This window comes from Manis pentadactyla, chromosome 10 (genome assembly GCF_030020395.1).
Source record: "Manis pentadactyla isolate mManPen7 chromosome 10, mManPen7.hap1, whole genome shotgun sequence".
Taxonomy (NCBI): Eukaryota; Metazoa; Chordata; class Mammalia; order Pholidota; family Manidae; genus Manis; species Manis pentadactyla.
Window position 1 is genome coordinate 104,610,115 of NC_080028.1, and position 281,611 is coordinate 104,891,725.

At 54.4% G+C, this 281,611-nt stretch overlaps 3 protein-coding genes and 1 pseudogene across 11 annotated transcripts; 3 read left to right on the forward strand and 1 right to left on the reverse strand.

The window, feature by feature from the left end:
* Window positions 1-13,004: 13,004 nt before the first annotated feature.
* DNAAF5 (dynein axonemal assembly factor 5) lies at window positions 13,005-71,365 on the reverse strand. The gene is made up of 13 exons (XM_036933056.2): window positions 70,678-71,365; window positions 68,569-68,753; window positions 62,429-62,553; window positions 61,898-62,016; window positions 42,930-43,162; window positions 41,780-41,992; window positions 39,881-40,024; window positions 38,463-38,631; window positions 34,545-34,692; window positions 32,779-32,929; window positions 31,893-32,049; window positions 29,182-29,373; window positions 13,005-16,795 (listed from the first exon to the last, which is right to left on the reverse strand). The coding sequence occupies exons 1-13, from the start codon at window positions 71,291-71,293 to the stop codon at window positions 16,659-16,661; spliced, it is 2,589 nt and encodes an 862-aa protein (XP_036788951.2). The 5' UTR covers window positions 71,294-71,365; the 3' UTR covers window positions 13,005-16,658.
* Window positions 13,859-15,470, forward strand: LOC118936139 (serine/threonine-protein kinase TAO1-like; annotated as a pseudogene).
* PRKAR1B (protein kinase cAMP-dependent type I regulatory subunit beta) lies at window positions 70,848-155,948 on the forward strand. 6 transcript variants are annotated; one of them, XM_036933073.2, is made up of 11 exons: window positions 77,898-77,927; window positions 78,955-79,155; window positions 96,915-97,085; window positions 99,916-100,007; window positions 123,192-123,253; window positions 123,708-123,754; window positions 132,528-132,686; window positions 139,074-139,134; window positions 142,904-143,025; window positions 154,115-154,196; window positions 154,425-155,948. In XM_036933073.2, exons 1-11 carry the CDS (start codon window positions 77,913-77,915, stop codon window positions 154,595-154,597), a joined length of 1,185 nt encoding a protein of 394 aa, XP_036788968.1. In that variant the 5' UTR covers window positions 77,898-77,912; the 3' UTR covers window positions 154,598-155,948. The 6 variants fall into 6 exon arrangements, with proteins under 6 accessions (XP_036788958.2, XP_057343477.1, XP_036788963.2 ...); XM_036933063.2 differs by lacking the exons at window positions 77,898-77,927; window positions 154,115-154,196; window positions 154,425-155,948 and adding exons at window positions 70,848-70,978; window positions 146,944-147,828; XM_057487494.1 differs by lacking the exons at window positions 77,898-77,927; window positions 154,115-154,196; window positions 154,425-155,948 and adding exons at window positions 71,620-71,801; window positions 146,944-147,828.
* A 24,473-nt stretch (window positions 155,949-180,421) lies between these two features.
* PDGFA (platelet derived growth factor subunit A) lies at window positions 180,422-202,002 on the forward strand. Of its 4 annotated transcripts, none has more exons than XM_036932986.2 (8): window positions 180,422-180,856; window positions 182,247-182,376; window positions 183,695-183,791; window positions 188,164-188,268; window positions 190,528-190,715; window positions 197,674-197,800; window positions 198,214-198,281; window positions 199,962-202,002. In XM_036932986.2, exons 2-7 carry the CDS (start codon window positions 182,314-182,316, stop codon window positions 198,267-198,269), a joined length of 636 nt encoding a protein of 211 aa, XP_036788881.1. In that variant the 5' UTR covers window positions 180,422-180,856; window positions 182,247-182,313; the 3' UTR covers window positions 198,270-198,281; window positions 199,962-202,002. The 4 variants fall into 4 exon arrangements, with proteins under 4 accessions (XP_036788881.1, XP_036788876.1, XP_036788879.1 ...); XM_036932984.2 differs by lacking the exon at window positions 180,422-180,856 and adding an exon at window positions 181,200-181,337; XM_036932985.2 differs by lacking the exon at window positions 180,422-180,856 and adding an exon at window positions 181,714-181,846.
* Window positions 202,003-281,611: the final 79,609 nt, after the last annotated feature.

Below are 281,611 nucleotides of genomic sequence, written 5' to 3' on the forward strand. Positions count from 1 at the left end.
CCCAACGGGTCTCCTCGCCCCTGCCTTTGGGGTCATGTGACCTCTCCACATACCACTGCCAGTGGCTCCCAGGTCCCTAGAGGAAAAGCCCAAGTCCTTACCGCGGCCTTGAGTGAACCCCGGCCCCACATTGTTTTCTCTTAATTGAGGTGAAATTCACACAACATAAAATTTACCATTTTATGAGAATGTAAAACAGCAACTTGCACTGTGGAAAACATTCTGGCAGTTCCACAAAAAATTTAAACATAGGATTAGCATGCGATCCAGCAATCCCACTTCAGGGTCTGTACCCAAAGGAATTGAAGGCAGGATCTCAAAGAGATGCTTGCATACCCGCATTCACAGCAGTATGATTCCCAACAGCCAAGACGGAGAAGCAACCCGAGTGTCCGCTGAGGAAAGAATGGATGACAGAATGGGGTCCATCCACACAGTGAAGTATTACTCAGCCCTAAAATGGAAAGGAATTCTGCCACGTGCCATGGCATGCATGAACCCCGCTGAGTGAGACAAGCCGGTCACATGAGGACAAATGCTCTTGATTCCACTCGTGTTAGGTCCCTGGAGAGTCACATTCATAGAAGCAGAGAGTCGGGGGGTGGGGCCAGGGGCAGGAGAAGGGAAGGGGTGAATCGTTATCGGGGAGTTTCATTTTGGAAAGTTGGAAAGTTCTGGAGATGGATAATGGTGATGGTTGCACCAAAATGTGCATGTGCTGAATACCAGTGAGCCATACCCTTAAAAATGGTCAAGATGGTGAATTTTATGTTACGTGTATTTTACCACAGTTTTGTGAGCCATATGGAAAGCAGCCTCCCCTGTGCTCTCCTTGTGGATTAAATCCTCCCACTGATTATAAAATCCACCTGCTTAGGGGCGTTGACCTGTTCGGAGGGAGACAGGAAGCTTGAAAACAGTGGCCCTGGAACCTGATGGGTGAGAAGGAAGGCTGCCCTCTGTTCTGGGCAGGAGCACCACTCCAGGGCGAGGTGAGTCTCACTGGCCCAGGGACAGCTGCCTGACAGCCTTGGGAAGGGCTGGAGGAGAGAGAAAGCAGAAGCCAATGCCGTCAAAGTGTGCCAAGTTTCCAGACAGCACTGCTGAGGGCTGGGTCCCGAGCAGAGCGTCAAGGAGACAGCCTGCTGGGAGTTGGGGGCGCTACGAGAAAGTAGCTGTCAGGGTACCAGCTGTTTCTAAATTCTAATTATTTTTCCATTTCACAAGCAATACAGATATGTTGTAAAAACTTTTTTTGAAAAAACAAAAAACAGCATGAAAGGGTAAATAAATGAACACAGCTTCAAAACATCACCACAGCAACCCATAAAAGATAACTACCTTTCATATTTTAGAGTATTAGCTGACACACTTCTTTATTTTTGCAATTCAAATGGATTATATCCGACATTTCCTTTTGAAAACTGCCCTTTTCATTGAACAATGCTTTATGTTTTCTGCAGTTTCACTAAAATCTTCATAGAAATCCAGAAGACAGTTTGAAACTCCTTTGCTGAAATAAAGGTGAAAACAGCTGGAAGAACAGTTTTCTTGTGGGTTTGCATACATCACCTGATGGACTGTAAGTGTCACGGTTGGTGACATCTGACACAATCAGTTCTACACTGGCAGATAAATAACGTGTCTTATCAACATTTTAGTTCCAAACTCTTTTCAAGGATGCATTCCTTTCCTCGGCTGCAGAGGGATGAAGGGGCAGTGCGGTGTTCATCAGTGTGGTGTGCCATGCTCGGTGGCAGGTATCTGTAACTAAGCATTGGTGGCTTTGGAGACAAAGAAAGCTGTGACTGGTTCAGAGGAATTTTCCTGTCCCTTTGGGGACCTGAGTTCAGTCTCCATGGTGCCCTCACCCCCTTGTCCATCACCCCACCCCGTTCTCTTCTGTATATTATGTAGGAATCTCTGTTCTGGTCCCTGACCTCCCTAATCCAGTTGATTTCGTCATCTTTCTCATTTTTCTGACCTGAACTCTTAGAAAACATGGCCACACTATTCACCAAATGGAAGCTTAAACGAACCGTATCTCAACACACAGCCAACAGCGAATTCACAGGCAAGGTCACAGACCGCTGACGCTCATGGTCACCATGCACTTCCGCTGCATCAGGAGCCCCATCTCCTGGAGCGATGCGACGGGGATGATCCCTTACTGGGAACCACAAATCACGTGGCTGATGTCCACAGAGGGAAAAGCAGTGGCAGTTGAGGAGGAAGGCAGATCATCTGTGCTGCATCGCATCCACCGGACACGGTAACTGTGCCCCTTTTGTCCTGGTTTTTCGGCCACATAGGATTTTTGACCTTTCCCCTGAGCCTTCCACACCCCGTGGAAGACCAGCACTTTTTGCATCCCTTGGATGGGTTTCCTTGGGACTCAGGACTTTCCCAGCCAGAACAAGGATGGTCCTGAGTAAACCTGGGTCATTTAGAGTCCCACAAGTCATTGTGGAGTCATGCTGTGTGTGTGTAAAACACACACATCAGATTTTGAAGACTCAGTATGAAGAAAAATGTAAAATATCTCATCATACTTCATATCGATTAAATAATGAGGTAATTTTTTATAAAGTAGATGGAACAAAATATATTATCTAAGTGAATTTCACCTGTTTCTTTTTATTGTCTAATGTAGTCATTAGAAAAATGTAGATTCCATGTGTGTTGGCATTACATTTCTGGACTTCTGAGTGTCCTAGAGGCAGGGGTGTCTGGACATCACCTGCTCCCCAGGGCCTGGCCCACACCAGGGGCTCACTTGATTGTGCAGAACAAATGGATTCCAGATCTATTACTCTGCATGGACACCCACCCCCTTGAAAACATTATGTCAGGAAACTTTTTTTTACAATGAACAAAAGCTTCGTGTCAGCTCTTGTCCCAACGAGTGCCTAACCTGATGCCAACGGGAGATGCTGTGAGCAGAACTGATGGTTTCTCCTTGCTCAGAAATTGGCCGAGAACTATTTAAGAGTTATTTTCAGCTTTCAATAGCTCCTCATCAGCCTTTCATGGCACACACAGAAATGTGGTACAGGACAAGGAATATGATATAGAGGAAACCTATATTTTAACCCAGTCTGTCAATTTGAGACTGGTAGAACAGGCTGCTTAGACACCAGGTATAATATCTGGCTGTGAACGTGACTGTGGTATGTCATCTGACTCATGTGTTTCAAGTACCTTGGTGAGTATATTATATCCAAGGTATTAACCACCTTAGATAAACTGGCTGTATGTCCCTGGCATAGAGAAGTGATGGACCATTCTGGAATAGCCTCAATATACAACTGGTCCAGGTAGCGAAGCCATGTCACAGTCAAATGTTCAATGCTGACTCTTCTCAAACCAAAATCATCATCTTTGGCAGACATTCTCCAGGATCCAACTGATCCTGCTTTACAATTAACTGCTTTATCCATAGTAGTTAATTGGTCCAGTTATCCGGCAGCACCTCTGAAATTAATTCATCCTGGAAGGTGCCCAGGAAAGCTATTAGCTCAAAGCTGGATGATCTAGATTGCACAGTTTGTTTTTGATCTTAAAACAAATAGAATTAGAACAACTGTTAGGCAGGAAAATAGATATGAGTGAGGTGGAAAGAGAATAAAGCCAGTAAACCCACTAGAAGGGACTCAAAGAGTTAACCAGTTAAAAATTGAAAGCTCAGAAGGCCAGGATACTCTTCAGATAAAAAAAAGTATCTCAGCATAGCCTATGTTTTCACTGTGTCAACATATCACTATAAGATTTACTTTAGCACCTGCTAAAAGGCCCAGCTTATTCAAGAAGAATTCTATCTTAAAGCTAAGATTGCATTTTAATCAAATGGATGGTGGCTCAGCCCACATTGAAGGCAGGGCAGACAGTCTTGACTGATATGCTTTCAGACTGAAGCTGATATTCTGGAAAGGAATCAAAGCAGTATATTTCTTGTGTTAAGTTAAAAAAAAAAGAAAAAGAAACTCAATGTCTTAACAAAGATGAACATTCTGGGACAATTTGGCCGGTCTGCACCTGGCCCTTTGTTGCATTCCTGAAAATCTTCAACTGCCTATAAAACCCCAGACCCTAAACCTTTCAGTGCTCTCCTCTCTCTGAGTACAAAGCCTTAAAACTTTATCTCAACCTTTCAGTGCACCTCTTCTACAAGGTAGCTCACAGACCCCTTTCTCTTTTTTTTATTTTACTTTATTTTATTTTATCATTGATCTACAAATACATGAAGAACATTATGTTTACTAGGCTCCCCCCTTCATCAAGTCCCCCCCACCCCATTACAGTCACTGTCCATCAGTGTAGTAAGATGCTGTAGAATCACTACTTGTCTTCACTGTGTTGCACAGCCCTCCCCATGCACCCCCATATTATACATGCTAATTGTAATGCCCCCTTTCTTTTTCCCCGCCCTTATCCCTCCCTTCCCACCCATCCTCCCCAGTCCCTTTCCCTTTGGTAACTGTTAGTCCCTTCTTGGGTTCTGTGATTCTGCTGCTGTTTTGTTCCTTCAGTTTTTCTTTGTCCTTATACTCCACATATGAGTGAAATCATTTGGTATTTATCTTTCTCCGCTTGGCTTATTTCACTGAGCATAATACCCTCTAGCTCCTTCCATGTTGTTGCAAATGGTAGGATTTGTTTTCTTCTTATGGCTGAATAATATTCCATTGTGTATATGTACCACAGCTTCTTTATCCATTCATCTACTGATGGCCACTGAGGTTGCTTCCATTTCTTGGCTATTGTAAATAGTGCTGCGATAAACATAGGGGTGCATCTGTCTTTTTCAAACTGGGCTGCTGCATTCTTAGGGTAAATTCCTAGAAGTGGAATTCCTAGGTCAAATGGTATGTCTATTTTGAGCTTTTTGAGGAACCTCCATACTGCTTTCCACAATGGTTGAACTAATTTGCATTCCCACCAGCAGTGTAGGAGGGTTCCCCTTTCTCCACAACATCGCCAACATTTGTTGTTGTTTGTCTTTTGGATGGTGGTGATCCTTACTGGTGTGAGGTGATATCTCATTGTGGTTTTAATTTGCATTTCTCTGATGACTAGTGATGTGGAGCATCTTTTCATATGTCTGTTGGCCATCTGAATATTTCTTCTTTGGAGAACTGTCTGTTCAGCTCTTCTGCCCATTTTTTCACTGGATTATTCGCTTTTTGTTTGTTGAGGTGCGTGAGCTCTTTATATATTTTGGATGTCAACCCTTTATCGGATCTGTCATTTATGAATATATTCTTCCATACTGTAGGATACCTTTTTGTTCTATTGATGGTGCCCTTTGCTGTACAGAAGCTTTTCAGCTTGATATAGTCCCACTTGTTCATTTTTGCTTTTGTTTCCCTTGCCTGGGCAGATATGTTCATGAAGAAGTTGCTCATGTTTATGTCCAAGAGATTTTGCCTATTTTTTTTCTAAGAGTTTTATGGTTTCATGACTTACATTCAGGTCTTTGATCCATTTCAAATTTACTTTTGTGTATGGGGTTAGACAGTGATCCAGTTTCATTCTCTTACATGTAGCTGTCCAGTGCACTTGCTCTCTTTAAATAATTAAACCTTTCAGGGTGCTTCTTCTCCCCAAGGTCACCTTCACTTTTTCTCTCTTTAAGTAACTTTAAATAAAACTTTTACTCTGTTTCACTACTGTGTCTCTGCCCTTTAGTTCTTTGTTGTGGTGGGGACAAGAACCAAGGAAAACACAACTCCCCCCTAACACCACCAACCTTATGGAGCCTGCCTGTTGTGGGCCTGGCACCATGCTGGGCTCTGCGCACATGCAATCTTGTATTTGTATGCACACCTCAGAACAGCTCTGTGACAGGGGAGGACATAGAGGATGTGAGAGGCAGAAGCCCCACATCACACTCTGCTGGTAAGTGGCAAGTCTAACACTGGAAGGTCCAGATCCCCACAGCCTGTGGCTTCACCACCACCTGAAATGCCACACTCATAACCAGAGATTTTAGAAAACAGGGAAGTACTTAAAAAAAACAAACAAACCCATAGATCACTTTATTCCCATCACCCAGAGGTGACTTTTGTAAACTTTTTTATGTCTGTTCTGTCACTTTTCTGTGACATTTTTAGAAAAGTGGATACTAAGTATGTTCTTTCATGATCTGCTTCTCTACCTAACAACACATGTGGATATTCTTCCATGTCCACAGACAGAAATCCAGCCCTCGGTACAAGAGGAAGAACTGAGCACAATTTCTCCCCTTCTAACCTAAGGCCTCCTTGGGATGACTGGTAGAGGAGTATGAAAAGGAAGGCAGGTGGGGAGCGGGAGGAGAGAGACAGCAGTACCTGAGAGATTTCAACGAATACGGGCAAGGACAGTGGTTAGATGTGGGTGGAGGGAGCAGCCTCTCAGAACAGGCACTCCAGAGGGCTGGCACCAAGGGGATTAACTAAAGCTCTGGGCTGGAACAACTGCTTCAGCCGGCATGCCTGCTCCCTCCCATACCCAGGCCACAGAGCAGCTGGCTTGGCTTCCACCTCAGTAAATCAGATGAGATGTCTCTTCTCTGAAGAAGTCAAACAAACTGCTTGGGAGTGCTTTACAGTGAGCTTTGACTTCCAAGTAACTCCTTACTCTGGCACATGGTACAATCTCCAGCAGCTCCTTCCTTTCCGTACTTCAGAAAACAAAACCGGACACTTGGGAAGCCTGACCTTTGGACATGAAGCTCCTGTCAAACTTTCTATTTAGGTGAGAGGCCTACCCCCCAGGGAACCGAGTTACCTGGATTAAGTTGTAACTCTGGGAAAAGGAAATCCTGGGGCAAAGTACCTCTAAAACCAAAATCAGTCAAAAGGAGAGACAAAGTTTAAAACCCGTTTATTGCTTACAAACTGCAGAAGCAAGCAAAGACCTCACCCTCACCTCTCAGGTACAGATAAGCCCTCCTTGCCCAGGTAATCAACCATCAATAAGGAAATGAACTTCTCTCCACCCCTGAGGAATGAAGCAAATACACTAAAGCCATACTTCTTTCCAACTCTGAATGCCTATTGATATGCAGATGTACTAAAGCCAGGCGAGATATTCTGGAAATATTACAATTTTACCCACAGGGCTCGCATTCTTCTCCCGCTCCGCCTTCCACCCACTCTCCCAACTCACACCAGCTAAAACTTTTGCTTGTACTTTCCAAGGTTGCTACTTATAGTTGGAACAGATAAAAGCATTTACTTTACTGTGGGTAAAATGGGTCACGTGGCCTTACCCTTGCCGCAAGGGCGCCCGGGAAAGGGCTGGTTCTGAACTTGGCATCCGTGAGGCGCGGTCTTCCGCCTTCGAATGTCCGCCACGCACCTTGCCTCGAGACGGGGGTGCGGGGGGTCGGTAGGTCGGAGCCGTGGAGGCCGTGCCGGAGCCCGGCCACCCGATGACGGGCGGGCTCCCTCAGGCCTGCGCGGAGACGGGGTTGGAGCAGCGGGTGGACACCAGCGGCGGCAGGTGCGGGCGGAGCGCTCGCCAAGGTCGCCGTCAGTGGCGGCGTTGATAGTCACCCTTGTGCCTTTTTAACCTGAAGCAGAGAGCGTCTGTCAGACGTGCCCAGAGGAGGCCATATGTTGGGATGCGCTGGCAAGAAGGGGGAAGCTGCCCACTCCTGTCAGCCGGCCGCCAGGGACCCGGCCTTGCCAGTGGAGCATCGGTCTGGTGGCGGCCTGATGGAAACCCGCGCCCCCGCCGAAGGCCCCCAGCTGGCCTGGAGCAAATGGCGCAAAGACCGTGTGTGCCTCATTGTGTGACACCAGAGTTGCTGAATGATGTGAGAAGGCGCCGGGGCATCTGGCCTGGGGAGAGAAGTCGGCTGTTGGGCTGGGACTGAGAAATCCCAAGCCACCGACTTGTGGGAAGATAGGGTTTTGTCCTGTCGGAATTTCACATTCCAAAATAGCAGTTCCTAATCTTGGTTTTTGAAAATGTCACCACGGGTTTGAAGTTGTATGTGAAATGTTCACAGTAGTTTCTGAAATACTAACTTATCTTATGAACAAGGGGAATGGGTACAGACCAAGCGCTTTGATGAGAGGTGTTAGTACTAAAGCTGTTATCCCACCATAAAGACCGAAGCCACTCTCAAGAGCAATTAAGTCTTCCCAGGAGGGTCATTTCAATAGGTTGTTTACTTGCCATGGCCTTGGTCAGCTGCTGCTGTGCAAGCAACAAGATTGGTGTGTGTACTTACTGCAAAATCACAGTACCTCCTGCAGGCACATAGCCCAGAATAATTAATGCTGAGAATGGAAATTTCAGTTCAGATGACTGTCCTCAGTAACCCTGAAAAAGTGCCAATATCCCACACCAAACCCGGTTCCCCATGTTGGTCTAGAAGGCCATAATTCTTACCCCACTTTACATTTGCCATAGTCACCACTGCCCTTTATTCAATTGCCAAAACTGTCAACTCACATTTTGAAGCACAGAAATATAGAGACACTAACATGAAGGCCTAGGGGACAAATGTGCCAGCAGTTAGGCCAGGAAGAGAACACCTTGACTTCTAAATAGATTCTTCTGTCTACAGTTACCATACTGTTGTCAGCCAACAATAGGCACTTGCCTTGTCTTCAAATTACACTTTCCAACACATTAAGAAAACCCTGTAATGAAAAAAAAAAAAACCCTGGGTAGATGCCTAATGAGCATCTAGGAGCAAATGCTTTTGCCCATGGAACAGGTTCCAGGCCTCAGTGTTCCCTAGTCAGCGCCTGAAGCCATCATTTGCTTTGTAGGAAGGGCCACAGGAAAGAGGCTCAGACCCTGCGATACAACGCCAAGGATATGTCTACATCAAAGGAGAGGTTATAATGCATGAGTGTGGGCTGCAGCCTCCCTTCACCAGTTATCCACGGCAGCACTGCCTATGACCTCTTAAAAATGCTTTTAAAATTATAAATGACTCAAAGTCTGGAAAACAAAAAAGATGCTATTTATAGCCCCCCACCCTTAGTAACATCCAGTAACTGCTTCTCCTGTGTCTGACATCACACAAACAATGCCTAGATAGCTGTATGACACTGGCTTTTCAGAGAATCCTGGAAAATTCAGGAAAGTCAGGAAGGGTTATCTTAAGAGAAGATTTAATTTTCCAGGCTGATTTGTAAGGCAACTGGTAGTGGAAAGGCAAGCCTTTGGTAAAGGGCTTCCTGCTGCTGCCTGGAGGAGGCAGCCTTGATCTTAGTCTTTGCTTCCAAGCTCAGTGGGATGATTGTTTTTTAAGTTTTTAATACCTTCAGTTATGAGAAAGTTCACACAAAATCCACACATATGTAGAAGAGTATTACAAGCCCGTAATAAGCATCACTGAGTCAGTTATTTAAAAAGAACCGGGACAGCTTTGCCTACTCTAGAAATCCACAAAAGGGGTAGTATCCTAGGCACTCTTGGTCTGGCTTAGCTGAGCCTGCTGTCCGTGAGAGTCACCGATGGTGCAGCTTTAGTAATTTGCCCCTTTGTATTGCAGTGTTCTGATGGAAGGGTATTATTACCACAGCTTGTTCATCCACTCATAATCGTCGATGGACATTTGGGTTCTTTCCAGTTGGGGACTGGAATAAAGATGCTATGAACACTTGGGTTCAAGTCTGCATTTTCATTTCTCAACAAAGCAACTTTCTGATAATCCTTTTGCTTTGACATCCTGAATATCCTTCCCTGGAAGAAGGCCCTATTCTCTATACAGAAGTAACAGGTGTGCTGACTTACTGGCTAAGCATATCACCCAATGTCAGCTGGGTTTCTGATTTATGAATTAGTCTCAATGCACAAGAAAGTAAATGCAAAGGTACCCAAAGGTATAGACAACTCCCACTCCAGTCCCTTGGTCGTATAGGTCCCCTCCCAAGAGTTCACCACTCTTACAGGTTTCTTTTGTCCCCTTCCAGTATTTTATGCATCTAAAAGCAAATAGCTGCCTCTCTCTCCTGTGTTTAAACATGGTACATTCTATACACAGTGTTGTGGTCCTTGTTTTTTTACAATTACTAGTGTGTTTTAGAGATCATTCCAGTTGGCATATATAGGGCTATTCTTGGCTGTTAAAATGTAGTTGTTTTATCTTCAACTGACCAACTCACCCTGGAGGGAACTCCTATTTTCATTTAGGTCACCAAAAGGAGATTTTAAAAGGAAGTAAAACATGCCTTTGAACCAGAGTGTAGGTAGGGGCAAATAGATGGATTATGTTTATGAAAATAACTCTTTGAATTTCTTAAAATTCAGGAAGCAAGACTTTGGGTTAAGCAAAGATTTCTTAGATATAGCACCAAAGGCACAATCCATAAGGGAACCAATTAAAAAATTAGACTTCTTTTAAGATGAACAGCTTCTGTTCTTCAAAAGACATTATTAAAGGAATGAAAAGACAAGCTCCAGAGAGAAAATACCTGCAAGTTTATATGGCATAAAGGACTTGCTCCAGAATATGTGGAGAATTCTCATACCAATATGAAAACCACCCAGTTTTTTAAAAAGTGGGCAAGAGATTTTAAGATATTTCATCAATGAAGTTATACAGATGGCAGGTAAGCACATGAGAAAAGATGTTCATCATTGGACATGAGGAAATACAAATTAAAACCATATTGTGATACCACCATGTGCCTGTTGAAGTGGTTAAAATGAAGACTGATGTACCAAATATTAACAAAAATGGGAAGAACTGGAATCATACAGTGATGGTGGGAATATAAAATAGTACCACAGCTTTGGAAGAGTCTGTTGGTTTCTAAAAGGACTAATATACATCTATGATGATTGTCTTTCTACTCAGGAGAAATGATAGCATAAATCCATACAGAGACTTGGATATGAATGTTCTAAGATGCTTTGAAATAGCCAGAAACTAGAAACATACTTCAGAATTGTGGAATACCCATGCAATGGGATACTACGCAGCAATAAAAAGGAATTGAAATGCTGATGGACACTACAATGCAGATGAATCTCAAAGTAATAATTAGGCCAAGTGAAAGAAGGTAAAAAAAAAATTATACAATTCTAGAAGATGCAAAGTACTATATAGTGACTAAAAGCATATCAGAATTCTGGAGATGTGGTGGAAGGGGGTGTGCATCTGGGAGGGAGCAGGAGGGTGGAATCACAGAGGGGCAGGAGAGGACTTTGGAGAGTGATGGAGAGGTTCCCCATCTTGATCATGGTGGTGGTTTCATGGGTGTATGTGTATGTCAAAACGTCAAATTGTCTGATATGTGCAGTTAATTATAGGTCAAGCATACCTCAATACAGCAGCCAAATATAGCAATAATAAGTCAGGCACTGCAAACACATACCTAAAATGACCTAGTATTTCTACTCTTAGGTATCTGGCTAATAGCAATGGAAACATGCCCACACATTTCACAATGCTCATAATAGTTTTTTATTCATAATAGCCTGAAACTGTACAACCTAAATGTCCATCAACAGATGAATGGATAACAGCAGAGTTCAGTATTTGTGGCAGAGACTGACTACCGCAAAGCCTAAAATCTTTACTATCTATCTGGTCCTTTATGAGATTGCTGACTCCTAACTAGTGAGTGGGTAAGTGAAAAAAGCCAGACACATAAGACCACAAATGACTTCATTTGTACGAAATCTACACCAGACAAAATGTCATGGACAGAAGGCCAGTGGTTGCCTGGGGCTGGGGATGTGAGCATTTTTGACTGAAGATGGGCTCAAGGGAACTCTGAGGCGATGGAAGTGTCTCAAAACTGGGCTGTGCAGGGTATGTACAGCTCTGTAGACCTGCTGAGACTCACCCAGCTGTATACTCAGTACAGGTGAAATTTACTGTGTAGAAATTATACCTTGGTAATGCTGTAAACTTTAGGGGCTGCATTTTATGTTACTCTTCTCTGCCATTTTGCACATGGAGGGTAGGGCTCCATAGTATTTGCCAATTAAATTGAGTGAAGAGCTTACAAGAATTTCAAAATATTAAGTGGAGAGGAATATGCTGCTTTTCAGGTGTTGAGATTACTAACCCTTTATAGGCCATTTTTGTCTTTTTTTGAACACATGTGCCTGTTATGATTGTGCCAGGTGGTACTGATGCACTATAATGCTGCCTCTGAATGTTTCTCCTTAAAGATGTACAGCAATGAAAACTCATGGCGCATGGCCAATGACTCTATGGCAGTCAGCATGGCGGCTGGGCTGGACAGATGTTGGCTCCCCAGCTGAAGCCTGATTTGTGGGTGCTGAGGAATTGAGCATGTCCTTTGGCATACGCTGTCCTCAGCCAAGCTGTCTGCCATTTATTTGTGTTTAATGTGACACTTAGTGGCTGACTAAAACAGAAGATGGGGCTTCTTGCTGGACGCAAAAATGCATGGTGCCCTGGGACAGAGTCCTCGTGTTAGGGCCATTGGAATTCTCTGGAGGGCCAACCACTGGGCCCCAGCTCCAGCCTCTTGATTAACAGGTCTGGGCTGAGGCCTGATAATTTGCATTTCTTCCAGGTGGTGCCAAGGAAGTAAATGGCAGAGGATGCAGAGGGCAAAGGGCATTTATGGAATTTGTGGAAGCCCATGTGTGAGGGTACCCTAAATCCCGCAGCTGTCTCCCTGTTACAGAAACTGGCTCAGAGAGCAGTCACAACTTCAGAGGCTATGACGGGGACACAGAGTGATGTCAGTGTACTCTGGGGATGCATATTGGCGCGCAGTGACTCACGTCAGCAGATTCGGACGCTTCTCCAGGCCTGCTCTCCCCCACCCCAACTTCCCCCAAAGCGAGCCCTCTCCTGGTCTTGCTGACGCCCTTGTGATCATCTTCACTTGTTTGGAGCTCCTGCCACCTGCTGTCCAGAAAGGACATTACAACCAGCAGGGGAAGACCTACCTCAGGGCAGAGGCTCAGAGTTCTGGAGGCTGGGATCACTGTGAGGTTAAATCTAAGGAAAAAACCAGCAGTTTCTAAAAATGTCAGTTATCAAAATACATAAAGACAAGCATACATAATATTTATAATAAATACTTTTAATTAAAATTTCAAACACAAAAGCATAAATGTTAATATTTGATTATTGGAAAATACACATAACATTTTTTCCCCCTTGTGTTAACATAAATATTTGGCCTACAGAATCAATACACACTTAAAATGAAATCTTTTAGGCACTTGGGTGTAGAAAATGCTAGTGAATAAAATACAATTTTACTTTACTGCTACTAATAAAAAGAGCAACCAAAATTACATCTGACTAAATATTCTATTTTTCAACACTGTTAGCATTACTGACCTAAGAAGAAATACTGTGACTGAATTTATCCACAAGACATTTTAAGCTCCAGGATATTTTAAATGAGAAACATTTCACTGATAATAATTCTTAAGATTTCAAATTACTTTTAATCTGTTCCCTGTGACATTTCAGTACACAGAACCCAAAGAAATAATGAAATTTCTCTTTAATCACTTTACTTTGGCTCTTTTTGTTTTGTAGTAGTCAAGAACATTCTTGGTGGGCATTTAAGCAAGACAGAACTGATAACCCATGAACCTAGCAGTGCACGTGGCCTTAAAAAAGGAGAGAGAGAGCTGACCTGGCTGCCAATATCGAGTAGTTGACATTTACTTTTCATTTCAAATCAGCTGCAGATTTTTGGCCGACCTCTCCACGAGATGTATCAACAAGACATAAAAAATATGGAAGCCACTCAGTGAATGCTATTTTAGAAATGGCTGGGTGTGGAAAACTGTGCCAGAGACTACCAGGCGTGTATCTTAGAGAATACATCCTTCTTGCTATCAAAGTCTCACTTGTGAATGTCCTTAGCTTTTGACAAAAAGGTGCCCTGTCATTGCTTCCATGGCCTCTCCTGCCTATTCTTTTGTGGGAACACCATATTGGATGGCCCCAGAAATAATTTTAGCCATGGATGAAGAAAAGTATTATAGCAAAATAGATGTATGGTCTCTTGGAATAACATGTATTGAACTCCATATCAAAGAAAGGGAGCCTCCTTTATTTGATATGAATACAGTAAGTGCCTATGTCACATAGCCAAAAATGAATCCCCTACACTACAGTCAAATGACTGGTGTGATTATTTTCACAACTTTGTAGTCTCTTGCCTCCAGAAAATCCCTCAAGATCGTCCTTCATCAGAGGAACTTTTAAAGCATGTGTTTGTTCTTTGGGAGTGCCCTGCAACAGTATTAATAGATCTCATTCAAAGGACAAAGGATGCCGAAAGAGAGCTGGAAATCTGCAGTATAGAAAGATGAAGAAGGTCCTTTTCGAGGAGGCACATAATGGACCAGCAGTAGAAGCACAGGAAGAAGAGGAACAAGATCACAGTGTTGGACAGACAGGAACAGTGAATAGTGTTGGAAGTAATCAGTCTATTCCCAGTATGTCCAACAGGGCCAGTAGTCAAAGCAGTAGTGTTAACAGTCTTCCAGATGCCTCAGATGACAAGAATGAGCTAGAAACGATGGAGGGAGACCACAGTCACGTCTAATAGTTCTGTCATCCATTTAAAACCCACTATAAGGCAAATGCAAGAACATGAGCAGGAAACTGAGCTTAGAGAACAAATGTCTGGCGGTAAGAGAATGACGCAGCAACGTCAAAAACAGCTGATAAATCTGGAAAATAAGCTAAAGGCTAAGATGGATGAGCATCATCTCATATTAGACAAAGGTCTTGAAAAAAAAAACTTAGTGTAACAACTTTGCTGCAAAAATGAAGAAACTTATCAAGAAACATCAGGCTATGGAAAAAGAGGCTAAAGTAATGTTCAATGAGGAGAAAAAATTTCAGCAATGTATTCAGGCCCAACAGAAGAAAGAACTGAATAGCTTTTTGAAGTCCCAGAAGACAGAATATAAACTTCGAAAGGAACAGCCTAAGGAGCTGAATGAAAACCAGAGCATCCCCCAAAAAAGGAAAACAGGAATGGCTTTCAAAGCAGAAAGAGAATATACAGAATTTCCAAGCAGAGGAAAAGACTAATCTTCAACGTCAGAGACAGAACCTAGAGCTGCAACGCCACTGCTTCAAAGGAAAGATGTTACTTGGGTGCCATAACTTGGAGCAGGACCTTGTCACGGAGGAGTTAAATAAAAGGCGGACTCAAAAGGACTTAAAGCATGCGATGCTACTGCAGCATGAATCCATGCAAGAACTGGAGTTGCGCCACCTCAACACAATTCAGAAGATGCGCTGTGAGTTGATCAAATTGCAGCATCAAACTGAGCTCACTAACCAGTGGGAGTATAATAAACAAAGAGAATGAGAACTAAGGCAAAAGCATGTCATGGAGGTTCGACAACAGCCTAAGAGTCTGAAGCTGTGTTTGGATGAAGCCCAGGAAGCAGAGTGCCAGATTTTGAAAATGCAGCTGCAGTGGGAACTGGAGCTGTTGAATGCATATCAGAGCAAAATCAAGATGCAGGCTGAGGCACAACATGATTGAGAGCTTCAGGAGCTTGAACAGAGGGTCTTCCTCTGCAAGACACTCTAAGAACAAAGATTGAAGAGGAGGTATTGACATTGCAGAATAAATGCACTGAACGAATATGAAGCCTGCTGGAGCATCAAGCAAAAGAGATGGAAGCTTTCAACTCTGAAAGTGTGAGACTAGGTTTTAGTAACATGGTCCTTTCTAACTTTGCCCCTGAGGCATTCAGCCACAGCTCCCCCGGAGCTTCTGGTTGGCCTCACAATCCTACTGGGGGTACAGAACCTCACTGGGGGCATCCCATAGGTGGCCCACCAGAAGCCTGGAGCCATCCAATGCAAGGTGGGTCCCAAGCCATGGGGGTCACCCTTCTGGGCCAATGCAAGGGGTACCCCGAGGTAGCATTATGGGAGTCTGCAATAGCCCTCGGGCTCTGAGGCAGACAGCTGCTGGGGAATGGACAGAACAGGGCATGAACAGAAGCACGGGTGTAATTTCACAAAAATCCAATGGGTCACACGTCTTACACATAACTTAATAATTGAGAATGGCAATTGCGCTGGAGCTGTCTGCCAAAAGAAACTGCCTACAGACATCATCGCAGCAGCCTCCTTACTTGGGTGCTCCATGTGGAAGCTGAGTGCATATGGTATATTTTATTCATTTTTGTAAAGTGTTCTGTTTTGTGTTTACTAATTGGGATGTCATAGTATTTAGCTGTCGGGTTTTTGTTTTGTTTTTAACTTTTGGGGACATTTTATGAAAAGGGGAATTGGTGTGTATGTGTGTTTATCAAATTCGCACAGACACACACACATATAATACACATGGTAAAAAGAAACTGGTTAGATAGGGGGTATTTTCTGAAAAGTGCAAAAACAGAATTCAGCAAAGTGGCTTGAGCCACCACTTTTGGACAACTCTATCCTAAGAAATTTGTGAAAAGATCTAAAGCCTTTCTCTGTATACCCCAGGTTCTCATGAGCCACTCACAGCAGGCAGCATATGCTAAAACAAGTTATTATGGAAACACACCTGTATCCCCTCATCAATGTATTTTGTTTATTAAATAAATGTATTTTGTCTGAGAAAAAAAAAGGTGCCCTGTCATGAGGTTAAAAGGCCAAGTCCAGGTAAGGACGAGAGCTGGTGTTCACTCCCACCTCCAGCTGCTGCACTAAAGGCTCCACTCCCAGAACTCGATCACTGGGCAGGCGGCAAGGCCCGAACATGCTGCAGGAGCCGCTCACAGTAGACAGGAGAGCGGTGCTTGTGAAGGACAGCCTCTGTCTCTTTCACCAGGATGTCAGGGAACAGGATACTGCTTGCTTTGAGGACCTCTGTAAAACAGCAAAACACTTTTAAAATGTTAAAAATAATATTAAACCAATTACTATTATGAAAATAATAAACAGTAGAGAAAAGCTTCATATTCAAGTAAAACAGCTTAGCTATAAACACAGCAGACTGCAAAGCAAGTAAAGTTACCAGGAATTAAGAAGGCATTACTTAACGATAAAGGGTCCGTTCTCCAAGAAGACATACTGATCCATAATATGTATGCGCTTTATAACAGGACATCCAACTACGTGAGGCAAAACTGGTAGGCGCTTCAGGGAGAAACAGATGAATTCACTAGTGTATTTGAGGACCTCCACACCACTCTATCAGAAATGGGCAGATCCAGGCAGAAAACTGGTAGGGACATAAACTGGATACAATGGACACGTACAGACCACTTCATTCAAAAACATTATGCTTACCAAGGTCCCATGGACCAAAATATCACCAAGACAGACCACATTCTGGGCCATAAAACATATCTTAACCAATTTAAAAGAACAGAAATCATATGTCTTCTCCCAGACCACAATAGAATTAAACTAGAAATAAGTAACAGAGATAACTGGAAAAAATCCCCAAATAGCTGGAGACTAAATGGCACATTTCTAAATCACATAATTGTTGAAGAAAGCACAAGAGATATTAAAAAATATTTTGAACTAAATGAAAACGAAAGCACAACTTATCAGAATCTGTGGGATGCAGTGAAAGTGGTACTTGAAGGGGAATTGCAGCATTGCATGCATGTATTAGAAAAGAAGGAAGACCTAAAACTAATAATCTAAAGTACCACCTTAGGAAACTAGCAAAAGAAGAATAAATTAAATTCAAAGCAAGCAGAAGAAAAGAAATCAGAAAGAATTAGAGCAGAAATCAATGAAACTGAAAGCTGGGAATCGATAAAGAAAATTCACAAAATCAAAAGTTGGTTCTCTGAACAACTCTGTCCTCAAACTGGGTAACCTAGATAAATGACCACCCCTCACAAGACACAACCTGCCACAACTCATGTAAGAACAGATGATACCTGTGAAATGGCACCAATAACTGATGACCTAGAGCAGAAAGCACCTGGCACAGATGGGTTCACCAAATCTTTAAGAAGGAAATTATGCTAGTTCTCTGTAATCTCTTCCAGAAAACAGAAGCAGAGGGAACTCTTCTAATTCATTCACATGAGGCCAGCATTACCCTCATACCAAAACCAAAGATTTTTGACAAAGAACCTCTACAAAAAATCCCACTTCTTAACTCATTCTATGAGGCCAGCATTATCCAACTATAAAACTGACATTACAAGAAAAGGAAACTACAGACCATTGTTTCTCATGAACACAGATGCAAAAACCCTCAACAAAATATTAGCAAATTTGATCCAACAATATATAAAAACAATTCTACACCAAGACAAAGTGGGATTTATTCCAGGTATGCAAGGCTGGTTCAAACTTACAAAACCAATTAATGTTCTCTGTTTCATTAACAGGCTAAAAAAAAAATCACATCACTATATCAACAGATGCAGAAAAGCATTCTGACAAAATCTATTAATGATAAACCCATTCATGATAAGACTTTTCAGTAAACTAGGTATAGAGGGGACTTCCTCAACACAATAAAAAATATCTACAAAAAAGCCTACAGTTACAAATCATACTTAGTGGTGAAAAACTCAAGACTTTCCCACTAAAATCAGGAACAAGGCAAGGCTACCCCCTCTCACCATTGCTTTTCAACATTCTGGAAGTCCTAGCTAATGCAGTAAGACAAAAAAAAAAAGGAAATAAAAGGCAAAATAGAGATTAGGAGAGACAAAATAAAACTGTCTTTGTTTGCAGGTGACATCATCTATGTGGAAAATATGAAAGAATTGACAAACTCCTGGAACTAATAGGTGATTATAGCAAGGTTGCAGGATACAAGGTTAATGTACAAAAGTCAATTACCTTCCTATTTGTCAGCAATGAATGAACAAGTGGAATCTGAAATTAAGACCACATCCCATTTACATTAGTATACTCAAAACAAAATACTTGGGTATAAATCTAATGAAATATGTACAAGATGTATATGAAGAAAATTATAGAACTCTGATGAATGAAATAAAAGAAAAACTAAATAAATGGAGAGATATTCCACGTTCATGGATAAGAAGACTTGCTATTGTCAAGATGTTTGTTCTCAACTTGATCTATAGATTTAATGCAGTCTCAATCAAAATCCCAACAAGTTATTTTGTAGATATTGACAAATAAATCTAAAGTTTATAAAGAGAAGCAAAAGACCTAGAATAGCCAACACAATGTTGAAGAAGAACAAAGCTGGAGGACTAATGTTACAGTCAAGACTCTCTATACAGACACACTCAGCAAGACAGCATGGTATTGGCAAAAGGACAAATAGATCAGTGGAACAGAGTGGGGAACCCAGAAACAGATCCACATAAATACAGTCATCCGGTCTCTGACATTGGATCAAAGGTGGTACAAAGGAACAAAGACAATCTTTGCAACAAGAGGTACTAGAACTGGGCCTTTACATAATAAAAAAATATGTATCTAGACACAGATTTTATAGACTTCACAAAAACTAACTCGAAATGGATCACAGACCTAAGTATAAAACTTTAAAAACTATAAATCTCCTAGAAGATAGCACAGGAGAAAACCTAATGACCTTGGGTATGGCAATGACTTTTTAGATACATCACCAATGGTATAATCCATGAAAGAAACAGTTGATAAGTTGGATTTCATTACAATTAAAAACCTCTTTTCTGCAAAAGACAATGTTAAGAGCCCGAAAAGACAAGCCATAGACTGGGAGAAAATATTTGCAAAGACATAACCGATAAAAGACTATTATCCAAAATATACAAAGAACTCTTAAAAACTCAACCAAAACAAACATCCCAATTAAAGAATGGGCCAAAAACCTTAACACACCTCATCAAAGAAGATATATAGATAGCAAATAAGCATGTGAAAAGATGCTCCCCGTTGTATGTCATCAGGGACATGCAAATTAAAATGAGATACCAACTACACACCTATGAGTGGCCAAAATCCAGAATATCCACACCACCAAATGCTGACAAGGATGTGGAGCAACAGAAACTCTCATTCACTGTTGGTTGGAATACAAAATGGTGCAGCCACTCTATAAGACACTCTGGCAGTCTCTTACAAAGCTAAACATACCATATAATCCAGCAATTGCACTGTTTGGTATTTATCCAAAGGAGCTGAAAAAAGTTATGTCCACACAAAAAAACCTGTATACATATATTTACAGATTTATAATTGTCAAAACTTGGAAGCAACCAAGATATCCTTCAGCAGATGAATAGATAAAAACAACAATGGTCCACCCAGACAATGGAGTATCTATCACTCAGTACTAAAAAGAAATGAGCCATCAAGCCATGAAAAGACATGGAGGAACTTCAAATGTGTATCACTAAGCGAAAGACACCAGTCTGAAAAGTCTCTATACTGTGATTCCAACTCTATGGCAGCCTGGAAAAGGCAAAACTACAGAGACTGTACAAAGATCTAGGGTCACAGGAGAGACAGACCACAAAGGATTTTCAGGGCAGGGAAATGACTCAATATGGTATCACAGTAGTCGATACATGCTATTATACGTTTGTCCAAACCCGCAGAACGTACTCTGAGGGTGATCCTAACATACATGCTGGCCTTTGGGTGACAGTGATGTGTCCATGCAGGTTAATCAACTGTAGCAAATGCACTCTCTGGTGGGGATGTCAGTAGCGAGTGCACAGGCTGCATGCAGGGGCAGGGGGTATATGGGAAATCTTTGTACCTTCCCTTCCGTTTTGCTGTGACCTCTCAATTAAAAAAATGAAGTCTTTTTAAAAAATCTATTAAAACATTTTAAATTCATTTGATATTGCTGGATTAATACACAATAGTCACAATATGGACAAAAACTTTTAGAAATGAATCTTTTGGGAGTGGTTGGCAGAGATGGGTCCCTGAGGGTGTTCGGGTGGCACTGCTGGCCTTAGGAACAGCTTCTGCATTAGCAGATCAACTAGCCTAGAAAAACAGACAATTTTCTTATCATATTTGCTGATGCTGATTCATTCAACAAATACCTATAGCAAACCTACTATGTGCTGGCACTACAGATACAGCAGGTGACAAAAATCCATCCTTGTGGATTCACATTTTGGTCTGGGAGCAGTGGACAATAATCAAACTAAAGAAAGATTAACAATGTTGTCAAGTGTGATGGAGAAAGACACCCACGGCAAGGGAGGTGGTGGGGCTGGAGGGCGTGGAACTCTCCGGGGATGAGGAGCCAGCAGGCATCTGGGCTGAGGATGAGTGGATCAGCCCTGCTGCAGGATGACTCTGGCTAAAGCAGGCAGCGGCAGGAGGGAAGTAGGGAGACTTTGTAGGAGGCTATTACTGCTGCGTGGGAGATTTGGTTCTGAGGTTTCTGCAGTCACTGATGAAGATGCAGTGGGGACACAGCATGGGAAGCAGGGCTGGCACAAGGGGCAGCGGCCCCAAGCTTGGCTTGATGGTAAGTCTGCGACACCCAGTGAGGTGCCCGCAAGCAGCTGGGCATGTGTGTGTCTGGGGTTCAGGGCAGATGTCTGGCCTGGGTGTAAATGGGAGCTGTCTGCATGTAGGCACCATCTGAAGCCAGGAGGTGAGATAAGATCATCAAGAAAGCAGAGCAGCAGGGAAGCCTGATGTCTGTGAGGCTGGAGGGCAGGAGTAGGAAGCCCAGGAGCCAGGGCATCCTGGAAGCCACAGGACAGAGGTGGGTGGCCAGCAGTTGTGTGACAAGGGCTGCAGAGGTGCAGGCAGAAGGGGCCCAAGAAGGAGGCTGGTTCCAGCCAGTCAGCGGGGATGTGACAGACTGGCCCTGGGGGAGTTGCGGAGGTGGAGGTCAAGAGAAGGGGCGGCAGCTTGCACACACTCAGCCGCTCCAAGGAGCACTGCTGCAGGGAGAATATGGGGGAAGTGGGATCAAGGGTGTCTTTATGGTTTTTTTTTGTATCATTAATCTACAATTACATGAGGAACATTATGTTTACTAGGCTCCCCCTTCACCAAGTCCCCCGCACATACCCCATCACAGTCACTGTCCATCAGCGTAGTAAGATGCTGTAGAATCACTACTTGTCTTCTCTGTGTTGCACAGCCCTCCCCGTGTCCCCCCCACATTATACATGCTAATCGTAATGCACCCTTTCTTCCCCCCCCTTATCCCTCCCTTCCCACCCATCCTCCCCAGTCCCTTTCCCTTTGGTACCTGTTAGTCCCTTCTTGGGTTCTGTGTTTCTGCTGCTGTTTTGTTCCCTCACTTTTTTCTTTGTTCTTATACTCCACATATGAGTGAAATCATTTGGTACTTGTCTTTCTCCGCCTGGCTTATTTCACTGAGCATAATACCCTCTAGCTCCATCCATGTTGTTGCAAATGGTAGGATTTGTTTTCTTCTTATGGCTGAATAATATTCCATTGTGTATATGTACCACAGCTTCTTTATCCATTCATTTACTGATGGACACTTAGATTGCTTCCATTTCTTGGCTATTGTACATAGCGCTGCGATAAACATAGGGGTGCATCTGTCTTTTTCAAACTGGGCTGCTGCATTCTTAGGGTAAATTCCTAGAAGTGGAATTTCTGGGTCAAAAGGTATTTCTATTTTGAGCTTTTTGAGGAACCTCCATACTGCTTTCCACAATGGTTGAACTAGTTTACAGTTCCACCAGCAGTGTAGGAGGGTTCCCCTTTCTCCACAACCTCGCCAACATTTGTTGTTTGTCCTTTGGATGGTGGCCATCCTTACTGGTGTGAGGTGACATCTCATTGTGGTTTTAATTTGCATTTCTCTGATGACTAGCGATGTGGAGCATTTTTTCATGTGTCTGTTGGCCATCTGAATTTCTTCTTTGGAGAACTGTCTGTTCAGCTCCTTTGCTCATTTTTTACTGGATTATTCACTTTTTGTTTGTTGAGGTGCATGAGCTCTTTATATATTTTGGATGTCAACCCTTTATTGGATCTGTCATTTATGAATATATTCTCCCATACTGTAGGGTACCTTTTTGTTCTATTGATGGTGTCCTTTGCTGTACAGAAGCTTTTCAGCTTGATATAGTCCCACTTGTTCATTTTTGCTTTTGTTTCCCTTGCCTGGGGAGATATGTTCATGAAGAAGTCGCTCATGTTTATGTCTAAGAGATTTTTGCCTATGTATTTTTCTAAGAGTTTTATGGTTTCATGACTTACACTCAGGTCTTTGATCCATTTCAAATTTACTTTTGCGTATGGGGTTAGACAATGATCCAGTTTCATTCTCTTACATGTAGCTGTCCAGTTTTGCCAACACCAGCTATTGAAGAGGCTGTCATTTCCCCATTGTATGTCCATGGCTCCTTTATCGTATATTAATTGACCGTATATGTTTGGGTTACTATCTGGACTCTCTATTCTGTTCCACTGGTCTGTGGCTCTGTTCTTGTGCCAGTAGCAAATTGTCTTGATTACTGTGGCTTTGTAGTAGAGCTTGAAGTTGGGAAGCGAGATGCCCCCTGCTTTATTCTTCCTTCTCAGGATTGCTTTGGCTATTCGGGCTCTTTTGTGGTTCCATACGAATTTTAAAACTATTTGTTCTAGTTCGTTGAAGAATGTTGTTGGTATTTTGATAGGCATTGCATTGAATCTGTAGATTGCTTTAGGCAGAATGGCCATTTTGACTATATTAATTCTTCCCAGCCAAGAGCATGGGATGAGTTTCCATTTGTTAGTGTCCTCTTTAATTTCTCTTAAGAGTGTCTTAGTTTTCAGAGTATAGGTCTTTCACTTTCTTGGTTAGGTTTATTCCCAAGTATTTTATTCTTTTTGATGCAATTGTGAATGGAATTGTTTTCCTGATTTCTTTTTCTGTTAATTTGTCATTAGTGTATAGGAAAGCAACAGATTTCTGTGTATTAATTTTGTACCCTGAAACTTTGCTGAATTCAGATATTAGTTTTAGTGGTTTTGGAATGGAGTCTTTAGGGATTTTTATGTACAGTACCATGTCATCTGTAAGTAGTGACAGTTTGACTTCCTCTTTACCAATCTGGATGCCTTGTATTTCTTTGTTTTGTCTGATTGCTGTGGCTAGGACCTCCAGTACTATACTGAATAACAGTGGGGATAGTGGGCATCCCTGTCTTGTTCCCAATCTCAGAGGAAAAGCTTTCAGCTTTTCGCTGTTAAGTATGATGTTGGCTGTGGGTTTGTCGTATATGGCCTTTATTATGTTGAGGTATTTGCTCTGTATACCCATTTTGTTGAGACTTATCATGAATTGATGTTCAATTTTGTCAAATGCTTTTTCAGCATGTATGGAAATGAGCATGTGGTTTCCGTCCTTCTTTTTGTTGATGTGGTGGATGATGTTGATGGATTTTCTAATGTTGTACCATCCTTGCATCCCTGAGATGACTCCCACTTGATCATGGTGTATGATCTTCTTGATGTATTTTTGAATTTGGTTTGCTAATATTTTGTTGAGTATTTTTGCATCTATGTTCATCAGGGATATTGGTCTGTAATTTTCTTTTTTTGTGGTGTCTTTGCCTGGTTTTGGTATTAGAGTGATGCTGGCTTCACAGAATGAGTTTGGAAGTATTCCCTCCTCTTCTATTTTTTGGAAAACTTTGAGAATGGGTATTATGTCTTAACTCTGTATGTCTGATAAAATTCAGTTGTGAATCCATCTGGCTCAGGAGTTTTGTTCTTGGGTAGTTTTTTTGATTACCGATTCAATTTCTTTGCTGGTAATTGGTCTGTTTAGATTTTCTGTTTCTTCCTTGGTCAGTCTTGGAAGGTTGTATTTTTCTAGGAAGTTGTCCATTTCTTCTAGGTTTCGCAGCTTGTTAGCATATAGATTTCGTAGTATTCTCTAATAATTTTTTGTATTTCTGTGGGGTCTGTCATGATTTTTCCTTTCTCATTTCTGATTCTGTTGATGTGTGTAGATTCTTTTTTTCTCTTAATAAGTCTGGCTAGAGGCTTATCTATTTTGTTTAATTTTTCAAAGAACCAGTGCTTGGTTTCATTGATTTTTTTCTATTGTTTTATTGCTCTCAGTTTTATTTATTTCTTCTTGGATCTTTATTATGTCCCTCCTTCTGCTGACTTTGGGCCTCTTTTGTTCTTCTTTTTCCAATTTCAGTAATTGTGACTTTAGACTATTCATTTGGGAATGTTCTTCCTTCTTTAGATAGGCCTGGATTGCTATATACTTTCCTCTTAGAACTTTCGCTTTCGCTGCATCCCACAGAAGTTGGGTCTTTATGTTGCCGTGTCATTAGTCTTCATATATTGCTTGATCTCTGTTTAAATTTGGTCATTGATCCATTGATCATTTAGGAGCATGTTGTTAAGCCTCCATATGTTTGTGAGCCTTTTTGTTTTCTTTAAACAATTTATTTCTAGTTTTATGCCTTTGTGGTCTGAAAAGCTGGTTGGTAGAATTTCAATCTTTTTGAATTTACTGAGGCTCTTTTTGTGTCCTAGTATGTGGTCTACTCTGGAGAATGTTCCATGTGCACTTGAGGAGAATGTGTATCCTGCTGCTTTTGGGTGTAGAGTTCTGTAGATGTCTGTTAAGTCCATCTGTTCTAGTGTGTTATTCAGTGCCTCTGTGTCCTTACTAATTTTTTGTCTGGTGGATCTGTCCTTTGGAGTGAGTGATGTGTTGAAATGAAGTCTCCTAGATCGAATGCATTGCATTCCGTTTCCTCCTTTAATTCTGGTAGTATTTGTTTCACATATGCTGGTGCTCCTGTATTGGGCGCATATATATTTATAATGGTTATATCCTCTTGTTGGGCTGACCCCTTTATCGTTATGTAATGTCCTTCTTTATCTCTTGTTACTTTCTTTGTTTAGAAGTCTATTTGGTCTGAAACCAGTATTGCTACACTTGCTTTTTTCTCCCTATTGTTTGCATGAAATATCTTTTTCCATCCCTTGACTTTTAGTCTGTGTATGTCTTTGGGTTTGAGGTGAATCTCTTGCAAGCAGCATATAGATGGGTCTTGCTTTTTTATCCATTCTGTTACTCTGTGTCTTTTGATTGGTGCATTCAGCCCATTTACATTTAGGGTGATTTTGAGAGATATGTACTTATTGCCATTGCAGGCTTTAGATTCGTGGTTACCAAAGGTTCAAGGTTAGCTTCTTTACTATCTAACCATGTAAGTTAACTCACTTATTAAGCTATTATAAGCACAGTCTGATGATTCTTTATTTCTCTCCCTTCTTATTCCTCCTCCTCCATTCTTTATATGTTAGGTGTTTTATTCTGTGTTCTTTTGTGTTTCCTTTGACTGCTTTTGTGAGTAGCTGATTTTATTTTTTGCCTTTAGTTAGTATTTGGTTGGTCTGCTTTCTTTGCTGTGATTTTATTTTCTCTGGTGACATCTATTTAGCCTTAGGAGTGCTTCCATCTAGAGCAGTCCCTCTAAAATGTACTGTAGAGGTGGTTTGTGGGAGGCAAATTCCCTCAACTTTTGCTTGTCTGGGTATTGTTTAATCCCTCCTTCATATTTAAATGATAATCATGCTGGATACAGTATTCTTGGTTCAAGGGCCTTCTGATATCTTCATTGCATTAAAGATATCATGCCATTCTCTTCTGGCCTGTATGGTTTCTGTTGAGAAGTCTGATTACAGCCTGATGGGTTTTCCTTTGTAGTTGACAATTTTTCTCTCTCTGGCTGCCTTTAATACTCTGTCCTTGTCTTTGATCTTTGCCAATTTAATTATTAAGTGTCTTGGTGTTGTCCTCTTTGGGTCCCTTGTGTTGGGAGTTCTGTGGGCTTCCATGGTCTGAGAGACTATTTCCTCCCTCAGTTTGGGGAAGTTTTCAGCAATTATTTCTTCAAAGACACTTTCTATCCCTTTTTCTTTCTCTTTTTCTTCTGGTACCCCTATAATGCGAATATTTTTCTGTTTGGATTGGTCACACAATTCTCTTAATATTCTTTCATTCCTGGAGATCCTTTTGTCTCTCTCTGCATCAGCTTCTCTGTGTTCCTGTTCTCTGGTTTCTATTCCATCAGTGGCCTCTTGCACCTCATCCAGTCTGCTCTTAAGTCCTTCCAGAGACTTTTATTTCTGTATTTTCCCTCCCAACTTTATCCTTTAACTCTTGCATATTTCTCTGCAGATCCATCAGCATGGTTATGACCTTTATTTTGAATTCTTTTTTGGGGAGATTGGTTAAATCTATCTCCCCAAGCCCTCTCTCAGGGGTTGTCTGGGTAATTTTGGACTGGACCAAATTCTTCTGCCTTTTCATGGTGATAGAGGTAGCTGTAGGCAGGTAGTGCATGTGTCAGCTGGGAAAACAAAGTCATTTCCTGCTTGCTGGTCGCCTTGCCCTTCTCTGCTGCCTGTGTCGGTTACCTGCATTCCTGGAGCAGCCTCAGGATTAATCCCTTAAGCTGCTGTGGGCAGGGTCTCCGTCAGGGTAGGGCAGAGCCCTGTGGGGAGTGGCAGGTGCGCCGGGTGTGCTTTCCTGCAAGAGTGGCACCCCCGCCGGGCAGCTGTGCGCTGGCAGTGGCCTTTGGGTCTGGCCTGGGTGGCTATGTGCCGGGAGGAGATTCTGGGTGGCTGCCGGGGGCGCGCTTGCTCCTGGGCCACTTGGCCGCCACCGCCGTGGGCTCGCGCGGGCCACTCGCTCGGGTGCTGCGGGCCTGCACGGGCTGCTCCCGGGCCCCTTGCTTGGCTGCCACCGCCGGCTCGCACAGGCTGCTCCTGGGCTGCTCACTCGGCCACAGCCACCACCAGCTTGCACGCTACTTGGCTGGTGTGTTGGGATCTGCGCCGGCTGGGGGATCGACTGGCTGGCTGCTTATCACCATAAGGGGCTTTAGAGCTGTGCTGCCGCCTAGGGGATTAGGTCGCCTGGAGTTCCCCGTGATTCCCAGCTGCTGTGCTGAGTGTGCTGAGACAATTCCGTCCAGCTGTGAGGTCCCTGTCCCTTTAAGACTTTCAAAAAGCACTCACTTTTCTTTTGTGCCAGGGGAGCTGGTTGCAGGGACCCGCTCGCAGATTTTGCCCTTCCGTTTCTCTAATATCCAGCACACCAGGCACCATGTGTCCACGCTCCTGGTGTGGATTACTAGAGCTGGTTGTTTAGCAGTCCTGGGCTTTCACTCCCTCCCTGCTCCAACTCCTTTCTTCCCGCCAGGGAGCTGGGGTGGGTGGATGCTCGGGTCCTGCCAGGCAGCGACTTGTATCTTACCTGCTTCGTGTGATGCTGAGTTCTTGCAGATGTAGATATAGCCTGGCTGTTGTACTGTATCCACTGATCTCTCTTTTAGGTATAGTTGCATTTGTTGCATTTTCAAAAATATATACGTTTTTGGGAGATTTCCACTGAACTACTCACACCGCCATCTCGGCTCCTCCTTGGTGTCTTTGTTTTTTAAAGGTGGGGGAATAAGATTGCACACTGGACAGAAGTGCCCTGGGCACAGTCCTATGGGCACAGGTGGAGGAGCCCAACCTCCTCAGGGGGACACAGCACCTCCTTTGGGCAGGAGGTCCTGGAGGGAGGCAGAGGGGCTGAGAAGGTAAAAATGGGGAACAGCTGGATCCCGGCACCTCCCAGGTGCGCCTGTGAGCGATTTGGAAGCAATGGCAATGCAGCTGATGCATGGCTCCTAACAGGACAGGCCAGCTGGATGGGAGGCAGGGAAGCCGGGATGGAGGATGCAGAGTGCAGGATGGACCCATGGACTTCATGCAGCCAGTATGGTGACACTCCAAGTAACCGTTAGGACACGACCGCTGCCTGATCAAAGAATACTCACGGTTACTTGGGACAGTTATTAAATACTCATTTGTGTAAGGCCAGATTTTGTCATACTTCAACCAAAACAATATATATCATAACCAACTGAATGCAGAAGCCAATGGGAAAGTCTCATTGTCGTCTATCAAGCTAGACTTTAAAGAGATTTGCAGACAGGTGACAATGCCCCTCCTGCACAAAATGTTATTTTGTGTTTGAAGATACATCTTTCAAAAACAAGTTACTTATGTTAATAAGGAATGGGCTTATTGTAAACCAACTAATGAATATCTTAACATTTTCCTAATTTTAATTCCTATTATGGTAAATATCACAGGCTCTAATGCATGAAGACAAAAGCCCTTTGGGCTCTCCAGTAAGTCCGTGAGTACAAAGGGGTCCTGGGACGCTGCACACAGGGCAGCCGGGACTGTGCGGCCCACTGTACCTGACTGCAGCCCGTCAAAGTGCTCAGCTGGGAAGATGCATGTTGATGCTCTCATAATAGGAATGACAAGTCACTGAAGCTTACCTAAGACTGCGTCCTGGGTGGCGCCCTCTGGATCATCCAGGTACACCAAGAGTTCCTTGTACAGGAACTGGACGTGACTTTGGTAGAAGGACCTCCCGTCTTCGTTTCTGATACGTGCCAGCCAGGTGACTAAGGCAGAGGCAGCTGCTAGCCTCACGTCACTGGAAACATCATCCAGGCGTTTCAAGAGTTCTAGAAGAGGGGCCAGAATGGGGTGTGAGACAGGCCCCAGGGCAGGAGGCTCAGGCCACACACCCAGTAGGTGCTAGACACCCACGGGGCACTACCCCAGGTCCCGGACACCTGCATCCTGGGGGAACACTCTGTGTACCCAGAGCTCATGTGGGAGGTGCAGGGTGGTGGCTCCTGGTGTACAGGATCCCTTGGCCACTTTGGCCAGAGGGTAGACACATGGACATAGGCTGCAGGAATGTCCCACCTGAGCTTCTCCCCAATGAGCAGACAGCACAGGATGGTGTCTGCCAGTCCTGCCTGCCACAGGCTCTGGGGATGGAGCTGCAGCCTGGGGACAGCTGCCGCCACTTTCACCAGTTCTGTCTCTACTGAGCCTCTGGGACCAGACATGCTGCTGCCTGAGACAGAATAGCGATCCTCCCCACAGGTACAAACTTGTGCTGTCAATGGACAGGATTTTATCAAATGCATGCTTGTCTCATGTGATCTACAAGGCCTCTCTGGCCCTATGGCTGGTGTGTTTTGATTGGTACTTGTCCCCAGCCAGCCAGCTAGTATGCTGCAGAACAAGGATGTGTTCCTCCATGGCCATTTTCCATGGGCTCAGGCCAACTGTGGACCAATGTGCAGCTAGTTTCCTACTGTGTTCCCATATAAAGGTGGCTCCCGACTCCAGGGCCTGCAAATACACGAGTAATCATTTGAAGTCCCCACTCCTGAGCAATCGCTGACCTGGGCAGGAGGGGGCCTGCTGTGTCTGCATTTGTGCGCTTCCATGGAAGGGCTTTCAGGGCCTCAGGTGCCCCTCCCCTAGCCAACTTGGTGGTAACTCCTCATATGTCCCTGCACACAGCACAGACTTGGTCCCACAAAATGAGGGCACCACGTCTCTTACAACACTAAACTATGTTTTCTACCTTTATCTTGTATCTACCTACCACTTCAGCATTTTATTAAAAATAATAATAATAAAGAGAGAAATGTGGTATCCACATATAAATCAAGTATAAAAATCAAATGAATATTCGTATTTGAACTGACTGTTTATAGTTCATAATGCATGAGCAAAACTGAAAGCTTCTGTGATGGCTGCCCTTGTACTGTTCACTATGTAACTTATTCACTATGTAAGAATTTGTTCTCCATGTAAGAACTTATTCGTTATGCTTCAGAAGATTGGAGACTGACGAAAATTAGGCTTGGGGTGGATTAATGATTGTGCATTGAGCATTGACCCCCGCCCCCAATACAGAATTTTATTGTTGTTAACAACCATTTGATCAATAAATATGAGAGATGCCCTCACACACACACAAAAATATATATATATATATATATACACACTTCCAATTGTAAAATAAATAAGTAACCGGGATATAATGTATAGCATAAGGAATATAGTCAAAATATTGTAACAACTTGGTATGGTGATAGCTGGTACCTAGAGTTATCATGTATATAAATGTTGAATCACTGTGTTGTACACCTGAAACTAATGTAATACTGTGTGTCAACTACCCTTCAATAAAAAATAATTATCCAGAAAAAAAAAAAAATGAGGGCACCACGGAGGGGTCTGCAATCAAACAACTCCACGCTAATTTGCAATAAGTTGGAGGACAAATGCCCAAATATGTGTGATTTTTTTGCAGTCTTTGTTTTAAAAAGTGAGCAAAATCCCAGCTAATCCTAACAGTCAATAAATCACACCAGTTGGACTTCTTCAAAAATGGAACCAGGAAGATTGAGTAGGGATAAATGCTGCTTCAGAAGGAAAAACAAAACAAGCTTGAAAGAGCGAGTGGGAAAGGGTTTCCCCGAGACTCGTGGGGGTGCTTCCCACTCAGCATCAGCCCACACTTTGAAGTCACATCTGACTTCAGTTCTGGAAACTCCTGAGCCTCACTCTGGAGCTCAGAGCATGGCTGGAGGCCCACGTCGCACTCCCTGTGCCGTCCTCTGCGCCCTGTTCTGAGGGCATCTTTGCGAGGAAGCTCGAGGTGGTTCTGTGACTTGCGTTTCCAGAGCATCAGGGACAGCTGTCTGTCCTGGCACAAGTCCTGTGCCCCCTGAGGGTGCACCTCCCCCCACTCACTACCCTGCTCACTGCTGCTGACTCTGCTTCTGCGTGAGATTCACCTGGTGCCGGGGCTCCAAAGAGGTTATGACCGTGCGTTTCCAGGCACATCACCAGCCTTGTCCCCCACTGGTTCTTACTCAGAGCGCCTGGCCAGGAGTCCTGCTTTGAGGGGGGTCCCTCCCACATTACGGGGCTGCACCCCAGCTGCTGGGGGAGCCTGAGCTCCTACCCTGCTTCTGCTGCCCCCATTCTGGTCACAAGATGCCTGCCTTGTTCCTTGTGCTGTGCTGTTTACTCAGGGATGTTTTTCTGTCACTGCCGTGTTTGGCTTCAGCACCAGCTTGACCAAAAGACAAAGTAGCATTTTCTATTTTTCCCATAAAAGAAAACAGCTGCCAGGCAAATACATACACTTTGGAGAAGAAACATGTCCTACCAGGGTAAATCTTGATGAACTTATCCGGATTAATCACACCACCAGGGTTTTTTAAAAATATGTCAATAATTCGGCATGAAACTAATCGAGTCGTTGGCGAGTCTTCTTCCAGAGTGGTTAGAATTTGAGGCATCAGGGTTTCCTGCACATCTTGTATCTGTGATTGGTAAAAACACACGAGATGGGATTCATGACTGGCGCTGTCCTGGCACTAAGGCTGCAGTTCATTCGTGGTAAGAGATGCAACTTTGGTACAAATGTAATTAATGGGGTGTGGAATGCCACTTTGACATTTCTATGTAACAAGCAGACTTGAATATTGATTTTACAATCTAGATAATCTGAACCCTTTTACCTTGGGCCAGCTGATTTCTCAGAAAGTCCATTAGAAAAGCCGGTTGAGGCATACATCCTACATAGCTGACTACTTGCTAGCATGAATGGGTATCGTGGGTAGTAAAATCTAGGGACATTTTAATTTAAATCACAGCTGTTCGGTGTGGAGGTGGCGCTCACACGCAGTGATGCCTTCCATGGTGTGAAGGCACCAGTATGAAATAACCTCAGTGTTTTAAAGCTGTTTCTATTATTTCCTTAATTCCCTTATTAGCTGGAGATGGGAATAAAAATAGTGCAGAAGGCCCAAGGTCTGTCCAACTTAGTTAGCTACTGGTGATTACATTCTTATAAACCTAAGAAACACCCAAGATGATCAGAGAACAAGGTGCTTTCTGCAGACCTCCATGTAGCACCTGCTCTTAACACTCCAGCCCCCACGCCCCCACGTGTTTTGGAAAGCAGTGTTTTGCCATCTGAAGCCACCCGAGCTCTTATCCCTGAAGAGGTCTGTGAGGGAAATGTAGGGCCTGGGGTGTGCGAGCCCTACCTGCTCGTCCGACAGGACCCTGCTGCTGACAAGTGCCCAGAGGCAGGACACAGCCGCCGTGCGGATGGCTGCAGCCGTCCTCCCTGCATGCCACTGCAGATTGGGGACAAAGATGTCTGTTGTCACTGTGTCCAGGTAGCTGTGAAACTGGCTGGGGTGGAAACATGGGAGAGCATGTCAGCCTGGGAGGACAGGCCAAATGGGAAGCCCAGCAGAAATGAGACTAGCACAGAGGCCCTCGGCTTCCGTGGGGCAGCTACAGAAAGCCGAGCGGGCAGGCGGCATGACAGGGGGCACTCAGGGACTTTGTTCAGGGTGCCCTACTGCACGAGCACCCCTTTTTCATAAGGGTGGCTCTCCAACCAAGGGGCCATCCTCCCAGACTTGGCACATCCTTGGACACAGCCTGCCCCCAAATCTCTCTTGGGTGCTTCCATCAGACAGTGACCCTTCCTGACTCCCCTGTGTCCAAGGTGGGGACACCCAATGGCAGAAGCCAGCCCTGCTCAGACCCCTGCACCTGCCCCCACCCCTGGGCAGGACCTGCGGAGGCCTGAGGACACTGGTCTGGTGAAGGGCACACAAGACAGAGGAGTCAGCCATGGGCTCCCTTGCAACTGTTCCTATTTCAGCAGTTAGATGCTTCCTGATTCTACCACTTTATAACCCTAAGAATCAAAGCCAAGTAGTGCTCTTCTCAATCTGTCCTGCCTGTAGAGATAGGGCCGGAAACGAAATAATTCCAAGTTGGACGACTCTCTTCTCATGCCCATTTCTTCCCACAAAAACCCTTCGAGTGCAGCTCCTTTTGGGAACTCAGTCCAGCCTCCGCTGCACTCAGCTGGGGTCAGGCCCTTGCCGAGGCGGAGCACAGGTTCAGAGAGTAACAGGCTGGCTGTGCTCACACACCTTGAGGGTCATCTACACGGAGATCTGCTTGATAACTGGATGGCCGCCAGAGCTCTGCTCCATGTGTCTTTATGGTCCCCTCTCAGCCTACAAGTCTTTGCAGGCTGGCAGGAAATAAAGCTTTCTGCAGCCGAGTTGGTGGGCTGGCTAGAGGCCCAATGGCAGTGAGGAGATCCGTGTGACAGGCAGAAAAGTCTGAACAACTCAATTATTTCCACAGGAAACTTCACAACCCAGTAGCACAGGCGTTTCCAGTCCTGACAGACATGTTCCCCGAGGGGATGGGTCCCCATTCGCTCCCAGCCCCTCACTGAGAGGGACCAGCATGTGGGCTCTGCCCACCTCTTGTGTTTGGGTGTTTGGGACATTTTGCCAATTTAACAAAGGAAAATGGCAGGGCCCCAGAGGGGTCGCTCCCCAGAGCAGGACTCAGGACAAGTCTGGGCCCACTGTGGGGCGGGATCCACCCAGGCTGCTTGGAGCTCCCCAGCATCTCCGTCAAAAATCCTTTGTGTTTTAATGCACCCAAAAGCTCTCTGGGTAACAGAAGAGCTTTGCATGTTTTAACCATTAATGGTGATTCAATTGTTAGGTTTGAAAGGTAACCAAATGCCTTTAGAACTAAGAACAGCTAATCTATAAGCCATTAACAGTTAACATTCCCCAAACCTCCCACCCTGTGGGAGGGCAGCAATGGTGCGGCAGCGACTTTGGTTCAGCGTCCCTTTGCGTGGTGCCAGCTGCCTTGACTGCACTGCTCACCGGGAGGGTGGGGAGCCAGGACTGGGGACTCCCACTTCCCACCTGGGACTTTAGGTGGGGTGGTGGACAAGGCGTGTGGAGGTGGAGTCACCCACCCTCGGGAGTCCACAGTCTCCTGGGCCACCAGCAGCACCCTGGACAGGACGGAGAAGAGCTGCAGGCGCATCTGGGGGTCTCGTGCTGGCTGCAGGCAGCTCCTGACCATGGGGATGAGCTGGGGTAGTGCCTCTCCGAGGGCAGGGCCTGGAAGAAAAACGGCAGCTGGTCACCAGGCATAGGGCTGGGAGCTCATACGATGGGGCCAGGCCTGTTATGTGCCTCTCCTTTACAGAGGGTGGCATGGTTATCAAAGGAAAGTGAACAAGACATACAACCCCAACTCACTCTAATTGTTCAGCATGTCAACTTTCTAGTTTATTTTTCCAAGTTCTTAAAAAAAAATTTGAGCCACAAGTATTTAAAAGATCAACCAAAATGAATTATTCAGAGCATATAAGGTGTTTAATACTTGGCAGCTATCATGCTTCTCAAACTTGTCACTTGGCGGAGAACTGGATACAACACTCCCTGTGCTATAAAAAGGTTTCACACACAGGTCCTGATATTTAGTACCTGGCAACTCACCAGCTCGTGACTGGAATAAAAGAGTCTCTGGGGTCTAGACAGGGGCTGTCGCCCACAAGCACACGGGTCATAAAGCACCTCTCCAACCGCCCTATGCCAATGGGCAGGCCGCGGTGTCCCAGGCCTATAAAGGTGACTCCCAGGCCGCTGTGCTCCACACCAGTGTGCTTGCTCGTAACAAACGAGGGACGTGCAAAGCACCTAAGCCTTTCATGACGCATCGCCCCACACCCTGGCGTCTGAGCGGCAAGATGAGACGTGGGGAGGCAGCCCATTAACCTGGAGCTATGTGTGGGTCTGGGGGAAGAAAAAAAGACAAAACCAAAGCACAGAAACAGCCATCAGGACAGTGGCCTGTGGGCAGGGTACCTCCAGCACGGGTGAGTGCCAGGTCTTTGCTCAGACCCTCTGAGGCTTATTTTCTTTTAATATTGCATAGAAGACACCTGGACACCTGCCCTCAGAGGAGGGCGGTGAGAGTGCTCGGTAGTGACCATCAGGCCACCGAGCTGCTCCGCTCACAATGGGAAATGGAGAAAACGCACAAACGTGAGGGAGGCATCAAGTCCAGAGAGCTCCTTGCTGCCCCTCCCGCAAATACTGTCAACCTGAGCATGTTCCCTGCTGGGCAGTGAAGACATCATTTTTAACACTTAAGGTCTGTGTTAAAACAAACACTCCCTAATTAAAACAAGGAGAAAAAACTCAAGACTGCAGGGCGTTTGTTGATAGTTATGGCATATTTGAGTGTAGGAAGTGCCCTCCACAGCAAGCCTGGCTCCAGGGTCCTCGTCTCTGGGCCCCAGGCCTTGCCCTTGGCCCACCTTCCCAGCACCGTCTGAGCTGGGCATGTCCTTTATGGGACACTTCTGTTCCAGTGGCAAGGTGGCCTGAGGGTGGGAGGTGCCTCACCCAGAGGGCCTCCCAGGAGCCTGGATCTGGGGGCCTTGGAGGCAGGTGTGGAGGGAGGACCCGCTCCCCAACATGGGCCGGTCAGGTCCCATGTCCTCAGGACACCCAGGCTGGCTGCATTTCTGGAGTCTCCTGCCTCTTTGGCTTTTTCTACATTTTCATACATTGGAATTAAGACATGAGTTCCGGCTTATACAGAGAAGAGAGTGCAACACCCACTCTGAAGGCCTGTTGTTGAGGGGCTGCTGGGGTTTTGAAGCAGATCACATGGTACCAAGAATGTTAAAAAGCCAGAACCCCAAACTGGCACTTAACTGCAGGCCCCTTGCCTCTGTGGAGTGTGGACCTGGGCCCGCGGCCGTCTCCCCATGCACGCCGTGTCCCGTGCTGCTATAACTCTGATGACAACCGTTCTCAGCGTTGGGGCATTTCTGCCATGGGAGCATCGCTGTGTTGCTAACTCCCTGTGAGGTGCTGGGGCCACTTCTAGCCTCTGCTGCTCAACTGACCTGCTGAGTGCAGCTGGGAACACGGCCTTCTCCACAGTGGGGACGCCTCCCCCAGTACACAGTCACAAATCTCCTGCTGGATAAATGGCTGTATGCCCAGTGGTAATGCCTGCAGCTCAATAAAGTGCTTCCTGGCAGATGGGCTCCTCACAGTGCTGCCAGCAGTGCCCATGGCTTGCAGCCTGGCAACACCAAGCACAGGTTCTGTGTGCCTAACCTGACAAACAAGTGGCACCCCACGTGTTCATCTGTTTCCCACTCTGCTTCTACTTCGTGCGGCTCGCCCTGTCCCCTCCCTGCGGACGTTCCCTTTGTCTCTGTCTTTTTTCTTCTCTTGGTCTCAAATGTCAAGAGTCAAGGCTGTGACTCCACTAGAGCCCCCATCCACCCAAAGCTTAGGAGGTCATGTCTCTGTATGTTTAAAATGTCTTATAATTACTTTTGCAAACAAGGGATTCAAGAATTTCACTTAGGGAAAAACTTAAACCTTTTTTTATGCCCATTATAGAAAACTTGGTAATATGGGAAGCAGAAACCATATACTCCCAGAACACTGTGTTTGAGACCTAGTGCTAGACTCGGATTGAAATTTTACATGTGTGCACACAGGGACTCCGAGGAAAGAGCAGGGATCACTGGGTTATTACCCAGTGGTTTAAAAGTTTTAAAACCAGCTCTTGCTGCTTAACATCCCGTTGCCAACACTGTCCTGTCTGGCAGTGCAGATGTGAGAAGTGGGCCCAAAGGGCTTGTTTTCTGAGCTGCCCGTCAGTTACACCAGCAGGCTGTAAAGTGCCACCAGGACCAGCAGGTGGCAGGGTGGCTGCTGTAGGAGCAGTGAGCTTGGCTCTCGGAGCTAACTGCGGGAAAGACTGGAGCAATCGCCAGTCAAAATGAAATGGTTTGGGTAACATTCAGCAAAAATGCAAAACTAAATTGTTAATTTAAATCCCTACAACAAAGAACACAACAGGCCCCACCAAGAGGCACGTGGGGCAGGGGCAGAGCAGGCTCTGGTGGCTGCTGGGTCCCGTTCAGCATCCTGCCGCGTGACCTGGGCTGGTAGTTCAGACTCCATGCCCTGAGCTTCCTCTGCGGCCGCATGGAACAGCTGGGAGGGCACGACGGCTGGTTTGCAGAGCGGTCAGATCAGCGTCTGGTACAAGATGCTGAGCAGTGCTCATAATTGCCTATGTTTTTCTTCTTAAATTTGGGAACACAGCTCTGCATACAACTGAATGAGTACAAATCTGGATTTTTTCCCATGGTCGCATAGCATTGGGGTCACTAAAATAAGCCACTTTTAGGTCCTGGGCAACCTCTGACCATGATGATTAATCAGTGTAGCGCCCAGAGGCCACATGTTCCTACTCAGTGTATTACACCTTAAACAACCAAGAGGGTACAAGCGGGAGGGCAGAGCCAGAAGGTGCCGAGGAGGTCCGCAGCTTGCAGAGAAAAAGTGTTTTCTTGAATTTAAATGAAGAAAAACTTACTTGACAAGCTTATACCCCCCTGGGAACATACAGGATAACTGTAATGAACAACAGTGGTTTCTTCCACGCAAGCCTCACTGAAGTTTTGAAGCATGCACTCTACGTGTGTAACATTGTTCATGTCAGGAAAACACCTGCATGCAGAGGCTTATGGGGAGCTGACCTAGTGGCTGACATCTCCGAGGGGTGGGGGTGAAGTACACGTGTCGCCACACTCAAAACACCCACTTGCTTGGAAGTGCTAAGTTCTACAGCAACGTTTAGAGGTACCTTGAGAACACAGGCTGCGAAAGGGGCCAAGAGCTCCATAACAGTCTTCAATATGGTGCTCTCAGCATTATTAAAGGTAAAGGTTTTGTTCCTGAAAATGCTCGTTTCCCACGGGTGGGAGAGGCTGGGCTGCCTGCAGTGAGGCATGGCTGGTCCTGCCGGAAGCCTCTCAGCCTGAGGGGCGTCAGTGCTGGGGGCTCACCTGAGCGGGTGACAACCTCGCAGAACTGCAGGAGCTCTGCGGAGTGGGAGGTCCAGTTGGGCTGCGATGTGGCCAGCCACTCCAGGAGTGCGCCCGTGTGCTCACTGTACAGGTCCCGGGTGCTGTCGATGTCCTGGGCCGCAGCCAGTGCGGCTGTGGCTTCCTGAACCTGGAAGTGTAAGACCCAGGCTGGAACAATCCTGTTAGGGCTCTAAAGCCAGACTGGAGCCCCACCTTCACATCGGGGGGCGGTGGTGACCCCACCACACACGGCCAGCTGCTAAAGCCAGGCACCCAGTGGCAGGTCGGGGGCCGGGATGCGGGATTTAAGCTTTGATTTCCATTTGCACTGCATCCACGCTGCTGGGCAGCAGACAAGTGAGTGTCCATGAAGACACCGGGCAGCAGGGCCTGGTCCTGTACACCCCGGGCACCACCCCTACACAGCGGGGCTGGGGTCCAGCGGGGCAGCAGGCCACTTCAAGGGACAAGATGGAACAGACTCAGACTGTGTCCACCTAAGACCATCCTGTGTCCTCCCAGCCCAGTCTTCTGCCACTCTGGGACAGAGGGCAAGGAGCGACCCCAGCTCCTTCTGGCCCCTTCTTTTCTCCTCTGGGTTTAGAATGGAAGGTACCTGAGACTCTGGCCAGCAGCCTGGTGGCCTGGGCCTGCTCTGCAGACTCACCTGTGGTCCTGCTGCCTGCTTCCCAACCCCGCCACTCCCGGGCACAGGCTGGCTTCTGCTAGCAGTTACGGCCCACATTACAGGCTGCCCACTAAGCCTTTGGAAGGTGGTTTTTGAAGAGATAAAGCACAGTTTGGGGTGGTCCTGAGAAAAGATGGGGAGGGCAGTGGGCCTCCTCCCAACCCAGGTGGGCCCAGAGATATGTGCCTCAGGGCTGTGGAGACAGGCAGCCGGGGAAGGAAAACTGCGGTCTCCACTCCTGGAGCCAAGACACCAGGTCTCCAGTGATTCTCGGCTGGGCGCACTGTGAGCCTAAGTGCAGAGCCAATGCAACAGAAGCAACTTTGCAGGGCTGGCCTGGCGCTGAGTGGGAAAGTCAAGGCACTATTTTCTCCCCAGGCCTTGGCCTACACACTTTAACCACACAGGCAAGTGCCATGGCGTGTGGCAAGGGTGGCCTTGTTTCTGGCGTTTCTCTGCACCAGACTCGAGACCCAGTCGCCATCTTCACTCTGAGAGACTGAAGTAAACAGGCATTGGCAGGAATCTAAGATTCTTGTGCCCCCTAAGGCCACCTCACAAGTGACTTGTCCCCCTGTTTGGAATTCTTAAGTTGGGTGTGCCCGCAGCTGGGAGGTTAGCATTTGACGACGGCTCCACTCTGTTTGGGGATGAGGGCCTTCCCAGGCACAAGCTGTTCTACCTGCAGAAAAGCCATCTGCACCCTCACCTTGTCGCCCAGGCCTGGGGCGTGCGAGAGCGCCGCCACGCTCACCAGCACCTCCAGGAGCTGCAGGCTGCATGTCCTGCAGCCCTCTCGGCACACGGACACCAGGGCCTGCACACAGAGTAGCAGGTGCTCGCCGAAGATGTGCTGTAAGAGAGCAGGGAACTCTGTCACCACTCTGCTGGGCCACCACCTCCCCACCCCTGCCCTGACGTCATGAGGCAGAAGCCCCGGATTCAAGCACATCAGCCTTAGGGGGGGCTTCTTCAGATAGCAGGGAAAGCTGAACTCAGGCTGCAAATTGAGGAATTCTCATTAATTTTGTTAAAACGCTAAATGGGAGGAATGGAGTAAGCATGAAGAATGACGTTGCTGGGTGACAGGCACAGGGAGGCTCCCTCTATTCCTACTTCTGTGTGTTTTGTACTCTTCTCACGGTACCCCTAATGGGTTTGCTTCATGTGTGTTCCAAACAGGACAGAATGAATCAGGACGGTGGCTGTGTATGTAATTCATGAGCGATGTAAACAAGTATACATGTTATATTGGAGGTATTTGCTTTTGCTTTGCTAATGGGGGTGTAAGTTAAAAAAAAACTTAGTGATTTTTCAGTTAGATAATTGGTTCTAGATTCTGAATCAGTTCTAAAATTCCACGGTTCACTCACAGTGGTATAAATCATGGAAGTTTAAACAAAAAAAATGCACATGGGATCACAGGGGCTTGATTCTTGGGTCTGCAGAGCCCTCACCTCCGGAGTGCAGACCTCACTGACCCTGAGCAGGTGGCTGGGAGCGCCAGGTTCCCAACTCCCATGAGTAGTCAGATGGTGTTTTAATGCAAATCCTACTTTTCCCACAGCCCAATTTCTTTTACACCTAGGTTGATTAGTTGATTTGTTTGAGGATATGATTTTGGCTAATTTCTGAGATGGTCTCTCATATATACTTAAGGAACTATCCTGTTTTCAATTAAAGTACAAAGGAATTCACTCAAGGCACATAGCACTATTAGCTTCTGTTGAGCTGTCTCATGACTGTGGGAACCCAGGGCTAACTGCTGGCACCGTCTGCTTTTCCCGTTGCACACATGGCACTGTCTGAGGAAACCAGGCCTTCACACTCACAGGTTTCTTTATATTTAACCACATCTACACACACACCCCTGAGAAAGAGAAGACACAGTGGGAAACGATACTTGGTCTCTCCTGAAACAAGGTCACCAGATCGCCTAAACTTGGAGAAGGGCTGGAGGGTTTCAATTTCAGTAATGGCGACGGGGGGGCCTGCTCCCCTGGTTTCCTCTGAGCAGGAATAAATGAGTTACCCCTGTCACTGAGCCATCTGCTCCCTTCCGTTACCTGTCACTTGGCAAACGTTTCAAAGAGGACCGAGTTTCCTCAGCTAGCCCCCAGGTGTGCTGCCTGGCCAGACACACCTGGGCAAGCACCTGCCATGGAGCCCAGGTCCCTAGATCAGAGGGGTGGGTGCATGTATGTCTGTCTGTCTCAGGGCAGACTCGCAGCCGGACACATCCTCAGGACTCCTTGTTTTGTTTAACAGAGGAGTTTTTCATTTCAGCTTGTTCCTGAAAGACGTTCACAGCCTGTTTTTGTAGCTCCTGGAGAGCAACTGCAGGAAACACAGACACAGCCGGCCTCAGGCGACTCGCGGCAGGACACCCCACTGCTGTGTGGACGTGACTCTGACTTCCCCAAATTTACTAATGCCTGTGGTTGATTTTATGGAAGTAAATGACAAAACAGATAAGTGTGTGCGTATTTTATGCATTCCTGGTGCACCTAACTTTTCCTTAATTTTTTTGATACGTCTAGATCACACACCCTGCCTGTCTCTGCGCCTGGCTAGTTCAGCCCCGCCTCCCACCCCGTCCCACTCTTACGTCCTCAGCCCCGTGGCAGATGTGGGCCTGGGCCAGCTCCGTGGCGAGGGCCTCCAGGTGCGGTTGGAGGGCGCCCCTTGGGCAGCCTCGGATGGCAGAGGTCAGGACCTGGAGGCCGGGGCAGGAGGGCGACTTCCTCAGCGCGGACAGGATCAGCCTCAGGAACACTTCTGGGCTGACGAAGGTGCCGATCAGCTCCGCAGACCTGGCACACTGTGGGCACAGGGACACTGAGGGGCAGCCCGCGACCATGCCGTGGCTGCTACCCCCAGAAATGGCCCTGCGCGGCAGCCCCTCAGGGACCAGGCGCATCCCATCACGGGGACAGCTCGTCGGAGGCGCTCTGGCTGGCGGCCTCAGGGCAGCATGGGTCTGGCGCAGTGGGCTGTGCCCCAGGGTCCTCGCCGCACACGCCTCACTGCGTCTGGTTATCTCCACTCATGTTGACACTCCTCGGCCACAAGAAGGGGCCAGTGGACGGGCCCACCTTGGCTTTGGCCTCTGGGCAAGGGAAGGAAGCCGTCTCCAAGGACACGGCAGCTGAGCCTGCCTAGTCTCAGTGATCTCATCACAGGGCAGTCTCAAGCGCACCAGGCTGCTGTGCAGGCCCCATGTGCAGCCAGAGAGGGGCTGTCAGTCAGAGGAGTGTGAGTGGCCATGCCCAGCAGTCACGACCCAAGGGCAAACTGTGCGGCGCTCACCTGCACCTCTTGTCACAGGGGTGGGAAGGCTATCTGACCAGGGAGGGTCCTGGCCGCCTAGGGACGTGGCTTCAAGGCTGAGCCCGTGTGGATGGCCTTGTGTACGATCCACACACACCTGGCCACCTAACAGCACTCACGGGTTGTGCCCTCATGTACAGGGTCGTGACGACAGAGCCATTCGTCTGCACGTGCTTCAAGAGAAGCCATGATGAGGCAGTGGCTTGGCCCCCATGAAGATTAATCGTAAGTGCCACTCTTTACGGGCACAGCAGACAGACCACTGGTTGCACGGCTGGCTGGGGGTAGGGCTCGGAGACAGAAAGACCCAGTGGAGGTCCTGGGCGAGAGGACCTTCTCTGCCTTCCTGCAGCAGTGCTCCGACCTGCGTACCTCACGGGTGCCCTTACAGCCCGCCAGCCACTGCGCAGCGTGGTGGGAGGACTCACACTGCTGAGCACGGCCTGCTCCTCATCGGCACAGGCCCGGAGCAGGGTCCTCAGGACCACCTCCAGGTGCTGTGTGGCATGGTCTTCTGCGTGGAGCAGCAGGAGGGCCAGCAGCTGTGCGGCCTTCACGCGGGTCCCCGCCACCCAGTCGGTGATGTCGTGGCAGATGGCAGGAAGGATCTTGGAGAGGTTTCTGAAGACCAGCTCCCGACAGCCCAATGCTGGCCGACTCTCTAGGTTAAAAAGATCAAGAACAGGCAATGGGACTCAGGATGAAACCTCAGCGACCTGTGTGGAAGTTACCATGGCGTGTTCCTTCCTGAAGGCGCACCCACAGGCTTCCCTGAGACCTCAGAGGCTCAAAGCCTCAAGGCAGAGAGGCGGCCATGGAGTCCTAATCTGCTCAGACTTTTCACAGCAGCGTCGCGGTGACATACCACACACACCAGCACTATGTGGTGAGTGCCGCATGGACCTGCCTGCTGCTGCTGCTGCGCTGAGACAAACGTTCCCTGCCCATTTGCCACCCGTGGGACCTCTGTGTGCGCCATACCACCCCGGGCCCTGGGCAGCCTCAAGTCTGCTTCCTGGCACTACAGACGAGCTGCATTTTCTAGGCTCTGGGCATGGAGCTTTCCAGCGCATCTCCTGTCATCCGGCCCTGGGCACTCTGCAGGGTGACTGAGGTCGGCATGCTCACGTTCTTTTATGTCTGCGAGCCGCACTCGCCTGACAGTCGGGCACATTCTGTTTAGCCATTCACCTGCTGGCAGATGTGGACTTGACTCTGGGGTGGGCTCCGGGTACGGCTATGAGGAGCATTCACAGGTAAGCGTGGGTGGGCACCACTCACCACTCTTCACTTCTCTCAGGAAGGGCCTGGGGAGTGAGTCTGGGTCACACAGTAGGCACAGTTACCGTTTTAAGAAACTGCCAATAGGTATTCCCACCCATTGGACGCCCCCACCAGGTGTGCGGGAGACCCCCAGTGCCTCCCCGTCCTCCCCAGCCCTTGGTGTGGTCGGCCTTAAAGCTCCTCCAGGAGGGCACAAGGTGCTTCCTTGGGGTCAGATATGTGGGCCAGTGGCTTGCAGCATCTCTTCATGCGCTTATCTGCTGTCTGTGAGTCTTGTTCTGTGACGTGTCCTTTCAAATCTTCCTTTTGCACAGTAAAAAAGGGGGCAGTTTTATTTTAGTACTTTGGAGTTTGGGGCGTTCTCTCCAGATACATGTCCCTGTATGTGATTTGCAAATACTTTCTGTGGCTTGCTGTTCCATTCTCCTGACTTCTTCCAAAGAGCAGAAGTTTCTATTTTGATGAAGCCCAATTAATCAGTCCATCCTTTCAGGGGCGTGCTCATGCTGCCGTGTGGGACACCTTGCTGACCAGCTCACAAGGGCTTTGTCCTCCAGGTTTACAGCTCTAAGTTTCACATTTAGGTCCATGGTGCATTTTGGGTTAACTTCTGTAAATCATATGAGGAATGGATCTGAATTCACTTCTCTGCATATTCAATTATTCCAGTGCCACTGTTGAAAGACCTCTGTTCTCACTGGAATGTCCTTAAGCCTCTGTCAAAAACCGGCTGCCCCCGGATGTGCGCTTGTCTCTGGCCTCCTCCCTCCTCACCCACCTGCCCAACCAGCCTTATGCTGGTGTTGCATGGTCCTCAGTCCTGCTCTCTCAGCCCTCAGACCTGCTCTCCCAGCCCCCTGGCCCTGCTCTCACAGGGACTAAGGGTGTATGTATTTTTTTACTTGCGTTTACTATCATTGGCCTAACAGTCTAAGCCTCAGACACCAAATAGGTTGTAGTGAACACAAGGCTGAGTTTAACCACTCGGTTCACAAGTGGAATTCAAACAACTAGCACCTCTAGTTTCCATGGCAGTAACTTCCAAAATCATCAGTTTGATAGAATCAAACCTCTCTCCCTCAGTGTGTGTGCATCTCAAAGGGCGTTCACATGAATATAGAAACAGAGGAAACAGAACTTGAAGTACAAACAAAATAATCTTATCCTGAAAATCATCCCAAATCAAATTGAACATGAGAAGAGGCAGTTTACAGCAATATAAATTAGTGCTGAGGGGTAAAGCGCAAAGACTCACGCAGAGCAACAAGACCCGAGTGGCTGCCCCTAACCAGGCCCCCAAGATCCCATCTCTGTCTCTACAGCTCCCACACTTCAGATTTTCAACCCAGGAGTACATCCAATTTGCTGCCAACAGTGCCTGTCATCCCAGGTAAAGGGCCCTGCACTGCACTCTTGGGGACCCGGTGGTCCTGCTGAGCAGCTGTCCCGGACAGCAAGCCCAGTGGAGGAGCGGGTCCATGTGCAGGGAAAGGGGTCCACCGAGTCCCTGACTCCTGCAGGGGCAGGAGTCTTGTCAGTGTTTTCTGAACACATACTGCTAACACTGATTCCAGACTCAGTGGGTGTCTTAAAAACAGCTTTGCTGAAGTTACCTGTCAAAGAAGCCACTCCTGAGTCCTAGAACCTGAGTTTCAGTTAATGCACACAGCGTGCAAATGCCACCACAGCCGTTTTAGGGCACTCCTATCACCCTAAGGTCCCAGCTAGGTGCCAGACCCCACGCCACCCCCAGGGAGCCACTGATCTGCCACTGATCTGCTTTGTGCCATGGCTCTGTCCTTCGGGAGACGTCACATGCACGTTGTCTTTCATTGGGCATGAGGTCCAGAGACTCGTGCCTGGGTGCATGTCAGAGCTACACCCCTTTATACCATCGATGACCCTCCACTGTGCGCATGGACCGCCCCTTGGCTGATGGATATCCAGTGTTCCACTTGGGGCTGCTGCGGATATGCCTGCAGACACTGGGGGCACAAGGTTTCATTTCTGTTGAGCATATTCTGGGTGGAACGGCTGGACTGATGGTTAACATTTCAACAAGTCTCTGAACTGCTCCCAAAGTGGCTGCACTACATTGCCTTTCCACCAGCAGGCGTGTGAGGGTTCCAGCCTGTCCACACCCACACCCTGTTCTGGGTTTGACTGTTGCTAGTTTAGGAAACAGCTTGGGCTGGTGTTTACACTGCAGGATGGGCAGCAGAGGGAAGTCTTGAGGCCCCGGGTCTGAGAGGATGACTAACTTCTGAAGTCCGATTCCAGACTGTGTCAGGTGCCTGGAAAGCCTCGTGTTCTCTGGTAATCTTTTCTTTGAAAACATACTTGGCAGTCCTTTGGCAAAAAGCATGGAAAGACAACGTAAGTGGTGGTTCAGCAAAAGGGCAGGCAGACACAGCCATCAGCCCAGCTCTCAGCCTCCATGGTGGATGACCGTGTGGACAGAGCCTACGGAGCCTCACAGCACACAAGGCACAGTGCTGTGTGGCCAATTCGTTTTCACAGTTGAAACAGTGGAGGTTTGATGGTGCCGCACACCCACGCGGAGGTACGGAGGCAACTCTGCCATCCTGTGTCAGCATGAGGGACATGTGTGGATATGGGGAGGAGCTGCTAGAGTAGGGAGGATTAAAACAGCAGCAGATTCAAAGTTCACGCTCTGTGCATGAGAGGCAGAGGAGGCCGAAGGAGCAGTGCCCTCTGGGGTCTGAGGGTCAAAGTTCAAATCCTTGCTCAAAGCATGGTGAGACTCATCCATCTGCCACCTCTCCTCTCCAAGTGCGCTCAGCTGGCATGGTGCCTGATGAAGAACCATGGACTCTCCCAGGAGCAGAACGATCTCAAAATCAAAATGAAGGGCAGACTCCTCCCAACTGACACTTTGCCTTCATCGTGGGAACTCGTGGCCCCTTCTGCATGGCAGTAAGGAACCGTGACCTGTTCTCCCCAGTACTGGTAACTCTTCTCCAGGAAGACATACCAAGAAACTTAGGAAAATGGAGACAAAATGTGGCATAACTCAGATCAGTGCAACCTCGTGGAGAAGCAGCTGTGCTGATAAGCACACTCACCTGCCTCTGTTCTATGGGGTGACGATGGGTAAGTTACTGCAACTGGGGACACCGTGGCTGTGCACACAAGCACGTTGTGCACACCTCGGCCTGGAGCACAGGGAACACAGACCCTGGGGTTACGTGTTCTCCGTGTGCTTAGTGGACGGTAGCAGGAATGGCCTCGAGGGGCTCTGGCACTGCCTGAGATGGGGGGAGTGCAGCATGATGCACATGGGCTCTGTGATGCTGAGGCTGTCTCCCTCCCTGGGGGATTTGAGGCTCCGAAGTAATCAGGGTGATGCTGTCGACCTGTTGTTTTCCACCTCATTTTGAGGGCTAGTTCCCTCCCAACCCCATGTCACTGCATGACCAGCTGCATCGGGACTTCAGTAGGGGTCTGCGTGGGCACCCAAGCCAGGCGCTCCATACAGTTCTGCTGTGCTCAGAAGTGCACGCCTCACTGGGGACCTCTGGTGCACAAACATCAGGCCTCTGGGTAGAGCCCCTGGTGCTGAGACAACAGCCTGGCCAAGCTCTGGGGGCACTTGGCCTCAAAACATGGTGAAGTCTCCACTGTGCTTTTGGTTTTCTTTTCTTTTTTTGCTATTATTAATGTACAATTACATGAGCAATATTATGGTTACTAAACTCTCCTATTATCAAGTTCCCACCACATACCCCATTACAGTCACTGTCCATCAGTGTAGTAAGATCCTATAGAATCACTACTTGTCGTCTCTGTGTTACACTGCCTTCCCCGTATCCCCACCCCACCCCTGCTACATTATGTATGCTAATTGTAATACCCCATTTTCCCCCTTATCCCTCCCTTCCCACCCAACTTCCCCAGTTCCTTTCCCTTTGGTAACTGTTAGTCCATTCTTGGGTTCTGTGAGTCTGCTGCTGTTTTGTTCCTTCAGTTTTTTCTTTGTTCTTATACTCCACAGATTAGTGAAATCATTTGATACTTGTCTTTCTCCACCTGGCTTATTTCACTGATGCTTTTTTTTTTATTAAGGTATGATTGATATACCCGCCTATTAAGGTTTCACATGAAAAAACAACATGGTCACCACATTCACCCACACTATCAAGTCCCCACCCACACCCCTGCAAGTCACTGTCCATCAGTGAGTGCAGCAAGATGCCACAGATCCACTATGTGCCTTCTCTGTGCTACACTGTTCTCCCCGTGATCCCCCACACCATGTGTAAACATAATACCCCTCAATCCCCTTCTCCCTCCCTCTCCACCTGCCCTCCCACACCCCTTCCCTTTGGTAACCACTAGTTCATTCTTGGAATCTCTGCGTCTGCTATTTTGTTCCTTCAGTTTTGCTTCATAGTTACACTCCACAAATGAGGGAAATCATTTGGCATTTGTCTTTCTCCGCCTGGCTTATTTCACTGAGCATAATGTCTTCCAGCTCCATCCATGTTGTTGCAAATGGTAGGATTTGTTTCTTTCTTATGGCCGAATAGTATTCCATCATGTATATGTACATCTTCTTTATCCATTCATCTACTGATGGACACTTAGGTTGCTTCCATTTCTTGGCTATTGTAAAAAATGCTGCAATAAACATAGGGGTGCATGTCTTTTTGAATCTGAGAAGTTGTATTCTTTGGGTAAACTCCAAGGAGTGGGATTCCGGGGTCAAATGGTATTTCTATTTTTAGTTTTTTGAGGAACCTCCATATTGCTTTCCACAACGGTTGAACTAGCTTACATTCCCACCAGCAGTGTAGGAGGGTTCCCCTTTCTCTGCATCTTCACCAGCATTTGTTGTTCTTAGTCTTTTTGATGCTGGCCATCCTTACTGGTGTGAGGTGATATCTCATTGTGGTTTTAATTTGCATTTCCCTGATGTTTAGTGATGTGGAGCATCTTTTCATATGTCTGTTGGCCAATTGAATTTCTTCTTTGGAGAACTGCCTCTCCATACCCTCTGCCCATTTGTTAATCGGGTTATTTGCTTTTTGGGTGTTGAGGTGTGTAGCTCTTTATATATTTTGGATGTTAACCCCGTGTCAGATATGTCATTTACAAATATAGTCTCCCATACTGTAGGATGCCCTTTTGTTCTGTTGATGATGTCCTTTGCCGTACAGAAACTTTTTACTTTGATGTAGTCCCATGAGTTCATTTTTGCTTTTGTTTCCCTTTCTCAAGGAGATGGGTTCAGGAAGAAGTTGCTCATGCTTATATTCAGGAGATGTTTGCCTATGTTGTCTTCTAAGAGTTTTATGGTTTCATGACTTACATTCAAATATTTAATCCATTTTGAGTTTGCTTTTGTGTATGGGGTTAAACAATAATCCAGTTTCATTCTCTTGCATGTAGCTGTCCAGTTTTGCCAACACCAGCTGTTGAAGAGGCTGTCACTTCCCATTGTATATCCATGGCTCCTTTATTATATATTAATTGACCACATATGGTTGGGTCTATATCAGGGCTCTCTAGTCTGTTCTTGTGCCAGTACCAAATTGTATTGATTACTGTGGCTTTGTAGTAGAGCTTGAAGTTGGGGAGCATAATCCCCCAGCTTTATTCTTCCTTCTCAGGATTGCTTTGGCTATTCAGGGTCTTTTGTGGTTCCATATGAATTTTAGAACTATTTTCTCTGGTTTGTTGAAGAATGCTGTTGGTATTTTGATAGGAATTGCACTGAATCTATAGATTGCTTTAGGCAGGATGGCCATTTTGACAATATTAATAATTCCTATCCATGAGCATGGGATGACTTTCCATTTATTGGTATCTTCTTTAATTTCTCTTAAGAGTGTCCTGTAGTTTTCAGGGTATAGATCTTTCACTTCCTTGGTTAGGTTTATTCCTAGGTATTTTATTCTTTTTGATGCAACTGTGAATGGAATTGTTTTCCTGATTTCTCTCTCTGCTAGTTCATTGTTAGTGTATAGGAATGCCACAGATTTCTGTGTATTAATTTTGTATCCTGCAACTTTGCTGAATTGATATTAGATCTAGTAGTTTTGGAATGGAGTCTTTAGGGTTTTTTATGTACAATATCATGTCATCTGCAAACAGGGACAGTTTAACTTCTTCGTTGCCAATCTGGATGCTTTTTATTTCTTTGTGTTGTCTGATTGCTGTGGCTAGGACCTCAGTACTATGTTGAATAGAAGTGGGGAGAGTGGGCATCCTGGTCTTATTCCCGATCTTAAAGGAGAAGCTTTAAGCTTTTCGCTGTTAAGTATGACGTTGGCTGTGGGTTTGTCATATGTGGCCTTTATTATGTTGAGGTACTTGCCCTGTATACCCATTTTGTTGAGACTTTTTATCATGAATGGATGTGCAATTTTGTTGAATGCTTTTTCAGCATCTATGGAAATGATCATGTGGTTTCTGTCCTTTTTGTTGATGTGGTGGATGATGTTGATGGATTTTTGAATGTTGTATCATCCTTGCATCCCTGAGATGAATCCCATTTGATCATGGTGTATGATCTTCCTGATGTATTTTTGAATTTGGTTTGCTAATATTTTGTGGCGTATTTTTGCATCTATGTTCATCAGGGATATTGGTCTGTAATTTTCTTTTTTGTGGTGTCTTTGCCGGGACTTGGTATTAGAGTGATGCCGGCCTCATAGAATGAGTTTGGAAGTATTCCCTCTTCTTCTACTCTTTGGAAAACTTTAAGGAGGATGGGTATTAGGTCTTCACTAAATGTTTGATAAAATTCAGCAGTGAAGCCATCTGATCCGGCGGTTTTGTTCATAGGTAGTTTTTTGATTACCAGTTCAATTTCGTTGCTGGTAATTGGTCTGTTCAGATTTTCTGTTTATTCCTTGGTCGGCTTTGGAAGGTTGTATTTTTCGAGAAAGTTGTCCATTTCTTCTAGGTTATCCAGTTTGTTAGCACATAGATTTTCATAGTATTCTCTAATAATTCTTTGTATTTCTGTGGTGTCCGTAGTGATTTTTCCTTTCTCATTTCTTACTCTGTTTGTGTGTTTAGACTCTGTTTTTTTCTTCATAAGTCTGGCTAGGGGTTTATCTATTTTGTTTATTTTCTTAAAGAACTAGCTCCTGCTTTCATTGATTCTTTCTATTGTTTTATTCTTCTTGATTTTATTAATTTCTACTCGAATCTTTATTATGTCCCTCCTTCTACTGACTTTGAGCATCATTCGTTCTTCTTTATCTAGTTTCATTAACTGTGAGTTTAGACTGCTTATATGGGATTGTTCTTTCCTGAGGTGGGCCTGTGTTGCAATATACTTTCCTCTTAGCACAGCCTTGGCTGCGTCCCACAGATTTTGCAGTGTTGAATTATTGTTGTCATTTGTCTCCATAAATTGCTTAATCTCTGTGTTTATTTGGTCACTGATCCATTGGTTATTTAGGGGCATGTTGTGAAGCCTCCATGTATTTGTGGGATTTTTCATTTTCTGTGTGTAGTTTATTTCTAGTTTCATACCTTTGTGGTCTGAGAAACTGGTTGGTACAATTTCAATCTTTTTGAATTTACTGAGGCTCTTTTTGTGGCCTAGTATATGATCTATTCTTGAAAATGTTCCATGTACACTTGAGAAGAATGTGTATCCTGCTGCTTTACCATATAGAGTTCTGTAGATGTCTGTTAGGTCTATCTGTTCGAACATGTTGTCGGTGCCTTTGTGTCCTTTTTCTGTCTGGTTGATCTGTCCTTCAGATTGAGTGGAGTGTTGAAGTCTTGTAGAATGAATGCATTGCATTCCCCTTTTAATTCAGTCAGTATTTTTTTCACATATGTAGGTGCTCCTGTGCATAGATATTTATAATGGTTATATCTTCTTGTTGGATTGACCCCTTTATCATTATTTTTCTCTGTCTCTTGTGGCTTTCTTTGTTTTGAAGTCTATTTTGTCTCATACAAGTACTGCAACACATGCTTTTTTCTTTCCATTAGTCGCATGAAATATCTTTTTCCATCCCTTCACTTTTAGTCTGTGTATGTCTTTGGGTTTAAAGTGAGTCTCTTGTAGGCAGCATATAGATGGGTCTTGTTTTTTTATCCATTCAGTGACTCTATGTCTTTTGATTGGTGCATTCAGTCCATTTACATTTAGGGGGATTATTGATAGGTATGTACTTATTGCTATTGTAGAGTTTAGATTTGTGGTTACCAAAGGTTCAAGGTTAACTTCCTTACTATCTAAGAGTCTAACTTAACTCACTTAATATGCTATTACAAACACAATCTAAGGGTTCTTTTCTTTTTCTCCTCCTTTTTCTTCCTCCTCCATTCTTTATATATTAGGTATCATATTCTGTACTCTTTGTCTATCCCTTGATTGACTTTGGGGATAGTTAATGCAACTTTGCATTTGTTCAGTAATTAGCTGTTCTACTTTCTTTACTGCAGTTTTATTACCTCTGGTGACAGCTATTAAATCTTAGGAACACTTCCATCTACAGTAGTCCCTCCGAAACAGACTGTAGAGATGGTTTGTGGGAGGTAAATTCTCTCAGCCTTTGCTTATCTGGAAATTGTTTAATCCCTCCTTCAAATTTAAATGATCATCTTGCCGGATAAAGTAATCTTGGTTCAAGGCCCTTTTGCTTCATTGCATTAAATATATCATGCCACTCCCTCTGGCCTGTAAGGTTTCTGCTGAGAAGTCTGATGTTAGCCTGATGGGTTTTCCTTTGTATGTGATTGTATTTCTGTCTCTGGCTGCTTTTTTAGTAGTCTGTCCTTATCCTTGATCTTTGCCATTTAATTACTATATGTCTTGGTGTTGTCTTCCTTGGGTCCTTTGTGTTGGGAGATCTGTGGATCTCCATGGCCTGAGAGACTATCTCCTTCCCCAGATTGGGGAAGTTTTCAGCAATTACCTCCTCAAAGACACTTTCTATCCCTTTCTCTCTTCTTTCTTTTTCTGGTATCCCTATAATGTGAATATTGTTCCGTTTGGATTGGTCACACAGTTCTCTCAATATTCTTTCATTCTCAGAGATTCTTTTTTCTCCCTGTGCCTCAGCTTCTTTGTATTCCTCTTCTCTAGCTTCTATTTCTTTTATCGTCTCCTCCACCATATCCAGTCTGCTTTTTTTTTCCATTTTATTGTCTTTAATCTACAATTACATGAAGAACATTATGGTTACTAGACTCCCCCCTTCACTAAGACCCCCCCCACAAACCCCATTACAGTCACTGTCCATCAGCGTAGTAAGATGCTGTAGACTCACTACTTGTCTTCTCTGTGTTGCACATCCATCCCTATGCCCTCCCCCACATTACACATGCTAATTGTAAGGCCCCCTTTCTTTTTCCCTGCCCTTATCCCTCCCTTGCCGCCCCTCCTGCCCAGTCCCTTTCCCTTTGGTAACAGTTAGTCCACTCTTGGGTTCTGTGATTCTGCTGTTTTGTTCCTTCAGTTTTTCTTTATTCTTATACTCCACATATGAGTGAAATCATTTGGTACTTGTCTTTCTCCGCCTGGCTTATTTCACTGAGCATAATACCCTCTAGCTCCATCCATGTTGTTGCAAATGGTAGGATTTGTTTTCTTCTTATGGCTGAATAATACTCAATTGTGCATATGTACCACATTTTCTTTACCCATTCATCTATTGATGGACATCTAGGTTGCTTCCATTTCTTGGGTATTGTAAATACTGCTGCGATAAACATAGGGGTGCATCTGTCTTTTTCAAACTGGGCTGCTGCATTCTTAGGGTAAATTCCTAGAAGTGGAATTCCTGGGTCAAATGGTATGTCTATTGTGAGCTTTTTGAGGAACCTCCATACTGCTTTCCACAATGGTTGAACTAATTTGCATTCCCACCAGCTGTGTAGGAGGGTTCCCCTTTCTCTGCAACCTCGCCAACATTTGTTGTTGTTTGTCTTTTGGATGGTGGCGATCCTTACTGGTGTGAGGTGATATCTCATTGTGGTTTTAATTTGCATTTCTCTGATGACTAGTGATGTGGAACATCTTTTCATGTTTCTGTTGGCCATCGGAATTTCTTCTTTGGAGAACTGTCTGTTCAGCTTCTCTGCCCATTTTTTAATTGGATTATTTGCTTTTTGTTTGTTGAGGTGCATGAGCTCTTCATATATTTTGGATGTCAACCCTTTATCGGATCTGTCATTTATGAATATATTCTCCAATACTGTAGGGTACCTTTTTGCTGTACAGAAGCTTCTCAGCTTGATAAAGTCCTGCTTGTTCATTTTTGCTTTTGTTTCCCTTGCCCGGGGAGATATGTTCATGAAGAAGTCACTCATGTTTATGTCCAAGAGATTTTTGCCTATGTTTTCTTCTAAGAGTTTTATGGTTTCATGACTTACATTCAGGTCTTTGATCCATTTTGAATTTACTTTTGTGTATGGGGTTAGGCAGTGATCCAGTTTCATTCTCTTACATGTAGCTGTCCAGTTTTGCCAGCACCATCTGTTGAAGTGACTGTCATTTCCCCATTGTATGTCCATGGCTCCTTTATCCTATATTAATTGACCATATATGTTTGGGTTAATATCTGGGGTCTCTCTTCTGTTCCACTGGTCTGTGGCTCTGTTCTTGTGCCAGTAGCAAATTGTCTTGATTACTGTGGCTTTGTAGTAGAGCTTGAAGTTGGGGAGTGAGATCCCCCCCACTTTATTCTTCCTTCTCAGGATTGCTTTGGCTATTCGGGGTCTTGGGTGTTTCCATATGAATTTTTGAACTATTTGTTCTAGTTCGTTGAAGAATGTTGTTGGTAATTTGATAGGGATTGCATCAAATCTGTATATTGCTTTGGGCCAGATGGCCATTTTGACGATATTAATTCTTCCTAGCCAAGAGCATGGGATGAGTTTTCATTTGTTAGTGTCCTCTTTAATTTCTCTTAAGAGTGTCTTGTAGTTTTCAGGGTATAGGTCTTTCACTTCCTTGGTAAGGTTTATTCCTAAGTATTTTATTCTTTTTGATGCAACTGTGAATGGAATTGTTTTCCTGATTTCTCTTTCTATTAGTTCATTGTTAGTGTACAGGAAAGCCACAGATTTCTGTGTGTTCATTTTGTATCCTACAACTTTGCTGTATTCCGATATCAGTTCTAGTAGTTTTGGAGTGGAGTCTTTAGGGTTTTTTATGTATAATATCATGTCATCTGCAAACAGTGACAGTTTAACTTCTTCTTTACCAATCTGGATTCCTTGTATTTCTTTGTTTTGTCTAATTGCCATGGCTAGGACCTCCAGTACTATGTTAAATAACAGTCGGGAGAGTGGGCATCCCTGTCCTGTTCCCGATCTCAGAGGAAAAGCTTTCAGCTTCTCACTGTTCAGTATGATGTTGGCTGTGGGTTTATCATATATGGCCTTTATTATGTTGAGGTACTTGCCCTCTATACCCGTTTTGTTGAGAGTTTTTATCATGAATGAATGTTGAATTTTGTCGAATGCTTTTTCAGCATCTATTGAGATGATCATGTGGTTTTTGTCCTTCTTTTTGTTTATGTGGTGGATTATGTTGATGGATTTTCGAATGTTGTACCATCCTTGCATCCCTGGGATGAATTCCACTTGGTCATGGTGTATGATCCTTTTGATGTATTTTTGAATTCGGTTTGCTAATATTTTGTTCAGTATTTTTGGATCTACGTTCATCAGGGATACTGGTCTGTAATTTTCTTTTTTGGTGGGGTCTTTGCCTGGTTTTGATAGTAGGGTGATGTTGGCTTCATAGAATGAGTTTGGGAGTATTCCCTCCTCTTTTATTTTTTGGTAAACTTTAAGGAAAATGGGTATTATATCTTCTCTGTATGTCTGATAAAATTCTGAGGTAAATCCATCTGGCCCGGGGGTTTTGTTCTTGGGTAGTTTTTTGATTACCGCTTCAATTTCTTTGCTGGTAATTGGTTTGTTTAGATTTTGTGTTTCTTCTTTGGTCAGTCTTGGAAGGTTGTATTTTTTCTAGGAAGTTGTCCATTTCTTCTAGGTTTTCCAGCTTCTTAGCATATAGGTTTTCATAGTAGTCTCTAATAATTCTTTGTATTTCTAATTAAATTTGTATTTCTAATTAAATTAATTAAATTAAATATCTAATAAAATTTGTGTTTGATGTTTCCTTTCTCATTTCTGATTCTGTTGATATGTGTTTATTCTCTTTTTCTCTTAATAAGTCTGGCTAGAGGCTTATCTATTTTGTTCATTTTCTCAATGAACCAGCTCTTGGTTTCATAGATTTTTTCTTTGTTTTATTCTTCTCAATTTTATTTATTTCTTCTCTGATCTTTATTATGTCCCTCCTTCTGCTGACTTTAGGCCTCATTTGTTCTTTTTCCAGTTTTGATAATTGTGATGTTTGAGTATTCATTTGGGTTTGTTCTTCCTTCTTTAAATATGCCTGGATTGCTATATACTTTCCTCTTAAGACTGCTTTTGCTGCATCCCACAGAAGTTGGGGCTTTGTGTTGTTGTTGTCATTTATTTTCATATATTGCTGGATCTCCATTTTAATTTGGTCGTTGATCCATTGACTATTTAGGAGCATGTTGTTAAGCCTCCATGTGTTTGTGAGCCTTTTTGCTTTCTTTGTACAATTTATTTCTAGTTTTATACCTTTGTGGTCTGAAAAGTTGGTTGGTAGAATTTCAGTCTTTTGGAATTTACTGAGGCTCTTTTTGTGGCCTAGTATGTGGTCTGTTCTGGAGAATGTTCCATGTGCACTTAAGAAGAATGTAAATCCTGTTGCTTTTGGGTGCAGAGTTCTATAGATGTCTATTAGGTCCATGTGTTCTATTGTGTTGTTCACTGCCTGTGTGTCCTTACTTATTTTCTGTCTGGTGGATCTGTCCTTTGGAGTGAATGGTGTGTTGAAGTCTCCTAAAATGAATGCATTGCATTCCATTTCCTCCTTTAGTTCTGTTAGTATTTGTTTTACATATGCTGGTGCTCCTGTGTTGGGTGCATATATATTTATAATGTTTATATCTTTTTGTTGGACTGAGCCCTTTATCATTATGTAATGTCCTTCTTTATCTCGTTACTTTCTTTGTTTTGAAGTTTATTTTGTCTGATACTAGTACTGCAACACCTGCTTTTTTCTCCCTATTGTTTGCATGAAATATCTTTTTCCATCCCTTGACTTTTAGTCTGTGCATGTCTTTGGGTTTGAGGTGAGTCTCTTGTAAGCAGCATATAGATGGGTCTTGTTTTTTAATCCATTCAGTGACTCTATGTCTTTGGATTGGTGCATTCAGTCCATTTACATTTAGGGCGATTATCGATAGGTGTGTACTTATTGCCATTTCAGGCTTTAGATTCGTGGTTACCAAAGGTTCCAGGTTACTTTCCTTACTAAGAGTCTAACTTAACTCACTTAGTATGCTGTTACAAACACAATCTAAAGGTTCTTTTCTATTTCTCCTCCTTCATTCTTTATATATTAGGTATCAAATTCTGTAGTTTTTGTCTATCCCTTGATTGACTTTGGGGATAGTTAATGCAATTTTGCATTTGCTTTGTAATTAGCTGTTCTACTTTCTTTACTGTGGTTTTATTACCTCTGGTGACAGCTATTAAACCTTAGGAACACTTCCATCTATAGCAGTCCCTCCAAAATAGACTGTAGAGATGGTTTGTGGGAGGTAAATTCTCTCAGCTTTTGATTATTGGAAATTGTTTAATCCTTCCTTCAAATTTAAATGATCATCTTGCCAGATAAAGTGATCTTGGTTCCAAGCCCTTCTGCTTCATGGCATTAAATACATCATGCCACTCCCTTCTTGCCTGTAAGGTTTCTGCTGAGAAGTCTGATGTTAGCCTGATGGGCTTTCCTTTGTATGTGATCTTATTTCTGTCTCTGGCTGCTTTTAACAGTCTGTCCTTATCCTTGATCTTTCCCATTTTAGGGAACCATGTGTCTTGGTGTTGTCTTCCTTGGGCCCCTTGTGTTGGGAGATCTGTAGATCTCCATGGCCTGAGAGACTATCTCCTTCCCCAGATTGGGGAAGTCTTCAGCAATTACCTCCTCAAAGACACTTTCTATCCCTTTCTCTCTCTCTTCTTCTTCTGGTATCCCTATAATGCGAATATTGTTCTGCTTGGACTGTTAACACAGTTCTCTCAATATTCTTTTATTCGTAGAGATCCTTTTTTCTCTCTGTGCCTCAGCTTCTTTGTATTCTTCTCTAGTTTCTATTTCATTTATTGTCTCCTCTACCATATCCAACCTGCTTTTAATACCCTGTATCGATCATGCTTTTCAACGATTGAATCTCCAACCTGAATTCATTCCTGAGTTCCTGGATATCTTTCTGTACCTCCCTTAGAATGTTGATGATTTTTATTTTGAACTCCCTTTCAGGAAGAGTCACGAGGTCCATATCATTTAAATCTTTCTCGGGAGTTGTATTAATAATTTTACTCTGGACAAGGCTCCTTTGGCATTTCATGTTTGTATATGGCGCCCTCTAGTGTCCAGAAGCTCTATTCTGGAGCTGCTCAGCCCCTGAAGCAATGTCGGGGGTTGCAGGGGAGCGGTACTGGTGTCTGGGGGGAGGAAAGAGCTGTTCCTCGCCTCCCAGCTGCTGTGCCTGTCTCCACTGCCTGAGCCAGTGGGCCGGGCACACAGGTGTACGTTTTTGTCCCAGAGCAGCCGGATATGGATCCCTGCTTTCCACAAGCAGCTGGAATCCCAGTCTCCCCAGGAACTCTGCCTGTATTAACTTTCCAACCCGGTAGTCATGCGAGTCTCATGACAGCACCATGAAATGTAGGTTTGTGCTCCCAGAGCAGATCTCTGTAGCTAGGTATTCAGCAGTCCCAGCCTTCCACTCCCTCCCTGCTCCGTTTCTCTTCCTCCTGCCGGTGAGCTGGGGTGGGGGAAGGCCTCGGGTCCCGTGGAGCCACAGCTCTGATATGTTACCCCGTTCGGTGAGGTCTGCTCTTTTCTCCAGGTGTATGCAGTCTGGTGCAGTACTCTTTCCTGTTACTCTCTCAGGATTAGTTGTATTAATTATATTTTCATATTATATGCGGTTTTAGGAAGAAGCCTGTTTCACCTCTCACGCTGCCATTTTTAATTCTCTTCTGAAGATCTGATGCTTTTGGTTTTTAAACACATTTCTCCCTGCCTCTTAAGTCAAAGAGAAGTCAGGAGAAAGTCCTGAGAAAGTCAGGTCAGAGGCACACGGAACATTTAATCAGCTTATTTTTGGCACAATTAGACTAAGTGTGATTTAACTAAACTGTAGGCAGAAAATGGGATCCTTGCTCCATGTGCTTATCCAGGTCCAGGGCACTTCCAATGGCCCACGACAGGCAGGAAGCCCTGAGCCTTGGGCACAGGTTCTATTTCCAGGAGCAGGAGCAACAGGAGATGGATATTCCTGAAGAAAGAGAGGCACCTCAGGGCAGGGGGGCTTGGCGCCGTCAGGCCTGCCATGCGGGGTCTTCAGCCCTGTTTCTCGGGGTCCTGATATGCCACCTTCTGTGGACAGGCCATGTCCCGTAAGAACCTCAGATGGCAGAGGCCTCTCTCCTTCCCTAGCCTGGACATGGAGTAACTCTTCTAATGAATGCTGGAGTGGGTCTCTGTCCCACATGCCTGGCCTGGCTCTGTATGACGCCAACCCCTCTCCAGCTGGCCTCTCCTCTGATTTTCTCTGCACAATGTAACATTTCTGACAACTTGCATTTAGGCCCCCATGTTTCCAAACATACAGCCAAAGCAGACCAGGTCCAAGCTCTCAGGCAGAACCTGAGAGCACAGAAGGGCATTGTGTGGAGAGCAATCTGTATTACAATGCTATTTATTCAAAGGTGGCTACACTCACTGCTAATGTGGGCATAAAAAGCCAGCTCTGCTCTCCTATTTTGAGGCCTGGCTAGCCACTTGCCATTGTGAAGGGCTCTGCCTCTTTCACCCATGCATTACCAAGCAAACGACTCTAACAGATGGACAATCTCAGAGCAGAAAAGACCCCAGAGCTGGGGTCACCACCCGGTCCTGCTGCAGGTGGTTTGCAAGCACAACCAGCAGAGACTCAGACATGAGCTCGCACCCCCCATGGGCCGAGTGCACTGCTCAGGGAACAACTGACAGGTGTCCTTCTGACGTCCCACATGAAGCCTGGATTAAAGGTGCAGTTAATGAGTGTGGTGAACAGGTATATTTCTGTGCTATGCACACCTTATTTTCTTAGGAAAGGAGGGAAACTGGGCTCTGATTAGGCCTCAATCCAGGTGTGACTTGCCTGATTTCCTTGGCTACTAGTGGTGAGCTCATCTGGTCTTGTCTGCAATTCAGCCACACAGTTAGATTGTCCAGGGTCGCAGGTAACAGGGGACACATCACCCACTCACCTAGTACCCGATGAGATGCCTCTGTCCCTGGCGCACCTTTTCAGGTGCTGGGATTTAGTGTAGATAAGTCTGCCCTTTGGGAGCAAATGTTTGGCCCAGAAGCAGCATGACTTTGTCAGCTAAGGTGAGTCAGAGGGAGGAAGTGGGGCAGGGAAAGGGGAGGTTTCAGGAGAAGATCTCCAGGTGGGTGAAGCAGGAGCGGAGACCCCAGGACGGGAGGAGCAGGCATGGGGAGGGAGCAGTGCCCACCAGGCCGCCAGGCAGGATGACCTACCGTGCAAGGCAGCCCACCAGAGAAGGGCTGCAAGATACTGGTCCGAAGACAGACTGTACCCAGAATGTGTGAAGAACTCTCAAAACCCCCTAATAAAGGAGCAAATAACCCAACTTAAATATGGACAAGAGGTCTGAACAGACACTTAACAGAAGATGTGTGGATAAGCATGTGATGTAAACCCATGAACAGATGCCCAACGTCACTTGTCCTTGGGGAATCACAAATCAAAACTGTTCTGCAGTCCCACTGTGCGCCAGCCTGGGCGGTCATGTCACCACTAAGGGCTCCCGCTTGGGAAAGTGGTGTGGCAGCTTCCCGCAGGGTCCGTACATGACCCCCACACAGCCAGCAACCCTTGGGCATTCCCCTGGGAGGATGAGAAGGTACATTCATGCAAATGCCTGTGCACAAGTGCGTCTCAGCCTTACTTGAAGTCACCCCAAAACTGGAAGTGACCTGAACGTCCTCCAGATGGAAGCAGATAAAAAGCCTGTGCCTCCAGAGGACAGACTCGGCCAGAGGGGAGACCAGCTGCCCCAGCACCCGTCCTCCGGTGCCCAGTGGGTAAGCCAGGTGAGAAGTGCCCTGTGCTGTGATTTGTCGGTGCAACATTAAGACTGAGCTATGGGGACAATGAGCACAGCACTCTAGGCGTGAACTTACTCATGCCAGTTACTCCACAACTTAGAAAGGCAGCTGCTCTGAGGGCTGGAGTCTGGGAGAGGGGATGTCACGGGCTCATGGCAGATGGCCAGTGGGGCCAGGGTGGGCTCCTGGGGGACAAATGCATAGGATCTGACTTGGGCCCTGAGGAGGAACAGCAGGGGACTGTGCACAGGTGTGAGCAGGCAACCTGGCATAGGCCATGGTGCAAATGGACAGAGGCCTTAGCCCCTGAGAGGAAGGGCTGCCTCTTACCTGTGGCCCATACACTGTGCACCACAGTAGAGCTAAAGCTGCACCCATAGAGGAAGCTCACCAAAAAAGCTTTTGGGAAATGACAAAGCATAGCCCGTTTCCAAAACCCCCACCACCACTGCCCGCAGCAGCTGCCTAGCTTACTGTGCCCTGGCACACAGGGTCAGACCCAGGGCGGCGTACTTACAGCAGCGAGGTGTATGCCTGCCGTGGGCTTCGGGACCCAGGAGGCCACCTGCCTCCTAAGAGCAGCTGGCCCGGAGGAGAGGCCACTGGGAGGAGAGACACTGGTGTGGGGGCAGCACCCCGTCCCCCCTACTGCCTGCCCGCGGCTCAGGGGCTGTTCCTGCCCACAGTGCCTCTCTGCTGGCTTGCTGTGGTGCCTGGCTCTGGCCCAGGCTCAGAGCTCTGCAGGAGGGATGGTGTCCTCCCTCTGCCACTGGCCAGAGCCGCTGCCCAGTCTGCACTCGGCCCTCGGCGTGCAGGCTCAGAACTGTCCCGCGAAGGACTGGCACCCCCACCTGCGTGGCGTCCTGGGGCTGCACTCACCTGGAGAGGGGTGGTGGGCTGGGGGTGGCGAGGTAAAGTCAAGCTTGTCCTTGAGGTCGTCCTCATTCTCCCTTTGCCACTGCAGGCCGACCTTCTCCCAGAGGCCGGCCGCCTCGCACCTGCAGCACAGCACACACGGGTCAGAGGCTCCTGCAGGGGCAGGCGGGCCCATGGCGCTGAGTCCCCGAGAGGCTATGCCAGGAAGCTGTGGGGCTTTTCAACCTCTTACTAGAGTACTGAAAAGTGACCACTTTCTGAGCATTTGCACAAAGTATTAAAAAATGCAAAATTGTTTTAACAGCCACGGAGACCTTCTGTATGTCACACGCTCTAAGCACAAAGGGAGAACATGGCTCCCTGAGGCTGAAGCTGGGAGAAACCACACCGCTGCAACAACTCAGGAAGAGCAAGTCCCTGAGGAACCAGAGAACAGAGGAACGCAGCCCGGCCATGGCAGAGGCCTCCAGCGCCTGAACAGGAGCCCAGACCGTCACCCAGAACCACAGCCGCGCCCGCCACAACCCCACTTACGCGATTTCAGGTATTTCGTCGTCCAAGCTGCTGAGCAGCAGCGGAATGAGCTTGTGGAAGAAGGAGTAACGGTCCCGCAGGTCCAGCAGCCAGCCCCCCACCACACAGGTCACTGCCCGTCGGACCTGCTCACAAGAGAGGAAAAGGGCTTCAGGCTGGGCAGGGACGCTGTGGATGCTGGAGGAACAGTGAGGCTGGGGTCCCAGAGCCAGGGTGGGTGCTTGGTGGCTCTGCCATCGCCCCTTGGGGCCAGAGAGGCGGCATCAGGGCCATGGACCTTGCTGGCTCCAGCCCGTGAACTCAGGGCCTGGCCTGGTGCCCTGTGGGCTAGAGCAGGCCCCTACACAACATGGCCTGTTTGTGGTCTTCTGTTTGCAGCCTCCTGGCTGAGCTGGGTGCCATGTCACTGTGGCATTTAAACAAGCTGTTGACTAGTGGCTAGGAAATGGTTGCTTGCAGAGGCCACATGGCCAAGGCCTCTGGCCCTTGAGCCCAGGAACACCTGTGGGTCAACAGGGCACCCCCAGTGCTGCTGCTGGATCTGAAGAGGTGTCATGCATGCCACAGCCCCTTTCCCAGCGCAGAGAAGAACCGAGCACAAACAGAGCTGGCACCCTGAACACAGAGCTGAGAGAGGATTCCACATTCTGAGTGGTCCCGGGAGGAAGCAGATGGGCAGGGACGGAGCCAGCCGTCCCGTCCTGCAGAAGCCCTGGTGTGCCTGGCACCACAGCGCTGTGCCACCCAGGGCCGCCACCTGCAAAGCCCCGCAGTCACTCGCAAGGCTGCCAACAGGGGCGCCTAACAATGGGGGTGCCCGCAGGCACTTTGGGTGGCACGCTCCAGCGGCTGTGGGCCCGAGCAGAGGCACACAGGCCAGGGGACTGGCTCCAGCAACATGAGACAACGTGGCCATGCCCCTGCTGCTCTGGAACCGGGGCAAAGTCTCCTCTCCAAGCTCATTTTCCCTTCCAGAAAGGGAGAGAACAGGACATGTGTCATTGTCTTTCCCAAGGGAGGAAAGCCCTCAGCACAGTGTGGATGCCAGCGGCCAGTGTAGACGGGGCAGGCCACGAAGGGTCAGCAAGCCCAGGAGCCACTTGCTGAAGAGTTAGAGCACAAAGCAGAGGTGGTTGTTCCTGACACAGGCTGGCTGTTAACAACCCAAAAAACAGGAGGACCTGAGGAGAGATGCTCCCAACAGCGGGGCGCCCTGCGGAAGCTCCCGGAACCCAATCGGTCTCAGACCAGCTGCTACTGGGACAGTGGTTGGGCTGCCCTCACGCTCAGGGATGGCTGGAGGATGACTGGCCTCAGAGCTCACACCCCGACAGGCCCTTGCTTATCACAAACCACCTGTGGCAAGTGGCCAACTCCAAGCTCTGTCAACACTGTCGGCAGAAGGCTCAAAAGGCTGTCAAGCAAAGGTCACATGCTGAAAACCCAAACTGCACCTGGCCAGTTGCCTAAACCTGAGAGTGAGCAGCGCCTGCGCAGGGCAACACATGGGCACCCAGGAGGCTCTGGACGCAGCAGAGGTGGCCGCTGACATGGGAGCCCACAAGGCTTGTGCCCCTCCCCACTCCCTGAGGGGCCACACACCCAGGACAGCCACCTGCCACCCCCCCAGACTAGGCATCGCTTGCATGGAGGAGACTCCACGCATCTCACCTGCTGAGCTGGGGGAGCTAGAGGGCCTCGCAGCAGCCTTGAGCTGGTGATATCAGAAACCTGTAACTTCCTGCTGTCACGAGTCAAATTACTTTGTTTCTTTCAGTTCAGAAAAATGGCACTTAACAGTGTTGCCAAGTAACAGCTTAAGCAGGAAACTTCAATAAAAAGAAGCAAAGTGGACTGAGAGTTATTGTTCTCCTGCATCAGGGTGCTGGGCTGGGGACCCCACATGTAGTCCAGGCTGCCCATCAGTACAGGGGCACCAGAATCAGAGCAGCGCCAGCGCCCTGATGGGAGAGCTGCCTTGCAAAGCTACTCTGAGCTTCCTGAGTCTGGGCTTTGGGGGCTGGTGGGAAGATCCTCCTGCCCAGCACCTGAGTAACTGTCTCATGCAGAATATTTTCAACAGCCTTCACTCTGTCCATCCATGCTGACCAGAGGCTTTGAATTTTAAGCCTCTTACCTCATTTTAAGTAAGCTTACCTCATGAAAACAAAAGAAATCTCTAATGGCATCAAGATATTTTAATAACAGCAAATTTTGTTTGAAACATAGAGTATTCAAATTCATTTAAAGAAGAGTTAGCTTTGAATGCAGCACTCTAGTTTGAAAAAGACAGATGCACCCCTATGTTTATCGCTGTACTATTTACAATAGCCAATATATGGAAGCAACCTAAATGTCCATCAGTAGATGAATGGATAAAGAAGATGTGGTACACATACACAATGGAATATTATTCAGCCATAAGAAAAAAACAGATCCTACCATTTGCAACATGGATGGAGCTAGAGGGTATTATGCTCAGTGAAATAAGCCAGGTGGAGAAAGACAAGTACCAAATGATTTCACTCATATGTGGAGTATAAGAACAAAAGAAAACTGAAGGAACAAAACAGCAGCAGAAGCACAGAACCCAAGAATGGACTAACAGTTACCAAAGGGAAAGGGACTGGGGAGGACGGGTGGGAAGGGAGGGAAAAGGGTGGGAAAAAAGAAAGGGGGCATTACGATTAGCATGTATAGTGTGGGGGGGGCACGGGGAGGGCTGTGCAACACGGAGAAGACAAGTAGTGATTTTTTAGCATCTTACTATGTTGATGGACAGTGACTGTGAATGGGTATGTAGGGGGGACTTGGTGAAGGGGGGAGCCTAGTAAACATAATGTCCTTCATTAAACTGTAGATTAATGATACCAAAATAAAATTAATAAAAAAAAAAAAGAAGAGTTAGCTTTAAAGGGGCTTCACCTCAGTCTGTAACATTTTTGTTTTGTAACCTGAGAAAATGCTAGCATAATATTAAGTCTGTTGTGGGTATGAATACCCACTGAATTCCTGCAGTTCGTGAATACCCACTGAATTCCTGCAGTTCCTTCGTTTCCAGTCTGATATTGGGGGGTGGGCAGGCGAGGGGGCGCTCCACTCTGCTGACTGTTGTTTGTCACTCATGCAGTGGAGGTCTCACCCCTGCTCCAACAAAGTGACCACCCAGAGACTGCCCCCTCCTGACAGCAGCATAGGCTTCTGCTGGTAAGTAAGGTGCTCTGAGGAACCAAGGACTCGGCCTGTTCAGGGTCACACAGGCAGGACCCCACCAACAGGAGTCCTGGTTTTCCAGTATCTGCACCCTGGATGCCTTCGAGTGGCTGGAGTGATGGGATACCCTCATCTCACCTAAGGCTCTCCTCATTCAGAGCGTCAAGTTCATCTTCCGCCCAGCCCTGCACCCTGCTATCCCCCATCATCCCTGACACCAGCAAGGTTGCTGTAGTGCATCAGACCACGTCTCTCCCAAGACTGAGGCAGGACCTGCTCACTTTTATGCTCACCAGGGTGATGGCAGAGGGCAGGTGGGCTACCGAGCTCCCACTTGCCAAGCCTGGCACCCTAGGAGCTTCAGAAACAAACCACACGAAGCACACACAGTCCTGTCTTCTGGCTGAGCCGTCATCACCTGCAGTTTGAGCAGCACTGGCAGAGGGGCTCCTGAAGGGAAGGGAACCCTGGGGGCCAGAGGGCTCCAGGGTGCTTATGGTCACTCAGACCTGAGCCTGTACCCTGAGCCTGGTGCTCTTCACTTGGATGTATGCATGGCAGGATGGGACGGCCTTTCTGGGCCACACCCCCTTCCCACGTCCCCAGACAAGTCCTGGGGACGTGAGGTGACAAACTGCAAAGGGAGAATTCGAGGCCCTCCCTGCTTCATTTGTAAGGTAAGATCATCACACCCCCTCTTCATGGGGTTGCTTCAGGGGCCAAACCAGTCCATTCAGGGGCACCACTTAGAGCAAGTTCTTTCTTGAAGACAGGCCCTTGCCATGTGGTCCATGACCTGAGCAGCTGCTCAGTTTTCTGAAAGTCACATAGCAGCAAGGATTTCACCTTCTGCACAGAGCATGGGGGGGTCCCCCCACGGCCTGGGCTGTCCCAGGGAACATGGGTCTGCCAGCCGCCCAGCACTGTTAGAGCCCTCAGGAACATCAACGTGAGTGCGGGCCTGACACAAACATGAGGGCAGCATGGAGGCAGCACCCCAATGCACATCAGGAACTCTGAGGTCATCCCATTAACGTGACCCCAGTCAGTGTGAAAGCTGGCAGGTGACTGCTGAGCTGGATTTGAAATCCCCTCAGTCAGCCCAGAAAACCATATGGAGCAAATCAAATCCCACTGGGAAGAAATTAAAATGAAAATAATAATGGAGAACATTTGTTTTTGGAATATTAAATAAGAGTCATGGACAGAAGTTTCACAAAATTCTGTCACCAATAAGCCACAGACTCCGCTCTTCAAGGCACCAAAGAGGAGGTGGCTGTCTGCTGACTTCCTTACTCCAGGTGGGAACACAGGCCCTTAGGACCAGCCGCCAGGGGCCCAGCACCCAGGTTCTCAAACCAGCAGCATGGCCTTGGCTTCTGCAGTGAGCTGTCTGCAGAGCTGCAGACGCAGCGGAGTATTTACAGGGAGCCAGCCACATGGTCACGTGGATGGGCATGCAGCATGGTGCACAGTGATGGCTGTCCCACATGGCTGTTCCAATATCTTGAGGAAGACCACTTGGTCTGTGACACATGGAAGGTGCTTTCCACGTTGGCCCTGCATGGCCTCAAGCTCCAGGAGGCTGATATGCTGTCCTGGCCAGAGCAAAGCCCCTCCTTCCCCTGGGGCAGGCCCTGTCCTGCCCCTCCTCCTTGCCTGGCAGGGCCTGATTCTGCTGGGGTCTGCCAGCTCCAGGAGGGGCCCATGGAGGATATGCGCACTGCACCTCAGCTGGCCGTGTGAGACAGGACAGTTCATGCCAGGGTGCCTGCCTCCTGCCCAGAGGCACACGGTGCGGGCAGAGCCAAGACCCGTCCCTCTAACTCCCCTGCTTCCTCAGACAAATGTTGGGAGGGAAACACTCTTATCATTTGCACCATAAGTGAAAAGAACCTTTAACATCTCTGTAAAACTGGAACAGCAACCCTGACACCTTCAGTCTGTTAGTGCATGCATGGTAACAGAGCAAAACCACGTCATGAGTCACATGAGTGGAATGTCATGCATATGAAATAGATGACCTGACAACAAGCACAAGGAAAGAAGCTCAACACGAAGTCATCAGGAAAAGCAAATCAAAACTACACTGAGACCAGCTCACTCCATTAGAAGGGCTATAAACAAGCAGAGCCAGACAGTAAGTGTCACGAGAATGTCGAGGCCGGGGCCCTCACACACTGCTGGCAGGAACGTAAATGGTGCAGCTTCTGCAGGAAAGTCTGCTGGCTCCTCAGTTACCCTATGACCCGGCTGTGAAATGGCCAGAGGTGGCAGAGGCAGGGACATCTAACCATTCTGAAGGATGTCAAGCAGGACCCATCTCTCCTATGTGACTGGAGCCCACGCCCCTCCATCACTCTCCTCCTGCAAAGGTGGGCCTGCCCTCTGCGACCTCTGCTCTGCCCCTCTCCAGGGGTCAGGGTTTTGAAGTTTTATCAGTCAACTGTACACCCACAGCATGCCCTCTGAGCTGGCTTCTCCTAGTAAAAAGCCGGGGTTCTGGTCTGCATGTGTGTGTCTGTCTCTCAGGGGGTTCTAAAGCCTGACAGAGCCAATTCTCTCAACGCACCAACCCAGCTGCACGCTTCCCTCAGGTCTGTTTTGCCAACCACTGTGACTCTCAATTAACCTGCCTCACTGGGGCACATCAGAGATGCTTCTGGAAACTGGGGAGCACACACCCTTTAGATTTTTCTCCTAAAGGGAAACTGTCCTCTTTCACATCCTTGGAATTAAGAATAACAAACACGTTAAATTCATCTCTCCTGGGGTTTCTCAAAGATGAGAACCAGGCACACCTGTGACTGGGAGAGAGGAAAGGATGTTTGGCGCAGTGTGTCATGTTTGTAAAACCAGAGAAAAGGAGTGAGTTACCAAAGGGCACAGGGCTTGGGAGGAGGAGCCAGGAGGAGGAAGTCCGTTACCTGGGGGACGTTGTCAAAGAGCCTCTGAGCAAAGTGAGGCAGCACCTCGTCCACCGACTTCCCATTGCCGAACTGGATCACTGTGCCCGTGGCTTCGATGGCAGCCACCCGCACCTTCCAGTGCTGGTGGGAGAGGGTCTGCATCAGGGGGCTGATCAAGGACTCCGCCTGCATGTGGAAATGGCCTGTGGGACGGGGACCTCAGTTATCATGCTGCTACCTGTGGTCCCTGTGCCTGAATTTCCCTCCTCACTCCACTGTGGTCTCTGCTGCAGGCAGAGCATGTGGCTCAGGCCTGCAAGCACTGCCTCGTACCCCTGGCACCTAGAGGTGCAGGACAGGCGTGTGACCTGAACAGGCACCCTGTGACTGGGTCTGAAGAGGGCCAAAGGGAAAAGGCTGGGACTTGCCCCGCCTCAGCTAAGGACAGGCTGTCAGGAGAGCCCCAAGCGGCCAGCAGCTGCCAGCTGAGCCCAGAGTCTGGTGCACACCCCACCAAGCCAGCTGCGCCAGATGCCAGCACTGCTGCAGGAGGCTGGACCTGCACTGCTTCAAGGAAAGTCACTCCACTTCCTATCTGTGAGGTTCTCAGAGAAAGTCACAAGCAGAAAACATCTTTGTGACAGCCATGCTGACCCTCTGGTTTTGGAGTTCTGACCTCAGTTCTGCAGCTGCTCGAGACCCACCAGAAAGATGGCTACTTGAGCAACATCCTGGGCACGTTCTTTAAGTGGAGGTCTCAGACCAAAGCAGGACCTTGATCTGCTACTGCCCAGTGTGATGGTGGTCTAGAGGCGAAGCCCCTCACCTGGGAGTGGGTGCAGTAGAGGGGACAGTGCGGAGATGGAGAGATGCTCCACTCAGCATTATCAGTGAGCACCTGCTACGTGATGTGGGTATAGTGTGCCTGGTCCTGCCCTCCAGAACTTACAATCCGGCGAGGGCAAAGGTGGGAAGGCACGAGAAGCAGTGCCTCCTGGTGATGTGCAGACCAGGAGAGAGGGGTCCAGAGTGATGAGAAGTGCAGAGCTTGTAATGCCCAGTGGCCATCTCCAACCCAAGCCACATCCACTAGAATTTTGCACCATTTGAATCCAAATACAACACGCCCCAAATGGAAACCTCAATACCCCCTTCAACCCATTCTTTGACTTCTGCCCACCCAAACCTCATCCCTCATCCAATTTAGCAGGAAACCCTGTCAGCTCTGACTTCAGGACACCCCAACATTGTCCTCCATCTCTATTACCAGACTGCCCTTCCAAGTCCCAGACAGCACCATCTTAACATGGATTGGCTATGGCCCCCAACTGGCCCCGTTTCTCTCTAGCCACCTCCATAATCCATTCTCCACAGCACCAAAGTGATCTTTTAAACCCAGAATTTGAGCCTATAATGCCCCTTCCCAACGCCCTCCACTGGCCCTACTGTAACCCGAAGGGGCCTTACCACTACTCCCGAGCCCTTCATTCCCTCCAGCCACTTTGACCTCCTCTTTACCCCTCAGATCTGCCAACCTTACTCCCCAAAGCTGGCTTCCTCTTGGCCACCAGTCACCAATCTTCAGGTTAAATGTCCCCTCCTCCCAGAAGCCGTCTCAACAGGAATAAATAAGTAGGTGCTTCCTACCATTCCATACAGATAGCAAGGAGAAGTAACTGGGGCAAGTTTCTGCAGAAATGGCTACTCAGGAAAAGAGAAATGTCCTGATGAGATCAGTTTTTAAAATAATGTAGATTGGATTATAGGAAGGCAGGAAAGAGGTGGCCTCCCTCCATTAAGTGGGACAGCAGTCCAAGCCAGAGAATACAGGACGCCTCCCTAGAGAAATGTGAATGAGAAGCCAAACAGAGCAGCGTGTTTCTCAAAGTGTGTTCGCCTAACCACCCGGATTACAATCACCCCGGCGAGGTGCTGAACTATCGATAAGAACGCTCCCCACCGCAGGTCAGCTTAAAAGCAACTTGAACAGTAGTTAAACCACGAATCTGCTTCCAGAGAACCACCGGATGGAGAAGGGCGGCTGCTGCTGCGGAGGCCCGGGAGGGCACCCCACTCGGGGCAGCGTAGCACCCCACCCTCGTCCGCCCCCGGCCGGCCCACGGGCACCTGGCGTGGAGCGCGCCAGCTCCGCGGCGCACTCGCAGCTCTCGCGGCGCACGGCGGCGAAGGGGTCCAGAAGCGTGGAGCGCAGTGCGCGCACCGCATCGTCCAGGTGCGGCGCAAGCGCGGCGCCGCACAGGCGCACAGCCAGGGCGAGCAGCTGCACCAGCGCCAGGCGCAGCTCCTCGCAAACCTCTGGCGGCCGGCGCCCTGGCTCGGGGCTGGCCAGGCGCGCGGCAAGCGCAGGCAGCAGTCGCGGCAGGGCTTCGCGGGGGCGCGCGGTGCGCCGCAGGCCCAGCCCTAGCAGGTGCGTGGCCAGCGTGCGGCAGCCCTCGGCAGGGTCGGCCAGGCAGCGCAGCAGGCGCGGCAGGAGCAGGCGCGCCCACGGAGCCTGGAAGGCGGAGGCAGCGGCCGTTGGGGCGGAGGCAGCGGCCGTTGGGTCGGCCGCCTCTAGCGCGCGCTGCAGCGCTTCCAGCGCGCGTCGCCGGCCCAGCTTGCTGTCGGCCTCCAGCCCGGGCAGCAGGCGGCTCACGGCGCGGCTTAGCTCCGCCGCCTCCGCCGCCTCGGCCGAGCCCGCCGGGCCCGGGGCCGCCGCGGCCTCCCTCGCCCCAAGCGCCGCCATCCTCCCCGCGTTGCTGGTCGTTAGGAGAAACTGGCACTTTTGCGACGGCCGCAGCGCGGATTACGGCTCATCTTCCGGTAGGCTCCGAACACAACTTTATTGGCAGCTCGGGGCGCGGACAGCGCACAGCCGGGAACAGGGGTCAGGCCGGGGAGGGAGTGGGCGCGAAAGCCGGGGGCGGGGCTGGGGGCGGGGCGGGGCGGGGGCGGGGCGCGGAGCGATGGGGCCGAGGTCGGAAGCAGGGGCTGAGGCTCCCGAGGACGTGGGGTGCCGCGGAGGTTCCTGTGAAGGTAACTCAACAGCTGAACCTGTGGGGACAGGGTGGCTGCGGAGCTGCCGAGGAAGCCGCGCGGGCGGCCCCTGGTGGGACAGTGGGGGCTGAGTTGGGTCTTCAAAGTTCGCTTGCCGGCGTCCTGACAACCGGGACCTCAGACCCTCAACTGGGAATCCTCTGCCAGCAAGACTGTCCTCAGGAACGGAGGAGGAATAAAGATACTCTCTCACAGAGGTAGGCTAATAGAATTGTCGCGAGCAGGCTTACCCTTGGTGCCTGGTTACAGGAAGCTCTCCAAGCAGAAAATTGTAACAGAAAGTTAAAGGTAATGGGAGTTAGGGGGAGTTAAGGAAAACAGAAGTAAACATAACCAAGCATTTTTCCCCTGGTGAGTTTCTTTATCATACCTGATTGTTGAAGAAAAATTGTAACTGTAATGTGCTCATTGTATGTGGAAGAAACGTTTATGGTAATTACATTTGAAAGTGGGGAGCATGAAGGAGCATAAATGGAAGTAAGGTTTTTACACTGCCCTTGATGTGGTCCAGCACCGGTACCAGCAAGCTGGCCGGTTGCATATGATGCGGCGGCGTCTAGAGCAGCACCAACAAAAATAAGCATAGTGATGTACTCGGAAACATTATAAAGCAGAAGTCTAAAAACCGTTCAAGGTTCCCCAACAAGGTACAAGAAAGAACGAAACAAATACCAATGATAAAGTGGCAGACATGAACCCTAATATGCCAATAATTAAATGTAAATGGCTGGTTTACATTTAAACCACTCATTAAAGAAGAGAAGCAGAGTAAATAAAAAACCCACCACCCAACTATATGTTGTCTAGTATGTGCTGAGACGCCAAAAGCCATGACATAGGTAGATTGAAAGGGAAAAGATGGAAAAAGATCATGTAAACATAATTTTTAGAAAGCAGATTGGCTATCTTAGTATTAGCCAAAGTAGACTTCCGAGTGAGGGAAATTTCTAGAAAAAAAAAGAACATTAAAAGGATAGATGAACCAGAAGATGCAGCAGTCCTAAATATGTATGTACCAAGTGACAGACCTCCAAAACAGCACAAATGGGTAGGGCTGAAAGGAGAGAGACCCATAGGTGTAGCTGAGAGCCATTCTGTAGAGAACTTGACAGCCATTCAGGGTGAGAGCAGGGGACATGGTGGACCCTCGGGTTTCCAGCTCGGGCAGCTGGGCAGACGGCAGTGGTGGCCTACCATGATAGCCTTTACAGACAGGAAACACTGGCAGATGGCCAGGTCTGCAGGGCAAGATCATGTCTAGTTTGAGGCATGTTGATCTCCAGGTAGGTTCCAGTTCTGTAACAAGGGGTAGCCATTCACCCAAAACTCAATGGCCTCAAACAGTGTTTATGAAGTTAGCAGACCCTGTGGGACTGGGAACAGCCCATCTGCTCCATGATGGATGGCCCTGTGGAAGGCCTGGGCTGTCCTGGGAGCCACAGCTCCTCTCTATGTGGGCGGGTTCCCTGAGGTGTGAAGCCCACTCTCCTGCCCTCATACTTACTCTCACTGTGAGGTGTGCTGGCAAAGCACCCTGAGGCTTGCAGGATTCCGTGGTGTGACCTGGGCTCCTCTGATGTTCCCCTCCACCGGCTCAACCTTCAGTTTTCTTGGTTCCAATAAGTCAGTGACTACTCCCCTGTCCACTGCAGACTTCCAAAATTTTGTTAGGGTCTTCTCCAGTTCTTCCTGCCCTTGGGGGTTTGTGCCTTTCATAACAAAATCCCTTTGTTGTGGTTTTAGTGTGGTCTTGGGAGAGAGTGAAACGAGTTCATCTTTTACAGGAAGATTTAAAATGTTTAAAGAAAATGAATCATTGTTGAATAGGTAAGTAGGCATGTGGCAGGCAGCTCAGAAGGTACCCAAGAGCACATAGAGAGCAAGTCTTCCTTTCTCCCATATATTCACAGCTCCCCATCCCAGAGGCAGCTTGTATCATTACTGTCTTGAGTGTCTTTCTGGAGATACACTATGCCTGAGTAAATGCATTCAATGTTAGTTCACCTCTTAAATGGTAGCATATGACACAAAGTTTCATAACATGCAGTTTTTTCTATTTTTCCACATATGAGCATACCCTAGAGATCAGGTAAGGGTAGTTCACACAGAGCTGCCATGTCCTTTTTAACAGCCACATAATATTCCGTTATCTGAATGTGCCATGATATATTTCATCAGACCCCTGTTGATGGATATTTAGTTTTTTCTTCCCAATCCTTTGTTATTTCATATGTTTTGTGCCCTTGGGAAAGTATACAGATGCACAGATGCATTTGCCCATGTGCAGAAAAATGCATGAATTAAGGATAGTCACTGATAAATTTTTGTCAAATTATTGATAAATCTAGCAAGTGGAACGGCTAGAATAGATAACATATGCATTTAAGTTTTTGATAGTTTTTCCAAATGGGCGCCCGTAAGGCTATATAAATGTACATTCCCACCAACACTATGAGAGCACCTATTTCCCACACTCTTACAAAACTATCAGACTGGGAGTTTTGCTAATCTGATAGGTAAAAAATAGTATCTTTGCATAGTTTAAGTTTGCATGTTCATATATATGGAGTGAAGTTGGGTATCTTCATGCTAAGGAAATTAGCTCTTTGTGATATGTATTATAAATGTTATTGTTTTGTTTTTCCTTTTAATCTTTTTTTAATGCAAAAATTTTTCATTTTTATGTATTTGAATATACCTACTTTTAAAATGATTGCTCCTGGATTTTGTATTATGCTTTAAAACGCCTCCTCTGCCTCAAGAGTGTAAAACATGTTCCCAACTTCCCTTCTGTTACTTTTATAGTATTAATTTTTACATTTAAATCCTTGATACTATCTGAAATTTATAGAGTGACATAGGGATCAAACAATTTTTGCCCAGTTGGCTTTTTAGTTCTCCACACTAATTATTGAATTATTATTTTTCCCACTGATACACAATGCCACCTTTGTCATGCACAAAATTCCTGTAAATGTTTGGGTTTATTTCTGGACTCTATTCTGATCCCTTCGTGTCTGTCATTTCATATGCCAGATGCATGATATTTTGAATCTTTTTTCCTTACAATGTATTTTCATGTATGGCATTGCTGAATATTTCATGCTTCCTTCTGTCTTACTCTTTTTGAGCTGTTAAAATGAAAATACCGTAGACTGGGAGGCTTATAAACAGCACACACAAGTACCTCTCAGTCTGGGGCTGGAGGTCCCAGGTGCCAGGAATTCTGTGTCTGGTGAGGCCAGTGTCCCGGCTCACAAGTGCTGTGTTCTTACTGTGTCCTCTTGGCTGAAGGTCTAGGGGGCGCTCTGGGGTCTCTTTTATAAGGGCTCTGATCCCATCAGGAGGGCCCCACCCCATGGCTCATGACCCCAAAGCTCCGCCCTAATCCATCACACCGCTGTGAATCTGGGGATGAGGGCAGTGTATGCACTTGCCCAGCCGTTTCCCCTCTCCTTGCATGAAGTGGATTTTGCATCAGTGGATGTAGACTTGGGCTCTTTCCCTAGATTCCCCTCAAAATTAGTTACCAGTTACTGCGTCATGAGTTACCACAAACTTAGACACTGCTTATCCATGGTCAGGAGTCCAGGCCACCTGGGTCCCACAAGGGCTACACCCAAGGCCAGAGATGGGGGTCTCACCTGGGGCTCCAGTGCATGCCAGCTCTTGAGCACTGGCCTCCTGCTGCCTTGCCTGCCCACCACGCCCCCAGTCCCAGCAGGGAGTCATGCCGAAGCCAGAAGACTTCAGTGGCCTCTGTGGCAAAATTGTGTGAGATTTGCATCCCAGACCTACACAATGAGCTATTTAAAAGCCAAGTGTCGGAGAACGCTGTCCTCGTGAGGGTCTCCTGCCCCCTCTGCCGGGTTCCCACCACTGGCTCCCTCTGCCTCACACCTCAAGCTCAGGAAGTGGCCCTCTCCCACGTGCCCTCCTCCTCATCTTGTGCCTCCTGTTGGCCTCCCTACAGGGCCCCTGCACTGTCTGCCCCACAGAGGGATGAGCCCACTGCCTGGAGTGGATGGGGCTGGGGGATGATAACTCAGTGTTCATGGTCCCCAGGCCCTACTGTATGCTTCTCTGTTGGGGGGAGTAACATCCACCGTGATGGAAGATTAGCGGCCCCTCCAGGGAACCTTCTGGCTGGCCCAGGGTGAGCCATCACCTCCACCCCCTGGGGACCTGAGGGGCTCGTAGTCAGTGGCAGGTCGGGATCTATACCAGCAAGGCAACCTGGAAGCCCTCCTCAGACCACAGTGCTCCGCAGGCCCTCCAGTGGCCAGGCGGAGTGAATCATCTTCCAGCAAATATTTGTCTCCTTGCCCCTAGAGCTGAGGACTGTGAATCCCTTCCCTGGGGAAAGTAATAGGGCTGGACGCATGGGGTGGTCCTTCCCCGCTGGTGGAGGGGACATTCTCAGACCAGCACTAGGACTTCTAAATGGAAATCACCAATCACCAGTTGCATGTTTTCAGTAGAAGGATCTGGCTGCTTGGACACCCTATAAAAGGCAGGATTCGCCCTGCCAGTGGGGTGGTCATCTTGCTGTGTATGCCAACACTGTGGTCCACACGGTTTCATGACTGCTCTGTGAGGGACATTCCTACCATCCTCACTTGGGGCTTGTCCACTGAGTGTCCAGTTAGATTCCCTGGCTGACCCTATGCTTGCCACCTCCTCCCTCTGTATCACAGATCACTTTGTGGGGCCCTCTGTGCAGGGGAATTGTGTATGCTGCAGGTGTGTTCAGTGGGGTGCTTCTCTGTTACAATGGGCAGACAGCCGCCGGGTGTAAGCAGGGATGGCATTTACTGGTTAACATCATTGGTGGGTCAGACGCAGGGTGAGCTCGGACACAGTTTGGGTGTGCCCTGGTCCCCTTTCTCTGCAATGCCCTTTCCTGCCATTCTCTTCATGTTGCTTTCACCCCTGGGGGTTAAGCAGAGAGTGAGCAGGACATTTTGGCAGTGACCCCCCCACTCTGCCCAAGTCATGGAGGAGGACAGCGAGAGACCTGGGAGCTTGCCTGCTGCTGGGTCCAAGCCCTGCCCTCCACCTGGGGTGAGCTGAGGGTGGGAGTTTGAGTGTAGAGCTGGCCTGAGGCCCCCGGGAGGCTGGCGGGAGCTGTTGCCTGGGTGACACAAGCATAAGGCTCAGAACAAGTCACATCTGGGAGTGGCTGGGGACCATTTCTGGTGGTGCACGTGCCCAGCCAACTGCCAGCCCCCGAACCTGGAGGTCTCTGCCTTGCAGTGAGCCTGTCTGGGGGCTCTCTGCCAAGTTGAAGCATCCCAGCAGGATAAGGGCATGTGTGTGGATGCCTCGGGGTCAGAGGCCGTCCTCAGAGAGGGGCTCCCCATCCCCAGCGCGGAGGTCGCATGCCCCAGGGAGTTCTGGGAGCAATAGCTTCCCTGGAACATCTGCCCCCCCAAGCCCTGGCCATGTTGTCACCCTTTCTACCAGGCCACCCAGGAGGAGCCAAAAATAACTGGACGAGGGGAGTGGAAGAAAGCAGGCAGTGGAGGCTGGTCTGCAGCAGCTCCAGGCAGGCCTGAACCCACAGATGGCCAGGCTTTAAGTTGGTTGTGGAATGAAGTTCTGATTCAGAGAAAACTGCACCCTGGAATCACGGAAAATGATCGTCTTCCAAAAGGTGTAACCAGGACAGGTGTGAATGTGCCTGAGATGTGGGCGGGGTCAGGAGGCACAGGGCGAAGGGCTGGGGGAGTGGAAAGGAGCCCTGGTCTGTCGGCCTGGTGCGGGCTGTCCCTTCCCTTAATGCAGGCACGAAGGAGCTGGGCTCAGCCCTCTGCGAAAGCTGGCCAGTCGTGGGGGCCGCATGTGCACAGCTGAGCCCGGTGGAGCAGAGGTCTTTCCCTTCAGGGCTGGGCTCCGCATCCCCTCTTCTGGTATTTAGACCCCACTGGGGAAAGTGTGAGGCCCCCAGATGAGGAGATGATAATTCTGCCACCACTGTGTTAAAAGCGGGGAAACACGGCAATGGGCAACAGGAAATGAGAACCAGCCCTCCTCGGCCTGGGCTGGACAGGCCTCAGCGACACCTGAAGAATTTAGGACGACCTATGATTTCCCACTGGGCATGCGGTGAGTGGGAAGCTGGTGCCCTTTAACCACAGTAAGGAGATTAAACTCGTCTCTCCCTGGGGTGGTCTCGGCCTCCCGGCCACCCCCTCAGGCCGTGAGTTGGAGACAGACCCTGGCGAGTGGGTGCAGTGCAGACAGCAGATGGAGACCCAAGTGCGAGCAGCAGGGGCCCTGGCCATCCCCCTCCGAGGCCCCCTAGGATGCAAGCAGCTAGGGTGGGTGGTCAGTCGCGGGTCCGATGGGGGCGAGGCGGGGCACGGGGGGCGGGGAGCGGCGCGTAGGGCGCCGGCGGGCTGGCGGGAGGCCGCGTGCGGGGGCTGGGCCGGCGCGGCACGGGGGCGGGCGGAGGGCGGCGCCGCTGCAGTGCGGGACCGGTGTGCAGTCCCCGCGTCTCCGCGCCGCAGCCGCAGCCGCTGGCCTCGGGAGCCGCGCGTCCAGGTACCCGGGGCTGGGATGGGGTCTGCGTCGGAAACCGCGGCCTGTCCGGCATTGGATGTTGGCCCGCCGGGGGCCCCAGGAAATGTGGGCCTTTGGGGAGACCACCCCCTTGGCTGGGCCCGGACCTGGGGCGCCGCTGTGGTCGGGGCGCGGAGGCCTGAGCCGGGCCCAGGGTTGCAGGGATCGCCTGGCAGCCCAGAGCTCCGGGCCTGGGACCCATTGCGAAGCGCGCTGCGTGGGGCCCAGGCTCCCGGCGTCTTGGTGACTTAGCCTGAGTAGGGTGCCGAGAGCAGCAGCCCTGCCATTGTTCTCCATGATCCATCCTTGCAGAAAGCCCCTCCGCTGGATTTCTATTGTTTTTTCTTTTCTTTCCTGCGAAGCAGGCCCCCCAGGCCTGTAAAGGCGCCTCTCCAGCTCTGACAGGTCTGGCCTGTATTTACCTGCCACACAATGGTCCTTAGGAACAGGGAAGGGACGGTGGCAAGTGAGACCATATCACGGCAGGGCTGACACGCAGGGCCCCACCCCCGCTCCCCATCACTTAGGAAATCTGTTTGGTCCTCCTCCATTCCCACAGGATCTGTTTAGAGGTAAGGCTTTTGCGGTTTTTACGTTAGCAATCAGCCAGCCCATCAAAATGGAAGCTACCAACAAGTGCAGAATGAAACACCTGCCACTGGGGTGCATAGCCATGTCGCCTCAGCTGTGGGATTTGCCCCAGCAATAAGATGCACGTTTGTAAGACACGGAGTGCTGCCGAGGCTCCCCGCAGCTCATTCTGAGTGTGACTGTTTTCCCCGGTAGGAAGCAAGAAGCCGGGTCACCATGGCCTCCCCGTCCCTGTCGTCCTGCCAGCTGGAGGACGAGAGCCTGAAGGGATGCGAGCTCTATGTTCAGAAGCACGGCATCCAGCAGGTCCTCAAAGACTGCATTGTGCACCTCTGCGTCTCCAAGCCCGACCGCCCCCTCAGGTTCCTCCGGGACCACTTTGACAAGCTGGAGAAGGTCAGTGGCTTCCACCGTCTGAGTTCCCCTTTGCAGGGTCCCAGTCAGAGCGCCGCCAGGCCTCCCGGCCACCCGGTTCTCGGGTGAGCGCCGAGTGCCCGCAGGAGTGTCATGCCTTGGCTCCTCCTGGGAGTGCAGGTGCAGAAGCCAAGGTGGGCTGACCTCGCCAGCTCGTGCTGGGGCCTCCTTCCAGCCACAGAGCACCCCCTTCCTCCTAGGGAACAGCTGGGAGCTTGCAGGCTCACGGACAGTGTTCTCCTCAGGGCCAGAGGTGGGGACCGGGTCTGGTTCTAGATGCCCTTGGCATGTGGGGCAAAAGAAAACAGCACTGACAGCAAATGTGATGTCTGATCCCATGTCAGGCCACGTCTCTGAGGCTTGGCAGATGCTGGGAGGGGAAGCGCCCCCAGACAGCAGTGGGGAAGCAGCTGCCAATCCTCCCTCTTCTGAGGAGAGATACCCTCCATGACGGTACCTCCCACCCCTTCCTGGGTTTGTTTGTGGGGTACAGTTGGGAAGCTGTCGGGACCCTGGCCCCTAGCCCCCCGAGGGCAGGCTCCCTCCTGCCTCACTCTGCCTTGCTACCCTGGACTCTGTGTAGGTGGCGCCCGTGTCAGAGCCTGACCGTCCCTGCCCCTCCCCTGCCCCTTGAGGCGGCTGCCTGGGAGCCTAGCTCAGGCCCTGGTCTGCTTTGAAGCACTTCTGAGTCCTTCACCCCCTGCCCGGCAGTGTTTTACTTTTGACAGGAGCCTCATCCAAAGGAATGAATGTATTTCTTCCCTTTAAAACAGTCTGTTAAGAAACATTTTAAAGTAAAGCATGACTCTTAAGGAAACTTGGGAAATTCTAGTCCTCTCCACCTATTTCCCTCTCACACACTGCATTTTTTTTGAAACACAGTTGTAATCACATCACAGATACAATTTTTTATTTTGTATTTTTTTGGTTTATTCTTCATAGGCCTTCCTTTAAGTGACTGCATAATGTTGTGTTGAGAAGATAAAAGTTTTCTTGACCTTCCCCTTGTGATTGGATAATTGAGTTGTTTACAGTTTTTTTAATATTAAAAACAATGTCACACTAACATATTTGTACATGGATTTGTTTTTTGTCTATGGTATTGTTTAGCTTTTCAGAAATGCAATTAGTAAAATTCCAAATGGACTTACTAGGTCAAAGTGATATTGCTGGTCTTTCAAAGAACTTTCCAAAATGGGGGCATCAGCTTACACTCCCACCAGCAGGGAGTTTGATCACTGGTCTGCATGCCCTGGCCAGCTTTGGCTCTTTGGACTTAAAAAGCTGTGTTTTAGCTGATAATGAATGGTCCCTTGGCTTCATCCATTTTCTGGGGTTCCCTGTGAGGTCACTGTTGAGGGGGGCAGTCCCCAGGGCACTCGTTCCTTGCACACGTGGAGAGGAGAATCAGGTAGGCAGCTGTGCACCCTTTCCCATCTCGAGCCTCTGCTTCCTTAGCACTGGACTTATTTGTGCAGGGACATCCCAGCCATGTAACTCGTCTCCCATGGTGCCGACCAGCAGCCCAGTGGGCCGTCTAAGGCTGGGTCCAAACCTAGGCTGAGGTTCCCTGCTGGACATGTCTTGCCCCCAGGGATCTTTTGGCAACGGCTGGAGTCATTTTGATTGTTTGGCTTGGCAGGTGGGGGTTCCATTGTCATTTGGGGGCCATGGAGGCAGGCCACATGGGCCACTGGTTAGGGTGGGGAAGTTTGGGCCATGCTGATGGGCAGACATGGGGTGGCGGGCATAGAGCAGGACCCTGGGGTTTGACCTGGGCACTGATGGAGGGGGTGCCACTTGCAAAGGAGGGAACAGTGGAAGGAGGTGGTTGGGGAGACAGTTAGGTGTTCTGCTTCTGGTGTGGCTGTCAAGGAGGCTGTGGGTTTGGATTCTGGGGAAGAGGTTGGGGCAAGGGCAGGTTTGGGACAATTAATTGATCGTATTTGCCTTGGCAGGTTATTTCTTACATGCCTTTGACATGTGAGGATAGAGGTCTGGAAGAGGTAGGGGGCCTGTCCACAGCTAGGTGACAAGTAGGCCTAGGCTCCTATCTTGGTTCTAAATTGAGCATTCGCCTACAGTGCAATTCAATAATAAGGGAATTATGTAAGTCCTTGTTTTCTCGATCTTGGTCACCATGGCTACTGTGTTAGTATGCGAGGGCCCAGGGCCGCTGTATGTAACAAAGTGCCACCCATGTGGGGCAGAAACAACAGAAAGCCCCCTCCCAGTCCTGGGGGTGAAGTCTGAGGTCAGGTGTGGGCAGGCTGGCTCCATAGGGAGGCCATGAGGGATGGCCTGCTCCAGGCCACTGCAAGCTGCTGGCCATCCCTGGGGCTCCCTGGCTTGTGGAAGTATCACCTGGACTTCTGCCTCCATCTCCCGTGGCACCTCTTTCCATAAGAATGCAGTCATGCTGGGCTGGGGCCCACCCTAGTGACCTCCTTTTAACTTGATTTCCTCTGCAAAGACTCCTTCTCCAGATGTCACCTTCTGAGGACCTGAGCTTTCTACCTGTTTGGGGAGACATAGTTCACTCCAGATGACTTTCCTGGGTGGGCAGGGTGTTTCTCTTTGACCTATCAGGGACAGGAGTCCACTGCTAAGTGGACACAGCAGGTCCCAGAATGCCGGGTGTGGGACAATTCCGTGTTTGTCAAAGGCAGGGCCAGCAATAACAGTATCTGTGGGCAGATAGGCTTGCTATTTTGGTTCTTTTTTTTGGAAAAGCTAATATATACAGGCTCTGGGGTGGTATTGTGAATTCTCTGATGTCTGCATCCTGCATTTATACATGGTTACATTTTACAGGGGAGAACATCCCTTAGTTTGAGGTGGATCGTCAAATGGAGCTGAAGTCCCCTAAATATAAAGTCCTGAGAGTCCTCAAATCCTGGAGGTTCTCATGTCCCACGACGTTTGCTTGACCAGTGAGGGAGCTGCCACCAAGTGCTTATGATACAGGCCCAGAAAGGTGCTTTGCTTCTGGGAGCATGGGGCCCTGGGTCTTGGGCCCCAGGAGGCCTGCAGCCAGGAGGGCCAGCGTGGAGGCAGCACTCGGAGGTGGGCAGAGGAGCGGAAGCCCGGGGAGGGAGCTTTCCTCAGCTTGAGTCATAGCAAGAAGCATGTGGTGGGGCCTTGATAAAGCACGGGGGTGTAGCTGCCCCACAGGGACTGTGTCTCAGGGTGCTGTCCCAGGTGCTTGTGTGTGAGTTCTCAGCTCGGGCCATTGAAGGTTGCTATTCCAGGGCGGAAGCTTGAAGTGGGTGATACTCCTTATCCAGCAAAATGCCTTACAGAGCCTTAGAGCTTCTCCTCCAAGAGGTAATCTTTCAGAAGATCATGTGGTGATCTTGTGATAAATGTCATAATCCTTTTAATAGTGAACTTTAAATGCTACAGGAAAGATTGCCCCATGAAAATGACTCGTTTCCCTTCACCCAGCTACCAACTTGCCCTTCTTCGGAGGACTTTCCTTGCTTTGTGACACGTGTCAGTGGATGTGGGTCGTTTCCACATACGTGCGTTTTTATGTTTGATTCTTAGTAGCATTTTTTTATCATGGTAAAACACACATAACCTGACATTTACCACTTTGACCACTTCTGAATGTCCTTTTCAATGGCTTTAAGTGCCTTTGCATGGCTATGTCATAATTTTTTACTCTCTCAAAACTTTTTCACATTTGATGGCTCTCTGTGTTTTTCTTTTCAGAAAACACCTTTATGCCAAGGAAATGATTTAAAAGAAAATAACTCTCTCAGGAACCGGGTTCTGGGGTCGGGGTCTGCGCGTACTTGTGGCCCCAGAGCCGAGTACCAGCCCACTCTCCAGGGGGCAAATGAGTTCATGTTTCCCAGACATGAGTGACTGCCGCTCTTCTCTCAAATCCTCGCTGGCTCTGCGGTGGCTCTTTTTTGCTCCACTTTGTGGATGTAGACACCTCGTAGGGCTGGGTGTTTCTCTTCCGGGGTGTGGCACCTTCTCCCCCATGCCTCTGGGGAGGCTTGTGCTCTACTGACCCAACAATCAGATAATCCAGGCCAACCCTTGGTCTTCACTGACAAAGTATGATGTACTTTACCTGTAGAATGAGTGGACACACCCAGGAAGGGATGACCCAGGCTGGCTTTCTTGAGAGACTTTTATGGAAGTAAATACTTCCACTCAGACACTGGTTTCTGAGGGCTGGGGGTCTCAGTGGGCTGTCTGGTGAGTCTGGTGACTTGGTTTTGCAGGCAGCATGGGCTTCCAGGTGACCAGCATTGCATGACCATCTGGTGGCACACAGAGGCATGAGCTAGGTGGACAGGTTTACTGGGCTCCCGAGGCTGCTCAGGAGCAAGCTGTCATGGAAGTGACCATCCCCTCCACCAGCACACAGGGAACGCCTGGGCCTTCCCAGGTCTCAGGGCTACCAGGGAGAGATTTGGTGAGCATCCCTGTCAGGTGGTGGGTGGTGTGCACAGTGCCGAGGGCACGTACACCATCAAAGTCTTGCCTGGGTGGAGGGGCTTGGGTGGACATGGCCAGGCAGATATGGCAGTGGCAGCTTGGGCTGTCCCAGAGCTGTCCGGTGGCCTGGAGCCTGGGGGTGGACAGAGGGGTGGCAGCAGACCATCCTGGAGGTGGCCGGGCTTGGAGAACCTGGCTCCAGGCTGTACCCTGGGGGCTGCTGGAGCCACTGCAGGCTTTGACATGAGAGTAGTGGCCACTCTTTCCTGGGTTGGCGAGTGGACAGGAGGAAACTTCTGCAAAGGGGATGCCCAGTGGGGTGGAGTAGGGGTGGGGGTGGAAGGGATGTGGGAAATACCTGCACCTTCCTATTAATTTCACCACAAAGCTGAAATTGCCTTAAAAAAACAAAGTCTTTAAAATTAGAAAGAAAGTGGGTACCCCAAATGATTTCCTTCCCAGTCTGTGGGGATGTGGCAGAGGGGTGGCTGGGGGAGGAGAGACACAGATGTTCAGAGCCTGGGATGAGTGGGATTGGAGGGGTGGGTGGCCCAGGATGGGCTTTGGCATGGGGGACTGGGGTCACCCAGGAGCTCTGGGAGAGGCTGCTGCTGGTGGTGGAGAGGTGGCGGGAAGCACAATTGGTGCTCCGGTCCCAGGTTCATTCCCAGTGTTTGGCAACTGCAAACCCAGCTGCCATGAACATTCATCTTCCAGATTTTCATGTGAAGGCAGATTGTTATTTCACATGAGTAACCGTATGGTAGTGCGATTGCTGGGCCACATGGTCAGTGTGTGTTTAGCTTTATAAGAGACTTCCAAACTATTTCCTGAGTGGCCGCCCATCTCCCAGCCAGCAAAGTTCTCGATCCTCAGCGTTGTCGACACTTGCTATTGTCAGTTCTGAAGTTTAGCTGCTCTGATAGGTGTGTGGGGGCCTCATGTGGTTTTATCTTACCTTTCCCAGTGACCAAGGTGTGGCCCATGTTTTCACATACTCAATTATCCTTCTTACATCTTTGGTGAGGTGTTTGTTCACGTCTCGTCCATTTTCCTTGTTATTGTCTGTTGTTTTCTTACCATTGATTTTGAGACTTTTTTTATATGTTTAACCTGTATCCTTGTATATGTGAACACAAGCTCTTTGTCCAGTGTCTGGTTGGCAAATATCTTCCTGTCTGTAGCTTGTCTTCTTACTCTCTTGTAAAAGATTTTACTTTAGAAGTCTAATTTATCGATGTATTTTTAGTGGGTTATGCTTTTGTATTTTATGTTGCATGTGTGCATCAGCCATAGCTCGATGAGCCTGTGGGTCTGTTTCTGGACCCCTGCTATCCTACTCTGCTGAGCTCTCCTCCCGGTGACACCACACCAACTCGGTCCCTGTCATCTGTTTGGTGAGTACTCAAGTCAGGCAATATGAGTCTCTCCACTTTGTTCCTTTGCAAAGCCCTTTGCCTTTCCAGGTGTATTTCAGAATGATCTTGGTGATGTCTGCTAAAAAATCCTCTTGGGATCACACTGAGTCTATAAATCAGTTTGGGGTAAATAGACACTTTAACAGTACTGAGTCTTCCAACCCATGAATCTCTCTCCCTCTGAATGTTGGATTTTGTCAAATTCCTTTATCTACTGAGAATATGGTGAATTACATCAATCCCTTTTTGAATTTTGAAATAGCCTTGCATTCCTGGGAAAAACTCTATTGGCTTGTGTTATATTATCCATTTGGTATAAAACAGAACAAACCCTGCTGCTGTTCAGAGGAGCCTGGTGGTGTTGTGGGACAGGCCCAGCCCGGCTGCACTGCCGCCTGGATTTACAGCCCTGCACCTGCCTCGTGCTTCTCATCTGTCAGCAGGAGGCAGTGTGCCCGCCCCCGGTCCCTGCTGAGCCTGGAGCACATGGGGCCACTCATGGTGGCCATTCACCCATTGGGGCTGGTCCTCTGGCCCTCGCTCAGACTTTCAGTTTGCAGCTTCTGATACAGCTGGTCTGGTCCTCCTGGGCAGGCCTGGAGGCGCCTGGTTCCTTTGCCTGGTGAGGATGCCCAGCAGTTGGGGGCAGAGCCCTGAGGGCTGCTGGCCCTGAACTCCCAGGCTTTCTCTAGTGCTCCTGGAGCCTACGCCGGGCAGTGGGGCCACGTGGGTCACCCCAGTGGTGGGCTGCCTGCCTGTGGCCTCTGCCCCCTTGGGCCCCGGCTCACCTGCTCCAGGCAGGGCCTGCTTCTCCTAGGACCTCCTCCCTGGGCAGAGCAGTGCCACCAGCCCAGAGACGACCAGAAACTCCCAAACAGGGAAGTGTTAACTTGCTATGTTTTTATTTCCAGGATGATTTTATGACTAATGTCAGTAACAGAAAATAAAATTTAAAAAGAAGTTTGCCACCCTTATATTTTATATGCTTATAAGAAGGAGCCATTTCGTGTCCCCCCTGTTCCACACTAACATTGCCGTGGCCCGTGGAAAGTGCCACTGAGCACGAGGGGTGGAGTGACTGTCGCTGTCTGGAGTTGCTGCCCTGCCCTGTACTGCCCGTCTCAGGCTCCACTCCTGCACATTCCCTGCTTGCTCTGTGACAGCGCACATGGCTCTCTGGCCACTCTGTGTCTGCAGAAGGAACCCCCAACTTGGAGCCGACCAACGGGCCACTGATGCTGCATTTGATGGAAGCATTTTTCTTGCTGAAGTGTCATTGATACACAGCCTTGTATTGGTTTCAAGTGTACAGCGCATGGTTCTGCACTTACCAGCACCACTGAGCCCTCACCCCCTCTAGCGCGGCCACTACCCGTCAGCACAGGAGGGCCCTATGGAACCGCTGGCGATGGAGGCGTTTTAACTGAGGAGCTGGCTGAGTCGGCCGGGTGAGTGGGGCTGCTTAGGCGCTTTCACAGGAAAGTTAAGGGCAAGAAATCCACGAACAGTGAACGAAAGTCAATGCTGTAACTTTAGGAAATGAAGAAAGTACAGAAAAGGACGAACACGTGCGTCACTGGCCAGCTTTCCGCATCAACTCTGCATCAGTGCTGTCCTGGGAGTGGCTTCTTCTCGCTTTGTCTCTCCTACTCCCACATGTGTAACAATGTTCATCCCACTAGATGTGATTTTTTTAAATGGTGGGCTATTTTCTAGAAGTTTCGGGTCTGCAGAGAAGTTGAGCGGAAAGTACAGAGGCCCCCAGCCCCCATCATCACCATCTCACGGCCGTGCGGTGCTTTGTCAAAGCTGATGAGCAACACTCATGTTGACGAGACTCCATGGTTACCTGAGGGCCACTCCCGGCTGGGCCTTCGTGGTTTGGACTGTGTGATGCCATGTGCCCCCAGTACCATGTCACATGGAGCTGTTTTGCTCCCTAAAAGCTGCGGTGCTCTGCCTGTGCATCCCTCCCTCCCCCAAACCCTTGGAACCTCTGACCTTCTATGGCTCCATAGTTTTGCCATTTCCCAAAGGTCACAGAGTTGGAACCACACAGTATGGAGCTTCTTCCACTCAGTGGCGTGCACCTGAGGGGCCCCCATGTCTCTCCATGGCCTGATGGCTCACTTCCCTTTAATGCTGTGTAATATTCTGCTGGGTAAACCAGTTTTCCATCACCTGCTGAAGGCTATCTGGGCTGCTTCCAAGTTCTGGGAGTTATGAATAAGGCTGCTGCAGACACCCGTGGGCAGGCTTTGTGTGGACCTAACTGTTCATCTCATCTGAGCGAGCACCAGGTAGTGTGCTTGCTGGATTGTGTGCTCAGAGCACGCTTGGCTTTGTAAGGACCCACTGAAGAGGCTGCCCCAGATGCCCAGGCACTGAGTGACAGCGCCAATGCCCCGTACCCTTGCCGGCATTCCGGGGCTGCAGTTCCCCGTCTGGCCCTTCTTGTAGGCTGTGATGTGTCTTGTGACCTGCATTTCCCTGGGGACGTGTGAAGTGTTTGCTTGCCATCTTGTTTCTTTGCTGAGGCATCTGCTAAGGTCATTGGCTATTTTTCCAGTTGGGTGGGTTGTTTTCCTATTGTTGAGTTTTGAGAGTTTTTTGTACATTTTACATACAAGTCCTTTATCAGACGTGCATTTTGCGAATATTTTCTCCCAGTCTGTGGCTTGTGTTTTCATTCTCTTAACTGTCTGTAGTTTTGAACCCTGCTTTTCAGTTTTCTTAAACCAAATTTTATGTGGTTGTTTATATGGTCACTCAGTGTTATCGAAAACTTGATTGAAAGGTGTGGCGTATTCTATCATACAGATGTTCCTAAACTGATATAAGTAGAACTATGGGGCTCAGAAGTACGTGTTGACGTGTAATGCCACTTGTTCTCTGGAAAGCCTTCTTCATTCAGTCATTCATCTTTGTTGGGCACCTGCTATGTGTCAGGTGCTGGGACATGTGGCAAGCTCTGCAGGAAGCATGGGATTTTCAGCTGCACCACCCTGGTGGGTGCGACACCCGCGTACCCCAGTTGCATGAGGCTGTGTGATGACATGTGCCCCCAGTACAATGTCACATGGAGCTGTTTTGCTCCCTAAAAGCTGCGGTGCTCTGCCTGTGCATCCCTCCCTCCCCCAAACCCTTGGAACCTCTGACCTTCTATGGCTCCATAGCTTTGCCTTTTCCCAAAGGTCACAGAGTTGGAACCACACAGTATGGAGCTTCTTCCACTCAGTGGCGTGCACCTGAGGGGCCCCCATGTCTCTCCATGGCCTGATGGCTCACTTCCCTTTAATGCTGTGTAATATTCTGCTGGGTAAACCAGTTTTCCATCACCTGCTGAAGGCTATCTGGGCTGCTTCCAAGTTCTGGGAGTTATGAATAAGGCTGCTGCAGACACCCGTGGGCAGGCTTTGTGTGGACCTAACTGTTCATCTCATCTGAGCGAGCACCAGGTAGTGTGCTTGCTGGATTGTGTGCCAGCACCTCCCAACCCCTGGCTCATCACTAAGTTCAGTCTTTTTCTCATGATTGGGCCACACATAATGATCCTGGAAAGGCGTGTGCAAATCAGAATTTTAGAATCAAGTATGTGGGGGGACATGTTATTTAAAGGGATCCCAGGATGAGTTTAAATCTTTTTCAAAAGCCATATTCTTTGGTTATAATGCAATACAGCTACAAATCATTAATACAAGGATAACCAGAAAAGGGAAAAAGCCTCCCCATGTGTTTGGAAACCAATAGTGAGCTTTTGCTTAATTTTATTAGAGAGGAAGATTGTCATAGTAAAAGAAGATTGCCGTAGGAGAAAATTATGAAACAGGTGGGACTGAATGACACTAAAAGCATCACATTATCAGACCTCGGGGGTGCCACACAGCCAGTACTAAAGGGAAATTTATGGCTTTGTTAGAAGACAAGATTAGACATTAACGAGCTGCATGTTGGTTCCCTAGATCACTGAGCAGTTGTCATGAATGGGGTGGCTTAAGATAACGGGTGCCTCGCAGGCCTGAGGCCAGCCCCAGACAGGGCCTCAGCTGGTGGCTCCTCCTGGGGACTCTGGTGGGCATCCGCCCCCACCTCCCTCCAGGCTCTGGGTGGTGCCTGCAGACCTGGCCTGGTGGGCGCAGCATGTCTGCCGGATCCTGCCTCCTGGCTCACGGTGTGCTCTGTGCATGTGTCCAGTTCCCCTCTTACCATGAGGACGCCGGTCACTGGACCAGACCCACCCCACTCCAGGGTGGCCCATTTCCGAATGAAACTGCCTCTGAGGCTCTATTGGTCATGAATTTGAGGGGCCCATTCAAGTCAGTACAGTGTGCAACCCAAGTCAGGAAGAGAGTGAAAAATACCATGAAATAAAAATGGTAAAGGTAAACCAAAGGTTAACGAAGCAAATCGAAGGCCTCGTAGCAGACAGTTAACCAGTGCTGACTCTGAATAGTGAAGCGGAAAAGCATCAGGGAAGGCCAGCTGTGTAGAGGGTGGGCAGGAGCTGCAGGTAGAGGTCAGGGAGAGGGGTGATTCTCTGAGCAGGGTGCTCAGTTGGTGGCCAGGGGGACTCCACTGCCCACAGTGTCCCCTGGGTTCAGCTCTTCTCATCTGGAACCCGCTCAGAAGGCACCTCCTCCAGGAAGCCCTCCTTGACTCCTTCCCATGGATGTCTGGGAGCCTCCCCTTTCTGGCAGTGCCTTGTACCTGCGGTTGCCCTGTCATCTTTCATGACCTTCCAGCTGTCTTTTCTGTTAGATGGAACCCTCCTCTGTGACAGAACCATGCCTTTTTCTCTGCTATATTCTCTGAGTATACAGAAGGTGCTCAAAAAAATGCTTTCAGCTCTGTGTTTCTCTGCTCACCCTGTCTCTGAATGGTTGGGTGGCTTGGGACGTAGTCTTTACTCTCTCCAGTCCTCAGTTTCCTTGCCTCATAGATGGGCACCACTCACCTGGGCCTGCCTCCCACTGTGAAATGCTTCTGGCTTGGAGGCTGTGACCACCGACCCCTCCCCTGAAGACCTCAGGACCTTGAGTCCCACAGCCTCCCCTGGACCTAGGATTTCAGGTCAGCAAAGAGCAGGCCGCTGTGGTGCTGAGGACCCTCCTCCTGGGAGGAGGCCCTGGATGCACGGCCTTCCCAGTGCTCAGTGGACAGCCCCCCGGGAGTCGCACCCTGTGGAATGGCCTCTCCTGCTCTGGGTTGTGTGCGGCCCATGGGAAGAACAGTTTGCATGACTAACTGCTCCTGGCAGGTCCCCTACGATGGACAGGGGAGACAGGGCTGGGAAAACCGCCATGTGCGCTGGGCTGAGGCACATTAGCTTCTCCCTGGAAGGTCTCTTGAGATCCCACACCTCCCCATGGAGGGTTTCCTCCAGCCGGAAAATGGTCAGAAGATGGCCACCGGGGTCATTTACAGCCCAGGAGTTTTTGGCCCCAAGGGCAGCCTGGGGACAGGCCCTTGGGCTGAGTTTCATTCCAGGGCAGAGGCTGGCCTTGGGGCTTTCTGGAAGTGCTGTTTCACAGTTGCTGGGAAAAATCCTTTGGCCTGGGAAGCCTATCCTGACCCCATGCCCTGCACCATCCTGTGGCTCCAGACAATTCATCAGCATGCAAACAGGAGACAGGAAAGGGGCCTCCGAAAAGCAGGAGGTTTTCCTGGAATCCCGGGGGAGGGGAAGGGCTGCCATCCAGAAGAAGCACCATGTCCTCCCATGAGCCAGCATCCCTGGCCGCCCAGGCCCCACTTCCTCTTTGTGCCTCCCAAAATGGCTTTGTGGTTTGAATCGCATGTGTCCCACCTAACGTGGCCTCTTGCTGCAGGGTGGAAAATCATCCCGGGGCAGGCCATGCACGCAGGACCAAGAACACGCGGCTTCCTTGAAAGGCAGCTTCTAGTGGTTGTGCAGGAGAGCCGGCGCCCCAACACAACTGGGGAATGGCCTCTGGCTGGGTATTCCAGGCTGGGCACGTCTCCAGGCGGCACAGGTCTGTGGCCTTCAAAATGCCTCATTGGCCCATGAGCTGCTGACTCAGCAGCTTTATTTCATCCCGATTCCTCCGGCTGCACCTCTCGCAGGGCATGTCTGCACACCTGCCTGTCCTCTTGGGGCTGCGGGCCCCCCTGAGCCTCCCCACTGACACCAGCCGGGTCACACGGTGCCCCCGAAGCTGTGGCCACCTGGCCGACGTGTGCGGGTCAGTGTGCTCTCCTGCCTGCCTGCTGTGGCCCGGCAGTCACGACATGGTCGCTGTGAATGGCTAAGTGGTGGTTTGTAATGAACAGGATGCGGGCCTCCAGTTTGGCCGTTTGTTTGTTATTTTCAACAGTTAGTGTCACACCTTGAAATGCGAGTGGGTGGGTGACACGCGGTTGGCGGGGCTTCGGCAGCACGTTGTTTGGAGCAACATTGCGTGAACCCCCCCAGTGGGTTTGAGCAAAATGCTGTGGAGGTGGATGGAGGAAGGGGAGGCCATGGGAGGGCTTCCTTCTGGAGACAGCATTGAAATGGGCCTTCAGGCATACATAGGAGTTCACCAGGGATGCCACAGGGTTCTGGGCAGTATAGTGGAGCCCTCTTGCTTGGTGAGCTCCTCCGTCTCCAGGTTGCCATGCTTGTCTCTGGGGGATGGCTTTGTGGGAGCCCTCAGAGCTGAGCATCCAGACAGGATCCTGTGTCTCTGCCCCAGGCCTCTCTGGGTCATTCCCAAGTCTGGGTCTCACTGTTATCTTTAGTCAGTGTGTCCAAAACTGTATCAAAGACAAACCAACCACGGGACAGAGCAGGAAGAGGATGTGGAGAAATCGGAGCCCTTGTGCATTGCTGCTGGGGCTGTAAAGCAGAGTTTGGTGGTTCTTCAATGAGTTAATTGCCACATGACCCCACAGTTCTCCTAGGTATACACCCGAAGAATAGAGAACAGCCTTTACACACACCTGTACATGCATGTTCACGATCGACAGGAGATGGACATGACCCAAGGCCTGTTGGTGATGGGCGCACTGCTTAGTGTGGTCCCTGCACACGCTGGAATCAGGTGGCCTTCCCAAGAACCCAGCATGGATGCCAGCGCAGGGGAAAACCTCGGGGACATGATGCTGAGTGAGAAAAACTGGGCACAGAAGGACACAGTTATTCCATTCATGTGAAGTGCCCACAGCTGGCACCCACGGGCGGGTGTCCATCAGTGGGCGCTGGGGCTGGAGAGGCACGGGGGTGACGGCTAATGGGGATGGGTGGCTCTGGGGATGGGAACATCTTGGAAGTAGATGGTGGTGGTGGTTGTGTAATGCTATGAACTGGATTGCCACTTTTCAAGGGCTAATGGTTAAGTTCGCGTCCCCACAGTGGCTGGAACGAGCCCCTCTTGCGGCTGCCTCGCTGCAGAGTCCTGGTGCCCCGTGGCCACACAGGGTCATCATGGCCACTGCCCACCTGCTGCCTGTCTCTCCTGGGTGACCAGGAGGCTCGAGTCACTGAGATTAGGTCACACTGCAGATTCCAAAACCTGAGTTTCAAGATCCTGCCAACTCATTCATTCTTTTGCCATTGCTCTTTTGTGTAACAATGTCTGAAAGCAAAGGTCAGAGGCTTTCTCTTGAGACACAGTGGGTGCATCCAGTTGGCGTTTGTGGCGTACACAGCAACAGTCAATGATGTTTGTGAGGATTTCTTACCAGGTGCTATGGGTGAATGAGGCTTTTATGTAACCCTACAGAACATATAGCAGCCAGTCGCCACCCTCTCCCTCCCCGCAGTTTCCAGTGGGTAGGAATTTAAATGACTCCTGGCACCAGGGTGATGTTCGGCTATTCTCAGAGATCACGAGGTGGCTGTTGTCCTGGCAGTAAGTGGGCAGGTGTTTGCATGGAGTCCTGGAGTGCAGGTGGGGCTGGCGTTGGCAGGGTGGGCCTGCCTCTGGGCACGAGGACGCGGGCTCCTGGTTGGCTCAGTCAATGAGAGCTCCCCCAAGCCCTGGCGGGAGACATGGACATGCTACCACATGCTGCTGTGCCCTACCCGTGGCCATGGAGATGCTCGTGTGGGTCGTCTTGTAGACATGAGCCAACAGGTAACACTTGGACTGAGTTGTCCAGTCACCCTGGGGCTGTGGTGGTGATTTGGGCAGTGTGGTCTCAGGCCTCCAACCAGGAAAGGGCCTCTGTTTCAGCTGAGATTGGAGCCCATCAGAGGGTTCAGATCAGAGGTGGCCCGGTGGTCTGATGTGTTATGTGGCCAACACTATGCCTCCACTATTTTTAATTGCTTGATCACTTCCCTTCTAAAATCCTGCATTTTAAATAACACATTAACTCCTTAATTTACAATTTCACAGTCAGCTGTACGCTTCAGTCCCCACTTTGTAGGACAGAGATCTCCACGTGTCTGCCTCAGTGTTCCTCTCCAAAGCCCTGCTGCCCTTTTGTTATATGAACTTTTAATTTCTCACTGTCTACATCGATACCACTTATATTTTTTCAAAAATCACCATTTTGTCTTTTATGCCTTGTCTATAGGTTTATCCTAAAGACTGAAAATTTGAAAAACGCCTTTATGACAGCTGCCCACATGAATGACAGCTGCCCACATGAATGACAGCTTAGCTGGCCATGAGGGTGGGTGGGAAGTGAGTTTCCCTCCAAATGTGGGGCCCTTTGCTCCTACCGTCTGGTGCCAGGGCTTCTGTTGAGAAGTCTGGGCCACTCTGACCATCCGCCTGGCACCTGTGGCAGGTTCGGGTCACATTTAGAGTTCCCAGTGCTGTCTCCTTGCTCACTAGACCATTCTGTGTCATCCAGGAGACCGGGTTCCTCACTTTGGGGAAGTTTATTTACTCCTGTCATTATTTCTCTCTTGTTTTATCTTCTGGAGCTCCTGTTAATCAGGTTTTGAACCTTGTGGATGGTTTTGGTATCTTTTTTTTCCCCATGATTTCTCTTTACCATTTTTTTCCTCCTTTCTGGGATAGTTTCATGATTTAGATTACTGGTGTTCTTTGTTGTGTGTGTCACGTTACATTTAAAATGCAATTCATGCTTTATATGTAATAGAGATTGTATTTATAGTAATTAAGTGCAAACATATATGTATTAACTTTAGCAGGTTTCTTTTTGAAGGAAACTTCCACCATCTGAACACCCTACTCCCGCCCGGTGGGTGGAAAAGCTGCCAGACCTCTCCGAGCTCAGTGTAGGTGGGTTTTTCTGGGGCTCTCCTCTCTTTCCTGGGCTATTGTTTCCTCCAGGCCATTTTCTCCTTGTCTTTATCCTGGTCCCCAGTTTTGTGCCAAGCACCTCCCTCTGTGTCAAGTAGTATTTAAGAATCCTCTTGAGCCTGATTAGAATTAGAAACCCTGAAGGATGTAGAACAGAAGTTTCAACATTTGACTAGATGTTTGATATTAAGGAATGAACATGGTTTTTTTAGGTTGATAGAGGGTTTTCTGATTATGTTTCTTAAAAGTCATCTTTTAAAGATACATCCTGAAGTATTTTAAACGAAATTACATAATATCAGAGATTTGCTTCAACCTTTGTGTGTGTGTGCATGTGCGTGGACATGTACATGCATGTCAGATACATGTGCTATGCGTACATTATGTCTTACTGTGTGTAGGCATGTGGATGTGTGTATTATACATGTGTGTATCATGTATGTGTATTAGCATGTGATTATACATGTACATGTGCCGGTTATGCATCATATGTGTATGCCTTAGTGTGTGCGTGTGCATGGGTGGTGTGTATGCATTAGTGTGTGTGTACATGTGCCTACATGTAGGGTGGGTGGAGGTGAGGTGAAGGATGGTGGCTGTTCCGACGGTGTTTGAAGGTGGGTGGTGGTGTTTGGCAGCCATGATGTCACTCTCTCTAGTTTGCATGGATTTGAGAATTTCCACGGAAGGCAGGGAGAGGCAGCAGCAGGCAGCTGGCCCACGCGCCTGCCCGTGGGATGCCAGGCCCAGGGTCAGATTCTTGACTGACTTTGGTCGCCCTGCTCTGCCCTGTAGGGTCTCTTCTTGGCCCCAGGGGGCCCACTGCCCTCACACTCCAGGTGTGTCCCACTGTGAGGTTTCCCTGGAGTCCTTGCTGCCTGGACTCCTATGCTCACCTTCCAATCTCACTGGCGTGTTCGTGTCTCTCTGGAGGAAGGAGGGGGAGGTGGGCTGTCATCTGCTGTCTTTTCTTCTGGAAGTTCCTTGAAGATTCTTTCACACAACTGCATGAGATTGCACAGAACAACCCCAAATGGAGCACAGAGAGGTGATGTGATTTCCTCAGGGTCACACAGTCCCCTAGGAGGGTAGCGTGCCCAGCTCGGCACCCCACCCCTAGACGGTCGATCTCCCCAAACTGCCTGGTGCTCCACTGGTTCCTGTCTCTCTCTCCCCTCTCCCTGCTTTCTCTTCCCTTTTCCCTAAAGGGTACTGCACTGAGTGCAGGGCCCACAGCCCCCGCCTCACCACCCCCCTCTCTGGTCTTGAGCCTCACTGGGGGCTGGGGTGGGGTTTGGGCTTCAGGTTATGCAGATGCAGAGCCCCAGGCCTAGGAGGGGAGGGCACATGTGCAGAAGCGCCCTGGCTTCAGACCAGGGCCGAACTAAAATGCACATGCTGCCTGAAGGCCTTAACTTCACTGAAAACATCTAGTCTGTGGGCTGGACTAAGCACAGAAGTGGCAGAGCCACAGACGAGCTGTGCAGCGGTCGCCAGCCCACCAGTGTGGTAGCGGTGGGGCCCTCGTGCAGGTCCCAGCTCAGGTGGGGAGGCCTCCGACCACCCTCACCCCCAGGGCATGGCTGTGGCCGCTGTCTCTCAAAGTTGAGGCACATAGTATTGAACTTTTGATTGGCTCTATATTCTTTCCTCTTTTTAAAGTAATAAATACATTTTTATGGGGAAAAATCATAACACCTATGACAATGTTGAGGACATGATGGGCAGCTGGCATCTGCAGGACTATGAGTGACTGTTTTCTTTAGTTTTGGGGAGCAGTGGCTTCTTGGTTTTCTTTTTCTCACAGGTTCTTTGTGGAAAATCCGCCCTCCACCTCCATTTGAATTGCAAAGTCCCCTCTGGGGCCTTTTAAATCTTCTTTATAAAGTATAAGCCCTTAGCAGAATTGCCTCCAGAAGTCATATACACTGTAGTATGAATTAGGAGAGCTTCATGGAATCCGCAGGGTTCAGAGGATACCTGGGAAGCTTGAAATCAGAGGTTGAGTGGGAATAGGGTTCTTTGGAAAGTGAGGCAGCTCCCTGGGTGGCTGGGTGGCAGGAATCCTGTGAGGAGGATGCGGCAGAGCCTGCAGACTCAGCCTCCTCATTGCCTGTATTTTCTGGGTGAAATCAAGTGTAGCTGTCTGAAAGGTCTGTTTGCCTTTCATGCATACACCTGATGTTTTCTGCATGTCTCCGTGAGTTGGATGCTGGGTATGGGGAGGGGGTCAGAACCAGTGCATCTCCTGCCTGGTGGGGACCTCAGGCACTTGCCGGGGACTTGGGCCCCATGGGGTTGACCTCCCTACCTGGTACCTGGTGGTAGGAGGTGGACTTGGAGGCCCCTTGAAGTCCAGGGCCATAGGGGCCAGGCTCCCACTGCCCCGTGCCCGAGCTGGAGGCATGGGGTGCGGGCAAGGCTGGCCACCTGGCCTGGAGGGGCTGGCAGAGGGTGGCCCTACAAGGCCAGTGGGAGGAGAGTGAGGCGGGGTCAGTGGCTGGTAGCCTGTCCTGGGATGAGCCCCAGGTCCATGGCCTTCCTGGGGGCCTCATGGCCTTACCTGTGAACCACAGACTTGGGCGACTGCAGAGATGGCCATTTTTCTCACCTCTCCTGCTGTCCCTGTCCCCTCCTTTCCCAGGAAGAAAACAGACAGCTTCTGGCTCAGCAGAAGTCAGCCTCCCAGTCAGACTCGCACGATGAGGAAGTCTCACCCACCCCTCCGAACCCTGTGGTGAAAGCCCGCCACCGCCGAGGGGGCGTGAGCGCCGAGGTGTACACGGAGGAAGATGCCGTGTCCTATGTGAGGAAGGTGGGCCTGTTCCTGGTCCTCAGCCCGGGGTCCCTTCTGGTCAGAGGGTGCTGCCACCTTGGGCACGGGCCACCCTGAGGACCCAGGGTCCCTGCAGCCCCATGTGGTTCCGTGAGCCATGCAGGCTCAGGGGAGGGACGGGACCCCAGGCTGTGTGTGGGTGGGGGAGTGTGGGGCCCTTTGCTCCAGCCTCTGCAGGGCCCAGGGCCCTGTGGGAAATGCCCCCCGTGTCACTGCCACTGGGTCCCCACCCTCTGGACAGATGCTCAGCCCCAGCACCCACCTTGTCACGGTGCACACTGTCCCTGTGTACCCGGGCTGTGCGGGACCCACCTCCCTGTCCCTACCTCCCTCGGAGGCCTGACGTCCAGGAATTCCCACAAGTCAGGCTTTAAATCGCTATTAAATGGAAGACCGGTTGACATACCGTGTTAGGTCAGTCTTAGGCGCGCTCCGTGGTCCAGTTCATGCCTGTTGGGAGACACCTGGCAGTTGGAGCCATTGCTGCTGCTGTGAGGTCACCACAGTGCCGTTGGCTGTGTGCCCTGGGATGGCCTGGCGTCCTGGAGACTCACTCTGTAACTGGACGTTCCTGCCTCCTCATCCCTTCCCTCTCGCGCCCTCTCCCCCACCCCTTCCCTGCGGCAGCTATCAGCCTCCTGATCTCATGAGTCTGCTTCTGTTTTGTTTTTTGGATTCCGCATACAAGTGAAATGATATAATACTTGTCTTTCTTGAGACTGACTTCGGGCAGCATGATGCCCTTTAGGTCCATGCCTGTCACCACAGTGGCAGACCTCCTTCATTATGGCCGAGTAATATTCCACCATGTGTCCGTACATCTTCATCCATTCACCTATCCATGGGAGTTTTGCTTACTTCTGTATCTTGGCTGTTGTAAATAATGCTGCGATAATCATAGGGATGCCTATCTCACATTGGTGATTTTATTTTCTTCAGGTGGATTCCCAATTGTTGAATTACTAGATTATATGGTTCTACTGTCAGTTTTATTTTTATTTTTTGTATTTTTTGACCTTTTAAAAAGTTTTTGACATTTAAAAAAACTTTAAAAATTATGTCAAAATATGCATCATGTGAAATTTACCACCTGTATCAGTCAGCTCAGGCTGCTCTAGTGAAATCCCAGACAGGGTGGCTTAAACAGCAGACGTTCACTTCTCAGAGTCTGGAGGCTAGATGTCCCAGATGGAGGTGCAGGCAGGGGGGTCCCTGGTGAGACCTCCTCCCTGGCTTGCTGGGGTCTTCCTTGCAAGGGCACGGTTCCCATCCTGGGGCCCACCCTCATGACCTCAACTGTACCTGATTGCCACGCTGGGGGCTAGGTGTTGACGCATACTTCTGGGGTGGTTCAGGCCATAGCTGCACTCCCGGCTCTCCGTGCACCGAGTCCATTAAGCTCACACTGGAGAACTTTTTGTTCTGCAGAACTCAAGCTCTCCCCCCACTAAACAACCCCCTCCCCTCCCCAGTCCTTAGTACTTTTCTGATCAGAGAATAAAACCCAGTGCAGTGTTGTTTAAAATCTACCAGACACCTCACCTCTGTGATCTTCCTCCCCAAACTCAGAGCCACAGACAGACCCAAATTTGGGATGTTCTGCTCAGTAACTGACTAGCACAGACCTGTCAGGGCCATCCAAACAAGGGAGGTGTGAGTAGCTGTCACAGACCGGGAGTCAGGGGGCCCGAACAATACCAGATGACTGGGGCAGCACAGGCCATTTGGGTACCACTTGGGGTGTGCGGGGTTCCTGGGAGTGTGCCAGGCTGGTTCCTCAACTGGAATGTGTGTGCCAGCCTGGTGTGAGGTACCTAGAGTGGGCACAGAGGACCAGCACCATCCTGCAGCTCTAATATAAGTCTAAACTATTCTAAGATAAAAAACCTATTTTTTTCCTTTTTTTTTTTAAGATGAGAAAAAACCTATTTTTAAAGAAGTCTGTTAGAATTGGGGTGGCTTTTTAGGGGGCTTCAGCCCTGTCCCTCAGAGAGGGAGTTCTCTCTTTATATGGGCTCTGTTCTGCAAGCATAGGCCAGGGCCCCGATGTCGCCTCCCTCAGCCTAGGAGGTCTCTGGGCAGCGGAGCACAGAGTCGGGGTCACGTGATGGCCCCGATACCTTCCCACAGTGACTTTCATTCCAAGGGGGAAATCTTGGGGTGCTCCTGGTTGCTCAGTGGTTCATGGGACACATGCCAGTGGAAGGCTGGGTCATGCTGACAGGGGGCCAGAGAGCTACACGGCCTCCTTGCTCCTGGTTGTCTACAGGCAGGATGACAGCAGCGCTGGGTCCCTAGCCTCCCTTATAGGCTTCATGCCCATCCCACCTCCCTTCTCCACCGCCTCCCGAAAGGGCGAAGGTCAGCCTTGGGTGTGGCCCCAAGCATGAGTTAAGTTGTCTTTCTTTTTATTTTTAATTGTCAAATATTTAAACAAGTATTTATTACTTTAAAGAAAGCAAGTGAAATAGGGATTCAACAAAGATAGTCTGAGAAACTGGAGGTCTTTTCATATCTGCTAGAAGCCTCTGAAGCCCGCCAAGCCCGCCTCCAAGACCCCAGATCTTGGATGGTACTTGAGCCCCCTCTCTGGGTCCTTGTCTTTCTTCCTGAAACTGTGATGCACACACAGCACTTCAAGTTGTCTGTCTTTGCCACCACCTACTAAGCTGAGTGTCATACAGTTTGATTTTGAGCCGTGTCACATTTCCTGGGGCCCAGCAGGTGCCCAGAAAGACTAGCTCTTGTGGGCCCCATGCTCTGCCCCTGGGGAGCCCACGAGTCTGACTTTGCTTGGCTTCCCCTGCAGGTCATCCCCAAGGACTACAAGACCATGACAGCGCTGGCCAAGGCCATTTCCAAGAATGTGCTTTTCGCCCACCTCGATGACAATGAGAGGAGGTAGGAACCAGGCGGGGTGGGGCGATGGTCCTCCCGGGCCTCCCTGGCCCAGGGCATGCTTGCGCCAGCCTTGGGGAGCATGAGGCCTCTAGAAATGAGTGCTATGCGCACCTGGGCTGCTCCTCTCAGTACTGGGTCAGGGCCTGAAGTCCCCACACAACAGACTTGTCATAGAAAGACACTTGGGGCCTCCTTTGCCCAGGTTGTGGGCCTCATTTTCCAATTTTCCAGCATCTTCTACATGCAAGGATCCACCCTGTCTACATGAACTCACTGCCTTGTGGGAGACGGGGCTGGCACGCATGTCTGAAGCTGCTGCCTGCTTGAGGAGCTTGGTGTCTTGAGGAACAGTGATCAGGAGTGGCTGCGGGGGCTGGAGGTTCTTCCAGGGAGAGGCACTCTGAGAAGGTGCTCCCGTGCTGTGCCTGGGATTGTGAGAGCATAGATAATCGGAAAGATTGGAAAGTCCTAAGGCAAAGAATGAAAGGGTCCCCTCTCATCTGGCTCCCAGAGACAATCACTGGGACTGTTCTGGGGGCGAGCCTTGGGGGTTAATTATTGCATATATCCTAACTCTCTTGTCCTCAGTTGGAAGCACGTAAGAGGTGGAGAGCATCTGTTGGTAAAGACTGAATGGTTTGTAGCAGTGATTTCCACAGGGCTGCCTGCTGGGGCTTTCATACATTTCATTCCGGGCACCATGTGGCTCCCTGGGTGCTTGGCTCTCATGCGTGGCCTCACGGCCCAGGGGTTCTGGGCCTTTGGGGATCACGCTTCCCTTTGTGTTCGGTGCCCCCACCTTGCTGTGGCCACACGGAGACAGAGCACTTGGGGGTCCTGACGGGGGTGTCCGGAGGTTCCCCTGGGGGTACAGTGTGGGGCTCAGAGCTCCACCCACTCCTCGAAGTCCCAGTGCCCAGGAGCGCAGAGGTCGGCAGAGGGGCTGGTAGGCTGGGGGCCCCCACACTCACCCAGCCTGGCTCGCCCCTGCCTCAGCTGGAAGCTTCACGTCACTGTCACAGATGTGGCCTGGCCTCGCAGAGTGATTCTGGGGAGTTGTGTGGCAGACACACCCATCTGTCTCACCCTGAGTGTGCGTTTACACACACACCCCTAAAGGCAACACAGGCACGCCTCCCACCATGCTTTGTTTCAACTATGGCTAATGTGCACAGTGCAGTTTGCTATTTAACTCTTTCTGGGGCCCTGCCCGGGGACATTAAGCACATTCTCCGCTCCTCATTTCCAGACCCTTCTGCCACCCTGAATGGGAGCTTCACACCACACCAGTCCTGTCGCCTCGAGTCCACTTCTGTTCTGTGGGCTGCCTGTTCTGGGCTCAGAGATGGGGTCACGTGGCATGTGAGTGCACATGCCTGGCTCCTGCCTCACAGCATGCCCTTGAGGTCCATGTGTGTGGGGCGTGTCTGCACGTCCCTTTCAGGGGCCAGTGGTACTCCACGTGGATCTGCCAGTTAGTTTGTCCATCGGTTAATGGATGGACACTGGGGCTGCTTCCGCCTTCGGGTCCTCGTGGGCGTGGGCTCCAGGCTCTGGGTGGAAGCCTGGAGCAGAACCACAGGTCACTCAGTGACTCCATGTGTGACTTTGAGGGGCCACCAGCCCCAGCTTCTCGTCCGGCCCTTCCCTTCTGTGTGGAGCCCTGGCGCCCCTCCCAGGAGCCTCCTGGGTGCAGATGTGTTTAAGTCCCTACACATGCCCTTTTGGGGCCCCTCCTGGCTCCTAGGCACAGGCTGGTTCAGGAGACCTATAGTTTAGGGCCAGCCTGGCCCAAGTACAAGCTGGATCCAGGCCATCCCAGCTGTGTGCATACAGGAAGTACCCATGTGGGGTCCTGTGCCCTTGGCCCTAAGTTTCCAGAACCACATGGCTCCCTCTGCCTAGGATTTTTCTAGATTTGAGAGCCAGGTGGACAAGAGGTGGAGGAAGCAGATGGTTGGACTAAAAATTCCTCTCTGCAGGGCCAGCTTGGAAAGCTCTCACGGGGCGTGTGTGTCTGCCTCGGGCCTTTTGTTTTGCACATAGGAAAACTCACTTTCCATAGTGAAGCCCAGTGGGCTCCTATTTCTGGCCATGGCCTCTAAAGAAACAGGCTAATGGCTCAGGAAGCGGATTCCAGGGGGAGTGGGCCGGGGAGACATTGCCTCTTGACCCTTCACATGATGTCTCTCCTGTGTAGATCCAAACACTGCTTTTTCCAGTTTACTAGAAGCTAGGTTAGGCCTTTGTCTGGGCTCGGCTGTGGTTTGGCGAGCGTGGCATGATTCTTTCCAAGTTTGCAGGGCGTCTGGCGTGTCTTGACTCAGAGGCTGCCGGCTGCTCTCTCTGTGTCCCCGCATGGGTAGAGTGGAACAGCATACTCCACCTTTGCAAATAAATGCACACCTGTGTGCTTAATGACCCCACCTGTGAAATGCAGGGTTAGGGCAAACGTCCTTGTAGCCACAGGCTGTGGTCAGGGTGTACTGTGTCTTCCCTTCAGGCCACTTTCAGTTTGTGTGCAGATACTTAAGCTCAGGAAGAAAGTGTAAGCCCTTTCCTTTAAAAGGACATAGTTGTGGGGCAAGGCCACCAGCCCTCCGGATTGCAGGCTCTCTCTTCTAGGGCAGCAGCAGCGTTTGTAGTTGGCATTTCCCGAAGGCTTCCTTGGGCCTAGGCTGACCTCCCCTCTGTGAATAGAATGGGGTTGTCCCCGCCTGGGCCGCACTGCTGGTCAGAGTGGAGCCAGGCTTCCAACACGGGTCTCTGGGGCTCCCAAGCCTATGTTTAGGAGGAAGGAGGATGGGAGAGTGGGTAGCTCAGGCATTGCTATGAGAGGTGGGGTTCCAGTGTCCTGGGGGGTGCCAGGACTGCATGCGGCTTGCTGGGTCTTGGGAGTGAGAAAGGACCAGGGGACTTCAGGGTGCTGAGCTGGGGTGGCCTCACACACATACACACCACAGAATTTAACTTGCATTGTGTCACAAGTTATGTAATATCCTTTGGGCCTCAGTTTCCTCAAGTGTCAAATAAGGGAAATAAAACCTACTGTGAAGATGGAATGCAGTAATGTCCTTGGGTTTATCATACCCACCCTCACCGTCACCACCACCCCACATCACTGTCAGCGCCACCACCACCGTCACCTGTATTACCACCATCAATGTCCTCCTCACCACCACAGCCAGCGTGATCTTTCTGTTCCTTTGGCTCTGGGGAGGACAGGCCATCTTGGTGGGCCTTTCCCTGGGTGCTGCCCCTCTAGCACTGGCCCTGACTTCACATGGACCCCACAGCCCGGCCTCACTGCACTCACCCAGCGCTTCATCTGAGGAAGGAGCTAGGGTGGCTGATGTCACGTTCTGCTCCATCCCAGGCCCAGGTAGGTGAGCGGGCTCTGCTGGGCCTTGAGACATGGCAGGAAGGACTCAGGGAGCCCAGCTTGTCCCAGAGTACAGGGGGGATGTTGAGGCCCGGACACACACCCAGTGTCCCCAGCGAGGCTGGAGCAGGGTGTCTGTGTGCTCTGGGAAGGGCTGCCCCCTTCACAGTGAGTTATTCCTGTGAGGGTCCCAGGGGAGGTGGTGGGTACAGACTCCTGTTTGGTGCAGCTGCTATGAGCAAAGGCAGATCGTTCATCCTTCCTGGGGATGCTGGGGGCAGTTACTGTCTAGTCGGGGGCCCAAACAGCCTCAGAGGGTAGCTGGCAGGTGCTCCAGAGCCCTGGAATGTGCCGTGACTCCCAGCTTGGCCCCGGGGGTGCATCCCAGGCCTGGGGGAGGGATGTGGGAGCCCCTGGGTTCAGTCAGGTCCCTTCCTGTGTGCCTCTATTAGGGTGCCTGGAGACGGAGCATCGTCGTGCCCCTGGGAGCCAAGGAGTGTGATAATTGGGAGGCTCCGTATGTGTGGTGCAGCAGTCCCGGCTGCAGAGATGTGCTTTTGGTCTCAGCCAAGGCCTCATTACTGGAGCTGCCAGGCAGGGGAGGGCATCTCACCCTGGGGCATCTTCCTGGCAGCGGCTCCTGCTCCGCGCAGCGCTAATTAAAGTGGGCCTGCGGCTGGATTGCCGTGCCACGGCTGCGCAGCTGTCTCCTGTTATCTGCCGCTGGCTCTCTTCCTCCCTCCTGCATATCTTTGCAGTCTGTTCTTCCACAGATTGGCTCGGGTCCCCAGGTGATGGGAAAAACACACCCGTCTGCTGAATCACACCAGCCTGCGGGGATGGCTGAGCGGCTCCTGGCCGGCCGCTCCGGCCCCTTCTCCCCCTGCCTGCCTCTGCCTTTGGGACTTGCTGCTTCCCTTTCAGGCAACACTAGAAATAAAATGAGCGTTTTGGAAAATGCAGGGCCTCATCTGAGAAGATGCTTAATGGCTTGAACATGCAAAAAACTTGATTTTCATTTTGCACAAAGCCAGGCTCCCTCTGGGCAAAGGAGATCTTGTGGTTAGCAAACCATAGGCCACGTGAGCCCAGCAGGCTCTGGAGCCGATGTCAGTGGGAGGCCGAGGTCTGGGACGTGCTGTGAGCCAGCCCCTGGGCCCCGGGCCTCACACACAGTGTCTTGTTAGAACAGTGCAGGCTAGCACTGTTAATGATTGGGTAGAGGAGGCATGGAGGCACAGAGAGGTTAAGCAAGCTGCCCGAGGCCACCCGCGGGGTCTGTGAGAAGCTGGGACTGGGGCCCCGTAGGACAGGGCTACCGTGGCTAACCTGCCCCCGTCTCGACTGCACTGGCCAGGGCACTGATGTTCTGGGAAAGGCAGCAGCCTTTGGAAGAGAGGAGCGGTTCCTACGTGCCCAGAACTTTCTGGCTAATAGAAAGTCCTCTGGCTCTATAAGTAGAATTGTGGTGCTGCTCTGGTTCTCTGTGGGGTCTTTGAGAGGGTGGCTAGGGCTGGTGTCACCTGGGCCCACAGGGCATAATTACAGTGCGGCCCCTCTGATCACAGGGTTTGGGGGGAGAGCTGGGGGCCCCCTTACCATCTGGTGGCCTGCCTGGGGTTTGGGGGTGTGCAGTACCAGGATGCTGCAGACCCCACCATATGCCACCTTCTTACAGTCACAGTTTCCCTGATTATGTCACCTGCAGGCTCCTCTGGACGGTGATCCGAGATGCCTCCAGTACCTGCCATACAGGTGGGGACACTGAGGTCCAGAGGCTGGGGGTGGCCCAGCTGCCCTATTGCTCATGGGCAGGAAGTGGGGCCATTTCTTCAGAGGGTCTGACGCACGCTGTGCACGGTGCCCCCTGGTGGTGTGCTGACCCACTGCCCCCCTCCCGATAGTGACACAGCTCCAGGAGGGAGCTGCCCTGGCTTTCAGACCCGGTGGGGCCACCTGGGTCCTGGCTTGGCTCCTCTCTTGAGCTGTGGCCTCTGAAGATAGGCGAGTTGCCTGCCCACTGGAGGGTGAGGGATTCACCAGCCAGCTGGGGGTCGGGGAGGCTGCAGGAGGAGGTGGGGGACAGGTAGGTGGCCCTGGAGGATTTTGACCACTCAGACTTGTCCCCCTGTGGGGACTCCTCGGAGCCATCCAACGTCTCATCAGAAATGTGGGTAAATCCCCCCATTTGTCAGGTGGGGAAACTGAGGCTCAGAGAGGACAGGTGACTGGCCCAAGGTCACACAGGACCCTCTAAGAGGAAGTCCTGCTGAATGAGAAAGCTGGGCACATGTGGTGTAATGTCAGCTAATCCTGCGCTTTACTTCAGAGCCAGGCACTCAGCCGAGAGCTCTGGTTCTCTCCTGGCCTTAACTGCCCCCTGTGAGTGTGAGTGATGAGGCCACCCCACGTTCCAGGTTTGGGCTGTGGTCACTTGCCCCAGCCCCACAGCTGGGCTGGTGAACCCCATTGAATTGTGCTGCTCAGGACCCCAAGCACAGCCTCCCCTCCTGTCCTCCTCAAGAGCCCTTCCCAGTGGGACCAATATTCAAAGAGTGAACGGTGCTTCCTTGGGACGTGGTTGTCCCACTGGCGTCTGTTGGATGCTGTGGGGTCACCGGGGTGGAAGAGACCCACTCACACTGCCGTGCAGCAGCCCCTCCACTGTCTCCAGGCCTGTACATCCACCACACGGACCCTCTGTCCCCACTGAGCATCCCTCCACCCTCCAGGCCCTGGCCCCCACCGCCCACCGTCTGTCCCTGTGGATGTGACTCCCCAGGGGCCTCCTGTGAGTGGATCACAGTGTGTGTCCTCCTGTGGCTGGCTTGTCTCCCCTCCCTCGGCACAGCATCCTCTGGGCACATTCCCCCTGGGGCAGGTGCCATTTTACTTCCTTTTTAGGCTGAATTATTAACTCATGGACTCCATTTTATTTATCTGCTCATCGTTGATAGACAGGCTTTCATTTTTATGTTGGGAGGCGAATCCATCCTTTCTATATGGCCTCTAGCATTCCCGTGAAGGCCTTCCATACGCAAGACAATAAATAGATGCTCTCGTGATCTTTTCTGGAACCTTCCCTTTTTTTCTTTCTTTCAGTGATTAAAACCTTGATTCATCAGGAATTTTATTTTGGCTTAAGGGCTTGTTTTTTCCAAACAGCCAGTCATGCAAACAGTACTCACTAAATTGAACACTCTCTGCCTACTGATCTGAGCTGCTTCCCTGAAATCCAAGTCTCCATGTGTTTGGGCTCTGCTTCAGGGTTCTGCTGATCTCTGAACACTCTGTCAGTGGGGAGCTGGGAGGTGCGGCCAGGAGTGTGTTTCTGGAAGGTCTCTCAAGAAGAACATAGGCCCAGGACTCAGCAGGTGCTGGGGGGCCCTGAGGATGTGGGGGGCATCCAGGGAGGTGTAGTCAGGCTTCTGGTACAGGGCCACTGGGATGGCGGAGGGGAGCCCAGTGTGGGGGTTCTGGCTGGGCATGTTGGGGGGTGTGTGTGCACATGTGTGTGTATGTGTGAGTGTGTGTGTGTGGTTCTTAGACCAGAGAACTTTTTGCACCTGATGTCATGATTCTTTTGGTGATTTTTGGTGATTGCTTGTTAGGTAAAAATGACTGCAAGATACCATTTTAGAGAAATCTTTTGTCGTGGAAAATCTCAGACTATACCAGGAGAGCACTGTGTAGCAGGCCGTCCAGCTTCCATGACACCAGCTCATGTTCTGTGTGGCTCCATCTCTCTTCCCATCCATGCCCCCCAACCCTGGATTATTTGACGCAAACTCCCAAAGTCAGATATCTCACCTGTAAACATTTCAGTGTAAGGCTCTAGTTTTAACCCGGTTTCTTACCCTCATGATCACACCACCTTGGATACGTTCTCTGGGAGTGTGGGTCTCATTCTTGAGGTTGGCGTGGAGCAGCTCTGGGCTTCTGAAGGGGATGTGCGCTCCCTTCTGCTGGTCGGTGGCCTTGCAAGGCCGGCCTGTCCTGGTGTCTCGGGTGGGCATTAGCACCGCACTGTGAGCTGGTCGAGATGGTCAAAAGCAAGGACCCTCCTGATCCTGGATGGAGAGGATTTTTCTGGTTCTGCATGTTGCTGCTGAGATGAGCCTTCCCTGTGCTGACCTTGCGGGTGACAGCTGGTCCGGCTTGTCCTTCAGGAAGAGCAACAGTTGCTAAGTGTCGGGCAAACAAAGATGTGCTTTGACTCCAGAAACAGCTGTAGGGAGGACACGCCACCTCCTTCCAGCTGCTAAAACCGACATTTCAGACCCTGAAACAGACACTTCAGCCCTTTGGCACCACTGGGTGCTTCCTCTCCCCTTGTTCCTGTGCCCTGTAACTTATTTTTTTATGCTAAGAAAATGCTTTCTTGCCTCTTGGCTGTAGACACCAAGTCCAGTTTCCATGCAGTGTCTTCATTCGTGTGTGGTGCAGGCCTGTCGTCTCAGTGATAAAAGCACCTGTGAGGTAGGGTCATCGGTACCTCCAGGGCCCAGAGGAGGGAAACTGAGGCTGGAGAGACACCTGGGCATGCTCTCACCTGCCCAGAGATCTGTCCTCGACTCTGAACCATAAACGGCACTAGGAGGTGTGCACTATGATGGAACCGACACCCATCCATGAAGTTGGTGGGCGTTTGGTGAGGGTCTCCCCTACAGGGTTGCTGTAGGGGGCTAGAGGGGCCGCATGAAAGATATGAGCAAGATGTCCTCTCCCCGCTGTTGTACGCAGCCTCGTCCTCATGGAAGAGACAGTCAACAAGATAGACAGTGGGAACGCCCCATGTCTGAGGCAGCGCCTGTGCTCGGAACAAAGGCATGCAGGGGAGGGGCTGGGCTTTGGAGGAGGACACTGGGAGGCCTGGCTCAGGAGGGCGTCTGAGGGAAAACCACAGGGATGTCAGCTTCGGCCTCAGATGGGGGCCTCGGGGAGGCCTGAGGAGCAGTCTGGTGCGTCAGGACGGAGGTTTCAGCAGCCACCCACCTGCCCGGCCTCCAGTGGACACCATGAGAAGTGGGGGGCTGCCCAGGCATCCTGTAGAGTCAGGAGGAGTCATGAATTGCTGTGTTAAATCATTCCGTTTCAGGACTTAACAATAGGTAACTGAAATACCTCATTCCAGTTACTTGGGCCTGTGGTCCCTTATCTGATGTCCTGGAGTTTTCCCTGCTGGCTCAAAGCTCTTTTCCTCACAGGGACTCGGCAGCCTGCTCCCACTTTGGGGTGTGTGTGTGGGGGTCACAGCTCTCACCCACCTGGTACAGAAGCCTCATGTCACCAACCATGGAGACAAGCAGACCGTCCTTTTAAATGGGTCACTATGACCCAGGTTTTCTGTGTGCTCTGTGCCACACCCTTGGCACTTGGAATTGCAGAGCTGGAAAAGTTCATGGATTTAGGCTTCCCCGATTTTGGAATTAATGCACCACTGCAATTGTTATCTTAAAAAAGCAGTGATAGGTTGAGATTTGGGGATGGCCAGCCCCTAGGGCTGGGCTCTGGGCCCCACTCTGTCAGGCCAGTGTGAGTGTGACTTTGGACTTCACTGCTCTGCTTCTGCTCTCCCCTGGGTGTGCGGCTGGGAATCTCCTTACCTGGGCCTGGTGTCCTCATCTGCCATTTGGGGACCACGTGGTGATGCCCCTGAGGTCACCACGTGTGTGAAGCATGCAGTGTCGTGTATGTTCACAGCGTGTCAGGGTGTCGTCAGCATGAAGAAGCCAAGCAGATGTTTCAGGTCCTTAAGGTGAATTCCCTCATCTTCCCCTCCAGTGACACTGTGGCTTCATAGAAGCTTTGATCCAGTGACACTGTCTCAATCACCGTGGCTTCATAGAAGCTTTGAAATCAGGTTGTGTAAGTCTCTCACCTTGTTCCTCTTCTCAAAATTGCCTTGGCTGTTTTAGGACTGTTGCCTTTCCATATGAGTTTTAGATAATTCCCCACTTAAAAAAGCCCTGCATTGAATTTATACATAAACTTGATACAGAATTGGCATCTTGGCAGTATTGAGGCTTCTTATTTGTGAACATGAAATGTGTCTCCATTAACTTAGATATTTAATTTCTCAGCAATATTCTGAAGTTTTCAGGGGACGGGTCTTGTACTTCTTTGGTAAGTGAATCCTCCTGAGTTTCACTCTTTTGATGCTGTGAAAAAGACAGTTTTCTTAGCAGGGCGGGTTGGCTTTGGTGTGGGTGTGGTGTGGTGATGGAGGCCACCAAGGGGCCATGGGCCAGAGCAGGGGTGCCCTGCTGCAGGGAGGGCATGGCCAGGCCTGGCGAAGTGGGTCAGGAGACCCCCTCCTGGGAGGCGGCTGAACCTTTGCCGGGGAAGCAAGCTCCTGTCAGTCATGGCCAGGTGTGCCTTCTCCAACCAGGGAGCTGGGCGAGGTATCTGAGCTCGTCTTTAATCATGTGAGGTGTGTCCCCCGACCTCTGCAGGTGCCCCTGGGTGTGAGGGGGAAGAGCTATCACACTGCTGAACGCTTACTGTGCTGTTTATCTGAGCACAGGCCAGAAATTTAAATTAAGATGTGCCAAGTTAAGGAACTCACAGGGGTTTCTGAAAATATCTCAGGCTCTCATTCCCAGGCCCATTCCAGTGGGGGCCTGCAGTGCGCCGCACCGGCCTGGCCCTGGCACTCAGACTCTGCCTGCCATCATGGGCCAGTGGATTCAGGCTCCTTGGGGCCTCCTCCTCCAGGAAGCAAGGAGGCGGCGGCCCACAGAGCAGAGTGTGCCACGCTGGAGAGATGCCCGAGACCAGCTGCGTCCCAGTGAGGCCCCGGCGTTGGGCCCCCTGCCCCAGCTTTGTGTGCCAAGCATTGGCTGCACCCTCCCGTTGCCTGCTCTCTGTCCTCTCCAGATGTGTAAACATTTCCCTTTCCCCATAGTTCCTGGGGGTGTTAAGCATTCTGATGGAATGATTCTGAAGAAGAGCCGTGAGGCTGCCGTCCGCGGGGGCAGCAGGAGGACTCGGCCTTGTGCCTGGGTCGCCCCTGCTTTGCGTTAAAACTTTACCATGTCCTCAACAATGTGTTCCTCAGTTTTGCCCATTTTAAAACTTTATGTGAGTAGAATCATTCTGCTTGTGTCTTTTGTGCCTTACATTTTGTTTAACATGTTTTGAGATTCATTTATATTAAGAATGTACTTGAAGCTCACTCATTTTTTTGAGGTGAAAAATCTGCATCATGTAAAATTTTCCATTTTCATGTGAACCATTTTGTACCTTCAGTGTTGGGCCATTATCGTCTCTAGTTCCCCAATGTTTTCATCCCAGAGGGGACCCCGTGCGTCGGCAGTACCCCACCCTCCCCAGCTGCCCCAACCTTCAGCCACAGATCCGCCTCTGCATGCGTTTGTTCCGGCTCCTTCACCCTGCAGCTGTGGTCTCATGCCTGGTTTCTGTCATTTGACATGTTTCCCAGGTTCGCAGTCCCTGTAAAGCATCAGAACTTATTCCTCTGTACAGCTGTGTCACCGTCCACTGCGTGGATACGCCATGTTCTGGGTCTGTCATCTCTTGACGGACATGGGGTCGTTTCCACCTTTCTGCTCTTAAGAACAGTGCTGCTGTGAACATCTATGCACAGGTAGATGTTTGGACACCTGTTTTCCATTCTGCCAGGTGTGTGCAATCCTGGGTCTGAGGGTAGCTCATGTCTGACCTCTGAGGAGAGAGGTTCATCCGCTTCTGTGGGGCATGGTGTGCAGGTGTTTGGGCGCGCGTGGCTGACTTGCCGTCCTCCCTTGGTGGGCGTCTGCATAGATCCTGGTCTTTGGCTGCTTGAATGGTGTCTCCAGGGCCTTGGGGGCCAGTTTCTCTAGGTACATCTCCAGGTGGGGCCTGCTGGGGGTCAGCTCCATGCCTCTGCAGCTCACGGGGAGACACCGCTTGTTTCCTGTGAGGCTGCCACTCCCATGCCTCCACATCCTCACCAAAACGGTATGGCTGGGTGGTGATTTCTCAGTTGTCATTTTGGCCACTGTGTGCCGCCCTCTCTTTTTGCTGATGATTAATATGATTTTGCCTCTCTCCGTGTGTTTCTTGCCTGTGCAACCTTTTGCCCTTTTCTTCCTAATTCATTTTAGGGGCTCATATTTTGCACATAATATCTCCCAATTTGTGGCTCACCTTCACATTCTCTTTATGGTACCTTTTGATGAACAGAATTTCTTCTAATTTTTGAGGTAATCAAATGTACTGCTTTTTCCCTTTAAGGTTTGTACCTTTATGTCTTAGTCAAGGATGGTGAAGTCCTACCACTGCTGTGGTCGTGAAGATGGTCTGTGTGGTGTTAGGAGCCTTATAGTTCCGTCTTTCCTCCTAGGCGGCCGCGGCTGTGCTGTGGCACTCCGCCGTGCTGCTTCCAGCCATGCTTTGTCCCGGTGTCTCACGCCTCGGCAGCATGAGCGGGTATCTGGAGGGGACTCAGCAGCAGGTGGGCTTTGGGAGCTTCTGCAGAGCCGAGGTGGTGCTGGGAGATGATCGGTCCACTCACATGGACTGTGCTTGGACTGTGGTGAGGTGGCCCCTCCACACCAGGCACAGATGGCCCCTGAGACCCGAGCCTGGGGCGGCAGGAGCAGTCTCCCCAGGGTGGGCAGCTGATGGCCTGACAGCATGTTAGTGGTCTCTGAGGGAGGTTGGTGGTATGCACCCTGCTGAGGCAGGTGGACTCCAGGCCAGAAGACAAAATGGCTTTTTGCAGGTGTAGCACTGCCTGGTGTCCGGAAGAATTTAAAACTGATTAAAAGTGACAATTTCTAACTAGGTGATAGGTGGACAGGTGTTACTGACTTGCTAGGAAGGATGAGCTGGCCACCCTCCCCAGTACCCTCCTGCTCCCCAGAGACCCTTGCTGTTACCCTGCACTGCACGCATCCACCTGGGGACCCTGTACTCATGCCTTCGCACACAGACCCCGACAGCAGACATGCCGTCCACAAATGCTCTTCATCTTTCCGTTGCCCTTGGTGATTGTTCCAGGTCTCTCTGATTGTCCTGGATTCCGATACACACAGAGGACAGTGAGCTGCCCCCGGCAGTGGCTGCATGGTGGTGAGGTGGCGTTTGCCCACAGGGCTCTGATGGGCATCCATTGGTTATGAGCTGCCCTGAGGCACGCAGACCCAATGGGGCCATGGCTTTGGCTTCTTGCCAAGCTCTTGCTGATCCTGGAGCTGGCCTGGTCAGGGACGTGCTCCCCACATCCTATTTCTCTGTGCTGGCTTGGTGCCAGGTGGCCTTGGGCCCGTGGCATCCTTCTCTGGGCCTCAGGCTCCATGGCTGTACACAGTGCTGTGTGGCAGAAGGCAGGCTGCCCCCTGTACCTGGACACAACAGCGGGCCTCCTGACCAGCAGGTGCACTTAAAATCAGAATTTGCCATCACTGTCATGTAAAAACCAGGTGATGACATGGAAATTGTGGGTTTCTGCCTTCTTCTGAACCCTGGAACGTTACACAACCCTGGGTCCTCGTTTCACATGGGCCGTGCTACTCTCTACAGAAGGGGTGTGTGCTCCTAGGCCCTGTGAGCTGCTGGGGCCTGTGGGTGCTGAGTTTGCAAGCTCTGCCTGTCTCCACAGTCCCCAGGGCAACCCCGGCTGCATGCCCGGTAGCCTGTGGCATGCACCCGCTGCAGCAAGTAGGTGCCTGTGACATGAAGCTATGGCAGAGGAAGAGGGGGAGCATCTGATCTCCTGGGCCAGCCTTTAAAAGCCACTCATCTTCCAGGATCAAGGCTCCCGGTAAGTTAAAAATAGTCACGATAGAATCAAATGACTGAGTTGGCCCTGTTTTCTCCCTGTACCGGAGTCGTAGGACCCTGATAGCATCAGGGGAGACCACCTACCAGGTGTCCACAGACCTCGAGTGCACACCCACTGGATGTCCCCTGCCAGGGCTCCTTGGGCTGGTCGTGGAGCATCTGCCCTCATGTCCCCACAGGAAGGCCACCTGACAGGGGGTGTCCCCTGACTGCCGGCACTTCTCAGCTGCTTGCCTGTTGGGAGCCTGGCTCACCCTCACCAGGCTGGCCCCAAGCCTGCCGCCCCCACTCCAAGGCCTGAGCCCCGTCCTTTGAAGCAGCCCCGGGGGCTGCTGATTGGTTCAGCAGCCATGGACGGGAAGCCCATGGAGCCCTGGATGGAGATGTTTTCACCATCCTGCAGACACGTGGCCGTGTTCTCCCCACCCATGTGCTCGGAGTCCGAGCCTGGTGGCTACAGTGGCTCCATCGGCCTGGATCCTGTGATGGATCTGGCGGCTCTGTGGGTTCAGGACAAGTGAGATGCCTTTTACCCTGGAGAATGTTGCCTGTCCTCGGGGGTGAGGAGGCAGGAAGAAGGCAGCTGGGGTGCCTCCGGGTCTGTTACTCTTCACTCCTGGCTGTGGACATGAGCTGCAGAGGGGCACTGGTGAAAGGGGCTGCTAGCTGTGAGTTTCAGCAGCGGGTCACACCTGCGCTGTGGCCATGCATCCTATGGTGGGAGGGTGGCTTGGGGCTTCCAGGACATTGTGTCCGCCTGGGACTAGTGCTGGCTGTGGGCTGCAGAACTGCAAATCTCAACCCCACCCCAAGGGACTCAGACCTGGGCCTAGCTGGGGGACACCAACCATTGTACAATCCAGCATGGGCACCACAGAGCCCTTGGTGGGGGTGGGCAGGGGCCCCCAAGGACGTCCTGGAGGTGAGGACAGGGCCGTTCAGGTGAGGAGATGACGAGGACGTGGAGCTCAGCTACCTCTGCCCCAGTCAGGCAACGATGCCGTTTCATACCCGGGAGGCCACACTTTGGACAGGTCCTGCCGTGAGTGGCCTTCCCAGGCCCCTGCATCTCCTCGCTGGCTCCTCAGCCGGGCCTAGAGCCGGCCACCCAGGCCTGACTGCTAGAATGAAATCCTTGAAGAAAGATCCAGAATCTGAGTCTTGGGTGACAGGCCCAAGGTGGGGACTCCCGCCCAAGCAGTGCAGAACCTGGAGTGGGCAGGGCCTCTCTGGGCTTCCAGGCAGTGCAGCCCATTGGTGCTGAGGCTGTGATGAGGTTTCCAGCCTGGGCTCGGTTAGCGTGGGGCACAGGGGCCCGTCCTCTGCCTCTGGCTGGCCTTCCATAGGAACCCTGTGTGCTCTGGGGGTGTCTGGCTGGCAGGGAGGCCGCGCCCTACTGATGGCTAGCTGCGCAGCAGCACTGGGCCCCTGGAGTTATCCTTGCCAGGAGGTGAGGAGGAGATGGTTTTCTCATTGTCCCAGTGGCCACAGCTGTTACCCTGCTGTGGGGTGAGGCAGGGACAGGCTGGCCCTGTGTCAGCCCTCCGTGTGTTTGTTGAATGAATGAATGACCACCAGAAGCCTCTCGTTCCCCATCATCTGTGGCAGCTGTCAGGGGTGACCCCAGCGCTGACTGACGATGGGAGCTTGAACCTCCCTTGGGCTGCCCCATGGGTCCCAGGACATGGGCGTGGGCTGGCAGATGATGACCTCTTGTGCAGCCCCTTCCAGATCTCCTGCTGTACCTCAGGGGGCATTGTGCCTCCTGGGAGGGGCCCTGGGAGGATCTGTCCTGGGGTGCTCTTGGAGCTGCATCTAAAGTCACTGTCAAGCTCAAGGCCACCCAGATTGTCTCCTTTGTTATCTTATGAAGGTTTCATGTGTTTTATGATTAGATCTATGATCCATTTTGAGTTAGTTTTTGTGAAAGATGTGAAGTCACTTTTTGCTTGTGGACGTCCAGTACTTCAGCACCGTTTGTTGATAAGACTGTCTTCTCTCCGTTGGTCAGCCTTTGCACCTTTGTTAAAGGCCAGCTGACTGCAGTTGACCTTGAACACATGAGTTTGAACTGCGCAGGTCCATTTATATGTGGATTTTCAATAACTATATGATATCTGTAATCGTATGTAAGGCAGCAGATTTCATGGGTGATGTGGACAATATAGAGGGAAAACGAGAAACATTGTGTGTAGTGGCCCCTGTGGGGATCACCACAGCCTTGGCATTATCAGTGCCACGCTCTAGCCTGCTGGTGTTTGGCCTGCAGAGAAACAGTGGAATCTGAGCGTTGCTGAGGAGCCAAAGCTGAAGTCAGGCAACTCACAGGAGGGAGGCAGGAAACTTCCAAGTGTATCCCTCCCAGCCAGGCTTGACCCACCTGCAGGCAGGCGTCAGCCCTGGAGGGGCCAGCAGAGCACTGATTTGCCCTCTGCCTGCTCTCTGTTCTCTGCTGGACCCTATGCCTTCCCATTTCTTTTTTACTTCCCATTCTCTGTTGCATCTGAATGAGTTGACCTATTTTATATACAGTGGGCTAATAGTAGTTACGTTTTGGGGTGGTCAAAATTTCTATGCAAACTTTTTACTTCAAGGGAGTCAGTGCCCTTAACTGCCATGTTGTTCAAGGGTCAGATGTATTTATGGGGGTTATTTCTGGGCTCCCTGTTCTATTCCATCGACCTGTTTGTTTCTTTTGCCAACACCACACTGTCTTGATGGTTGTAGCTTTGTAGTAAATCTTGAAGTCACATAGTGAAAATCCCCTTTGTTCTTCAGTATAATGTTCACTATCCCAGGTCTTCTGCCTCTCCAAATAAACTTTAGAGTCAGCTTGTCAATGCCCACAAAAATCATTTGCTGGGATTTTGATTGGAATTGAATTGAATCTGTAGATCAAGTTGGGAAGAACTGACAACTTGACAATAGTGAGTTTCCTATCCATGAACATGGAATATCTCTGCATTTTTTAAGTTTTATTTTGTTCTTCAGAGTTTTGTAGTTTTCCTCATATAGATCTTGTGCATATGTTATTAGATTTATACCTACATATTTTGTTTTTTGGGGTGCTAATAAATGGTATTCTGTTTTTAATTTCAAATTCCACTTGTTCATTGCTAGTGTTTAGAAGCAACTGAATTTTGTATATTAACTTTGTGTCCTGCAACTGTGCTATAATCACTTATTAGTTTCAGTAGATCTTGTTGTTGATCCTTTGGATTTTTTACATAGACAATTATGTCATCTGCAAACAAAGACAGTTATGTCTTTCTTCCTAATCTGTATACCTTTCATTTTCTTTTCTTGTCTGATTGCATTAGTAGGGCTTCCAGTACAATGTTAAGTAAGAGTGGTGAGTGGGGTATATTTAGTTTGTTCCTAGTCTTTTGGGGAAAGCATCTAGTTTTTCACCATTAGGTATGATGTTAACTGTAAATTTTTTGAAGGTGGTCTTTACCAAGTTGAGGAAGTTCTCCTATATTCTTATTTTTCCAAGAGTATTTTTTTTTATGTGTGTGATGGGTGTTGGATTTTGTAAGATGCTTTTTTTCTTTTTGCATCTGTTGATATGGTCATATGATTTTTCTGCTTCAGCCTTTTGATGTGGTGGATTAGACTGAATTTTGAATGTTGAATCATCATTGCTCTCCTGGAATGAATCCCACTTGGTTGTGGTGTATACTTCTTTTAATACAGTATTGGATTCAATTTGCATATATTGTAGTGAGGATTTTTACTCCTATGTTCATGAGATATTGGTTTGTAATTTTCCTTTCTTGTAATGTCTTTGTTTTTGGTGTTAGGGTAATATTGTCCTCACAGGAGGAGTTAGAAAGTGCTCCCTCTGCTTCTGTTTTCTGGAAGAGATTGTAGAGATTTGGTATAATTTCTTCCTTAAATGTTTGGTAGAATTCACCGGTGAACCTACCTGGGCCTGGTTCTGTCTGTTTTGGAAGGTTAATAATTATTGGTTCTATTTCTTTAACAGATAATATTATCTATTTCTTTTTGTGTGAGTTTTGGTAGATTGTATATTGCAAAGACTTGGTCCCTTTCATCTAGGTTGTCAAATTTGTGGGCATAGATTTGTTCAGGGTCTTCCTTTATCATCCTTTTAATGTCCATGGGATCTGTAGTGATGCCTTCCCTTTCATTTCTGACATTAGTAATTTGTGTCTTCTTTCTCTGTCTCTCTCCCTCTCTGTCTTAAAAAAATTTTTTTTTTGTTTTGGTTAGCCTGGCTGGAGGTTTATAGGTTTTTATTGATCCTTTCAAAGAACCAGTTTTAGTTTCTTTGATTTTTCTCTATTAATTTCCTATTTTAAATTCCACTGATTTCTGCTCTAGTTTTTATTTCTTTTCTTTTGCTTGCTTTGGATTAAATTTGCTCTTCTTTTCCCAGTTTCCTAAGGTAAAAGCTTAGGATATTGATCTTAGCTCTTTACTTTTTTCTAATCTTTGTATTTAGTGCTATAAATTTCCTCCTAAGCATTGCTTTTGTTACATCCCACAGATTTTTATAAGTTGCATTTTCATTTAGTTAAAAGTATTTTTAATTTCTCTTGAGCCTTCCTCTTTGGCCCGTGTGTTATTTAGACGTGTGTTGCTTAATCTCCAGATATGTTGGGATTTTCAAGCTATCTTTCCATTACTGATTTCTAGTTTAATTCCACTATGGTTTGGGACCAAATGCTGTATGATTTATATTCTTTTAAATTTGTTCAGGTGCATTTTATGGTTCAGGATGTGGTCTATCTTGGTAAATGTTTCATGTGAACTTGAGAAGAATGTGTATTCTGCTGTTGTTTGATGAATTGTTCTATAAATGTCAAGTAGACACAGTTAATTGATGGTGCTGGTCAGTTCAGCTGTGTTCTTGCTGATTTCCTGCCCAGTGTATCTGTCAATAACTGGTAGAGGGGTGTTGAAATCTTCAACTATAATAGACTTGTCTATTTTTCCCTTCAGTTCAATCAGATTTTACCTTGTAAACGTGTTTTATTTATTGGCCTCTAATGGATATCATCCGGTCTCAGTAGATGTGTGTGTGCAGCTCCACCTTGCATTCCATTCTGTAATTTAATTAACCAGTCCCCAGCCATTTAGTATTACTCATTTCCATGACTACAACAGTGCCATGATAAACAGCCTGGCAGCCACATCTCATTTATGTTTAAACTTGTTTCTGTAGTGAAAATGCTAGGGGAGTAACAACCCACACAACCTGCTGGCTCAAAGGGCACACACATATTCAGGAGGAAAGTCCCCTCTCACCAGTCCACACTGCAGGTGCTGGGCTCCACGCAAGGTGTGTTCTCCTTGGCAGCTCGAGGCTGGCCTGGGTGTCTGGGACATGGTGAATGCTGGCCTAGAGGTGTGCTCTGGGATTCCAGAGGACTCCGGGTTGGAAGGCCAAGTCTGCAGGAGAACTTCCCAGCCCTCCACCCTTGTCCCTGGATGTGCAGAGGAGAGTGGAGACTCAGCTGGCGCCTTCCTCCTGGGACTCCTTGGATGCATTTCCCATCTGGAATCCTGGGTGTCTGTGTGCTTCTGTCCACCGCCAGGCATCTAAGGTGCAGAGATGGCACCAGGCCCCTGTGGCAGAGGCTCCCAAGGGCTTGTAAACACTGCTGTCTTGATGCTCCGGTGCGAGCAGCCATGCCTCGCTTCCCACTATGGTAAACGGTTATGCCTGAGTTATCACTGTTTAGAGAGATTTGTTTGGAAACTTGCAGTCAATGGAGAAACGTCGCAAACTTTCACATAAACAGTGGAAAAGCCTAAACACAGCCCACAAACCCCGGACACTGTGTCTGGGGCATGGCTTGCTGCAGACGGAAGCCCCCCATCCCTGGGGCTGGGCCAGGCAGCCTAAAATGGTGTTGCTCCAGAGGTTTGCCTGTAGGGCCGGGTTGCCCTTTCTCTGAATGATATTGACCTGCAAGTCCAAACCAGCTCCAAGAGAAACTTTGAGATGAAGCTCTCCAGAACCATTTCTAAAGGAGGTGGGACTGCATGTCAGCTGTGCCTCCTCCAAAATGGCGTTCCTTTGAGGTCAGAAAAGAAGCTAGTTTGCACTTGGACAAGGTCTCTGCGCTCGGCAGGGTCTTCCCTTAAGCATCCTGCTGTCATTGCTCATGATCCCTCTGTTCCTTGTCAGTGCAGTGTTTTGGAGCTGCGGAGTGTGACTCTGGGCAGACTGTGGCGGGTGCACACGTGTACCACGTAAGGTTCTGCACTTGGCTTCCCCAGCCTGGGGTGCGAGCATGCATCCTGGCTGCCCCAGATGCTTCTGAAAGTTTGACATTTTTGAAAACAAGACATTCAAAGACATAAAGATACAGAAATGTTGAAAGTGCTAATGCAGTTTGCTTTCTTTGTTACTGGAGGTGGTTCTGGGGTCAATGTCATGGTGGTTTTGCTTAAAATCACAAGAATTCCTCCCCCTTCCCCCATGGGTATTTCCAAAATGCAGAAATGCAGATTGTTGGAGCCAGGAAGGTGAGAGGTTCTCTGTGAGGCTGCAGTGCAGGGATCCTGGGCACCTCCACCTCTGTGCCTCTGCATCCCCAGCCTCAGCAGGAGGTCAGATGCAGTTTTGATTAGCCGCTGGATGCTCTGCCCCTGTCTCTGCCCCACTCGGGTGGCCTCCCGGAGAACTGGCCCAACCTGTTTGCTTCTGCAAGTTTCCTTGCAGGGGTGGGGATGGGGATGTTTGCCTGTTGGGCCACCTCTGGATGCAGTTCCACAATAAATTTGAAATGCAAGCCAATAAAAAATAATAAAAGAACCATAACTGCATCACGATACTGGCTGAGATCAGGCAGGGAGCTGCTCCTTTGGCATCATTCCCAGGGCTCCTGAGATGTGTTGAGCATCCTGGTGTGGCTGGGAGAAGGGGCTCCAGCTCCTTCTCTGTGTGCGTGGTTTGTAGCCAGCAGAAGCATCATGGAAGCCCCTGTCTGACGGCAGGTTTCTTGCTAAGCGTTCCTTGTCCGTCTTCCCCACAGTACCAGGAGGGCAGGCACATTGCTCACCCATTGTAAGGATGGGTTAACTCCTAGGGGAGTGGGTGCCCTCAGTCTATCCAGGCACATTTAGGAGCGGCACAGAAACCTGAGTTGCGTTTAAAGAAGCATTTGTCATGGGGAATGACCCCTGCTTTTGATGGAGTCCCACATGCACATCGGTTGTGAGCCCTCAGGTGGGGGTTGTTACAGGTGCACCAGGCAAGCAGGGTCAGGAGCCACATGGATCACTGGCTTTGGCCAAGCGGAGTGCGTGTGCGCTCACCGTGGTGGGAGTGGGTGAGCTTTTGCTCCAGGAAAATGCAGGCTCTGTGTTGCTAGAGCCCCCCTTTTTTTTTCCAAAGAAAAGCCAAAAGTTTGGATTTCTATAACTCATGTCAAGTTGTAAGTGTTGGGAGCTAACCCTGAAAATGGAGCCAACAAGGGCACATGAAAAAATAGGAAACTTAGAGATCAGTAAAGCACTGAGAAAATTAGATGTTAGCCAAACATTCCTTCCCAAAGAGGCTCCCGCCTGCATGGTTTTGGGGGTAAATTCTGTCCAACGTCAACAAAAACCTGCTCTTACTTTCACAAACTGCTCCACAAAATTGAAAACGAGAAAGCTGCCCAGCTGATTGTATGAAACCAGTGCAATCTTGAATCCCAGAGCCTGATAAGGACAAGGAAAAAACCCTATTATCTGTGTGAAAACTATAAACTGTACCATATGTATTATGAATATAGATGCAAAACCCCGAAATAGCTGAACCAATCCAACCGTGTTTTTTTAAAAATCATAGATCCGATCAAGTAGGATTTACCCAGAATTCACAGGCTCTATCAAGGGCTCAGAACACTGTCTACTCATGTAAATCGCCATGTTAACAGGGCAGAGGAAACAGGTTCGTATGGTACGTCACATAGATGTTGGAAAATAATTTGATGATGCTCAGCAACTATTTCAAAAGTTCTTAGCAAACTGAGCCTCAAGGGAAATGTCCTAATCTGGTGAAGGTGCAAAAGATGCCACCCCCTAGAGTGGCCCCTGCTAGGAAGGACCTGGGATTCATAGAGACCCAGTGACTCCAGAGAGTTTTAAACTTCTTTCTGTAAGTCGGTGGTGCCTCTGATCCTGTCACTCCCCCATCAGACCCTTGAGGGTCCCTTTGGAGACAACAAGAGTGTGTCCAGGCTGGGGCCACTGGGATGCTGTGATAAGGTGTGTGGCCCCCTCGCCTGCTGCTCTCTGTTATTGAGGAAGCAGTGCCTACCTGCTCCAGGACCTGGGGACCTCTCAGGAGATGAGGACAGGGTGGAGACCCTCTGGCTGCCAGTCTCTGCCTCCTGGTGATTCAGAATGTAGTTGGGTGTGTCCTGGCCCAGGGCTTCCCTAGTTTGGCACCTGGGGCCCTTCATGCCTGCTCTCTGGGCATGCTTCCCAGGGCCCGGACCTTGCCCTGTGTCCCTGGCGTGTCCCCCTTCCTCACCTGGAGCCCATGCTCAGCTGTCACCTGCAGGGCTCTGCTGTAACGTGGATGACAGGGTGCAGCCTGGCCTCACCTCTTCCCAGCTGCTGACCTTGGGAAGTACCACTGCAGTTGTGACCTCCTTGGGGTGGGGTGCAGGTATAGCAGGGGACAGGGGAAGGGCTCAGAGCCATGCCAGCCCTCGGTCCACCAGGTGTGGTGGCTGTGATGTGCTCTCCACGGGTCTGTTCCTCACCAGCCCTGAGCACTGGGTTGCGTCCCCAGAAGCTACCACAGTCCCTTATACGTAAGTGCTGAGGAGCCCAGTGCAGACGCAGGGGTAGGTGGGCACGGGGACCCACACGTGAGGCCATTTAAGACCCCTGCGGCAGCTTCAGTAAAGCCCTCCAGAGGCCGGGTCCTGATGAGCACAGAAGATGGGTCTTCTTCCTACAGGCAGAAGCAGCCAGTGCCTTTTAATGTCATTAAGAGCTCAGAGGGGGGAGGGGACAGGGTTTTGTTTGAAGGGATGTGGAGATGGAAAAAGAGGAGAGCTGTTCAACGAGATGTGCTGACTGCACATGACGCTGTCTGCCCAGACTGGGTGGGTATGGGCCGAGGGGCACTGAGGGCTCAATGGGGCTGGCGGACCTTTTTGGTCCATGGGGCTGGGTTCTTGGCCTTGCTGTTCACAAGGGACACTTGGCTCCTTCCACCTGCCCAGGCTGCTTCTCTGCTGGCCATGCACCTGGGAGATGCTGTGAGGTTGGTGGCCACCTAGTCTGGGGACCTGGATCTCGCAGGAAAAGGTTCAGCCACCAGGAGGACTGTGAGCCTGGATCACAGGCACCACTGTTGCCTATCCGCTCCCCCTGTCCTTGGGGAGCCAGGATGCATGTCCCCACTGGGTGCAGGTCAGAAAGCCCAGGAGGAGAAAGAGAGTTGCAAATGGTCCCCTGCTCCACGGATCAGAAGATGCCAAGTAGTCGCAGGCCTTTCCTGGAAGCAACTGAAAATGCAGTGGATGTGCATGGCGGGTGGCGGCCACACCGAGGGCCGCTTCTGAGAATGAAGATGTTTACATCTGTCCAGGCTGGGTGGTGGTGGGTGCTTGGGGGTCTGTTTGATCATTTGTGGTATTTTTGGAAATATTTTACCATTATGAGTTAAAGTTTTCAAAAAACAAGGTAGGAATTGTAAAGTCATGCTTAGAGACCTGCTCATTTGAAGAGGCCTGAGGTTGTGGTTTGAGGAAGGGCAGTTCAAACATCTGACCAGTGCTCAGCAGACACCCCCCAGGAGGGCGTGGCCGTAGGGCGCAGCGGGGTCAGGGGCCAAGTACCTGGGTGAGCAGAGCCCGGGAGGGGCTCCTTCATACCCCCCGAGGCTTCTGCTGCCAAGGAGTTTTATCTCCTTTGCACTTTGTGGGGGTTTTTCCACTTCCAGGGAATGGGGGCCACTCTATGCATGGCTGTGGGCCAGTTGCTCTGGTGCGTCCAGCGAGGGGCAGCTCCCACAGGTGTGTTTTCTTTTCCAGCGACATATTTGATGCCATGTTCCCCGTCACTCACATCGCCGGGGAGACTGTTATACAGCAAGGTACATGCCCTTCCTTCTGCCCAAGTGATCGGGGAAATTGACTCCTTGCTTAGACATCTTAATATAAACTTTCATTGTCTATCCATGAGAAAAGTCACTCATGAAATCTAAGCACAATTTGCTTCATAACAAGTTCACCCAAAATGTTTCATTAAAAACAGTGGAACTGTATTTCATGTTCTTGTGACACATAAGACACTGGAAACCATGTCCTGAGGTGATTGTTAATTAGCTTGTCTGTAGGAGTCATGTCACTGTGAATGCTTGTTCATATCATTGTGTTGTACACCAATATGCAGTTTTTATTTAAAAAATTTTAAATATGGATGAGACCCAGTATTGTTTGACAGTGGTCTATAAAGCTATGTCACAAAGATGCAAACATCTTTTTCGAGGAAACAGAAACCTGTGGCCCTTTGTATGAAATGTATCTTTTCCTATGTTACTTTTACAGGAGATGAAGGGGACAACTTCTATGTGATCGACCAGGGAGAGGTAGATGTAAGTATGTCTCAGCTGTTCTTAGGACGGAGCACCTCTGTCCACAGACAGGTCATGACCAGCTCAGGTCTCGAAAAGACTTTGCACTGAGTGATGCATTTGTAATTTTTCAATCCAAAAAGTAATGCATTTCACTTAGAAGATAACATAGTGGTGCCAAAGTGCACTTGAAGCGTGAGCACTTGCTGGCAGGTGCCATGCAGCCGCAGCTCTGCCGGGTCCACTTCCTACAGGCAGACCGCCATCCTGAGTGCATTGTCACTGGGTCACAATACACACACAGTAGTGACCCGCTCTGGGTCAGTACTTGTGACACACTGACTTCCTCAGCCACATTAGATGTTACTGTTAAAGCGGTGAGGGGTGGGGATCTGAATGCTCATGGACCCCAAAGGTCCTGGCTTTGTAGCCCTTGATTTCTCAGAACGCCCAGCTGTTACCTCCTGCCTCACAGAGTAGCCTGTCCTGCCTTCTTTCCTTCCAGTGCTCTTGACTTATTTTCACCTATCTTTAGAGTTCAGGACATGCTTCCATGGATCTGCTCCTTCCGTGGGGCTGCTCCTTCCAGGGGGCTGCTCTAAATGACACAGCCATCCTGTTTCAGGAGACCAACCCTGGGCCTCCCACCTGAAGGTACAGGTGTCCCTGATGGGTCCCCTCAGGAGGACCTGACAGACCACAGCCTGGGATGCCAGCAACTCCCTTAGAGCCTGTGAGTTTCTCTTTGAATCAGGCCCACACTGACATGGCCACGGGGTGGCCTGGGTGACAGGTTTTCTCTAAGCCCCGGGCCCCCTGGCCTCTGCCTGTGCTGCCTCCTCACCAGGGACGCCCCATGTCCCATGGTGGCACCAGCAGCCAGCCCCTACTTCTTCCTCGGCCTCCCATGTGCGCCACTTCCTCAGTTCTGTGTGATCGGTGCAGCCCGCCCCAGGGCTGCTCTGGCTCCAAGTGTGCTGGTCCATTCTTTTTGTGGGCACGCTTTTCGGTTGCCTGTTTGGAGGCCTGTCCCCATGCAGGCGGGAAGGCTCCTGAGCACTGGGGCAGAGTCCATCCTGCATTTGGGGGCCCATGTTTCTGGCACACGGTCAGGGTGCGTCTGCGAGGCCCTGCACGCCTCCACATCCCAGACTCCCCAGGTCACTAATGGGTCTCGGGCCCCAGCACCAGGGACGGGCATTTGGTGGCCTCCACGCCCTCCCCTGTGCCACAAACGGTGCCCCACAGGTGGGGGGGTCCTTCCCACTGCATCCAGCGAAGCTGCACCCAGCCCGGCTGCCCTGGCCACGTTGTTTCTCAGCTTGGTCTCTGGTGCAGTCCAAGTTATTTCGAGGGTGCATCTGTTCATTTATCACCACAGCAACCTCCCGTGTCCACCACCATAGCTGTGTTCTGGGAGTGGGGCAGGCAGCTCTCAGCTTCCAGAGCTGAGGCATGGGAAGTAACTCACCCTTGGGATCTGAAAGCAGGGGACACATGGAGTCACTGCTCCCCTCCTGAGCTGGGGCTCTGGGCCAGGCCTCTAGGGAAGACCTTTGTGTCTTGTGGGAGTGGGCTTCTATCTCCCGCCAAAGAAGGAAACTGAGGCAGGAGCCAGCGGCCCTGGGCTCCCACAGCTGCAGAGGAAGTGTGTGGAGGAGGGAGGCGGGCCACAGGCCACCCTGGGCACAGACTGCCAGCCCACAAAGTCATTCCTGCTGGTTTTGCTTTGTGCTAAAAACACCCCAGCCCAGGAAACAGAGAAGACAGGAGGCGGGAGCCTCCCAGCTGGGCATCGCCCTTGGGCCCGGGTCACGGGAGCCGCCCTGCTTTCAGAGGTACAGTCCCTCTCACCTCACCTGTGCCCCAGGGGCTTGCAGGTATGAGGGCCTGATCAGTGAGCAAGTGAGAAGCAGACTCTGGGTCTTTACCTGTTCTGTCCCTCTGCTCTTCTTCCTGCTCTGCCTTATAAACTCCTGTACATCCCTCAAGACCCATCCAGTTGCTACTCCCCCACGTTCATGCAGGGCCCTGCCTGGTGCTCTTGCTGCTGTGCTGACCAGGACCAGGCCCTTGCCCAGGCACGGGATCCACGTGGATGTGGATCTTGGCTCCTGCTTTTCCTCCTCCCCCAAATGTCCTTCCTGCTCTGTATTCATGGGAGTCACAAGGATCTTGCATTTTAAGTGCAAGGATGCCTTCAAAGTGCTGCCTTGTGTCCCTGGAGCTTGGCAGAATGAGCCCTCAAGTGACCTGGGCTTCTGAAGCACACGCTTCTCCTAAGTGGACAGACATGGCAGGTGACAAAGTGGCCCAAGTTCTTTGCCGTTTCTTTCAAGGATCCTGAGGGACCACCATCGGGCCCTCCTGAGACGCTCCTCCTTGGCCTGTGTGGGGACAGCAGGTGGACCCAGCGCCCCTTGGCCTTTAGACCTGGGAGCTCAGGCCACGCCATCCACCAGCTGGGTCTGCACACTCTGAGCTGAGGGTCTCCATTTATTCACTGAACATTAACGTGAGGCTCCCTGATCAAATGTCCTGGTGAGCCCCCCGGTGCCTGGGGGGCCTGGGCGGAGGCTCTGTGAGTGTGGCACACCGCCCCCCACCAATCACTCAGTACCACCTCACGGCCTTCTGCTCCCACTGCACTCCCTGCAGACCCTGCTCCACCCCGGCTGTGTCTCCCACACACCCTGGAAAACGCCCTTTCTGATGTGGGGAGAGGGTCCCAAGCTTGCCACGGCTGGAGGCTGTTGGCCGCCTCCCCCTCCAGTGCTGGGCTATAGCCAGCCACTGGACAGGCGTGGAATCACTGGCGGTATGAGAGGTGGGGCCCCCAGCCTGTCCCCCTTGGCTCAGGGGGACCTGCCCCCCTGAGGGTTGGGAGGCCTCTGGGCTGAGCAGGTCCTGAGGCCTCGTGCAGGAGGTGTGCTGCAGACTGGCTCCTTCACCTCAGACCCCCTGTAGGTGGCGAGGGCAGGAAGAAGGCCCTTGGGCCACTCACTCCACAGACCCCCTCCTGGCCCCCAAGGCAGGTCCCAGCTGGGCCGCGGGCCCCCTCGGGGAGCGGTCAGGCTAATGCCCAAGTTGAGAGGTGGTTCCCAGCCTCCCTGGCGGCTGACTCCTTGTCCCCAGCTGCCTTAAGGTTCGCCAAGCACTCTAGTGGCTTCTCTCCAGGCTGGGGAGATGTGGAGGCAGTTTTGTGTAGGGAAAAAATTAGGTCACCTGCTCGAAACTGGAGCTCCCCAAATATATTGTCTTGGCAGGTCCGGCGCCCACCCCTGGCCTCAGCGGCGCAGGCACAGACAGCTTTAAGGTGCTTGTCCCTGGCTCACCAGAGCCAGGGTGTCTGGGCCCCCAGGCAGTCGTCCACTTCCTGGCTGCAGTCTTGGATCTGGGACAGTGGGGCCCAGGTGGGACAAGGCAGTGACTTGTGGGGCCATGTAGTAATGCCTGTTGAGGTCGCATGCCTCCATCCATCTCATGGATGTTCCAGGCGGGCCAGGTGGGCGGTGGGCAGACCAGGCGGGTGCCCTGTGATGTGGGGCCCTTACCATGCAAGATAAACACCAGGCCGGCTGAGCAGTGTGGGCACAGGCCACACTAAAGGAATCAAAGGTGTTCAGTCAGACCTGGAGCAGAGGGTGGCGCGCCAGCTAGCCAGCAAGGTATGGGCCTGGGGGTGCCCGGATCCCTGCCCTTACTGCTCCCAGGGCCAACATTGCTGCTTCTTGGGCCAGGGCATCCTGTGGTTTGCTGCACAGGGGAAGGACCTCGCTGACCCGGCCTGGGGCACAAGGCCCTTCAGGCCAGGTGGGGGGTGTGAGGATTGCTTCTGGGGCCAGGGTGACGCCAGTGCTGCATGGGTGGGGCGGGGGGCAAGACCACCTGCCCTGCTGGCCGAGAAGGATCCGAGGCTCCTGTGTTTGGGGACAGGTCCCCCAGGACCCCAGCCTTTAATGGGCGGGCTTTTGGGGTGGGCTTCCTGAGAGCCCGTTCTGCAGAGTGGATGCTGCCCCATGACCAGTAGCACCCTCAGGATGGCAGGTGGCCGAGGCCAGGAATGCCAGGTTTGGTTTGAATCACTGTTTTCTAGGGAGACACCACAGTGTGTGTGCGTTGCCAGGAGCTATAATCCATTTTTCTAAGTTTAAAAATACCTTCCAATTTGATTTATTCGTGGAACATAGCATTTCTACTTAAAAGGACACTTGGCTGCTGACTTTAGGGCTCTGGGGCTTGGTTTTCTGTTTGAGGTCTGGTTCCTCCCTAATCTTGCAGGCCTTGTTATTTTAGGGCGGGGTTCTACCTCAATCCAGTCTCACAGCCCCCATGCCGGGCTCCCCCTTTCCACACGTGATGCCTGGGAGGACAGTTGTGTCCAGCCTCCCAGGTTGGGAGCAAGGCCTCTGAGCAGTGGCCCCGGAGAGGGTCCCAGGCATGGCTGTCTGGCTCCATGGATCTTCTGTTCCCTGAGCACTCTCTCTCCAGCCCCCAGGCCTTGGCCCCCACCATCCACCTTCTATCTTTGTGGATTTCATGACCCCAGGGGCCTCCTGGGAGCAGATCACAGTGTGTGTCATCCTGTAACTGGCTTGGGGTCCCTTCACGCTGGGGCAGATGCAACATCCCATCCTATCGAGGGCTGAGCAACATTCCATTGTGTGGTTGTGCCACGTTTGCTCATCTCCACTGCCGTGGCACGGGGCTGCCCCCTCCCGGTGACAAAGGTGCCACTGTGGACATGGGTGTGTAGGGGCTGAGCTCCCGCTCCCTGGTGTTCTCTGTCAGTCCTCTTTGAGTGCCATGTGGCTGTGGCCCAGGGCTGGCCGTGAAGCTTCCCTATGGCACTGTGTCACCCTCAGCACGTCCATGGCCCCGGCACATACTTTCTGTTCTCTGGTGGGGTCCTGGTGGCCCTGCTTTGGGCTCAGCTGGTAGTGACTGTCCTCTGGAACTGGGGAGCAGAGGAGCCCAGAGCCACCGAGTGCTGCTGGTGATGTGATCACGGGCAGTACAGGTGAGTGTTGGCAGCTTGCCAGGAGAGCGCTGGCCCTCATGCAGACCCCACAGCAGATCCTTTTTAAGGAAGGACACAGGCCCACCATGAGGTAGGCGGCACATGCTCAGATCAGGGTCCTGACAAGCCCCTGCCTCCATGTGCCATGATGGGATCACGGTTCTGCTTGGGGGCTTGGCTGGCCTGCCCCAGAGGGCTGGAAACAGCCTATTGGGCTGCTCTATGGAGCAGAAACACCCAACCCCTGGGCCAAGGACGACTGAGCCACAGAACTGGGTCCGCCTGGTGGAAGGACAGCGGGAGGAGGGTTCCCTGCCACCCCTGCAGCAGGGACACAGCAGTGGGCTCAGGATGCTTCTCCAGGATGCCCTCTGGGGTGGACACGAGGCAGCCGATGTACCTGGACAGGTGCCACTCACCTGCATGGACGTGCCCTGCTCTTTGTGGCGGGAACGCCGAAGGGGTGGCCGCCAGCTTTCTCTCACTATCTGTGAAAGCGACAGCAGCATGACCTTCAGATGGGCTGTGACAGGTCGGCTCCGTCTGCCTGCAGGAGGGGGGTGCTGAGGCCACAGGGCCCCCTTCTGCCTCAATCGGGGTAATTCGGGGGACTGGCTTTTTGTCCCCACATACCCCAGCAGTTCCCACCCCATTTCCATTTTCTGTGGAGTTGAGCTTGAGTTAAAATGCCCAGGGTGGGGCCAGGGACTGGAGGCCAGGAGGGAGAATCAGCTTCTGCCTGTCCTGGGAGACCCATGTCTGCCAGCAGCTTCCTGGCCCAGAACTTGTCCAACCTGGGCCTGTGTCAGAATCACCTGTTAGCATACTGGCTGGCAGCTGTACCCCCAGGGGCCTCGCCGGCAGGTGAACTGGCATCTTCACGATGTGATGCCCGGTCCCCAGACTGCCTGTTGAGGATCCTGGCTGGGGCCATGTCTCTTGGATGCCCCCGGCTGCCCCTCCTCCCTGCACTGAGGGAAGGGCTTGCATGGAGTAAGCCAGGAGATGCCAGGCTGCTGAACCTCTGCTTCCAGAGTGTGGCCCAAACCCTAACCTTTCTCCCCACTGCCTCTGCCCCCAGCGTCCCTGCCCCTGACTTCACTGCCCCAAGCTGTCTCCCCATATCTGCACAGCTGGCCCTGGCCTCTCAGGGCTGGGCCCCGGTCACCTCTGCGGAGAGTCCTCTGGGCCTTCCATCCCGTGGCCCTTCTCCCGAGCACTCTGCCGCCCCTGCTCTTTGCGGCTGCAGTGCCTTGTGTACAGAATACGTGTTTGTAGGATTCTTTGCCTACAGTCCTGTGAACAGGACTCGCCCACCTCCCACTGCAGTCAGAGGTGCTGGGCACAGGGGGCGCTCAGAACGCGTGGCAGGAAGGACAATGAGAGGCCAGGATGGTGGGGGAGCGCCACCCGCAGTCGGGAATCCGTGCTCAGTGGGGGAGTATGCATGTAGCTCCCACCCACTTTTAAAAGGAGAAGAAAAAACAAAAAGTGAAACAAAGCAAGAAGTAGCCCCTTGGCGTGCCAGCTGGGGTGGGGCCCAGCCCTGTGCCTGCTATGGTGACAGGGGCCAGTGTCCCGAGAAGGATGGCCCCTTTGTGCTCTGTGGGCAGCCCTGGGCTGTCTGGGCTCCGCACAATGGTTTTCTCTGACACCTCCCGGGAGCTCTCGCAGGCAGCACGTGTGGGTGTGAAGGGGTCCTCACTGCCCCTGTGGCGACGTGCTCTGGGCCCCACTCACAGCCACCCTGCCCGCTTTCTGGGGAAGCATCCTGGCAAGATGGGGTTGTGTTGCCCTCATGGGTCGGCTCTGCTGAGCCACTTCCCTGTTCACAGGGTCCCTTTGCTTCTCGGTGGGTGGGGGGTCCTGCCCTGGCAGCCGTCTGAGGTGAGGGCTTCCTCAGTCCCCTGAGGTGGAGGGCTGTGTGTCACGCAGAGCCCTCCCAGCCTCAGAATGACATCGCCCTGAGCCCGTGGAGCCGTCAGTCAGGACTTGGCGAGGCCCTCGCAGGAACAGATGTGCAGCGGGTGGGAAGCAACCGTTGAGAAATGGTGTTTAACAAAGTGGGCATCACACAGTGATGCGCCAGCCCCACCCCCAGCATTAGTGGTGAGGAGGGGGTGTGTGAGTCACCATGGGTGCCCGTGGCAGCATCACGCATTGCTGCCTGGCTCCGAGGCTGTACTCGCCGCGGAACGCTGCCCGCTGTAGCCAGGACAGCGAATGGACTAAACCACGAGCTGCACCTGGAGAACTTGTGCACCTTCATGTCTGTGCTTTACGCCTCTGCAGATGGGATTTACCAGCACGTAAGCCAAGCGCAAGCTGTGTGCTATGCCCAGGTGACCATGTCTAATGACACACCCTGTGCTTCCCACGGGCTCCGGGTCCTTTGAGCAACAAGAGGCAGAGGCAGAGGCTTGTGGGGTGTTCCCGGCAGTCCCCTTACTACTAAAATCCCCAGGCCTGTGCCCCTCTCCCAGGCACCCCCGAGTCCATGGCAAGGCCGGGTGGGCATATCCCCTGCCTCCTGGGAAGGACAGGATGTGTCTTTCGGTTCCTTGAGGGCCTTGTCACCCACAAGCTGGTGTTCCTTCTCCCTGTAGACCCAGCTGGCCTGACTTCCCTCCAGGAATGGGAGCAGGGTTTGGCCAGGCGGGGTGAGCGAGAGTCCAGGCCTGGGGTTCTTCAGGGATGGACACATGGCTCCGCCAGGTAGCTCCATGCCCCATGGTCCCTGTTCCCCTGAAGCTTTGTGCCCGACCCGCCGTCACTTGCACAAGTATGACGTCATCACCTGCGTGGCATTTCTTGTAGATGGGCAGCTCTGTGCATCAGTGACTAGAAAATGAGTCATTTTTCAGTAAGAATCACTCCTGTGATTCATCACAATCCATTCCTTCCCCAAATGCACCCATTCTGCCAATGGGAATCACTCTTTACACTCATTGACATGCTGGGGAATCAGTGCATTGTGTCAGGTCACAACCACGTCTGCATGAGCATGGCATAATAAACAATCTGCACTATTCTTGCCTGGATTGGGATGAGCTCGGCCAGTGCATGGTGGGGACTCTGTGCCGGCTGCGCGGCTCGGCGGCTGAAAGGGAATCTTGTCCGGGCCCTTCTTGGTGCTCTCAGTGGTGCCGGCCAGTGCTCCCACAGACCGTAGGCCCAGGAACTGTAGGTGCTCTCCACGGGGAGTGGAGGCCCTTGGAGAGAACAGTCCACGGTGCTCCCTCTGCCTGGAGCAGGGCTTCTTGAGGGCAGGGAGGGGCCCAGAGCAGCCAGGAGTGCAGGACGGCAGGAAGGAAGGGGCTGTTTGTGAATGAAGATGGCAAGAGGGCCTGCAGCCTAGGGCAAGGGCAAAGGGCATGATGGCCCCCAGGAACCACCGAGTCTGACTTGTTGGTGTGCAATTAGGGAAACTGAGGCTGCAAGGCCCCTCTGACGCTGACACTGGGGTCACAGACCTGCCTGAGAGGGGAGGTGGGGGGCTTGCCTTCCTAAGACTAGTAGCCCTTGGTGTTGACAGCAAGGGCCCTCATGCCTTTGGGGTACAGTGCCAGGACTCAGCCATGATTATGCCCACCCACCTGTGTGCAGGGCTGGGGTGGGGCAGGCCCCTTGGCCTGCAGAGAGACCATGCCCGGGCAGGGGTGGGGAATTCACCACGTGAGGGGCCATGGGTGCACAGCCAAGGAGGCTCCCAGTGTGGGAAGCGGCCAGAGGACCCACCACTCTCCATGGCGTGTCTCACTCTGTCCCCTGAAGGTGTATGTGAATGGAGAGTGGGTGACCAGCATCAGCGAGGGGGGCAGCTTCGGGGAGCTGGCCCTCATCTACGGCACCCCCAGGGCAGCAACCGTGAAAGCCAAGACCGACCTCAAGCTCTGGGGCATCGACCGGGACAGCTACCGGCGGATTCTCATGGTGAGTGGGGCCCAGGCTAGGGCAGCTTGTTGAGGTGTGCCCATCTCGGCCGAGCGTCTCCTGGGAACCTGGGATTGTCCAGGGGGCGTTGACAGGGCTGTGGGAAGATGTGCTGCTGGGAGGCATCCTGGGAAGCATCTTGGAAGGCAGGCAGGCAGCTGGGGAAGCCCTTTGTGCCCCGCTTCCCTTTCTCCTTCCAGCTGTCTGGAATGTGGTCATGATGGCTGGCACTCCAGCTGCCGTCATGGACCATGAGTGACTTTGAGAATGACACCCTTGCCCTCCCAAGGGCTGCACAGCTCTTGCTGGCTACGAAGCCCTGAGGAGCTGGCTGGCTGGCAGCACAGTGGGAAGGCCATTTGGGAGGCCTCCAGGCTTCCTCCTGCAGGCCTGCCCTTGGGTTTTAGTGGCTGTCCATTTAGGTTTTCTTGCTGGTACAGAGTGTGAGTGCTCGCTCGTGTGTAGGCCCACGGTGTGGCTGTGGGGCAGTGGGATGGATTCAGCAGCTGCCCTGGCGGGGTTCACCAGAGGCCCCTCCCAGGGGAGGAGGTGGGGTCTTCTGTGCCCACTTGATGCCCGGACGTACACATACCACCTGGCCAGCGGCTTGGAGCCGGGATGCATCAGAGAACAGCTGCGCCCATCCCTGAGATGCTGACGTGCTCGTGGATGAGATATTGCAGACAGATGCCCTCCTCAGATGCCACGCTTGCTGTGGAAGAAGGCAGCGTGGCGGGGCCATGGGTGGGCAGTGGGTGCTGTTTTGTAGAGAGGCCTCGCAGGCCCCTCTCATAGAGGGTGGTACTGGAGCACAGCAGGGACCCCCTGGAGGGAGGGGTGAGGTGGGCCCAGGGTGGACCTTCGGTGCCTGCTCCATTTGCCCTCCCAGGGGCTGCATGGCTGTTGCTGGCTACCAGGCGCCCATGGGGCCTTGGCATCCCCCTGTGTCCAGCAAGGGGGCTGTGGCTCTGGGGCTGTCCAGGGAATGGGGGACAGGCCCCAGGAGCCTGGAGTGAGGCCTGTCCTGGTTCACCATGAAGCCAGGCCCTCCACGGGGCAGGGGCCGCCGTCCATCAGGCTCTGCGCAGGGAGCAGCGTCCACGCCCTCAGCAAGCATTGCCGGGCGCCTGCCGAGTGCTGAGCTTCTCTGGTCTGTGGACACCTGTGCCCTTGTGAACAAATGGTGCTGAACACGTTTCTCTTTGTCTCACACCTGCTGACTGCTTCCCGGGACGCCTGGGGCCCCCTCTCTCGGAGAGGCCGGCTGCTCTGGGGTGAAGGCGCATGGTCCGACTCCTCCGTGTGCACAAGCCATAGTTTCGCTGCCGTCCACACCGAGTCTCCTTGGCTGTGGGATTTCTGTGTCCGGAACCTTGTATTCAGGGAAGTTCCCAAACCACCGGGGCAGCTGGCGTTTCCTGTGTCTTAATTCTGGATTCCTCTGCGCTAAGAATAGCTGCAGCTGCGTCTGGTGTCTGCCGAGCCTCCTGTCTTGGGAGAGAAAATGACAGCTCCCCGCGGAAGGGAGTGTCCTGCAGGATGGCATCATTTCTGCTTCAGCCCTTGATTCAGGTGGACTGGGGTGCAGTGAGCTGTCCACCATGCAGCCACTGGGTAGCGCTGAGCTGGAACACGCCACAGAGACACGGGAACAGGGGCACATGGGATCAAGGGAACACAGGAACTGGGGGATGCATGAATGGGGGACATGGAATGGGATGTAGGAATGGAGGGGAATCTGGGGGACATGGGAATGGGGGTTATGTGGGAATGAGGAGACATAATGGGGGGATGTGGGAACAGAGGGGAATCTGGGGAGGTGCGCGTGGGAGGGGGGTATGGAATGGGAGGAATCTGGGGTATGTGGGAATGAAGGGACATCGGAATAGGGAAACTGGGGGGACATGGGAATAAGGGAATATGGGAATGGGGAAAGTTGGAAGGACGTGAGAATTGGAGTGACTTGGGAATAGGGGTGCTGGTGGCATCTTCAGAGAGCAGGCCCCCTCCTGAAATATGGATTTGCCTTCAGGCTGGTGGAATCCCCGGATCTCTGATCTGAGAGTTCCCCCAATGTCCCATCTCTTCCCTGTGTGGTGGCATGGAGGGGCTCAGCAGGCCCCTCCTCCGGGCTCCCAGGCCGGACTGGCATCCCCAAGCTCCTTCTTGTAAGCTTTAGGACCTTGTTCACCCTGTGCTGGGAGGCAGTGGGGGGATTGTAGTGGAGCCGTGCTCACTTGGCTGGGGCCTGGGCCCCTCGGTGTTAGGTGAGACCCCCTGCCCCACCTGCTGGGCCCTCTGGCTTCCCACCCGTGTATCAGGGCCTGGGGCCCCTCCTCCCTTCACTCCAGGCCTTGCCTGGGGTCCATGATATCTGTGGGCCTGCAGCCAGTGCAGGGGTTGGGTGGGCTTTCTGGAGCTTTGTTCGTGGCTTTGATGGAGTGGCTGTGGGGGGCCGCGGGCTCATCTTGGAGTTTGGTGTTATGGGGAAGGGCCCCCGGGCGCAGTCCAGCCAGGCATTTCGAACACTCTGATTTTCCGGGCTTGGTATGGAAACGGCCAGGAGTTTCCCTGCTGCCTGGGGATGTGTGTGCCCTGTCTGGAGCCTGGCCGTCCCCACAGACCCTGGCCCCGAGCCTGTCCTTGGGGCCAGCTGGGCCAGGCAGGCGGGATGGGGGGCCTGGACTGTCAGGCATTTCAGGCTCGAGTCTCAGGACAGAATGCTTCCCTCAGACATCACAGTAGAGTGGGAAGACCCTCCGGTCAGGGTTGCACCAGTGGCTTGGGCTGGGGGATGGGCGGGCCAGTCTCCAGCCGTGAGCAGGGTGATGGTGGCCCCAAGACAGCTGTCCTCTCCTTGCCCACCCCTCCTGGATCAGGGGTGGGCCGCCTGCTGGGCCCTCCCTATGCAGGGGTTGAGAGAGCAGCTGGGGAAGCGTGGGGAAGCTGGAGGAGCCGAGGTTGCCTGGGGCCAGGCAGGCCTCCCCCCCATCTCTGCTTCTGGAGGTGAGCCCGATGCCCCCCTGCAGAGGCCTGCAGCAGGCCCCAAGGAGACAGGCAGCGCTGAGCCCAGACCCAGGCCCCATCCCTGCAGCACCCCGACCAGTGAGGTCCTTGGGCAGACACCGGGGAGCTGCCAGGCCTCATCAGGAGGCTGGGAGCCCCCCCCCTCCGGCGCCATGGCCTTGGGCAGCCCGGTGCCCAGCGGGACTCATAGCTCCAGCCTCACCGGCACATAGCCCACTCTGGGTGCCAGCAGACTCGGCTGGCCGCCTCCCACCTGCTCACCCAGGCTCCCTGCTCAGCCTTGCCTGGTGTCTCCATCGGAAGACCCTGTTCCATGAGGAGGGTGCCTTTTGGCTGGCCTCCCTCCCAGAAGGTCCCAGGTGGCCGTGCTCAGCTGCCCGGCAGCAGGAGGTGGATGGGCCGGCTGCAAGTCTAGGGTCTGGGCAAACACACGTGCGTTCCAGTGGGCGGGGGTAGCTGCTGGGGGTCAGTGTGAGCTATACGTTATCTTTCAAAGGAAATGGCTTTTTCCTGGCCAGTGCGGGTCTAAGTGGCTCAGGCTGAGCCAAGCATGTGCTGCCTGCATGCAGACTGCCTCTGAGGGGAGAGACTCCTCGGTCTGCTGCTGACTGCCTGGACATGGTGTTCGCCGTGGCCACCGGCCAGCAGTGCACAGGCCCCTCTGTGCCCTCTCCGTCCAGTGTGAGGTGGCTGGACCTGCTGGACGAGTCCCCAGCCCTGGTGGGGCTCTTTGCCGGATGGAGGGGCCTGGGGTGGCTCTGCCTTCCATGGGAGGTAAGACTCCCCAGGGTCTAAAATGGGAACTTGCAGCCCTTTTAGCCTTGGTCTGGCCCATAGCCTCAAAGAGCTGATGGCAAGAGGCCCAGGGTGGCCTGGGTCCCCTCATTTGTCACTAGCCTTTCTGGGACCCTTAGGGGCAGGAAGTAAGACCTCCCCCTTGTCGACAAGGAAACTGAGGCTCAGAGAGGTGAGTACTGGGTGAGGGTTGGAGACTTGGACCAAGGCTGTCTGAATTCCCGTGCATTCAGGCCTTGGGCTCCCATCCTGCGTGTCCGATGGGTCCCCAACTACCATGAGCCCCAGGTACTCTGAGCTCTGGAAAACATGCCCCCAGCCACTGGGGGTGACTGGGTGAGAACAGAGATGATTCAGTGGGAGCGTAGAGCCTCCCACAGGCTCCTGATAGATGCCAGAAACATCTGGTTGGGGTTCTGCCTCCCGGAGGAGCCCCTGGCAAGTGGGTGGGAAGCTTCCAATAGCGTCCTTTGGAGGAGGAGGTTCAGGCCCACCAACTGGGGTGCCTTTCAGGGTCTTGTTTCTGGTCTTTTTTCTCCTTTCACATGTTGCTTGGTGGCTGAGACCCCAGCTGTAGGGACCCAGGAGACCTGGTGGCTGCAGGCATCAGCTGTGCTCGGTGGGCCTCCCAAGGAGGAGGGCACATTGGCAAGGACCTTGTTACTGGCCAGGCAGGACAAGGGACCCGCCTGCACCATGCCAATGGACGTCAGCAGCCAGGGAGCTGCCCACAAACCTTAGAAGAGCTTGTCCTTTCCTCCCTTGTTAGGTTTGGCTGGGTGTATCAGTTAGCTGTTGCTGGTGAACAAGTTTCCCCAAAGCTCTGTGGCTGTGACAGTGGAACATTTGTTAAGCAGTGTCTGTGGGTTCTGAAGGAAGCAGCGTGGCCGGGTGCCCTGGCCTGGGAATGCCCCTGCTGCATCCTCCATGGGGCTGGCTCCCGTCCTGCTGGCTGGCCCGAGGGGCTGTGCTCCTGTGTGGGCCTCCCTGTGGCTGAGCTGTCTGAGAGGGAGCAAGGTGGGAGCTGGTGTCCTTTACAGTCCAGCTTTGGAAGTCTCAGATCACCACCCCCAGCGTCCTCTCAGTTACTCCAGTCAGCCCCATCCCGTGTGGGACCCGACCACACTAAATGGAAATACAGGGGTGGGATCATGCGGGCTGTCATACAAGCTGGCCACGCCGGCTGTGAGAGGGATACTCAGAGCACAGTGCTTAAACCGCATGGTTATTTCTCAAGTTCAAGGAGCCTGGAGTTTGTCTCTAGGGTGGGCACATTGTTCCAGGGGATCAGAGAACCCAAACCTCTCACCCTGTTTCTCCTTTTGTCCACAACAGCCCAGGGTGGCTGCTGGGGCTCCAGCCATGATCTCCGTATCCCAGCTAGTTGGAAGGAAGGAAAGGGCATGGCTTTTCCCATTAAGGGTATGTCCCAGATTGCACACATATCTTCTGTTTATAATCTATTGGTCAGAATGGGGTCAGCAGGCCCGCTGGAATGGGTGGTGGGTGCCTGGTGAGAGCCGTGTTCGAGGTGGTTTCCTGTCTCGCTGCTGGAGGGATCCAGGACCTCAAGTCATGAAGGCAGAGACACCAGGGCAGCCTGGGTTTTTATTCCTGCTTCCAAGGCTTATCTAGGGTGAAATACTAGATGTCTCTGGAAACAAGGATGATGGCATGCACCTCTTAACAGGGCCGCCACCAGGTTGAGGCGGGTCAGAGTGTCTGAGAGACCCACCAGGGTGACTGGTCTCCGGTCTCAGGTCCCTGGTAGAGCTTGTCTGTCAAGCCTGTTCACATGCCAGGTGAACCTGTGGCTCCTGCCAGTGGGTGAGGCTGTTGGAATTGAACCAAACCAGGCTTGCTGTCTCCTGGCGGCCCGTGGTCCCTCTGCTGAATGTCCAGCAGTTGGTAGCATGCACGGTGGGTGCTGTGGACAGCTGTGGGGTTGGTGCACTGTGCCAGGACAGTAGGCTATTGGGCGGGAGGGTGGAGGCCCAGGCCGTGTGGGACATGTGCCTGAGGCCCAGGTGCCCGTTCCCGTTTCTGATGCACACAGGCTGGTGGCACCTGTTCACTGGTTGTGTGTGACTCAGCGGGTTTTCCTCTGGGGACGGGAGCTGCTCTCCTCCACACATCTGCTCTGCAGTGGCTCAGTGTCTCTGTGTTGGGAGAGTCCAGCTGCACACGGCACCCCATCTCGTCAGGGCCCCTCCCTTCAGCACACAGGCAGCGCAGGACTCTGATCGGCTGAGTGCCCACCTTGTAGGCCAGTGGCTGGCCCAGCTGGACAAGGGATACCATCTGACCAGGGGGTGGGAGGGTGGCGGCAGCCCTTCTGGGCCCAGGGGAGAGGCGGGAAGTGAGGGACAGGTGCAGAGACCCAGGATGGGGAGGAAAGGGCACCAGCAGGGCAGCTTGCTCAGGCCCTTGCCCATCGAGGGGCTTCTGGGACAAGGGATGATGGAGGGTCGAGTCATCTGGGAAGAGGCCTCAGGGCATCTGGTAGCACCAGAATGGCTCAGGCATGAAGGCCTACCTCCCGTGTTGTGTTCTTTCTCCCCACAGGGCAGCACGCTGAGAAAGCGCAAGATGTACGAGTTGTTCCTGAGCAAGGTCTCCATCCTGGGTCAGTGCCCGTGGCGCCTCCCACCTGCCATTTCCATGTGCCCCGCGTGGCTGGCAGGGTCAGTGTACTTGCTGTTAGCAAGTTTGGGACACACACAGACACTCACCTGCACATGCACACTTACCATGTGTGCGCACACACCATACATGTGTGTGTGCACAGCAACTACACGCACACATGCACACACACACACTTGCACAGGCACACCACATATACGTGCACGTGCACTCACATGCAGCTATTTGCCAGTTAAACCAAGAGCTCTGTGCCTGCCCATTGAGGGCACTGCCCTGTCCACCCAGCAGACCCCCTGCTCATGCCCAGCTTGCCCATCTTCCCCTCCACCCTCATGTTACCACCCTGAGCCTGTCCTCCACATCGGTGGTTTTGAGCTGAGAGTCCGGTTTGCGTCCTGGTAAGTGTGGCCAGTGGGGTCAGAAAGAGGAAGAAACACAAAACCTGCTGGGTGGGGGGCATGTCACCAGTGGGGTCTCTGCCTGCGGGTGTGGGCGCAGGACTGGCAGCTGTCCATGTGCCCATGGAGCTGGGATGCCCCAGGCTGCGTGGAGCATGCGCATGGGGACCCTCAGCCAGCTCCTCACCTGGGCTGAGTGTCCCACTTAACTCCCCCTCCTGGCCCCCTGGTCCAGGCTGTCGAGATGTGGGAAGGGCTCCTGCCTGCCCTTCAAACAGGCTGGGGGCGGGGGAGCCTCCACCCAGACCCCACATCAGGTGTGAACAAGACCAGCCGGATGCAGGAGCCGCAAAAGGGAACTCAGAGCAGGTGGCTGATGACCCAGTCAGGAAGACCGTGCATCCTGGAGATCACGTTCCCGTGTGGAATGCTGTTTGGCAGCATGGATGAACGAAGTGGGAGGGCGGAGGCCAGAGAAGAAACAGCAGAGTGGCAGAGTGGGGTCAGCGGGAGCCAAGAAGCCCAGGACCAAGGCAGCGGCTGGCAGCCTCGGCCGAGCCCGGGCACTGCGCGTCACCCATCTGTGCTTCAGGGGCATTTCCCGCGAGGCTTAGAGGCCCGCCGTGGACGCACACCTAAGCAGTCTTCACTGCGGGCGGCAGGAGCGGCCTGTCTGTCCTCATGGGAGGGTGATGCCTGTCTGCTGGCACGTCCTGCACAGTGGCCGGTACAGCCTCGCACACCGTGGACCAGTGTGGCCCTGACGGAATGCAGCTCGTGTAGACCGTTCACCTGTCTCCTGTTCGGACCTGTGGCTAGAATGGAGTTTGTGATGTCACTGGTTATTTCTGGGTGGCATGTTTGAAGTTTCTTCATGTCCTGTGCACTTTGTACTTTCCTGAGTTATCTGTAGCAAGCATGAGTAACCCAAACGCCCCTGGTGGAGCAGGTCTGCAGGGGCTGAGCCCCGGGACCGCTGGTGGTGCCTGCCTGGCTCCGGCTGAAGCCATGCCTGACGCCATGTCCCAGGAGGAGGATCAGCAGCCTACAGGTGCTTCGGGGCAGTGCATGGCTCCCTGAACCTGCTCGGCGGCCTGGCAGGGTCAGCACTTCACGGCCGGGCTTGCACACGGTGGAGCTGGCTCCACTCAGAGCTGCCTGCCCAGGGGAACCCCAGGCCCATCCATTCATGTGAAAAACATCACCTCACATCTGCCATTTTAGCCATTTTAATCTCAGGGCATTGAGGACACTCAGTATTGTGCCCATGGCCCCCTCTGGTTCCAGAACTTTCTCCTCATCCCCTTGGATCCTGTGCCCATCAGTGGCCCCTCCACACCCACCACCCTGGCAGCTACATCTGCTCTCTGCTTGTCTGGACACTTGGTACTATGGAGCCACACCATGTGGGTTTCTCACCGCCCATGTGCCCCACCACACATGTCTGTCAGACCCTCTCACCGCAACCACTCAGCCTCCACCCAACTTTGTCCCCTGTGATTCATGTGATTGCCACACCAAGTGCCACTGGCTTCTCTGTGGCCATTGGAAAGTAACATCAGGACTGTGATCCCCTCGCCTGCTCAGTCACTATTAGCTGCACAACATCCCCCACAAAGTGGCTGACGGCTGCCACTGGCAGGTGGCTCCGGGCTGACCTGTGGATGCTGGCCTCTCCCCTCAGCAGGGACCTGGACGTGGTGATTGTGCATCTGTGCCCGGAGGGTCAAGGTTGTCCTCCTGCACATGCAAAGGGTCCCAGATGCGGCAGGCACAGATTGTGACCCTTGGATTCCATCCTGAGTTGTCATGGGGCCAAAGCTGTCCCTGCCCAGCAGGTGTGCCCGCTTCCCTCCTTCTTGTTGTCACGTGGATGGACCCCTCACTGTCTCATCCCTGAGCTTCAGGCTGACCTCTGTGTAGCACTCGTGGGTGAGCCTTCCTTTATTCTGCACGCTTCCAGGGTGCCACATGGAAAATCCCTCTTGGGAAAGGGGACTGTGCCTGGCAGACCTGCCCACAGCCTCCACCATTGTCCCTGCAGGGTGGCAGTGAGCACCTGGAGCCCTCAACGCAGGGACTGAGCCAGCAGAGAGGCCCCAGTTGCTCCTGGGTCCTGGCTGCAGAGACATTTCAAACTTTGGGACCAAATGGCCGCCTTCGCACAGCATCTGCTGTGGTTTTCTCTTAAGGTTGAGGCCACTGAGGGTGGAGTGGGTGCGCATCTCAATGCTCAGACCTCAGGCCATTACAGATTTTAGAAGTAGCAGACAAAGCCTGCTGATCAAACATCAGGACGTGGATCTCCACCTGCGGTGTGACTCGTGCCCCTGTGCTCTTGCTGGGGAGCCAGCATACACCCCGTCTGTGCTTACATGGGCCTGTGGCCGGTTCCTCCAGATGCGTCATGGTTTCACTCAAAAGTCACCCATGCTACTTGTTCACAGGGCATTCATAGATGGGTGGTTCCCAGTTGCAATTCACTGAGCAGCTTCCGTTGAGCCCAGGCCTCGTTTTGTGGGGGGGGGGGTGTGAACAGCCCCCAGTGGCTCTGCTCCTTCCCCGCAGAACTGCTCCAGCTGGGCTTAGTCCAGAGCCTGTCCTTTCAAACACGTGGTGGTGGCAGCCGCTCTGAGGCAGAGTCCCTCTCCTAACCTACACTCCCGTAAGCACTTTGTATTTTTAGCAGCTGACCTACATAAGTAGCATCTGATAAGTGTAGGCCAGGAAAGTTCATTTTGCCAAAAACGAACTAGTTAATCAGGGGATCGGTATTCCTTATAAAAGGAGCATGTTGTGTTTTTCCATCCCGAGGTTGAGGGATGGATAATGATGGGGAGGGGAGGGCCTGTGAAGGTGTGGAGGGATTCAGAATTTGTAAGCATTAAAGATAAGCTTTCCCTGTGTCCTGACCTAAAATAACGGAAGCATACCTGCCTCAGGGTTGTGACATAATGCACGTTGGTGTCCTTGAGCGGCTGTGGTGGTGTCTCTGGACCATGTGGGTTATTTTAAACTGCTTAGTAGCACTAGTATTTAGCGGCGATTCTATTTGCAAGCACATGGGCAGCTCTGCTCTTTTGAGGATGCCAGTGCTGAGTCAAGGCAGACCGCCTGGGGCATCTGGGGAGGGTGTCAGAGCAGCTTGGCTCTAAACAGGCACCCAGGGGGCGTCAGCCCAGCATCCTGTCCCGGTTCTCAGGCCCCATGTGGGACCCGGACATGCTGTGTTTCACTCATTCTCCCCAGACATACTTTGTTTCGCTCACTCTTCCTGTGGCAAAGCGGGGTCTGGGGTGAGGAGTGGGGCCATGCTCACCCTCAGGCTGGTGATGTCCTCTGTGTCCCCCACAGAGTCCCTGGAAAAGTGGGAGTGCCTGACGGTGGCCGATGCCCTGGAGCCGGTCCAGTTTGAAGACGGAGAGAAGATCGTGGTCCAGGGTGAGCCTGGGGATGACTTCTTCATCATCACGGAGGTGAGCCCTGCTTGCCTTGCGGCCCTGCGGGCTGGGCTGGGGGCAGAGAGGAGTGGGGCGCCGCCTTCCTCCTGCAGAGCCTGAGGGGGTCCCACCCTCACCATCCTGGCCGCAAAGCTGGCCTGTAGGTCGCCAGCCTCACACAGCCACACTGGGCTGACACCCCCACGAGGGCAAGTTGACCTGGGTGGGTGGGCTGTTCCTACCACGGACCCGGGTGTGACAGAGCCCTGGGGTCTGCCACACATTACCACCTGAGGCTACAAGCTTGATTTTAAGTAATGGCACCAATTTTGTCCACCTGGATTCGCACAAGTCAGTCTTATTGTCCTTGCGCCCCACCCCCACCCCTGCCTGCGACAGCTGGCTCTGGGGCCATAGTCTGTGGCAGCCACCCTCGAGCCTGTTACTGATGGGGGCATGCAGCTGCCGTGCCTGGGCGTTACCCCGGGGCTGTGCCCGCCCAGTTAGCTGCCAGGAATGAGCAAGGGGCTGCCCCACAGTGTGGGCAGCCCTCCCAGTTCCATGGAGCCGGAAGCATGTCACCGCTTGGCTCATTTCCCGCCTCTGTGGACCGGGTGGGAGGAATTTGACATCTGCATGTCCATTAGGGCACAAGCTTCAGCTGTGTGTTTGCTGTGGGAGGAAGGGAGCCTTCAGTGTGGTGGGCGATCGTGCTGTCATCCAGATGAAATGCCTGCCTGGTGGCAGGGGAGCCACGTGCCACCCGGGAGGGCTGTCGCTGTCCTGCATGTCTGATTGGCGAGGAGATGTACCAGGAGCTCAGCCCCCGGGGGACGCGTGGCCCACATCACCAGACTTGGGGGCCACTTCCATGGTTTAAATGACAGATTTGCTGGGTGGCCAGTGTCGGGTGAGACCCTCTACACCCCCTTGCTGGCATTTACCCACCTGCAGCTCATCCTTCAGGTTCCCACGGACGGGAACGTGAACCTCACCAGAAGCCCATCCGTGCCAGGCCTTGTTTAGGGCTCCTCCTGCTGCCCAGCAGGTGGTCTGGAAGGCTGCAGGGCTGGCTGAGAGCAGCGGTTCACCGGCCGTTTGGGAGCTTGTGCCTGGTGACCTCCTGAGTGCCCAGCACTGAGCCGGGGCAGAGGGGCACTCTGCAGCTGCATGCAAATGAGGACACAGGTGCCGCACCTGAGCTCCCAGGGTGTCTGCGCTTATGCAGGAACCCGGTGCAGGGAGAACAGGGGCAGCATCGTTGCCTTTGGGCAGGATAATCGTTCTATGACTGTTTCTCTAAAAAGCAAAAAGGAAGGAAGAAGGAATCACACCACAGGAGGGACGATTACGGCTCCTGTTAGCATTGAGGGGCCCGGGCTCCCCAGATGAGAGGGGAGCAGACTGCATTTCCAGCTTCCACCTCCAGCCGCCATGTCAGAAACCCCCAGAGGCACTGGCCCTGAGCTCCGTGGTGCCCCCGCTGGGCAGGGCCAGGCCAATCTTCTTAGTTGCTGCCTGCGCCGGGCGCCCCTGAATTCCAAGGCTCTTACTGCAGAGCTTCTGGGAGATGGTGGCTGGCTGTGTGTGGGCATTGCCCAGTGCCCCGTCTGGAGAGGCCCAGGTCTGACCCATTGCCTAGAGGACAGCCCACAGATGTTTATGCTCTGCATGACCAGCCGGGGCAGGGATGGTGGAAGTGACGTCTTGGGGTGTCTCTGGACTGATATCTTCCCTCCACCCTCGATTTATTTAGAGCCTTTCTGGCCCCCAAATCTGTGGAGTTAAAGATGGCTGCAGACCACTCTCTGTCCCCATGGGAAGTGGGTCAGGGGAGGCCTCCACCATTCACAGCCCTTACCCCAGCTTGGGGCCTCCTTCCTGGAGCCCAGGGCCCATGCCCTATTGTGCTGCGTCTCTGACTTTGTGGCTCAGCGGCCCTGGGAGTGCTCCCTCATGGTCGGCTGCCCATGCCTGTCCCAGCAGAGAGACCCCAAGTGAGAGCTGCCCTGCTGAGCCCCACTTGCTCCCAGGACCTCTGTAGTTGCTTACCAGGTCTCTGTGGCACCATGGAAATAAGTGTGTGCAGTCCCCCCTTGCCTCACAGAGAACATGGAAGGATGCTCCCATCTCCAAGCACCCCAGGGTGAAGGGCAGGCTGCAGGCTGGGTATCACGCTCATTAATAAGAAACCGGTGCACATGGCCCCGCTGCTCGGGGACGATTTTGTATCATCCTCATGGTGTCTTTTTTTTGAACATTTGCATAAATTGCAGATGTTTAAAAATGAGGGTATTTCACATAGAAAAGTGTTCTCTTGGCCACTTGGACCTGCATCCTTGCCTGGCACAGCCAACCAATCTGAGAGACAGCTGCCCTGGGTGAGGGGACCCTGTGTGCTGCAGTCCCCACCCAGCCCACTTGCCTCCTCGGGGGTGCTGCAGGCATGCAGCATCAGCATTTGCAGCCCCAGTATAATGGCCTTGAAGCGGCCAGAGAGAGTAAGTGGCCAAGGCAGACAATTGTCCATTCTCCTCCGTGGACCACAGCTGCCTCCCAGTTGGTCCAAGGCCACGGGGGAAAATTGTAGAACTGTGAAAAGCGTAGGTCAGCAAGGTGTCCCCTGAGAACAGGTGGGTGGCCCCATACTTGCTTCGCAGTTGATCCTGATCCCTGAGTGGGCAATCTCAGGCTCAGGGTGCGTCGGCCCCCTGATGAGTGACCTGGCCACGGCTCATGCTGGGGCAGCGTTGGCTCCAGCGAGGGCTGGGCTGGTGAGTGACGGGGCTGAGCCAGCACGTCACTTCCTGCACCCCGGGGCTCTGGCCCGTGTCTGTGCTGTGGATGTGACCCAGGCTTGCACTGCATGTGTGCACGTGTGCGCGAGTCCCAGGATTGCGTGCTTCCTGCTGGGGCAGAAAGCGTGAGTGTTACTCTGTTCCACACATTTCTCCCGCTTCCCTCTGCCTTCATTTGGCCCTGCGCTCTGGCTTTCCTGTGCTCCCTGCTGGCTCTGGGCCTTGCTGGGTCTCTCAGCGAGGCTGCCTGAGTCATTTCTCAGGGTCATTTTGAGGGTGTATGTGGTGGACTCAGATTCCACCGCTGCCCTGTGGAACCCCTGGGCATGGTGCAGAGTGGCAGCGGCTCCCCCACCCAGGAGCACCCAGGGCCCGTGCAGGATTTCCCAGACAACCTCGAGGGAGTGGCGGCTGCTGTCGAGGGATGTGGGCAGGAAACTCCTCTCTCTGTCGCCTGAGGGTGTGTGGTATGTGGGGTGGGGACAGAGAGTTGTTGGGGCAGATTCCCTTAAACGGAGTCTTGTATGGCCTCTGGAATGTAACCCAATCCTCTCGGAAGGTATGGTTTTTACAGTCTTGTAACATACATTTGAAGTGGTCTCCTTGGCAACTTGGACTTTTTTCCCTTTTCCTCTGTGATCCACTGAATTCAGTAAATCACCATGGGACCCGAGGTTCACGGGCATCAGACACTCAGAACTGAGGTGCAATTGCTAGACCTTTGGGATTTCAAGCCTGCGCAGGGCAGTGGTGTGGCTGGGGTGGGGGGTGGGGCGCAGCGGCATACATTGGGTGGGGGTGCGGGCACACGTGGCGTACCGCAGACTTTGTTCTTTTAAAAGGCTCTGCGGAAGGCGCTGTGGCATGTGACCACCCTGAGCCACGTCCTTCCATAGGCTCATTGTCCCTGTATATGCTGTAATGCATCATTTACCCCTAGGCTTTCGATGCTCGTGAATTCAGCTGGACAGTGCAGTACGTTTGCTGCTGGGGGCAGTGGGAAAGGGGCCCAGTCTCTGCGGTGAGGGAAGTTTTATGGGTCAGTTTGGCCATGGCACCCAGGTGTGTGGTCCAGCCCCAGGCTGGGTGTTTCTGTGATGGAGATCTGATGAACATTGACGGCAGCCGGCTGAGTAAAGTGTCCCCCCACCCCCAGGAGCTGGGCCTTGGCCAAGAAGGTGACTCCTTGCTGGCCTGCCCTGTGAGCCCACCCGAATGCCTTCATGAGTGTCCATACGCCCACTGCTTCCTTTCTCTGGAGAGTTCCGTCTGCTTCTCCCTTCTCCACGCCGCAGGCGTTCAGATGCCCCGGGGCACATCAGGCATCAGGCCCCAGGCACATGGGCCCCAAGCGGGCAGGTGGTGCGTCTGCAAGGACCAGGGCCACAGGATGCTGGTGGGGCCTTCCCTCGACTGTGGGGTTTGGAGCCGTCTCTTTCCCTCGAAGCAGCCAGCTGGGAAGACTGGCCTGGCCCTGGGGACCAGCCGAGCATCTCTGCCTAGCTCCGGCAGGCGCTCTCATGGCTGCTCCCCGTGCCGACTCCCAGAGCAAACCGATTGGCCAGCAGTGCCTGCGGCCGGTTGCCATGACATGGCTGGAGGCGTCTTCTCTGGGGGCAGGCACCCCGAGCTCCCGGATGCCCCTGCCTCCCCACACCCAGCCTCTGTCCTCTCTGTCCTCTGGGTGGACATCCATGGGGCAAAGCCCCAGGAGCCCAGCAATGGCAGTCCGGTCATGCCATGTTGTCCCCTGGCAGACGGGGTTGTGCTGGGAGTCGGCTGCCCAGGTGTGCGGGGGCCTGGCAGAGTCCCTGCCCCACAGCAGACACATAATGAGTCATTAGTGCCTGCTGGCCTTGGGGGGCAACAGCTGGGCTGCAGGACCCCCTGCCCCATGTGACCCTAAGGTCTCTGCCTCTGAGCAGGGCCCCTGGGGGAGGCAGTATTTCCCTGCCTCCGCTCTGTGTGCTCACACCAGCTGTCTCTGAAGCGCTAACAGACCGGATTCCCAAAGCTCCTAGAAAATACTCATCAGAACAACCAGGATCGGATTATTGTAAACCAGGGTGAAGAAGCAGAGTGCCAGGGATGCAGGGCCTGGCCTGCAGCACGGGGTAGAGGCGCACCAGGCTCTTCCAGGACCTATGCCAGTTACCAAAGGCTTGGAGGTGCCCAGTGGCCTGAGGAGCCCCTGGTCAGCCAGCAGTGGGACCCCCAGGTGCTGCCGGCTGCTCCTGGCAGGACAGACCTTGGTGGGCGCTCCCCTGGGGAGAAGGAGGGCACTTTGGGCCTGGAAGAGAACACAGTGTCGATGATGGACCAGGCCCCATGGGATGCAGTGGCAATCCCAGAGCCTCCCAGAATTCTCGCCTCCCTGATGGGGCTCTCTGGGTGGGCTGGGAGCCAGGCTGGGCTGGGGTCTGTGGCTCAGGCCGTGCTTCCCTGCGTGGCCTGCTTTCCCTGCCCCATAGCACCTCTATGGCAGCCTGTGGGCCCCCTCTCGCTCCCAGCCAGGCTGAGCGCCGAGGCGTTGCCATGGGAACCCTAGACAGGCTTTATCTTCTTGGCCGATTAGTTTTATGAATGTCCATGATGCTGAGGCAACTGCACATCACATGTGGAGGCCGCTTTGGGCTGGAGCTTCCCTGCCCTCTCCGGACAGCTGAGCTTCAGAAGGCCTCCACAGGCCCCCCACTGCCCGCCCACTCAGGTCTTCTTTGCAGCATCTGCTGTGCCCCCATTGCTGGGCTAGTGGCAGCCCTGGGCGGTCGTTTGCAGGGGAGGGAAACTGTCTTGCCCACTCGCCACAGATTTGCCCTGGGCCCCTTGTGGAGAAGGGGCCAGGCTGAAGTGGGAAGGCCTGGGAGGTGGAGTGGTGATCCCTTGGTGACAGCGGGTGGACCAGGAGGTGGCAGGATGGTCCTCACATATAGGGAGGATGTGGGTGGGCAGGCGAGGATTGGGTGTTGAAGTAGTTCTCCCCATGGCATGGTGGGGCCTGGGCAGCTGGAGCACCTACACAGCCCAGGTGCCTATGGAGGCAGAGGTGTGTGGCCAGGGCCCCAGGGGTGGAGTGGGTGGGAGCAGTGAAGCTGCAGGCAGGAGGCCGGCCTGGACCCCACACTCTGGGCAAGGGCTTTGAAAGTTCCCCCTGGGGACCTGCACAGTGTACCGTGTGCAGTCCCAGAGGCCTCGGGCCTTTATTCTGTCCAGGCCACCTCCTCCATGGCTTCTTTCTGATGTTTTCATTAACATAAGAAGCATAAAAAGTTTGGGGGTGTTCCCCCCAGGGATAAAGGCACTGTCTTCCTCACTCCCCCAAGCCCTGAAGGGGCCCTGCGGGCCTGGGCTTTGCGTTCTCAGCTGTTTGCAGATCTTGTTTCCTGCTCGGACTTCACACAGGCGGCATTGATGCTCGTAGACGACACAGATGTGGAATGCATTGCTGCACTCTGGGGCCCCGCACTGTCCTGTACGAGATTCCTGGCACCAGGGCGGGAGAATTAGCAGTGTGCAAAGACCGTTTCCATAAAGATGATGTTTTGGCTGGGAAAATCCTGACGGATGCACCATTCTGGAGGAACCAGCTTGCAGGGATGTTGAATCCCCCGCCAGCCACCATACCGCCACCCACCAGCTACAGCTGGGGCTGGCCCAAGGGTGGCTTTGGCTTTGTGTGACCCCTACCCTGGTGGTGGCGGCTGAAGGGGGTTCAGGGTCTCGGGCCCCCCAGCTCTGGAAGTCCAGGCGCCCAGAGCAAACAGTGGCCTGCAAGAAGAAGCTGTCCCTGCGATGTAAGTCTGGCCACGTGGGTCCCTCTGACTCACTCGGCAGGTGTCAGTCCGCAGCTGTGGACCTGGCCCCACTGCCTTCCCACCCCCAGAGTTCGCTCCTAGTATGGGGCACTTTCCAGGGAGCCCACTCTAAGGGCCCCAAGTTTAGAGCTGCTAGGGACAGAGAGCCTGGAGGTGATCGGGGGGGCCCTGCCCTGGACAGAGGGGCATGGGGAGCCCCAAGCATGGCCCCAAGGAGTACAGCTGGCTAGTTGGGGTTCCAGTGGCCAGATCTTTTCTTTTTCTTGAAATTGTAAAATACACATACAATTTACCTCTTCAGCCATTCACAGTCCAGCTCAGGGGTATTAAGCAGCCCCTCCACCATCTCCAGGACCTTCCATCTCCCCACACTGACCCTCTGTCCCCACCGAGCATCCCTTCCCTTCCCAGCACCCACCATCCACCTTCTGTCTCTGGATTTGCCTCCCCCAGGGGCCTCATGAGGTGTAACCCTGCTGTGCGTGTCCTCCTGTGACTGGCTTACCTCCCCCAGCGCGGGGCCCCAGGGTGCGCCCCACTGGAGCAGCTGTCGGAACTGCCTCCCTGTTTGGGGCTGAGTAATATTCCATTGGATGGGCTGTGTTGTGTTAATCCTGTGGCCCTTTTTTAAGCTGCTGATGACAGCGGGCATTCCGAGTGTCCGCTCCATGTCACACATGTCCACATTTAGCTTGTTGCCCTGAGTCCTTGAGGCAGGGACCTTTTCCCTCCCAATGTGGCCAGTGAGAAAACATGCTGGGAGGGCATTTCCCAGAGTTGGAGGATAGTGGCCCCCAGTAATCACTCCCCTTGTGGTGTCATCTGAGTCTTGCCTGAACTGAGGAAGTTGGATAAGCAGCGTCTTCCTAGTGGGGAAACCGAGACTGGGAGGAGCGGGCAGCATGTCCACAGTTCCCCAGTCCAGTCAAGGCTGAGGTCCTGGCCTCTCTGTTCTACGCTGCCCCAGCCCTCAAACACTCTCCATCTGGACCTCGCAGGGAGGGGACCAGTTTCAAGCAGTGAGGGGACCAGTTTCAAGCAGTGAGGTCAGAGTCAGCTGGCCTGCCTGCCTGGGGAGGCCCCTTGTCTCTTGCTCAGCCAGTCCCTGTGTGTACCTTAGTCCTGCTGGAGGAAGGACTCCTGCACGGCCTCAGGCCAGGGCTCTGGGAGCCTGGAGCCCAGCTCTGTGGGGTAGGGGCCCTGTCCTGGGGGCCCAGGGAGGTGGCAGTGCTCAGCAGTGGACTCCAGCTCCACCCCTTCCCAGCTGACTGGTCACCAAGCCAGGAACCTGCCCTCTGCTCGTCATCTCCACCACAGTCTCAGCCCATCCTGCCCACTCCATCTCTGCCCAGCTGAGTGGACGTCGCACACGGCTTCCAGCACCTAAGTTGTATTGGGGAACCTGCAGGTGCAGGTGCTTAGAGGCAGGGGGCGGATGATGAGCTGGAGATCTGGGGGGAGCCTCCTGGGATGTGTGGCGTTGAGCACCAGAAACTGCTCGGACTGCAGACCAGCGGACAGGCTGCTAACCCATCCCACCCTGAGGTGGAGGAGCCCCGGGTTTTGGCACCTTGAGGCTCATCTGAGATGGCTTTCTGGCCCCACCCCAGTGAGTGGCATAGCTTACGGCCAGGATGCCTCTGGCCTGCGCATGCCCCGTGCCCTGAATCGGCAGACGCCCTGCCTGCAGACTGTAGGAGCAACTGGCTGCAGAAAGGCACTGAGAGCAGGGCCAGAGGTCTGGAGCTGTGCCTGTGACCTGCATGCCCCTCTCATTCTGCCCAAAGGCATGAGCAGGTGCTCTGTCCCTTCTGCCGTCAGCTGCATGTCACCCCCTCATCTGTGCCCCTGCTGGCGTGCCTACCTCTGAGGGATGGACGCAGTGGGCTCATAAGAAGGAAACGCTTGCGGACAGCACTCTGTTCTCCTGCTCTCGGGCCACCTGCCCTCTTCTGGTGCCTGAGCCACGTGGACACTGTTGTTTTCCCTCAGAGGTTGCTGGCTATGCCTTCGCCAAGGTCCTGGCCTCATGGGCGATCATTATCTGCAGGCAAGGGAAAACACCTAGGCCACTGGCCCCAGGGTTCGTACAGGTGAGAGGGTGGTCTGCAGCCCAAAGCATCAAGCATGCAGCGTGGTGGCCATGCTTCTGCAGATGGAGCCTCAGACCAGCCACGGGGAGGGCGCCATGGCCCCACACACTGGGAATCTGCACCATCAGGGATGTCTCCTGGTGTTGTGGTGCCCCACCTGAGTGCAGCCTGGCTCAGCACACATGGACATGTGGGGAAGGCACGCCCCAAGAGTGGAGAGCCAGAGTACTGATGGCTCCCGGAAGTAGATGGCACAGCAGGGAGAGGGGCCTGAAGCTGGCCATCCTACAGGCCTGGGTGCTATCTCCTCTGGGCACTGCTCACAGTCAGGGGCCTCTCGGGGCCTAATGCCAGGCCCCTACAGATGGGAAGCCTAGAGACCCCACCTCATGGAGTGCCCTCCACCGTGATCTCAATGGATCGTCTTTATTATGAAAATAGTGCTTGCCTGTTATTGAAAACTGGAAAGTCAATTTTAGTCTTAATTTTGTATAAAATTTTTAAAAATCAAAAAATATTGAAAGGAAAACAGCTCATTTGTAACCCCCCTACTCCGACACCAACAGTGACATTTCCCTGCCCCCAGCACTGGGCCATTTTCTCTGTGACCTGAGTTATTTTTACAGTTGTGTTATCATCAATAAGTGAAATTTGGGGAATATATCTAGAGTTTTGGCAAGTATGTTTTTCCAGCCTGAAAAATTCCAACTCTCAGTCCCTCGAGGATGTCCGTGCTATTTTCGCGGCAGTCTGGGAAACGGAGCTCTGACAGGAGAGTTATTTCCGTGGCCGTCCTAGAAAATGAGGGGGTGTGGCAGTCACGCCTGGGAACGTGGGAACATGGCTCTGCCCGTGGGAGGCCCACACCCATCCTGCCATCCGCCCCATCACCTCCCTCCCTTGCTGCCTGCTCTCAGGGTGGCCTCACGCACTGATGTTCTGGGCACAGAACGGCCACAGGACAGGGACAGCCACTGCCTCACCACAGTGGGCGCTCAGGGCTGGGGCATCGGTTGGGGAGCTGGGCTGCTGTTACAGGGAGCCCTGAAGCCACGCGGCCAAAAGAACGATGGCTGGTCTTGTGATGTGAGCACTGTGGGTGCTCCTGGGGCGGCAGCTCTGTCCCCCGTGGCCCTTGCACTGTGTGGCTCTGCTGCCCTGTGGTCCCTGGGGCAGGCGTCACATGGTGGGGCAGAGCAGCAGCATGCAGGAAGGGAGCATAGAGGACGTGGTCACATGGCCACTTCTACCTGGCAGGCAGCCTTACTGTGCCCACCACACCTCCACACGGAAGGGTGATGGCATAGGGAGCCGTTTGGTGACTCCTGAAACTGGCAGCCACTGTGCCTCCCCAAGGGAGCCAGCCGAGGACCAGTAACCCTACTGGGGCTGCCAGAGCAGGAGGCAAGCACGTAGCTGGCTTCCTGACACCTGAGCCGCTGAGTCAGCCTCCCTTAATGCCCTCCCTCCAGTCTTCTGTGGGATAATAGGAGACACTTAGCCTTTAGTTGATTGAGTTCAGTTTTCTGCTTGGGGTTCAAAGCATCTGAACAGGCCACTCTGTCGACCGAGGACCTATGGTTCTATCCGGCGGCTCTGGGAGAGGAAAGTGATCCCAGTTGTATCACAGGAAATTGTCTAAAATGGGAAATAAGGCACGTAAATAACGCATTGTGAATCAGAAGGTGTACACGTAGTGAATGAGGCCTATGCCGGGGGCAGTGACTGGATCTGCTGTGAGGGCCTGTCTGCTCCAGACCCTGGTCCCACAGCCATGGCTAGAAAAGTTTGTGGCCTCCTGGGTGCCGGTGTCCAGGGCTGTGGATGGCCTCAGAGTCTGGGGGCCATGTGCCCAGGATCCTGGGGTCCTCGGGTGCTGGGGCTTTGGTCCTTTAGCTGTGAAGTAGATGTGGCACCTCAAGGGAAGGTGTGGCGGTCTGCAGCTCAGAATTGCTGGGACCTTTGAGAGCAGCATGGGGCTCAGCTGTGTTGGTCACTGACACCGTGTCCCACACCTGGGTGCCCCGGGTGGGCGGGCCGTTTGTAAAGCCTGGCTTCTTGTCTTCATGACCTGTGGAAGGGAGACTCCAGGATGCACGAGGCCAGTCCCAGGTTCCCCCAAACGAGGGACACACAGGCACTGGGGCTCTGGCGCCACCCCCACTCTGTGGGACACATTGGCACTTCCCTGGCTGCATGGCTATAGGTCTGCCACAGAGGGCGGAGGCTTCCCTGTGTAACGCATTCCATGCTCTGGGCTGGCTGTCTCGGCCTCTGTTAATCATTGAGCCAACAGTGTCTGCAGACATCCACTTGGGGGTCAGAGGAGCCACATTGCTTAGTGGCTGCATGACCCTGATGCCACTGTCCTCCCCTTGTCCAGTCAGCTGGCCCTCACCTGTCCCCTTGATGTCCACAGGGCACGGCCTCTGTCCTTCAGCGCCGATCCCCGAACGAGGAGTATGTGGAGGTGGGGCGCCTCGGGCCGTCGGACTACTTCGGTGAGCCTGGGGCCCTGGGAGGGTGGTGGGCACTCAGACAAACTCAGATAAGGGAGGGAGCTGTGCCAGGCTGCCCCAGATGCCAGGTCGCCCCTGCCAAACGGGTATGTTTACTGGGAGGCAGACTTGCCTGAGTCCCAGGCACTGTGCTCTTCCCAACCCCCAGCCCACCTGCCACAGCCTGGGGAGCCGTGTGCCCCCTGCGCCCTGACCAGCCCCTCTCCCCAGGGGAGATTGCGCTACTGCTGAACCGGCCCCGGGCGGCCACCGTCGTGGCGCGGGGGCCCCTCAAGTGCGTCAAGCTGGACCGGCCCCGCTTCGAGCGCGTGCTGGGCCCCTGCTCCGAGATCCTCAAGCGAAATATCCAGCGTTACAACAGCTTCATCTCCCTGACCGTCTGACCTGCGCCGCCTCCATGTGGACCCAGGTCATCTCCCTGGTCTGAGCCGTGCTGCCTCCCTGGCGCGCCTGCCAGCCTCCCTGTGGACCCATGTTTGGAATAAAGCAGTCACCTCGCATTTCACAGACTAGGGCGCCCAAGACCCAGGCCCTGCCCCATGTGCCCCTTCCCTCCGCCCGGCGGGCTCATCTCTGGGAACCCACCCTCTCATCTCCCAGGTCTGGGGGATACGGGAGTGTGCCCACCCTAAGGCCGAGGGAGTCTGCTGGCTGCTGGTCCTGCTGGAGCTGCAGGAGGACGGGCCCCCCCACCCATCACTCTCCTTTCCAGTCTGGCCAGGTGTAGCCCCAGGCCCCAGAATGGCAGGTCACTGGGTCTAGAGTCCAGGTGTGGGGTGACAATGTCCAAAGGGGCCCCACAGGGACCCTGGGGCTACAAGCGAGATCTGAGACGGCCCAGGCCCCTCCCTCATATTTCCTCCCTCTCCCAGAGTCCTGTCGAGATGCCAGGGTTGGGAGACCCCCCGGGTGGCAACCAGTCCCTGCCTCAGAGAGGAGGAAGGCCCGGTTCCTGCCCTCATGGGCCCAGGCTGCAGGCATGTTTGGAGGAGCGCCTTGCTCACCTGTCTTGGATAATGTACCTGGGGGTGGGCCAGGGACACTGGTAAGTTTGCCAGTCGGGCAGCTGGTGGTCCCATGGGCCCAGACACCCAGGACAGAGGAAACACCACGGGATCTGGGACCTTCCAGTGCCACTCTTGGAGGGGACCCCTGACACTGCTGTACACGGAGGGCCTGACCCCACTTCCCCCAGTGTCTGTCATCTGCGTCTTTGGGAACCAGCTTCTCGCAGACTCTGAGGGGGAGGAGGAATCTCCTACGATGTACTGTGGGTAAAGGTGAGAGAACCAGAGCCCCATTCTGAGCGAGCCCGCAGTCTTGTCCCCCGTGGACAAAGCTCCTTGCTGGGGAGACACATGCAGCCCAGTGTCTAAGCCTCAATCCTCCTGACAGGAAAAAATATGTCACGCCAGCCCTGGGCCCCACACATCTGTCACTGATGGAGTGAACCCCCATCAGTCTATCTCCAGTCCGACCAGGGCATGAGCCACAGAGGCCATTCGGCTCAGGCTGTGCGTACAGCCTCGTGGGCAGCTTCTGGGGCCCGACATAGAACTCTTGATCCCATTTCCCTCCTGCCTGTGCATGCCTGGGGGTGACTCCAGCCCCAGGTGAGCCCGCCAGCCCTGCCTTGGCACATGGACGTGTCTGTGACGTGTAAACTGCCCCTATTTATCTCGGTGTGTTTGCCTCTGCATGTACTATTAAATGTGCAGTGAAGTACCTCTTCCCGACCTGGGGGCTTTGGTCTGAAGTCTTCAACAGAATAAGGGTTTCGTCTGTTTGGTTTTATTGTGGTTAAATATTCATAACAAAATTTAACATAACCAGTTTTAAGTGTACAGGGGCATTAAGCACATTCACACTGCTGTGCAGCAGCCCCTCATCTCCAGACTCCAGCTTCCCAGAGTGTCGCTCATCCCCAGCGATCATTCCCTCCCCGCAGCCCCTGGCACCTGCCGCCCACTGTCCCTGTGACCAGCTCCCCCAGGGGCCTCCCGGGAGTGGGTCACAGTGTGTGTCCCCCCGTGACCAGCTCGTGTTCCTGACTGTCATGTTCTCGGGGGCCCTCCGCGCTGGAGCAGGTGCCAGAACTTCCTCTCTCTTAAGGCCGAGCAATATTCCACCATGCGGATTGGACACACCAGTCCATCCGCTAGTGGACACCTGGGTCTTCTCCTTGTGGAGCTCAGCCATGGCTCCCTCAGCCTCTGTGTGACTGTTACTAGAGGCCCTGCATGGTTCTCAGGGGTCAGCAGCACTGGGTGGCCCTGTGTGATGGCCCTGGTGGGCCAGGTGTCTAAGCCAGTGGCTTAGTCGGGGATGGGGTGCTGATAGGCAGGGCACATGGTTCTAGACTCAGGAAGCAGCAGGGTTCTGGGCTAAGACTTATCCCACTGCTGCTGGGCATCCCAGTCACGCCCAAGAAGGCCACCCAACCCAGGTGAACTGGCCAACCTCACCCAGGACAAAGCCACGGTCACCCACCAGCAGCTGTCCAGGTGGTGAGGTCAGGAGGCTCCCACAGCTGTCGCTTCCCACCACCAGTGTGGTTCCAGCTCCAGCCTTGCCGTGGGGCTGGGAAGGGATCCCCAGAGCTAGGAGCAGCCCACCCAGCCCCTCTTCTCATGCTGAGCAGGGGCCAGGCTCCTTGGGGAACCATAGCCTCTCCAGGAGAGGGGGACACGGCCGCCTGCCTGCTCTGACCTGCAGGGCTATGCGGTAAGGACAAGGCGGGAGGAACCGCTGCGCAAGGTTACACTGCTTGGCGGGCAGCAGATGCTGGGTCCAGCATAGGAGAGAACCTGCATGCGCCTTCCCCAGCCCTGTCTCTGGGCTGATAGGGGGTCAGTGGGGAGGGGCTGGGAAAGCCACGCAGTTCTCAGCCTTGAGCGCGCCAGCACCAGGTCCTGGACGCTGTCGTGAGCAGCACTGCCCAGAGTCTGGCAGGAGGTGGAGGTGGGGCAGGGGGCTAGTGGGAAGGGGTGTGCCCACTGTGAGCACCGGGCTCCATCACGCTCCACCCACAGGAGTGCTGGTGTTTCCTGGGAAGCTCTCCTGGAACCCCGGCTGGGCTGGCTGGCCTGCTCTGGGGTCCCACCACCCCCATGTGCTCCCCAAAGGACAGGGTGGACCAGTCACCTGAGACCCCCCAGGCTCCTCCCACGGACCTCAGGCCACACAGCCACGTGGCCACAGGCGTTCTGGGTGGTGTGATCCTGGTTGGTCAGAGCTGGAATTTGTGCAGGAAGCTGCATGTCAACACGGGAAGGGCGGGCCACGGGGCGAGCAGCGGTCTTCAAGCTGTTCCTCCGCAGTGTTTTAGGAATTCCATGCGTACTCAACACATGCTTCATTCAAACTTATTTTTAAAATACGCATTCGAATCAAGAATCCTCACACTGCAGCACACTGAGCAATAGAAATGATGTGAGCCATGTGTGCCACTGAAGCACTCTAGTGCCATTCTGAACATCAGCAGGTGACATTCATTTTTTTTGTGGTAAAATGTACATAAACATGAAATTGACCACTTCAGCCATTTTTAAATGCACAATCCAGGGGCATTAAGTACATCACACTGCCATGCAGCAGCCCCTTCACCATCTCCAGGCCTGTCCATCTCCCCACATGAACCCTCTGTCCCCACTGAGCATCCCTTCCCCCTCCCCAGCTCCCGCCACCCACCTTCTGTCTCTGAAGGAATGCGTTAACACGGGGTGGGGGGGGGAATTCGGGCTTTTTGGAGCTTTCCCTGATGGATGGATGAAAAACAGTGCCTGTGGGAATCAGTTGGGTGCCAGGCTGATAACGGCAAAGCTCATACACACCCTGGGGGCTCAACTTGTATCTTCACCAGAAAAGCCTCCTATTCTTGATTGAGTCTGTTTAAGCTATAAATTTGACCTGATGAAATTTAGATTTATAAATAATGTGCCTTCCTCAATCTGTTAGAAATCTTTCATTTCAGGGAGTTCTATGGCTTTAGACGTGAACAGTGCTGGTTGGAGATCCTTACAGAAGGCAGGTGGCCGAGCCCCTGCTCCTGCAGGGCCCCAGTAAAACCTGGAGCCCGACCAGGGTGTGCCTGGAGAGTGGGCCTGGGCTTTGGGAGGGACATGGGCTCCTGGGACGCAGTGTGAGGTGTGTGGCAAGGTCCTACCAGGAATCATGCTCGCTCAACCCAGAGCCTCCATGTTCCCTTTGCCACACAAGAAATTATCCCAAATTGAGCAGTTTAAAACAACACACATTTATTATCTCATGATTTCTGAGTCAGGTGTTTGAGAGCCGTTTGCTAGTGGTCCTGGCTCAGGGTCTCTCATCAAGATGTGGGCTGGAGCCACATGGTGGGAGAGCTCACAGGCTGGGGGCTTCCTTTCCCTTGGCTGTCGGCAGGGGCCTCGTGCCCCTGAGGGGCTGCTTGGCGACTACTTGGGCTTCCTCACCATGTGGCACCTGACTCCCCCAAGAGCAAATGGGGGCAGCACCTCTCATGACCTAGTCCCAGAGGTCACGTCCAATAGTCATGGACAGGACAGGGCTGAGGGCCAGGACAGCCCCTGAGGTTGGCTCTGGCCACTGGCTCAACCACCCTTCTCCAGGGCAGCTCTGGGCTGCAGGGCTGCTGACCAGCTGGCTGGCATGCAGAGCCGGGGCATGCCTGAGGGCCTTCTCTCCCATCCAGTGCCTCTGATGCGCGACACCGTGTGCACCTAACACTGGCCAGGCCAGGGAGACCATGCTGATCTGTGGGGTCCTGTTCTCACAAGAGCGTGAGGCCCAGGGGAGTGCCTGCTGCTCCCTGACCCCAGCCAGCCCCTTGCACCTTGTGGCAGCCTTGTGGGGCCAGCCCCCCCTCGTGTGCATGGCTGGCCCAAGCCAACCAGCACCTTCCCGCCATCCTCAGCAATGGCCCCTGGCGCATAGCCAGATAGAGCCATGGATGGGCAGGTGGCAGGACTGTGAGATGTGAGCGACACTGTTTTGCCACTGGGAGTGGTCATCCTGAGGTGGAGAGGACCCCAGAGAGGGACAAAGGCCCCTGGAGGACTGCTTAGGACCCAATAACCCCTTCTGTTTTAAGAGCCAGATGGGTAGGTCCCTGTCAGTCACCTGCAGCCGAAATGCACTGATGGACACTTCAGAGGTGCCTCACGTTGGCTGAGTGCACAGAGCAGAGCGTAAGCTAGCCCATGGGACCCAGGGCATCCCCGTGCCTTCCCTCAGGCTCCCCCTGCATGCCATGCCCCTCGGTTGGCAGCTGCCAGCTGGGGCAGAGACCCACCTGGGCCAGTTAGCAATGGCCAGGATGGCCTGGAAGAGGAACCTGTCTGCACTCCAGGTCACCAGGGCCTCCTCGGGGTTTTGGGGCCCCCTCCTGAGGAGGCGGTTGCATCATGAGCGGTGGCTGAGCTCAGATGCAGAGGCCTGGTGCCCGGAGTCCAATCTGTCCACCTCCCCACTGAGGCCCTGACATTCAGGAGAGTGTAGGGGGCTGTGGGTGGCTGAATGGTCCCATAAGTGTCCAGGTCCCAGTCCTAGGAATCTGTGACTGTTACCTTACGTGGTAAGGGGGACTTTGTGATTAAGGCTCCTGAGTGGAAAGGTGGCCCTGGGCTTTCTGGGTGGGCACTGTCACCTTGACGGTTCTCATCAGAGAGGCAAGGGGACCAGACTCAGAGACATGGGACGGACATGGCGGGTCGGCTCTGAGGATGGAGGAGGGCCTGGGCCTGGGGACATGGCTCCTCTGGATGTTGGAGATGGCAGAGACCAGTCCCCGAGTTGCAGAAGGCAGGCAGCCCCTTGGCTCATTGCAGACTGTGAGCTAAGACAGCTAACCCCTGAGCAACATGGGTTTGAGCTGCGGGGCCCACTTACACATGTGTGTTTTCCAATAGATACATTGGAAAAATTCTTGGAGATTTGTAATAATTTGAAAAAACATTTTTTCTCTAGCTGACTTGATTGTAAGAATATAGCATGTAACCTATATGACGTGCAAGATATCCATGGGGCTGTGTATGTTATCGGTAAGGCTTCCGGTCAACAGTAGGCTGTTGGGAGTTAGGTTTTTGGGAGTCGAATGTTATACATGGGATTTTGATGGTGCCGGGGGGTTGGCACCCCTGACCCCCACCATTAAGTGTCAGCTGTGCATCTGTGTCACTTTGAGGCTCCGAATCTGTGGTGCTTTGTTACAGCAGATGCAGGAATTCTGGAATGCCTGGTTACCAGACCTCCACCCTATGCTCCTTAGAACTTCAGCCCCCAGGGAAGCCTAGGGCTCCCTGGGTAGGTGGGGACCAGGCACTCCAAACTTGGAGGGCGGGCTCAGGCCCCGGCAGCCTGCCGGGCAGGTGGGCAGGCCTGGCTGGCGGCTGCATGCTGCCTGCTGTGGGAGGCCATGGGCTGGGGCAGCATCTCCCCCAGCTGGGCACTGGACCTGTTCCCTCTGGCACCAGGCGGGCACAGACCCGGTCTTGTGGGGCTCGTGAAAGCATAGTTGTGTGAGCCTGAGACTACAAGCCGGCCAATTGTTCCTGCTCCACCAAGGCTCCCAGGGCGGTGCCAGGGGTGCTGTGCAGAACAGGACGCCAGGAAGGGGTCCACGATGTCAGGCTCGCAGCCTACCTTCGGTGTCATGGGGGTCGTGGCCACACAGATGGGGCCACACACTCCGGCCCCAAGCCACAGGGGGCCCATGCCCTGTCTCTGTCCTCTGTGGTCTGTACCTCTCAGCTGTTCTTGGGGCCAGATGTTGTCACTGCAATCCCAAGGCACCTTCTGGGAGGGTTCAGGCCTGGGGTGAACCCCAAGGTGCAATGGCCTGTGGACCCCAGGGCCTGTCAGGCTGGGCACTCAGTTGGCCCTGATAAATATTTGAATAAATAAACAGAAGTGAATATGGTGGGTTGAAGGAGGGGACTTTAGGAGATTTAGGCTTGACTTCCACTGGCCAAAATCAAGAAATGGCCGAGGTCTCACACCTTACACAAAAATTAACTCAAATGGCTCAGACTTACACATAAACATAAAAGTATAAAACTTTTAGAAAAATGAGAAATTCCTGGGGACCTCAGGCCTGGCAAATTAGACTTAACACCCAAAGCATGATTCCTAACAGGAGAAGGAGGTAACTTGGGGTTCCCCAAAACCGAGAGTATTTGCCCTGTAGAAGACCCTGTGAGGAATGGACATGCAGGCTGGGAGGAAATGCCCTCAACCTCACATCTGGATGGGGCCAGCACCTGGAATGTAAGGGTCTCTGACACACAGCAACACGGATGCAGCAAGTGGCCAGGTGTGGAGACTCCTGGGGCTGAGGACGGCATGCAGATGGCAGTGAGTACGGGTAATGCGTCCCCACTACCAGCTGCTGGGGAATCTCTGGCGAGATCACAGGGACACACCGCTGTGCACCTGGGATGGCCGGGTGACAACCCCCAAGGTGGGCAAGGGTGCAGGCAACCGCGGCCACTCCCATGTGCGGGGAGCCGTGGTGCAGCCACTCTGGAAGAGTAAGAGGTTTCCCAGAAGACACTCCCAACTATGTGTGTGCGTGCTGCGCCAGCCATGGAGCTTGGTGCTAGTCCCAGGGAAGTGGGGACAGGCGCTGACATGTGGCCCCAAGCTGGGAACAGTCCCGGTGGCCCTCAATGGTGAGCATGTCACACCACGGGTGCCACTCAGCTACAAAGAGGAGCCCGCTGTTGACTGCAGGCTGGGTGGGTCTGCAGGCTGCTCTGCTCAGTGGGAAAGCTGACCCCAGAGCTATGCGCTGCATGAGTCCAGGTGACATCCTCGGAGTGACAAGAGCATGGTGCTGGGCGGACTTTGGGGGCAGAGGGATGGGATGGCTATCTATGGGCAGCATGGGGACCCTTGCACTCACGGATGACCTGCTTCTTGACAGTGTTGGTGTCAGAATCTGGCTGGGACTTTGCACTGGGCTTTGCGAGACATCACATTGGACAGAAGTGGGGACTCAGGATCCCTGTGTTGTATTGAAAGAGGGAGCAGTGAGGGGAGGGTCAGGGCACTGGGTATGGTGAGGGGCACAGTGGGTGGGACCAGGCCAGCGATCCCTGAGCCCCTGTGGTGGGGGAAGCCCTGGGAGCTTGCAACCCAGGAGCTGGGAGTGCGGCTCCTTTGAGAAGGTCCTTGGGCACTTGTAGGAGCACAGAGCAGAGAGGGCAGCAGCCAGGGAGGCCCTGCCACTTCCCTACTGACAGCGGAGCAGGCACAGGGTCTCGGCGGCCGAGGGGCTCGGCTCCCCCTTGCACCCACATGCACCCCTCCCTGCCCCAGCCCCAGGTCCCACACCCGGAGGACAGCCCTGCAGAGCCACTCCACGTGTCCCTGTTTCTGGGCCTGCACCCCCAAACATACCTGGAAGGGAACATGGGTCCAGAAGCCCCTCCCTGGCCTGGGTGGGCTCAGGTGGGGCTTGGGTGGAGGCTGGGAGGGTGGTGTGAGGACTGCTGTGGGCTACGAGGCGGGCCCAGCCCCAGAGGGAGCCAGAGGCAGGCCCTGCCATGGGGCAGCCAGGGATGGACACCAGTTTCCTTCGTTTGTTCATTCATGGGTTCCTCTTTTACACTGTCTGTCAGGGGGAGTAGGTCTGGCTCTCAGACAGACCGTGTCCTGGAGTCTGGAACTCTGGCCAGAGGACTCGGAGATCTGAGCTGAGTCCCGAAGCCAGCAGGTGGCCACTGGACCTCTTCCCATGGTGGTTCTGGGCTCGCACTTCTATGGGGCTGCTGGGTTCCCGGTCCAGCTCTGACCAGCAGGGGCCGATTGAGCTAGCCCCAGCTGAGCCCTGCATCCCTGTCTGGGAAGTGGAGTGATGCCCCTCCAAACCGTGTGGCCAAATGAAGGCCTACGGGCAAGAAGACAGGCCTCCCCTTGCCCGGCTCTGGGCTGAATCAGCCGGGCGGGCACTGAGTCACTCTGTGACCCTGGACTTCCCTCCCAGGCCCCCTGTCTGCCAGGCTGGGGCCCATGGGGAGGGTGACTCTGCATCTGGGAGGCCCTCGGCGAGGCCCATCCATCTGGGCTGACCTGGGGGTCCTGGGCCTGCTATTAAAGCCTTCCTGTGGCTGCTGCAGGCCGCAGGGGCCCTGGGGTCTCCCCTTGACTCATGAGATTGAGGCTCATCCCCACCCCCTTCCAGGAAGCCTCTCCTGATGCCACAGACCACACTGACCTCGCCCTCCCCTCCTGGACCCCTCCTGCCTCCTGGGCTGTGACCAAATTAGGAAGCTGGTGATTCACTTCTGCCCCAGCCTCACCTCCAGTCGGGCAGAGCCTCTTCCCCTATTCCTGGGCCTGCTAACTTGAGCTCCAAGGGCAAAGACGCCTTCGCTTCATCTGGGCCCAAGGACCCAAGACCCATGGCACACTTGGTGGCCACCAAGGCCCTCAGAACCTTTTCATGGGAATTTTGCTTAACAAAGGCAGATCTGGCATGTGTACACTGGATTTGTGAATGTGCGTGAAGGACTCTTACTTGGCCATGTGGAAGGCCCCTGGTTTGTCTCTGCTGCTCCCAGAAGGGTCTGCTCGGCTTGCTGTCCGGTTGGCCCCCAGGACAGAGTCCTGTGTCAGTCCACTGGAGACCTTCCTTCCAGCCACCTTGCTCCAACATTCCTTTTACCTCTGCATTCGGAGAGATCAGGCTGCTGTGCTTCAGGAATACACTGGGCAGGGAGCCTGGTGATGCCTGGCCCAGCACACCAGGACCACGGTAGGGCTGGCATATATGTGCCGGTGAAAGCACAGAATCTGATTTGCCTCAGGTCCTGGTGAGCTGTGTGGCATCAGGCAAGTTCCTTCACTTCTCTGGGCCTCAGCTGTCTCATCTAAACAGCAGGAATCATATATTTACCTCTTGATTACATGTGCCTGTGAAACAGGATCGTGTATGCAAAGCACTTAGCTGGGGTCTGGTGCAGAAGAAGCACTCCAATATTTGGCGCCGATACAGCCACATCACACATGTTCACCATAGTAGCCAGGCCCTCCACTGTACCCCGGACTGTGAGTCATGGGCCTGTGTTCATATCCTCTGGGTCAATATGGGCCTGGGCCCTGGCTGCAGGGCGGCCTGTAAATGCTCAGCCTGGAATGTGCCTCTCTCCCACCCCACTGCTCAGGGCCAGCTGTGTGCCCCTCCAGAACATACCAGCTGGGATGCGCACCTCTCCCTCTGCCTGCTGCTCCTCCAGCCAAGAATCTCCCAGGGGCTGGCCTCTGAGGATGCCGGCTGCTCAGGGGCCCCAGTCTTGTGGAGGTGACAGCCACGTCCCTGATGCAGGCAGCTTACCCAAAGTGTGGTCGGCCGTGCTGTGTGGCGTCGCTCCAGAACCTGGTGTCCTAAGACACCTCATTAGGGGTCTGCAGGTCGGTGAGGGCAGGCCCAGTAGGCATGGCTCTTCCCTGTTCACTGTGTCTGGGGCCTCGGCTGGAAGGCTGAATGCCTGGCGGACATTCCACAACTGGCCTCTTCTTCCCTTGTCTGGGCCCTGTGCTGGGCCCACAGAATGGCCTGAGGGGCCTCCTGGCAGCAGGGGCTTCTGCACAGCATGGCACCTCGGCAGCTGGATGCCCCACGTGGGCACCGAAGGCCCCAGGAGCAGCTCCTCCAGCCATGGGGTGAGCCACCCGGCTCTGAGGATCTTGTCTGGGAAGCTATGGCATAGCTTCCACCAGATTTTATGTAGTCCCAGCCCTCCTGGACCCCCAGGGAGGGGAGAGGCCCCCCTCTTGATGGGAGAAATACCAAAGGATTTGCAGTCATGTTTCAAAATTGCCACTTCCCCTTTCCTGGAACACGGTCCTACCCCCGTGGGCTCTGCTCAGGGGTCAGCAGAGCACCTGTGCTGTGCCCCTCAGTCCGGGCCCTGGGTACAGGCACCTCCTCTGTCTCTCCTTGGCACAGAGGTGCTGTTGGTCTTGTCCACATCAGTCCCCCAGCCCCATAGGCATGTAGATGTTTGCTGAACGAATGCATGATTGACTCTAAACCCACACAAAGCCCTTGCAGGAACACCTTGGATCAGAATGAATCCAAGTGCTGAGTTGAGAGCCCCCAGGACTTAGATGGATGGGGTGGGAGGTGGACAGTGTGAGCTGGATGGGCAGTGCCTTGCCAGGTCGCCGTTGGGGTGCCAGCGTGAGCCTCCAGGTCTCCACATGACTCTGCCCAGTAACCCGGGTCAGAAGAAGACTTGGCATTTTGTTTTTGGTGGTACGATCCCTGTTTCCAGACACAGGCCAGCAGATCCTCCAGGCTTCAGAGGACGGAGCCTTGATCATGCACCGGAACTCCTAGACACGCCCTTCTGTCAAATATGCTCTCAACTAAACAAGTGTGACAGGAAATCGTCACAGACTCAGATAATCCCAGTGTGAATTCTCTGAATCAGCCTGTGTCCACAGTGCTCCCAGGCCAGGCGCTGTTCTACAAGTGGGCCCCCTGGGGGATGAGGGCAGTTGGGGACAATCTCCACCATTGCTGGCCTTGGAGGAGGAGGGGAGATGGACCCCGGGTGCCCCCCACTCAAGACTGGCCACACCCTGGGGACTGGGGCTTGGGTGCTCTGGGGCCATGAGGCCTTGGTTCTGGGGACGTTGGCTGGGAAGCACACAGTGGCCACCCTCTCTGAGCTGAAGAGAGGCTTCCTCCAAGGTGGTCCTGCTGGCTGCGGGACCCTGCTGGGCCCAGGCTCAGGGCCCGCCGCCCCCACACGGCCCGCCTGGGACTGGCTGCCTTCTTCATCCCTGGACTCCAGCCATGGCTGGGCCCTAGGGAGCCTGTGGAGGAGACTGCCAGCGCTTCTGGGCCTCCCCAGCATGTTGTCTGTGCCCAGACCTGGTCTCCCCAGTCCTTCTCCTCCCTGGATCCGTACCCCTCCCCATGCTTGTTTTCCTTTGCTTATCCTGCACCCTCCGCCTCCTGCACCCTGCTTGTGACCCCAGGGACCTGTCTGCCCAGGGACCTGACCCACGCAGGGTTTTCTGTGGCATGATGAGCAGTGAGGGTCTTGTGCATGGGGAGAGGCATGCAGCCTCACCCTCTGGTGCAGATGCCCCAGCCACTTGGAGTTGGGGGCAGGATGAAGTTCTGGGACTCAGTCTCCAGGATGGAGTGGTCAGAGACCAGGAATCTTCTGGAATGGAACGCAGCTGCAGGTGTTAAAGCTGTCCTTGGGGGAGGCAACCAAAGGACACCTTGGTGTCCCTCAGGTGGTCAGTGCTCGGGAAACGCTGCGGAACTACTGGATTCCCATGTGTCCTTGGGGGCTGGGAGGGGAAGGGGTCGAGGCTCTGGTGCTGGCCATGGGACACCTGCTCAGAACTTGACTGTCCCTGTGACCTGGGGGCAGGTGCAGGTGGCTGGAGACCCTGTGTCCAGGACCCCTCGTTTCAGCAGAGGAGCAGGAGGGTATGGCCTCCACTCAAGGGAACAGGGTGCAGAACTGGGGTTCCAGATGACAGCTTATGTGTCCTCACAGGGTGGTCCTTGAGCCTGGGCTGGTGGCCAGCAGACCCGTCAGAGCCGCCCCACTGGAGGCCAACAGGATGGGAGGTGGCGCCCCTAACTCACTAAGGCATTTGTTCACTCTGCGCCAGGTGGCCCTGCCTGGCCCCACTGTCCTGCCCCAGGCCTGGCCGGCCCTGGGACCCAAGGGCAACTCCGAGGTGGCTTTATGGTTGTGGAGGCGCTGGCCCTGAGGCAGACAACGCCTGAACCAGAAGGGTTTCGGGCCTGATGGCCCCCCATGCTGCACCCACCCCACAACCTGAGGGACCTGTTTCCAGATGAGGAACGGCTCAGAGAAGGGAGGTAACTCCTGGACGGGGCACAGCAGACCTGGCCAGGGTGTGTTGCTCTGGGGGTGCGGGCCAGCGCTTCCCTCTTCTTACTCAGGTGTGGTCTTCTCTGCCCCGAAGCCACTTTGCCTGTCACACCCATAAAAGCTCTTGTTTCTGGGCTAGACCACCACCCAGGACAGCTGGCCAGGCCCCTCGCCACCACACAGGGCAGACACCTGGGAGGCCGGGTGGAGATTTCCGACGGGAATGTGGGGAGTGGTTCACAGCTGCTGGGCCACGTCCCAGCTGCATGAGCTCGGAGGTGTCCTGACCCCTCACGCCCCTGCTGGCCCAGTGAGCTGTCAGGAGGCCAGCCCTCTTGCCTGGGCCTCCATAGTCCCTGCATACCCCTCGGCACAGTGGAGGCCTCTCCTCCGGGCCACTCACCTGTCCACCTCCACTTGTAGGCTGAGAATCAGGGAGATCCAGGGCCAAGCGGGGGCCTGCTCACACTGGGTTTATACACAGCGGGCCCCCACACAGGGGCCTGCACACAACGGGTCAGGGGATGAGCACATTCTACTGAAAATTCATGCAGAGCATTTGCATAGTTCCACAAATGCTCATTGTCAGAACCTGGGTCTTGTCGCAAAGGGACCCTGCCCCCCCGAGGACCTGCTCTGAGGGACATGAGATGATGCACACTCAGACAGTGAGTTCTGGGGCTCCACGAGGAAAACACAGCAGATGCAGCCTTGATGTGGTGAGTGAGTGGGGGGTCCTCACAAGGGCCAGAGGCAGCAGGTGCAGCGGAAGGTGTAGGGGAGGGTCCATGGGGTCTACAGCTCTGGGCTGTCACCTGAGGGGCTGTGTCAGGTTGTAGACTGACCAGGAGGGCCTGCTCCACATGGGTCACCGTGGGTGGGTGCCTGCTCAGGAAGTTCTGCCAGGTCCCTGAGTGCATTTGGGGCCCCTCACCCAGGGCTACACAGCTCAGACGGGTGCCCACCCCCAGCTTGGGACACCTTCTGAGCTCATGGCATGGAGAGAGGCTGGGCAGGTACCCACCCACCTGGATGCCAGAGATCCTGCTGGTGGGGGTGACTGGCCCTCTGCTCTGAGCAGGGCCTGGAGTTGCTGACTCCATGGGATGCAGTACCTGCTGCCTTTGCTGGGTGGCTTGGTGCTGGGCTCTGACCACCACGAGGGCAGCTCCTGGGACCCTGAGGACCCAGCAGGCAGGTAAACTAAGGGGTGAGGATGTGGGAAGCAGGCAGGAGGAGGACTGTAGAGACCCATGGTCCACACCCCTCCAGCCCCATTGGTCAGGAAGCAGGGCCTGGAGGCTGGCACCAGTTGGGGTGTGCTGGGCCACTGAGGGGAGCCCATGTAAGGACCTGGGGAAATGCAGTGCTGCCTTGCAGGAGCCCTGCCACTGGCCACACATGGGGAAGTGCTGAACTGCCTCTGTCCAGGTGCCACCTCCTCCAGGGAGGCTACAGGAAAACATTAGCCCCAAACTGGGGCCCTACAAAGAGAAAGGACTGGAGGTGCAGAGGGGGAGGTGGGGTCCTCGGGGTGGGAGGCTCTCCGTCAGCCTGACCTCCCATGGGCGCCTGGCTAAGAGGGAATGCTGAGAGCTTGCATGTCCCCATCAGGCCAGGGGCATTTGTGGGGAGGTAACAGCCTCGCTCTCCCCAACCTCCTGCAGTTCCCAGACCTGGTAACTGGTCTGGCACAGCTGGGCCAGGAAGTGATGGTAAGCGCTGGGGGGGAGCAGGGGAGGGAAGAGCAAAAGGGGGAGGAGGAAGGGAATGGGGGAGGGAGGGGAAGGAGGAGTTGGGGGAGGCAAGGATGAGGACAGTGGGGGAGGAGGGAGGAGAGGAATTGAAAGTACATTCCAGACTGATGACACATCTGTTCAGGGCGGGCAGGGGCTGGGGGTGCAGGCTGAGCTGTGGGATCTGGCTCCCCACAGAGGGAGATAAGGTGGGGGCTGCTGGGCTGGAGGGAAAATTCCCGGCCTGGGCAGCCTCTGCTGGCTGCCATTCGTCAAGGCTTGGCTCAAATGCCACCTCCTCCTGGAAGCCTTCTCGGATTCCTCCTCTGCCCATGGACCAAGGGGCACTGTCTGGGAGCCCACTCCATTCGGCCTCAGACATGGGCCGACAGTGGAACATGTAGGGCAGGGACAGGCCGGCCCTGTCTGTCCTCTTCCATGTGGCTCAGCACATACCTATGGCAGGACCTCCCTGGGTTGTCCGCTGTCTTGGCCAGCCTCTGGGGTATCCCTGGGACTGGTTTCCTCTGCACCAGTGTCGGGGATTCCCACACCCACCCCTGGACTTCCTGGCCCCTCTGGGTGGGGGCCTCGGCCAGGCTCTGCCAGAGTAGTTGACAGACGTGGGCTTTGTCAGTACCCTGAGGGCCAGCTGCATTTTGGTGCTTCCCCTGATGTCTGCTGCCCTCGCCCACAGCTGGTACTAGGACCCCACTTCCCAGCCAAGAGGCTCAGGCCACCTGGGGTAAAGCCAGGTCCAGACTCAGGCCCTCAGAGCTGCCTTCTGCCTGCAGGCTGGTGGGGTGCAGCAGGGCAGGGCAGGCAGGGGCTCCCTCCTAAGCCCAGCAGAGGTCATGGGGCGGGCTGGGGGTATGAGTGTTTTGGGGGACTCTGAAGAAAAGTGGCAAGCCAGGCTCCCTCCAGGGCACATCCACTGCACAGGGCCCATGCCTCCCACCTGCCGCAGCTGGGCCCCTCGCCCCTACTCCCTCCCAGCCTGGAGACCTGTGCCGTTCCTGGAGGTGCAGGTGATAGGCCCCTGAACTTCTCCTGAGAGGCTGCAGGTGCCCAAGGCTAAGCCCCCCTTGTGCTGGCACCTATGGGTACTTCTGTGCACAGGATCATTTAATCCTTGCAACTACCCTGAGGGCCGAGGGGCAGCTGGCCACCAAGGTGCCCAGGGCCCCCATGTCATAGCATCACCTCTGTGTCGCCTCTCCCACGCGGGGAGGGCTGGTATGTGTCACCAGACGGATGTTGCATCCATGCTCTGAGGTCGCTCACTCCACAGGAGCCCAGCGCCAACCCGTGAGAACCCTGAGCAGCCACAAGCCAGGAACCGAGGCCTCCTGCCTGTAGCTCTGAAGGAGCCTCCGAAGCATCAGGTCCCCACCACCATCAGGCCTCAAGCGGTGCTGACAGCCACCCCCAGCTGAGCCACTCCTGGTTTCCGACCTACAGGGGTGGCAGGTGCTCAGTCTCTGTTGCTCAGTTTGGGGTACTTTGCAGCAGATGTTAGCATTCCAGGAAACAGAGGTCTAGAACAGTGATGTGACTTCCCCTTGGAACGTGCCAGAAGGACGGAACTGGCATGAGCCTGGGTCACCAGGTGCTGAGCTCCCTCATCCCAGGATCCCGCTGCTGTTCTGGGGTTCTGGGGTCTTTGTCAGACCCTCCTTGACACTGGAGGCCCCTCAGCCCGGCCATGCCGAGCCCAGCAGCCTTGAGGGGGCTGTGTTGCTCACTGAAGCTGCACAGAGTGTAGGGCCACGGGGGCTTTGCGAAGCCAGAGCCAGGCAGTCTGGACTCCCGGGAAGCAGAGCAGGAAGGCCCTTTGCCCTGGCGCGACCCCGAGATTTGCTCACAGACAGCGTTTCTGGGTCCAGTGCCTGCTGCTGACCATGCACTGCATTTGCCCTCTGCCCACTTTAGCTTTGCTAGTGGGAGACTGATGGGGAGGAGAGAATTATTTGGAACCTGTTATCTGCCAGAGAAAATGCTCTATAATTCAGGTCAGGGGATGTCCAAGACTTGGTGAGGATGTGCTGGCAGGAGTGAGCCCGTCTCCAGGACCGTCCAGTGGACCCGACCCTGGGCCTGACTGAGCATGTAATTTCGCATGAGGGCAGCGCCCTTTGAGCATCTTCTGGGGCATTCGCCGTCCCCATTAGGATAACTTCAGAGCAGAGAAGGACCTGGGCTGATTTAGGCATAAAAGGATCACTCTGTGGATTTAGAGATGGGATGCAAGGCACACAGAATGAGGGGGGTTACATGGAGGGGTGGGGACTGATCAGGTTTTGGAGACATTTCGAGGACTGAGCCCTTGGTCTGTTAAGGTTGACTCGTCTACCCCCTAACAAAGATGCTCCTTGGACCACTAGGCTGCTGAGTCTGGGGCCCAGGAGAGGGCACCGGTGTTGAGACCCAGCACTGTTGTCAGCACTGAGGTCACTGGCTTGTCTTGCTGGCCTGTGGGGACAGGTGGGTGGAGCCCATGTAGCAGGAGGTGTGGCCACCGTGGCCATGGGGTGGGGTGGTGAGCTGGAGGTGGGAATGGGCACCTGACCCTTTATGGCCAAGGAGAGTGTCTGAGAAAAAGCAACAGGATATTCTCGCTCTTTCTTGCTCCATGTGAATGAGGAGGTCTGAGCTGCTTCTGGCAGCCATCCTGTCACCATGAGGGAATTAGCTACAAAAGCAGCTGCAGTGGAGAAGGTCACCGAGATGCAGAGTCTCCTTGATGGCACCTCTCCTGAAGCAGACCCCAGGACTCTCCAGTGGTTGCCTTGCTGTGGAAGACAGTTTGAGTTGTTTCCATTCCCTGAGGCTGGAAGCATCATCCAAGATGGCCCCACAGGCAGGTGAGCCTCTTGGTGTGTTTGTTACCCATCCCCACCTCCTAGAGGGTCAGCTCTAGGGGGCAGAGACAGGTTCGCTCACAGTGCATCACATAGTACAGAGCAGGTACATAATAAATGCTTGTTAGCACATGTGTGTTACGGCAGTCAGAGCAGCAGACAGACAGAGGCTGTCTTTGACAAAACGTGTGGAGTACCACAGCCAGCAGGTGCCAAAGTCTGGGTTTCAGGGTGCCTCCCTTTTGGATTTCTCAGTGAGGGTGCACACGGCAACCTCGGCTGCTCTGCCATGTCGGCTCGGTAGCGTCTGGGAAGCAGAACTGGTGGGGCAGGGGCCCCAGGGCTAGATGCAGCCTGGGGATCCCAGGGCTCTTGTTGCAGCGCCATTGTGTCGGGGTGGGCGTGCTTTGTCTGCTGGTGGAATCACTCTGTTTATTGAGTGCCTGCTGTACGTGAGGCATGGTGTCTGTGCAAGCATCTGCACATTCAGCCTTCTCCATTGCCAGGCAATGAAATATGGGCTGTGTTTCGGCCACATGGACTCTGTCAGCTCTGAGGCTCAGAGAGGTGAAGCCAAGGGTCACCCAGCTTGCAGACTGGGGAGCTGCCCTAAAGCCAGGACCAGCTCCCTGGGCCTTGGGCCTGGGCACCTTCCTGCCTACGATGTAACTGCCCCTCTGATGCCCCTTTGGCAGGGGGGGTGCACAGCAGGTGCTCAGGAAGCCGAGGGGCCCTGTGCCTCTCACCTGGTGCTGCCCCCAACTGCAGAGGCATCCCACGGTCACAGCCCATGGTCAAGGATAACATTATCTGATGGGACTTTGCTCTCTCCCGTGGAGAGAAACAGCCATAGACATAAATGGCCTCACCCCTTTGCAGACAAGGGACACCTATGCTCACCCATGGTTGAGCCCAGACTCCTTTCAGAAGGGCATATGGTGCATCTGGGAGAAGGCATTGTTAGGGTCACTCACAGCAGAGGCGTGGGCCCTGATTGCCAGCACCCTACCCAGGGTGCTCAGTTGGGGATGGTGGTGGTGGTGGTCTAGTTGGCCTTGAGGCCTGGGCCCTGGCCCCAGACTGGCCCATGGAAGCCACAGTCAGAGTCCCAGACCTGTCTGGGGGTGCAGCCTTGAGGCCTGGGAGGTTTGGGGCTGGGAGGGTGTCAGGTAGGAACTGCTACTCCCGCCCTCCGCTGTGGAGAAAGGGCCGGTGCTGAGATGTGGGCTGAGTGCCTGAGCCCACACTCCTGAGCCTGGCAGTCATGTGGCCCAATGCCTCCTGCTTTCTTGGCCACTTTGAGCTGGGATCTTGTCACAACAGCCAAGAGTCTTGATGTGTGAAGAACTGGTAGGTGGGTGGGCCACGACTTCTATCTGGAAATATACAGATGGGGAGGGACAAGGCATCCCCTGACCCAGCAGTTCCCTGACCCGCCTGAGCCCCTCCTTCTGAGCCCCAGGCCAGAGTTGAGGACAGGGACATGGGCGTCCTGTTGAGGTTGGGGACACCTTGTGCTCAGGCTGGGAAGTGCACCTGGTTACGGCACCCGAAGGGGCCTGGGGGTCAAGGAGATGTCGTCTCCTCCTCACATACCTGGCACAGAGCCCAGGTGTGCACATGCCTGCTCACCCAGGTCCAGAGTTGCAGATTAATGGAGGCAGGTGACCCCCTTGTCCAGCTGCCCAGGCTCATGGAGGAGAGGGAGCCACACAGCTACATGACGGGGCGGGAGGCCTTCTTTACCTCTGCCTCCCTCTCTGACTCCCTCCCATTTTCCTCCTGCCCTCCTGTGTCCTCCGCCCTGCCACCTCTCAGTCTTCTTTCTTCATTCTCTCTGGTCTCTTGGCCTCCCCTCCCCTCCAAGCCTCTGGGCCTCTGGGCCTCCTGCAGCTGCCCCCCATCCCCTGGGCTGTGCCCACACAGGTAGCCATGTTGGAAGGCTCCCCCTCAGAAAGTCATTCGCCCCAGACCTTGCTTGGCCCCAGAAGGCAGAGGAGGCCTGCCCTCAGCCGGCAGGATACTGTCCCGGGGACAGGATCACGGAGTCATAGCCATCAGCCTAGATCAGCCTGCCCCTCCCCAGATGCCAGCCACCAGGTGGGGGCACTACCACAGCCGGCCCTTCCTGCCATGCCTGGATCGTGGGGCAGGGGGAGCGTGGTCCGGCAGTTGGCTCGGCCACCAACACTGGGATGCAACCACCGAGGGGCCATGGCGCACAGAGGGCTCTTCACATTTCCACATTTTCTTCCCACGACACCTTGGGACAAAGGATCATCGTCCTGTTTTCCCAGAGGGAAACAGACTCAGAGCTGAGGTGTGAGTTGCCTGAAGTTGCGGGTTGGCAGGAGGCCATGCCTGCAGCCAGGTTCCGCTGGCCCCAGGATGGCCACCTGGGAGCTGGCCGGTGTGGACAGGGGCAGGGAGGGGGGACCGCAGCTCAGTCATGGCCCCAGAGCCCTGACCCTCTCTTCTAAACAGAGACATCTGGTTTCCTAGACAACCACCGCTGACACGTTATGGACACCTGGATGTCCGGCTCCCTCCTTCCCCTTGGGGAGCATTGCGCCCCAACCAGGAATCAGGGAGCCCTGAACGGGCATGGAAAGTGGCAGGCCTCACCACATGTCAGGAAACCGGCTCCATGGACCTTGTGTCTGCACACCGCTTTCTACAGCAGGAGTCAGGAAAACATGGTCTGTTCACCTGGGATTTTAGGTTGTTTCCAATTTTTGTTATTTCAAGTCATGCTGCTCTGACCCCTCTGCATGCTTGGCTCCCCGCCTGTGGGTCGTTTTCTTAGGCTAGGTGCCCAGACGCGGGATTACAGGGTCAGGGGCCACGGCCGCAGTCTGCTGCTCTTGAGGCCAGATTGCCTCCAGCTCTTGGGGACAGAGGCCCTGGGAACCTGCGGCCCCTCCTCCAGCTCCCACTGCCTCGCAGCCGTGGTGGCTGAGCCGGGCTGACTGGCAGTAAAGTGCAATGTCCTCTATGCCTGAGGCTCTGCTCATGTGTATCATCCATGGTTTTATGGCCAGAGAACAGAAGTAAGGCTGGTAGATAAATGTGTTTCTGAGGTTTGGCTAATGCACTTCTTCTACCCAAACAAAAAGTGTGCGGGGACCCCTGGAACACAGCTCTGGCTCAGGCAAAGGGCCCTGTTTGCTCAGGTGTTTACATTTTTACTGTAGGTTTTAAATTCCTATACTGTCAGATCTGAAGGCCTTTTTTTAATTTGAAAAATGTGAAATAGAACATTCCTGCTCATCTTTTACTTTTTTGTGATTTGCCCTGTCTTCTAGAAGTTTGATAAACTATGGGGAAATCCAAACATATGAATTAGCATTTTTTTCAGAATTTTATGTTGAAAAATTTCTATCTTACAGGAAAGTAAGAATGGTACATTGAACAGCTTACACTCTCCCACTCAAATCGCTAGCATCTTCCCATCTGCCCTATCACCTATGTGCTGTCCATCAATCATCTGTCACCTGTCACTTGCTTTTATACTCCCCACTCCCAGTCATTTGCACCTGAGCTGCAGGCACTGTGGTGCTTCATCCCGGGGCCGCAGCAGCAGCCAGACCAAGGAAGTCCTCCGCATCACCCTGACACTTCCCCATGCCCAGGGACCCCGGCAGCCACCTGTTTTTGGGGGTCCCCATGTCCTTGGAGCTGGAGGGTCAGGAGCAGGTGCAGTCTGGAACACCTTTAATGTGGGCGTGTCTCCTAGCTTCCGCAAGACACGACCAAGACCACAGGTATCGCAAGGGTGCTGCGTGCTGTGGCCTCTCCCAGCATCGCCACGGCACACACAGCGTGAGTCTGTCAGTTTATTAATCTAACTGAAATGTATTTAGGGTTCACGTAAAGTGAAGGTTGAATCAGGTCGTTTTTCTAAGCTGTTTGTTTAATAATTCTTTCAAGGTCTTTCAAACTTCTTCTGTACAGCAGCCTCTTCTGGGCTCTGTGTGTTTGTCCCACTAGGCGCACTGTTCTGATTATTGAGGTTTTAGCATATGTTTAATCTTCCTCCTACTCACTCCCCCATGATCTTCATTCTAAAAGTTTCTGTACCCCCACCCTTTCCAGCCCCCACAGGCTCCTTCAGACTCCCTTCCTCAGCCGGTGAGCTGAGGGCCGCCCCCTGTTGACCAGCATGGCCTCCTTTGTGCTTCCGTTTGGGGAGGCCCTTCCTCTCCGACACAGGAAGCCTTTCCATCCCGGTGTGGCGGGGAAGAGGGGGGCCCATGTTTCTGGGGATGTGATCTTACTGGCTTCCCTCAGGGAGGCATGGAGGCCAGCCGCAGCTCTGCCCTCTGCCTAGGGATGTGTCCTGATGGCCCCTCCCACCCCATCCAAGGTCAAGGAGGAAGAGGGACAGCACGCAGGGAAAAAGGGATGGGGCTGGCTGTGGGTTCAAACCAGGTGACCAGCCAGACATCTGGGGCCTGTGCCTGCCCATCCTCTGAATTCACATCCAGGACACAGGAACTTGGCTGTGAGTCCTGAAGACCTGGGAGGTGAGGGAGGGGAAGAGGGCATTTGCTGCCATGGGCCGGGAGGCCTGTCCACAGGGGTGGTCACTCAGTTTTCTTTTCCCGCCACTACGTTTTGTGTTCCCCGCCTGAAGCCCAGCAATGGCTTCCATCCTCCTGGAATAAGCCCAAATCCTTTACCCTGGTGTCAAGGCCCATGTGAGCTGCCCTCTGCCTACCGCTTCTAGCTCATCCTCCCCACCCCCACCTTGTTTCTTGAACAAGCCAAGCCAGAGGCCACAGGGCCTTTGTGCTGCTGTTCTCTCTGCCTGGAATGCTGTTCTAGACCATCTCAGTAGGTCTCCCTGACCACCCCCAAAGTGCCTTACCTGAAACAGCTTCTCTCTCACCTGCTTAGTGTTCCCTCCAGGGGGCCTGTCTCATCAAGGGATTTCCCTGCTTTGCACATAAATATCTCTTGAATGTACAAGTAACTATTTCTTAAAGCAGCCCTCCAAGATGGCTGTCACCCAGAGGAGGAAGCTGAGACCCCAAGACACTGCAGGCTACACAGCTGGTGAGGCTTGGGGGGCGGCAGGGGCGTGTGAGATGTGCTCCCTGGCTTTGCAGGCCTCCAGGGTCCCTGAGCTTTCCAGAGCTCTGCTGTGTAGACTAGCATTATCCAGTAGAAATATTATGTGAGCCAAATATAGCACTCAAAATCATCTAGTAGCCACATTAAAGGAAAAACAAACTGGTGGAATTAATTGAAATCATATAGTTTATTTAACTCAATATATCAGAACTGTTATCATCTCAATATGTGATTAACATAAAAATGACTAACAATAAATGTTACACTCCACCTTCACAGGAGGTCCTCAGAGGCCCTGTTTTATAGGTACCGTGCATCAGCATGCAACTGGCCCATTTCAAGGGGTCACACGTGGCTGGTGCCTCCCGTGACAGCCAGGCCTGGCTTCATTCCTCAAAGCCAAGTGTGCCTTAACATAGAGCTGTATACAAAAATGGTCACAAAATCATTCTGGACACATAGCTACTTTAAACTTCATTTCTGTCTGTGTATTTAAAACAGAAAATAAAAACATATAACAGAGTGAAAAACAACTGAGAATGCTGTCCCAGCCTCTGGCAGGCCCGTCTCCTGGGGAGTCTGGATGGAAAGGCCTCATGCCTGATCTCAGGCCCGACACCCGGAGTGAGCTCACGCCCCGCCCACACCCTAATTAACGACCGTGCAGGCCCTTCTGATCTCCAAGGAGAGAGCCTCTCCTGGCTTAGCTGTCCTGACCCAAAAAGTCTAGTCCGGAGAGTGAAGGCAAGTGTGGTGTTTTTTTTCTGCAAACTGTTCTGAAATCTGCTCTGGCACTGGGCAGAGGCCTGGTCTGGAAGCCTAGCTGGCCCACCTAGGCCAGTGGGCAGCTGCGCCCTTGCCCCTGCCTCCCACCAGGCCCTGCAGGGGTGGGGTGTGTGTGTGTATGCTGCTTTTCCTGGGTGGGAGGGTGGCTCACTGTCAGGGAGACAGCCTTGCACGCTAAGGCCTACTGGCCCCTGCCTTCCAGATGACAGAACTGGGACTCAAGGAAGCCTGGGGTCAACCTACACCAGTAAGGCCAAGGAGCACCTTTGGACCTTGTGACTGGGCATCAGGTGGGCGTGGGCCCCAGTTGTGGAGCCTTTGTCGCCTGTGGCCACATCATTCTTTATGCTCCCATCTGTGACCTGGAGGACAAATGCCACTTGAGAAATCCGCCTTGTGTATATGCAGCTTGTATGGAGGATCCCACTCCATGGGACCGCCTGTGGATGGCTTAACTTCCTGGCATGGAGACATTGTGAATTGGGAGGTGGGACAGGCCTCCAACAGGGGTCCATGCAAGTGAAATGAAATCAGAGGGATGGAGGTGCTCAGCAGATATTGGTTTGACTCCCGCTGAGAAATAATGACAGTAGTAATGGAGAGCTGACTGGAGCCAGGCCCCACATAGGTGCTGGGAGACACAGAACAGGGCTGGGTGAGGTGGGCTTTGCGTTTAAAGGCTGGCTGCTAGCCTCAAAAAGCACTGGGTCCCCAACAGGTCTATAAAGGCATACCTTACAGCCCCCCACCTTGCTCTGAGAAATGATCAAGACCCTTCCAGCACCTCCCTGGCTTTAGGGTCATGGGTAGTGGGCCTGAGGGAACCAGCGAGGGGTGGACACCCAGCCAGTCACCCAGCTACACAGCCCTCTCTCTCCGCCTACTTGGAGCACCTGACTCACCCTAATTATGGGCCTGTGACAGGTCAGTGCGTGTGGGCGGCACCCGAGATAGCCCAGAAGCAGCGGCTCAGGGGCGACCGGACATCCCAGGCTGCCAGGTGCACCTCCACCTCCCACCAGCACCTCCCCACTCGGGAGATCCCCACAGCGCCCTGGTCTGCTGCCAGCTGGCCCGGGGGCGTCAGCAGCCAGCCTCCCGGAGGTGTGGAAATCTTAGGGGCAGCCGGCAGGCAGCTGGGTGTGTCTGTGGGGGTCCTGCCTAGGTCTGGGGCCTGGGTGGGGATACCCCACAGAGCTGGGACACCGCGCCCACACGCTGGACACCGCCGCCCGCGCCTCCGACTAGAATGTATATTTAGCCTTGTTATCAAATGTTTGCAGTGAACCGTGTGAACCGCCTAATAGCGGCTGGAAGTGAAACTCGATTCCCCGGGCAAAATGGAGCATGTGACCATGCTTGGTCTGCCAGGACCACCGGCGGGGCAGGCTGGGCAGGTGCTATTGTCCCGTCGGCGGCCGAATGGCTGCCACCCACCCCAGTGCTCAGGCCTCTTCTCCAGGGGTTGAAGTGAGGAGTGCAGCGTGTGGATGGGGGTGTTGAGGAGAGGTATTAATAAGTGGGGGTGGAGTCCACACGGGCGCAGATTCTCGTGCGAGTTGGTGACCTCTTGGTCAATTCAGTCGTGAGGTCTTCGTTTCCAATTTGGAAAGGAGCTTCTGGGATCTATTTCTGCCAGTTTCTTCTGAGGACCCGGGGGAGGGTGGGTACGTTGAGTTGGAAGGGGCCCTGTTCCACCCGAGGACGGGTCTTGATTCTCCGACGGGCGTCGCACCCTGCCTTCCCCAAAAGGCGGCTGGCTGTTCGCGCGGCCGCTGTTGCCGTGGTAGCTATGACGACCGGCCGCGGTTTATTTTTAATAGAGGCGGGGGTTCGAGGGGTGCCGGCGCCGTTCCCCAGTCCGGGGCCGGTTGCATCCATGCCTCAGCCCTGCTCACCGGGTCGCTCTGGCCTGAGACTTCTGTTGAATGTGCCCCCCTCCTGGCCCCAAGTTCGAGCTAGGCACCCCTGAAGTGCCAGGCTGGGAGCGGGCTCCGAGAGACATACCCCACTAGGTTCGCTCGGTTGGTGGGGCCCTCCAGGATCCGGCGAGCCTCTGTGCAGAGGCTGGAGCAGGAAGGGCCCTTTACTCCTTCATTTCCACACCCATTACCCCACTAAGTCCTTTAGCCCACAGAAAGGTGTCCCTCTGCCCGCGAGGAATCCAAGGCTCAGCAGGATGAGATGCAGGCATCCCTGGGCAGGAGTAGGGGCCGGTCCCATCGTCCTGGCGGGGAGCGTTTGGCTGCCTTCCAGAAACCGTCCAGGGGTCTTCCTCTCCCAAGCGCTAGCTCCACTTGGACGGACAAGGACTGGCGCTCACGTGCTTCTGCTTCTAAAGGTTTCCAAGTTTCCCCTGGTCGGCTTCGGTCTTCCTTCATCCCGACCACCCGGAGAGCCGCTTGACTGCAGGGGTCGCAGCGTGGGGTTGCCGCCTGGGGTAGGCGCCTAGGGGGACTGCAGGTGTGTGGAGGCACGTGGAAGGGCGCGTGCATACCCGGGCCCTCTGGGAACAGCAGGGAAGGCCCCGCCCCCCTCGATATTTGGGGGAAGACGAGCGGCCCCGAGGCGCCCTCCGGCCTCGGCTTTTGAAATGCCGGAGCCCGCCGAGCCGCGGATGAAAGACCGCCCGCGGGGCTGCGCCTTTACTGCCTTTGTCTGTCGTGAGGTCGGCAGCGGCCGGGGCGCGGGCCTAATCCACAGGATGGGGGTGGAGAGCAGGCGCGGGCCGAATTCTCTCTCGCCGCCCACTCACCCATCCCGACGTCTCCTAGCCTCTGGGGGACTCGGCCGTCTAGGTTTAGGAAGCTGGGCCCGTCATCACTCTAGCGCTGGTTCTGGGGTTTGTCCGCGCCCTCGAGGGGCCTGAGACCGGAGTCCGACCCCACCTGGTCTAGGCGGGCGGAGTTCGCCCAGTCCAGGTGCACACGCCCCTTCGTGGCCTAGGAGCGGTCCAGCCGTAATCAGGCTTCGGCCTTCGGCGCGTCGCTCCCCCGCACCGCGCTCTGCGCCGCGCCTCGGCCGGAGGTGGCGCTCTGTGCGCCCAGCAGATCCTGACTCCGGAGGCTCAGACTCCGGGGCTCCTCACGGACGGCTCCTTTCTCCCCCTTCCTTTCTACTCCCCCTACTTCCCGGCCCAGGCCGCCCGGCCTTCCACGAGGGAGTGGGGACGCGGGGTCCCAGGGTGGGGACGAAGCACATTTCGGCCCCCTACTCCGACCTGGGCGCCCTCCCATCTCGGAATGAGGGTGGAGGCTCCTTATTCAGAAGCCCCAGGCATCGGATTCTGGGCGGGGGCGCGTGGCAGCCGCCAGGTGAGTGCCCCAGACGCGCCCCTAAACCCGCCCCACCTCTCCCCAGAGACTCACTCCCCCTCCTTTTAAGGAGACGGGAGGCAGGGGCCCTGGATCCTAACGGTGGAAAGAGGCCCGAGCGCCAAGGCGGGGGGCGGGAGGCGGGGGCCAGCTCGCGTTTGCCCTTTTTGGCGCAGTAGCTCTGGGCGCTGCCCTCTGCCGCCGCTGGGGCCCTGGAGAGGCGAGCCGGCGACGGCGGCGCTTCTGCGGCGGCCTCCTCCCCTCCCCGTCCGGTGCCGCAGGATTGCAGCTGGCACGGGAGGGTGGGCAAGCTCGAGGGAGGGGCGCGCGGGGAGCCCCGGCCGGCGAGCGGAGCCCGGCGGCTCTGCTCGGAGCCAGGCGCGGGGCTTTGATGGATTTTACTGCCTGCGTGAGCAAGAGTGTGTGCTCACTGCGGCGGCCGGGCCCAGTGGGGCCCGTGCGGCCCCCGCGCGCTTCCGAGGTGCGGGGCCTGGGCCCGGAATCCGGGGGAGGCAAGGGGGAGGGGGCGGGGGAGGGGCGCGGCGGCGGCGGCGCTATAACCCCCTCCCAGCCGCTGGCCGGCTCCACACGCGCGCCCTGCGGAGCCCGCACAACTCCAGCGAGCTGGGCCTGTCCGCGCCTCCTTCTCTCCCGCCGGCGGCGGCGGCGCCGGCTCGGCCCTGCGCCCATCCTCAGGCCCGGTCTGCGAGGCTCCGCGCGGGCGGCGGCTGCCAGGCGGCGCGGCAGCGGGCGCTGCCCGGTTCGGGCCGGCGGAGGGCGGAGCGCGGCGCCGGGGCCGAGGGCACGCCGCGGAGGGGCGCACGCAGGCCGCCGGGCCGCGCCGTGCTGGGCCGCGCAGTGCCGTGCCGGGCGGCGGCGGCAAGAGGAGGCCGGGGGCGAGCGCGGGGCCCACGGTGGGCGCGCGGGGCCGCCCGCAACCCTCAGGGAGAGCGCGAGCCCGCGCCCGGACCCGGCCGGGCGTCCAGACAGGTGATGGGTGTTGCAGCGGCGGCGGCGGCTCCAGCCTCGCTCCGGGGTCCCTCTCGGGGCTGATGCACGCAAATATGCAGAATTACCGGCCGGGTCGCTCCTAAAGCCAGCGCCGGGAGCAAGCGCGGCGGCGGCAGCCAGCACCGGGAACGCACCAAGGAAGAGGCCCAGCCCCCGCCCTCCGCCCCTTCCGTCCCCACCCCCTACCCGGCGGCCCAGGAGGCTCCCGGCGCGGCGGGCGCGGCGAGCGCGCACTGCCTGCTCCTCCTCCTCGCTGGCGCTCCCTGCCTCTCTGCACTCGATGCTCGCGCCGAGCGCGTTCCGCCGGCTCCCCGCTCTCCGCGCCACCACCCTCCGGGCCGCGCTCCCTGAGGGATGGTACTGAATTTCGCCGCCACAGGAGCCCGGCTGGAGCGCCCGCCCCGCGGCCTCGCCTCCCTGCCGAGCCGCCAGCGCCTCGGGACGCAATGAGGACCTGGGCTTGCCTGCTGCTCCTCGGCTGCGGATACCTCACCCATGCCCTGGCCGAGGTGGGTGCCGCCCCCGCGCCCCGTCCCCTCTCCCTCGGCGCACGCCCTCTGTGGACGCCCGCGGGCCAGGGCGTCCCGGACACTGGGGCTCTGCAGAGTGCTTTTTGGCTTTTGCTAGGGTGGCTGATTTTCCAACTGGGTTTTATTTTTTTGCCATGCCTAAGTGTGTCTGGTGAGTTTCCAGCGTGTTGCGTCGCTCTGCTGTGTAGGGTCGGATTGGCGGCGGGGTGGATGAGTGGGGAGGGAACTTCACGGGGTGCGGGCTCCTCTGGGGAATGAACCGGGGTGCGGCGGATAATGCAGTTTCGGGATGCAGGGAGCGCGGAGGGGTGTGTGTGTGAGCCGCCGGAGCCCGGGTAAAGGAGGAAAACGGCCGAAAAACAGGTAGGAACGGCCGCGCCGGGAGCCCTCTCTAGGCAGGGTGGTCAGCCAGGGGCCGCAGCCTCCGATTCCTGGTTTCCAAGCCTGGCGGGCCGGCTGGGCCGGCGCAGTCCTGCCTGCCCATGGCCTGCTTACAGGTGGCTGAGCGAGGCGAGCCGGGCCGGGCCAGGCCCCCGCGCCCTCCCACCGCCGGCGTCCCCACCCCCCACAACCTCGAATCCGGAATCCCCGGGAGCTCTGCTGTGATGAATGACTTTTCTACAGCCCCCGTCGCAGGAACTTAGTGCTCGAGACCCCTCAGCGACCCCCACTCTGTTGAAATGTGGAAGGAGTTGGGGGAGGCCGAGCGGTGGGGGTGGTCTGGGCAGGGTCCGGAGCTGCGAGAGGTGGAGATTTAACCCTCGCATTCCCGGGCAACTCTCCCCGCCGCCAGCTGGATTTGGGGCGTCTCAGTCGGCGCTAGGGCCGCGGCTGGGCCGGAGTCGGGGTGGGGCGCTCGTGTGAGTGAGTGTGTGCGCGCGCGTGTTTATGAGACTAGCGACCCTCGCCCCCGCAGGTTCGCCCGGGATTCCGGGGTGTGAAATTTAAGACCCTGGCTAGATTAAAGTGTTAGGGCTGCCGTGACTTTTCGTCGCCGATCCGTGACGCATTTCAACTTGATCTTCCTAGATGTTGATTTCACTGTTAAATCAGAAACTACCCGGGCCCGCGCTGCCCCCATACCTCCTGTAACTGACACCCGGGCGGGGGCCAGAATGCGGGAGTTTTGTTTGAAAATTTAACGGTGGGGAGGGTTTTCTTTTTGCAAAGGGCAGACGTGGATGGGGACGGAGAATGTGGGGTCTCCAGGGCCCGGCGGGGGCGGGGGCGCCTGGGGCCCAGGGACCAGGCGCTCTGGCGGTCGGCGCTGGCCCTGACCGTGTGGCTCTGCTTGCAGGAAGCCGAGATCCCCCGCGAGGTAATTGAGAGGCTGGAGCACAGTCAGATCCACAGCATCCGGGACCTCCAGCGACTCCTGGAGATAGACTCCGTAGGTAAATCGCGCCCCTTCCCTCGGCGCGGCGCGGGGGCACGGGGGACGCGGGCGGCGTGTGCGCCCCGCGCCGCCTCCCGCGTCGGGCCGGGCCGGGCGCCGCGCAGGAGCGCACCGAAAGGTCGGAATCCAATCCCGGGCCATAAAAGCCCAGGCGGATGAGTCAGGAGTTTCTCTTCCAATCACCACTTTCTCTGCCGGCGGCGGCCGAGGGCTGCTTGCTCGTCCGGGGATTGTTTTCGCATTTAAGGAAAATGCCTGGTGTGTCACAGAAGGTTCAGCCGCACAGAGGGCGCTGGCGACCCGGCCAGGTGTGGCTCTGGGCCTGCGCTTGCTCCTGGAGGAGCGGGGGCCCCCAGGCCGTGCGCGGGCGGGCAGGCGCGGGGAGGAGCCGTCCCCTCGGTCAGGGACCCTTTGTCATCGCGAGCTGGTGGCCTGCTCCTGCCCGGGGCTGGGCCTTTGTGGTTGCGGGAGGCCCTGCCTTTCTCTTTTCGTGAGCCCTGAAAAGGCATACCTTGGGCACACCTGTTGTGTGGGGACTATTCTAGGGTTCACTCTTCGGCTCTTAAGACAGGAGACACAGAGAAAGTTCCTCTGTAAACGTCGAGTTCGGAGGCTCTCGAGTTGTGAGTTGCAGAGCTGGACTGGTCGGGGTGGGAAGGTCTCCGCCTCGCTGGTATCTGCCCTGTGGTGTGAACTGAAGGCAGCTCCTTCCCAGACCGGTTTCTGCCCTCTTTCTGTGGTGGTCTTCTCAGAGTTAATATATTTGGCATGGAAACACCCCCACGTGAGAGTTAAGTAGGGAAAACTCATTATTGATGGTTAAAGAGGCCCGAAATGAACTTGTCAAACAGAGCAGCCGAAGGCACAGACGTTGGATGGAAGAATTTTAAGTGAAATGAGATTTTTCTCTCACTGCAAACTACTCTTGCAAGGGAGAGGCAAGGGCTTCAAGTAAAGTCACATGGTCTAGCCATTTGGAAATTTGTAGCTAATTATGGTGGTGGAGAGGCCTGAACTATTTTCATTTCATGCCAAAACCACTTTCTAGCGGGGCGGACTGTGTCTGCAGTTTCTTGACCCAGGAAATCCTTTGGCTGATCTTATCAGGAAGAGGGTAGGATTTCACTAGATCGGAGCTGGGCCCCGGGGATTCTGATCTGGCTCCTTGATGTGTGACCTGCGTAGGATTTGTCTTTCTTCCGTTAGCAGAGGACAGCAGGCCTGCACTCTAGATCCCAGGCTTGGGAAAGTGGGGAGACTGCCTCCCAAGAAGGTTCCGGGCTTTTTCTTGGCTTGCACTTGCGAGGCCCCTGGCTTCCCCGCGGGAGGCTTTGGGATGCCACCGGGAAATGGGCCATTCACTCTGCTGGGACCATTCTTATTCTGGCCTCTGCAGCCCGCCTCCCCACCCCCACCCATTAACGCTTTTAGCATTGCAGCGCCGGGCGCTCTGCTGATGGAATTCCTCACCCGGGGCTTTGGGGGCTTTGGGAGCATCCACACCGAAAACGCAGTATGCCATGGCTGGTCAAGGGCTGGTCTCACATTTGCCCTTATGGAAGCCCAGGGCTCTTCTCCCCGCCCCTGGGTCTACCTGTCACCCATTGTGGGGTCTGCATGATCCTCGATGGACTTCTGGTGCCTGAGGACTTCGGAGTGGAACAGGAGAGGTTCCAGGGTCTTCCATGATCATTAGCCTTGCCCCCAGGGCGGCCCTTTGTGACACAAACCCGAGAGTGGGTCTCCTCCCGCGTGGAGCAGCCTCCCTTTCCAGGTGGAGCCGAGCACTAGACCAGCGCGGGCTCTGTGCCGGGGGTCTTTGCCCCACGCTGGGCCGTGGAGAAGGTCGGGAGCAGCTGAGGTCCATTCTCTGAGGACGGGAGCCGCCCACCCTTCCCGGGGTGGGACCCTCCAGCTTCGCTCTGGGGGAAGGGACTTCTGGGCAGGCTGGCTCCTCCCCCGGGTGGGCGGGGTTTTATGATGGGCACGCCTGAGCCGGGGCTGCTCCTGCCTTGGGCTGAATCCCTGAGACCGGTGAGGACTGAGCCGCTGGTGGGGGCGCCCTGAGGCCGAGGGAGTCTGCGCCAGCCTGGAGAAGCTCACTGAGCCCACGGATTCTCCGAGTGAGCGGGAGTTGATTTTTCATGTGTGGTTTTGGATCAAGAGATGAGCGTGTCATCTTCTAATGAGCGGTATTGGAGTTGGGGCCTGTCGGTGGAGTGTGATGCGAACCGGCCGCTGTGCTTTGTGCCCATGTCTGGGTCACGGAGTGGCTGACACACAAACATCCGCACTGTGGGCCATCGACGCTCCCCCAGGACTGGTGGCAGTGGGACCTCTCCCCGTCCTGAGTTGTCATCCCCAGGTCGGTGCAGACAAGACAAAAGGGAAACCACTTGGTGAACTGTCCCCCAGCGGCTTTAGGGCGCAGTTCAGGCGGCCTTCCCTTCTAAGTCATCTCCGGCCTTTCTCCTCGGGCATAAATCAGATGGCTGCCTGTGAGCAAGAACACCTGGCCACCCGTCTTGATAGGGCTTGTTTGCCGAGGAGCTCTCTCTACTCATCTCTTCCTGCAGGCGGGTCTCTTTCAGGTTTCGGCTGGCAGGACAGGTAACCCCCGAGTTGGCCGTAGAGTCTGCTGAGGCAGGGCCGGGGGCCTGGGGTGGGAGGCAGGCCGAGCCCCCCGTGGGCTCCCGGCTCCTGCCGGCCAGCGGTCCTGCTGGCCGCTCCACCTCTGGGGCCTCCGTCTCCTCAGATGTAAAGGGCCATAGCACTTGCTGTGATGAGTGAGGGTTCTCTTGGTGTCTGGCTATGGTAAGGCATGGGGGACGTAGCTGATGTTAGGTTTTTTCAGAAGCTGAGGATGTCCGGCCACTCTTTGGCGTGGGTGTGGCAAGATGGTCATCACCAGGATATGGCTCATAAATGTCACTTTTTTGTGAAAAAATGCTTCTTGTCACAGTTGGTAGTTGGGAAATTCTTACTGCATGAGTAGTTCTGTTCTGCTCTTATTTTGGGTCTCAAAAAAAATGGCGGTGGAACACTGAGTCATTTTGAGTGTAAAGTAGGGTTTTGCTCAGAACGCAGCATCCTCTGCTCTTTGCACCTCATGCCTGGCTTCTGGTTTTCGCTTTGAGTGAGCACAGGCTTCAGACTTGTTGTGTGGATAGTCACTAAGGTGGGCTGGGCAGGAGGAGGGGCCTCTGGTCTGGGCTCCTGGCCAGGACATCCCCCACCTTCTGGGGAGGAGGGGGCCAGGTGGAGCAGCCTTTCATAGGTGCTGGAGCTTCTGGCTGTGGGGCCCGGCTTCTCAGGACCCCTGTGCCCCTGCTTATCCCCTGGGGTGGCAGGGCAGGCGGGAAGGGGAGAGGTGGGAAGAGACCTCCCAGCTGGGTCTGAGGGCCCAGGCAGGGAGGCCAGGTGTGACACCCCCCCCCCCATCCAGGAACAGCAGTATCACTGGGGCAGCTCAGTCCAGATCATAGATGGCAGGTGGCAGGACTCTCCCTCCCACACCACCTTTTCCTTCCAGGAATCTGGGAGACCTGGGACTCCCCTTGCCTCTTGAGGGTCCTTTGGGGAGAAGAGGGTGGTGCTATGTTGTACCTGGGGGTCTGGGGTCAGTTCTCATTTCAGCTCGGGAGCATTGCTCTGTGGGGAGGCCTCCTACCAGCAGCTTGCCTCTGCTCACAGCTCTTAGACACCTGGGCGGGAAGGGGCTTCCCTTCCTGCAAACTGTCTCCCCTCTGCCAGCACCAGACTGGTGTCAGTGCCCCGGCCACTCCTTGTTTCTGCCTACTGGGGGCCCTGCTCCCCTCTTGGATTTCTCCTGGTCTCTTGTCCCTATAGTGAACTGGCTTTAGGATCAAGCGTGGTCAGGCTGTCGCCCCCTTGGAGATCAGAATGCTGTGCCAGGGCCAGTTTAGTGAGAAGAGGGAGATGTGAAGGTCGTAGCAGCTGCCGCCGGCCCCTATGTTCAGCCCACTGCCCTGCCCAAGGTGCCCTGGCTGGGAGCAGCGGGGGCTGTTAGTTGTGGGTCTCATAGACAGGCCCTCCTTACCTGGTTCCATGTTCCTCTTGGGCTTCCCTGCTTACAGGAGTCTTGCGGGGAGGCCGCACATGGCTTCACTGTGCGGGGCAGCAAGGGCTCCATGTTCTCCAGGTGCAAGTACCTGGGCAGGCTTAGCAGACCTTGGTGGGACATTGTGGCAGTTGAGAGTCTGCACATTTGGAAATCCCTGTGTAGGAGGGGAGGGTCTCCCAGGGGGACCCTAGAGGTCTTGGGGAGAGGGTGGAGTTGTGCACAAGTGCTGCTGGAAGGCCCCAAGGCACCTGCGGGCCTCAAGCCCACGTCCTCTTCCTACCTGTAGGGCCCGAGGATGCTTTGGAAACCAGTCTGAGGGCCCGTGGGGGCCACGCCGCGAAACGCACCCCTGAGAAGCGGCCTGTGCCCATTCGGAGGAAGAGAAGCATTGGTGAGCCCTGCGGCCGCTGGGTGGGTGGGGGTCTGGGGCAGCAGGCCAGGCTCTCCCCCAGCCACGGCTCCCTCCTCTGGAACAAAGGCACAGCCTGCTGGGCCCCAGCAGCCTTCCGCCCTGGCCTCCCGCCGTCCCCGGAGGCGGCCTCCTGCCCGGTGTCTCCCTGTCCCAGCCCGCCTGCTTCTTGCCACAGCCTGGCCTGGGCCAAGAGTTTCCAGGAGAGGGGAGCTATCATAAATTCCTTAAGTGCCCGGTCTTGCTGGGGCCTGTTCTTGGGGAGGTGTCTCTGGAAACGTGGTCGTGTTTAATTTCCAGTTTGTAATGGGCAGACCAGTGCTCCTAGCCATGAGCTGCAAACAGTAGGTGTGGCTCTGCTCTGCTCTGTGGGCTGTTCTTGCAGATGCCCTCCCTTCCCCAGGGCCCCAGCCCCCGTGCTTGGCTCCTTGGGCTCGGGCTGGGGGTTGTGTGGGTCCTTGTCCCCTAGTAGAGCAATCCTCCTGTGTGTCTGGCTCCTGTGGGGAAGGACTAGCTGGCCAGGATCTCTGGGGCCTCTGCTCAGCTCTGAGGGGGAACTCAGCCTGTACTTTTTTGGCCCAAGAGCAGGTTAGGGGGTGACCCACCCAGTTCCCTGCCCCTCAGGCCCCTGCTGCTCATCACAGCTGCCTGGGGCGAAGCTGCTCCCTCAGTGCATGGCCTTGGGCAGGTGGGCCTGTCTGGCTTTGGTTTGCTCCAAGAAGACAGCTTTTGTGCTTCCTGAGCATGGTGTATGGATGAACGGCACCTGATTAGGGCAGGTGGCCCCCCCACCCCCCAGTACTGTTACTGTCAAGACCATCGCTCCATGTCTTTCAGGCCAGCCTCAAAGGCTGTCGGAGAGCCTGTCATCTACCCGTCTTGCTCCAGATGGGAAGGGGTGTCCAGGAGTGAAATGAGGGTGGACCCAAGGACTTCTCCTGGCTCCGGGCCCTGCTGCACCTGGCCAGGTGCCCTGGACAGCAGCCCTTCCCCCAGACCTACAGTGCCCAGCTCTCTTCTTTTGGTGGGCTTGTTCTTGGGGGACCAGCACCACCGAGGGTGCAAGTACCTCCAGGTCTCCTTGGCCCTTGGGGAGGTCTTCTCACCCCTGTACGAGGAGAGGGGAAAGGCTGACCCCCTCCCTGGCCCTGGGTGAAGGCAGGACTGTCCTTTAGGTGCATGATAGGCTTTCGTCTGCAGAGATCAAGGCCCCACTCTGTGCTCCCCACTGGGGTCATGCATGCTCCAGTGCCCATGAGGGTCCATCAGCAGGCGTGCATGTTGGGGCTTCCCCTGGCTCCTGGCTCTGGGGCCTGGGTCCCACAGTGTCGCCAGGGTATAGCTGCTCCATGGGGGCCCCAGGGCCTGCTGGCTGGGCTCTTTGAACTTGTGTCCAGGCAGCAGGGCCTCCTGTTGGCCATTCCCTGTGGCTGGATGTTGACAGATGGCTGTTAACACAATGCCCAGCTGGGCCAGGGAGCCGTTGTGGCCTAGTAAGCAGCATGTGGGGAGGAACGTGGATTTCTCATTCATCACTAGTGCCCTGGTGGCCACATGGAGCTCAGGGCTTCAGGCTCGCCGGATCAGCCTGGGCCAAGGAGTGCAGAGCAGAGGGGGCCCTCCCAGGGACCTTTGGCCTACAGGGCTCTGGCTTGGGGGCTGGGGAGTCGGGGCCCTGTCCATCTCGTGTCCCCTGCCTGTTGTGGGCCTACTTTGGCTCCCTAACAGCCAGCTGAACTTCCCATGGCTGCTTCGTTTCATGGGGGAGCTGCAGCAAACTAACCAAGACAGCCCAGTGCCCTGAGCCCTGGGGTAGCAACCAGCTCCAGTGTGGGCTTTGTTGCCTGGAGCAGGGCCTGGCCCTGACGCCTCAGCCCCAGGCGGCTGTGCCCTTCATGCCCTCCAGGCTTCCCTGCTCTGGAGCTTGCTCAGTTGATGGAGACTCGCTGGCTCCCTCTCACGCAGTCTGGCAGCCTCAGTTTCCATCCTCACCTGGCCGTGTGTGCTGTGCCCTGGCTGTGTCAGGCGGCCTGCACGTTTGAGCTCCTGCTTCCAGGTTCCTTGGCCAGTGGCACCTTTCCCTGGGGGCTCCTGCGTGGCGAGGGAGTGCCGTTTCGCCTTGAAGATCCTGCCGCTGCATGACGGCACTGTGGTCAGCTGGGCTCCCGGTCACCCCCAAGCTGCTGGGGCTGCTGCACTCGGGGGTACGGGGCCCCATTCACTGTGCTCTTGCCTCCACAGAGGAAGCCATTCCTGCCGTCTGTAAGACCAGGACAGTCATTTATGAGATACCTCGGAGCCAGGTGGACCCCACATCAGCCAACTTCCTGATCTGGCCCCCGTGCGTGGAGGTGAAGCGCTGTACCGGCTGCTGTAATACCAGCAGTGTCAAGTGCCAGCCCTCTCGCATCCACCACCGGAGCGTCAAGGTGAGCGTCATGCTGTCCCCGGCTGGCGGCAGGCACAGCTGCTGGAGCAGACACGCTGTGCTCCCGTTTCCCCACAGGCGCAGAGCTGGGCCATGGTAGATCGGGACTGGGGTCTCAGTCTCCAGGGTGGGTGTCTGGAACCCGTCCCCCTCCACCACCCCGCGCATCCTGCGGGAAGCCGTAGTTTGCGAGCTGTGAGGGCTGTGCGAGCTGCTGTTGCCTCCCTGGTGGGTTGTGCATGGTGTGGAACCAGTGAGTCCAGGGCTGCCCCGCTCCTCCCCTGGGCAGCTCTCGCAGGCACTTCAGTGGGGTGGTGGCGCATGGCAGGAGGAGTTAGGGTCCCTGTGGGGCCTGCACCGCCACCATAGCCTGTGCCCAGAGGGATGTGGAGATGGCAGTGCTGGGGTGGGCACAGGCCCTGCCACGGTGGGCCCCGCGCCTCACCTGTGTGCCGAGGCCCATACCAGTCTTTGGGTGCTGTGGTCCCTGGGCTGAGCCATGAGATCCCCCCACATCTCAGGAACATGTGCTCTGTCCTGGGACCAAGGACCCCAGGCTTTGGCTGCCCATCTTTGCTGCCCACCTGTGGTCACTGGGAAGTCAGTACATACCTGGTCTGTTGCCACGAAGCCTCTGCTAGCAGGGAGCTGGCTGTGTGACCTCCATGGGACACGTAGGAAGGCCATGCTCCAGTCACATGTGTGGGACTCCTTGTTCTCCCCCGTTGAATCCTTGGGGAAAATTCTGCTTCAGGCCACTCTGGATGGCCAGATTGGGGTCCGGCTTTTGGCTTGGAGCCAGAAGCTTCTCTGGGGCCTGGGTTGTTCCCCTCTGGCCTTGCCCTCTCTGTGACATGGGTCTAAGTATGGTGGCTCTGTATCTGGGGCTGTAAAGGTTCCAAACGAGCCCTTTGCAGCCGGCCCTCCTAGAGGAGTTTTTCCTACTTCTGGGTGCTCAGCCCCTCTGGGGTGCCAGCTTCCTGCATCCTGGGATGAGGCTGGAGGGTCTGGGGCCCTATCTGGGGAGGGGCGGCCCTCCCTGGAAGCCGGCTCTGGGTGGGTGATGATCCTGGATGTCTCTGGGGATATGGATTTGGGCAGTGGGGTGCCCTTCATGGGGCAGACCTGCCCATCTCAGCTGGCTTCCCATAGCAGGTGGGTCTGCTTTTCCTGGAGCGAGGATTTCAGTTCTGGGGTTATGTTGGGACTCATCCCTCACCAAGGGATCATTTCAAATGCCCTGTGCCTTACCTTGGGTCCAGACCATCGTTGTGGGCCCCTGGCCCTAGAGTGGGGTACCTGTGGAGAAGACTGTGTAGACGGTGCAGCCGCCTGATGCTTGCCTGTCACATGAGAAGGTGCTTTAGACCCATAACGGGGACTTGGCGCGTCCTCCGGACTGGGGCTCCCGCCGTGTTTCAGGTATTGAGTAAGCACATTCCAGGGCTGACTGCTCCGCCGTCTCTCTGCGGGCACTCCCCTTGAAGCCGGAGTTCTCCGGTGCCTGGAGTGCTTGCCTGGCGCTGGCTCCTGCCTCAGAGGGGCCTCTGGGCCTGACTCAGTCCTCCAGCCTCCCTGTGCCAGGCCCCGACCCCAGCACTGCACCTGGTTAGGGGGGGAAACTGAGGGCCGAAGGGAGGAACCCTTGTGTTCCCATGGAGACCGCCCTGCTGCCAGCTCTCTGCTGTGGGACCTGCCCTCCTCTGCTTCCGTCGGGTCTTACTGCCCTTGTGTGTTGAGGTGCCTTGTGAGCCCCAGATCTATGTACCTGAGGTCTATTTCTCCTGGATGCAGGAGTGGGGCTGTGTCCTCTCAGTTGGATGGCCCCACACAGGATAGGGAGGGTACTGGGGCTGTCCTTAGTGTGTCTGAGTTGGGGGGCTCACAGAGGTATGGGGTGCTAAATGAAGTGGGGCTCTGGCTCTGGAGACCACTCGACTGCCCATGGTGTGAGGACCAGGCGGTATCTGGTCCTGGGATGGGCAGTGATCCTCTCCTCTAGTCCATCCTGGATAGGGCAGGGGTCCAGAGGCACCACGTGGGGAGGGTGAGTGGTCCGTTTCTGCCTTGGGACAGGCCCAATGGGTTCAGGACAGGTGGTGGAGCTGGGCCAGGGCTTCCCCCACGGGCCTTCATCTGCTCAGACAGGGTTGGGCAGCCCTCGGGGACAGGGACCAGTCCTTCAGCTGGAGCCCAGATAGCCTGGTTCCATGTCCAGTGCCCACCCTCCTCAGACCCCAGCCCCTTTCTTTTCCTCCCTGCCCACCCATCAGAGGCTTGGCAGGAAAACATCCGGCCCCAGACACTCGGGTTCTTGCAGAGGGGACAAAAGGTCAGTGGGAACAGGAGGCCCATTGTGGAGGCCGGCCTGGCCCCCCACGCCTGGCCCGGAGCTGTTCCTGCTCCCGTTGGAGTCAAGGCAGAGCAGGATGGGTCCTGGGGGTCCCAGTTGGGCAGCTGTGCTGAGTGCTGGGGGTGGGAGGAGCTGGGGCTTCCTGGGTCGTGGCCTGGGACTGCCCCTCCTCAGCTTTCTGGGTTTTCTGGCCTCTCGATGCAGTCTGAGGCCAGGAGTGGTCTCCTGGTGAGGCCCAGGTGAACGGTCCAGGGTGTGCTCAGTGGTGGAAGGCTGCTCAGCAGCCCAGGCCCTGTGACCTCCCTGGAGAAGGGACCTGGGGCTGGGCTCTCCAGGGACCTGCCCTCAGGGCAGCAGCTGGACTGAGGTGATTGGAGGTGGGGACCCCAGCACCCCAGGTCCACCTGCGGTTACCAGAGGGTAGCTGCCGTCAGACCTTGGGGAGAAGCAGGTAAGTGGTCCAGGGGGTCGACTTCCCCACTTTCCCACCACTGATGTTACCACTGACTTTGGTGCTCAGTTACTGCTCCTGGGGGTCAAATTCTGTCCCAGGTTGTAGGGGTGGGGGTGGCCGTAACTTAGGGTGAACGGCAGTGGCTCTCGGCTCTCGCCCACCTGGCCTGGCCTGAGTTGCCCCTGTGGGGTCAGTGGAGGTGCTGCTGAGAGTCCAGCCTTCCAGTGGGGAGAGGCATGGACACACAGTGAGGTTGTTGACCCCCAGGCCTCCAGAAGCCAGGACTCTGCCTGTGGCCTTGTGCAGGGGATTGCTGCAGCTCCACTGTGCTTCTGGAAGGTGGATGTAGGTGCATCCACCTGGGTGCCTGGGACAGGCTCTCAGAATTGGGAATTTGGGACAGGTCCAGCCAGGGCTCCCTCAGCTGCTGTTTGTGGGGGTCCAGGCCCAGCCTTAGAGAGAAAGCAGGAGTTCCTGCAGCAGGAAGACTGGGCAGGGTGCCCTGTGCCTGCCTGGGGACAGTGCTAGGAGCCAGCAAGGCCGGTCCCCTGGGCCTGGGGGGCTGCACAGGGCCGCTGGCACTGCTTGCTGGGCTTCAGGCCCTGCAGCAGGCCCTGATTCCCCCTGCCTTGCTGGTGTGTCTGACGTGACTTGGGGGGTCGGGTCAGTTCTAAATGGACACGGGGGACATGGGTCTGGAGCATGGGCCCGGGGCCCTCAAACCTGCAGGACCATCTCCTGGGTTAGGGGATGAGCTTAGGCCTGCTGTTCCCAAGTTCAGGGAAAGAAGCTTACTCTGAGCTGCTTCAGCTCCTCATCTGTGAGATAATCTGTAACCGGGCCCTTGTGGGATTTTTGTGACCATGGCAGTGACTGGCACTTGGGGTTCAGTAAGTGCTGTGACATCCAGTAAATGTCACTGACAATAAGTACTCTGCCTGGATTCTCAGATGGTCAGGCCATGACCCGGTAGGATTGTGGGGGCCCCTCAGTGCGTGGCTCTCCCAGCCCTGGGGGTTGATGGGGTGACGTCCTGCCTCATAGTCCCACCAGGGATGCTGGTGAGCGGCAGAAACTCAAGTCTCCTAGCTTAGCATCCCCCTTAGAAGGGAGATGCCACCATGGTCATGTTCCTGGGGAGATTTGCCAGTGAGGCAGCATGGACACAGGCAGGCCGGTGGCGGGGAGTCAGGTGTCTGGTTTATAAAGTGCACCCAGATGCCTGAGACACAAATGGGGGCGAGGTGGGTACCTGCTGGGGCTCTGGTACGCGTCTGGGTGGAGACCGGGAATGGGGTCCCCAGGATGTAACGTGTGAGCTTGCTGGCTTGGGGATGTTTTTGAGAATTTAACATCCACAGTGTGTTCTTGGGGGAAGAATGTGGCTGTTTCCTGGCCGGGCAGAGGTGGCAGAGTGGCCCAGAATCCTTGCATGCCCAGAAGCAGGTGCAGTCATAAGTCACTGTTTGCTTTTCTTTGATAAAGTAGCCCATCGGAAGGGAAAGTGGGCTCCCAGACGAGTGGCCGGTGTTGTGTACACTTCACCCAGGGGCGGTGCTTCGGGAATGTTCCCTTCCCCGCTGGTCCAGGATGTCTTGGGTAGAGAACAAGCCTACCCTCTCTGCCCAGGAGCCTGGGGGGTCTCAGCCAAGCTTGGGTCCCCGTATCTGCCTCCGTTGACCACAGAGGCCAGAGCCAAGAGCAGTACAGCTGATTGATGTGAACCCACTGAGAAGCCAGGGATGGTAGAAGCAGTATGTGGAGGCCCCCCGGGGGTGCTCAGAGCTGGGAGCTGTGGTAGGGCACAGTGTGGTGGGGAGGGGGCTCCCTGAGTACAGGGAGGAGGGGCTGAGGCTACTGGCCCTGCGGCAGCAGTCAGAAACTGGGCCCAGTTACTGCCTAGGCACACTGGTTCTTGGGGCTGGTGGGATCCTCTGCCCACTGGGGAGTTGTGCTGACGTGCACCCCACACAATGCCTCTAAGGGGAGGGTTCCCTAGGACCCGACTCTGCCCTGGGGGCTGGAGGTGCCCATGCTGGGGTTGCTAGCTCTGCTGGGCAGCCTGGGCCTGAGTCCAGGCTCTTCTCCACATGTAACTGAGTTTATTCCTCCCCACGATCCCTGGGTGGGTGTGGGCCACGTCCCATTTGCAGAGGGGATGGTGGAGGCTCTGCCCACATGGCCTGAGGGTCCTCCATCTTGGGCTCGCCTGCCCTGGGGAAGGGGGCAGCTGAGGGGAGACCACACCCCAGGCCTCCCTGGCGGCAGCCTCCTGGGGAGCAGACCTGTCCTGCAGCTGCTCCTTCCCGAGGCTGCCTTCCCTCCCAGGTCTCCACTTAGGAAACCTCCCAGGCTGGCCCCAGACCTGGCCTGGCTCCTGACCGCAGCTCTGAGCTCATGCCTGGCTGCCTCTGTTCACGCCCGAGGCTGCGTATCACTTCACACAGCCGCCGGGTGCCCGGCACCCTTTGCACCGTGGGTTAACCATTAATGTGGCCAAGCAGCCAGGGCCAGGTCCAGACAAGCCTCAGGGCCTCGCTGCCCAGGAGCCCCATGGCTTCTGATTCCAGAGGAGCTTGGAAAATGGCCCCCTCCCCACTACTCCCTTCTAGCCTGTCCCTGGGCTGGGGGCTCCTGCTCTCCACTTGGGGTCCCATTCAACCCGGAAGTTCTGGACAAGATCCAGGCTTCCTGGCAGCTCTATGCTCAGGTGTAACCTGAGTAGTTCTGCTCCCCTTTGCCTCGGTTTCCCCAGGTGAACAGTGGGGTGGAGTGGGTATCATTGAGGATGGTTTCTGGGACTGAGGACCCAGGCCCCAAGTGCTGGCAGAGATGGTTAATCCACCACTTGTCTGGCTCTGCAGTGCTCAGGGGCATGGGCATGTGGAGGATGGGCAGGTCCCTGCTGAGAACCAGAGCTCAGGCCTCGGCATTTGGGGAGAGGATCCGCTAGCGCTGTGGGCAGGGGCTTGCCTAGTCATCACCCACTTCTTGGTCCATGGACTGCAAGGGAGATGGGCTGTGCATGGTGGGGGTCACAGGGTCTCTGCCGCCGGCACAGAGCCATCTCCACGGCACCCACTGTGAACGCATCAGTGTTCCTGGTACCAGGTGGCACGGCTATGTTGTGAGGACCTGTGTTCCCAGGGCTGGGTACATGTGTGCTCTGTGCAGAGTTGAGTTCCCATGACTGGATGTGTGCTTGTGCACTAGCACAGGCTAGTTCCTGTGATATGATGTGTACATGCACTCTGCATGTATGTGTCTGGAATTGAGGTCCTATGATGGGGCAGATGTATGTATGTGGATGGAATCGAGGTCCCGTGGGGGCATGTGCATGCATGTGTATGGCAGGTGGATCTGCGTTTCCAGGATGGAATGAGTCGGTTCCCTGAGGTCCTTGGGAACTTGATTCCTCATAGCCTGGATTTGTGTGGGGTAGGCGGGCTCTTGGGGCTGGATGGGCCACTCCTGGGTAGGGGTCTGGTGCAGGTCCGCCACTCTGTGGGCTGGGCTGTGTCCAGAGCAGCTGGAACAGCTGGGGCTCATGATGGACTGAAGATCAGGCACCAGCTCTGTGCCGGGTCCCCTGCAGCCACTCCTGCCCAAGGAGAGCTGCTGCCTGGGGACCATGAGAAGGTGCCTTGTGCCTGGGATTCCTTGCCTGGCCTCCTCAGGGGGCAGGGGTCCCCACGGCACTGGTGGTCTGTAGCCCACTATAGACTCGAATCCACAGCTGGACTCTGCCTCCTTGTGGCCCCCGGGCCACGTTTCTCCTCGGGTCCCAGGCAGGAGGGTAGCCCAGGGCCATGTGGCAAATGCAGCTACTGCTCTTTTCTTGCTACAGATTTTTAACTTTTGATGGTGAGTATAAGTTTTGAAGCTTCCCTGTTGCTCTACGGCCCCTATAACAGCACAGGCACCTCCCTCATGCCCCAGAGCCACCGCCTGAGTGTGTTTTTCAGACTTGCTGGCTCATGTGAGTCTTTTGGGTTTAAGTCAAAATGGGACCAACACCCAGGTGCTATGCTGAAGCCCTTCCTACCAGGAGGAAGTCAGGGAGGTCAGAGGTCAGGCTGCCCAGGCTCCCCCTGCTGGCCTGGGTGGGCCCGGGGCTGCGTGGTGGGTGTTCAGGCTGGGCTTGTCTGGCAGGTGGCCAAGGTGGAGTATGTCCGGAAGAAGCCGAAGTTAAAGGAAGTCCAGGTGCGGTTGGAGGAGCACTTGGAGTGCACGTGTGCGACTGCCAGCCCGAACCCTGATTACCGGGAAGAGGAGACGGGTAAGGGGCACCACCGTCTGCCGCCTGCGTGAGGAAGGGCCCTCAGCCCAGCCCCGCGGTGGCTGGGAAGAGGGTGCGGTGGGCGGTGGGCCGCCTGCTGGCCAGGCATTGGCGGGGCTGAGGGAGCGACTCTGGCTGGAGTGAGGGTGGGCTGGGCCCACCCCGGAGGGCAGGTGGTGCTGGGCGGCGGCTGCAGCTCTGCCCTGGGGCCTCTGCCTCCCCTGCAGGCAGACTTTGCCCAGGAGAGGCAAGGTGCTGTGACCCACTGGCCAGCGCAGGGGACCAGGGAGTGTCTGCCTGCCAGCACAGGTGGAGCTCTCTTCCAGAAAGACAGACGGGTCAGGCGTTCCCTGCTGTGTTAAGGCCCAGCAGCTGTCCCAGGCCCGCTCACTCTCCTGCCCTTCTGTTAACAGGAAGACGTAGGGAGTCAGGTAAAAAGAGGAAAAGGAAAAGGTTAAAACCCACCTAACCAGCCGACCAGGTAGGAGCTGTTACCTGCGTTGGCCCTGATGGGGGAGGTGCTCTGATCAAGCAAATCACTCCAGGCCGCGGCCCTGATTGGCCCTGATTGCTCCGCGAGCTTCTGGTGTCTGGCTGGGCTGTGGGTCTCCTTGCTCCTGTCCTAGCCGCTCCCGTCACACGGACGCCTGGTCCGCGGCTCACTGGTGCTCCGGAGCCCTGCTCTGGCTTTGGCCTCTTGGTGATTGGCGGGCGAGGCATCACGGGAGCAGAGTGGTTTGGGCTTCCTGAGCAGCAGTGGGGTAGCTCTGACATTACTAGCTGGGACCCCCTCGGGCAGGTTACCCACCCCATGTGACAGATGAAAAAACTGAGGCTAACAGAGATCACAGGTAAGGGCCGTGTAAGGCAGAGTAGATCCTGTCTGAAGATGCTTTAAAATGTGTAGGGCTGTTGACTTCTGGAATGTCCTGGAATTGTGTTGCCAAGTGGTAACACACTAGAAACAATTAGGGCTGTTTCCATAAGGGAGATATTTGTGACTCATGTCGAGACAGGGCGACCAGAGCAGGTGTAGCAGCTGTCACGGACACTTCCGTCTGGCACTGGTGTTGTCTGCGGGCTGCTGAAGTGCCAGAAATCACCTCTGTACTCCAGGCTGGAAGAAGGCTTGGGGGGAAGGGCGAAAGGCCCCTCTTAAGACAAATTCCACCAGTGACTTCTGCTTGCACTCCTTGGCCGTCTCTGAACTGCAAGGGGGCCCAGGAAACATAGTCTTTTAGGGGAGACATGCTGCTTCCCAGAAGAAAGGCATCTGGGCAACATGGTCACCATGGAGAAGGTCATCTGCAGCCTTCCTGGCCCTTGGTGCTGGCCTGTCTGGCTCTGGAGGGCCCGGTCCTTGTCTCTGGGCATCCGTGAGCCTATGGCATCCAACACAAAGCCGTGAGAGGGACTCTTGCAGGCAGGTATCCAAGTGCCCAGGCTCTGGTGGGACAGTAGTGCCTGTAGAGAGCTGCCAGGCCAGACCCCTGGGAAGCTTGTGGGTTGGTCCGTCCAGGAGGGTGAGGAAAGGCCCACGGGTATGGGCTCTGGAGCAGCTCCCAGACATCTCCAGGGTGTGGGGCTGGTGGTGGTGCCTGCCTATACGTCCAGCCTACAGACATTGGCCTCTGGCCTGCATGGGCCAGCTGACGACAGATCAGAGTGCCAGGCGGGCATCTCCGCTTCTCCAGGTCCTGAGCATGTGGATGGGTGGTACAGGAGTTGGAGTGAGCAGTGGTCATGTGATGTAGGATTAGCTCAGAGCTCAGTGTAGACCACCTGGTCACAGAGACCCTGCTGTCTCTGGTGGTGTCCATCCTCAGGGTTGCCTCGTGGCCCAAGGTGGCTGCCAGGAATCACATCAAGCCCTAGGCTGGTAGGAAGAGAAATGAGAAGAAAGGCAAACCTTCCTGGGCCTCAGTTCCTCCATCTGTACAGTGGGAGGATGGGGCTAGGCTCTCAGGCAGTTCTCCTCTGAGACCCCGAGAGTCTTGCCCCAGTCCTGGTCAGGATGTTACAGAAAGCGTAACAAGGCATATTTGACTTGAAAAATCGCACGAAAACATCAAATCCTGACTTGCCCTGTCGTGTGTGTGCGCGTGCGGCGGGTGTGTGTGCACAGCCTGCCTCTTACTGCCTCTCTCCTCTCTCCCTGCAGATGTGAGGTGAGGACAAGCCAGCGGCCCTTTCCCGGGACACGGATGCACGCGGCGTGTTACATTCCTGAACCTACCACGTACGGTGCTTATTGCCAGCGTGTGGCCTTTGTTCTCCTCCGTGAAAACCGTCTCCACGCACACTCTGGAGAACAAAGAGACAGTATACATTGTTTAATGTGACATCAAAGCAAGTATTGTAGCACTCGGTGAAACAATAAAGAGAGAGAGCGCCCGCAGCAAACAAAACCACGGCACAGGACAAACAAAACTGACTCACAAGAATAGCGAAACGGTTCTCGGAATGGAGGGACGCCTGTGGGAGGGAAGCTTCGGTGTCTCGGCGGGCTGGATTTCTGTCCGGGCGGCCACAGGTGAGGTGCTTCTGCCAGGGACACAGCCTGCTTTCGGGATGACTGCACACGGATGCCAGCAGGCCCTGCAGGGGCGCGGGAGCCAGGAACGTCCCAGAATCTGCCACGGGACTTTAGAAACCACATCTCCTTGCTGTAGTGTTTAAGTTTATACAGAAACCTTCCTGAGAGCCTTAAGTGGATTTTTTTTTACACCATAAAGTGATTATTAAGCTTTCCTTTTTACTCTTTGCCTAGCTTTTTTTTTTTTTTTTTTTTTTTAATTATCTCTCGGATGACATTTACACCGATGATACCAGACTGCTGTAACAGGACAGTGGGTCGGACAGTATTTTTCCTAGCAGGATGCAGACAAATGAGATGTATTAAAATAAACATGGTATACCCACCTATGCATCACTTCCTAAATGTTTCTGGCTTTACGTGTTTCTCCCTTGCCCTGTTTTGTTTTGCTTTTTGATTTAAGCCATGTTGAGAGAACTGAGGGTGATCCCATCAAGTGCCATCCCACGTCCCCCATGTGCCACAGTGCTGGCCACAGGACGTGGCCTTCCTTTGTGGCTTTTCAAGGTTGCTCCTGGCTGCCGCCAGCCTTTGGACAGATCTAGATTCTTTATTTTTGGTAAGATGTTAATGTTTTACATATATTCAAGTGTGTGTGTGTGTGTGTGTGTGTGTGCGTGTGTGTGTGTGTGTGTGTTGTTTTTATTTGCTTTTTTGTTCTGTAAAGGTGAACTTTGTATTTTTATCTAATATTACCAGTTTTATATACTTGAGAGCCTGCTATGTTGTTTTTTTCTTTCTTTGAACCAAAAGGGGAAAGACCAAACTCACAAAACCCATTTGTACACATGAAGAGCATTTTGTGGTCACATTTCTCTAGTGTAGTGGATTTGAGACCTTGTCTCGGGCCGCGTGGTCTGGGACAAGGTGCTGTGGCTCCTGGCTAGTAACTGGGAGATGCTGGTGTTTCTGGGCTTGATGAGGACCTGAAGAATGCAGCCTGCCCGGGGATTCTGGAACTAACCAGTGTGCAAAGAAGCCGGCTTGCATGTGCGGCCTTGGAGCGGGAAGCCATCCGCCTGTCAGTGCAGACGAGCAGATGAAGAATTTTAATGTGGAAGTGAGTTGACTCCACCGTCTCCACGTGTGAGCCAGTAAACATGGGCAGCTGCACATCACCCACACCTGCTGTCCCTGTTCTCAAAACCGTAAGGCGCGCGTGACCATCCAGATCCCTTTGTTGCCCATGGGACCGTCCAGGGCAGCGGCAAACGTCTGGTGTCTGTGTGTTGATGGAAGATTTCTTATAAAGGGATTTCTTCAGCAGTTGACAGGGTAGTTTTGGCCTGTGGGATGCTGCCTTTCAGCCTGACCGAAGGGAGGTGGGGAAGGACGTTGGGTGGGTGGGTGCCAGTGGCCGTGTGTCCTGGCTAAGGTGGATGGCCAGTGGGGAGGTACGAGGCCGCTGGGGTTCTGCCCAGACCCTGTCGGGGTGTCTCGGCTGTACATTCACAGTGCTGTGCCTGTGAATCTGTCTGTTAGTTGTATAAACATGTAATTTATGTATTTATGTTTCCACGAGAAGCCGAGCGTACTGCCCAGTGTTCCTCCTCTGCCCAAAGCTGTCTGATGAATGACAAATCCATTAAATCAATGGAGCAGAAAAGCCTCGTGCTCTTGGGGAGAAGAAAGCCACCGGGGAGCCTGGTGGCACCTCTGGAAGCCTTCGGTGGGAGGGGGCTGGGGCCTGCCACTCCCCGCTCCATCGCTGTCCTGCCTTCTCTCTGCAGGTGGGGGCTTGCACTGTGGGGTGGAGCCTGGGGAGCTGAGCCCTGGGCAGGCTGGCCGGCTCACACCAGGCTGGAAAGAGGCTGTAGCGCCGTGGAGGCTGTGGTCTGGCTGATTTGTTCTGGGCCATAGGCCTATGCAGCCTGCAGGCTGGTGAGGCCTTCCTCCCCTGCATTCCTGGTGTTTCTGCTCCTGCCTGGGCACCCTACCAGCCCAGTAACTGGGCTGCACTGTGTGTGCCCGAGGTCAGCCTTCTTCTCAGGTTGGCTCCAGGGTCTTGTGAGCCCTTGCCTTTCTATCTGGGTCTCAGTGTAGCACCTGCAAAATGGGGGTGGCAGCTCAGTGGGGCCAGGAGACCTGAGTGATGTGGAAGGAAGTGCTGACACCTGAGAGCTCAGGCTCCTGGGACCCAGGGTCTCTAGCGCCCGGGGCAGAAGCATGGCATGCGTGTCCCAGCACCATTTGTGCCTTTCTGGGTTCACGGTTGCAGAGGAACAAAGGCCTTGGTGGGGGCTCCCCCCTCGACCACCTGCCTGCCGACCTGTAGTCACCAGGCCGCACCGTCCTTGCCTCGTGCTGGTGGTCCTGCCGGGAGCTGTGGGGTCCGGTCCAGGGAAGCAAGGTGCCTGTTTACCTTGGGTTCCCTCCCTCACCCTGTCTGTGGAGTGGGTGGACCTGGCCCAGGTGGCAGGTCTCATGGCCAGCTGGAAGGTTGGCAGGAGGAGCCCATCCTGGGTTTGACCCTCCATGTGTGGCCTCAGGTCCCTCCTGTGATTCTGGGGCTGGGAACCGAGGGTGGCTTTCATTCTAGAGCTGTTCCCTTGGTGGGTCCTTGACCCTCCTGGAGGGACCCCAAGCATAAGAGCAGGGAATGGGCTACAGGAAGGCCAGTTGTGTTGGTCCTCCCTCGCTGGGCCTTGGTCTCCCTGCAGAGGAGTGAGCCCAGGTGGGACACACCCCTGTGAGCTGGGGTCCCGGTTGAGGCCGCACGAACCACTGACCAAGCTGTCCGAGTCCAGAGCCACTCTGAAGTGGGGTTGAGAATGCTCAGGCCAAAGGAGCAGAATTTGATCAAGCCTCACGTGCTCCTCTGCCCACCCCAGGGCCCAGCCTCCACCTGTCACATGGCGCCGTCACTGGGCACTTCCAGGCTGGGCTGTCTGCAGCGTCGTTTGGCCTTGTCCACGTGCTATCACCAAGTCATACAGGCTGTCTGTGGGGAAGGGCCGGTCCTTCCAGGAGGCCTGCCCGATGCCCAGCGCTGGCTGGAAGGGAGACTCCAGTGGACAGCTACTGATGGCCTGCAGTGGAGGCTGCCATCCACAGTCAGTCAAGACAACAGGCATGTTGGGCCAGGGTGTGCAGCGTCCTCCCTGCTCTTGCCTCCAGCCATAGCCCTCTTGCGTGCTTGCTTCCCAGTCCCCTGGGAAGCCTGCTGCTGCCTTGCAGGTGGTGGCAGGACCAGGAGGGGCTGTGGAGAGTGCCCTGGCCTCCTGGTGCATGGGGGGCAGCTCGCAGCTTGGCCAGCGTGGCTCTCTGATGAGGTGACCACTTGCTGAGTGAATGGCAGCTTGGTGGGACCCTCAGCCTCAGGATGGGGGACCCCGCAGGCCCTGGCCAGCCTGCTATGTGGCTCCCATTCCCAGGGGTCTGCCTTGCTCCCTATGAGGAGGATTCCAGGACCCCTCTGGTTGGTCAGGCAACCCCCCTGCCCAGCCTGCACTGCTGGGCTCGACTCCTTGCCCCATTTCTGTTGCAGATGGAATTCCACCAGCAGTGCCAGACAGGGAGTGGGGCAGGAGGCACCCACGTATGAATCCCCCACCCTCCACCCTGCAGTGTCATCCCCCCCCGACGGCCAGCCCCTGTAGCTCAGGATCCCGTCAGATGGAGTTGGAAACCTGGGATGGCTCTTGGGCTGTTCCCCACCTCACCTCATGCTCGCTCCCCGACCTTGACCCCCAGGCCTCCCTGGCTCTGCAGTCTGTGGGGTGCATATCCCAGCCTAGTCTCGGCTTTCAGGCCATGTGGGGTCCAGGTGAAGGAGCCAGCGTTTTGGGGCTGGAGGAGCATTTTATAAAGACACCTGTCTGCAGACCTTTCAAGGCTGGTCATTGGGGTCTTCCCTGCCCAGGACCACCCAGACTGTGGCCTTGGCAGGACACTCCTACTGGTCGCCCCAGTGGAACAAACAGTGGGGAAGGAGCCCCAGGGAACCCGCATACAAAGGAGGGAGGAGCCGCTCCTCAGCCCCAGGACTGACTGGCCCACGTGCACCCACCCCTGAGGGCAGGAGCAAAGCGTGGGGACATGCCTGTCCTGGTCGCTGGCTGTGTGGCCCTGAGATACACCATTGAGCAAGAGCTGAGTGGGGCTCCGATGGAGCGGTGGCCGGGGGCCTCCAGAGGTGAGGGCCTGGAAGCATCTCTGCCTGACCCTCCCCTCAGGACCCCAGGGCCACCTTGCCCTGCCCAAACCTCCTTAGCGGAAAGTGACTCCCTGGTGCCTGTCTCTGCCAGTGGGGACCCTCAGAGGCAGAGCTGGGGTCCAAGTCTGGGTCACACATGGCCCTGAAGGAGGGCTGGCCAAGGGCAGCAGGCTGTATTCTCAGAGCCTGGGTCCCCAGGCTCCTGGACACCACCCAGGGATTGTCGTGGCTTCCCTGAAGAAAGAGCCCCTGGAGTGGAACCAGGACCCCACCTGGGCTCAGAGAGGTGGCAGCGGTGCCTCCGCAGTCCCCCATGGCCACAGCTGGAATCTGCTCCCACTCCCTAGGGGACGAGAAGCGTGCACTTTCTGCAGAATAAAACAGTGACTGTTTCCGACCAGGCCCTTGAGCTGCCAAGGAATGTGGAGTATTCGCTGTCTGTCCCCTGGCCTCCAATCTGTGGGTAGCGTTCCTGGGAGGGCAGCCCTGCGCCCCCTGTGGTGCATGGCCCCGGCCTGGCACACCCATGGGGAAGCCGGCTGCCCCTCTGGCCCCCGGGCTGGATTGACGGCTGTGGCCCTCGGGTGCCTGGCCCTGCATGGCCCTGCCAAGTTGGGGCTCCACCAGGCGCTATGCTGCCAAGAAGGCCTCTGTGGTTCTCTCGTGCAGGCAGACAGACGGACATGCTCCTCTGCCTCCCCACAGGCTCTGGCCAGGGAGCCACACCACTTGGCCACAGAGCATGGGCTGGGAGCCCCCTCTCGCTTGTTGGGGACTCTGGGCCCTCAAGACCATGTTCCCAGACCTGATGGGGTCCTGACCTTTGGGGGCAGAGAACCCAGAGCACAGTGGGGTGGGGCCAGCCTTTGGGCCTGCTCCTGCCTGGCACTCAGTCCTTGTGGGGCTGGGCTCCTGCGGCCCCTGCAAAGGGTGCTTCAGTCTCCTGAGCACGGGTGAGCCTGGGTGGGTGTCATCCTGTGGCAGCTCAGGGGATTTCCTGGGGCAACAGGCACCTTCTGTAGGTGTCTTGAGGGGCAGGCCTCCCTTGGGGCTGGTGGGGACAGGTGCTGGGGGTCCCGGCCTTTGTGCCCAGCTGCCCCCAGGGTCCTTCTGGCCCTGGCTCAGCCATCAGAGGTTCTCCCACCTGGTTTGGGAGTCTCAGCTCAGCACACAGGCACCTGAGCTCTACCTGACCCAGAGCCATTTCCCATCTCGATACCCCCATCCCCCACACAGCCTGGCAGCATCCCTTCCCCCAGAACCAGGAGCTGGGGTCATCCAAACAGCAGCACCCAGACAGACCCTCTGCAGGGCTGGCAGACAGAAAAACCAATCCCGAATTTCAGAGGTCTAGGGGCTGTGGCCGTGGGCCTCCTGCTTCCTTCATGCTTGTCTCAGAGCACTGCACACCAGGGCAACTCCCCGGGGGAGGCATGACTGGTGGTTAGTGACCTCGCACAGGACCCCACCCACTGCCCCGGGCCTCACTTTCCTCACCTGTGAGACCACTGAGCTGTGGGGTCAGACATAGCGGGCCAGTTTTGCCCCTGATTTTGTGCACAAGATGGCCTTAGGTGGTGCAGTGATGAGGATTCACACCGTTTTCTTCTAAGTATAGTTTTAGAGCCGCTGGCCTGGACTTTGATCCACTGACTTTGTTTTGCTTGTGGTGAGATGGAGGCTGCCACATCGTTCACACATGGACATCTAAGGGTGTGCTTGCTGGAAGACCGTTTCTCCCCTGCTGAACTGTGTTGACACCCTCGTTGGAAACCAATTGGCCATAAATGTGAGGGGCTTGGACACTCGGTTCTGTCACACTGACCTGAGTCTTCCCTGGTGCCAGGACCACACCGCCTTCATCTCTGGGGTTCCTGATGAGGTTGAAGTCAGGGTGTATGTCCTTGTTCTTTGTCAACATTGTGTTGGCTGCGTTGTGTCTGGGATCTCTCCACTTGAATTTTAGAATCACCTTGTCAATTTCTGCAGAAATGGCAGCTGGGATTGTTCTGAATGCGTCAGTCAGTCTGGCAGATCTGCCACCTTCATGTTCCATCTTCTGTGAATGGGGTGTCTTGCCCTTTATATGTGGTCTTCAGTCAATTTCTTTCAGTAATATTTTTGTAATTTTCAATGTACAAGTAATGTAATTCTTTTGTTAAATTTATTCCTAAATATTTTACTCTTTTTGAGGCAATTATAAATGGAACTGTTTTCTTAATTTAATTTTGGATTGTGTGTTTATTGCTAGGGCATATAGCTCATTATGCAATTGTTTTTTAAGTGTTTATCTTGTATCCTGAAACCTTGCTGACTCGTTTAGTAGTTCCACTGTTTGCGTGTGCCTGGATTTGGTAGGATTTTCTGTATGTGAGATCATGTCATCTTCAAATAGGAGTGGTTTGCTTCTTCCATCCCAACCTGTACGTGTGTTTTATTTCTTTTTCTTGTTTACTCACTCTGGCTGGAACCTCCAGGAGGTGGGGAGAGCAGACATTGTTGTCTTGCTTGTGATCGTGGGGGAAAGAGTTTATGTCTTTCACCATCGAACATGGTGCCAGCTGTGGGTTCTGTGCCAACCTTCAGATTGAGGAAGTTTCCTTCTATTTCTAGTTGAGCGCTTTTTACCATGAAAGTGTGTTGGGTTTTTGCCAAATGCTTTTTCTGCAATTGAGATGATTGATCATATGTTTTTTTCTTTATTCAATTAATGTGATACATATATATTATATGATTTTTGTATGTTGAACCAACCTTGCATTCCTGGGATAAATCTTACCTGGTTATGGGGCATAATCATTGTTGGATCTGGCTTGCCAATATTTTATTGATGATTTTTGTGTCTATATGTGAAGGATAGTGGTCTGTTGTTTTCTTGTGAAATCTTTGGTGTTGATATAAACACATAAACAATTCCAATTAGAGTGAGTTCCTCCCTCTTCTATTTTTTGGAAAAGTTTGTGAAGCTGTTGAAAATGTATAAATTTTTTTAAATGGGTAGATTCTCCAGTGGAGCCATGTGATCCTGGCTTTTCTTTTGTGGGAAGTTTTTGATTAAGAATCAATCTCTGTGCTTGTTATAGATCATTTTTCCTGGAGTCATTTCTTTTTAAGTCAGTTTCAATAGTTTGTATGTTCCTGGGAATGTATGTTTCATCTGGGTTGTCCTGGTGCATCACTATTGAGAATATTCCCTTATAGTCCTTTTTATTTATTTTTTGTTCATCAGTAGTAGTATTCCCCCCCAAGGCCCTTTTTTCATTCTGGATTTTAGCAATTTGAATCTTCTTTTTTTCTTGGTCATGGTAGCTAAAGGTTCACCAGCTTTGTGGGTCTTTCAGAGAAGCAACTTTTGGCTTTGTGATTTTTTTCTATTGCTTTCGAATCTCTATTTGTCTTTCCTACATTCTTTACATTTCATTCCTCTGTTTGTTTTAGGTTGAATTTGCTCTTTCATTCCAGTTTCTTAAGATGGAAGAGTGAAATATTGCTTTGAGATACTTCTTTTTAGTAAATAGAAGTTTGAAGCTGTGAATTTCCCTCTAAGCACTGCTTTGGCTGCATCCTGTAAGTTTTAGGGGGTGTGTTTCGTTTTCATTCACCTCATAGTATTTTCCAGCTCCCCTTGAGTACCCTTTATATGTAATTATGCCTGGGTTTTTTCCACTCACGAGAAGGGCACCTTCCCAGGTTACTGAATATTCTTCAAAACCATGATTTCTGCAGGCTTCCCAGGAGCCCGCTGGGCTGAGACCACCATCTGGCATTGTCTCTTGTGGCATGGTGATGAGCCCATCATGCCCTGCTCCCTGCAGGATCTGGCCAAGTTCCAGGGCACATAGTCCGTCTGGAGCGGAAGCATACATCGAAAGGCGTCTGTCACATCATGGGGCCCCCTAGCTCCCGGCAGCGGGTGTCTGCCCTGCACAGCAGTATGCACACACTGACACCCTTACAGGACACTGTGGCCTGAACAAGTGCATGGTGACAGAACCCTCATGTAGAGAAGGAATGTGCCAGGGCCATACTGCCAGCACTGGTGAGACAGTGAGGGGTCAGTGCCACCGGGTTGACCTCTGGCCAGCCTCGGGGGCTGGAAGTGGCCTTAGCCACCTTCAGGTGCGTCCTGGCAGCTCGGCAACATGGCCCACCTCCTGTCTGTATCCTCTTCAAGGGGTAGAAGTGTCATAATCCATCAGGAGGCAAAGAGCCGAGGCTGAAAGCAGATCTGGGAAGCTGGATGGAGCTGGGCACCAGCCAGTGGTGTGGCTCTGGGGAAGGGCTCCTCTCCAGGCCCCAGCCTTGAGTCATCTGGGGCCCTGGGGCCATGTTTGTAGAATCTTTGCAGGTTAAGGAGGGCTTTCTTCAGGCCCTCCCACTGGGCATCTTAGGAGCCTGCTAATGGGGCATTTCACTGTGAGGTGTGCCCTCCAGACTGGCGATGGGGGAATGGTGGCCTAGTGCACACACTCCCAGCACCCACCAGAGCAGCCCTTGCCCTCCGTTCCTCTCCCCTCCCTTTGCCCCCTCCCTCTACATTTTTTGGAGCCTGTCAGCATTTGGGGCAGCAGTCCCAGCTCCAGGATCATGGGGCCCTCAGCTGCCCAGGACCCCGGCCTCTGTTGTGGGCAGAGAACTCTGTGTACCTAACACTGGGGTGTGGGGGCTGGCAGACAGCCCTTGGCTGCAGGCCTGTGCCCTGAGGGGCATCCAGAGGACCCTCAGCCCTGTATACCTTCCTCCTTGGGCTCTGCTCCTGCCTCCCCCACCTCCTTAAATGCTGACCTGCGGTGACCCTGAGCAAAGGAAATCCCTGAAGCTGACTTCCCCAGGGCTGGTGGGAAGTGGGCTTGTCGGTGGGGTCGGGGCCGGGGGTGCCCGGGAAGTCACACCTCTACTGGCTCCAAGCTCAGTGGGAAACAGCTGGGTGGACTCCTGGCCCCTTGGGGAGGTGAGAGGCACATGCCAAGGATCCTACAGTGAGCAGCTGGTATCTAGGGCCAGAGAGGGAAAGCAGCATGTCTGAGCGCACACCACGACACAGGCTCTTAGCCTGGGGGCCCTGGGAGCCAGCTGACCTTAGGGGGCCACCAGACCTCACCCCAGCAATGTAACCTGGGTTTCAGACACCAGGTCGCCAGGGTGCTGGTGGCTGACTGGGAGGAGGGGAGGGCTGCCTGCTTGTGGGCAGCAGAGAGGCTGACCCCACTGCAGGGCTGCAAATTCATAGCAGCCAAAAACACCCTTTGGAAAAAAGCAGCTGAACCATCATCTCATGTGTTTAAAAAATTCTGGCATTTTCTCCTCAAAAATCTGTCCTAGTTATGCTTGAGATCCTGACCCCAGAATACTTTTATTTATGACAGAAAATTCATCTCCATGGCAACGCCTTCTGAAGCTGCAGCCTCGCGATTATAACTTCCCAAGCAATGAGACAATAAATGGATTTTTCACAAAGCAGGGAAGAGGGACTCTGGAGTGACTGCTCTGCGGCCTGGGGCGAGGTCTGCTGGGGAGGGGCAAGGCCCACCAGGCTGTGGGTGAGGGCGGAAGCCTTCGCGGGTCCCTGCCCTCGCTTTGCTAGCACTTACCCCATCAGAAGCACACGTGAGCAGGCTGCACCAGCACACGGCCTCCCCAGCCCGACCGCCTCTCCCCCAGCTGCCTGCTGAGCATCCTCATGCTCCTCCTCACCTTCCAGACGGGCTCCCTGGGACACGCGGGTCAATGGAAGCTTGGGTACCTGTGTTTTTAAGCCAGCCTGGATCCTGCAGGAAGGCACGTGTCAGGTCCAGCAGAGAGCTGGCTCCCTCTGTCAGGCATGAGACAGGAGCCCCTTGCAAGAAGCTCAGTGGAATTCAGACTGCAGTTGCCCCTGCAGTCCCCGGACTCTCCCACCCACCCATCCCTCCATCCTCCCAACTCCCCACCCACCCACCCAACAAACATTTCTCAAGCACCTACCAGGGGCCCGTTACTGTAGTAGACACCATTGACTCTTTACCCCAAATCTTGTAAGTGGGGGAGTGGGACTTCAAACTTGGGGCTAGACTGGGTTTCCACCTTGAGGTCTTCTGCTTTGTGGGGCTTGGGAGGTCCTGCTGAGGTCACCCAGCCTGGCCTGGTAGGGTCGGGGAAGACTCCCGACGTGAATGGAGACGCGGGGAGGAACATGGGCTGTGGGTGAAGCAGGGGAAGAGTGTCTGGGTAGAGAATGAGCTGTGGGCAGGCAGCCTTTCAACACGGGAGGCCTCTGGGGCCAACAGTCAGGGACTGCCGGGTAGGGTGCGGGGAGGGCGTGGGGAGGGCTGCCTACCTGTCCGCCCTGCCCTCAGGCCGTCTGTCACCATGCTCTGCTAAAGAGCTGCGTGTGGGGGCCCGATTGAGATCAGGGTAAGTGGGCCCTCCGCGACCAAACGTTAGAAGCAGTGGACAAAGCTTTTCTGGAGGAGATGCCGCTGTCAGGGGGCCAGAGGCTCTGGGCCGGCCGCTTCTCAGAGCCTTTGGAAACAATTAGCTGATCAGTGCTGGCTTCCTGCTTGCCATGCCAGCCCCTTCCTGCCTTTGCTGGAGGCCAGCCTCGGTTGGGTGCTCCCCCTGGTCCAGAGCCTGAGAGGCCTGGCCGGCACACCAGGGGGACCTGCCCCCAGCTCGCTTCAGGGACCTGGGAGATTCCGCTGGGTTCTCAGGAGACTGGGCCAGGCTTGATGTCTGTGGGAAGCCACGGCTGCCTCCCGTGGCCTGATGACAGAAGGAAGGTGGCCTGCCGCAGAGAGGGGCTTTCTTCTCCGGCTCCTCAGTATTGCCAGCTCGCCAATCCCCCTCTGTGGCACTGCCCTGGCCTCACTCCTGCTGTCTCCACAGCGACCCTGGGCTCAGCATTTGGCCTGCAGCCAGGGGTCTGAACAGAGGGGCTGACCTGGGGTCCGCAGTGGGGGTGGGGGGGACTCAGGCCAGGCCCCTCACAGTTGAGCGCTCCTATGGGAGACTCCGAAGCCCCACCCCACTTCTGCGGCCCACTTTTCTGGTGGTCCCAGCAACCAGGGTCCAGGCCTGTCCCACGCTGCCCCACCAGACTTTCAGGCAGATAGCACCCCAAAACGTTGCTTCCTAGGTCTAGGAAGGGATTTCTTTCTCCCCTCGGGCACCCGTGCCTGTCTGTGCCCATGCTGAGGCATTTTGGGAGCTCAGAGGGTCCACCTCCCTGCGGCCTCCCCACCGGCTCCTGGGGGCCTTGGGACCCAGCCCTACTTTGCACCTGACCAGGAGCTGTAAGCTGGCCTCCCCACTGCCTCCGACCCTTGGCAGCCCCTCATCTGAGCATCTGCAAGTGCTCCACTGCCTTTAATTGCCCCAGAAGGGCCAGGGGACAGGGACTTCCAGGGGTACACCTCGCCAGTGAGGCCACATCAGCATTCCTTGGTCAGGCCGCAAACTTGGCTCCTCATGTACCCATGTCGAGGCCACCCTGAGGTCCAGCGGGCCGGGGATGGTGGCCCAGGGTGGGCTACATCTTGCCCCCCAGAGCTGGTCTTGGCCCCCAAATGTACCCTGGAGGCTGGCTTTCTGGAAAGCGAAGCACACTTGGCACCTGAAGCGTGGTGCCTGGCGTTGGCCTCTGGGGACCCCACCTCTGGAACTGGCACCAGCTGACCCATCAGTGGGGGTGGCCCCTCCCAGGAGCCCTCCCTGACCACCCGCAGTGCTAACAAGGGTGAAGATGATGCTGGGGGCGGGCGGCAAGGATTAGCCAACAGTTATCAAGCTCCAGGAGAGTCCTGCAGCCAAGTCAGCGAGGGACCTGGATGGGGCCATTATCACTCTCAGCCAGCAAAGGAGGCTTCTGGGACTCTCTAGGGATCAGAACCAGGTGGGAGCCCAAGAAGGAATGAGCCGTGGAGAAGGAAAGCCCAGCCCACCCAGGCCAGCGTCTGGCTTATTCACCAACAGTGGCACATGTGGAGAGGCACCGGGGCAGATAAGCACCAAGGTGTGCAATGCCATCGGTGCTCAGGGAATGCGGCCAAAGGCCGGGAGGACACTCACAGCCATCAGATGCGGAAATGGAAAAGCAGATGGGGCCAAGGCCCCCACCCCCGCCTGCCTGCCCCTCCCCACTGCCCCTCCTCCCCCAGTAAAAGCTCTTGGAGGTCCTTCCCACAGCCCTAAGGGGTGACAAGCCCAGCAAAGACTTCCCGCTTTGGGAGAGACATGACCCCAGATGAATTTAAGGAAAACCACCAGAACATTGTGCCAACCGCTAGGCCTTTGGGTCACTGTTGGTCATTGGGCTCATTTTACAGATGGGAGGTAGGTGCCGGGGGAGGGGTGATGAGGCCAGAGGGCAAGTCCATACCTGGGGGCCCGGGCCCAGCTCCCTCCAGGGCTGCGCCCACTTGTCCCACCTCTGCCAGGACAGGACATCCAGGCGTGTGACTTCCGTGGCCTTCTGAATGCTTTTCCAGTGGCCTGGGACCTCAGCCTGTAAAATCCCATTTCTCAAACTTTCGGCTTTCAGATGAAGGAGCCCTGTTCTTGGAGGAAAACCCAATTTATTTTTGCATATGTTTGAGAGAACGTCATCTCTCTACTTGCTCTGCTCCACAGACGTTTGAGGTCAGCAGAAATGGCTGAATTAATTTCACTTTAATGAGACACAAACCACAACAGAGCTTCCGTCTTTCTCCATCATGCAGGAAGCTTCGTATTCAGGAGGTTTGCTCAGTGGCAGGCAGTCAGCATGGGCTTGCGCTGGGGAGGGCATCGCCCCTGGGCTGCTCCTGGGGAGGTAAGCAGAGCTCCTCTTCCAGAGACCTGCTGGGCTGGGGGCAGACCAGGCTCCCTGATGCTCTTGCAAACCCACAGCAGCCTTTGTGGCATTTTCCTAAAAGCACCTCACTAAGGCTCCAACTCTGCGGCCACTGGAGCCTTGGAGTCCAAGCCCTGAGCTTTCTTGCTCCTGGATTGTTAGGGTCCACTCTGCATGGCAGCTTGTTACTGAGTGGTGTGGGGTCCGGGTGGGCTGCTAGGACCCAAGTTCCTGCAAAAGACGCAGGGGGTTACTCAGTCTGGTGGTGCTGAGCTCTGCACTGGGCTGGGTTGCCAGCAGCTGGGGAGGAAGAGGGATGTTGTGCTAGCCTCCATGCCTGGCCCCTAAACTGTCTCCATCCCCGTGCAACCCCCTCCCTGAGAGCCGGCTGAAGGGAAGGCAGGGCTGTGGTCCTCCTTGGAGCCTGCATCCCTGAATGGCCATGTGGCTGCTGCCCACTGGCCGGGAACACCAGGGCTGGGCTTCATGGGAGCGAGAAATACTCTGAATTCAAGCTGCTGAGGTCTCGAGGCTTTAGAGCAGCTAGCCTTACTGAGCAGATGAAACCTGTGAGCTTGCAAGGGCCGGGCTGCAGCACCAAGGAACACTGACCAGATGACGATTCCTGTTTTCTATAACTGACCCATGGCTGATTAGTGAGGAACCCAGACTCAGCCCAACCCTCAGGCGCTACAGCGGAGGCATCGAGCAGCCTGACCCTGCTGTCATGGGCACAGCCATGGCAGCCCATAGCCGACCGGTCCTGTATTTTCCCAGAAAACCCTGGGATTTCCCTGGAAGGACTGAGCCCATGGTTTTGGAGCCCAGATCCTGAGCTCTACTGGCAAGAAGATTCCTTTAGAAAAATTAATTTTTTTCTTATTACAAAGGGAATACATGTTTACTTTAGCCCAAAGGAAAAAGAGAAAAACTTCCACTAATACCTGGCAATGGGACTTTAGAGAAGGCTGCTGAGGGTTCCTGGGAACATCCCTGTGCCTCTTAAACAGGACACACGGCAGGGGTGCCTTTAGAGGCTGGTGGATAAGGATGTGACTCATGGAGCCATGGCAGTCATCTTGCAACCACGAAGATCAGTTCTGAGGACTGAGGCCAAGAGGATGGCAGAGCAGAGCAGTGGAGTCTCAAGTCCTGTGGTGTCCATGATCACAGAGTCACCAACTCCAACTTCCTGTCATGTGACATGATACATTTTAAATCCATTTCCAGGTGGTTCTTCCTCACTCGCAGGAATGTGTCCCACCTGGTCTGCGTCTTGCACTCATCTCTGTGATAAAATGTCTCTTCTTAACACTAACCAAGAGATGGCTCCTTGTGCAGAGGAACGACTGGGAAAAGGCAGTGTTAGAAGAAAAAGTGACAGAAGTGGGTCCAGAGAAGCTGTGACCAGTTCTGACCCCCTAGGCCAGCCTGACTCCATGGGACAGATGCCAGAGCACAGTGCCTGCCAGTGGGCCCCTCCCAGTCACCCACAGACGGTGCAGGGTGGGCCTCACAGCTGCTCTCCAGCCCCAGGGCACCCACCGCCCGGAATTCCTCCCACGCTTCCTTCCAGAGCTGTGCCAGCCCCAAACTAGCATGAGGCCTGTGGGGTCAGCACCCTGGCCGAGGGACGCTTTCCCACAGAACTCCGAGCAGGGCGTGAGTAAGCAGAGCTATTTTTAGTGTTTTCAGTCATTGGAGTTGTGATCTTAATTTGTAAGACATAGTTTACGCTCCTTGGAAACTCGAGCCTGCCCGGGAGCCCCTGGAGCTGCCAGGACGGACCCACCAGCCTCCGGCCCTCCTCTCTCGGGGAGGAACATGGCCTGGCCCAGGCGGGCTGTGTGAGGAAACCCAGCACGTGCTCTTGTGTGGCTGCCTTCTGGAAGCTTCCTGGGCAGCTGGTGCCTGATGCACCGGCTCCCTCTGATCTCACTCCCCAATGACCCCTGGGGGTGCAGAGGAGCAGTGAAGCCCTCCACCCCTGACCTCGGCACCATGCTGGGCTGGCCAGCCACTCTGTTGGACAGAGGGCTCCATGGCACAGGTTCCCAGTGCTGGGGGCCCTGTGGGCCTGTGGGCCTGTGGGCTTGATACCCACAGGTTGTTGGGTGAAGATAGCTCCTTCTTCAAGACCCTCCTTGTCCAAGGCTATATTGGAGACCTGAGGGATCCCCTGTTAGACCCTGGCTGCCAACTTACCCCAGTCAACCTGGAAAGGGGAGCCCCTCCTCCACAACAGCACAGATGAGAAAATGGGGGCTCAGTTGGTGAACTGCTGACCTGGTCACCCAGCAGAGCCCGGCCTTAGACCAGGCTGATCTTGTCCTATGTCATCTCCATGATCTGGAAAGTTCCTGCTTGGGGTGGGCAAGACCTAGACCTTCTAGAGATCTGGGCTTGACCCACTGTCAGTCATTCATGAGGGAGTTGCAGGGGGTTGGATGGAATGGTCCACTGAGTTGAGTGGTGTCCCCTAAAATTCATGTGCACCCGGAAACTGGGAATGGTGCTTTATCTGGAAATAGAATCTTTGCAGATGTAATACGTCAAGTTGATGTCAGACTGAATTAGGGTGGGTCCTGATCTAATGGCTGGTGTCCTTGTAAGAAAAGGGAATTTGGACACAGAGCTGCAGGGGAAGCCACGTGATGATGGAGGTGGAGGTCAGGGCGGAGCATGTCCGAGCCCAGGAGCACTAAAGATTGCTGGCAGCCCCCAGAATCTGGAGACAGGCCTGGACAGATGCCGCAGAGCCTCCAGAGGGAACCAACCTGCCGAAACTTGATCTCAGACTCCAGCCTCAGAGCCGCTGTCATAAGCTCCCTGGCTTGGGGCACTTTGTCTGGCAGCCCTAGGAAGTGGCTGCAGCTTCTGGGTCCTCAGCTCTGGACCCACGCAATCCTGACGGGCTTCCCGTCTCCAGACCAGCTGTCCAGTAGGCTTTCTACAATAGTGGGAGTGTTTGATCGCCTGGGCAGAGCTACTGTCCACTGCTGGTCACCTGGAATGTGGCCTTGTAGCCAAGGGACTGGATGTTTAAAGTCTCATTCCCTTTTACTTTGTTTGCTGGTGAGTGGCTGTGCGTGACTAGAGCTCACATCAGACAGCTGCTCTGTGTGGCTGATGTCCAGGGGGAGCCTGCTCCGAGAGGCTCCATGGAGGGCACGCCCATTTACTTGCGGTGGTAATTCTCCAGCAGGGCGACCCATCACATCACATGTAGCGTGAGTTCAGGGTTCTGGAGCGGGAATGCTGCTCTGGGAGCCACAGTGCTTCCCACAAGTAATTCTGTAAAGTTAACACCTTTGGATCCACTGGGAAAAGCAAGGAACATCCAGGTGTGTGGATTCCCTGGGACCAGGGTCTCAGCAATTCTTAGCTGGGCTTTCTATGGACATACCTCAGCACGGGGGTGGGGCTTGGCCAGGGCCTGTTCGGCTGTGGAACCCAGAGCAGAGGGACAAAAACACCACCCAGTCAGCCTGAGGACTTGCCTGGAGTTTAGGGCTGCTGCCTGCTGGGGCCTGGACCCTAGAGCACTCATCATCATAGCTTAGAAATACAGGAAACAGGCTTAGAGCTGGGTGGCCACGGTGATGACCATGGCAGGGGTGTGCCAGTGATAAGGATGATGGAGAAGAGGGTGCAGGTGAGGGTGGTGGAGGTGAGGGTGGAGGGTGACCCTCCTGCAGGAGTCAGTGGGGATGGTGATGAGGAGGGGGTGGTCCTGAGGAGATGGGATCAGGTCCTTGGTGGTGCTCCAGGGTGTTCTTGCTTCCAGAGCTGGCGAGGGCTGGGGGCAGCTGGGCCTGCCGCTAGTGCCTCTTCTAGCATCACACACAGGCAGGCAGGGAGCAGCTTCTGGTGTGTCTCCATCTGTAAGACCTGCTGGGACACCCTGCTGGCTGCAGAGGCCCCTCACACTGCCAGCTCCTGCCAGAGACAGAGACAAGTGTTCTCTCCAAGGCCTGCCTCTGCCTCCCGCCTTTGAGTAAAGCTTAGTGGAAGATGGGCTCGGGGCGCAGGACTGCTCAGGCACTGACCTGTCTTCACAGTCTTTGTCGAGGTGTCCTCTGCGCTAGTGAGATCCGTGACTCTGCATGTGGCTCATGACTTCCTGCGCATGAGCGCCAGGAGCTGCCCCCAGATCTCACCGGAGGGCATTTCCCAGAAAGTTCCTATACCCCCGAAACCAGACCCCCGCCAAGGGATGCCACAGTTGCTACAGGGAACGCTGCCCATTCTGGAGCTCGCAGTGGTGCTGTGCGTCATAGACCACTGGTGGGGCGTCTTCACCCACTGCCGTGCTTCTGACCTGCCATGTAGGTGCGCCTGTGAGCAGTGTTTTTACAGCTGTGTTGAGCTCCACACTGCATACCATGCCTTTCCATCCACCTACCAGTGGATATTTGGACTTGTCCCAGTTTTGAACCATCACCGATAGAGCCGACGTGAACATCCTTGCACAGGCATTTTACTGTTGGCCTCTCTTGTGTCTGGTTTGAGGGCCTCTGTGGGGCAACGATTGTGCGAGGCTCTCCTGTGGTCTGCAGCATGCAGTGGGCCCCTGGCCTGGTCTGCCCGCCTGGGCTCTGTGTGTGTGACTGCGTGTGTGTGCCCCAGGCCTCCGTGACTCTCCGTAACTCTCCCAGAGCATTCTGCTGTCAGGAAACAGCCGGAGATCTGGCACTCTGCAGGCGAGCAGAGGGACAGGCGTGGAAACACATGTTCGCAGCCAGCAGTGCACAGCTGTTCCTCTGTGGCTCCCTGGCCCCAGATAATTTGTTTTATTGGAGGCAAGTTGTGTTTGCTACCAGCCGACAGCCCTGTTGGCCCTTGAGGGGCAGACACCCAGAATTGTCGTGGTCTCGGCCTGCGTGTTCCTGCTGTGCCTGGGAGGTTGGGGCTGATGTGGCCAGTCAGCATAGCTCAGGGATCTAGCCTGGCCTCGCCTCCTGGGGCCACACATGGGGTTGGTGCCCAGGTTGGTGGCAGAGCCCACGCCTGCCTGTCCCTCTGCACAGTGGGCCACAGGTGGAATGGGCTGAAACCTGCCCATCTGGGGCCTTGCTGGGGCCCCGCGTCAGGCCTGCCAGAGCCACGCAGGCAGGTGGGTGTAGACGCTGCCAGGGAGTCTGCAGGCTGTGGGCTTGGTCCTGGCACCGTTGCTCCCTTTCTTGCTGGTGGCCTTGGTGAGCCGTTCACTCCTTGGGGCTCTGCCTTGATCTGTCCTGGGGCTCAGTCACTGGGCCCTCGGCGTGGGCGTGAAGGCCGGGCCCTGTGTGTGATCAGCCTGCCACTGTGAACATGACCCATATGCAATCGTGTCTTTTCCTGCCTCAAACTGAACCGACCGCAGGTCCCACAGCCAGAGGAGGAGGGGACCCACTTCAGACACGGGCACGCATGGCCTGGGCCCTCTCCCGGGGGGCGAGCTGCCTCCCAGAGGCCCCAGCTGGGTGATGATGTGTGGCCGGGGCCTGGGTGGCAGCTGTGGGCCTGGTGCTACAGCAAGAATGTTTCCTGGTGCGCCCCCTTCCCAGGGCAGACAGGGCTGAAGGGGGCCATCAAATTAGCAGGGCTTGCTCTGATGCTGGGTTTCAGATTTGACCCAAGAAGTGGGTTTTTAAAAGTTTGTCTGAAGCATCCATCCTGATGCCTAAACCTCAGCAAGCAGGTTCACACACCCTCCAGTTTGTCTGCCTGGGGGCTGCTGCCCACCCCCAGAGCTCCGGCCCCGGGTCGCCACCCCCTTCCATGCCCCGTCCCCATGGCACTGGAGGGCGGGCTGTGGGAATTGCCGCTCCATGCCGGCCACGGCTGCTCTGCACCTGGCTTATGGGAAACTGTGAAATGAGATTTTCTCAGGATTCCATTTTTGGGGGGGTGGGGAGGAGCCTCCTATGACATTGAAACCCCCAAATGGAAAGATTTACTGCATTAATGCTGCACGGCCCCTCACCATTAGGTCACTAAAGTAGAATGTGTCAGAGGGCCACTCAGTCTCTGTGATGGGCTCTCACCACGTTTTCTTAGGTAGGCCAGCCGGGACCCTGGGCCCAGCTCCTGTGACCTGGAATGAGTGCTCTGTGTGCACTTGGCCCACGTTGTGACCTGTGTTCTCCTGACTCCCCTGAGGTTGGGCTGCCCTGGGGGCGTCCACGGGGCTGGCCCTGCCCTTCCCGAAGCCCCCATGGCCCAGGCTGCTGCTGTGGCCGGAGAGCAACTGGCAGCTGTGTCTCCCCTTCCCTCCCTGGCATCTCCTTGGAGAACCAGGAGTGCTGTCAGGGTGCTGCTGAGGTCAGACCGCTGGGCAAGGTCACTGGGTGGTGGTCAGTGGGCTCAAGTCCCTCAGGCATCCCCGTTTTAGAGATGTGGCCGTGGCTCTTCTGGGCTTGCCATACAAATCCAGGAGGGCACACTCGGGCGTGCTGTCCCTGCCCAGACAGGGGTGTCCCCAGAGCGGATCCATCTGCTGGCAGCTCTCCCCATGGTTCCTGGGAAGTGTGTTTTAGAAACGGCAGTTGACAGAGTTCTGGCCCAGGTCTGGGCATGAACTGGGGGAGGAAGCCCCCCTCTGGGGTTTCTCCTGCGCACATGCTGCCAGCCCCCCAGGAAGCTACCACGGCCTGTTGTGCTCTCTGAGGGTTTGGGAGGCAGGGGTCTTTCACCCCCACGCCCTAGGGGCTCAGCTGGGCACCTGCTCCTGCAGATAGAGTGACTGACCTCCTTTGGGCCTCGGGGTCCTTCCTTCCCGGCAGGCCCAGGCCCAGGCTGGAGGCTGGGAGCTGGGGGCCTAGCAGGACGGGTCTCCGGGTTGGGCGGGTGCTGCTTGCAGCCCCCACCAGCTGGTGTGTGACTGTGGGCCCCAGGACTGCGGGCCTCATTGCCAAGGGCCCAGCTTCCTGACCAGCCTGCATTCTCAGCTACAAGCCACAGAGCCTACTGAGGCTAGTGTATGCCAAAAGACATTGTAAGGCTCTCTTATTAAGGGCTGCCCCCAGGCTCTGTGGAGGGGGCTTGAGCAAACACTAAATAGCCTCCAGGCACTGAGGCTGCAGGCCCAAGGCTCACCCAGCCAGGGACCTGGGGGCAGGGGCGGGGGAACACATCTGGCCGCCACCTTCACAGAACCAGGCTTCCCCTGCCTCACACACAGCCTCCAGGAGCAGAGCCAGGTCGCAGGCCCACACCTTTAGCTGTACGTGAGGTGGGAGGTCCTCACCTTGTCATGGGGACCCTACCCTCACAGCTGGGAAATTCTCCGAATGTAGGTAGGGCGGTGCCATGTCCTGTGTCCACTGGCGCCTCACATCCTGGAGGGACAGCAGCCCCATGCAGACACACAGCAGGCGTCGTACTGCCTCAGAGGTCAGCACACAGTTGGGGAAGCATGGCGGGGTGGCAGCCCTCTCCCCACTGCTCTGACCCTTGCCCCTCCTGTACCTAGGGCCCTCTTGGCAGGAGGCTTGGTTGAGGGCATGGCCAGTTCCAAACTTGGCGCTGGCAGGACAAGGACCGTCCTGTCCCCTGCCAGGGTCAGCATGAGGCCAGGCAGCCAGCAGAGGCCGGAGGTGGCCCGCGAAGGAAATGGTTGAAATTTGCAGCCAGGGCAGGAAATGGACAAATTGTCAAGCAGGAGTGGAATGCCAGCTGGAATGCCGCCCCCTCGGTGCCTGCCTCCCTGAGGTCTGGGCCCAGAGTCAGGAAGTGCCGGTGTCTTAGCCCTGCTGGGTGGGTGCCTGCCCCACGCCACCTCTGGTTCCCAGCTTGAGGCTTTCTGGGGGATGTTTGGAAATAAATAGAGGTGCCCATGGGATGGGGGAAACTGGGAGTTGCAGCCAGGACGTGGGGTCCTATCCCTTCTAGCATACGTGTGAGCTCCCCGCAGGCCTCCCGCCCTGGTGGGCAAGGCCCTTGAGCATCGGTGCCACCGGCCTCTCCTGCTCTCGATGCCCCTGGCATTCAGCCTGCTCCCGCAGACATCTCACTTTGCACCCAGCGATTCTGCCCCAAGTGGAAAACTTCTTTCTATTCAGCTTTCAAACCCAGCTTTGGCAGTAGCTCCTGGATCGAGCTGTCCCTCAGGCAGCTCACCCCCACAGATGCTGGGCCCCTCCCCTGCTTTCCTGTGGTTGTACAGCCCAGACCCCCTGCACTGAGGGCCACCCACCCACTCACCATCTACTGCCCTGGACTGTGAGCTCCAGCACATGTAGCACTTGGTGGAACACACAGTTGGTACCCAGCGTTTGCTGGGCTTGGAAATGCACACCTGTGGTTTCAGCGAACATCCCTTCAGCTGCCTGAGAGGTGGCCTTGGGGTCAGAGCCCACTTCTTGGGACCTGGGGGACCCATGTGTCCTCAGTAGCCCTCTGCCTGAGTCATGACATGATTCAACTCTGCCCGGCAGGCCGTGAGCCTGTGTCTGAACCTGGTTCCACCACCTGCTGGCTCTATCTTCCCCAGGAGAGTCTCCAGCCCTCAGTTGTGTCCTCTGTCAAATGGGTACAGATGCACACCTGCTGAGGGAGGTGGGGGGCCTGCTGATGAAGGTCTGTCAGCTCAGAGCCTGGCCCCAGCAGACACTGAGTGATGTGAGCTCTCACCGTGACCCCTGCCACAGTCCTCTTGGCTGGGAGAGAAGAAAGAGGGCCCAGAGCAGGGAAAGCGATTGCACACTTCTGGGCCTGGCATGGCCTCCCTTGCTGGATTCCTTTGCCCCAGCGGGGGAGGTAGTTAGCATCCCAGTGCTGACAGAGGGCATGCTCCTTCGAGTCACCCCATGGATGAGAGATGGCCAGCCCAGCACCTCCCTCTGGCTTTAAGGTCTCCTGCCCCCTCCCATTAGCCCATCAATGTCCTGGCCCCACATCAGGGGGAGGGGGCAGCCTCTCCTTCAGGCATTGTGGGGGCAGGGGCTGCCTTTGGGGGTTGGGGTGTAATTCAGCCCTGGAAGCCAGTCAGGTGCCCTGGAGTGGGGGTGGGGCACAGGTGGGGTCCCATCTCGCTCACCTGAGCCCTGGCCACACACCTGTGGCATCTGTGTCAGGCTGGAGCTGGACAAGCCCGTCTGGAGCCATGGGGCCTGGATGCTGCCCACTCCAGGCAGCCCCGTCTTGTCCAGCTCCGACTGCTCAGCCCCTGCTCTGGGGCCGGGGGCTGAGGACTCCCACCCACACCTTCCTCCCATCGTGGTCTGGGGCTCTGGACTGGCTTTAGTTTCCCAGGAGGGTTGGAGGTTGACTGGGAGAGGCAACTGGAGCCTCTTTGAGGGCTGTTAATAGGGCCTGGGGGTTGGGGCCGAGTCTCCGAAGCTCTCTCGCCATCTTTGCTCAAAGGGACAGGTGCCAAGGTCAGGGTCAGTAGTATGGGAGGCCAGCTGCATGGCCTCTCACAGCTGTGAGCAGTCCCAGGCCTCTCCATGCCTTCTTTCCTGCCCATGTTCCCGGGGAGCATGAGGGGCCCTGGGGGAGAGGCTGGACTCCCAGAGGGACCTCCCAGTGTGTCCGTGGCCATATAGGTGATGCTCTGCATTTAGTGCCCCAGAACGAACTCTGAGAACCCCTTTCCCTTCAGAGCCCCCGCTGCAGAACCAGGGGATCAGGGCATCCTGGGAAGAGCTATGAGGTTAAATTTGATCCCACTGACCTCTGTCGGGCACCCTGGAAAACAGGCCCTGTGTGCCAGTGTGTGCCAATCCAGAGGGGGCCCCGGAGCGATCTGCAGGGTGGTCAGGGCCTGACAAGAACCTCCGGGGAGGGTGGAGGAGGCCAGGCTGTGGGAGGGGCTGCAGGGGCTGGACAGCCTGGGGCCCCGCTGGCAGGTGAGGGAGCCCTGGGGTCATTGCGGGCCCCATTCTGGGCCATGTCACTGTGTCTGGAGGACCGCTCAGGCCAGGCCACTGCCCCTGAGTACCCAGCCAGGCCATTCTCAGAGTCAGGACCTGTGCTCACCACTTCCCAAACTGGCTGCCGGAGATCAGTTTCGAGTTAAGGAAACGTTTATTTTAAATGTAAACCGATCCCGGTGGAATTCCTGGACAGGGTCTGCTGGCCACAGCCTGTGGATAGAGAAGTCTGTGATATAAATAGGGCCCAGTTGTTGCTGCTCTTAACCCAGTGGCCCCGATGATGGCCACACAGGGCCTGCGGGCCTGCACAGGGCAGCCCCCTGCAGGGGTCAGACCCTTGCCCAGCAGGCCACACCCATTCAGCCACCCACCCCTCCCTGCAATTTGGTTTCTCCTGTGGGAGGAGGGCTCTGTCCACCGCTGCTCTTGGACCCCCATGTGCCCTGGGGTTAGGGCTGTCCTGCTATCCTGTGCCCTGTTCCTGGTGCATCTCTCCTGGGACCCACCTGCCCTGCCAGCCTCCCTTTCCTGGAAGGGGCACGCCAGCACTACTGCTGCTCTTGGTGCTGACGGGAGGCCTGTACTCTGCTGCAGGCCCTCCTGCTTCCTGTGCCTTCCCGCCCTATGCGAACCCCCCACCATGGCTCTTCCCTTCCCGGTGGCCCTCCAGTCATTGGAAACAAAAGCCAAGGATGCCGAGGGGCCCCTGGGACGTGTGACAGCGCCTGGCCCAGCTCCAGGAGTCACCCACAGGCATGCCAGGGAGCTGGCGGGCAGCCAGGAAGTGGGGCCAGGAAACCCACAGAGCTGCCCCTCCTGGGACCCTGAGAAGGTCACCCCTTGGGCCCCAGCCCACCACTGCACCAGAGGAGCCTTGGGCATCTCTGCTCCGCTGCGCTGGCCGGGGGCTGGTCTTGGCACTCTCTAAGGCAAACGCCTCACAGAGAGGGGAAACTGAGGCCCGGAGAGACACCCAGGTCACATCTGTGCCTGAGTCACCAGAGCCCACAGGGCTCCTCTGCGGCTGTGGGGGACTCAGTGTGAGAGTGCGCGCATGCCTGCGGCCCTCTGCCCTAGGGGGTGAGGGTTGTCCTCCTTGACTGGCTGAGACTGACCCCAGCCAGGGCTCAGGCCCCTCTGGGCAGGGGAGGCACTCCGGCGTCATGTGGCCTCAGGGAGCCAAATTTCTGAATTCTCTTTGTAGCAGGCACTGAGGACCCAGAGCCAATTTTTAGAAGTTTTTGTTTTCCTTTGTCTGACAGCCGCTGGCCTGGAGCCCCTGGTGGAGGGTTTCCCCTAGCCCCTCCCCTGTAGCCCCCAGCTGGTGCTGACGCCACGTTCCTTGAGGCCACAGGCTCCTTCCAACACGGCTCCAGGGCAGTGCCCAGGGCCCCACGTGCCTCCAGCTGCAGGGAGAGGCAGAGCCCAGCAATCCCTCCCCATTCAGCAGGTGGTCCTGTGGTCCAGCCTGCAGGGATCCCGACTGGGGTCTGCGGGGAGTCAGAGCCAGCCTCCTTCCATGCCTCAGGTTGCTGAATCAGTAGAGGGGCTGTGGGCTCACGGGGCTGCCTTGTGGTTTGCCAGGTGGGGTGGAGCAGAGCAGGAGGTGGGCTTCACCCTCCCAGGGTGGGCTGCTCAGGGAGGGAGGCGGCCCTGAGAACCTCGGGAGGACCGGGAGTGTGGGACAAGCATCATGCTCCAGGATCAGTGATGCTAGGCAGGTAGGAGGGCCTGCTGAGCTGCCCTTGGGGGGCGTGGCCACCACACGTGGGCCTGCACCTGCTGCAGTCATGGCCCCAGAGCCACGGGCCTCCCTGCTCACAACTGACTCTCAGTAACACTCCGGCCGTAAGGTAAAAGTGTTGTCTAAACCAGGAGCCTGACCTGGCAATTCAGAGCCCAGTCTCTCCTTATGGGCAAGTGACATGGGAAGCATGGTGTCTTGTCAATGGGTTTCAGCCAAAGGCAAGTTCACTATGGATTCAATGTGACCAAAGAAATTGACAGCAAAACGTTCTTTGGGGTGAAAGGGTTTATTGGCTTGTTCTCCCCGCGGTAGGTCGAGCACTAGCGTCTCTGCCTTCACTCTCCTGCAGCCTTGCATCCCTGCCACTGTGTCGTGCCCAGAGCACTGGGCGGAGCTCTTTATATAGAGTCCACAGCACTGCATTGCCCACAGATGGGCAGTGAGCTAGTCAACCAGGGTCAGGTGAGAATCCTTGCAACAGGAACTGTCATTTTATCCACACATGGCTCGGTTTCTTTTTCTGTGAAATGGGTAATCACAGACCCTGTTTCAAGGATCTGGAGTGAGTGGTGGATAAGCCCTCAGAAGAGGGTCTGGTGTAGGGCAAGTGCCAGTAAGCAGGTGGGTGTGACACACACATGCAGGTTTGAAATTAAAATAGGTTCTTCCTGGGTTTTTGGTGTTTTTCATGTGTCTGCATGTTTGCTGCATGGGACTCCAAAGCAGCTCTGGCTGGACCTGGAAGAATGGACCCGGGACACAGGCAGGGTGCTGGCTGCGGACTCTGCCCACTACCCAAGATGCAACCTCCTCAAGAGCAGGGCTCTGGGCCCCACCCTGCCAGGGCCTCCCTTCCTGAATGTTTTGCAGCCGTAGCAAAAGCCCACTTGGAGAGGAAACCGGCAGCAGCTGCAGGCCCCAGGAGCAGCTGGGGATGATCCCCACCAGCTGGTGGCCCTTCCCACTGGGCTCACCATCCTCCCTGCCAGGCTCGCCGCCCTCCCTGCTGGGCTCACCACCCTCTCCACTGGGCTCCCCGTCCTCCCAGCTGGGCTTACTGCTCCCCTAGGGTGGTGCCCTGTGGCAGGCATCCCACGCAGCTCCCCTTCCCTGCACCACATGACCCCCTCAGGGTGGGTTAGCTTTTCGCCCCTACCTGCCTCTGGGCAGCAGTGTGAGCTTGAGCAAACCCCCCAGTCTGCTTCCAGGCGCCTGTCTCAAGTGGGGTGACAGCTGTCCTTCCCTCTCCCCTGTGCCGGGCACCTGGTGCCACCTGCCCAGCTCATGCTCTGTATGCAGCAGGTGCCCTCCAGGGCCACCATGGTGACAACTTGACAAAGAGCCACAAGCGGCTCAGCATGGCCAGATTTTTCCTCCTGGTTCTGGGCCCACGAGTCCCAGTTTGTGTCGGTCAGGTGCCCCCTGCGAGGCTCCTTCAGGCCTGGCTGCTTGGCCATTCACGCCTTAAGCAGCCATGTCTCCTGTGGCTCCTGTGGACCAGGCCCTGGAGGAGCCGCGACCTTGCTGTGCTTCTGGAATCTTCTTCAAGTCCCCTTGAGCATCAAAGGCCTGGGAGCTGGGCGACCTCTGTCCTCGCCGGGCGTGGTTTCCGGGCATTCCTGGGGTGGCAGGCAGTCCTTTGGGGCTATTTTGGGATTGCCACAAATTTTGCCCTCCCCTGTGAATGAGAATTTTCATCCAGCTCGGCCAAGGAGGTGACGTCACCCCAAATTACAGAGGCTCCGCTTGGCAGGGCCAGTGAGTGAAAGGGGCATGACCCTCAGCATCCTGCCAGGGGTCCCAGGCCTGTTACCTGGGGGTGCGCCCTGAGCTCTCCTCTGGAGGCTGCATGGCCCCAGGGTCCTGTGTGTGTCTGGGAAAGGGAGAATGTTGGGCAGAACGTGTTTGTTTATTCAGGAGACGGCTGGATATGACATCCAACTTGTTTCCACGGAGGCCGCGGCCGCATCCAGCAGGCCGGCCTCCACAGCAGCCCTGGGGCGGGTAAGTGGTCCCCTCCTGGAGGCCGGCGTGGGGCAGGTCCCCAGAGCCTGGCAGCCTGAGCTGCTGAGAGCCTGCGACAAAGCCCCTGCCGAGGGTGCATAAGGGGCACCTCCTGCCCCCCTGAGTACCCCCACCTCTCCCCCAGGGCTGGACAAAGTGCCAGCTCAGGGGCCCTGCCGGGAAGTCTCCTTCAGTCCCTATAGGAGCCAAGGTATGCTGAGAATGGGGAGACAGGTGTCTTCCCAAGACAGGGGCGAGGGGAGGGAAGAGGACATGGAGAGAGAAACAGAGAGCCAAAGAGAGGAGATGGGCGAGACAGACCAACAGAGACAGGGAAGGGATGGAGAGACAGAGATGGGGAGTGACAGAGAGACAGACAGACAGGGGCCCGTTGGCCTGTCTCTGTGTGGGCAGAGAGGGCTTGCAGTCGGCTTGACACCAGGGCCAGCAACGCCCAGCAGGCTCATTCATTCCTTCATCCCCTGCTCGGGATGAGGCCTCTCTGCCTAGCTGGCCTGAAACCCCCACCTGCTGTCTTCGGGGTCTGGCACAGACAACTCTTGTTAGCAGGTAGCTTGCCTGCTGGTCAGGCAGTTGGTGTGCATCGAGCCTTTGCGGCTCGGTGGGCTGAGTGGGAGGAAATCCGTCAGCTGCGGACCCTTGGCAGGAGGTGGCATGGTCTGGGCTGCAGCACCCAGCTGGGGCCTGTGGGCGGGCTGGGAGCAGGGAGGTACGGGTGGCTCAGGGGGAGCACATGAAGGTCCGAGAAGGGGAGGGTGGGAAGGTTGCACTGGGAGCTGGTGCCTGTGGCTTTGGAGAGACCCTGCTCCCTGCTGGGCATGTCTGCCCAGCTGTGCCCCACCAGGGCCCCAAGCTGCAGTCATTGCCTGAACCACCTTGATTTTTGCTTCACTGGTCTACCAATGTGTCTTGCCAATGAGTTTCAGTCCTGGGCAAGTTCGCTATTGATTCAATGTGACCAAAGAAAATGACAGTAAAACGTTCTTGGGGTGAAAGGGTTATACCCAACTTTATTTCCAGGTGGCAGGTCAGTCACTAGAATCCCATTCACTCAGAGTGAGTCTGCATGCAGCAAGCAGGTCTCTGTCTCTGGGCCCCTCTGCCTGCACAGCCATCCTCTGGGCTTCTCTGCACAGTCATCCCACACAGCCGTCCTCTGGCCTCTCTGCTCAGTTGTCCCACACAGCCATCCTCTGGGCCTCTGTCCTCGGCGCTGCCACCACTCCAGTCTCTGCTCTGCTCTCCTGCAGCCTTGCAGCCCTGCCACTGTGTCGTGCCCAGAGCACTGGGCGGAGCTCTTTATATAGAGTCCACAGCCATGTAGTGCCCACAGGTGTGCAGTGAGCTAGTCAACCAGGGCCAGGTGAGAATCCTGGCCACAGGAACTCTCATTTTATCCACACACTGTGCTGCCATTAACTCAATATTTTTCTTTACGTCAACTCACTGTATCTTTAAGAATAAATTTTAATTGCATTTTCCTCTGAGTATTAAACCAGCTCACATTTATAAACTCGAATAACTGAGAAGAAACATGACGTCCAATTAAAAAGTCAGTGTCCTTCCCTAAACTGAGCTTAGTCCAGACAGGAAGCACACAGGAGGCAGAGCCACTGACCCAGCTGGCCCCGTGCTCGGCTCCAGGGATGAGCGGGTCTGAAAGAGGCCCACTAGAACCTACTGGGGCTTTCTCCTCGAATAAGAGCCAGGAAGGGAAAATGAAAACAGAGATATTTCACACTTGGTCTGCCCTTGAACTTCCTAAATCCCTCTCAACGCCATCAGCATCGTCCCTGATTCTGGGGATCCCTGGGGAGTCAGTGTGCTTTGACTGTCAGTACCAGAACCTGAGCTGTCTGACCCAAAATAAGGAAGATTGTAATTAAAGAAAGAAAACTGAAGATGGGGCAGGCCCCAGGCAGGGTTCAGCAGCCTCACCTAGGACCCAGGGTGCAGGCTGATCCGCTGAGCCACACAGCTCCACGTTTAAACTCAGCAGGAGCATGTGAGAGGAAAAGGGCCTCTCCCCAGGCTGGGAAGGCAAGTCTCTCTAATCAGGCTCGTTGGGTATGGATCAAAAGCAAGCTGGTTGGGTTTAGATCAATAGCTGATTGATTGTGTCTAGATCAACAACATAGTATCATTTCAACATGTAATCAATATAAAACTTATTAATGAGCTATTTTCATTCTTTTTTATACAAAGCCTTTGAAATCTGGTGCATATTTTACATTTACAGTCCATCTTAATTTGTATACTACATTTTCACCAGAGATACAAAATCTGTATTTAGATTTAATAAAATTTACAGTTGAAAAGTAGATTCACTTAGCTTGCTTGCCTGAACCATACTTAAAAGTTTTGATTGGTTCAAATACCCCAAAATTCATTTTTCTCTTAACATTTACCTTTCTATCAACAAAACTTCAATTTTCCATTGTCTACCTGCTATTTTCTCAGCAATTTTTTTCATGACTAAAGGATATTGGCATACCCTTTTCTGTTACCAGTTCATTTCTTTAGCCCATTTCCCTGTAGTGGTTGTATTTGTCTTTTTCTTTATTTGTAGAAGCTATTTATGTATCAGGGCTATTCACTTTTTGCTGATAATATAGTTTGAAGATGTTTTCCCAGCTTGTCATATATCTATTTCATTTCTAATATTTCACAAAGCAAGTTTTTTAAATGTAGAAATTATAGAAACATCCATCCATATTTTCTTCTAGGCCTTTACGGACTGTTATTTGATTTATTTATTTCAAATATTTATTTGTATTTGAATAACAGGAAGTGGCCAGGTTGGGGCCCAGGGGACCTGCATCCCATCTCCTCTACTGTTGGATTTTTATATGACCCTTGTGCAATATCAAAATGGGGAAACTGGCCCTGGAACAGTGTGTGTAGAATTGTGGAACCATCAACACACCCAGAAACAGAACTGAGCTGTCACCACAAAGCTCTCTGTCCGTATGGCCTTGTTTTAGTTCCCATTTATGTCTCTGGCCCATTTGCAGTTACTTCTGTTGTAAGCAATGAATCCAGTTTAATCTTTTTTCATATGATTATCTGATTCTCTCAATGCCATGTTTTTTTCTTTTTAAAACAGTTTTACTGAGGTACAATTGATATCCAGCAAACTATGTGTAATTGGATGGAGTGTGTAGTCTGATAGCTTCTGGCATGTGTGCACCCATGAAACCATCATTAAAGATATAGTGCATGTGCCCACTTCCCCAGAGCCTCCTCCTGCTCTTAGTAATCCTTCTCCCACCCCAACTCCCAGCCACAGGCACCTCCACTCCAGCCCATCACCAGATTAGCTGCCTTTCTTATTGTTCTATGTAGATGGAGTCATGCAGTGGGTAACCCTTTCCATCCTGCTTCTTTAACTCAGCCCATTAGCAGGTTGTCCCTTTTTATTGCTGCATAGTATTTCCCAGGATGGGTGGATTTGTGAAATTGTGTGGATTCTGTGGAATGGGTGAGTTCAGGGAATGGGGGCATCCGAGCTGAGACCTGAAGGGTGACGAACATGGGGGACCAGGCCAGTGTGTGCAGCAGAGTGGAGAGGATGGTGCCTTCCAGGATTCTGGCTGGGACCAGGAGGGGTGTGGGTCTTCTTTAAGTACAAAGAGAACTGTCGCCTGTGTGACCTTGCTCTCTCTGGACGGGATCTTGTCTTCATCCTGCCCCACTGTCGGGCATGTGCGCTTGGGCAGAATGTCTGCTTCTCTTTGGGGCTTGTTCTGGTTCCAGCTTCCTGGCTCTTGGGATACCAGTCCAGCTGGAGAGGAGAGGCAGGCCCTGCTCAAGCAAGCTCTCCCCGGACAAGTGGCTGCAACCTCAGGAGGTGCCTGGGCCTTGTTCCCTTGCTCTGAGGGTCTGGGTGGAGTGAAACGGTGGGCCTGATAGGGGGCTGCGCCCCTCAGATTCTGGGGGGCCTCAGGAGGATGTGCTGAGATGCCTCCTATTTCTGGGGGCAAGACACAGTCTGAGCTTGCTGGGGGAGAATACCCTATAACTCAGAAAAGCCTGCCTGATGTGGAAGCCAGGGGCTATGTTGATAAAAAGAAAAGGAAGAAATTTGGGAAGTCCTTGGCATCTGCTGAATCCGTGGGCATGTTCCTTGGAGGTTGGCAGGGAAACCAAGATTACAACACCCACTTTTGGCTCATGCTGGCTGTATGCGGCTCTGCAGAGCTGGGGCTGCGGCCGTGGGGCCCAGGGGAGGTCCTCCCGGGTCAGGATATCAGGGTGTGGGGGAGCACTGTCTGTTGCTTTTGTTTTGTCCTGTGCATGCAGGGCTGGAGGCTCAGGGCACCTGGTGGAGGTCTGGGGCCCAGGCTCCATGGGAAGCTCTGAGCTGACCCCGGGCTCTTGCTCCAGACTGGACCTAGTCCCTTGGCTGAGAGCACAGGCCTTGGGGGACTTGCCCTCTCTCATGCCTGAAGCTCTGACTGTCCATATGGTCCTAGGGGTCTGGTAGGTGCAGCCTTCTGGTGGGACAGGTAGGTGAGGGAAGCTGGGGAGGTGTGTCTCCTGGAGCCTGAGTGGGACTGAAGACCCTGTTTCAAAGTCAGGGGAGTCTAGGGCCTGGCTTGGGTGGCCCAGCCCCTAAGCCAGGGGCCAGGGAGGCAGAAGGAGCTGCTCAGGGCAGTGGAGGACTCGCTGGTGCTTTGCTGTGCCCAGGCTGCGAGGGACTTGGGAGGACCTCAGGCTCCACCCTGTAGACAGGAAAGGCCTCACCAGCAGAGTGGCTAAGGGGTTCAGGACACTGATCCTGTTCCCTCCCAACCTGAAGCAGGATGGAGGGAGAGTGTGCATCCCTCTGCATGGCCGAGAGGTGCCATGAGTGGTGGAGGGGGCACCCGGGAGGTGCTGGCATCCCCTCTCCTTCCACACCCTCCTCCCACGGCTGGGGGGAGGCGTGCAACCTCCCCAGCTGATAAGGCACAGCCAGCCCCCTGGTTAAGGGGCGCAGCCAAGGCAGCAGTGTTGCCATGATTGGAGGCCGCACATTCACGAACCGCCGGAAAGACGGAGGGGCGGTTCCAGGGCAGGTGGGCCGTCTGCTCCTCCCGTCCGCCCTCTGTGCTGTGGGAGCTTCTTCACAGAGCAGAGCCATGCCAGCCTCTGACTACAATGGGCTGAATCCTGTCCCCCAGGTTCACATAGTGAGGCCCCAGCCTCCAGTGTGACCCCTTCTGTCTATGTGGGTGCACACGGAGAGGTGGCCGCTCACAGAGCAGAGACAGATCTCACCAGAAACCAACCTGATGGCGCCTGGATCTCAGCTTTCCTGCCCCCAGAACTGAGAAACTGGGAGAATAAGTGTCTCGGTGAAGCTGCCCAACCTGCAGTGTTCTGTTATGACAGCCCCAGTAGACGAATCCACCCACCAAATCCAACAGGCGTGGGCCCGTCTCCCGGTACCGATGAGGGTTAGGAGAGGGCACAGGAAAGCAGTGAGTGTGCCGGACCGGGCGCTCGAGGCCACGGGGGCCCCAGCAACCTGCATCATCTCAGGTGAGTCTCTTGCCTTCTGGGCCTCAGTTTCCCCACCATAAACTGGAAACATTGCACCGAACAATCTCTCCAGGATCCTCCGCACCTGACCCTTGCTGGCTTCTCAAGTGCATGGTGCAGAGGGCTTGGTCTTGGTGGAGACCATGATGTACTCTGAGGGCATGGAGCTGGGGTAAGGGAGGCTGCGTCCTGGACCACATCGTCTCTCCTTTCTCCAGCTGTCATGGTGAACACCCAGGGCTCCCCTCCATTTCTGGAATCCCTAGAGACTGCCCTATTGGCTCAAACGAAGGTTGTCCTGGAGTGACCGCAATCCCTGAAGAAGGCTGCTCCTGGTGGGTGCGGGAGAGATTTCCCGCCAGCCCAGCCGTGCTTGGCGACGGGGCATCTCTCTTCTGCCTCTTAGGGACATGGCAGCCAGCCCACAGAGAGCTCGAGGATTGCTCGTATCCCTGAGCTTCCTGTTAGGGTCAGGAATCAGAGGCGTGAGCTGGAGGCCAGCCCTCTCTGGGCCTCAGTTCCTCCACCTGTCAAGTTGGGCTGGAGCCACGTGGAGGTGTCAGGGTCTCATCGGCTTGTCTGCAGGGTTCTGCTGCCTCCCGCCTCTCCTCTGGTGCCTCAGCCTCGTCCCAAAGTTGTTCTGAATGTGCGTGTGCTTCCTGAGGCCCAGAGGCTGCAGAGAGATGACATACCGTCTTGGAGCTCTGTGGGCGCAGTCTGGGGATGGGCCAGCTGCCTGAACTCCAGGACACAGGCCAGCCCCTGCCCAGCACAGGGCTGTTGGTGGCATGTGAGGGTGCCGAGCTGTTTGGGCTCTTGGGGGCTGGAGTTCTGCCTTGTGGCAAACACTGGGGTGCCTGTATCATTCAGGGCTCTCCAGAGAAACAGACAGGACAGGGCCAGGAGTATTTAAGGAGCTGGCTCACTCAGTCCTGGGGCTGGTGCATCTGGAGCATGTAACGCAGGCAGGCTCTCCAGTGGCCCACTGTTGAAAGCAGGAAAACTGCTTTCTTAAAGGCAGTTGGTATAGATCGGTGGTATCCGCCAGCACCTGTGGGGCAGTGCCCGGTCTGGCCAGGTCGGCACGCCTGCCTCACTGCCCATAGCCAGCCATCCTATCACACTGTGCACGTGCCACTGTGGTACCTGCCTGAGGCCCCTCTGCAAACGGGTGGCCCCGGCAAGGCTTTGGCAGCAGAGCAGCTGGTTCACCGCTCGGCCCCCCACCCAGCCAGTGTCTCCCAGGCTGTTCCCTGGCTCCCCCATTCCCTGCCCCCCAGAGGTCTCCACACAAAGCAATCACTCAGGGTCTACCTCCAGGGTCCCCACATTAACATAGCCCTGAAGGAGGGCAGGGGAGTGACAGGCCCCCCAGCCCCAACTCCAGGGCTGCCTCTTCCTACAAGGGAGGGATGGGCTCCCTCAGCCTGGCTGCCCTTTGTGGATTCAGCACCACACATCCTGTCTCTGAGCCAAGGGCTTTGTGCGTTCATAGCTGGGAGCAGTTGGGCTGGGGCCAGGGGTCAGACGGGTGAGTGGATCGAGGCTCTGGCCAAGGGACTCAGAAGGTCAGTGTGCAGATTTGGATGGAAGGTGGGCTTGGTGTGGCCCCACCCTGATGGCTGACTGTGTGCTGGGCCCCAGGAGAGGGAGATGGTGCACGGGGGTACAGAGGCAGCAGCCACCCTAGAGGCCCCAGGGCGGGGGCCTCAGCCTTGCTGGGCCAGCCTCGAGCTGGGAAGGACCACAGAGGGAAGAGTCTCAGAAGCTGGGTCCACCTTGTCCCTGATGAGGTCTGAGTACACAGGGGGACGGGCTGCCCATTGGAAACCCTCTTAAAAGCCACATCGCCAGCTCCGCCAGAGGCAAGGCCTGGCTCCCACACCCATTGCTCCGGGGCCTCCGTCCAGCTGGGGCTGGACAGAGAGAAGTCCTTTCTCAGCGAGTTGCAGCCTGGCCGTGGCCCGTAGAGAGAGGCTGGGCTCCCAGCCAGAGCAGCCAGTGTGCGCTGGGCAAGGCGCCTTGCCTGATGTGGGCACCCTCGCCAGCACCAGCCCCGGTGACCCTCCCTGTGTTGCCTGTGTGCAGCGGAAGCGGCTGCAGCCAGGTTGGCCTGCACAGCTGAGCTGGCCTGGGGCCTGACAGTGATGGATGGGCTGGGGGCTCTGGGTTACTGCTGGAGGGGGTGAGCTCTCTTGGCCTCCGGGTCTAGAGAGGGGAGTTCTGGGAGCAGTGTCCAGGCAGGTGGGTTCTCTGCTGAATCTGGAGTTCCTGTGGTCATTTCTGAAAATGACCTCCTGCCTCTGACCTCACCGTGGGCCCTGATGAAAGAAAAGGTGTCTCAGGGTCTGCCTGTCCCAGGACGAGCCCGGGGAGTGGGAGGCTGTACAATTGAGGAGCACGGCAGGCTTAGCATGGCATCTTTGCCCATTTCACAGTTTTAATTTAAAATCAGAACAGGGTCACCCCTACCTCTGGGGCACTTGTGACCTTCCCCATAGGCCAACTGCTTTCTGAATGTGGTTCTCCTTAGGGCCCCACTCACACATTCCTTTGGTGCCCACAGAGTGCCCATGGCTTTCCCCTGGAGCCCCAAGGCCTCACATTAACACAGGGTAGGGTTTCTGGGTCACAGTGTCCATGGTGATTGAATGCGAGCCATGTATATAATTTTGAAATCGTCAGCGTCTGATTGAAAGGCATAAGAGAAACAGCGAGATTTAGTTTCGATCTTGCACTGTAACCCAGTAGTCTAAAGCATGGCACATAACCATGTTTGGTATATAACCCACATAACACTCGGGAAGGAGATGATCAGCCCCAGTCCTGGGAATCTGGTGTGCACTTGACTCTCCTGCTCACCTTCTGGGACCATGAGCGCCTTGAACCTCTGAAACCTCAGCTTGGTCTCTGAGGTGGTGCAGTGGGGCACTTGCCAGAGTGTGGAGACTCCCAGCTCCGGGGTGGGCAGGGTGTGGGCAGCAGTCTACCCGGTGGTCTCCAGGCCTGGAGGCTGGACACACCTGGTGTCTCCTTAGGTCTTATCCTTGGGGTGTTGGTCTGGTGAGCTGGTGCCCCTCAGTGGCAGAGGGAGGCTCCCCTTGTCTGCGCTCTGGCATGGTTCCAGCCAGAATACAGCCAGCCCTGGTGGACTTGTGCATAGAGCCCCCTCTCTGGTGGGCTAAGTTGCCCAAACATGGGAGGGTAAGTGGGGGCCGGGACCTGTCACCTCCTGCCCAATTCTCTCCAGCCAACCTGCCGGGGCAGCGGTCACTGCCTGGTGGGGCCACACCCTGGCCTGTGACCCGTAGCTGTGCTGGGAGCAGGGGGGAGGAGGGAGGTCTCCCATCACCTGGCCTTCAGCCCCATGCAGAGATCTGAGTGTGGGGCAGAGGGCAGGGTGTGCACGTGCCAGTTCCCCTCATAACCACCTCCAGCCCTTCATCTGATCTGAAAATCACTTCACAAACACTGACTCCCTGACCTCCCACGGCCTTGGGAGGTAGCCTGGTCCATTGTGTAAGAGGGGAAAAAGGGAGCCACCCCACTGTTCAAGATCTACAGCTGGGCTCCTCAGTGAGCCACCCTGTCCAGATTTCCCAAGATGCCAGGCACGGGAATGCACACTGAGAGGCCAGGCAGAGGCCCTGTGACAGAGGGGCTGGGGCTGGGGAGCGAGGGCCTCTGAGCTGTGGGGTGTGCAGCATGCTGTTCCTTCTGCACAGGGCTGTCTGTGCCAGATGCTCACTCATGATTATTACTCGTACATAAGCCCCAGATGCTCTATTGGATTCACACAGAGCCCAGCATACAGACTCAGAGCCCTGGAACAGGCGAGGAAGCAGAGCCTCAGAGAAGCTCAGCTCTTTGTGTGGAGGTGGCACAGTTACAAGCCGCAGAGCTGCCACGGTTAGGCCTGTCTGGCCCCTGAGGGCATGCTTTGCATTCGTGCATGCTGTCACCAAGAAGGGGCACCTTGTTCAGCCACGTCCAAGCATGAGGCTGTGGTATGTGGTCGGGACCCTGTGCAAGGGCGTAGGTGATAGTGAAATGGGGTGCCCACGGAGGAAGGCCATCCTAACCGACGATAACGTAGTTCCTTCCTCTCATTTTCCCTCTCAACCCAACTTTTGTTGGGATTTAGAAAGTGTTTACAGGGAGAGAAGCCTCCCAGGCCAGCGGGCGTAGTACCTGTTGGTCCTGCTTTGGACAGACCCCTGGAAAGGGCGAAATGAGCAGGTCTTTCTGGGGACATGCCAGCTCCTGCCTGTCCACCTGGCTGCCCTGACACCTCGGACACTGTTCCGGCTCCCGTGGTCCTCACCCGTCGGTCAGGAGCCTTTGCAGGCTTCATGGGGCAGCCTCACCTGCCCCTTTGGCTGCTCCTCAGCTAGGACTTGAAGGTGTAAACGAATCTTCTGTTTGACAGGGAGGGAGGCGAAAATCAGCGTGTGAGCAGAAACGCAGGTCCGTCCATGGAGGAGCTGAGCTGGGAAGCCCCAGGCAGCGCCCCCTTCGGCACACCTGTGCAGGTGGAGGGTGGAGGCTGGCGCCCCACCAGTGCAGGCCAGGCCAGTGGGCAGTGGGTTCCGTAGCATGGCTAGAGAAGCAGGGGCTGCCGCGGTGGTGCTCAGCTCCTGGCGCTCTATGTACCCTCCACCCTGAACACTGGGTGCCTCTCCTGGGTGGCTCCCTGCCGGCGTCGGGTAGAGGGGGGAGGTGGGGGGCAGCAGGTGAGAGGTCGGGCGAGAGTAACACTAGCAGGCCGCTCTTAGTGAGCCAGGCCCAGGCCCAGAACTTTAGGAGGCTTGACACACTTAGTTCTGACCATCTGAGGGCAGGTGTTACTGTCCGGCGGGAGAGCAGCTCACCTGGTGGCACCTGGCCAGTGGCGGGAGGACCTGAACTGAGTTTCTTACACCGAGGCCTGGCTCTTCACCTCTGTTCTCTGCTCACCAGGATCCAACTTTCCATTCACAAGATTGTTCCCTCAGCCACAAGATGAGGGTGTTTGGCAGGCGTGGTGAGACAGCGATGTGGGGGTGTACTTCAGTGAGAAGACAACTGGGCATGAGGAATGAGGACTTCTGAGGCCTGGCGCCTTGCGGGGTCCCTGCAGGGATCACACGCCCTCCTCTCCCCTGCCACACGCAGGACCCTGAGCCAGGGGCTCTCTGAGGAACGCAGGCTCCCACGTGTGGGATGACAGAGGGAGGGTCCTGGCCGCCGAGGCCCAGCTCCATGCCTGGCTAGGCCATGAATGTTGTGGGGGCACTTGCTGAGCCAGCCCCGCCAGCCCCAGGTGGGGTGCACGGTCCCATTTTACAGAGGTGCCACTGGGCCCTGTTGGGCTACCCGGCTCTCCACAGGGCAGACCCGTCCTGCACATACCCTGGCAAAGCCTGTGGGGTGAACATACTCTACCTTGGTCGCTCATGTGCCCTGTGCAGGGCTGGCAGGAGAGGGCAGGCCAGGGCGGTCCTGGGCCTCTGGGGTCTCCCCCACTGGCACAGGCCTTGTGGATTCACATGGCCTGTGCTGGCCTGCATGGGCCCACCTATTATTTGAAAACTACATGGCCTGACAATGCAGGCTCAGTGTGCTGATGTGCTGGGCTCCTAGGAATGGGGGCCTGGGTGCTCTGGCCTGTGAGGGGTGGCCCCCCAGTGGTTCCCTTGTCCACCCAGCCTGCCCCTCAGCTGCCAGCCAGGGCCAGGGCCAGGAGGCGGGACCTATATCACCTTCAGGGGACATGAGTCTGCAGGAAGGCTCTCTGTCAGAGCCAGGCCGTGGGCAGCGGAGGAGTGTGCACAGGCCGGCCTGCTGTGCCCCCAAGGTGGGTTCCCTGCTCTGTGCATCTCTCTGGTCTCAGCCCCCATCTGGGAAGGGGACACCAATTTGCCCAGACACCAAGGCCATGCTGATATTTGGGGGCACCCTGGCCAGCCCCTCCCTGGCTCCTTGCTGCCCCACCCAGGATGCCTGAGGCCCACCCAGGAGGCAGCCAGCCTGCCACCCCTCCAACCAGCCCTGGGACCTGCGCTGACCCGGTCAGGGGTGCCGGTGGCCCCTGCTGCCTGAGTGGGCACCTACATGTCAGGCCTGGACCAGAGGGCTGGAGGGAGCCTGGCGATTCCCCAGGCAGGTGGCCAGACTCCCTGGCAAGCTGGCTCCCACTGGGCCACATCCCCACCAACCAGGGCCGAGGCCACCTGCCCCCACCTGCCCCACGCAGCCCCTCTTTATCCCACTCCCGGCTGAATGCAGCAGCTGAGTATTAAACAGGTGGGTCAGCAGTAGGGGTGCCCTGCCTGGTTTTCTCGGTGACATTCATAGTCACCCAGAGCAACAGAGCTGCAGGCGGCTGCCCCAGCGGCAGGGACACCAGGCTTTCCCGCGGGCCCTGCATACCCCTCCCTGTTGTGGGTCCGCCTTGGCCAGCCTCCTGGACACAGGCCTGGCCCCCAGGCCCCCTGCTTCCTTTCACACACACAGCCCAGTGGTGCCTAGCAGCCTGCTGGTCCTGCCCTGGCCCCCCACTTCGGCTCCACCCCGTGTTCACCAAACCAGTGCCCTTTTCAACTCTGCTCCTGCCTCCTGTCCTCGGCCGAAGCCTTTCTTCCCGAGGACCACGGGACCTGGTGAGGATGCCCAGTCTGGGGTGCGGGCGCCAGCCTCCCTCGGAGGCCACACAGTCCTTGGTGTGGGGCCGGGCCAAGCCTGGGAGCATGGGAGAGGGCCATGGCGGCCCACCCTGCTGGTCCTTTGTGGAGCTGGTCCTGGCAGCCAAGTCCTGACCGGCACAGGGTTGGAGAAGCGTGGGGGCCACAGGGCTGCTCCCACCCTGGTGCTGGCTGGCCAGCTCCTTTCTTTGGCCAGGCAATAGCTGACCACAGCGTCCTCCATCCAGTGAGCAGCCCCTGGAGCTGCGGACAAGGACTGGAGCGTGAGGGACAGTGGAGTCTTTCCTGGTTGCGGGAACTGTATCGTCACCCCGCAAAAGGCAGCTTCACCTCCTGGGAGCCGGGCCCTGGGAGCACCAAGCCCCCGCGAGGAGCATGCTCATCAGTGAGATGGTAAGAGGGGCAAAGGGGGTGCCTCTGTGGAGTCGCCCCAGAAAGTGGGGCCCACGGACACCAGCACACACTGCATGTAAGTGGCCGCACAGTGCCTGACCCCTGACATTGTTGTGCCTGATCCAGTGTTTGCTCAGACAGCTCTTGAAAAAGAGTTAATGTGCCTCAGTTTACCCTCTAACAACAGCATCTTGGTTGGGAAAGGCAGCGGTGAGTGGGCGTGGCCTGTCTCAGCTATGGGGCAGCCATGACAGCGGGCTTTCTGGGGAAAGAAGCCCAGTGGATCCATCCGCCCACACTCCCGCCACGGCTGCTTTCCTGCTGCTGATCCGAGGCCTCCGCCGAGTGGCAGGAGCGCCCAGGCAGGCTCATCCACCCCACAACGTCCGGCTCAGCACAGATGGCGCCTGGCCTCACACGGTCAGGAAGTCACAAGTGCTGAGTATTTGTTACGCCAGGCCTTTATTTGTTACTTTTGTTTTTAATGTGTCATTTATTTGTCAGCCATATAATTTAATGCCTAGTCATGACTGTAACAGCCACACTCCCATGGCACTTAACAATCGGCTCTCGGGAATGGGCTTCAGCTTGCTGCGGGCGCCTCCCCTTAGACCCTAACGGTAGGACTGGGGCCTGGGTGGAGTGTGTGGGTCTCGCCAGGGAGGCACCACCCTCAGACCAGGCCAGGGGCTCCTGCCAGGCCCCAGCTTCTCTGACCCTGCCTTCCCTCGGGCCTCAGGGACATACATGCCTGCTGACCCCACGCACTGGCTCCAGACCATAGCCTGGGTGCTGGGACCTTGGCATTCCTAGACCCAAAGGTCCCATGGCCACGAGTGGTTTTCCTCTTCACCTGCTGCCTCCTGTAAGCACCCTGGGCCAGTGGGCATGGGGGCTGTGCCTGGTCATTGGGAGTGGGAACATGCCTGGGAGCTGACTCCTGACAGCTGGCGCTGGGCTGTGGGCATGGGGACAGTGTGAGGCCACCTTTTGTCAGGGAGCTCCAAGGAGGTTTGTCCCGGTGGAGGACAGACTGATTTTATTTATTTGACAGTTTGCCAGTTTGGCACATAACTTCCAACACCTGGAGGTATAGCACATGGTTCTACATTTGCATCTCACTTTAGGCCCTGCAGACTGCAAAAAGGGTCCCGGTGGGGCCCACGCCAGTTATGACAGGCAGAAATGGAAAGGGCCCCTGTCTGGGCATCTGCCTGGAGCCCAGGCCCAGGGTGGGCCCCAGTGTGCAGGCCTTGTGGGCCTGGCTGAGGGGTTTGGAACCAGTCCTTTATCTGGGAGAACACTGATGCTCAGAGAAGTCAGGCAACCTGGCTGGGGCCACACAGCATGTGTGAGGGAGCAGCGAGCAGACCCACTGTGGCCAGGACAGGAGCCAGCGCCCTTCCTCTCCCTTCCTGGCACTGCTAAGTGTCTGTAGGAAGGCAGTTCTTGAGCTAGCCCTCCAGTGGGTGAGGGAGGCTCTCCAGCTCACCCTCTCTGTGATTCATTTATTTTGGGCTGAGGTGCTTCAAAGCTCCTGTGGCTGCTGTGTCAGGATTGGGTCCCACTTGGAAGACCCTTTCAAAGAGTCATGTACCTCACATGGAAGATGCATCAAGGAACAGCTGAGAGGGCTGCACTGGCCTGCACAGATTCTCTGTGTTGCCTGGCTCCGTGCCTCTCCTGGCACCTGTGCTGCCCGTGGACAAGCAGGCCTGGCTGTGGGGAGTGGTGGGTGGGTGGGTGGATGGGTGGGGAGGGCTCAAGGGCTTGGCTTATCACAGCTGCCCCACTTGTGGTAGCACTCCAGGGCCGCGGGGGTCAGAGCAGCAGGCCCCCTTCTAACTGGGTGTGTGCAGCCCTTGCACTAGCTCCGGGCTCAGGGGAGGGATGGTGGGGCACCCCTGTCTGGGAGAGGTGAGAGGGAAGGTGCTGGCTTCAAGGTCCCAGGCTGTCAGCCCTCAGCTCTGGTGGACTGGCAGAGGAGCTGAACTTGGCCCGGATGCCCCCAGCACCTGGACCCTTGCCCCAGGCAGCCCACTCCCCCTCGAACTCCCTCGAACTCTCTCCTCCCTGTGGTGGGCTTCCAGGGGAGGGCACAGGCCCAGTGCCTTGAGCTGCAGCTTCCAGGGGTGCTCCCTAAGGGGTGGGGTGCTCCCTGGGTTGGATGCTCCCTGAGGAGCAGGGTGCAGGCCTCTCTTGGGCACTGCTGGAGGACAGCTCCTGTGCTCCCATCACCTGTCTGACCCCAGGCCAGGGCTGAAGACAGCCTGTTGCCCCAGTGGCTCTGCGACCATGCCCAGGAGCCTGGAGTGTGGGCAGGTGGTCCAGTGCTTCTGGCCCTCCATCCCTGGTGGACAAAGAACAGCCACGGGGCCAAAGGAGGGAATCATCTGGACACTGAGGCCAGTGGCCTGGCCACTGGACTGCTCCCCCAGCTCCACGCCCTAGGACCAGGACCCTGACTGTGCCCCATCATGGCAAGGGCACAACGGGAGGCCTGTTGTCCCTTTCATAAGTGAGGAGACCAAGGTCTGTAGAGACATTCACGCAGCACGTTGCATTTGTCAGCTCACTGCTGGGCAGCTCAGGCTGAGTCCCGGGGCGTGTGCCCAAAAACCAGTCCTGAGAACTCATCCAGGGGAAGACCCGGTGACCGGGTATGGAGCAGGAGGTCCCAGGCTCCAGCGGCCCTCTGGGGTGGCCCGGTCGTGCTGTGCTTGGCACCCCATGGGATTCCGAGCTCACCCTGTGCATGCACACTTTCTCTGCAGCCTGTCCCTGTGCCCTCGCTGAAGCACGGCTGTTGTCTGCGGTGTGTGCACACATGCCGTGGTGGCATTTCATTTCCTGAGTTGGAAGGAAGTGGCTCTCGGAGGCACTGCGAGGGCTGTGGCACACCCTCCAGGACGCTCCCCTGGAGGCTCTGATTTGAACACCCTCCGCAGCACATCCCTTTGCAAGTGTTCTGTCTCCACTCCTGGGGATGGTCTCTTCCTGCCCTTTGGGGGAGCATGACTTACACTTTAAAAAATGCCCCCATGCTCCCCACTCCCTGGGCCCTGCTCTCCTGGCATGGGGCCGGCCAGGCTGCATGAGTTAGAGCTGGCGCATGTTGAGAGGGGGCTGCGGACCGTGGACCAAGCCAGCACTGGGAGGGGAGCCCGTGGCTGCTTGGGCGAGGGTCGCCCTCGCTGGGCCTCAGTTTCCCCAGCCTTTTGGGCAGGTCCTGCCACATTGATCTAGGCAGGCTCTCGAGTGTGTCCCTCGGGACGTCACAGCCTTTGTAAGGTCCCCCAGGGCGTGTGCTCACCTGCGCTCTCCTGCCAGCTTGTCACCTACCACAGGGGACATTTTCTGCTCCTGAGTCCCTGGGGTGGTTCCTCCCCCAGGAGGGGTGTGACCGTGTCCACCCTCTACTAGGGCCACCTCAAAGGGCCTGCCTTCCATGCTGCCAAGGGCAGTGTTTGGGCACATGATCTCCAGGCGAGGACCACAGTCTGTGTGCCTGGCTTTGGGAGCTCCAAGCAAAATGGCATTCTGTTGACAGAGCATGCTGCCAGGCCTCTGGGGTTCCCCGATGCCCATGTGCCAAGTCCTGATGGAGCGGCCAGCCCCAGCAGTCCTCACTGATTCTGCTGCCTCTTCTGTCCCCCGCCAGGAGCCCGCCCACCGGGAGCAGAGGGGTGCAGGGTCCTCTGTGTCTTGCCCACTAGCCCCTTTCCAGGCACTTGGGCAGTACGTGGCCCCTCGTGCTGCAGGCCAATCTCCTGGACCTTGGCACCCTGACACTGTGCAGGAGGGAGGTTGGGGACAGAGACCCCCTCAGCTGCCACCCTACAGAGCCTCCTCGGGTGCAGCAGAGCACTGGGGCAAAGTGCCCAGGGCTCCTCCCTGGGGGCCACCGTTGAGGAGGGCCCCTTCCTGCTGGGGTGAGGGGGCAGAGATGCTTTCCAGGCACATGCAGGGTAGAGGAGGTGGGGCAGGGTGTGCAGCAGCTTGTTGGCAGGTAGCAGTTTTATTCAGGAAAAATTGCCCCCTGACGTCTCTGTGGTTATCGAGTCTCTGAGCCTCAGTTTCCCCACAAAACTTCTCTCTTCTGATGCTGCATTCTTGGCAAGGCGCTGCCCTGAGGCAGGCAGTGTCCTTGATGTGCATCAGGGAAGTAGAGGCTGAGAGAGGGGGACACACCCTGGAGAGGGGGCACACCCTGGAGAGGGGGCACACCCTGGAGAGGGGGCCTTGCAGGCTCCCCACCAGCTGCTCCCACTTCCTCAGCACGGCCGCTCAGCGCTCTAACCACTCCATGGCTCTCCTCCCTCTGCATGGGGGGCATCTTCTGGCCCTGCCTCCTCCCTCTGGTCCCAGTGCCTGGGGCAGGTCTGGGCTGAGCAGGGCCCTGAGTCCTGTGGGCCCGGCTGCAGAGGCTCAGTGATGGGATCACAGAAGCACCCTCCTGTCCTGCAGGATGAGCGGGAATTGTGAGGCCCCACACCCAGCCCACACCTCCCGGGCTCAGACGGTGTGGTCTTGGGCAGGGACGCTACTGCCCCTCCAGAGCTTGGCCGGAGCACACGGGGCCAGGGGCTCTCTGCAGTGTCCCCCACACAGTGGGTGCAGGGCTGGGGGTAGGGGGTCCCGCCTGAAAAGGAGGGCCAAATGGACTGTTTCTTTTAGGAATGTAGAGAATTATGGAAGGGATGTGCCACTACCAGAAGGAATGAAGGCAGAACAGTTGTGAAATATGGAGACAAACGTGCGGGAAGCATTAATTTTACAGGGATAGTGGCTCAGCCTGTGCTTGGAAATAGCTGCTGAGATCATGGTCCCACCCAACGCCCTGGACACTGGCAGGACACACCTGTGGCGAGGGCTGGGCGGTGGCCCCAGCAGCGTTTGTCACAGGCCTGGGTGGCCGCGGGCACCTGTCTGTGCTGATCAGGCTGTTCCCTGGGGCCTGAGGTATTTGGTACTTATTGAGGTTGGCACTGCTGTCCTCATCAAGCGGGGGTTCTGGACCTCAGGAGGAAGGCCCAGGGATGGTCTAGGGGGTCCCTCCAGCTGTGGCCTCTGGTCTTTGACAGTGAACACTCAGATGGGAAGGGCCAGGAGCCGTGCTGGATGGCTGGAGAGGAAGAGTGTGGGGAGGGCGGCCTCGGGGACCATGCCGCCCTGGGTGGGGGCTCGCCTTTGGTCCCGGGGCTCAGATACCCTGGCCTGTGCAGGGGATGTTGATGATGGGGGTCTTCTGGAGCCCTGCCATGGAGGTCAGCTCCCTGGGCCTCCCTGGCCAAGTGCCTGGCAGACAGCCCTCCCTCTCACTCCTGGCTGCCCCTCTAGGCCTGGACACGAGCTGCAGAGAGGGGCAGGATTCCAGGCAGATGGAGCCAAGAGTTCCCTGGACAAACCAGAGCTGCCTCCAGCCAACTGGGATAAGATTCCAGAAAACACCTGCTCTCCCAGCTACCTCAGCCGGCTGCCTGCTCGGCCTCCTCTGGCTGGGGGACAGGTACCAGCAAAGACCTTTGCTGCCAAGAGCAAGGGTGGCCAAGGGAGCAGAGAGGACACTGTGGCTTGGGGTCAGGGATCAGGACAGGCCATGGATAGCCCGAGGTCACGCCAAGGTCACACAGAGGTTGAGGAGAGGAGCTGCTATTTGCTCATCTCTGAGACGGGTCAAAAACCCAGCTCAATAAAATTATTATTATCAGTAAACCAATCAAATGTTAACATCAATTTCATTTTTTATAAAAAGGTATATTCTCACACAAATAGTGAGAAGAATAGCATTACTTTACATTGAAGTCTGGGCTTCAGAGAAAACCTGGATCCTCGTACCTGCTTTTTCACACAGTGGTATGTCAGGTAGTCCCGGAGAACTGCGCTGTGCACGCGTGAGCAGTGAGGGCCCAAGGGCAGGAACACCTTGGTGCGCATGATAGTTTTGACCCCAGGGACTCTGAGAAGGGTCTCATATCCCAGGGGTCCCCAGATCTCACCTTGAGAGCTGCTACAGGATGATTTATTTACACTAAAGGCACAGAAAAGAAGAAGGAAAACACAGAAGAGAGGAGGAAATATGAAACAAATAGGAAACAGGTGACAAATGGCGCACTGAACTCAGTTATGTTGATATTTACAATAAGTGTAAATGTACCGAATTCTCCTGCCTGCTGGCCCCTGGGGGAATGTGGAACGTCTCAGGTACCACAATACTGCGCAGAGGCTGCGTCTTTAGGAAGATTGATTCCCAATCACAGAGACATGCTCTTCCTTCAAGTGTTCAACTGGCATTTATGGACACCCTCTGCATGCCAGGGCCTGTGCCTGGTCCCCTCAGACTCCCCGAATCCCCACCTCCTAGCACACAGGTGTGGTGCTGGGCTCAGCCACGTTTATGTAGTGAGTGCCCCAGGAGTTCCTGACTCAGTGGTGGGTCAGAGGGGCTATTAGAATCCCACAGGCTCCATTTTACTGATGGGAAATATGAGGCCCAGGGTTAGGGTAGCAAAGCCTGAGCCCATGCCTTTGCTGGCTGAGGACACTGGCCTGCCTCCTGCATGAGCCCTAGGATGCTGTGTTTGGAGGAGCCTTGCTGTCAGAGCACTGGAGAGCTGGGGCTCTGTGGCTGGCCTGTGCCTCGGGGGCTGAGTCAGGGCTGGGGGCATTCTGGCAGGAGGATCTTTACTCGTTGTCACAAGGTGATGTCTTGGGACGAAGCCCGGGGCCTGTGTGATGACAGACCGCACTTTGCTGGGGCTGGTGTCTCCTGAAACTAGAGCCGCCTGCCCAGCACAGGGGCTTCCCACTGACTCCAGGCTGGGCTGGCCTTGGAGCCACGGGACCAATCCCACAGTCTTTGACAAGCTGCCAGCAGGGGCTACGTGTACCAGGAGCTAATGAGGTGAGGGAGCGCTCCCTGGGGGCCCACATTCCTCAGAACAATATCCCTCTGCAGATCCCTGCAGCCCAGGAGGTGGGTCCCTGGGGCCCAGTCCCCCCAGGTGACACCCTGGCCTGGGGTGGACATTCTGCCATGGGGGCACCTGGCTCTGGCCATGGGGACATCTGTTCATGCATCATGCTGAGCCATCTTAACTCCTCACAGAACAGGGCGTTCTTTTCTGAATTTTTCTCCTCTCAACAGCCATTTGCTTCCTGCAGTTCTATTTGGTGATGATTCCCTCCTTCCTTTTGGGTCTTTCCTGGAAACTGGGGCCCAGACCTCGGTCTGATTTTCAAGCATTTGTATCACACAAGGAAGTGGGTGAGTTCCATGCAGGAGGTGGGTTTGCACCCAGGAAGGGAGCCCAGAGGGGAGGGTGTGCACAGGCATTCCCCTGTCCTGAGACCCCAGGAGGCTTGTTCCAGAACCCTCTACCTGGGGCAGGAAGACCCAGCTGTGTGGCAGGACTTCACCCCCTTCGTCCTCCCTGCAGGCTGAGCTGCTCCAGGCGAGGGCCTTCCTGGGCCTGTGGCTCCCGTGCCGGGCTCTCTGTCTCCCAGGCCCGTGCTCGTCCATGGCCCCTGCACCACTGCCTCTGCGTCCCCAGCACCCACCTCAGAGTTTCTCTGGAAGGGTTTGTGGGATGAATGACTGGCCCAGCGTCTCTGAAAGTCTGGGTAGAGATCATTTTTCTGGTGATAATAGACACAAAATGGCAGATGGGATTTTGTGTGTGAGGCTGGTTTAGCAGAAAGGCCTTGGTTTTAAAGAGGAATTCAGTCCAAACGAGCATCAGGGTAAAGCAGTTTTAGGATGGGCTGTGTAGGGGTGGGGGTGGGGGCTGGCTGAGCCTGGGAAGGCCTGAGGCTGACCGCCTGCCTGCAGGGCCTGTGCAGCTGAGTAGAAAAGGCCAGGACAGACAGTCTTCTTGGAAATGTGTCCTTTTGAATGTGTGCTGGAGCCGCTCACAGCGGTTCCCCAGAGCTGAATGTTAAACATTTGGGAATTTTGCAAACTGCTCTCAGACTGACTGTAGCTTGACATGGAAGGGGTGGTGTATTTACACCCCAGAAACCGGCAGGCACTGCCCCTCAGGGCTAGTTTCCCTGTGCTAGGGCCCCACACTCCCAGCCTCCCGCCATGCTGGGACAGCCGAGGACACGGGCATAGTCTGAGAGGTGTGCACTCGGCTGAGCTTGTCTGCACACCCTGCCCGAGCCCGAGTGCGGCTGCCTTAGTGTTCCCCACAGTGGAGCTCGCGACCTGGTCAGAAGGTGGAAGAGGGGCTGCTGCTGTGGCTCGGAGGGCTTTGTCGGCGTGACGGAGCAGCACAGGGGCACCAGGGGTTCCCGCAAAGCTCCCTGCATCCCGCCCAGGGCAGGGAGCCGGGCCGACCCCCGGAGGGCCAGCCTCGCAGGGACCAGGCTTCCTCTGGCCCCCTCACCAGCTCCTGCTTGTGGCCCGGCTGCCCAGACCAGCCCCAGGTGCCCGCCTGTACTCTCTGCTGGTTTCCACAAACTCAGCGTCTTAAACAATGGACTTTCACTGCCTCCCGGTGCCGAGACCAGGCCTGGGGTCCAGGTGGCAGCCCTGGGGAGACACAGGGGCTGTGCCACCTCCTTCTAGCTCCACGGCCCTCGGCTTGTGGCAGCACGCCAAACCACGTGGCACTCCCGCTGTGTGCGTCTGCATCCAAATCCCCCCTTCACGTAAAGACACTAGTCTCACTGATTAGGGCCCACCCTGTGACCTCATCTTAACTTGGTGACCTCTGTAAAGATGCTGTCTCCAATAGGGTCACATTCTGAGGACCCTGTGTCCAGGGCATTAGGACTCCAACGTATCTTTGTTTTGAGGACACAATTCAACAGCTGGCTGGTGACTTCCTGTGACCCGCCCCCTCCCACCTTCCTGGATCTTTACTGCTGCCCCCCACCTGCCATGCTTTGAGGCCTCATTCCACCATGGAGGCCCCTAGCCCCCTATGCACAGCGGTCCAGCTTCCCTGACTCAAAACTGGCGGGCACAGATGGCCTGCCACTTGTGCTGGCTGTGTGGTCAGGGCAGGTGAGGTGACCTCTTTGTGCCTCAGTTCCCTCACCTGGGAAGCGGCCTGGACCCTGATGCTGATGGGACAGCACCCGGGAGGGCTCAGCACCCAGAGCAAGGGCCCAGGAAACATGAGCTCCCCTCAGTCAGCAGGTCCTGCTTCTAGGAGGGGGGAAAACTGTGGGATCATAGGATTTCTGCCAATCTGCTCTGTGCCTGACCCAGACTTCCTCAGCAGCGCTGGTGTGGCCCAGACTGCACAAGGAGACTTTTCCTGCACAGCCACAGAGGGTTGAGGTGGACTTGGATCACCTTTTTCATGGAAAGTGTGTGATCAGCTCCTTTCCTGCCAGGAGGAAGGTGTCCTGCCAGGGACACACGAAGGGCAGCAGGGCACATCTCAGCACCTGTGTGGCAGTTTCCTGAGTCCTTGGAGACTTGCCACAGAGCGTGCCTGCAGACTAGCGCCCACAGCCGCCCCTGCAAGCAAGCTTCCTGCTGTGGGCCATGGCTTCTGCCCAGTGCTCTCCTGGAGCTGCTGTGCAGCACAACGGGTGCCCCCGTTCCCAGATGGGGAACCACCCTGAGCTGGGACTCGTGCCCTGTGCTCCATGCACCATGGGACACTCTGGCTGCAGAGATCAGGCTAGTAGTCCCTCACGGTGTGCGGTGGGGGTGACCCTACCCAGAGGCCACAGACTTGACCCCACTCCCCTCAGATGCCCCCAGACACAAGGCATATCTTTTTAGTGGCTTCAGCACCTTGGCATACAGTTGGTACTCAGTAAGTGCCGGCTGGTGTGAACTGAAGGGAGCAGAGAGCTTCTGGGGAGCATCATGTGTACCCCCAAGAGGAGAAGGAGAGTGTGGGGTAGTCCGTCTGGGTTTGCGTGCACCCCAAGGGAACCATGCTTGGCTCCAGATCGGACTCAGGGGAGCCAGGATGACACCTGGCTCTGCCTCCATGTTAGGAAGGGGCCACGCCCAGGCTGGTCCCCAAGATCTGAGTGGGACTCTGATGCGGCTGGGCGGGGGAGCCCCTTGGCCTGTCAGCCCAGCACTGAGGCTGCCGGGACTTTGGAGCCACCTGAAGGCCTTCCCGGCGTGGCCCTCCCTCCTTTCCCAACTCGGCCTGAGGTCCCGCCGGTCGTGCTCCCTCCCTGACTGCACCGGCCTCACCTGGTACCACCTGCGCTCTGGTTCCCAGCACCTGCTTCTCAGGGGCCCGACTGCCTGAGCTCACGGCTCATGCTGCCCAACGACCTGTATCCTGTGCTCTGGTGGAGACCCACCCGGAGCATCTCAGGGCCTGGAGATCCCCATGCCTCTTGTGTCCCCACACCCGGCCTCTTTCCCCTAGGCAGCCAGGCTGTGAGATGCAGGGTGCTGGTCAGGGGGCAGCATAAGGTCGAGAGGTGTCCTGGGCCTGCTGGGAGCCCTGTCCTAGAGGATGGCCCAGCAGGCAGGCCTTGGCAACGCCCCCTCTCCCTGGTCTGTGCTCACAGGCATGGGCAACTCAGGCCGGTGGGGGGCTCCCCGGTTGCTCCCTGAGGCTGGGCCTCCATCATTTCCCAGGTTCTGAAGGGGGCTGGGGGCTTGGGTGCTGGACGAGTTTTGGGCCTCTGCTTGAGCCCTCCCAGGGGTGTGCTGGGGCAGCTCCCGCGGAGGGGCCGGCTCTTCCTGGCCCCAGAAGGACCTGGACAGGGCTCGTCAGCGAGAAAGTCCATCCTGCAGTGGACACATGTGGGTAAAAATAAGCCCTAACCACCCTCAGCCCAGAGAGGTGGGCAAGGACCCCAAAACATGCTCAGGTGTCCCTGAAAGCCCAGGCCTGGGCCTCTGCCCTCCACTGGAGCGCACTCCTGTGTGCTAGGGGGAGGAGCAGGGAGCTGGGGGTGGCTGGGGCCCAGGGAGCAGAGGGGGCTTGGAGGGGTCCCCAGGGCCTGCGTGAAAGACCTCCACAGACGTGGATTAAACAGCATCCACTCCTCAGGGCTCTGTGTTGGAAGTCCAAGGTCACGGTGGGGCAGAGCTTGTGCCTGGAGAGGACCTGCTTCCTGGTGCGTGGACGGCGTCTTCTCCTGGGCCCTGTGGGGGAAGACAAGGGGTCTCTTTTTTTAGGGAACTAGTCCACTCATGAGCCTCCACCCCATGACCTCTGCACCCTCAGAGCCCCGCCTCCTAACCTGTCCACCTGGGGATTGGGTTTCAGCATCAGGAGGTGAATTTGGGGACACACAAACATTCAGACATAGCAAGCAGCTTAAAACAGAAGAATGAGTCCCGCCTACCCGCCAGGTAGCTCAGCAGAAAGGACTCTCGGCTGGTCTTTGCAGAAGGTCAGCCACCCTGGCCACTGGGAGCGTGAGCCCTGCTCGGCAGCCCCTCGGCTGTTCCAGAGGGGAGACTGTGGCCGGTGATTGGTCTGGAATGTGTCTGGATGCACAGGGAGGGCAGAAGGAAAAAGGAAGGCAGTGGGTCAGATTTCTAGGAAAAGTGCCTTCCAACGATTTCTCCAAACCCCAGCAAAGTTCCAGGGTGGCAAGAGCTATTTTGTTGCCTTAAGAGCAGTTTAAGGAAAAATTTTGGTTCGTGAAGTGGCTATTTTCACTAGTAAGGGACAAACACATGCTCTTTCTCCCTCCCACCAAATGTCCATGCAGACCCTCCTAGTTCATGAACCTGGGGGGCCATGGCCATGACACTTGGCCTTGATTTTTTAATTCCCATGGCATCTCTGCTGACCCAGCTGCCCAGTGCAGGGCCATCTGGCCTGGCCAAGCCCCTCAAGGTGCTCCTTGGTCATCTGGACCCTAAAAAGAGGCAGGGCCAGGCTAGAGAGGCTGATGGCCTGGTAAAGTGGCTGCGAAGTGGGCATGGGCTGTGGTCACAACCTCCTGGCTGAGCCTGGGGTATTCAGATCCTTTTCCTTCTCACCTCCCAAGATAGGTCTGCAGGGGGGTTGCTGAGAGGCAGGGGGCAGGCTTTCCATGGGCAGACCGGGGGCATAGGCCTCCCTGCCATAGGCTCAGGTGGTTCCTGCTGCCCAGGCCTCTGAGGGTGGCACAGATGCCCACCTGCCAGCCCCCTACCCCCCCCACACGTATGCACACACCACATGTACACCAGGCTTGGGGTTATAACATGATTAGCCCCCATCCAGCCCATCCTGAAGCCAGGTGTCCATCCTGACCTGACAGGCTCCGGGCCGTCTCCCTGGAGCCCCCATGACCTGGGTCCTCCTGAGCTTCTGCCCTGGCTGGGGACTGGGGAGGACGCCCTGGTCCCTGTGCAGGTTGGTACTCAGGTGGTCACCTGTCTGTCCAGGGCCAGGCCCCCGGCTGCATGCACAGAGCAGACACCACCCCACCCCAACTCCCCGGGCCCAGCCCACTCCTGGAGGGTCCCGCCTAGGAATGGGGACCAGCAGCCCTGTGTGGGAATACACACTTCTGATGGTCAGGAAATCTCCTGCAGGGAAAAGCTCTTCCAGACACAAGGCTGGTTGACGACTTCTGGCACCCCCACCTCACTCCCACCAGACCACCATGCCTTCGAGCCCTGGATCTGGAAGACAAGACATGGCTCCAAAAAATGCAAGAGAGGTGGGCTGAGCTGGGCCTGTGTCTTGCTCCTGTGGGGCAAGGTAGAGACCGGGGAGGGGGAGGTGGCCTGCATCTCTGACTGTCACCTCCCAGGCTTCCCACCAGCCCCTGACCCTCCTGGGACACCACCGCTCACACTCCAGACAAGTGCCCTGGAAATCCCAGCCAGAGTCAGTGAAGTATTAAACCAGGCCCCGGAGATGAAACAGGACACGCCTCTCTCTGTTTTATCTGATGCCAAAGGGAAAATCGCTTGACGTTTCAAACACTGCCCTGCTTACACACTAGCTCGGGGGCAGGCACAGTCTCCTTCATCCCAGACAACGCTCCGTGGAGAGGGCGGTGGGGGAGCCCAGGGGACAGGGCCCCCTGGCAGACCCCTTCCTGCCCTCCCCTACCTGAGGTGGGCCGGGCAGGGTCAGGGTGCTTGTGAGGAGCCACCTGGGCTGCTCTGCTCAGCTGCAGCTAATCCCAGATAATTGCCACCTGGGGAGGCCTGGGGATGGAGCCTTTTCCTTTCCTCTGCATTCAGTTCGGTGGGGACAGCCCCCACGTCGGCGAGGCCTGGAGGCCCCCAGCACATTCCGGGCCCTGGGAAAGCCAGGCCTGATCAGTCAGAAACCCGATCGGGCCCCTGATTGCCTGGTGGGGATTAGTGGGGCCAGGTGGCCCCTCAGCCAGGTAAGCATCCCCACTGCCCGACCAGGACCGCCCTCCCAAGTGCCGAGCCACCTCTGAGCTGGAGTCCAGGCAAGTGGATTAGTCGGAGCCTCCCCACCAGCCCCAGCATCCAGGTGGATAGACTCCAGACAGGCAGGGAGAGGAGGAGGCTGGGCCTTCCCCTGAGGATAGGAAGTCTGCCCCAGCCATGAGCCGCTCCTGGGGTCACAAGGGGATGTCCCCTCCCCTCTCTGGGTGAGGCCTTTTCCAGGGCCAGAGGTGCTCCTCTGTTCCCAGCTCGCTTGTGTACCACCTGCCAGCCCCCTCCAGGCCTGCGACTTAAAACAGGGTCAAAGCCTAAACCCACCACCACCCGAACACCTGCCCCCCAGCCCTGCTCTGACCCAGCCCCAGCAGCCCGCTGCCTTCAGCATCCTCCCCTTCCTCAGCCACATGCCCCTCTTCTGCTGGCTGAAGCCACGGTTCTCAGCGTGTAGCCTTTCCCTCGGGCCCCCCATAGCAGCTGTTCTTTGGGGAGTAGCTCCAGGGACCCCTCTGGAGGGCCTCCCCAGGACCATGGCTGGCCCCACCCTCCCCACCGCTCAACCTGTTTTACTTCTTGAAAATCAACTGTTGCCATCCCCTCTGATCCCCGTAGCCTGCTGGTTATTGTGGGCACCACCTAGCATGTCTGTCATTCCCCTCTGCCTGTAATCTTCCCCCCACTGGGCCAAGAGCTCTGGGAAGGCAGGGACTTGTCTGTCTCCTCTTTCTAGGCCCCCTGCACCTGGAACAGCATCCCGCACAGAGTAATCACTTGATGAATGTTTTTGTTGGATGGGTACATAGGTGGACAAAGAAGGATGGATGGGTGGGAGGAGGGATTGATGGGTGGAGGGTGGATGGATGGTATTTGCCAGCTTTCCCGAGATTTTGGGCAGCAGGGCTGAGATGAGACGTGAGGAAGGAGACTTAAACTCTAGCTGTGGCTGTTAGCACTGCAAACATGTGATCTTGTTTTTGAGACGGTTGGGATTTTGGTTTCAGGATGAAGGAGAAAGAGACACTTTAAAAAATTTATTTTTCAATTGCAGTAAATATTCTGACATAAAATGTACCGTATTAACCACTTTTAGGTACACAGTACAATAGTAACTGTACACATATTGTTGTGCAGCAGACCCCCAGGACTGTCCCCATTAACCACTGACTCCCCCTTCCCCTGGCCCTGCCGCCCGTCATCCACCTTCCGTCTGGATGAATCTGATGACTCCCGGGGCGTCGCGTTAGCAGAGTCGCGCAGAGCGTGTCCTTCTGCGTCTGGCTCATCTCATTGAGCATCACGTCCCCAGGGGTTCATGCGTGTTGGAGCAGGTGTCAGAATCCCTTTCCTCTTTGAGGCGGAATGATACCCCATCGTGGGGAGGGACCCCCTTCTGTTACGCGTTCCTCTGTTGGTGGACACCTGGGTTGCTCCTGCCCCTTGGCTGTGAATGAGCCTGCTGTGAACACCGGTGTGCAAGCATCTCCTTGAGATCCTGTTTTCAGTTCTCTCGGATACGTACCCAGAAGTGGGATTACTGGATCATAGGTAGTTCTATTTTTGATTCTTGAGGAAATTCATCCTGTTTTCCACAGCGGCTGCACCGTTTGACATGCCTACCAGCAGTGTGTGTAGTTACAGCTTCTCCACGTGCTCCGCTTGTCTTCCGGTTCTGGCATCACAGCCGCCCTCATCTCACTGTGGTTTCAACGAGAATTCCTCTCATGGCGAATGCCGGGCATCTTCTCATGCGCTTGTTGGCCACTGCGCCTGTTTCTGGAGCGCCGTCGACTCAGTCCTATTTAAGTCGGCTGGGCCGGGTCATAGAACTTCTCTCTCAGCTCTGGACACGGGCCCCTCGGGGTGCAGGGCCTGCGGGGTTTTGCAGAGCAGGAGCTGAAGTTCAATGGGCCCCGTCTGTCATTTTTGTTTCTGTCGCCTGTGCTTGTGGTGTGAGAAACTCTTCTATCTGACGTTTCTCAAGGGTAACTGAGGATCCTGGCTGCTTTCCCCCTTCTTCTGGGAGGGAGCTTGTTAATAATCAGACACTTAATTAGTTGGCACGTTAGATGTTTCCAAAATACCTTTCTTTCTTTTTTGATCTTAGGAAAACCTTGATATTCAAAGCAGGCCTTCGCTGCCTGCTCTCTCTGAAGACGTGTCGGGCAGAGCATTTTGGCCCTGCCAGAGGAGGGACTGAGGTGTGGTGCCCATTCTCCCAGGGGGAGACGGGTCAGGCCCAGGGCCAGTCCTGGGAAAGCAGCTGTTGGGCACAGGCAGCTTGGGTGAATACCAGGGTGGTCTGGGGGTGGGAAGGTGGGTGTGGGAGGGAGGCTCGAAGCCCAAGGGGTTCCAGGGTGAGGGGTTGGCTTGGCGGTAGGCCTGCTCCCCCCGCCTACCTCCCCAGGAGCTGCAGGCCTGCATCTTTTCAAAACACCAGCTGGTCGTCCACCCCTTCCCCCCTCTCCTGCTGGGTTCCAGAACTCAGACAGCTGGTTCTTGCCCCATCTTGGGTCCTGACGCCCCCCCAAGCCCTGGGCAGGGGGGCACTGGGGCTTCAAAGGATTCTGGGCTCCAGCTTCACGGAGGGACAGGCACAGATGGAGACAGATGCTCTGGGTGGGGCAGGCACAGTCCCGAAGGGGCGTAGCCCTTCCATGGAGGGGTTCAGACCTAATGCCAGGATGTGTGAAGTAAGGGCAAGTGGAAGCAGGTCTCAGACCACCTATGCATCTCAGTGTCTGGTGGCTACTGCCACACGAGCCATCTTGTTCCCTTTTGGCTGGCGCTCGTCCTACCATCATTTGGGGAGCCCCAGGTAGGGGCCGACTGCATCCTGGATGTTGACGCGAGGTGTCACGTGGGGGGCCGAGGGCAGCTCAGGAGGATCCTGGGTGTGAGTGGATCCCAGCCCATCTGAGGCAAGGCCTGCTTTTTAACTCTGCATTCTTTATCAAAGCGTAAAGAGCCCATCCCAAGGGTAGCTCCGTCATTTTTTACAAAGGAAGCTTATCTGAGAAGCCAGCCCCAGGTCGGACAATGCGATCAGCACCCAGAAGCCCTCCTGCCTCCTCCACTCTGAAGAGTCCTCTCCTGACTTGTGGCTCTTGATTAACTTTGTGAGGCTGGATGTTCTCAATTGCTTGTAAGTTTTCTCGAAGTGCAATTGAGATGCAGCGAAATGTTCAGATCTTAAGGATGCAGCGGGATTGTTTCTGACAAATGCGTGTCCAGACAGAGCACTGTGTGACCTTCCCAGTCACCTCCCCTCCCAAAACAAGTTCTGAGCTGACTTGTGTGTTCTGCTTGCCCAGAATATCTTGTCGATGTGTCTGGCCCTTCTGTGCGTGTGGTGAGTTTTAGACCCACCCGTCTGCTGCTCTTCTGTGGCTTCCCTTCCTCTTCATGGGTCACGTTCACCAGGCGGATCCATCGTGGATAGCAAAGGCATTCTCCCCTGGTGGGACATTTGTGCACCTCTCTGATTTTGTAAATGAACCTGCTATAAACCTTCTCCTGAGAGCCGTGTGTAGCCAGTCGTCTTCCTTTCTCCAGGGAGCAGAACGGGTGGAGAGAAAGGCAGAGGGATAGTTACCTTTTAAGACATCTTAAACAACTTCTCCAAGTGGGTGTGTGATTTGACCAGCTCCTGGCCTGGACAATGTCAATGGCGCATAATCCTGCCACTCTTGTCCACCCTGCAGGCCTCCCTGGGTCCCTTCTCATCTGCAGTGTGTCCTGTGAGACGTGTGGGCCCTTCTCACCATCTGTCTTTATAGAGGGGAAACTGAGGTCCAGAGAGGCTGGAAGGCTCCAGCCATGGGGGTAAGGGGAGAGATGTGCATTGTCTGCTCTGTACCATGCCAGTGGAAAGCCACAGCTACCCTCCCCACCATCACTCTGCTCACTTGGTGCTGGGGTTTCTCTGGGTGAAGTCTAATTTGGGGGGATCTGGCTCATCCTCCCTCGCCTGTAGGCATGAGCCCTCAACCTGGACAGGCCAGAGGTCTCGGTAACCCTGGCTACATGACTGGTTTGGGGTGAGCCATTGGTTGGGCTACAGACACCTGTGATTCTGTTTGGGGTGGACAGATCTAGACCTGCAGTGCTGGCTGTCCCTGCCACAGGCAGAGCTGCTAGGACTAAGGTGCCATGAGACTAAAGCCAGCTGAGACCTAGGAGGAGTCACAGAAAACCCACAGTGCGCTGGGGCCCTGGATCCAGCTGTGCCTGAAGCTCAGCCTCCATGGGGATTCCCAGTTACATCAGCCGGTGGTGTCTTCTAGGCCAGCCAATTGGGCAGTGGCTGAGAGCATCCGATGGTCAGCTTGTCTGCAGCTGGGCATGAGTGACCTGAGTCCCCCCTCATGTCTGCCTCCTACTGCATCCTGGGCTCCACGCCAGGCTCAGCAGGGCACAGGTGCACTAATGGTCTCTGTGGGCTGTCCTCACCCTCTGGCCCCTGCTGTCCTCCAAACGATGGTTATTCCTGCAAAGACCTTTGCTAAGAGATAAGCATTGCCCTGAACTTCTGCCTGTCCAGCTAGGGGCTCTGTGAGGCAAAGGGCTGTAGTGCCTCCAACCCCAAGCAGCCTGCCTGCGGGCGGCAGATGGACTCCTGGTCAGACCCACGGGCTCCGGACACACAGGCTTCTGGGTGGGGCTGTGCTCAGGGCGAGATGGAAGGGTCTGGAAACCTCAGCTCTGGGGTTCCCAGTTCCCCTCCTCCTGTCTGGACTCATACAGCCTCATTCTGACATTTCTGCCACAGGATCGGTGTACTTTGCTCTATATTACACTTCACAAAAAAGGGGGGGAACCCAGGTGCAAGACAGTAGGTTCAGTTTATCTCAACTTTATTAAAACCAATCAAGTATAGCTGGCTTATAGGTGTGTGCTTTCCTCTATATGTACATGTCCACGTGTAGGTCACCACGTATACACATGGGTACATTCAAGGGGCTTTCATTTCGTACTTTACTTTGTAACACAACTCAAAAGATTTCAATAAAATACTTAAATACGTAATAAATGCCTAGAAATCTAAAAGGAAAAGAACACCTAAGCTCCTGATGGGCTTGGATTTGGATGTGAAAACTGAAGCCTGAGCAAATAGCTTCCATTTCCCAGCAGATAAATGTCCGGAATCGGACATGTGGCCTTATTTAGGTGAGTAGCTGTCTGAGGTGGAGAATCAGGAGGAAGGAACCCCAGGAATTAGGCTGATCCCTTCACTGCCAGCACATGCCCATGAGTGTGTGTGAACAGGAACATGTGTGTATGTGTGTGCGTCCACATGCACGGCTGGTGTCAGCTTGTCCCCGAAGGCTGGGAAGTGGAACAGGGCCTTGCTTGTCCCACACCTTTGGCATGCACTGCATGTGGGGGCTATTTTTCCAGGATTTGGAATTCCAGATTATGCCTTGTTTCCGTAGGCAGGTCATCCTTGATGTTTCGTCCAAGATGCACAGGGTGTTTGGGGGTGAGAGGGGGGGTCTCTGAAGCTCATTGTTATCCTCAGCATGTGACCACAGGGCAAACAGGCTTTGGTCCTGGGCTTCTGGGTCTGCCCAGACTCCACCATGACCTCCTCCAGCCTGCACTGCTGTCCCTTCTGAAGCATGGTCTTGGCCCCTGAAAGAGCCCTTCCCGAGCTCCAGGCCTTGACCCAGGCTCTGCCACAGGCAAACCACAGCCATGGGCTCTGCTCCTCGCTGGCATGTTTCTGGTTCTCCTTGATTTTCAGGACATGATCAATAACTCCTCCAGATAACATTCTGTACATGACTTCTTCAAGAAACAGTGTGCAATAATTGATAGGTGGTTAAAATCAATTGAATCAAGTTATGTCACAAAATATTGATTCAAGTTGTTGATTCACTATTGATTCAATTCTTATTTCACCTTAGGAAAAAGTTAGTAGTTGATAAATACTATTACTCAAAGATAAATTACTAAAGTCTTAGGTATCAACTTCAACATGTACAAGAGGACATGGTTATTAAAAATATTTGTAGGAGATGTCCACAAAAAACCTTACAGACCATGGGCATGGCCATCAGACCAATGCCCACTTTCTTCAGAGGGCCATCTGGGAGTGTCTGCCATTTTGCCCATTTCATCCATCCATCCACACCCATCCACCCATCCACTCATCTGTCCACCCACCCATCCATCTATCCATTCACTCATTCACCCAACCATCCATCACCCACCCACCCATCCGTCCACCTGTCTGTCCATCTGTTCATCCATCCATCCATCTATCCGCCCACCCACCCACCCATCCATCCATCCATCCATCCATTGATCCACCCACCAATCACTCTTCCTTCCCCATCCATCCATTCAGAAAACATTTACTGAGCGCCTACTACATTGCAGGCTCTTGGTATAAAGGGTACAGCAGAGAAAAGCGAGAAATTGTTCCTGCCCTTGGACATTGGTAGGAGGTAGCCATAAAGCAGCAATCCACTCAAACATTGTGTACTACTGGCAACACTGGGGGTGGATCTGACAATATGGCACTGAGGGAAAGAAACCAGACACAGGAGACAACACCTGGATTCCATGTACATGGGTTTCAAGGACAGGCAGCTGTCAGTGGTGGTAAGCTTCAGAAGGGTGATTACCTCTGACTGAGAGCCCTGGAAATGGCCCATCTTGCCTTGGGTGGCAGTTATGACTGTACACATATGTAAAAGTCACTAAGCTATACAGTTAAGATCTGTACACTTTACTGTAAGTTATACTTCAAACAAAAGAAAACAAAATATTATATACATACTGTTCATATGTGATGAATCGCATCAGGCTGAAGCATATGAAATTGTCAGCATTCAACCATTTTGATGTACGGAAGCGGCAATTTCTAGGGCCCAGCCTGGTAGCTCTTGTATAGGCCAGGCTTCTGAAATCTCTGGGCCTTGGTTCTTTTCCTGTGCTCATTCTCTCCCGCTACCAGTGGCTAAGTTCTCTTCCTGTGCATACCTGGAGTCCTCTGGGAAGCCTCCCTGTAAACCTGGATGGGGTTTCAGCCCTTCCTTCTGGTTCCCCCCACAGCCAGGGCCCATGACACATGGAGACATCGGTGATTTCCCTAGCGTCTTACACACTGGACTGAGAGCGAGACCACCATTTCTACCAGAAGTACCCCGGCACGGAGCTGTCTATTCTCCTCACGTTGTGCTTTCCCTGAGGGCGAGGCCCTGACCCCTCTGTGAGTCCACACTTGGCCTAAAGGGGTGCCCACTGCACACTGATACCAAGAGGGAAGAAAGGGAATGAAGTCAGGGAAACAACTTTCAGTCTCAAGCCTCACACAGTGGGCACCTACCACGTGCCAGGTATGGTTTTAGGTGTGGGAAGATGGGAGAAAGCAAACTGGAGAAGGACCTCTGCTCTGAGATCATTCAGTTCTACAGAAATAGAGGAACCACATTTCTTCTGCACGATTAAATAACTGTGCGAGGACTTCTGGCCAAGATGGATAAAACAAGGGACCAGATTTACTCTTCTACTTAGAAGCAGAGAAAAATATATAAAACAATGGTTTTCAAGAACTTGGATGTCAAGTCATAAAGGACAGCAATCCTTGGGAGGAGGGAAGCAAATAGGGGTAGCCTTACAAGAGCCCAGCTGACTCCCTAGGGAGATTTTCTGGGCCATGACATGGAGAGAAGGAACGTGAGTGAGGAGATAGAACACAAAGTTTGGGGAGACCAAGGTGGCTAGAGTTCTGGGACATAGAATTCCATGGAAAGAAAACTTCAAAAGTTTGCGAAGTGTCCTCCTTAGTATTCAGGAGGTTGGTACATGGGGAAAAAACTACCCAAAGAAAAGAGAAGAACCTGAGTCAAGAATGGAGGTTGTTTTTACCAACAAAATTGGAACACTCAGGATTTGTGGCACTGGGGAGGGTATTCAGAAGTCAACATCAAAAGTGGAAAATATTACAATGTATGTAACAAAGTAAATTAATTTTTTATTACAAAATATTACCAAGATATATTTTACAATGTCTGGCATCCAACAAAAAATTAGCAGTCATGCAAAAATGAAAGAAAATACAACTCATAAAGAAGAGAAAAACCAATTACTTGCAAGTGACACAGAACTAACACGAGTGTCAGAATTAGTAGTCAAGGACATTAAAATACTTATTGACACTGTATTCCAGATGCACAAAAAGTTACATAGAGACATAGAAGATATGGAAAAAGACCTAAATTGAACCTAAACATGAACTACAATGTCAGAGATGAAAAATCACTGGAGAGGAAAAAAAGGCAGATTATGCATTAGAAGAAAAGATTAGTGATCTTGAAGACATATCAATAAAAACTATCCAAACACAGAGGAAAAAATTTAAATGAGCAAAGCATCAGTGAGTTTTGGACAATATATATGTGTGACACAATATATGTGTCACTGGGGTCCCTGAAGGAGAGGAAAGAGGGGGAAAAGAGAACAGAAAAAAAGTATTTGGAGAAGTAATGGCTAAAAAATATCCAAACTTGATTAAAATATAAACCCACAGATCCAAGAACCTCAAAGAATCATAAGAATGAGAGATAGGAAACCACACTAAAGCATGTAATAAATTGCTTAAAATTAGTGGTAGATAGAAAAATGTTAAAGCAGCCAGAAGAAAAAAGGTGCACTGTGAACAGAGAAACAAATAAAGAGATGACTGCAGATTCTCATTTGAAACAATGCAAGCTGGAAGGCAACAGAGCAGCATCTTTAAATTAACAGGAAAAACCTGTAAACCTCAGATTCTATACTCAGTGAAAATATCCTTTTTTTAAAAATGCAAAATAAAGACTCTTCAGACATACAAAACTGCAAGATTCAGCAGCAGCAGACCTATACTGTAAGGAATGTTAAAGAAAGATTTTTCAGGCAGAAGGAAAATGATATCAGATATAAATATTGAGCTACACAAAGGAAATGAAAAGCATCAAAAATGGTAAACACAGGGGTAAATGTATTAAGATTTATTGTTATTTAAATCTCCTTAAAAGGTAGCTGAGCTTTGGGAATAACAACATGAAGAATTTGGAAATACCTTTCCCCCAGACAAAAATCGATTAAATTGGTCAAAATTAGCAAAAACAATCATTCAAAGTTTCTGGAGATTGGTGATAGGGCTGACAGAAAATTGAAAATGTCTGTTCAACAAAATCTATGGAAACTTGGCAACGGTGAGAAGGGGTGACATTTGAGCTATAGGGGTTGCACCCGACCCTCATGGTTCTGTTCTTCAGGGGGGTGATGCCAGAGGGCGTGGCAGCTGGGCAGAGGCTCCTTCCTTCTCCAGCTACCTGAGGGGGAAGAGCTATTCTGTGTGGATTCAGCAGTCAGTGAATTTGAACAGTTCCCATCCCTCAGGAAGGTGCTACAGAAGTGCTATACCAGGTAGGCTGTAGCAGCTGGGCAGGGGCACCTGTTCTCCCACTCCGGCTTCTCCTCGGCAGAGAGGATCCAGGCACAGCAGCTGGTGGAGAGCACAGTACTTCTCCAGAGTCATGTGCTGCAGAACAGCTGTCCTGGTGGACTCAGCAGCAGAGGGTAGCTCCCATCTCCCCAGCTTCACAGTGTAGAAGAGCTATTCTGTGTGTATTTGGCTACTAGTGAATGTTGGCAGATCCCACCGTGTTTGGCTTTGTGCTATCAACAGTCTGTGCCAGGTGGTGGAGGCAGCCAGGTAGGGGCACCAGTTGCTGCCTCTGTCTTCCCATAGCTCCTTCTCCATTGTGAGGATCTGGGTGGGGTGGCTAGTGAGGAGTGAGTTCCTCCATCCCACAACTTCTGCTCCATAGCACATAGCTCCTGCCCGGGGGAAGGTCATAGCAAGCTTCAAAGCCTGCCAACACCTTTCCCTTGCCAAAGGGCCTGGCTTTATTTGGATCAGACTATGGAGCAATTTATGCTCCAGGGCATTGTTGAAAACAATAGAGCAACCAGCTAGTGACAGATTAATTAGTGTGATACCAATCAAGGCAGACAAGCCAGCAATTTAATGGGGAGATCACAAAAAAAGACCATCAAAGAGATCCTGGCTAAAACTAGAGTCATCTTTGGTGATCTGCTAGACTTCATGTCACAACTGTGCCCTCTGAGGGTGACAGAGAGGGAAGTGCCTTTGAGCAGGCTGACTGCACTTAGCAGGCTGACTTCAAAGAAACTATTACAGATCTGTTCAAAGAACTAAAAGAAACCATGTCAAAAGATGTAAAGGAAGGCATGATGATAATGACTCATGAAATAGAGACTATCAGTAAAGAGATAAAAAGTATAAAAAGGACAAAATGGAAATTCTGGAGCTGAAAGTTCAATGAACAAAATGAAAAATTCACTAGAGAGGCTGAACAGTAGATCTGAGCAAAGAGAAGGACCCAGTGAAGTTGAAGGTAGAGCCTGGGTACCACGCAACCTGAAGAGAAGGAAGAAAAAAAGAAGGAAGCAGATAAATGGAGCAAGAAGAAAATGGGATACCACAAAGCACAAAGATATACACATAATGGGAGCACTAGAAGGAAGGAAGAAAAATATTTGAAGAAATAATGGCTGAAAACTTCCCAGACTTGATGAATAACAAAATCTACATCCAAGAAGTTCAACGAACTCCAATAGGACAAATACGAAGATTCCACAGCCAGACATACCAGTCAAACTGTTGAAATACTGAGAGCAGCAAGAGAAAAAGTAATTCATCATATACAAGAGGATGCCAATAAAATTAACAGCTGACTTTTCATCAGAAACAAGGGAGGTCAGAGAGCAGTGGGATGATTTATTCAAAAGGCTGAAAGGTAAAAACCGTGTACCAGGAATCCTATATTCAGCAAAACTGTTTTCCCAATATGAAGATGAAATAAAGATATTCCTAGGTAAACAAACAAACAAAACTCACAAAAACAAGCACATTGATTGCTAGCAGATCTGTCTTACCAGAAATACTCAATTTTGTTTTTTAGGCTGAGAGAAAGTGACACCCAACAGTAATCAAATCCATGGCAGGACCCAAGAGTGCCAGCGACATACTTGTAAAAAAAAAAGAGCATAATTACATATGTATTCCTTTCTTCTCTTAACTGATTTAAAAAACAGAAATTGCAGGAGGCAATACCTATGAAATTTTACTGTTGGACCTGTAATATATAGAAATGTAAAATGTAATTATATTTGACAACACAATGGAGGAAGGTGGAAATGAAGCTATATTAGAGGAGGGAGATGATGACAGAGGGCAGCTTGAATCCACAGGGTGACCTTGAATACACAGGTCAGTGAAGGCATAGATTATCTAAGCAATGATCATAACACGTATTGTTGGTGTAGGCACACCAATAATAGGGAGGAATGGAGCTCAGGGGAATGGAATTTCTATAACCTCTTGGTAATAAGTTAGTATAAATATGAAGTAGATTCTGATACATTAAGTTGTATATTGGTAGTCCTAGAGCAACCACTTAAAAAATTTAAAAATATAGATACATAGTTTAAAATAATCAAAGGAATTAAAATGGTACACTAAAAAATATCCACTAAACAAAAGAGGAGTGAGTAAAGGAGGAATAGAGGCACTTAGTAGTGGAGAGACATATAGAAAACAAAGAGCAAAATGTCAGATTTAAATCCGGCCCTATTGATAAAAGCATTAAAAATGAATGGATTAAGCAACTAATCAAAGAACAGAGATTGTCAGACTGGATTAAAAAAAGTAAGAGAAAAGGACAAATTATTTCAGGGATATAAACTACCAAATCTCATGCAGGAACAAAGAGATAGCCTAACAGCTCTGTGTCTATCAAAAACATTAAACTTACAGTTAAAAAACTTTCAAAATTTTCATGTGAAATTGCAAAGGACCTAGAACAGCTCAAACAACTTCAAAAGAGAACAAAGTTCGAAAACCAACATTAAATGTTTTCAAGACTTATCTTAAAGGTATGATAATTAAGACCATGTAACATTGGTGTCAGGATGGACAAACAGATGAATGGAGTAGAATCCAGTAGAGGCCCACAGTCAGGTGGACAATAGATTAGCAGAAGAGCAGGGACTATCCCATGGAGAAGGGGTAGTCTTTTTCTAAGCAATGGTGCTGGAGTAACTGGATACTATCTATCACCTGTCATCTCTCTATCTACTATCTATCTATCTATCCATCTATATCTATCTATCTATCTATCTATCTATCTATCTATCTATCTATCTATCTATCTATCTATCTATCTATCATCTATCATCTATCTATCATCATCTATCTATCTAACCTATCTATCTACCTACCTACCTTCTACCTACCTATCATCTACATTTATCATCTATCATTTATCTATCTATAGAACTTTGATCTATACATTACAGCATTTAAAAAAATTAGGTCAAAATATGTCATAGACCTCAATGCAAAACTAGAAACTATAAAACTTCTAGACAAACACATAGAAGAAAAAGCTTTGTAACCTTGGGTCAGGCAAATATTTTTTTAGATGTGACACCAAAATCACAATTCATAAAAAGGAAAAAATTGATAAATTGATTTTATTGAAAGAAAAAAACCTTCTAGTCTTCAAAAGACACTGTTAAGATGAAAAGACAGGTTATAGCCTGGAACAAATTGTTTATGAATCATATATCTCAGAAAGGACTTGTATTCAGAATATATAAAATCCTCCAAAATGTCTCAAAACTCAATAATAAAAATAAAAACAACCCAATAAAAAGAAAAGAAGATATACAAAAATAAGATACACAAGTGATAAATGAGCAAATGAAAAGATGGTCAAGGTCGTTGGTCATCAGGGAAATAAGATGCCACTGTACATTTATTTGAACAGTTAAAATTAAAGACCAACCACACCAAGTGTTGGTCATTAGTAGGAATACAAAAAAGCACTTTTAAAAAGGAACTTAAAACATATATCTGCCATGTGCCCCAGCTATGACACTCCTAGATATTCACCCAAGAGAAACAAAACTGTACATTTATACGACTTGAACACAAGTGTTCACAGTAACTTTATTTGTACTTCAAAACTGGAGTGACCCAAATATCTATCGACAGGAGAGTGGGTAAGTGCGCTCTCATATGTTCGCTCGGTGAACTAGTTCTCAGCAAGGAAATGGCATGATACGTGGGTGGATCTCTGAAGAGTCCTGTTGAGTGAAAGGAGCCAGACAGGGAAGGCCTCCTGTCATGTGATTCCACGTGAATGAAGCTGAGGCTGCAAAGTGACGCGGCAGGAGGGTGCCGGAGGTGCTCATGGTCTGCTCTGGAGTCAGCCTCACAGGCATGCGGGTGCACAAATAACATATATATACGCACACACGTCACTTATCAATTTTACGTGTTAAATATGTGCAGTTTACTGTATGGTCGTTTTAAAAGCTAATAAACGCTTGAAAATCATTCCTTGCTAGTAGGTAACCCAGGGGTTGGCAAACTTTCTGCATAAAGGGCCAGGTAATAAATAGTTTAGCTTTTTGGCCGTATCCTCTGTGTAACAGCCATTCAGCCCTGTGAGGCAGTGGGAAAGACAATGAATGGGGATCGCTGTGTTCTAGTAAACCTTTACTTGACAAAAGAGGTGTAAGTCTGGGCTTGGCCCTGGGCCTTCGGGTGCCAGCCCCCATGCATGTGTTGGAGGGCACTGAAATCTTGTACATCCGTAGAGTGAAATCACATGCTTCTGTCATCTCTTCCCAATTCTGGACTCCGTGATGTCACTGGGAGCTTGAAATCAGCCATGTCGGGCATATTTACACCATGGAGATTGGCAAACACTCCCCCAGAGTGCTTGCTGGTCATTAGCCGTTGAGCCACACAGTCCCACCTGGGCCAGAAGCTCTTGATATGTGGGGAGGGCCTGGCTGCCCAGAGTACCCAGGAGCGACCATGGATGGGGATCGGGACATGAGCCTGGGCCAGTGCCCAGTCAGGCCACACGGGACCTTCTTCTGGGCCCCCAGCCCTGCCTGGCCCCAAGGCTCCCAGAGCAGCCCTCACCTTTCTCTGTCGCAGCTTCCCTTGGGTGTGTGTCCAACCCCCGCCCCCCACCCTGTCCCCCACCGCACAACCACATATGGCATCTTGTTCTGTGGTCCCTGCGCCCGGCCTGCAGAAGTCACCCAAAGGGCAGGGATTTGGGGGCAGGGCCTGGGCTGGAGTCCTTCTTGGCAACGTGTGGCCCAGAGCAGAGGCTAGTCGCCTCTGAGCCCAGATTTCCTCTCTGCCACAGGGATGGCAGCTGTGTGATCTGAAATAGCACAGGGGGAGGGGGTTTCACCAGCCCACCAGCCCTCTGTGGATGTTGGTGTGGTGGGGTCAGGATGGTGGTGACTGGGGTGTCAGCCTCTCAGGCTCACTGGGGCATCTCTCTCCTACGCCTGCTCTGTTTGGGAGGCTGATGGCTCTGCCTTTCTGACCCCCTGGGCTCACCTGGCCACGTCCTCCCTCCCAGAATGAAGGTGGAAACCTAGGGGCTTACAGACACCAAGCAAGGGGGTCTGGTGCATTCCATGCTGGGGGAAGGGAGGGCAGCGCCCTGAGGCAAACAGGTGTGGAAGGGAGAGCCTGCCCCCTCCCTGTTGTCACCCCAGCTCATCCCTCCTGGGGGCTCAGGGCCCCTCCAGGTGCACGGCCACCTTCCTGCCTGGCACTGGGAGAGCAGCGCTCGGCTTTGCAGGAAAAGTGGCCCCAAGGAGTGAGTCAGAGCCTTGGGAGGGCTGCCAGCTCAGGCGGGAAGGTAGCACCCCTAGGCCTTGGGGGCACAGCCCATCAGGGTGTGAGTGAGGGGTGGCTGCACAGCCCCCAGGTGTCTGGCCCTCCATCCAGGGCGCCGGTGGGATGTACCACCAAACACGCATTCCATAGCAATGAGCACACACCTGGCTTCCCGCAAGGAGAACCTGTCCTTACTTGCCTTGCAGCTGGAAGCCATGGTCCTGGGGCCCTCCCTGAGCTCCCCTCCAACATCTAGAGCCCACCCTGGGGTCCTGGGGGCTCCCTGGGCTGGGCTGTATGTGACCCCCAAGCCATGACTGAGCATAGCTTGCCTCCGGAGCCCCATGTGCTCCCTAGGAATGGACTTAGGGATACTGCTCTGGTCGGCTGTCCCAGTAGCCGCAGTCAGGCAGGGCCTCGGCCTCAGCAGGCTCTCCCCGTGGCCTGGCGTTCCTTTGCCGACACCCACACTGCCTGACTTCCAACGGTTTCTCTCTGTCCACAAATAGAAGTGCCTCCCTGAGCTGACCAGCTGCCACTGCCCCCAGACCTGCCCAGCTCCAGGCCCTGAGCTGCCAGCAGTTTCCTGCTAACAATGTATGTTGTCTCCATGCAGTCCCCTCCTCCAGAAAGCCCTCCAGAGCCCCTCCACGGAAGTTCACCTGGGTTTCTCCTGAGGCCCCTAGAGGTCCCAGCCCTTTCTTCCCCAAAGGACAGATGTCTGTCTGCTGAGTCTGAGTCAATGCTGGCCGCAGCATGTGGTAGCAGGGGTGGGGGCTGCTGGCCACAGGACTTGGCACGAGCTGCAGCCTGGGACAGCGAGCCCCCCACAGCTCCCCGGAGCAGCAGCCAGGCCTCCACACCCTTCTACTTGGCCAGCTGGGACAGGCACTCAGACCTTGAACTTGCCACAGGATTCTATCTTTAGAACTGGACAGCCAATTCCTCTCTATTTTGAGAGAAGAAAGTTCCGCTCTAAAGTCTGGTTCAAAAAAATCCTTGCCCAAATCCAGGCAAAATTCCCTAGAGAAACCACTGGCCTTTGCCACAGTCCTGAAGGGGAGGAGAGGGCCAGGGGAGGGGAGGGGAGGGAAGAGACAGGGCTGAGGAAGGGGAGGAAGGAGGGGGGAGGGGAGGGGGGGAAGGGGAAGGGAGAGGGTGGAAGACAGAGGGAGGGGAGGGGACAGGGAGGGGATGGGGAGGGGACGGGGAGGGGAAGGGAGGAGGGCTGATTCTGGCATAGCTCCTTTTGGTGGGCGCGCGGGCGCTTCTCTGGGAGGGTGCTGGGCTGCCCAATGTGGCGTCGCGGCCCTCAGCATCACCACAACAGCTTCCTCGGCCTTGGTCCTCACCACCAGGCACCGTAGGGACCGTCCGAGTCAGGGCTGGTGGCACAGAGACCGGGATGCTGGGGCCTCAGCCCAGTGGCCTCGGAGCCCCAGTATTTCTGCTCCTCCAAGCTCACTGCGGGCCAGAGCTGGGGACATCCTGTCCCGGCACTGCTTCTGTGAGCATCCTTGGTGCTCACAAACGGCTCTGTTGTTTTGGGGGTTTTCTTCTCTATGAAGAATATTTGCTGCCATTTGGGATAATCTCCAACCAGAACAATCCCGTGCACATATTGACTTGGGAAGTTCCCCTCTAATTCCTAAATTACCCTGGGGCTTTTATTGGGAATGCATGCTGGCTTTTGTTAAATGTATTTTCTGCATCAGCTGATACAATTACATCATTTTTCCTTTTTAGCTTATTGATATGGTGAATTACGTCCTCTGACTTTTTAAGATGTTGACCTAGACTTGCATCCCTGGAATAAATTCCACTTGGTCTGGATGTATAAGTCTTTTTGTACAGTGTTGGAGTCAATTTGCTTGTATTTTGTGGAAGATTTTTGCATCTAAGTTCATGAGCGATAATGGTCTGTAGTTTTTCTTTCTTTTGTTTTGTTTTTTTGTGCTGTCTTTGTCTAATTTGGGTGTGAGGATGATGCCAGCTTCTTAAAATAAGCTGGGAAGTGTTCCCTCCTCTTCTACAATTTGGAAGAAATTGTGTAAAATTGGCGTTGCCCCTTCCTTAAATGTTTGGTAGAATTCTCCAGAAAAACCACTGGGCCCAGATTTTCTTTTCTGGGAACTTAAATTATAAATTCAACTTCTTTAATGGTTACAGGACTGTTCAAATCAGCCACTTCACCTCGGGAGCATTTCGGTGGCTCGTGTTCTTTGGAGTCGGCCCCCTCTCTGTGCGGAGCTAAGGGGCATGAAGCTGCCCACAGCAACTTTTGGTTAATTAATTTCACAATTAATTCTCTAATTGCCCTCGCAGTGGCTGCAGGATCTGGAGTGCAGCCCGTTTCTCCCTGATGAAAGCGCTCTGTTTCTTCTTATTTTTATTTTTGTCTTGCTAGAGGCCTATGAATCTGGTTGACTTTCAGAGAAGCAGCTTTTATTTTCGTCTGTTTTCTGCGGCTCTGCTCTCTTCATTTCATCCGTCTCTGCATTATCTTTAACGCCCCCTCCCCCTGCTGCCAGCTCTGCCCTTACTTTGTTCTTTGTCTACTTGCTTGGAGCAGGAACTTAGAGGATCCATTCGAGAACTTCTCTGAGTGCCTGGTGCGCTCCCTGTTCCTCCGAGCACTGCAGTAGCCACACGACAGGTTTCTGTGTGGAGTGTTTAGTTCTCACTGGCACTGTGGGTTGTATCTTTCGCCGCATCCAAGAGTTTCTCAGCGGTTCCTGCAGGAATACCCCGTCAGCCCTGAAAATCTGGCAGCCTTTTGTTATTGCCCCACTAGACCCTGAGGCTCTGTTGGCTTTTGCAGTCTGCTCTCCGTCAGTCCCGCGGGTGGACCCTCTTGATTTGTCCCTGGGCTCACTCACTGTCCCCCCAGTGTCATCTCCTGGTGAGATTTACTTCTGTTACCATGTTTCAGTTCCTACTTGACATTAGTGTTTTTGTTTTTTTTTAATCTATTTCTTTGCTGAGATTTTCTATTTTTTCATTTGTTTCAGGGGAATTTACCATGTTTCAGTTCCTACTTGACATTAGTGTTTTTGTTTTTTTTTAATCTATTTCTTTGCTGAGATTTTCTATTTTTTCATTTGTTTCAGGGGAATTTGTAATTGCCTCTTTTTGCAGCATCTTTATGATGGCAACTTCAGAATCCCCGTCGGACGGCTCCACGTCGCGCTCGCGTTGGGGCTGGTGTCCGCCCGCCCGCACTTCATCCCAGCTGTGGCTTCCGACGGCAACCGGCACCCGGGGCACTCGGGCTCCGATCCGAGGCTCGGGCATGCGGAGACCGTTCGCTGTAGCAGCGGTCGCCCTGCCCAGGGCCAGCTGTACTGGGGGCCGAGGCTGCAGGGCCGTCTCCGAGTTCAGAGCCTTTGCAGCGTCCTTCTGGCTACCTGGCTCCTCGGGGGCTTCTGGGGTATCCTGGGTCCTGAGGGCAAGGGGCTTCCCGTCGGGTCGCACGGTGGCTCTGGCGGGGGAAGGGAGGTTTCTGGCCTGGTGCTGGGCCGCTTTGATGCAAGGCCCCTCCTGTCCGCCTGGCCGGGGTCGGGAAGCGCCAGGCGATGTCTCCCACTCCCCATGCATCTTTAGAATCCCCTTTGGTTGCCTCTATTATTTCCTGGGTTTGGGGCGGTGCTCCGAGGGGGGAGCGGAGAGAAACCCGTCCCGATTGGTTGCCCCCCCATGTCTCTCGCGGGACCCTGGGTAGGCCCCCCACTGAGCCTCAGTGCCTCTCTGCTTGGGGTCCCTGCACCCCTGCTCTCTTGAGGCAAGATCACGGGCAGGCTTGGGGTCCCCGACAGGGGGTCCCCAGACACCAAGTTTTCCAGCATCTCCACACCCCATCCCGTGACTGCACACAGAAGCCCCAGACCCCCTGGAGAGATGGGTGAGAGGGCAGGACTCTGAGCTGATGGGAAGTAGGGCAAAGGGCAGAGCTGGGTCGGGTGAGGACAGGCTGCCTGCTGCCCCAGGGAGCTTGGCACTCCTGCCCCCAGTCTGGTCTTCAGTCAGCTCAGGAAGCAAAACAAAGGAGAGTGGGGTGTGGAGGGGGGCTTCTAGGGTCCCCGTGGGCTGGAGGTTCAAACTCCGCGAGTGTGGCTGACGCTGGATCTGGACCTTGCCTGGAGTAGCCCTCAGAGCTGGGCTGAGCGTACTCTCCGTGGGGTCCCTCCCTTCTGCTGGCCCCCCTTCTCCTTCCCCAGCAGACTCACAGAGCCCCTGCCACCAGGCTTGCCCCAGTCTGCGGACGCTAATACCTGTGGGCCACTGTCACCAGAGGCCGGGAAGTGGGACAGGCGAATTTCTCTCCCCACCTGCCCAGGAGACTGCAGGAGCCTGGCTGGCACCCGGGGAGGTTGCTTCTCACCAGGAATGTGCTGCCTGCTTTCTGATGCCCACCTTCCTGTCCTGGGGTTAGACCCCTCAGACCTCTTTTCTGGGGGAGCCACACTAGGACCCTCCTGGCCTCTTTCATTTCTCCTAAGGATTGAGGATTCTGGGGAAAAAATTCTGCTCCCTCAACCCATCCACTCCCCTCGCTGTACCAATTGCGTCCCCCCCCCCCCAATTCATGTGCTGAAGTCCCCAGAACCTTGTGGCCTTATTTGGAGATAGTGATGTTGCAGGTGTAATTAGTTAAAACGAGTTTACACTGGAGTAGGGTGGGCCCTAAATCCAATGACAGGTGTCCTTACAAAGGGAGATCAGGACACACCCTGGGGAGATGAGGGCAGAGGTGGGGCCTTGTGTCCGCAAGCCCAGGGGTGATCGCACACCGCCCGGGGCTGGGGGATCCTGAGCAGACCCTTCAGAACCTCCAGGAGGGATCAGCCCTCTAGCCCAGATCTTGCACAGCAGCCTTCAGACTGGGAGGGCTGCATTTCTGCTGTTTAAGCCCCCAGGGCACTGATACAGCCAAGATCAGCATCCAGCTCTCTGCTCTCAAGGCAGGCACAGTCCCTGCACACACTCAGGATCCTGGGGGTCCTGGGAGGGTTCCTAGGGGGATCCTGGGTGGGGTCCTGGGTGGGTCTTGGGGGTATCCTGGGGAGTACTACGGAGGGATCCAGGGTAGGTCCTATGGGCATCCTGGTGGGGTGGGGTCCTGGGGGCATCCTGGGGGTTAGCAGCTGAGGAGGGAGAGGTGCCACCAGCTAAGCGTCCAGCTGATCTGGGGGATGGGTTGTCCAGGCTGTCCAGGCCCCCAGGAAGGCCTCCCCACTGCAGCCTCAGTTCAGCCCACAACCTTGATCAGAGGCTGGGCCTCCTCTGCCAGCATCTCCCTCCAGTCCTGGGACCCTGTGGCCTCACCATGACCCCCATTTCCTGTTGACGCTTGTCTTAGTCCAGTGCCAGCCCTCAGGGGGACATGCCTGTGGGGAAGGGGGCTCTGGGCTGCCCTGCCTCCCCTTCCTGCCCCTTCGGCTCGGGTACCTGGATCAGAGTGCCCCCATCCCGTGGCCTGGCCATCGCTCTTATGCACAGATGAGTTGAGCCTGTGGGTGGACTTGTGCAAGGTCGCAGCACCATGTGGGGCTGGTTCTCAGAGGGCCCAGAGGTGACATGCTCTGACTCTGCCATGGACTGTGGCCAGGTCTTGGGCGGGTCACTCCCCCCAACTTTATAGACCAGGAGACCTGAGTACAAAGGGCACGGAAGCCTGGGGTTGTGACAGGGTGACCACCCCCTGGGGTAGCCCTCTCATAGGGATCGCCTCTTCCCAGAGGGGTGCACTGTGTGGGCCAGGGAGCTGGCCCTGTCTCTGTCGGGTGACCCCACTGTGAGTGCCCCGTGAGCAGAGACATCTGGACGTGGACAGAACCCAGTCAGAAGGAAGTCTTAGCAGCACCCAGCCATGTGTGCAGAGGCCCTGCAGGGCCCCCATGTCCCTGTGCCTGGAGAGGACAGGGCTGTCAGCCTCAGGGGAGGGTGCTCGCCCAAGTCACATTTCCCTGGAGGCCGTTTGCAGAGTCCCGAGGCTGGCGGGCAGCTGGGACCTTAGCTGACATCAGTGGGACCAGAGTGTACGCCACGCTCCATTACAAACAACTTTTCCTGGTGGCTGTGGCCCTGTGGGCTGACCCACAGGACCTTGGGAAAAGGATCTACATGACCAGGCCCAGGGTCAGGTCATGCATGGCTGGCTGGGGAGTTCTTCCTGGAGAAAGGAACATTCTCCTGGGCTTGGGATCCCCAAGGCCTGCTAGATTGTTGGGCTCCTACAGCGTGTTAGAGGGCAGAGGTGGCCGGAGGACTGGGCCTTACGAGGTGGTGTAGGGGCCAGGCTCTGAGCTCAGGCCCTCCCTCTCTCAGCCTTGGTGCTGCTGTCCACACCGTGGGCATCCTCTGTCTGTCTCAGGCCTGGGGTGGGGTTCCTGCCCGATCTGAGATGTGAAGCAGGGCTGAGACCTGCCACCTCTCTGCCTCGGGTCATCCCTGTGGCTGCATGGGGCCCTGGAGCCACACTGTGTCCAAGGAAGGGGCTCCGCGGGGATGCATGCCGTGTGTTCACTGAGCTGCAGGGGGCACGCAGGTGTTCCCCAGGCCAGGGCAGTGAGTGCACGGCGGCGGGGAGGGCTCCCCACACTGCTCGGGTACTGCCTCTTGGTTGCACCCCAAGCACGCTCCTGAATGCAGATTTACCACCAGTTCTCAGTGAGCAGCTCAGAGTGCTAGTGATGGCGGCTCTCTCATTCCGTGTCCGGGAGACAGCAGATACGAACACCACTGACTGCTGAAGCCTAGGGAGTGGGGTTCCGGGCACAGTGAGGGTGGGGCTCCGACCCTGGAGTCAGAGTCTTTAGTCCTTCACCTGAATCAGACCTGCTAGCTGCTCTCCATGCCGCTGCCCACAGCAGGGGCTTATTCACCACCTGGACCCTGCTGCCCAGAATGGTGTTGGGAGGAAGGGCATAAGGCTTGCCCACTAGGGCACCCCACCTGGACCCCCCTGACCCTATCCTCCTTGCCTGGGGTGGAGGCAGAGAATTTCCCGGTGGCCCCCATATGGACAGAAAGCACTGCCACTCTTGGCTGATTTGGGGGCAGGCAGCAGCCTGGCCCATCCAGTCTGGCCTCCCCGTCTCCTGGCCCACTTATACCTGCTCTCCTTGTTCAGGCAGACCATGGAACTGGGGGCTGGGCTGTGTCAGAGATGGCCTGCAGCCCTCCCGAGATGGGGGGACCCGGCTTCTGGCCCCCACCTTCGTCTCTGCAGAGGCAGGCAGCCTTCTCCCTTCTGCTGGCCCACACCTGCTCCCAGGAGGCCTGAGAGGCCTTCCAGGTCAGGCTGTCCATTTCCTGTCCTTCAAGAAGGCCATCCCACCCTGGCCCTGGGAATAGAAGCCCCTTATCTCCCACCCCCATGCCCTCCATGCTGTAGGGTCCTGGCCCTGGGATGCTGGCTTCGCCCCTCACGGGCTGGGCTGCTCTGAGCTCTGCAGCTTCTGGCGGGGCCTCCACCCTCCCAGCCCATTGTGCTCCAGGGTCAGGGTGTGGGCCTGCCCTGGAGCTCTGGGACATCACTGATTTCTTTCCTGATGCAGAAGTGACAGTGAACTCCTCCGGCCACGTGCACAGGGAACCATGCAATGCTGGTGTGCCTCCCAGGCCTCCTGGATCCCAGCCTGGCTGTGACTGCTGCCAGCTTGGGGTTCAGAGCTCCTCTTAGGCAGAGCCAGGAGCCCTGTGGCCTTTCTGAAGGAGCCCACAGACGCTGGCCACCTCCAAGGTGACAGAGGCACATCAGGCCTGTCAGAAAGACGCAGTTTGCTTGGCCCCTGGTGGTCTCGGGGACATGGGCTGCTGGGGCCCAGCCACCCACAGAGATACAATGCCCACACCCACAGAGCCAGGCTCATGGGTTTGGACCCCAAGCAATAAACAGCCCAGAGTGATGTGACAACCATTCTGAGGTGCGGGGTGCAGCGATGCAGGGAGGCAGAGATGCATGCCGTGTGCTTGCTGAGCTGCGGGGCCTGCGTGCAGGCAAGATGTTCTAGCTCATCTTGCTAGAATTTTCATCAGTTGAGCAGAATTTTCCCGATGGTGGAACGTTCCATGGCTGCACCGCCCTGCACAGGAGCCATGAGCCAGCTGTAACCCATGAGTTTTTTAGCTTTACCGAATTTTATTAACTTAAATCTCCAAAGGCACACATGGCTTGTGTCTGGCGGCTCGCATCTGGGCAGTGCAGTTCTGGGCAGGGACCCCGAGGCACAAGAACACCGGTGCTGAGATGCTTGAGGAAGACAGTCAAAGAGCAGAGTGAGTGGCATGGTGCATGACAAGGCCAGGGGTAATTTCCTGTTCTTGGTGATGCCTTTCTGTCTCCAGCCCCAGGCGCTGTGGGTCAGCTGTGGTTTGTGACCTGGGGTGAGGAGGTTTCCCCAGCTGATCCGTGATCTCAACCCTTGCTCCCCTTACAGAGGAAGTCAGGAGGAAGCTCAAATCACACCAGATGTGCTGACGTTCGGGAAGGCAGGCGTGTTAGCAAGGGCTCCCTGAGACAGAACCAGCAGAACAGGCCCTTGCTGTTTCCAGGTCTTCAGTGGGTTGGACAGGGCCCACCTGCACTGGCAGGGCCATCTGCATGCCCACCTGCTCGAATGCTAACCTCATCCAGAACGCCCTCACAGATGCCCAGAACAGTGTTGGGCCAAATTCCTGGCCCCTGGGGTCCTGGGCCTGGGGGGTCCCACCTGGTACTCCGTGGGCCACACCTAACTCGGACAGCAGCTATCACACACACCCTGTCCAGAGGCTGCCCCAGGCCTGGGACCAGGGTGACTGGCTCCCAGCGATAGCCTTGCTCCATCCTGGGTCGAGAGGCAGAACTTGAAGAACTGCCAGTCTGGGAGTGGATTTAAGGCCAGGGCCCATTCAGGGCTGAGCCACAAGGGAGCAGGCACCACAGAGAATAGGGGCCAGGGTGGCATAGAGCCAGCACACATGGGGTACAGATCCCACAGCAGGAGGCACTCTGAGCCAGGCCCACAAGCTGTCCTGCAGCCCCAGTGTAACCTGACCTTGAGCTGCCATTTCCCACTATAACAGGATAGGGTCACTGACAACTGAGTGCCACACAAGGCAGCCATGGGCCGAGGCAGCCAGCACAGAGGGAACATGGAGGGATGGGTCAGGAGATGGCAATAGGGCCAGACCACAGGGCCACCCACAGGTACTGGTGACCAGGCTGGGGGACATGCCTGACCGCTGCCACCCTCCCCACTGTGGACCCTCCTGCAGCCTAGCCTCTCACTGGGGCTGGGAGCACGTGGATCTATTTGACATGTACTGACAGAGTAAGGGCCACCCCTTCCAGGCTGGCCCACGGTGTTGGTGAGCACTCACATTACACTGGGCTGGTGGCACAGCAGACGCATGACCAAAACCTGCCACCAGCACTGCTGTTGGGGGACCTAGGCAGCCAGGTATTCCCGGGATGTGTCTAGGGTGGGCCAGCGAGGCTGTGGCAGAGACTGCTGTACTGGCGTGTCCCAACTTGCATGGCGCACGCCTGACTGGGCAACCACCCTCCTGCTCCAGCAAGCTGCCGCCTGCCCGCGGCCTCCCTCCCTTCCTCCCAAATCCTGCCTGAACCTGGCCCCAGCTCCCACCTGCCCTCCTCCCTCTAGTCATTTCCAGCCAGAAAGAAAAGAAAACCCCTTCCTGGGACTGCCAGCAGCCTGCAGAACCCCCTACCAGGGGGCTCAGAGCCAAAAACCCCCTCTGGGGCCTGGGGTCTGCATGGCCGCCTTCCTGGAGCTTCCTGTCCTACTGTGTCTGGCAGCGTGTTTCCTCCCCCAGACTCACAGCCCTGCTGCCCTCCTGCCTGCCTGGAGGCTGCCCTCCATCCCCCAAAGCGTGTGGGGTGCCACTTCCACTGGGAGGACATGTGGACCTGGGTCAGTGGGCAATGGGGAGCCAGTGTGGGTGGGTGCCTTGTAGGGGGCAGGGTGAGGCCAGGACAGGGGTGAGACCAGCTCCCACCTGCCTCACCAGGCCCCCCTCCCACAGTGACTCCCCACAGTGCCCCTGTGGCTCCCCGTGGCTCCCCTTTGCCCCAGCCCCTCTGCCTGGCTCCAGGTGCCCACCCAGGATTCCAAGGGCGGGGAGAAGCTGCTCCTGGCGCCCTCTGGGTCTCCTCGGGACCGTGGTTTCCCACGACGGTGAACTTCCAGTGAACTTTCCCATCTAACTCCATGTGCTGTATTCCTCCTGGGGGCAGGGGCACCTTCTCCCAGCTTTAAATATGTCCCAGGAGCTGCGCCCTGGTGCTTCCCTGTGGCCAGCCCCTGGGCTGTAAAGATGCCCCTCCTGCTTGCCGGTTGCTGGGACTGGGGGTACACCCAGGCTCCCTTCCTCTGGACCGCAGGGTCCACACTCCTGAGCACTGAGCCAGCTGATTGAAGGCTGGACCCCATGCCTCTAAGCAGACAGACCTCTGGAGGGCAGCCGGTGGGTCAGGGAAGGGTCCGCACACCCACCTTCCCACCCACCTCTTTGTTCACACACGCCTGTGCATTCCAGGTGGCAAGAATGAACAGACATAGCCCTTGTGCTCTGAGATCAGTGACTCCGGCTGGCACAACAAATCCAGAGGCCCCAACAAGAGGTGTGCCTGACTTCATGTCCAGTCTTACCTCCAGGGCCCGGCTGCTCTGCTGGGCACCCCTTCCTCCTTGTCCTGCTGAGCGTCACCCTGCCATTGGCCCCCCAGACGACCTTAGCATTTGGGATTGGGGCTGAGACAGGATTAGGATGGTTTGCTGCCTAGACGAGACCGTGAGTCTCTCCAAGGGTGGGACCAGGTCCCCGTTTCCACCTGTGGGTCCCCATCACCTGGCGCAGGCTCCCAGGGACAGCTGGGTGCATACGTGTATGGGTGGTAAGTCCAGAGACCCTGGCCCACACACCCTGTCTGCTCTCAGTGCCGCAGAGCATCAAAGTGCAGTGCAGGTAGAAAAATGTAAAAACTGTTCAAATTCAGCAGAAATGTAAGTGGAAAGGGGCTGAAACTGAAAGACAACTTGGAACAGGGTCCTCACTTTCTAGGACAAGAAGGTGCGCGGGGTGTGGGTGGCTTGGGCACTGCAGCAGATGTGAGAGGTGGGGAACCAGGCCTTTAAAGAAGAGGGAGCTTGAGCTCCTGGGCTCCAGTTGGGCACTCTGGCATCCCCTTTATCCTGGGCTGAACGTGCTCTTCACTCATTCACGCTCTCTTCCCTGCAGCCCCTTAAAACTTCAAAACATAGCAGTTGGAACTATTTTTCTGGGATATTTTGGTAGAGCATATTCATAATTCCTAGACCTGAGAACAGGACCAAAAATTTGCTCTCTTAGAAACTGGAGATGGGATGCTCCCCAGTCACTACAACTCAGAGGAACAGCCCCCCAGGCAGGGGGTCCCAACCGCTGAGCTTCCCCAAGCCTGGGGTCTGCCTTCTGTCATCTTGGGGGCCCCCTGCCTGCCAGCAGGGAGTGAACAGTGGGGGTCTTTGGGCCTTTGTCTAGGCCTGGGTATGCAGGCTGGGCAGGTGGCATTGTGAGAAGCCCGGCCCTAGAGGTCCGATGCCAGGGGGCTGGGGAATGTTCATGGTGCCAGATGCAGATCAAAGGTCCCCACCAGAAAGCCCACCTGGGGGCTGGCAGAGCACAAAGGGCCTTGGGCAATGTGTTGCCACACATGAAATGGCAGATTAGGAATTTCCTACTCTATTTTTACTGCAAAATTTGCACTGATAAAGTGCGTTTGGTTTGGAAAAGCGTTTCTTCCGAGCTGGTTGGCTGCAAATGAAAGGGCGGGCAGCCCAGTCGCTGGAGTGAGGCTTTCACAGCCGTCACAGCCCTCACAGGCCACCATGTGCTGATAAGGGATCAGAGCCCACACTAGCGTGGGTTTATTGCTCCAGTTAACTATTGAAACCCAGGGGTAGGGGCCGGGTTGAGGAGGGCTTTTGGAAGCCCTTGCTCTTCGGGTGGCACCTGCGGGAGCCTGGTCTCTGCCCAAGCTTGGAGGCTGGATGAGGGAGTGGGAGTCAGTGGGGAGGGGCTGAGATGGTTCTCTGCCCCCAGCAGAGCGGAGGGGGGTTTCTGCCTGTACCCTTGGGACCAGACCCCCACCTAGGTCACAGCAGACAGATCCTGGGGGAGGCGTAGGCCATGCACGTCACCCCTGGGCTGGGCTCTCGGAACCTCGGTGGGCTTGAGGTAGCCAGTGAGCCAAACATTAGCCACACAGGGACTGGAATGGAGCTCACGTGCCCTCCAACCTTCAGGCACTTCCACGTCTCAGCAAAGAGTGTGGGGGTCCCAGTTGGTGCGCCTCAAGCAGGTGACGCCGTCAGGGCAGTCCCCACTGATTCGCTGTTTGGAAAAGGGCCATGCAGATGCCTCCCGGTCCCCAGGGCAGCCCTGCAGAAGACAGCCAGTTAGAGCCCGGAAGCGTGAGGAGGCTGGAAAGCCCGTCTCCTGGAAGTCCACACGTGATGTGGAGGCTCTTGTGTGCCCGTGGCAGGCCCAAGTGGGTGCTGTGGACTCAGGGCTGCATAGAGTGTCCTGTGTGGTGCTGGGGCTTTGTCTCAAGGAGGGGGGCACTGTCCCTCAATCAGAGCACTTATGCCATCCAGGGGGCTCTGCCTCACCCAGCCCAGAGGTTGTTGGGAGAATTATTTGCATAAGTTCTCATGGGGCAGCTGGGGTCTGGGTAGGCTAAACACATGTGCTCACCGTACATGCACTCACAACACCACACGTTCACACACACACACATGCTCACACGTGTCCACACACGCATATGTGCACAGAACACATCCACACACTTGTACATGTCATGCCCACATGTGCACACACATTCACACACATACACAGGCACACATTTACACATGTGTTCACACAGCTTTGTGACATTGTACCCAAATCCCCATGCCTGTAGCAATTTTGAAGCTGCCCTGTTTCTTGGGAGCTGACTTGATCCCATCCTGAGACGTCCCCCTGGCGTGCTGATCTTCAGGTAGGTGTATCCGTGTTACAGGCAGGGAGAGTGTCCCACAGAGCCACACAACAGTAGGTGACTCCTGATGTCCGCCTGAGCTGATTGCACGGTCTTGGTCAACACAGAGACTGTCCAGGAGATGGCAGGCTGGGGGCCTCAGAGGACAGCGCCCCCATGACTAGAGAGCTCAGTGCCCAGACCACCATCACAGACTCGCACAAGTACTCAGGAGCCCTACAGCATGTGCAGCCACGCCCTGGTGAAGACATGGCATCGCGACACTGTGGTTTCCCTTGAGCACCCACTACTGCCCAGCTGCCAAGGAAAAACATCAGTTGGAGTCCTAGTTCTCCAGGAGGTGTTTGCTGGGGAAACAGCCGACAGGAGGGCAAAGTAGCCACTGCCTTGACCAAACACCTTCCGTCTATGGACCCTTTGCACCCACCCCATGCCCTCTGCCCAGAGTTGGTGGTTTTGTGCCACCCATTTTGTGAAATAACCGCCTGATGCACAGCTGTGACTGTAGAAGGCAACTGGCCAACTGGGTCAGGCTACTGGTGGCCAAAGGTCTAGAACTTGGGGGATACACCTGTTTGAGGGTAAGCGCCCTCTGAAAAACTGGAAATGCCTCTGGCCCCTCACCACCTCATGGACCGAGGCAGGCCGCCCCCTGAGACCACTGCCACCTTTGCACATCAGCGCCCCCCACCACCCTGGATGCCTCATGGGCCCGTGCAGCAAGGGAACAGGCACGGCGCTCTGCTTCACGCTTCCCCGAGGAAGGCCTGGCGTTCAGGCTTTTCGATTGTCAGAGGCCTGGGAGCCAGGGCTAAGCTCAGCAAGCGACAGAGCCCTCCAGTGCTGGCCTGGGCTCCACTTGGCCAGCCTGGCAGCCCCAGGTTGAAGAGTTTGGAAGGATTTCTGCTGCAACTCTGCACTCCTCCAACTGTGAGATTCATAGGTGCCT

Bases quoted from the DNA above. Each gene is read 5' to 3' on its own strand.
- PDGFA (XM_036932981.2), top strand. From the start codon at position 181,248: ATGGATTTTACTGCCTGCGTGAGCAAGAGTGTGTGCTCACTGCGGCGG. The intron at 181,338-182,246 runs GTGCGGGGCCTG...TCGCCGCCACAG, and splicing joins GGCCCCCGCGCGCTTCCGAG to GAGCCCGGCTGGAGCGCCCG. The intron at 182,377-188,163 runs GTGGGTGCCGCC...TCCTACCTGTAG, and splicing joins TCACCCATGCCCTGGCCGAG to GGCCCGAGGATGCTTTGGAA.
- PRKAR1B (XM_036933063.2), top strand. From the start codon at position 78,976: ATGGCCTCCCCGTCCCTGTCGTCCTGCCAGCTGGAGGACGAGAGCCTG. The intron at 123,755-132,527 runs GTAAGTATGTCT...TGTCCCCTGAAG, and splicing joins TCGACCAGGGAGAGGTAGAT to GTGTATGTGAATGGAGAGTG. The intron at 132,687-139,073 runs GTGAGTGGGGCC...TTCTCCCCACAG, and splicing joins GCTACCGGCGGATTCTCATG to GGCAGCACGCTGAGAAAGCG.
- DNAAF5 (XM_036933056.2), bottom strand. From the start codon at position 71,293: ATGGCGGCGCTTGGGGCGAGGGAGGCCGCGGCGGCCCCGGGCCCGGCG. The intron at 38,632-39,880 runs GTGAGGGTGCAG...TTACACTTCCAG, and splicing joins CCCCAGGCCTGGGCGACAAG to GTTCAGGAAGCCACAGCCGC. The intron at 16,796-29,181 runs GTAAGCTTCAGT...GCTGTTTTACAG, and splicing joins CACCCAGGACGCAGTCTTAG to AGGTCCTCAAAGCAAGCAGT.